Genomic DNA, 288,358 nt, shown 5'->3' with positions numbered 1-288,358 from the left:
CACTCTACGCCAGTCTTCTCTCCCTTTTCTTTGAATAATCTCCTCAGACATGGCCACGGCAGGCTTTATCTGCCTCATATTTCATCCACTGTTCTTAGGCAAGAGCTGACACCTCGTGGTCAGGTTCCAGGGTCTCTTAATCTGAAGCATTCTGTCACTTTGGGCTTCTCCGGAAGCCTTCTGCCGACTTCTCTGCACCTCAGTCTCCGTGTTGGACAGCGTTGACTCCTGCAGCATTAAACATTTTCTCATACACCCAGCCACAGACTTGACATGAGCCCAAAAGCTTTTTTTTAAGATTTATTTTTATTTTTATTTATTTGCATGAGTATCTCTGTGTGTGACTGGCACAGGTGTACTTACTCGTGCCTGCAGAGGCCAGAAGAGGACATCAGATCCTCTGGAGGTCGAGTTACATGCAGTTCGGTCATCTGACTCGGGTGCTGGAGACCAAACTCGAGGCATCTACAAGAGCAGCAAACATGTTTCTCCCTTCCTTCCTTCCTTTCTTTCTTCCTTTCTTTCTTTCTTTCTTTCTTTCTTTCTTTCTTTCTTTCTTTCTTTCTTTCTTTTTCTTCCCTCCCCCTCCTTCCCACCTTCTTTTTTTGACCAGGTTTTTTTTTTTTTTTTTTTTTTTTCAGAACTGAGGACTGAACCCAGGGCCTTGTGCCTGCTAGGCAAGTGCTCTACCTCTGCGTGACCTCCCCACCCCCCCCCTCCCCCTTTTTTTTTCAATAGCCCTGGCTGCCCTGGGACTCACGTTGTAGACCATGTTGGCCTCAAACTCAGAGGTCCACCTGCCCCTGCCTCCCGAGTGCTGATGTTAAAGGTGTTAGGGGCCTCACCAGGCCCTAACAAACACTCCTGATTGCTGAGCTATCTCACAGGCTCCAACAAAAAACCATGTTTTAAAACAACCGAGCTGTTTTTTCCAAACCCAGAGCCAAGTTTAATAGTTTGCATGCATATGAGTGTGTAACATATATGTGTACATATGTACACACAAATTAGCTCAGTGATTCAGCTGCTGCCTGCTTCTCCATTGCTAGGCTTTTGACAGTCGATCTTACCAGGCTGAACTCAAAACTTCTGGTCTTCATGCATCCCCCAGAGTGCTGGGGTCACAGGACCACTGTGCCCATCTGCTCTGTCAATGCAAATAGTCCCAAGTCCTAGGGGCTGACTTATCTCTGTCAAAACAGAACTTAGCCATCCTCTTTTTATTTATTTTATGTATATAAGCACACTGTCACTGTCTTCAGACACACCAGAAGAGGGCATCAGATCCCATTACAGATGGTTGGGAGCCACCATGTGGTTGCTGGGAATTGAACTCAGGACCTCTGGAAGAGGAGTCAGTACTCTTAACCGCTGAGCCACCTCTCCAGCCCCCTTAGCCTGTCCTCTTAGCATGGATTTCATTTAGCTGGCTAATGTCTGAACTCAAGAACTAACTGGAAAGAAATATTTTGGGTCTGGTGAAAGTAAAAGTAGTAAACTCAATTATTGGGCCTGGAGCGCATGCTGCTTTTACAGAGGACCCAAGGTTCCCAGCTCCTGTGTCAGATGACTAACAATGGCCTGTAAACTTAACCTGTAAGCCTGTAACCTTAGCTCTAGGGGAACCGATACCTGTGGTACCTGCTTATACCCTCTCTGAGCTACATACACATATACACATAATTGAAAATAAAATAAGTCTTAAAAAAAAAACAAACCTCAACTACTGGCCACTGATTTGAAACCAGATTTACTTACTTTTGGACATGTTTATTCTCCGTGTATATGTTTGTGCCTGAGTGCATGCATGTGCACGTGTGTGAAGCCTATGAGAGTCGGAGGTTACAGGCAGTTGTAAGTTGCCATGAAGGTGCTGGACGGGAGCTGAACCTCGGGCTTCTGCAGGAGTGGCGGTAAGCGTTCCTAAGCACCGAGCCGTCTCAGATCGACTTGCCTTTAGCCTACGAGTTAAGCAAGATAGTCAGGACAAAGGCACGTGAGATGTAACAAGTGCCCCGAGGCTCTCCCCACCCCCAACCCCCTCACAGTTCTGGTTCCAGTTTCTCACTGGCTGACGTCCAGGAGTTTTCAACAGTGAGTAGACCTCTTGCACAAAGAACTGTTACTTACATTTGGGAAACCTCACCAATGAGATCATTAAAAATGACTGAGGACATGAAGGGTGGGTGGGCTCAACAGCTCCCACCTCTAAGTGATGGATGGGTACAGGGAGGAGGGTGATTTAATGCTCTTTTAGTGTGTAGCCTTGGGCAGACTGAGCACTCTCTGGTGGATGGCCCCACGCTCATGAGTATATAGGTAGCACCAGTTGGACTCAATGGGCTATTTAAAAAGGCAGGACATGAAGACAGGAGGGCTGGGGGGGGGGGCGGGTTGGGACGTGAAGACCCAGGGTCAACCTCAGCAGCCGCACAGTCAGGTGTGATGGTGTATGCCTGTTATCCCGTGCTGTGGGGCGGTGGACAGGGGATCCCTGGAGCACGCTGGCCAGTCAGTCTCGCCAAGCTGATGAGCCCCGGGTTCCCTGAGGAAGACACAAGAGGCTCATTACTGGCTTGCATGCATGAACACTCGTGTGTGCGCATATCTATGTATACATGATCACACATGATCACACATGATCACACACACACACACACACACACACACACACACACACACACAGGCTAATGACTAGGCCTTAAGCACAGCTTCTTAGGACCTATGCATGTCACAGAGATCCATGCGAGCAATGCTTTCTCTCTGCTAGCACTCCCTTCTCCAGCTACAGGCCTGTACCTATCAAACGTCTCCTCTTCAAAGACAGGATCATCCTGTGGACAAGAAAACACACACACACAGATTTTGCCAAATATCCAAAACCAATTGCTGACCAAGTAGCTTCACCCCGCCACCACTTACTTAATAGCTACCACTGCGCACACAGTAACTATCAGCTTCTCCTAACGCCTCCACTTGACTCTCCTTAAGCGAGCCTTGTCTTTCTTTGTAATGAATTTGCCACCCTTGTTCACTTTGACTCACTCTGGAGTTCTTCTCTGCCTCAGTAGATCAGAAACTGAGCTAGTCCATCTTCCCAGAGGCCTGCGGTCTTTGAGGGTGGCCCCAGGCGGCCCAGGGCATCGGCAGGTTCTAGTTCCAGCCTGCTGAGGAGAACAGAGGTTGGTTTGTTTTTGTTGTGCGTATTGTTTGTTTTGCTTTTGTTGCTCGAGACAGGCTCTCAGCGTATAGAGTAGGCTGGCTTTGAGCCTACTAAACAGCTCAGTCTAGCCTTGAACACGAGGGGATTCTCCCGCCCCAGTGCCACCCACACCTGCTCCCTGGGGTGCATTCCTGCCCTACTAGGAGGAGTGCAGTGGGCATAAACCGGGGGCTGCATTCTATTGGTACTGCACCTGGCACAGTAAAAACAAGTGAGGAGTCGGTGAGAGCCAGGTGCTCTGAAGGCGGCAAAGGGGATTTGTGATCCCGCTTCCTGAGGCCATTGTCAGTTGCCTTGGATCCGGTCTTTTTTTTTTTTTTTTTTTTTTTTTTTTGTCATAAATACTCAGGAGATTACTGTTCAAAATGTCCCCTTCAGCTAGCAAACAAAGAAGCCCACAGACTCAGCTGCTGCCTGGGCAGCAGGCAGCCCAGAATAGTTTCAGATTGGCTGCTACCATGGTAACATTGATTTCAGTCTCAAGCAGCCATTTAGGTAAATAGTTAATGTTGTCAGAGAACACACGGATAGACCACCTGCCTCAGAGTCCCCTGGGACTTTGTTTAAATCGTCTGTTTCGTTTTGTTTTTAACAGGAACCTTAGAGTCTCATATAGCCCAGGGTATCTTTGAGCTCCAGATTTATTCTAGTCTGGCTTTGAACTTCTGATTGCCACTGTGGTCTAAACCTTGAATTCCTAGGACTCAAGCCAGGGGTTTAAAAAAAAAAAAAACCAAACACTTTTTAATTAGTTCTTTGTGAATTTCACATCATGCATCCCAATCCCACCCATCTCCCCCTCCCCTTGTACCTATCTTATCCTTCACCCTTGTAACCAACCCCACAACTGAAAAAAAAAAGTCTTTACAGTGGAAGCTGTAGTGTGTTACAGTGTGTCCCACAGCATACAGACTTTTTTGCTTACAAATGTTCATTGCAGTGACTTGGTCTGGTCCAAGGCCCCTGGCTTCTGCCATTGTGGTTTAATACTGGATCCTCGCTGGGACTTCTAACATTTTGTTGTTGCCCTGTGCCATGGAGATCCTGCAGTTTTGGGTCTGTAGGACCAGGCCCTTCATGCACCCTAGCAGTTCACTGCTAGGGTAGATGTTGGTATGAGCCAGTTCAAAACTCTGGCTCTGCACCTGAGGATATCCAGCTGGTTGGTCAGTCAGCCTGCTCTCATGCCCCAGGGTGGTCTCCCAGCAACCCCCAGCAACCCCCAGCAACCCCCAGCAACCAGGGCTGTTCATGTGAGGTGCAGGGCCCACTCTTCCAAGTGTTATAGCTGCTGAGGGACAGAGGCCAGAGATTTTTAACTGGTAGAACTGGCACAGACTCTACAATCCATGCTTTAGAAAACTTCCAAGGGGTTAAGAGCACTGACTGCTCTTCCAGAGGTCCTGAGTTCAATCCCCAGCAACCACATGGTGGCTCACAACCATCTGTAATGAGATCCGATGTCCTCTTCTGCTGCGTCTGAAGACAGCGAGTGACACTGTACTCACATGTATAAAATAAATCTTAAAAAAAAAAAATCAAGAAGAACAGAGACAAATGGATCTTTGTTAAAAAAAGCAAAAACAAAAACAAATCTTTTATGGCCTGGAGCTATGGCTCAGTAAGGTGCTTACTGTGTAAGCTGAGCACCTGAGTCAAATCTCCAGCTCTCCTATAAAAGGGAAGAGTGGTGTGCTCTCTTGTAATACAGTGATGGAGAGACAGACGGGTAGACTCTGACATCATTACTGGCCAATCAGTCTAGCTGAGTCAGTGGGCTCCAGGTCCCAGTGAAAAACCACACACAAACACACACACACACACACACACAGAGTCAGTCAGTCTCTCTCTCTCTCTCTCTCTCTCTCTCTCTCTCTCTCTCTCTCTCTCTCTCTCTCTCTCTCTCTCTCTTTCTCTCAACTGTCAATCTGTCTAATCTTCTGGTTCCTTCTTGTTCTCTGGCTTGTTCTGTCTTTTACCTGTATCTAGCTTGTTCTCTCTTCAGCTTGTCTCTGTAGAAGTCTCCAGGTAAAACTGCCTCCTTTCTCTCTCTGCCCTGCCCACTCTTATGTTGCCCTTTTTCCTCTCTGTTCTTGTGAGAGTTGGGTATGTCCTAACCTTGTCAGGTCTTTCTCTGATTCATCACTTTGTCTAATTAGACATCACCTTCAAACACAGGAGGTTCCTTCTACAAACTAACTTTACCTTCATTGTTTTGGATTAAAAGTGTGTACTAAGGAAGCATTCCAGACAGATTACATAGACCTAGAAGGTCTTTGGGTGTGATCAGAACAGCCGCCATGTTGCTGGATTAAATACCTCTACAAGGTATGGTGACCCATGCCTATAATTCCAGCATTCTAGAAAATCTTCAGCTAGTGAGTTTGAGGCCACTTGGATTTCATGAGACGGTGACACAAACCAGGAAAAAAAAAGTTACCCAGGCAGCCATACACACAGAAAGCAAGACCCATTAAAGAAGACAGGCGTCTCTGTTTATAGTGTGCCTCTGTTAACGAATCCCTCTCACTTCCTTGAACAAGAGCAACTTTCTTCCTTACAGAGGCCTGGCATTTTGTTGTTTGTCTTGGGATGGGGTCCCATGTGCCCAGCGTGTTTTTAGAGCGAGGGGTGAAACTTGGTCTATACTGGCAGTGTTGATACCTTTCTGCCCGAGGGCTGCCATTCCTCCATGTGTGGTGTAAGCCTGTCTTAACTGGGTTTCCTGTTATGTATGGCCAACTTTCCTAACAGCTATGGTCATGAGTTTCCCTTGTTCTCCCTGGGTTATGTAATTTACATGTAGAATGTACAAAGTTAAAAAGCAAAGAGAAGGCTATGGCTGGTGGGCTGAGAGAGTGGATGGTGGGTGTGGTAAAGCCTGTGTGAAGGAAAGCTGCTGTGAGCAGGCCCTCCCCACTCCCTCCTGTTACACCTTTCACTTCCTACAAACGTCTGTGTCCAGAAAAACAATTTGTTAAATCTTTTATTTGCATTTCTTGTTCCCGAAATAATTATATTTGTGTAGCTTTCTGGTAGTCAGCCAGAAGATTGTTTACTGTTGTTGAAGTGGAACGCCAAGTTGGGGATGAAATCATTGAGGAAATGCTTTCACTGACTAATAATAGAAAACCTAAAATTACCCATGTTTGTCATCAGATTGGCTTCCTAATACATGGTAAATGCTCCCTTCTAGCATGGCTCAGACTTTGCTTCTCATATGGGTACTGATTAACGGGTCAAGTACAGTGTCCAGGCAGGAGGCCTACTGGTTCTGCTCTCACAGTGAAAAGTCCAGCAACTTGTCACTTATTGTCTTGATTGGTTTGTTTTCTCCACCAATTAAAGAATTCAAAGTCAGGGCTGGAGGGAGGGCTCAACACTTAAGATCATTTGCTGCTCTCCCAAAGGATCCCAACACCTACATAGCAGCTCATAACAGTATGCAGCTCCAGTTCTGGGTCATCCGGTGCTGTCTTCTGGCCTCAAAGAGCACCAGGTACTGTTTTGGTGGCCCAGGATGGGTTCCTTTTCCTAGTTTTGGGTTGGTCAACTTAAACAAACAGAGATTTGAAAGGCCCACAGCTTCGGATAAGTGTGTTTATGATGGGATAAGGCAGAACTCCTTCCCTAATTTGACAAAGAAAGGAGAATTGGTATGTTTATAGCTTTGAGTAAACATGTTGGGGTTGGGGATTTAGCTCAGTGGTAGAGCGCTTGCCTAGAAAGCGCAAGGCCCTGGGTTCGTCCCCAGCTCCGGAAAAAAAAAAAAAAAAAAAAAAAAAAAGAGTAAACATGTTCAGGACTAGCCTTGTACAAACCCCACCAGCCTGGACTGCTCAGCAGGAAAGCGGGCCTGCTGGAGGGAGAAAATGCCTTCTACTCTAGGCCTTTGTCTCAGGTCACAATGGTGAGGAAGAATCTGGAAGTTTGCCCTCTTCAATCGGTTTGTGGCCTCTTTCCCTATCTTCCCGTTGTCAGGGATCTGTGTAGCTCCTTGTCCTCCGGAGTTTCTGTCACTGTGATGAAACACTCTGGTCAGAAGCATGCAGAAGAGGAATGAGTTTATCTCAGCTTACAGGCCGCCGTCCATCACCGAGAGAAGGCGTGGCACGAACTGTAAAAGTCATGGCTTTTCTACTCCCACCCTAGCTCTGAAATAATGACGTGGAGACCTAGCGTGTTTATGAAAAGGCTTCTTGAACTATAGGTGGGCAGGGTTCTCATCTATTCTAACTCGGCCATGCTTGCCTAGCCCAGTTCCCAGCGTTTTCCCAGCTCCCCGGTGTTGCCTGCCGGTGTTGCCTGCCGTCTGAGTCTTGCTCTGGCTCCTCCCGCTCCAACCATCCTCTCCTGGTGACTGTCTCTTGGCGATTTCTCCTAGCAATTCTCCCCTTCCTAAACACCCCCTCCCATCAGAGATCCCCTCCCCTGGGATCAGAAGTCCTGCCCCTCCTCTCCTGCCCTGCTGATCAACTTTTTATTAACCAATCAGAGGTGATGAAAATTTTTACACAGCACCGAGACAGGAGATGTTTGACAATATGAACTGCAACCAGATCTCTGGGCACTGCAACCAGATCTTTGGGCACGGCAATCAGCATCTGAATACACAGCGTACAAAACCATCCCCCAACTAGAAACTCAAGCAGGAACTTAAAGCAGAAGCCATAAAGACTGCTGGCCAGCTTCCTCAGAGGGTCATGCTTAGCTAGCTTCTTTATACTGAACCGACTGCCTTCCCAGGGGATGGTGGCGTCCACAACAGGCTGGGACCTCCCACATCAATTAACAATGACGATAGCTCCCCACAGATCATTCCGATCCAGGCAGTCCCTCAATTGAGGACCACTTCCCCCCCCCTCACCCTTTTTTTTTTTTTTTTTTGAGACAAGATCTCTCTGCATAACTCTGTCCTGGAATTCTCTCTGTAGACCAGGCTTGCCTCATCTCACAGAGGTCCACCTGCCTCTTCCTCCCAAGTGCTGAGATTGAAGATGTGTACCATCACGCCCTTTTTATGTGGCACGATGCTATACCAAGCTGACAAATAAAACCAACATTAAATGGACACTTAGGGAGGAAGGCTGGTGATACGTCAGTTCTTACTAAAAAACAAATTGTACCGTTCTCTCAGATTTCTGAGCAAGCTGATAGCATCACAGGATAGAAGCAGGAACATAAGAATGAAAGCCGGGCTGCAGAGAGTGCTTAGCAGTTAAGAGCACTCACTGCTCTTCCATAGGACCCAGTCCAGTTTCCAGCACCCACGGCAGCTCACAACTGTTTATAACCGCCTCAGAATCTAGCAACATGTTGAGCGTTGAACATTGACCTAGTAACGTGGTTCAGTGCCTTTGCCTAACATACACAAAACCCCAGGTTCAATACCTAGAAACATGCACACATGCGGCGTGCACGCACACACACACACACACACACACACACACACACACACACACACAGAGTTGAGATTAAAGGCTTGCATTGCCATGTTGTAGTAAAAATAAAAAAACGTGCGTTCTCACTCCCTGTGGATCTGCAGGAGCTGTATGCTCTGGCTGTTTCTCTGCCAGCCACTTTCACACATTGCCCCTTGACTGGTTGTTACTATGACACACACACACACACACACACACACACACACACACACACACACACACACACGTTCTGTGGGCTGTTCTAGCATGGCACCACACCAAGCTAGCCCCAGGCATTCTATAGCCAAGCACAGCTTCCAGAACTGAGACATGTTGTCTCTCTGCCTGCTGGGAACTTTGCTCACAGCCCCTGTAGCCCAGTAAAATCAAAGCTCTAGAAACCTGTAGTTTAACAATTAGATTTGTATGTTAAATTCTCAATCTACAACACATCCACAGAATAAATTCACTGCCAATGAATAAAGATAGAAACCGCCCATCTAGACAAGGTAAAATTGACCTAGACCACCTACCTGGATCGGAATCCTTCTCCTCCGACTCCATCTTCCTCCTTTGCTCCCCCTCCTCCCTCCTTCCTAGAGTTTTCCCCGCCTACCCTTCCCATTCTCATCCAATGATAGGCTTCACCTTATTCTGGACCTGCCTTGCTGCATAATGACATCATCCTACAATGCTATCCCCAGCTAAGACTTTATATGATAGTAGCTATGCCGTGTTGTTAATTAAAACCCAGGACAATTAAGGCTAACCCAGGACACTCACATAAAAGGGTATTTAGTGAAGGCTAGAAAGGGTGTGTGGGGGGCTGGAGAGATGGCTCAGTGGTTAAGAGAACTGACTGCTTTCTAGAAGTCCAGAGTTCAGTTCCCAGCAACCACATGGTGGTTCACAACCATCTGTAATGGGATCAGATGCCTTCTTCTGGTCTAAAAAATGATCTTGCTAGCAGTTGTAGATTGTCTCTTATGGTGTGAATCTCCAGTAGACGTTTCCAATGGGTTTTTACCTGGTTCCATTGAATTACTTTTCATAACTCTGAGATAATTGTCCGGTGGGTAACATTTAAACTGTGGGTCTGAGTCCTACCATTCTTGTTTCATTCTCTGTGTTCTTCTCCATGGTACTGAAAGCTGGGTGCCGTCATCAATGGGGCATCCGTTTAGCTTCTTCCGGACTTTTTTTTTTTTTTTTTTTTTTTTTTTTTGCCACTTTTGTTGTGTTGTATCAGAGATGATTGACTACTTTTACATTCAATTTGTAGTTGACCAGGGCTTTGAACTCCTGGCCTCCCTCCGGAGCCCTGGGATCACACTCAGCAGTTAATCATCTGCATGCACGTGGAGGTGTAATGACAACTTTGTGGAATTGGTTCTCTCCTTCCACCGTTTGAGTCCCAGGAATTGAACTCAGGTTGTCAGGCTTGGCAGCACGCTGGTTCTTCCCAGTCGTATACGATGCCAGGGTTCATGCGTGCTGGCCAAGTACTCTACCAACAGAGCTGCATCTTCCAGATTGTCAGCAAATTCCATGAAGGCAGACTCTCACATCAGTGTCAGTCAAGTGAGGCACAAGGTCAGTACACCACACATTTGTGAAGAAAGTTTCTTCCAAGAACCAGAAAGATTGCCAACTGAGCTGTGAATCTGCTCACAGTTTGGAAGAACCAAGGCTTATAGAACGTTGTATTAAAGAAGTATTGATTAGATGCAGTGATGGTTTGAATGAAAATGGTCCCATAGACTCCTAGGGAGTGGCATTACTTGGGAAGGTTTGGGAGGTGTGACCTTGTTAGAGTAGGTACAGCCTTATTGGTGGAAGTGTGTCACAGGGAGTAGTCTTTGGAGTTCCAAATGCTCAGGCCAGGCCCAATGCCACTTTTTCTTCCTGCTTGCTGCCTGTGGATCTACCTGTAGAATTCTTGGCTCTTTCTCCATCACCCTGTCTGCCTGCAAGCCACCATGCTTTCTGCCATGGTGATTATGGACTGAACCTCTGAACTGTAAGCCAGCTCCAATTAAATGTTGTCCTTTATAAGAGTTGCCATGGTCATTGGTGTCTGTTCACAGCAATAGAAACCCCAACTAAGAAGGAAGAAGAGATAGGACAGCCATGCGAGTATTTCAGAAGTAAGTTTGGTGCTAGGACATCTAAGACCACAGTGGAATGGCTTTTTAGACGAAACAGTGTCTAAATTCTTCAACTAATGTCAGATGAGAGATAGTAAATGAGCCCCTGGTGAGTCCTTGGTCTCACTACTCCTCTGATAGCATCAGCTTAGCTTGGCAGAAGTTCAAGGTTTACTACATCGGAATTTAAGGCCAGCCTGGGTTATGTGACATTCTCTCTCAAAAGACGTGTGTATGTGTGTGTTTATGTATGTGTGTGTGTCTGTGTATGTGTATGTGTGTCTGTGTGTGTCTGTGTCTGTGTGTGTGTATATATCTCTCTGTGTGTGTCTGTATGTGTGTGTCTGTGCTGACATATATGTGTGTGTAGTGTACATATATATTATTTATGTTAGTACATATAGATCAAGATCATTTTGTGTATGGATATTTTGCCTGTATTTAGATCTGTGCACTACATGTGTGCTTAGTGTCCTAGGAAAAGAGGACATTGGATTTCCTGGAACTAGAGATGATTGTGACCAGTCATGTTGGTGCTGGGATTCAAACCTGGGTCCTCTGGAAGAGCATCCCGTGCTCTTAACCAGTGAGCCATCTTTCCGGGAACTACATTTCATATACTTTTAATATAAAATATATTTTAGTTGGGTGGTGGCCTTTAAGCACTCGGGAGGCAGAGGCAGGTGAATCTCTAAAGACTAGCCTGGTCTACAGAGTGAGTTCTAGGATAGTCAGGGTTACACAGAGAGACCCTGTCTCAAAAAGAGTATATATATATATACTCTTACACAAAGTATTTAAGTGGTTATGTATAGAACTAAATATGTGTGTTTAAGTGTATGTAACCTTGTGTGCATATAAATGTATAGGTGTGCGGACCTGTGTAAATGTGAGTATGCACACCTGTCTGTGCCCATGTAAGTGTGTGGGTATTGCAAATCTCTGTGTGTGTGTGTGTGTGTGTGTGTGTTGGGTGCCCAGTGGGGCCAGAAGAATGTCAGAGTCCCTGGATCTAGACTTACAGACATCTGTTAGCTGCCATGTGGGTGCTGGGAACTGAATCTTTGTCCACTGGAAGACCAGCAAGTGCTCTTAACTGGTGAGCCATCTCTCCAGACCCTCCATCAACTAAAAAAAATTTTTTTTCTTAAATGTGTGTGTGTTTTGCCTGTATATATGACACTTGAAGTTTGTATCGTGGATTCAAGGACAGTAGAGGCCAGAAGGGAGGGTCACATCCCCTGAAACTGGACGTGAAGTCAGTAACTGGAAGATCAGTCAGTGCTTTTAACTGCTGAGCCATCATCTGTTTAACCCCTTCTACCAAATATTTTGCGTTAGGGTCTTTCCCTGAATGGGGCTAACTGATTGGTTAGCCTGGCTGGCAGGAGCCAGGGATCCTCATGCATTCACCTCTTGGTCTAGGCTCACAGAACCATGCTGACCTCATGTGGATGCTGGAGGGTGGAACTCAGATCTAGATGCTTTAGGGCAAGCCCATTCCTTCTTGGGCCAGCGCCCCAACCTCTTAAATTTCTCAATTATAAAAGTAGCACAATGTAGGAAAATCTGTGAAGAAGTATAAAGAAAAGCTAGGCACGGGGTTGGGGATTTAGCTCAGCGGTAGAGCGCTTGCCTAGCAAGCGCAAGGCCCTGGGTTCGGTCCCCAGCTCCGAAAAAAAGAAAAGAAAAAAAGAAAAAAAAGAAAAAAAAAGAAAAGCTAGGCACAGTGACTCATGCTTTTAATTGTATCTGAGGCAGGAGGATTCCCATGAGTTTGAAACTAGCATGTTCTACAGAGATTAAAACAAATGGAAAAAGGAACAATAAAAATAAAAATAAAAAATACCCACTGAAAGCAAACCATTGTTAACATACCTGGCGGTTACATACTTCTCTGTAGTCTCTCTGTACACTTGCCTTTTTTCCTGTTGTGATCACACGACATGTGTAGACAGCCCCGTGCCAGTCTGTAGTCACAGATCTTGGCATTTATTTACTTATTTTGAGACAGGGTCTTACTCTGTAGGCGTGGCTGGCCTAGAACTTGCTCTGTATACCAGGCTGGCCTTGAATTCAGAGATCCACCTGCCTCTGCCTCCAGAGAGGGGTTCAAGGTAAGCTTTAAGGTCTCTAGGCCTACACACCCAGGCATTATAAAAACATACTTGGCTTAAAGGTGATGTTGAGCTGACCACAAACTGCTTCATGTACTGTTTTCCCATTTTGAAAAGCCTAATAGGGGACCTAGCCTCTGCTGACCTCGCCAGGGTGAAAGGCTCTTGGGGTGGGGGGTGGGGGTAGGTAAAAAGCTGTTAGCAGAGCCCGCGTGTTTTTAAAAATACCCTGCGGTTCAGGTTGACTGCAAGTTTAATAAGTCAATAGTATGTCTGCCAAGAACTTTTTTTTTTCCTCTCATTTTTCTTCTCCTTCCTCTTTTGTTTTTTCCCTCTCCTTCCTTAACTTCCTCTTCCCCTTTTCTTTCATTATGTTGCTTAGGTTAACTTCAAGTTCTGAGCTCAAGTAATCCTCTTGCCTTAGTCCTAGCATCTCCAGAAGCTAGGACTTCCGGCAAGCCACCATACTCAGTGTGCACCAAAAACTTTACTGCACAAATGCAAGGCTCTGTTAAAAATGGAAGCCGTAGTCCTGTTTGATTATGGTGGTACTACAAAAACTTGGCTTAGTCTTGGATGATACTGCCTAAAGAAAATCATAATCAAATCAGCCATATGCCTGAGGAGAAAGACAAAGATCCTCAGAATTCGGACAGAGGGAAAAACAATGTGAGGGATCGAGTATCCCCAACTCAGGGAAGATCTTGGGCAATGCACAGGTCAAAGAACCAGTAGATCAGTTTGTTTTCCCAGACTAGAATTTGGTCTTTGGGATAGTACTCCAGAGCTATCCAGGTTAAGGAATGCAATGTTCTGGACACAGTGGGCGCGGTAAAAGATGTCTGTCTGTACAACTACTGCTATTTATTGTTTGCTATGATCCAGAACTAAACCTGGAGTCTATATTGTTTCATTCTATCAATATTATCTCCGATGAGTCAACTGTGTGTAGTCAGGTTCCTTGGTTGACTCACTCGATAAGCAGTGAAACTAGGATTTGAACTCATTCGATAAGCCCCAAAGCCAGTCCCTATGGCTTACCACAGAGTTGAGTTAAAAGGGTGACCCTCAGGTTGGTTTATCTCTACTAGACTCAGACTCCCGCAGAGTAGGCGGGGTCATCCAAAGTAGGGGCGGGGTAGCCAGCAGTGCGCTGAGGGGATCAGGCAAAACGCCAAAGAGGTGGTTATCCAAGCAAATGGATTGGTTGTTAACGTGCATCACCCTCGGAGTTTAGCAGCCCCGGGAGTTCTGTGGTAGGAAGTTCCCGGAGCCCTGTGAGGGCTGAGGCGGGTCCATTCTCCAGGGAGCATCGTCGCGGCCCGCTTTTGCGGCGGAGCCCGGGTAAGGAACAGAGCGCCGGTCCCTGGCCGGGCGCGAGCTGGGGGCGGTGCCGGGGCGGCGGGGGCGGGGAGGGCGCGCGCCGAGGCGGCTGCGGCAGTTGCGCCCTAGGATTGCTGCCGTGCGGTGGGGCCGGTGAGTGCGGCGGCACCCGCGGCAGGCGGGAGGGGTCTTGGAGCGGGCGGGCGGCGAGCGAGGAGGCTGAGGAGGATGCACGGCCGAGCGCGCGACCCTGAGGTCCCCGCCGCCCGCCCGGGCGTCTCTTTCCTCAGGGCCCTGTACTCCGGCTCCGATCTGCCCGCGCGCCGGCGGCCTCAGCGCCCCGGGGTGGCGCATGCCCCTGGCCCGGGCGCCCCCGAACCGCCGCAGCCCCTTCCCCTCGCGGCGGCGACGCCCCCGGCCCACGTCACGCTCGCGCCATTGTTTCCCAGCGTCCGCTCGCTGGGACCCCGCCTTTCTCGCAGAGTGGGCGGGCGGGCTGGCGGGCGGGCGACGCGCTCAGTTCCTTTGGTCTCTCTCGGCAGGCATCCTGGCCTCAGTTCTCGTGAGACGGGAGCCCTCATGGGCTGCGAGCCTGGCAGGGTTTGGATCTGCCCGGGGAATGGCCCACGAGCCAGTTTTGTGGTGCGCGGTACTTCCTGGAAAGCTCACATCAATTGCAAGTCTCCACTAAAGACGTTTGGAGGCGGTTTGTCCCTCGCCTTTTTTTTTTTCTCCCTCTGGGGCCCCAGAAGCCCAGCAGGGTGAGATGCAGAAGTGGGGCCTGTTACAGGAACAGCATTTTGAGCGGTTGGCTTCGCCCGGCCGCAGCCTTTAAAAGCAGTAGATGAAGGTTGGTGTCGGATTTGTTTCACAGTCTCGGTAGTAGAGGGCTGTGCTCTAATAGAGCACTCTGAAATGACTAGTCACTCAACACCGTTACGTGTTCTTCGACACATCTCTGCTCGTGCCCGCCCGCATATCGTTTCATAATGACCACACACTATTAATTTTTCTTAAGGGATGCAAATTTCTTTGGCAGTCATGTGAAGGGGGAGGATGTTAAACAGTGCCATTTATCGTAGATGTAGTGAGTACAGAAAGGCTTCAAGTCTTTCACGTAGCCAACTAAGTGCAGACATCAGGGCTTGGAGTGAACGTTCAACAAAGCAGCTAGTTAAAAATTGAAGGGGTTAGGGATTTAGCTCAGTGGTAGAGCGCTTGCCTAGCAAGCGCAAGGCCCTGGGTTTGGTCCCCAGCTCCGGAAAAAAAAAGAAAAAATTGAAATAAAGTCTTTGGGGGTGCCTGGCAGTGGCAGGGTGGTTATGCTGGCCTACTGATACACGGAATTGAAGCTTCCGTGCTTACTTGGAGAGCATTTCCATCACAAAATGAACCTTGAACAGGCTCTGTGCCCTGATGGCCTCGAACTTGTGATCTTTCTCTCCCAGCGTCCCTCATAGGTATTAATAGGTTCATTCTACCACGCCTGGTCTTGAAAAACTGCTTTAAGCTTCACTCTTACCAAAAAGATGAACAAAACAAAAACCAAATCAGTACTGCTGGCTGTTGCATTATTCTCAACCTGGAATTTAGAACCAGCTAATCTGTAAAATAGGATATCCTTCAAGGTTCCTTTGTATGAAAATGTACAGTCAGCCAGAAGCTTACAATGGTTAATATGAATACTCAGAGTGCCTGCTGGCCTTACTAGATGACATATATCTTCCTGAAGAAAGCCAAGTTATAGGGGAACTGTTTGAGAGGAGAGTGTCATTTCTGTGACAGGACTCAGCTGTGTGAGGATAGTGCCCCAAACACAGTATTTAGAAAAAGTTGATGTTTATGTTGCTATTGCTGCTCATTTGGGGTTTCACTTGAGACAGCATCTCGCTGTGCATCCCAGTTTACCCTAAAAGTTTTTCAGCCTTCAGAGTACTGTGACACACTTCTTGGCTTATGTGTAAACGGTGGGTCCTCAGTTTGCTGTGGTGGTTCACTGGAGAGGCGGGGCAGGTAAGTCTCTGTGTGTCTGAGCCAAGCCTGACCTAGAAAGTTCAGGACAAAACAAAACAACAAACAAAACAAAAACTGAAAATAGCCTTTTAAAAGTGTACAGGGTCTCTCCACTGGGGACTGAACTTAGGCTAGGCAAAGCAGTCTACCATTGAACTACTCTGGTCCTTTAATTTTATTTTGAGATAGAGCCTTTTTAAGCTGCTCATTTTGTGTTCCTCTTCCTGGGGCCCAGCACCCACCCATGCACTGTGTAGTTTAGGCTGGCCTCCAATTTGGGCTCCTTCTACCTCAGCTCTCCAAAGCCCTGGGATTATAGACATGCACCACGGTGCTTGCCTGGGCTTGAAACAAGGGGGCCGGAGGTGGGTGGGAGTTTACTGCTTTACTATTTCCAAAACCAACCTGCCTACCTCAGGAAGTTTAGAGGTCTGGTGGGGAGGGTGGGATGCGGACATCCTTGTGGAGACTGTGGGGAGGGGAGGAGGCATGGGATGTGGAACAGTCGGGGGTAGTGAGTGGACTGGGAGGGGAATAAAATCTGAGTGAAAAATTAAAACAACAACCCAACCCCCAACACTCCCCCACCCCACCCCCACTTAATCTTACCGAGATTTCTGTTGTAATTTTTTTATTTTCTAGCTTTTTGAGATAAGGTCTCATTTTGTAGCCCTGGCTGGTCTCAGACTAACCTGAATAAGCTCCTCATGGGCGTGGACTGCAAAGTGAGCCACCATAGGTGACCTGAAATGTAGGTTTTTACGTAGGATGATTGCTATGGACATACTGCTACTGGACTTCATCTGGTTTTCATTTTTGGATGCTTTGCAACAGGCCTTTATGCACTGTAGTAGGCAGTGCCTGGCACACATGCTCCCAGTAGATGTTTGTTGGTGTGATGTTTTTAGCTTTTGTGACAGCATCTACTAACATGAGATGCTAACTATCACAAGGCATATGTTAAGTCACAAGTGAGTAGTGAAAGCTGTGCTTCCAGCCAGGAGACAGCGTGATAAGCTCTTTACAAGATAATGTTACTTGGATTCTTTGGAACTAGAGCAGAATCAATAAAGAGACGAGCCTCCCCCCCTCCCCCCTTAAAAATAAAATTTGGGAGGGGAGGTAGATTGAAATTTTTGGGTTCAAACCCAAGGATGTTAATTTTGTTAAATGAAGTTGGTAACAAATTATTATGGAGTACTAAAATTTTGTCATTTGACCACCACATATTTTTTATGTTATATTTACTCATATTTCATGTGTTGAGTGTTTTGTCTGCATGTATGCACACAACTTGTGTGCCTGGTGTCTATCAAGATCAACAGAAGGCATTGTATTTCCTGGAACTGGAGCTACCTGGTTGTGAACCACCATGTGGGAGCTAGGAGTTGAACTCAGGTTCTCCTGAAAAGCAGCAAACATGCTTCATCACTGAGCTTTCTCTCCTGCCCCACCAAGGCTTAAGTGATTTATTTTTTTAAAGGAGGCAGGGGAAAGGGGCTTGAGATGGCGGCCTCACTAAACCTGAAACTGCTCTGGAACTCAGTAGTTCAGGCTGGCCTCCAACTTGCAGTTTTCTTGCCTCAGGCTCTTAGGGCTGGGATTGTAGGTGAGAGCCAACGTGCCCTGTTTTATATAACTTTATTGATTGAAATTTGATTTCATTCTATCGTGATTGATGGCAAAACTTTGTGGAAGATAACTAGCAATAAAACAAGAACCCAATAGCAGTAACAGAAACCCCCTAGCTAGTATCATGTAGCAAAAGTCCTTCCCCCTTTTATGCTGAACACAGAATTCGAAAGATTAAGTTGATTTGGAGACTACTGGACTGTTTATTCCACTATTTGTGTGTCTGTTGGCTGGGAACCATTAGGGATGCCAAGTGGAAGAGCTGTGTGACTGGGTCTCCTTGGAAAACCTGGCACCTGAAACTTAATAGTGTTTTTAAAAAGTGAGACCAGCCAGGGTGGAAGCAGGAAGGTCAGGGGCTTAAGGTTGCTGGTTACAAATGGAATTCAAGGCCGGCCTGAGACTCATGACACCAGTTTCAAAACACACAGACATTTCTAAATGTTAGCATGCTTTCATTTCAAATGGCCAGTGAGATAGTGAAATGTACTTCTTAAAAAAGTGTAACTTACTTAATCTGTTTTTGTTGTTGTTGTTGAGAATTTCATATTTGTATAACCTTCCTCTTCCTTTCCCCCCTCTACTCCTTCCATGCACACACCTCATTCTCAAATACAGTCTCTTATTACTGTCACATTACATGTACATACACATGTATAAATATAACCTGGTGAGTTACTTTACGGTTGCTCATGTCTGTATGTGTTTAGAGCACATGGCCATACTTGGAATTGAGCAACCTTACAGGGGGCTCATCTCCAGAGAAGACTGATTCTGACTTTCTTACACCCTTTAATTTCCTGTAGCACTTCATATAGGTGGGGCCTTGGGACATCTCCCCAGCTGATGTTGGCATGTCAGATGCTAGTGATATTTTCAGGTCTCGTTTAGGCAGCCCTTGTTGAGTGTTCATGGTGCAGCTTTCCTGTCACATAAAGGTCACTGTCTCACAGTGGACTCATGGTCCTTTGGCTCATGGAATTCTATCCTTTTTCAAAATGTTCTTGATCTGTCTGTGGAGATTGTGTTGTAGACCTATCAGGTGGGTCTGGGCACCCACAGTCTGTTGTTCTCTGCATTTTGAGCAGTCTCTGGCTTTCTGCAGTGGTGTCTGTTTGCTGGGGGAAAAAAGTGAGAGCTGCAGTTACCTGTGAGAATAAGGACAAGTGTTGAGAGTGTAGTTAGAACTTAGACCATTTAGGGAGGTGGCAGTAGTGGTAAGTTCTCCTCGAGGTTCCATGGCTTCACCAGCCCATAGCTAGTTAGCTAGGATTATGGTGCTAAGCCTGGATTCTCTGCTGTCGAGCGGGCTGCAGTCCAATTAGACAGCTGTTGGTTACCGAGGTGAGTGTCACTACTGCATCTTTAGTGATAGCTTGATGTTTGGTGGTGCTTATGCTCCACAGGCATACGTTACGGTGATTGCTCTTCTCTCTCGACAGCTTGCATTACCGGGTCCTTGGGGAGGAGACTTCCCGGTCATTTCCATCCCAATCCCTCCAAGTCCTCTGTGTGCAGTATATGCTGTCTTCAGCAGTAGGGTCTTACCTTTGATTTTTGGGAGGCTATCAAGGGCAGTGGCAATACCTTCATTATTTTTGGGGTCTCCTGGACTTGTGACCAACAACTTAAAAGGAAGTTGCTTATATCTGGTACTAGGGTTTTTGATAGTTGGCTTTTAGGGGTAAATAAATGTTTTTTAAAGTTCCTTATTTTAGTTTTCTTGAACATCTTGTATATAATGTTGTTTTGTGGTACTAGGGCCTTGTACATGCTAGGCAAGTGCTCTGTGATATGTCCCCAGCCTTTTTTCCTACTTCTAAATTTTTTATTTTGATAAGGGTTTTCATAAGTTGTCTAGCCTAACCTAGACATTGCCATGTAGCCCAGGCCAACCCTGAGCTTGGACTACCTACTTTCAGTCTCCAGAATAGCTTGGGTTACAGACTTTTGCCACCAGACCCAATTTAAAGTTTATCTGAGAGATGGCTCAGGTAAAGGCAGTAAGTATCTTTGTAAGCCTGACAACCTGAGTTTGATCCCTATGCCCCATGTGTGGAAGGAGAGCATTAACTTCCACAAGTTGTCCTCTGATGTCCATATGCATCCTGTGGCACAAGGGTGTCCCAACCCAAGATAGATAAATGTAATAAACATCTTTTTTCTTTGATCCCTTCCTTACCTTGTTCTGTTTTTCTTCAGACACTCAGGACCTCTGGAAGAGCAGTGCTTTTAATCGCTGAACCATCTTTCCAGTCCCTGTTTTGCTTCTTTAAAGTACATTTTATTTACTGTGTGTAAACACACCAAAATGCGTGCCCACACAGGAACATTTCTTTATGTACACACAGGACAGAGGACAACTCGTGGGTATTGGTTCTCCCCTTCACCATGTGGGACCTAGAAGTTGAAGTCCGGTCAGAAGGCTTGGTGATGGACATCTTTTTCTGCAAAGTAATCTGGATGGTCTGGGTTTTTTTGTTTGTTTGTTTGTTTGTTTTGAGACAGGGTTTTCGATGGTAGCCCTGGCTAGCCTGGAATTTACTATGTAACGTAACCTACCTCACACTCGAGGTGATCCTCTTGGCTGCTTGGAATTAACTAACTAGGCTGGCCTCCAATTCCGGATGATCTTCTGTCTCTAACTTCCATGTACTGGGGTTCCAGGAAGAGCCTTTATGCCACTCTCCCTTCTTTTCTTTTAAACAGTTCACCTCTTGATCCTCTACCTGGCAACTTAATTTTCTGTTACTGATTTTTGTTTTGTTTTATATTTGAGACAGGGTCTTACAGAACCCAGGTTAGCCCAGACAGTCCTGAACTCCTGTCCTCCTTCCTCTGTCTCCCAAATATAGGGATTCACACCCAGCTCTGTGACTGGTTTCTAAGGCCTCTTTAGGTTATGGTATTGTGAATAACTTGTTTCCAGTTGTTTTTCTTATGTATCAATTTTACATGTTTATTCCAACTTTTCATTTAAACATTTTAATTCTGTAGAAATTACTGCATGGTGTTGTAATGAGCTTTTTTATATTTTTCACCTGGATTTACCAGTAAACAGCATTGGCCATTTTACTTTATATTATGTTTTTTAAACTTTATTTATCTTGTGTGTATATGTGGGGGTGCATGTGTGCTACTGGGTGTGTGTGGCTATCTCTCCTTCCAACATGGAGGTTCTGGGGATAAATTCAGGTTGTCATGCTTGGCAGCAGATCCCTTGCCTTTACTGCCAAGCCATCTGCTTGGCTCTACATACATTGTTTTAAATTTAGAACCACTTAAAAATAAGATATAAAGGCATTTCTTATTCTTGAATATTTTGGTTTGACTATCACAAGGAGACTACCCTACACAACTACAATACTACTATGACTTTAAAAACTAGTGTGACATTGAACTACAGAGATGGTTCAGTAGTTAGTTGTACTAGTGGTTCTTCCAGAGGACCCAGGCGCAGTTCCCAGCACCTCTGTGGTAGCATACAACTATCCTTAACTGTAGTTGGAATGGATCTGATGCCCTCTTCTCATCTCTTCAGGTACTAGTTATGCCGATGGAACAGAACATCCACACACATAAAGATGTTAGAGAGGAGTGTAACATTATTACCTAATTTTCAGCTAATGCTAAAAGTGTCTTGGTGCTGGATGTATATGCAGCGCAGTAGTGGAGTGCTTGCCTGGAATGCATAAGATCCTGGATGTATATACAGCCCAGTGGTGGAGTGCTTGCCTGGAATGCATAAGATCCTGGCTTTGAGCCTCAGCAGAGAAAACTAAACAAACAACTCTCACAACTCACTTGTCCTAGTCATGGCCTTGATGGTTAATTCTCATTTCTAGTACTGGTTAGGAACTTTTTGGCGTGGGGATGGGGGTGGTCTGCTTTTCGTTTTCTGATTTGAATCAAGGCCCCACTGTATTATTTCCCAGGCTGACAGCTGTGTTCTGTCTTTGCTTCTTCAGGTTGCTTAGGACTGTGGGTGATGTCACTGTTATGGCTACCAGTCCAGGACTTAGTCATTAGTTGCTTTTAGTACACTTTGGGTTTGTGTGTGTGCGTGTGCATGAACGTATGCTGGGATTGAACCTAAGGCTTTAGACTCTACTGAGGGCCCCTCCCACCCCCATATTTCCTTTTTTTTTTTTTAAACTTTTATTCATTTATTATATATAAGTACATTGTAGCTGTCTTCAGATACACCAGAAGAGGGCATTGGATCTCTTTACAGATGGTTGTGAGCCACCATGTGGTTGCTGGGAATTGAACTCAGGACCTCTGGAAGAGTAGTGGGGTGCTCTTAGCCGCTGAGCCATCTCTCCAGCCCCCCATGTTTACTTTTTTTCTTCTTCTTCTTCTTCTTCTTCTTCTTCTTCTTCTTCTTCTTCTTCTTCTTCTTCTTCTTCTTCTTTCTTCTTCTTCTTCTTTCTTCTTCTTCTTCTTTCTTCTTCTTCTTCTTTCTTCTTCTTCTTCTTTTTTTTCGGAGCTGGGGACCGAACTCAGGGCCTTGTGCTTGCTAGGCAAGCGCTCTACCACTGAGCTAAATCCCCAACCCCTACTTTTAAGATATAACTCTGTAAACTTTTTGCTTGTTTTCTTGAAGTTGATATATTTTGAGTATAGCTTCATTTTGTTTAATTTTCAGTTTGGACTTGTTCAATAATTTCCTTATTTTAGATTAAATGTATGTATTTGGAATAAATGAAATGTTAATACAGTTATGGACTGTGGTTTTTTTTTTTTTTTTTTTTTTTTTGCTTTTTTTTTTTTTTTTTTAGTTAAGTTTTTTCTTGGTTGCCCTGGCTTTCCTTATAACTTGCACTTGTAGACCATACTGACCTCGAACTCACAGAGATCTGACTGCTGGGATTAAAGGTGTGCACTACCACCACCCAGCTATGGACTGTGTTTTCTCTACTTTTGTATTTTTGGAAAAGTTTTATAAATTATGCTTTCTGATTTGAATGTAAAGGCAATGCTCTCTTCTACTTTGTCTGTTTTAACATGATGCTGAAGAAGCATTTGTCTCATGTTCTCTTCCCACCATTGCATCTGATAGAAAACAGACTGTAAGCTAACAATGAGACAGGCAGGATGTGCAGTGTGGAATGGGAAAGTTTTGTTTTATTTTTTACTTAGCTTATTATATCAAGACAAGCTAAGCTATTCTCAGACTTTGTACATAGCTGAGGATGACCTGAAATTCTATGACAGAGTGGTGACATCACAGGCTCTACCAGCACACCTGGCATGGTGGACTGGACATGGGGTTTTTATGCATGCTAGGCAAGCACTCCATTATCTTTACACTCTCAGTCCCAGATTTACTATTATTAGTTTTTTTTTTTTTTTTTTAAATTTATTTATTTATTATGTATCCAGCATACAGCTTTCTGCCTACATGTATTCCTGCAGGCCAGAAGAGGGCACCAGACCTGATTATAGATGGTTGTGAGCCACCATGTGGTTACTGGGAATTGAACTCAGGACCTCTGGAAGAGCAGACAGTGCTCTTAACCTCTGAGCCATCTCTCCAGCCCCTATTATTAGTTTTATAGTGTTAGAGACTGAACTTCACATTTGTGTGGGAGGCCAGTGTGTGTTTTACCATTGAGTTGTGCACAACTTACTTACTTGTTATGAAAAAGTTTCATGCAACCCAGCTGGGAACTCCATTTGAAGATGACCTTGAATTACTAAACCTGTTCCCACCCTGAGTGTTGGGATTATGGTCGTGTATCACCACAGCCAGTTTATGTGGTGCTGGATTTGAGCCTAGGCCTATACTTGTTAGACAGGCACTCTAACTGACGTGTACCTCCCCCCTCCCAGTCTTATTTTTGTTTTGTGTTTGTTAATTTATAATTATTTTTGTGCATTATGAGCTTGTGGAGGTCAGAAGAGAGCTTGGGGTGTCATTTCAGAAATGCTTTCCACATCCTTTGAAACAGGTCCTTTCGTTGGCCTCTGGCCATTGGGCTCTAGGATTTAACCTCAGGGCCCATGCTCTGCTACAGAGGTACTCATGGTTTGGAGACAAGCACTGTACCGACTGAGCCTTCTTATCTTACTGCCTCTGGTTTACTTTTCAAGTAGATTTTATGAATGAATTCTTGAAATAGTTCTGTCTATGGGTAGAAGAATAAATTTGATAAAATTTAATATACTTAAATTGACATGGAAAACTTTATGATGTGATGAGAACCTTTGTCACGTGATGGGAATTGTAAAGTTTTGGCATGAAAGTAGAAATTGGTTATACATTTTTCTAAGCATAAAGTGCTTTGTGAAGAGGCTGTAAGTATTAAAACATTGTTGGGCTGGAGAGATGGCTCAGCGGTTAAGAGCACCCGACTGCTCTTCAAGAGGTCATGAGTTCAATTCCCAGCAACCACATGGTGGCTCACAACCATCTGTAAAGGGATCCGATGCCCTCTTCTGGTGTATCTGAAGACAGCTACAGTGTACTCAATATATAATAAATAAATAAATCTTTAAAAAAAAAAAAAAACATTGTAGGTTCGAGCATTATAAACCAAGCACTTGCATGCCAGCCATTGGCTTTAGCACCTTCTACTTCTCCTTGTTCGAAGATGAAGTCTCATGTATTGTAGGCTGGCCTCAAACTTGTTATGAAGCTACTGTTGGCCTTGACTTCCCTACCTCCCTACCTTTACCTCTAATGTGCTGGATTACAGGCCAATAGGCCCTGCTGAGTTTGTATTTCTAGTTAGAATTTCAGAGTAGAGACAGGACAAGGCTGTTGCTTCAAACAGAAAAACAGGTTGTCAAGGCAACAGGAACTGCATCTCTAACTTGACAGAATCTTCTCAGCTTTGTCATCTTCCACCAGAGAACAAGGGACTTTGTTCTAAAGCCTGATGTTGAGAGGTTAGCAAAATATTACGACATTTATCAAGCCAGGATTTGAACACATTTGTAAACCAACCAAGGGTTAGATTTTTACAGATTCACTTAGAGCATTAAAAGGAATTTGGGCAGTATTTTTGGGTCTTTAGGCTTATATAAAAAGCTTGAAATATGTAGGGTTAGCACCTTTTTCACACATTTACATGTGCGGGTGTGTGTGTGTGTTGATGGGTCTGTTAGAAACAGGGTCTTCCACATTAGCTTGGGGTATTCTAATTCACTGTGTAGACTAACATTAGCTTAGGGTATTCTAACTCACTATGTAGACTAAGGCTGGTCTTGAACTTTGACAGTCTTCCTGCCTCAGCCTCCCAAGTGCTGATATTACAGGTGTAAACTACCATGCCTGTACATGGGAGGAGTAGTACATGTATTTCTGTCTGTGTACTAAGTTTGTTGTGCATGATGACTGGGATAGGGCTGAAATTTGAATTTCATGAGGCCTATAGTTGAAAGAGAGAAAGAGAGACAGACAGACACTGAGATACTGATCAAAGGCGTTCTTGGCATTTAGAAATGTGATATGCGGGGTTGGGGATTTGGCTCAGTGGTAGAGAGCTTGCCTAGGAAGCGCAAGGCCCTGGGTTCGGTCCCCAGCTCCGAAAAAAAGAATTCAAAAAAAAAAAAAAAAAAAATGTGATATGCAAAAATATGTGTACTGTTCCCAGCCTTATCCTTTTTGAAATTTGTTGGCCATTTCTTTGGTATGTTTCTTTTCTTTTTTTTTCTTTTTTTTTTTTATCTTTTTTTTTTTTTTCGGGGCTGGGGACCGAACTCAGGGCCTTGTGGTTGCTAGGCAAGCGCTCTACCACTGAGCCAAATCCCCAACCCCCATTTCTTTGGTATGTAGATTCTTAAAACATTGTGTGTTTCTGTGTGTGTGTGTGTGTGTGTGTGTGTGTGTGTGTTGTATGTGCAGGTGAAGACAGCATCACATCCTCTAAAGTGGATGCAGGTGGTAGTGAGCTGCCTGGTGTGGGTGCTGGGACTGTACTCACTCTCCACCACTGAGCCATCTCACCAGCCTCTGTGATAACAAATATTTTGAGTGTTGGTTTTGACAATTTATTGTATAAGATGAGGCAAATGCTATAAACATCTGTGGATAAAGCAATGAGACAAATGGAAGGAAGTCAGAGGAGAGGGCTTCATATGGCATAGCAAGGTTAAATCTGGCACCAAAAAGAAAAGGGGTGGGGCAAAAAGCTGGTGCTCATGACTTAACTACAATGAAAAAATTGATTTTTCATGGTGTTGGGATTGAACCCAGGTCCATAAATGTTCCCAGCAGTTGCTTTTCTATGGAGCTGCCTCTGGTCCCCCCCCCCCCGTGAATTGTGCTGGATGAAGATTGTTAAGAGATGCACTAATCTGAATATAACAATAAGTCATCAGGAGTTGGCTTGGTGTGTCCATTTAGCAGAAATAATAGTATGTCGGTCCTCCCCTAGGGCCTGTGACCTCTGTGGTCTCATGAGGGGCTTTCAGGCAGCCATACCATTGTAAAGTTTTATGTACAGTGGGAACTACTCAACAAAACATCTGTGCCACTGAGGAATCTCAACCCTTTACATAATCTCGTATATGATCTTGAGGAATGGTGGATTTTGTGCAGCCCCCAAGTCTTCCCTCCGTGAAGGAGTGTCAGTAGGCCTGATCCCTTGATAGTCTTCAGTGGGAGAGACACTGAATCTGCAGTGATTCATGAAGGCAGTTTGTTACATCCAACCTGGAGGACACAGCTACAACTTTGCTTTCTTATGTGAATATTGCCATATTTTTAACAACTACACATTTGTTTTATTTAGAATTGGCTTACCGTCATGATATTAGCATGCTCAGAATAATAAAAGTGTAGCTCAGTTGTAGAATGCTTGCTTGGGTATGTGAGGCTCTGCCTTTGATCTCTAACAGTAGTTAAAAGCAAAACAGAACAAAATAATACAAGTGAAAACTTCAAGGAAAGTGAGATCTAAGAATAGCCTAGGAATCAAAGTACTTATGCACAGATACTTAGCTGTCCCCTCTGTCCCTGATGTTGTTCCTAATGCGGTGAGGGACACACATCTTAACAGCAGCAGTTTAAAAAAGATTTTTTAAATGGTGTATCAGTATATGGGTGCCAAAATCAAACCACTAAATTGTTGGTTTTCTTCTCTAGAATTCATCCTACAAATAAAATGATGACTTCTTGGAGTGACCGCTTACAGAACGCAGCAGATGTGCCTGCTAACATGGATAAGCATGCCCTGAAAAAGTACCGTCGAGAAGCCTATCACCGGTAAGATGAGTTCTCCTTAGAACACCTCTAGGGAGTGTACACTTCTACTCTTATTCTGAAGCTGATGGAATTAATATACAAAGGCGTTAAGTAATTTATCACAGAGCATATAGCTAGCTTCTAATTCAAATCAAATGACATTTAGGCTTCTAACTGTAGCACACCGGTACACATCCTATAGCTTCTAGTAAAAGTCCTGAAGAAAGTCTGAATTTGCTAGAAAATTGCACCTAGTTAATTGGATTAAAATGTGTTTTTACCTTTCTTCTTGCTAGTTTCACGTAGACCTTGCTGGTATTGAACTCCTGAAGGTCCTTCTGCTTCAGTTTTTCAAGTGCTATGATTATAGATGTGCACCATTACATCTAGGTTTCTTTCTTTAAAAATGAGGTCTGCTGTTCACTTAGGCTGGCCTTGAATGCACAGGCTTAGTGTTCCTTCAGTTTCAGCCTTCCAGGTAGCCAGGACAACAGGTACTACCATGGCTAGCTGACCCTGAAATTATTTTTTAAACCTTATTTATGATGATGATGTATTTGCATGTGTGTGCATGCATGCTTGTGGCCATGCCACAGTGTTCGTGTAGAAGTTAGAGGACAACTCCGTGACTTCTGTTCTCCTCTTCCATCTTTATGTGGGTTCTGCGATTCTGCGATTTAACTCAGGTTACCAGCCGTATGAGGATGAAGTACTTACCTGCTGCTTGCTATAAACTGATTAATAACTTTTAGATAGAATGTAAAACTCTGTTTATTCAACCCAAGTGTACATACTTGCAATGTCAGCACATGGGGAGTAGAGACAGGAGGGTATTGAGTTCAGGGCCAGCTTGACCTATATAAGTCATTATCTCAAAGAGATAAAAACGCAAAATACAGAATAACAGTTTCTTCACAGTATTAGTATTTATTAAAGAAGTGTTACATATTTCTGACCTTGGCGTTCTACACAGAAAAGAGTGAACGTGTAGCCTGGTTAGTAGTTGGTTTATTCTTTTTTTTTTTTTGAGCTGGGGACCGAACCTAGGGCCTTGTGCTTGCTAGGCAAGCGCCTACCACTGAGCTAAATCCCCAACCCCCTTATTCTTTTTTTTTTTTTTTTTTTTTTTTTTTTTTTTTCGGAGTTGGGGACCGAACCCCTGGCCTTGCGTTTTCTTGGCAAGCGCTCTACTACTGAGCTAAATCCCCAACCCCAGTTGGTTTATTCTTTGCTGATGATCCTTCACTAGTGGCAGGTTACTATGTAGCATTCTGGGTGTTACTCTATTTATTGTTCCTTAAGCCCTGCAAAAGCGGAACATTTTTGGTTCCTGTCAAATCCTCAAATTATAGAATGGGAATTGATGACTCTCCTTTCTTGTGGTGTGTTGATATAGAAGAAGTATAGAACAGAATTTTAAAACTTTTAAATGTTTATTTTATTATTTTGAGTGTATGTAATATGTGTGTTAAGTGGGTCACAAGACAGTGTTGAGGAGTTGATCTCCTACTGTGGTTTCCAGAGAGTGGACTCAGGCCGCTAAGCGTTTTACCTAGTCAGCCATCTCTTGGGCTTTAAAAGGGCATGCTTATCTGTATAAAGAAAACAAAGCTGAGGATAGGGCTCAGTTGGCAGAGTGCTTGCCTCGCCACACAAAGTCCTGGGTTTGATCCCTAGCATAATACAAATGAGCATAGTGGCACTTGCTTGTAACATCATTACCCTGAAGGCAAAGACGGAGGAATAAAAAGTTCAAGATCTTCCTGAACTACACCACAAGTTTAAGGTCATCTTATGCTACATGAGATCCCATCTTGAGTGAAAAAATATATAGCACAAATATTCTGTTGAATGAAGGTGTTCTGTATATTTATATCTTACTATTTGGTTAGTCTTTAGGCTCTAGAGCAATGATTTTCAACCTTTCTAATGCTGCAACCCTTTAATATAGTGACCCTCGACCATAAAATCATTCTAGGGGTTGGGGATTTAGCTCAGTGGTAGAGCGCAAGGCCCTGGGTTCGGTCCCCAGCTCCAAAAAAAAAGAAAAGAAAAAAAAATCATTCTAAAATGACTGCTGTGTAGTCAGTGTAACTGTTACGGACCTGAAACGTAAATACCGGATGGGCAGGGGATCTGATGTGCAGCCTGCAGCTCCAGAGGATAGACTTGGATGCAGCACTTTTTGGGAGGTGAAACGGTGCTTAGGTTACACAGTGAAGAGAGAGAAACACTAACATTTCTAGCAGGCAGCATCTGCTGAGCATCCTAATTGCGTGCCATAACTGAAACACATTTCTGACTCATTTAGGATGGTATTTCTTGTAATAATTTAGATGGGTTCCACACCCTACATTTTTCATAAGGTAGGAGTAACATGAAACAATGGAGGTAATAACAAAAACATCTCTCAAGGTTTACAGTTTTTTTACAGTTAAGACTCAGTATGTGTGTCACATTTGGTTATGCTCATAACCTCCCTACCTGAGACTTCTGATGGCTGGTATTGTAGGTGTGTCCAGAAGGCCTTGTTTAAGCCATTTTCACATTTCGTTTGTTGGGTTGTTGGTTTTTGTGTGATGCAGGAGTAGTGTGATGTGATCCTACATGCTAGGTAAATGCTCTGCTGGGACTTGGGCCCAGGACTCTCAATACTGAGCTTTTTCACTCCGTCCTAATAAAACACTTTTTAATTAAAAAAATGGTTTCTTGTACTCTTGCCAAGTATTTGCTTTTTAAAAAGTGTGTATCTATTTCCAAAATTGACAAAAATGATGCATATGATTTCAAACATTTTAAATAGGTATAGTGTGGAGGGCTTAAATAAGCCAGTTAGTATGCACGGAGTCTGGGGAGGCAGCCCCGTGGGTGAGGTGAAAGTTGAGCCTGGTGACACACATCTGTAACCCCAGCACTGGGCAGGTGAGTGAATACAGGAGTCTTGGCTAATCTGTGAGAGATCCTGTCTCAAAAACTATTGTGACACCACACCTGAGGAATACTATCTGAGGCTGATTCCCAGCCAGTCTATCCATGTGCACATGCCTGGGCTTGTATGTTTGTGCAGAGGAACATAGAGTTTTATGGATGTGCATGTGTGTTAACTGTTTTGTGGTGAGAATACTTAAACTCTCTCATTAAGCTAGCAGAGGCTAAAGAACAGAGCATCAGGAGTTGAGGATCAGTCTTGGCTAGGTAGTGAATTCAAGGCTAGCCTAGGCTGCATGAGATCCTGTCTGAAGTAACATCCCCCACTCTAAAAGAAAAAAAAGAGGAACAAAGATTTCTTAACCATTTTTAAGTATACAGTATTTTATCATTAACTGTTGTTACATTATAAAATACACATCTTGAGCTAATTTTCTAAACAATATTTTCTTAGTTGATGAAAAATTTGAGACATGAGACCTTGCTTCAAATATTCTCTCTTCCTTCTACTCCCAAAATTTAATTGGCCCAGCATGGTGGCACACACCTGTAATCAGGGCACTTATGGGGAAAGATTAGGAGTTCAAGGTAAGTTTTACCAAGGTCAGCCAGTATAGGCTACTTGAGACCTTCTCAAATATACAAAAATTTGAAAAACAAAAATGTATTTAAGTGACGATGTGTGACACTATTCCTGGGGAGATACCAACAAGTATCTACTGAGCCCACATAGGAAACTGACAACAGACCAAAGGAAGGCTACCACCAGAGTCCAACATAGTGAACCAGTGGGCTTTATTGGGGTTACTTACAGGAGCAGAAACGAGTCAAAGGCAGTTCTCTCCAAAAGTCCACCCAGCATGGGTGACAGGTTTTGAAAGCTGGGAATCTTGAGCTCACTGTACAGTGTATCGGCTGCTGCAGAGGTTGGAAAAGATCTGCTCAGCCTGTCTGTGGTCTAAGCCTCCCCTAGGCAGCTGGGCTGCTTTGAGATTGTTCTTGGCAGCTGAGGTTATCTGCTGCTTTCAGCTGTTCAGCCTGTCTGAACCTGTTTTTAAGCAGCTTTGCCGTTTGAGTGTGCTCTCTTGGTGGTCTGTAGTATAGGCGATTTAAGTTTATTTCCAATTAGCTTACAAATAAATGAGACTTAGACTATGGTTATTTTATTTGGCTTTGACATTTTAATTGTCAAACCCCTAATCTACTCTTCTAACTGCTGGACTGGCTAGCTTCCCAGAGGTGTACCCCAGATACTTGCTGTTTCTCCTGGCCATGTGTTCACATGGTCCATCTCCCCTCATTGCGGCTTCCTTTTCTCTCTTGTTCTTCCTCTTTCTACCCTGGTCTCTTCTCTCTCTCCAGGTCACTCCAAACCGGCCTCTCCAGAAATTGTTTGTGGCCAATTTTCTTTTTCTTTTTCTTTTTTTCAGAGCTGGGGACCGAACCCAGGGCCTTGCGCTTGCCAGGCAAGCGCTCTACCACTGAGCTAAATCCCCAACCCCTGGCCAATTTTATTTAATGAATAGTTTTAAGTCAAGGAACAAGGTTTACACAACAAAAGCTTATAAACGTAAAAAGTCACTCAAATACCTTTAAGTATAAAATTTAACATTACGATACATAGCAATAGACCAAATCTAAACAGTGGTCCTTACTGCTTATTTATTTATGTTTAGGAAAGGAAGGCCCTAGTGAGCCTGGTAAGTTTCAGGGACTTCCTGAAGTGTTGGAGTTATTTCCTCTCTGAGCCTAATTAAGCTTCCCTGCAGGATTGAATAGTTCATCTATCTTTAGAACACCCTGCACACTATCAAGCTTTCTTCCAAGATAGAAGATTGGAGGACATTTCCACAGAACAAATAAAAACCATTTAGTTTTTACTATTTTCCTTCCTTTCCTTTTCCTTCCTTCTTTTCTTCCTTTGTATGTTTGTTTATTTTGTTTTTTGAGACAGGTTTTCTCGTGTTAACAGCCCTGGCTGTCCTAAAACTCACTGTGTAGACCAGGCTGGCCTCGAACTCACAGAGATCTGCCTGCCTCTGTCTCCTAAGTGCAGGGACTAATGTTGCTCAAACCATCACCCAGCTTGTGTTTATTTTGAGCAGTGTCGTATGTATTCCAAGCTGGCTTCAAACATGGTATATAGCTGAAATAACAGCCAACTTCCTGACCCTCCTGCCTCTTATCTTGAGCACTGAAATTGCAGGTCTCTGTCTTCATGCTCAGTTTTATGCAGTGCTGGGGCTCAAACTTAGGACTTTGCCTGCTCAAAGAGTGAAACAGAATGATGGAGCAAGACACCCACCATCATCCTTTTTGAGTCTGGCCCTCTCATTGAAGCAAGCCCCAGTGATCCCTCCTGTCTCCGCCTCCCTCAGTGTGGAGGTTACAGGTGCACATTGCCGTGTTTGGCCTTTTATGTGAGTGCTAGGGATGTGAACTTAGGTCATGATGTTTGCTCAGTAAGTGTCCGTATCCAGTGAGCATCTAACCATCCCCAGGAAGTAAATGCTTTGGTTAGTTCATGCCTAGCTACTTCCTTGTCTCATCACCAAGGTTATCATTTGCTTCCTGCTGGTGTTCTGCATCTTAGCATAGAAATGAGGGTGATGCATTATTAGGAAACTGACCCGCAGGATGTGTAACTGTTGTTCTGCCTTCATTTCCTTGTTATGATTGCGGCGTTTTTGACGTGAGGATAATTGTCTGGCCAAACCCTTCATTGGAATGTTATGTTGTAATCAGAAGGTAGTCAGTACGTTTAGATGTCACAGTACCTGAAAGAAGCACATTAGACGATCATCTCTGTGTACACCTGGGAACTAGTAGTGTTCAGCTCTGATCAGAATTTATAGTCATCAGACCCACAATGGAACCGTCTGATTTTTCATCAGTTCTTCATGCTGACAGTACCTGTGATGCTGGAATCAGGTATTTGGCTTTATCATTTTGAAGCACTGATCATTAACTTTCTTTAATATAGGGAATTGGCTTTTTCTTTGTGGACATAGATAATGAATTTAGTAGGTTTTATTGTATTGAAATTTGATAATTGAGCTTCTGAATTTGTAGTTAAGCAGTCCTTTGCATTACTTTAAAAAACATGGCGGCGCAGTATAATGGCTTGCACCTATAATCTGAGCATTCAGGAGTCTGAGGCAGAAATAACTGCCAGTAGTTTGAGACTAGTCTTTGCTACATTGTGAATTCTAGGCCAGCATAGCTTCCAGAAATGAGAGTTTATCTCAAAAGAAAAATGTGCAATTTCTTTGTCTTTAAAATATATAGAAACATCTACATATTTATCTGAAATTATAATAATTAATATTATTTTGGAAATAAGATCTCACTCTATAACTCTGGTTGTCCTAGAGAGTGCTGTGTACACCTGGCCTCAAACTCAATGAGATTCACCCGCTCTGCTTCCCAGGTGCTGGGATTAAAGGCTGTACCATGTCTGGCCTTGAAATTTCCTTCCCTCTCTCCCTCCCTTTTTCCCTCCCTCTCTGCCTGCCTGCTTGATCGATATCTCTCTCTCTCTCTCTCTCTCTCTCTCTCTCTCTCCTAAACCCACCCTCTCTTTTGGAGTTTTGAGACAGGTTTTCTCTGTGTGGCCCTGGCTGTCCTAGAACTCAATCTGTAGACCAGGTTGGCCTCAAACTCAAAGAGATCCACCTGCTTCTGCCTCCTCAGTGTTAGGACTAAAGAAGTGAACTACAACTGCCCAGCTGAAGTTTTCGTTTAAGATTTATTTTATCCCCCACCCTGATTTGTGTGTGAGTGAGTGTGAGAGTGTGTGTGTGAGAGAGAGCGTGTGTGTGTGTGTGTGTGTGTGTGTGTGTGTGTGTGTGTGTGTGTGTGTGTGCGTGCGCGCGCGCGCGCCCCCTCAGAGGTCAGAGATATCAGATCCTCCTGGAGCCGGAAATACAGGTGTTTGTGAACTGCTTATCTACACAGGTTTTGGGAATCAAAACTTGGGTCCGCTGCAAGAGAGATTTGTACTCTTAACCACTGAGCTCATTTTCCCATGCCCTGAAATTATCACTTAAATTGAATTTAAATCTTCAAAATCTTGACAGTATTTAAACCCATTGAATAATGATTTCTTCTTAAGTTAATTAAATGAAGTAAAATAAAAATGATTTTGTTGGCATTCATAAAATAATTCTTTAGTACCTGTATTAGCATGTTAGTACTAGTAGACTTAGAAATGTTCATAATTTCTTTTGAAATCACTTTGCATATCAGGTTTGCAAAGAGCAACTATCAGGGGAGACTGGTAAATTTTAATTTCTCTCAACCACTGAAAGATATCATTGAATGTTTTTGTTTTTTTCAAACAAATTGAGACACGTGGTTGGTTGTATTTATTTGGTACTCTATGATAATTGGATACATGTATATATAAAGCATAATGACCAAATCTGAGTAATTAACATTTTATCTCTTTAAACATTTATCTTCGTGTTGGGGGGCATGGGACTGATTTCTACCATCCATTTATAATAAATACTAAATTATTTCAAACCATAGTCACCCTACAATGTTATGAAACACTAGATCTTAGTCCTGAGTAGATGTAGTTGGGTAACAGTTACCCAACCTCTCAATACCCTCTACCCACTGACCTTGAATGCTTCTGGCAGTCTGGATTTGTCTCTTCTGTGAAATCAACATCATAAATTTTGCATAGAAATGTAGAATGCAGAGTTCTTGTTTGTTTTTTTCAGCTGTAATAGTAACTTTTATTTCCCTGATATAATTGTCATCCTTGAAGCTTACTGCCTTGTCTGCTAACCAGACCTAGTCCTGGAAGCTTCTAGCCTCTGGACAATCTTTTTTTTTTTTTTTTTTTTTTTTTTTAGATTTATTTATTTATTATATATGAGTACACTGTAGCTGTCTTCAGACACACCAGAAGAGGGCATCGGATCTCTTTACAGATGGTTGTGAGCCACCATGTGGTTGCTGGTAATTGAACTCAGGATCTCTGGAAGAGCAGTCGGTGCTCTTAACCACTGAGCCATCTCTCCAGCCCGCCTCTGGACAATCTTATTAGACCTAGAATGTTTTCAGCCTCAGAGACTGCTGAATAAGATTGCCCTTTCTTTTTCTTTCTAAGCCCTGACTGACTAGTTCAATACAGCTGTTCTGTCTCAAGCTCCTTTCCAAGCTGACACATTCACTTTGGCTTCTCTCTCTCCCTCTCTCTCCTCTCTTGAATTGCTCTGCTTGGCCTCACACTAACTCTGGCCATCTGTTCCGATCTAGCTCCTGCTCATTCTTTGGCCCATTCTGTCTTTACCTGAGTCTAGCTGCTTCTCTCTGCTACCTGCCTCTCTATAACTGTCTCTGTAAAACTGCCCCTTCCTTTTTTCTCTCTCCTTTCTTTCTATATTGTTCTCTTTTTTTTTTTTTTTTTTTTTTTTTTTTTTTCTTTTTCTTTTTCTTTTTTTTTTCCCGGAGCTGGGGGCCGAACCCAGAGCCTTGCGCTTACTAGGCAAGTGCTCTACCACTAAGCTAAATCCCCAACCCCTATATTGTTCTCTTAAGTAGCTTCTTGTTCCTGTCTGTTCTCATGAGATTTGGGCATATTCTGACTCATTCTGTCAAAACTTTCCCTGGTTTGTCACTTTGTCTGCCCCTCAGTTAGACATCATTTTCAAACGTGGATGCTTCCTTCTACAAACTAACTTTATCTTCATCTTTTGGGGTTAAAGGTGTGTACTAAGGGTGTGCTTGTATTCCAGCCAGAGGGATTAAAGGTGTGTGCTAAGGACTGAGCCTCACCACAAGTGGGAGTAGTTTTTTTCAGTAGTAACACAATCTTGGGTTCACAGTGAGATCAAATATCCTGCAACATTCAGCCTTCTTTTTTTAATAGATAGGGTCTTATAACCCAGACTACCCATACACTGCTTATGCAGCGAAGATGAACTTGAACTCTGATTCTCCTGGATCCATCTCCTGAGGGCTGGGATTACAGGTCTCCAACACCACTCCTAGATTATTGGTGCTGGGATTTAACACCAACTGAGCTGTATCTTCAGTCCCATTACCATTATTTTCACACACCTTCATTGAATGTGTGTGTTTTGAGAGATGGTTCTCATAGTCTGTGGTTGAGGCTCGCCTTGGACTTGTGGTGGTCTTCCTGCTTCTGCCTTATAAATATTGGGATTGTAGCCATGTAGCACTGTGCCCAGCAAAAAGAGTGTTTTTAAGGTTTATCCATGTCAGAACTTATTTTATTGGCCTAATAATATTCCATTGTATAAATTTTCTGTATCTGTCACTTCACACAATCTGTTGTCATCTGAGAAGAGGCAGCCTTAGTTGATTTCTGTGGAATGGCAGTTCATTCTAGGATGTAGGATAAACCAAACTGAGCAGGCCAGTAAGCAGCTGCTCTGTGGCCTCTGCTTCGTCAGTTCCGTCCTCCAGGTTCCTGCCCCTGCTTCCTTCAGTGATGAAACCAACTGGGACAAGAAGTAAACACTTTTCTTCCCAGGCTGCTTTTGGTGATGTTTTGTCACAGCAGTAAAACCTAAAATTAAGATACACTCTCAAGAACATTTGTGTAAAGTTGTATATGAACATTTGTTTTGGTCATGTATGTAGGAGTAGAATTTGCTTGGCTATATGATGACTGTGCTCACGTTACTGATAAGTCGTATATGCCAGTGTATCATTTTTCGTCAGTCCACCCTTTAGTATGTGAGCATTAGTTTCTCTGCTTCCTTACACACAGTTGCTGTTGTCTGTTGACTAGAATAGCCATCTTAGTGACGTATCTACCTTTACCTTTTCTTTCTTTCTTTCTTTCCTTTTTTTTTTTTTTTTTTTTTTTTTTTTTTTTTTTTTAAGAGTTCTCAGTTGATGTGAAGGGTCATTCCTATAATCTTGGCACTTGGGAGTAGAGGCAGGGAGGATCAGGAGTTCAAGTCCATCCTCATCTACATAGTGAGTTCAAAGCCAACTGAAATTATATGAGACCTTGCTTGAAACAAGACCCAGACATGTTCTCACTTTGTAGCCCAGGTTGGCTTCAAACTAGCCTTAGCTTTCCAGTGTTCTGATTACAGTTGTGAGCCACTACGCCTTACATTTTTATGGTTTTTTTTTTTAAGATTGATTTTTTAAGTGTATGCATGTTTGTGTGTACACCTGTGTACACTCATGTGCATGTGGGAATGCAGGTGCACTAGGAGCTAGAAGAGGGCGTTAGGTCTCATGGAGCTAGAATTACAGGCAGTTGTGAGCTGCCCAGCACAGATGCTGGGATGGATCCAAATGCAGGTCCTCTGGAAGAGCAGACTTCACCTCTGGGCCACTCTACAACAGCTTCATATCCATGCTCTTAATGACCATATATATCCTTTTGAGAAGTGCCAGCCAGATCTTTTTAAAAGTAAGTTTGTGTGTGTGTGTGTACAAAATTGCGATGTGTCTATATAAGTGTGTGCTTGTCACACTCATGTGTGGGTGTACATATGGAGGTCAGAGGTCAACATCAAGTGCCTTTCTCAGTTGCTTCTTTTTCTACCTTAATTTTCGAGTCAGCACTTTGCATGGAACTTGGAGTTTACCAATTTGGCAAGACTAACTGGCCAGAATGTGCCAGGAGTCGCCTGTCCCTGGATCCCCACGCTGGGACTCAGGCCCGTCTTTCCAGGTGTAGCTTTTGAGCCTTTTACTCAGATGCTGGGGAACCAGACTCAGCTCTTAAGCTTACAGGCCAGTCATTGTATGGACAGAGTAATTTCCCCAAACCCTGAGTCTCACAGTTGTAGCGCTTACACTTAGATTTTAGGCACATTCTTTTGTTTATTATATAAGAAGGGAGGCAGAGTAATTCTTTTCATGGGACTATCTAGTTGTCCCATGACCACTGTTGGAAAGATTATTTTCATGCTGAACAGTTTTGACATCCTTAGGACTCATATATGCACTTTCAGTTATGTGTAGTTGATATTTATCTCTCCTTGTGTCAATACTACAGAATCTTGATTACCATAGTTTTGTAGTGAGATTTGAAATTGCAATTTTTTTTTCTTTTTTTCGGAGCTGGGGAACCGAACCCAGGGCCTTGCGCTTGCTCGACAAGCGCTCTACCACTGAGCTAAATCCCCAACCCCAATTGCAATGTTTTTAAACTGTGTTCTCTTTCAAATTTGGTTGTGGTAGTGCATATTTATATCTACATAGGATAAACGTGTCTATTCCTATAAAAGGGTTAGTATTTCATTGACTCTGTACTCATCATTTTGAGGAGTTGCTACTTTTTAACATCATTGAAGTTTTTTTTTGTGATTAATCTCTCAGTGGTGTTTTATAGCATGGAATGTTTTGGTCTTATGTTTTGTTACATTTATTTGCAAATATTTTGTTATTTCTGGTGCTATAGTACATGAAAGTGCCTCTTTTTTCATTTTGTATTTTAAAGATTTATTTATCTTATGTATAGGAGTACACTGTGGCTGTCCTCAGACACACCAGAAGAGGGCATCAGATCTCAATACAGATGGTTGTGAGCTACCATGTGGTTGCTGGGGATTAAAGTAAGGACCTCTGGAAGAGCAGTCAGTGCTTCTCTGACTGAGCTGTCTCTCCAGCCAGAAAGTGCCTTTTTAAATTTTGTTTTTGGGTTTTTCATTAATGCTCTCTGGGAAAGAATTTTTTTAAAATAATTATCATCATTATTAAATTATCATCATCATCATCATTATTGTTATCTTAAATGTATACATGTTTTGTATTTGTGTCTGTATGCTGCTTGTGTGCCTGGTGCAAAAGGAGGCCAGAAGAGGGCTTCAAATTCCCTGGAACTGGAGTTACAGACCATTGTGAGCCACCATGTGCATGCTGGGATTGAGACCTCTGAGAACAGCCAGTGGTTTAGTCTCTGATCCCTCTCTAACCCTAGAACTGGTTTGAGTTTGAAACATTGTTCAGTTCCCGAGCTTATTTGTTAGCTTTGATGATGTTGTGGTTAACCTTTTCCAGATATGAGGACCTGACATCCTCAGGAAGAGGTTGATTTCTTAGTGTTAAACTTTCTTTTCACCTGCTTTGACTAGAATGTATGGCATAGTCTGGAGTGAGGCGAGGATGGATAGCTTTAGTTAGCTCTTGAGTTTTTTATTTTTATTTTTATAAGATGTATTTTATATTTATGTGTTCTGCTTACAGTTATGCATCATATATGTGTCTGGTGTTCATGGAGGTAAAAGGAAGGTGTTGGACCCACTGGAACTGGAATTATGGACAATTGTGAACCATTATGTGGGCACTGAGAATTTAACCCAGGTCCTCTGGAGAACATCCAGTGCTGTAGCCACAGAGCCACCTCTGGCCTCAGCTCTTTTTTTTCATAGCTGCTCTTTATTTGTTTGAGGAAGCTGCCATCTATTTCTGTTGTTGAGTTCTTTTTATCATGAAGGGCTATTGTGTGTGTGTACAATTGTGCCACAGTGTGCATGTGAAGGGCAGTTTGCTCCTTCCACATATATGTGCATCCAGAAATTGAACTCAGGTCACGGCATACATGCAGGCATTTTTAGTCACTGAGCTCTCTCACTGGCTTTTGGCTTTTTTCAGACAGGGTCACATGTAGCCAGGGTTCATGAACTCTTATATCCTGTCTTCACTTCTTGGATGCCAGACTATAGCATACACCAACATGCCTGGTTATGTGGTGCCAGGGAGTGAGTGCAGGACTTTGTGCGCTAAGCAAGCATTTGTCTTCCCAGCCCAGAACACGTGTTTTTTTTTTTTTTTTTTTTTTTTTTTTTTTTTTTTTTTTTTTTTCTGGGGCTGGGATTGAACCCAGGACCTTGCGCTTCCTAGGCAAGGGCTCTGCCACTGAGCCAAATCCCCAACCCCGTGTTATTTGTTTTTAAGTTAAAGAATTACTGTCCATCTCAGTGTTCCTGTCGGTCTAGTGTCGTCCCTCCCCCCCTGTGGTAGCCCTTTGCTGGCCTAGAACTCACAGAGATCTGCCTGCTTTTTTTCTCTTGAGCACTGGCACTAAAGGTGTCTGCCACCTAACTCCCCTGCCCTTTTTTATTTTCTGATGAAGTTTCACTAAGTTGCCCAGACTGTATGGACCAATCAGGCCTTGAGCTTAGGAACCTTCACCTTAGCTGTCCCACTAACTGACATGACAGTCCTGTGTCACTAGATCTAGCTCTGATCTACATATTTCGTCCCCTGTTGCAGAAACCCTGTGCATTATATTTGCCAGGAGGTGGGAATGTTCCAGATATTTTTCTTTCAAACTTTACCTTGTTCTGAGATTCATCATTAACTTTTAGAATGTTCTGAATATGTCCTTTATATCAAAAATCTGTAAATATCCTTTCATGTGAGCTGAATATTTTGGGCAAATTGGTATACACAGGTGTTTTCTTAAAGATAGTAAATAAAATCATGGGGAAGAAAGTTTGGTGTAGAAATACTTTAGTTTCCTCTGGAAAAATGGTCTGGCACCGAAGTACTTCCTTCTTGTAGCTTACATTGTTTATTATCTAAAAGGGGAAAGTAATTGAACTGTTCATTAAAACTAATTATTTATCTGCTCTTTTCCTGCTCTGAGTAAATGGGAATGATTTTGACCGACTAAGGCTGCTCCGTTCTGTGACGCTCACATTGTTTGTGTACTGTTGGAGGGCCTCTTTAGGGGGTAAATTTGCTTTTTCTGTGTTTGCCAGTAGTGATTCCTGTCTCGTACAGAACCTTGCATTTGGATTGTCTTCATGCTTAACTGGCCAGTGTTAAACATCCCAGGCTATTAGTTTTTCCCACCTTATAGTAGGGTTTCAAGTTTTAAAGCTGAGGATATAATTCCCTGAGATACAGCCTGGTGTTTTTGTGCCTGAATTTGTTGGGCCTCTCAGGGCCTGTGTTCTCAGCACTAACAAATAAGCTACAGTTCTCAGGAGATCAGTGCAGCTTGTTTGTTGATCCTGCATTCTTATCCGGAGGAAGGAGTCTTTGAGGATGTCCAAGGAAGGGTAAGTGTACTTATTCCACTTCCTCTGGTTTCTCTCTGCATAAAGACATGTTGTCTGAGCAAACAGAAGATTAAACAGCAACCTGTCACTCTGAGTTTGGAGGTGGAGGCAGATTGAGCGAGCTTCAGCCGAAGCTCATAGTGTTAATGTACAATGTACTGTGAAGTCCTGCCCTAGTCTGAAAGACAGCATGAAGTGCCCTGCTTTTGCTCCTATAGAGCTCAGTTTTGGTTTTGTTTATAAGGATTAGAAGCAAACAGTGGTGGCCTACAAAGAATTGAGTGATGTTTACGATTTTAAAGTCATTTAAAAATAAGTTGTACCTTTAGAAAATAGGGTGAGAGGGCTGGGGATTTAGCTCAGTGGTAGAGCGCTTACCTAGGAAGCGCAAGGCCCTGGGTTCGGGTCCCCAGCTCAAAAAAGAACCAAAAAAAAAAAAAAAAAAAAAAAAAAAAAAAATAGGGTGAGAGATTGAAGCAGTCTATGACTCTGGTTCTGGACAGGGGGGGCAGAAATAGCTTCCAGTGTAATCTCTTATTCCTCTCCCACTTGTAATGGAAAACAGATGTGTTGATTTTTATTTATTTTTTATTATTTTCTCAGATGTTTCAGAGTCTTTGAGTTATTGAGTCTCCTTTTTGTGACCTTTGCGATGAGTTAATGAAGTAACCAGTTAGCTACCAGGCACGTTGGTTGGTGTTTCTAGCCTGAAGTGGTTCTGTATGAAATTCTGAATTGGCTCCAGGGCCTTGCACTCACGGTTTATTTAAATTGAATCATTACTTGTTATGGCCACAGTAAAAGGAATTGATCTACTCTATTCCTGCTCTCTCTGAAGTTGTATTTCTGTTCTTAAAACTTTACTACTGAATAAAGAGAACCAGGGTATAAATAATTCGGTATTTTGATGTTTTATGATATCATTTGAATTTGAGGGGTTTCTTTCAAATGTGAAAGTTGCAAAAGGACTATTTCTGTAGGCTTTCCTGTTTTGTTTTGTTTTTTACTTCCAGCACTGTTACAGATTGCACTTGATAAAGCATTTTTTTGATGGGTGTCACCGCAGATGCTGGCACATTTGTTAGACCTGTATGTGAGGCTATTTAGAAACCTCATTTGTCGATTTAGGATGAACTGTATTTCTAGATCAAGTTAAAAATTGGGACGGGTAATTATTGTTTATTTTCTCCTGTGGTAAAACATGTTAAAGAAAGAGTATAAATCAAAAGGACACCATAAAGAGTAAGATGGCCTTTAGGTTTGTCCCTCTCGGCTGATGGGACAAAATCAATTAGCTTTATTAGTCGTAGCCATTTTTAGAAATAAGTGAATAAATTTTGTGCTTTGGAACTATTTTTTTGAAAACAAGTTTCATGTAGGTAGTCCAGGCTGTACTGTAACTCATTTTGTACCTTAGGCTAGCCTTGAACTCTTAGTCTTCTTGTCTCTACTTTCCAAGTGTTAGAATTTTGTGTACCAATTTGGCTTTGTTTAGAGTCCTTATAGTCACTGTTTTTATCATTAATATTCATCAGTCTGTTACTTTTTGACATCTATGAAATAGTTTGTGTGCTATAAAAGGATGCTTCACAGAAGCAGGCTGTGCATGGTACTGACCCGTAAGATGTGATGGAGGTGAGAATTTCCTGTTGCCTAGTGATGTAAGGTGGATGTGCAGTGTTACTTGTGTTTTGTGGTGATTCTCGAGTTAACATGTCAATTGTGCTGTCAGCCATATCAAAGCCATATAATTATGTATAGTATGTAATGCTTGATTATCAATACTCATGTTAGTTCTTTATGGATTTACTATTTTGTACATACAAATTATTATTTTAGAGTACACTCTTTCTACTTACAAAAATGTTTAGAGCTGGAAGAATGGAGAACCTGGGTTTGATCTTTAGGACCCATGTGAAAAAACCTGGAGCCCTGGGCTCAGAGACAAGTACCTCTGTGGGGCTCCCTGGCCAGCTAGTCTACCTCACTCGGAGAGTTCCAGAGCAGTGAGAGAGAAGGAAGAACAGAATAATCAATATTATACGTACAGTTGTTCTTCTGGCTTCCATAGGTTCATGCACACACACACAGTTAAATGAACACACAAATGTACACATAAACACACACAGAGTAAGTTGTGTAAGAAGAAGTGAGGCTGTGCTATTCTTTTAGCAACCTCATGTAGCGCCTGTGTACTGCCCCTTGAGAACACTGAGTCCATGTGGAAGAGTTGTTTTATAGACCGTATTATTTCAAAGTGGTTTCAGACTTGCTAGATAGGAAGATAACCGTGAACTTCTGATCCTTCTGCTTCTACCTCCCAAACGTTGGGGTGACACTCATACAACCACTGTACCCCATTTATGCACTGCTGGGGAGCAAACCCAAGATTTCATCTTCAGTCTTGAGATGTTACTTTTTAAACAAACTACACACACACATTAAACAGTGCAAAATGAATTATAGCCCCAACTACATGTATGTCACCTGAAATAAGGAAAAGTATTTTCTTAGTTAAAGCATAAAAGACTAAATAGATAAATTTGACTTCCTCAAAACAAAAACTTACTTTTTGAAAGATATCACTAAGAAAACAAAATGGAAAGCCACAGAGTATGAGAAATATTCTTATATTTGTATCCGATAATGTAGTATGCTCACACAAACCTATATCCAAAATATATGAAAACTCTTACTATAAGACAGGCTAAAAATGGAGGAAAAACACTTGAGTAGGGGAAAAAAGCAAGAAATGCCAAATAAGCACATGCAAAGATGCTTATTCATCAGGGACTCTGGGCAGGAACTACAATGAAATGCCATTGCACGCACGTTAGAGCGGCCAAAGCTAAAAATACTGGTGGGAGTGTGTGTGTACCAGGGGGGACTAAGTGTGGCTAGCATGTGAGGCTCTGCTTCCCAGCCTTATCCCCACAGCAGGAAACTGACCATGCACAGCAGCTGGCGTCTCCTGCCCCTGCATTGCTAAGGAAAGAGCAAGTTCTATGTTTGGCAGTATCTTTTCAAGATAAATATACCCTAGTAATTCCACTTTTAGATATTTGCCCAGGAAAAAGGAAAACACGTGTCCTTGGAGATTCATGTATGCTGCTTCACCACAGCATTTAGAATAGTCTCAACCGGGAAACAACCCAAATCGTGGTATACCTTTACAGTAGATACTCGAGAATAAAAGAAATAATTATGATATATGCAGCAACATGGATAAATGTCAGAAGTACTCTGCTAAGTAAAAGAAGGCAGACACAGCCAATACGTGAATCCTGTAATGACAAACAGAGAGCAGAGGCTGGGGAGATGACTCCATCACTAAAGTGTTCATTGTGCATGCACACCTGACTTTGATTCCCAGCATCCCTTTAAAAGCCAAGGAAGGAAAGTTGTTTATCAGCAATCCCAGCAACTGGCGAAGTAGGGGTGGGGACAGGGGTTCTCTTGAGCTCACTGGCTAGCCAGCTTGTCAGGTTGACATGCTATAGGCTCAGTGCTAGACGGTGTCTCAGAAAGTTAGGTGGCCAGCAGTCGTAGACATTTAATGTCAAACTCAGCCTCTCGAGCTTGTGCGCAGGCCCCTTACCTGCTGAGTCATCTTACTGGCTCACACCCAACATTTTAAATGAATTTCCTTAAAGAGCACTTTCAAAGCCTTTGGTGGAAAGATAATAAACATTGCCCATTAGCTTCAGTTCTCATAGCGGCCCCCCCCCCCATGTTTAACATTTTTTTTTTTCATTTGAAATTGGACAAAATACCACATAGAGTTTAGGTTAAATTCTAGATTTGGTTTATTTTTGCTTCTAGTCACCTGGGAGCAATATTAACTGTCCTGGTAATATGATTTTAGACCACAGTCTATACATGAGACTTGTTCACTTTTGTTTTAAATTATATTTACTTTATTTCTATGAGTACATTGTTACTGTCTTCAGACACACCAGAAGAGGGCATCAGATTCCATTACAGATGGTTGTGAGCCACCATGTGGTTGCTGGGAATTGAACTCAGGACCTCTGGAAGAGCAGTCAATGCTCTTAACCACTGAGCCATCTCTCCAGCCCTTGAACTTGGACGTTTTAAGAATCCATTTAGGTGATAGGAGTCAAGCTCAGAGGTGGATTGTTTGTACAGCAAGTACAAAACCTTAGGTTTGTTCTCCAATACAGTCTCGTCTGTAATTTTTTTTTTTTTTTTTTTTTTGGTTCTTTTTTTTTTTGGAGCTGGGGACCGAACCCAGGGCCTTGCGCTTCCTAGGGCAACAGCGCTGTACCATTGAGCTAAATCCCCAACCCCTCGTCTGTAATTTTTAAGAGAATGTTGATAACTGGCATTGTTTTGGAATATAGTAAATACATCGTTTTAATATCTTTTTAGAGTATGAAATTCAGTAGTTTTAGTGTATGCAGAATTGTGCAACCGATACCACTGATTGAAGAACACTGTCCTCCCTTCCTCTTTCCTCCCTTCCCTCTTTTTTCCCTCCCCTGTCCTCCTCTCTCCTCCCTTTTGCTTCTCATCTTTCCTTCTTGCCACTCATTTTTCTAGGGATTGACCTCAAGGTCTTGTGCTTGCTAGATTCAACCAAATGGTATCCTTAGTTCTTTAATTTTAGAACATTATATTTTTCCCACAAGAAATCCCATACTCATTAGCAGGAGTATGTTCTTTCTATAAGCTCTAGATTTCTAGTTTCTAGTTTAAATTCCAGTTATTAACTATTGTGTCTGTCTGGTGTTGGGAAGGCTAGATATAGATCTTGGTCTCAAATTTATAATCAAGCAAATGGTAAGAGAATTACTTGGTATTTTATGTGTATGGTAGAATGTATAGTTACCAAGATAAAACATCTCTGGAATTATTTGTTGGTTAAATCTCTTCCATGCAATAGAAAAGCAGTCTGAACACAGAAGCGCTCTATACTGCATAGCTCTATGGCATAGCAGGATGTTCTCACTCACACTTCCTCCAGCGCTCCAAAGACTACCATCCAGGGTAACTCATCCCACAGTATTCCGTCTTTACAAAAAGATTTACTTTGTTTTGTATATATGTGCACGTGTGTCTATATGTCTACCACATGTATAGTTGCCCACAGAGGCCAGAGGAGTACATGACAGGTTCCCTGGAGCTGTAGTTAAAATGGTTATAAGGCGTCTGATAGGGAAGTGAACTCAGGCCCTCTGGTTCTGAAATGGTAGACATGCTCCTAACAGTTGAGCCAAGTGTCAGACTTCCAAATGGTTTTTTCAAAGAAAGTATTTGAGAAACTTGAATATAACAGAAGTGGACAGTGTATAGTTAACAGCATAAACAAAACCTTAGGGCATGCTTAGGAAAGACAATTTGTTTAATAAAGCAGTAATTAATAAATAATAAGTAATAACGGAAGACTGCGTGGTATGGATAATATATACTGATCAGACTGATTTTAGCAAAATAAAAGGCTTTCAACTCCTTGAAGATTCAAGAACTGGTAGTGTATTAGTTAAGTAGTTTTGAACATTGACTAAAGATAATTTAGCAAGAGAGTAACATGATTAGAGCTGGACTCTAGGACAACATTTCTCTGGCTACCCTGAGAGGTCTAGCTTTTATTATTTCCCATATATTTTTCAATTGGAAATATTCCTAAAATATAGTAAAAACAAGTTACATAGAGACAGGAAACATGCTGTTCCTTTTTTGAGAACTTGTAGCTCATGCTAGTCTCTGTTCAAAAGTGCTGCGATTATAAGTACTTTTTATTATTATATTTAGCAAAATATTTCTCTATCAAATTGCTTTAAAAGTTTCTGAGTAATAGAGTTCTGTGCTGTCCTGTCCTGGGTTGGTGAAACGTTGATGGGTGAGCATTGTCTGTACGTCACATGTCCAGCAGCCCTGCTTCAGAGCAGTCAGCGTCAGTGTGAGGACAGGCAGGTGGGAGATGTTCTCTGGAGAATTATGCCCTTGCTAAGTCATTAGCAGCAGGAACAGGGTGGAAGGCATGGATTCTAAAGACATTTGGAAATGTGAAGGGAGGCACACAACATAATTGGATGTGGCTTTAAACTCGAGTGGGAGAAAATGCAGAGACATTTTTTGGAATAGATTTGGAAAAAAGCAGCTAAGTTGTTATAAAAAAAAGTCTGCATTTCTGCCCTGGTGGTTTTGGCTCACACCTTTGAATCCAGCACTTGGGAGGCAGAGTCAGGAGGATCTCTTTAAGTTTGAGGCCAGCCTGGTCCACAAAGTGATTTCCTAGACAGCCAGGGCCAAACAGAAACCATGTCTTGGAAAACAAACAGTCTTCATTTATAGCATTTTTCTTTCTTCTGTTTCTGCCTCGTTCTATAGCTCAGGCAGGTCTCTTGCCTCAACCTAAGTGCTGACATTTGCAGACACGATACTAATTTATTATAGTTCGTAATTCGAATTTGCCTACTCAGATGCAGTTAGAATGTTCCTGCTAGCAGTTTGAATGCATAACGGCAGCTGCTTACAGTGAAAATAGATGTCCGAGAGCATTTTACAGTTGCATCTGGCCTCTCGCTTGTTGTAGTCACTGTTGTCGGGCACTTGGCCAGGAAACTGTGACTCCTAAGCAGAGGGAGGAGTTACAGATACAGTTCACCATTGCCAGAGAAATTCTATTCCAAATGGATTTGTGTGGAGCAACAGTGATATCCAATGACAAGTTAAATTAGACACAGAGGTGTTTTTTCCCACACTGTCTCAGAAGATACATGGTGTCGAGGGGCCTGGTTCAGGCTAAGTAGTCTTTTAGAAGTTAGGCTAACGTCACACACACTAAAAAATTGTTTTAGGGATTTTAAGAAGAATCTTGTTATATGACTTCAGAAACTACTTTACCCAGATAGTTTCAGTTTGCAAAACGGAAACCAGTGACAGATGAGGTAATTCTGCTTTAAATTATAGTCAGATCCAAACCAGTAGTTTGCTGTTTACAGAATTTCAAATATAGTAAGTTGCATGTTTATGTTGACTCTGAAACTGTTAGATCCCTATTCTTAAAGCACATTATAGTAATGATTTTAGTTCTTGAAGCTAATATCCGTATCTGAATGGAATTTCTTCAGACTTTTTTTTGCCTTACTGCTGTGGGATAGGATGGTAAATACTGTTAAGTGTTTTTACTGGAATCTGTGCTTAGTTTCTGTGTTCCTGTGTGTCTCCTCGAAGCTCTCTCTCCTGTTAGTCCTCAGATCGCCAGCTCACAGTGCTTATCTGTGGTAACTGTGGATGGTGCTTGGATTTATGGTTCTCTTTATAATTGCATGCCTAGTTTAGTCATGATGTTGTGGGTGATAATTGCATGTTTTAAAGCATGCTTTTAATTTTTACAGATATGTTCATGCTCTTGAACATAGTGGAATTATTTTACTAGTTAATAGTTTAGTAAAAGATCATAGGAAACTGGCATAGGCAGATCTGCAGAAAGGTCTTGGGATTCATGGAAAAATTTGATTTTCCCAAGTATGTAAATTTATTTGATTTGAAATATGTGGGTCAGTGAGCGTGTCTTTCCGTTAATACCTTGTAGTTGACACAACATCTTACACTTTGTTTTAGTTTGTAAACTCAGTGGGGAATGGCCATTAGTTTTAGGCTAAGAGATGAGTATCTGTTGAAGCCTGTCCTGAGACGTGCTAGGTCAGGTTTACATTTTCTCCTGTGCCAAAGGTTTCTCTTTCAGCACATATGTAGTGTATTTGTAAAGCCTAGCATAGACATGCACTCACTGTGTGTGGCTTAGTTCTCTACGGCACAGCCGTTCCTTTGGTTATTATAGCTTTACTTACACAGCAAATTAGATTTTATTTCTGTATTCCTCTTCCTACGTTTCATAGTTAGGGAAAGAAAAGGAAAGCTGAGAATATAGGTGAGGTTTTCACAGAAAGATCCTAACAGAAATGAGGAGGGCATAGGAGTGATGCTCTCTTTCTTAGAAATCTCAGGAGCTGATTCTATGAATTAGAGTACTTGCTTTGAATGAAAAGAAAAAGGATATTTGATGGAAGTTTTTCATAAAAGGTATTATTTCCTAATTAAAATGTTTCATTAATATATTGTGTGTCCACATTTGGGTGCAAATGTGTGTATGTGGGAACTCATGCCACCGCTGGCACTTGGAGAGGTCAAAGCACAACTGAGTGAGTGGGTTCTCCTCTCTGATGGTTCCTCAGACTGAGCTCAGGATGCCGTGCTTAGCACAAGAGCATTTACCCGCTTGGCAGGTCTTATTTTCTGATTTAAGAATGTACAAAGTTTTGTAGCTCTGACTGTTCCCAAAGGATATTCCATAATAATTGTCACAAAGTGAGATGTGTACTGTGGCACACATCCAGTAAACTGTGTTGTTGATTGAGTAGGTAATGTGATTAGTTAAAGTCAAAGATGAGAAATGCAACTTGGTAGATTTTTAGCCACGATTATTTTGACAAAAATAGATTTTCATATTTCTGAAGTATGTTATTCCCAGCATGAGCAAGGATGCCCTGCTCTTGCTGTCTTTTGAAAGTGGGTCTGCTTTGAAAGATTGCCATGACTGTGCAGGTGCAGTCTTTTTTTCTAAACAAGAAAAGAGCTTTGCTTTGAGATGTTCCTTCTACATTAGTGTCTCCTCTGATACTCCAGCTGCATCTAAAACCAGCTAACATCTTTCTTCGATCAAAATTGAAACCACTTTTTAAAAAATTATGCTGTTCTGTACCTCTTTCTTAAGATACATAACATGGAAGAAAAATCTTCCTCATCTCATGCCTGCCTGTATTCCCTGAGGATATTTTAGGCACATCAGCTGTTGAGGCTCTGAACAAGGGTTCATATAGTTGCCCCCTTGCCTGTTGAAAAGCCTCAGCAGTAGTAGTAGCTTTTGGTTTTTAGAGGTAGAAACATTATTTTATGTCTTTCTCCTCTGTTGTTTTCAAACGGATTTATGTAGGTTGAGTTGTCAATCATCAAGTAGGTTTTGCTGTCAGTGAAAAGCAGGCTAACACTCGACAGGCTCACCGTAGTATTTGGGAGCTAAGTGAGTGTGTGTGTGTGTGTGTGTGTGTGTGTGTTTTAATGGTTGTAGCTTTGTGATGGAGTGCTTGATGTGCAAGCTCTGTGTTTGCTTTTCTAGTACCTCAAACTAATAGAAACAAAAGAACTAAAACAGAAAGGTCTGGGTAGGTGCTGGTTTTCTTATAGGTCCTTTTTTCTTTCAACTGACAATATTTTTTCCCCTTACTGTACTTAAGTCAAGATGAAATAATGATTTTCCAAAAAATAAATTTTTAAACAATTATTTATTTACATTCTAGCCATTTACATTCAGGCCCCCATCCCACTGTTCCTTATCCCATTCTTCTTGTCCCCTATCTCCAAGAGGGTGTTCGAATCACCAGGCCTCCTGCTTCCCCAGGGCCTCAGGTCTTTGAAGAGTTAGGTGCATCTTCTCCCACTGAGGCCAGACCAGGCGCAGTCCTATGCTATCTGTGCTGGGGGCCTTGGACTAGCCTGTGTATGCTTCTGATTGGTGGCTCAGTATCTGGGAGCTCCCTAGGGTCTGGGTTAGTTGAGACTGATGTTTTTCCTATCGAGTTACCCTCCACTTCAGCTTCTTCAATCCTTCCCCTAATTCAACCACAGGGGTCCCGGACTTCAGTTCAATGGTTGGGTGTAAGTATCTACATCTGTCTCAGTCAACTGCTGGTAGAGCCTCTCAGAGGACAGCCATACTAGGCTCCTGTCTTCAGTCTCTTCTCCATTTTTGTTCCTGCAGTTCTTTTAGACAGGAACAGTTCTGGGTCAGAAATTTCGACTGTGGGTTAGTAACCCTGAGACAGATTTCTCTATGTAAACTTGGCTGACCCAGAATGACTATGTAGATCAGTGTGGCTTCAAATTCACAGAGAGCTCCTACCTCTGCTGAGTTAAAGGTGTTTGTCACTGCACCTGCTCCTTACATTTTTTTAAGGAAAGTATAAATATTTTATGTAACACTTCTTTCAGAAACTAATAAACTAACAGACTTATGGAGCTAACCTATGTGTGGAAGTAGTTACATCCATGAGATGCAAATGGTTTTCAGAGAAAATAAATGATAGTTTTGCATCTTCAATTGAATTATTTTAAGCGATTCTTTGGAAATGCGTTCTTTAAAACTGTCCATTTTGTTATAATTTGTAACACAAAGGAGTCTGTAAAGAAGTTTTTAAAGTGTGTGTGTGTGTGAGTGAGAGAGAGAGAGAGAGAGAGAGAGAGAGAGAGAGAGAGAGCGAGAGACAGAGACAGAGACACAGACACAGACACAGACACAGACACAGACAGGGTCACTCTGTAGTTGAGGATGACCCTGAACTGCTACCCACCTGCTTCCACCCTGGGGTTATAGGTGTTGGCCACCACGTTTGGTTTTATGCCTGGGATTGAACCAAGGGCATTGTGTATGCTAAGCTCCTCAGACCTTGGAGATTTTTTGTTTTGTTTAATTTTAGACAGGGCTGCACCATATATGGCCCAGCCTGGCTTGAACATGAGGTTGGCCTGCCTCAGCCTGCTCAATGCTCCTTTACACCTGACTTATTTCCCTTATTGTTTATTTGCTTGGGCTTTTGTTTTATTTTGAGACAGGGTCTATTTTTGTTGCTCACGCTAGCCTAGAACTCATGTAGCCAGTCCAGGCTGGCCTGCAGTTTGTGATCTTCCTCCCTTAGACTCCCCACTGCTGGGATTACAGGGACATATGTCATATCCAGTTTTATTTTTTGTTACGTTATCCAGTTTGGCTTTGAATTCCTGGCTTTGAATTTGCTCTTCCTGCCTTAGCTAGTCTCTTGCTTACTTCAGCATGGGCCTACCTTACCACCCGGCCAAGCTGTTAGAAGTCTCCTAAGTGGAAGCAGGCAAATAGCAGAAAAGAAAACTCAGTTGAAAAAAAAAATAGCCTTTCTTTCAGGAAGACATATAAATTGCTAACAGATACAATAAAATATTTAAAATCACAGATTGTCTAGTCTGAAAGGTTCAAATTAATATCACTATTGGATACACAAGTGTGGCATAAATCGTTATATCCACAGTGAAAAATGGCACCAAGTTTCCTAAAGAAATTAAAGTAATATAAGTACCCAAGGAAAATGAGGAAACCCACCGTGTTCATTGCTCTCATCCTTATTCAAAAAAGTCAAGACACAGAAACCACCACAGATGCACCCATAGATGCAGGTCAGCACAACTCTGCTATATATATATCTCAGAGGAGCATTGTTTAGCTGTCAAAGGGAGACTCTACTGTCTGCATCCACTTAGATGAACGTAGGTGACACGGTACTGAGTAAATACATCCAACACAGGAAGTACTGCATAGTATCACTTGCATGCTGCTAACCGCATCGCTATAGAGAGCACACTAGTTGTGGGAGTGAGAGGCATAAGTCCAGTTGTGCAGGAGCCATTTGTCAAGGACCTGTGAGCACAGGTAATGATCTGGTGTACTAGAGAGGCAGAGGAGGAGGGAGGGCGGCAGGGAGACCTAACTGCACGGCATGTTTACGTTGCTTGGTCCCCAGTAGTCACTGTGTGAGTGTAATATCAATTCACCATGTTAAGCACCGTAAATATATACAATAACAGAAAGTCAGTTGGGAAAATAAAGCAAATGACATAGAAAAATTGTAAAATAACTGGATTGCATTTCAGTGTCAGTCATGATACGATTTTTTCTTTCTTTCATAGGGTGTTTGTGAACCGAAGTTTAGCCATGGAAAAAATAAAGTGTTTTGGGTTTGACATGGATTATACCCTGGCTGGTAAGTGATGATTTTTGAATTCTTAAGAACTGCTGATCTTGATACAACATAGTGGGTTTGCAGGCAGTTCAGGAGTCACTTGTCTCTGTAATCATTTATTGGCTGTGAGAAGCTTTTGTCGGATTGTTTTCCCACTGAGATGAGTGAGCACTGAGTTACCTGGATTCTTGAGAATTGGTTCCTGAGCTTGTACAGATAATTAGAAAAAGTCCTTACTTTAAAACTCCTGTCAAAAACCTTTTTACTAAAATTATAGATTAATGAAAATACATTAATGTGTGTATTTTGGCATTTTTTACTCGAATTCTTTTTTGTTTTACAAAAATAGAAAAAAACTTTTTTTTTTTTTTTTTTTTTAAGAGGTGTCACACTGTGCTCCAAGCTGGCCTGGAACTTGCTCATACAGGCTGGCCTGGAACTCATGCAGGCTGGCCTGGAACTCACTCATGCAGGCTGGCCTGGAACTCACTCATGCAGGCTGGCCTGGAACTCACGCAGGCTGGCCTGGAACTCACTCATGCAGGCTGGCCTGGAACTCACTCATGCAGGCTGGCCTGGAACTCACTCATGCAGGCTGGCCTGGAACTCACTCATGCAGGCTGGCCTGGAACTCACTCATGCAGGCTGGCCTGGAGCTCACTCATGCAGGCTGGCCTGGAGCTCACTCATGCAGGCTGGCCTGGAGCTCACTCATGCAGGCTGGCCTGGAACTCACTCATGCAGGCTGGCCTGGAACTCACTCATGCAGGCTGGCCTGGAACTCACTCATGCAGGCTGGCCTGGAACTCACTCATGCAGGCTGGCCTGGAACTCACTCATGCAGGCTGGCCTGGAACTTGCATGGATCTTTTGTATCTGCTCCGCAAGTGCTAGGATTATAGGCATGTGTCACAATACCTAGCTTAAAGATGAGTTTTTGGATTTCTCACTCTGCCAGAAAGTTAATTATTACAAAGTTGTAAATATTTTATTATTTTGGGATTGAGGAAGGATGTAAATGCTTGGATTACAGGCATAAGCCACCACACCCAGCAACATTTTTCTTTTTAACCCCAAACATTTTCATGGTTGTTTTACAGTGGTGCTAGGAGTCAAACCTAGGGCCTTGGTCATGCTAGGCAAATGCTTTACTACTGAGCTATAACCCAGTTTCATAATGTTTTGCTCTTTTCTAAAAGAAGATTTATTTTTAATTATGTGTACATGTATGTGTGGGGGTATGATCTGTGTGTGTGTGTGTGTGTGTGTGTGTGTGTGTGTGTGTGTGTGTGTGTGTGTGAATGCAGGTGACCACCACAAGAGGGCATCAGATTCCCCCAGAGCTGGAGTTAATGGTGTTTGTAAACCTCCTAACTTGAGTGCTGGGAACTGAATTTAGGTCTTCTGAAAGAGCAGTACATACTCTTACTTGTTTAGTCATCCCCCTAGCCCATTAATACTTTACTCATGGACAGAAGGACATGTGTTCATTTTCTATCAAAACAATTGTGTGTATAAAAGGCTTTTTAAAACAAGCGGTATTAGCTTTGCTCGTTATCACAGTCTCCTTAAAAGACCAACATTGTGCTCTTTTTTCCCTTCTGTCTCTGAGATAGAGTTGAAATAGCCAATGTGTCAATCTGTAGTACATCTCTTCAGAACTTAAAACACTGGCAATATTGTCAGGATGTTATGTACCTTAAGAGTTGTAGCTTTGAGTGATTGATGAGCATCTGTACACTGCTGATTAACACACTCAGGTGCAGGTACAATACTTTGGAAAAAAATCTTCTACAAGTTCTTTTTAAAAATTGTCTCTAGCTGAATGTGGCAGTATGAACTTGTAGCCTCAGCAGTTAGGAAGCTGAGGCTGAAGGATTGCTTGTCCACAAGTTTGAGATCATCCTGGACAGGTATAGGGAGGTCCCTCTTTTAAAAAAAAAGTTAAATACACAAAACTTTAAAATGTAAAAGTTACTTTTCTGAGTGGATGTCATGAAAAGTAACTGAGTAACTTTTGACATCGTAAAAACATCGTAAAACACAAAAAGCAAAACAGAAACAAAAAGTCAGATGTTTGAAGTCAGGAGACTTCATTAGAGGAAGATACAGTGATAAAATAAAGAGGAGTGTGTGGGAGAAACATTCTTGGTGTGTCTGTAAGTTTGTACATATTTATTATTTGTTTATTTTTGAGACAGAATGAGTTTTGGTAGCTGGCTTGGCTGGTCTTGAGTTTATTATCTTTCCTCAGCCTTCTCAATGCTGGGATTACATGTGTGCTGGGATTACATGTGTGCTGGGATTACATGTGTGCTGGGATTACATGTGTGCTGGGATTACATGTGTGCTGGGATTACATGTGTGCTGGGATTACATGTGTGCTGGGATTACATGTGTGCTGGGATTACATGTGTGCTGGGATTACATGTGTGCTGGGATTACATGTGTGCTGGCATACTTGGTGTAGTCTGTATGCTTTATGAGTCATTCCCTGGACAGCTCTGACACTTGGCAAATCCCCTCAGCATTACAATTTTTGTTTATGTGTATGGGTCTTTTGCTTGCATGTATGTTTTTATACCACATGAGTGCCTGGTGCCCAGGGAGGCCAGAAGAAGGCATCAGATACCTGGAACTAGAGTTAACACACTGTTATGAGCTGCCATGTGGCCCCTAGGAATCAAACCTGGTGCCTCTGGAAGAGCAGCAAGTGTTCTTAACCCTATAGTCTCTGAACCGTTTGTTTGCTTTTAAGATAAGGTCTTACTGTATGTCCTACAACTTAGTACACTGAGAAGTCACTAGCTTGAATGCAGTTTGTATGCAGTTCAAGCTGGACCTGGACTTGTAATGCCCCTGCCTCTGTTTTTCGAGTGCTGGGATTACAGGTGTGCCACCAAACCTCTCTCAGTTGTAGCTTTGGATAATCTGTTTACTTTGGCTTGTCAGTGTTTCAAAGCAAGGGCTTTTCTTTTCTCATCCTATGTTTAGTATGTTTAGTAAAAGTATTATATGATAGCTGCTAAATAAATACTAACTTTGGATGCATGTATTCTAGTCTGTTAGAATCTTCTTGTCCGATGGTTCTCAACCTATAGGTCACAACCCCTTTGGGGGTTGCATGTCAGATAGCCTGCATATCAGATTTACATTTTGATTTGTAACAGCAGCAAAATTATAGTCATGAAATAGCAACAAAATAATTCTGTGGTTGGGGTTACTACAACCTGAAGAGCTGTGTTAACTGCATCGAGAAGGTTGAGAACCACTGTTCTTTCCAGTCTATTTGAATCCTCAACTTTTGTTCTTTTTTTACAACTGTTCTAATAAGACAGCTCCTTTATGTTACTATATGAATTAGTGAAAATCCAACCACAAACAACAAGAAAGCCCCACCAGTACAGACATTGCTGTGGAGATGGCTTAAGTCAGGACAGTGCAAGCCTGAGGACCTGAGCTTACATCTCCACAAACCCACATAAAAACATTGAACGTAACTGTTGGCTTGTAGTCCAGGCACTGGAGAATAGGAGAAAGGAGGGTCCGTGGGGCTCACTGGTCAGCCAGCCTTGCCGAGAGACTGGGTCGTACAAAGCAAGGTGGAAGGTGCTTCTGCACCATGCTGCTCTTCTCAGAGTCCAGCCTGCATGTGCAGCCTCCCCCCTTCCCAAGCTCCAGGTTGCTGGCAGGTAGATTTTGGAGCCTTGTTTCCATTGCAAATAAGTGTGGCACCCAGTGTAGACCCAAATGTAGGTGTCTAACATCTTTGATGAACCTCAAGGCTAAAGATTTACAGCAAAACACTTCTTCGAGGTGGGACCCAGGATAAAAGTGAAAAGAACAGACCATCTTTGAAATCTATAGCAGGCCAGAAGAATTCAAATGAAAGTCAGTTTGAAGAAAAAGAATTTTCCATGACTTGCCTCTGTCACCGTATCTGAAAAACCATGAAAAGACACAAAGGATCTTGAAGGGTGAATCTCTAAGCAAAGTTTTCTTATTTCAAATTAAAGAGAAGCAAAGAGTGCACAAACATTGGGTCATTTTTCTCCTGTACCAAGTGTAGACTCTGCATAGACTGCGGAAGACTCACCCAGCCATCATGGCAGCTCCTGTAAGTCGTCAGTGTTACCAGATGCCTTATCATAGGGAGACTTCACATTGATGACATTAGGTGCCACACTGAACAAAGTAAGAGTTGCCCACACCCAAGAACTTCTGTAAGAGATGGAGCGGGAGGAGCTGGTGTTGGAATACAAAAGGCAAGAGCAGGATGACTCAGAAATCCTTTTTTAGAAGTTGAAGATGTGAGCCAGTCTTACAGACTGTTTTACCTTCAACTGGCCAGTGTGCCTTTTATAAACTGTCTACCCAGAGACCAGTCCATTTGATAAGATAAACCATTGAGCGAGCATCCCAAGGCAAGCAGGCTAAACTTAAGAGTTCATGTGGGTGACACTAAATACGGCAGATCCCAGTTCAACTCCAGTTGAGGGAAAAGAGAAAGGAGATGTTGTCAGTGTTGCTTAAAGAAATATGAAGATCTTGAAACTAGGAAATGAAAATTCGTACTTGGGATTGGTATTTTTAAAAAACTTTTATGCTTAAATCTTACCTTACTGTTTTAATTGTAGTTTATAACATAATTATAAATACTATATTCTTTAATAGTGCTTCCCTATCCCTGAATAGAATCTCCAGGATCCACCTAAAAAGCCAAGTGTGGGTTCAGTAGCTCCTACTAGTAACTGCAGCTCTTTGGGATTTGGGGTGGAGATAGGGGAACAGGTCTTCTTTGAAGGTCATTGGTTAACCAGCCTAGCCAATAAGTGAGCTTCAGGCTGGAGACATTGCTTCTCCTATAAAGGCACTTGCCAGGTAAGCTAGGGGCCTGAGCTCACTTTCTGGAACCTACACAAAGATGGAAGGAGAGCTGGGCTCCACAAGATTGTGCTCATGCACATACACACATGATCATGCGTGCACACAGACACACACACACACATGTACGTGATAAGTGCCCCCAATAATAGTAAACAAGAAATAGAAATGAAGACACCTAATATCATTCCTCTGACCTCCACATGTGCATCATTCCCACACATGCACACACACACACACACACACACACACACACACACACACACACACACACCCCAAATAGAAGTAAAATTTAAAAATAAATAAGAACAAAGAAAGTGGATGGTTCCTGAGGAATAATACCCAAGGTTAACCTCTGGGCTCCATGCATATGTACACACCCATGACCCGTGCACTGCACACGGTGTACTATGACCTGTATACACATGAACAAACACATAGAGACAGGCAGACAGACCAACTATGGGATTTTTATTGGGATTACCTTATCATAGATGTATTAAGTCTGTTTAATCCATGTATATGTTAAGTCTTTCCATTTACCTAATCTTTATAGTATTTCTAAATGGTTTATGACTTTTAAAACAGACTTTTTTTATGTGTGCCTGGTGCCAGCAGAGCCACAGGAGGATGTCAGGTCCCCTGGAGTTACAGGGAGTTGTGAGCTCTCATGTGCTTCAGGGAACTCTGTAAGAGTGGCCAGCGCTCTTAACCTCTAAGTCGTCTCTCTAGCCCATAGTTGTGACTTTTGATATAATGAAATTTCTTAAGTATTGTAGATCATTTATATTAGTATTATTGATCATTTATATATTTTGTTCTTGATTTGTTTTGTTTTGAGACAGGATCTACTGTATCATCCCTTGCTCATCAATCTAGAACTCTCTATGTAAGCCCAGCTGGCCTTGAACTCAAGGAATCATTTGGCTTTGCCTTCTAAGTGCTGGGAATAAGGGCATGGCCTACCACCCCAGCACAGACCTTACTTCATCTTCTGGTTTTTGTTGGCATTTAGAATAGACTTTTTTATGCGACCTTACCCAATCAATAAACATTTGATTTTCTACTAGTAATTAAAGGAAAAAAAATCAGTTATTAATTTTATCTAAAAGATTAAGTTTGTTATTTTAGTCATGGGCAGCTATAAATAGATTTGTTTCTCATGCTGGAGGCTGAAAAGTCTCTTGAATCTGAACTACACTCACATGTACAAACTCTTCAGAACTCTTAAGGGAATAAGACAACATTTGGGGTTTGAGGTTATTATTATTTATTAAATTTCTTCATAAATATAAACTGACATATTTACTCTTTATATGTTTATAGTTTATAGCTATGTAAATTGAGCTGGGTGGAGTGGCTTGAGCCTTTAAGCCCAGCATGCAGAAGACAGAGGCTGATCCTCTGTGAGCACAACCTGGTCTACACATGAGTTCGAGGATAGTTAGAGCTACAGAGTAAAACCTTGTCTCCAAAAGGAAAAAACAAAGCCTTTGACAATTGTTATTTCTAATTTGGTTCATTTTGGAAACCCTCTTGATTTTTTTAAAGTACCCCGTCCCCAATTCTTAGGCTCTGTGATTTACAGGAAGTTACATTCTCCCCAGACCTGTGTCCCCAGCTTTAATATTTTAGGTTCTGAGCCATTTACATAAGTAGTAAACTTACTGCACCATTAGAACTGATGGATACTGTGGCTCTTGTCCAGTCCCCACCAACTCTGCTGAGAAGTTTGCAGGCAGTCAGGATTTAATACCTGTAAACAAACCATGTGCCTGTACTAGGAGACGCTTGTATGAGCCGTACACCTTTTAACCAGACTAGCTCACTGGGCTAGGTGTCTTCACTCACATTTACAAAGAAGCCAAGTCAAAAGGTAAGATGACTTTTACATGTAATAAAAGGAAGAGGAAATGTCTTTACTTCCCTTTAATTTATGGCCAAGGCTTATAACAAAAGGCAGGTTAACATGGAAAAACGTTATTTTGTTTTCTATGACGTAGGACCTTCTAAGGAAACGAAGAGCCAAAGAAGTGAGAGGCATGTCTGCTTTGATGCTCGGGTTTGTGACAGAGTAGACGTCACGGGGAAACATACTCGGCAAAGCTGTGTTCAGACCCTTCCTGTCCCTCAAAGAGAAGGACAGGCTTTCCTGCCTTCCCACCAGGGAGCTCACCTGTAAAGTCAGGCTTAGGAAACTCTTTAGACAGACGTGCTACAGAGCCTTTACTGGCCTGGTACTTACTGTATTGCCCAGACTAACCTTGAATTCATGGAGTCCTCCTGCTGTATCCTCCTAGTTGTACCACCATACCTGGCTAGCAACTGAGTTTTAAAACTCACAGGTGGAATTTAGGCCTAGATCAGTTTCTATTTTTTTTTTCTTAGATTTATTTGTTTATTTTATATATAAGTACACTGTTGTTGTCTTCAGACACACCAGAAGAGGGCATCGGATCTCATTACAGATGGTTGTGAGCCACCATGTGGTTGCTGGGAATTTGAACTCAGGACCTCTGGAAGAGCAGTCAGTGCTCTTAACCACTGAGCCATCTCTCCAGCCCCCTTTTAATTATTTAGTTATTTATTTTACATATATGAGTGTTTCTTCAGAGGGTATCGGACTCCATTATAGATGGTTGTGAGCCACCATGTGGTTGCTGGGATTTGAACTCAGGACCTCTGGAAGAGCAGTCAGTGCTCTTAACCACTGAGCCATCTCTCCAGCCCAGTTTCTATGTTTTGAAATATGGTCTGAGTTTTCAAGACTAAAATTGTCCAGTAATTTCTAGATATCAATAACAGACCCAAAACAAAACAAAACAAAAACTAACAACAAACAAACCATAAACCTTCCTGTTTTCTGTTTTATTTATTTTGGGGCCCCCAAATGAAAATCTTGCTTAAAACAAAAATTCCTTTTCTTCACCATTTGATTGTAGCTCTTTCTTTGGCATGTTGAGGTGTCATAGTTTGTCTTTTTCCTTTCACTTAGGGGTGTATGTGTATATGTGGTGCTGGGGACTGAACCCAGGATTTGTGCTTGTTACATAGATGTTCTATCCCTTAGCTGTGGCCCTAGCTCATTTTCCCATTTTAATTGAAGTAGAATTACATGACTGCCCTCTTCCATCTGCTCCCAGGTGCCTCCCTCATTTTCAAGTTGATCGCCTCTGTTTTCTTTATTATTGTTACAGGAAGTGTGTACTTACTTATATATGTATGAGTATGCACAAATACATAAGTGTAACCTGCTAACTGATTGCTCTGCATTGGACCACTAAGGCTTTTCTCCTCAGCAGTCACTACTTAGTTGTCTGTGGTTCTTTGTGTAGGATGAGACCCCAAAAACTTGCCCTTGCATGTTAAGATTCCCCACTGACATTGACATTGTCTATGCCACCGTTCTAGAAGAAGCTGACTGCAGACTTCCTGGTGTTCTGCCACTTAAGAGTTTTCTGCCCTCTCCTTAATGTTCCCTGCACTGTAGATGCAGGAGCTGTAATGTAGATGCATCCATCTCATAGGCTTCTCGGGATCCATTGAACTCTACGTTGTATCTGGTTATGGCTTTTCTGCAATGGTTTTTATTTGCTGTAAAGGGGCTTCTTTGATGATTGGTAGTAGGTACACTTACCTCTAGGTATGAGGGTGACATTTAGAATATAGTAAGGAATTGTGCTAGTCTGTCAAGTGGTGGTATTAGATCCTTTCTAATGTCCATGACCTCACTAGCCTTGGGAAGCTGACTAGGTTTTCCATACCAGATATGATTTTCCTCCTGTTGATGGGCTTTAAGCCCAGCTAGACAGGTATTCACTGATAGGTATGACTTATTGTACTTTATAGATACCTAGCCATGCTGGTGTTTGTTTTTCTGGTACCAAGGGGAAAAGAGGTTTTCAGGTCAGATCCAGTTGGAATCATTGAGTCTTGTGTCCTAGATGTTCAGTGTCTTCAGCAATAGGGGCCTACCCTCAACCCCTGAGAGGCGCCAAGGCAGCAGTAGGTGCTGTTGCTTTGAGAATCACTTGGGACTACCCAGACCAACCATTCAAAAGGAGGGTTTTTCCTACCTGGTATTGAGGGTTTTGTTAGTCTATGGATCTTGTGGGGAACACTGTCAGCCCAAATAGTTTAACTTTCTTTAAGACACACACACGCACACGCACACGCACACGCACATGCACATGCATACACACACACACGAACACACACATATTCTTTGAGAATTTTATATACTGAATTTTGGTTATACCCACCCTATAACTTCTCCTAACTCTTCTAGATTTGTTTCCAACATTTACCTCCCTACTTTTTTGGAAAGCTCAGTGAGTTTAATTGTGCTGCCCAATTAATTATTCACAAATATGAAACTATCCACAGTACTGTAGTTGACTTATCAAGGGCTCAATAGCTTCTCAGGTTTGGGACTAGTGAGTCCAACTCCTGTGTGCTAGAGAGTTGACTAGTTAGTTTAACCTAATTTTTAGAAATAATGTTAAAGGAATAAAGTCTTACAATATGGTTTATTTCAAGTATTTTTAAATACTAAGATTAAATTGTGTGTATTTTCTTAGTGAAATCTTGGGGGGCTGGCTGGAGAGATGGCTGCTCTTCCAGAGATCCCAGGTTCAATTTCCAGTACCTACATGGTAGCTCAAAACTGTCTGTAACTCCAGTTCCAAGTGGTTCAACACCCTTACAAAGATATACATTCAGGCAAAACGTCAATGCACATGAAATAAAAATAAATAAAATGATTAAAAAAAATCTTAGGGATTAGTTAGTGTGTTGCTGAGAAGAGACACCATGACCTAGGCAGTTCTTAGGAAAGCAAGTATTCTGTTGAGTGCTTGCTACAGTTTCAGTCCATACAGGCAGGCGCTGGAGCAGGAGCTTAGAGGTACACCTGTGAGTCTGGGCCTCTCTTGGGCTTTTGAAATTTAAGAGCCCACCCCCAGTGACACAATTCCTCCATCAAGGCCACACCTCCTAATCCTTTCCAATAGTGCCAGGCTGGAGGCCAATCATCCATACTGAGCCTGTGGAGCTTTTCTCATTCAACTACAGCTGGAAACTACAGCTGAGCTTCTGACCCTGTCTGTTTCTATGCTGTGTCATTAAGGTACTATAGGTGAGATCCAATTGTCTCAGACCTAAGTACGCTAAAATACTTCCCTTTTAACACAGAGAAGCATCAGAATGAAGCTATTAAAGAGTACCTGGGAAGAAATTAAGAAAAACTGTCTCGCAGCTAGCTGAAGCATCTCGAGACCTCTGGTCATTGGCCTCTGATAAGTACACAGTGGATGCATTCTGGTTTCATTTTATTGTCACTGGAATGGACTCAACTTTCTTGACATTTAAATGAACTTTTTTTTTTGTGGCTTGTTTACTTGGTTTAGAGTTTCTGTCAACAATTGTATAATCCTCACCAAACTCACTGCAGGAGAGGCATTTCAAGTGAGGAGAAAAACAATCTAAAGGAGAATTATACAGTATTGTCATGCTGCCCTACAGCTATCTCAGGTCACAGTACTTTTCTCCCCTTTGTGGTGCTAAGACATAAAACTTGGTACTTCTAACCTTTGTTGTTGTAGGAGACAACAACAGGGTCAGTACCAGACGCTAGCCTCACATTCCTTATATGGCTAAGGACAGATGACCTTTCAATCTCTGTGAACCCCCATGGGCCCAGGTTATTAGGCACTTTAGATCTTATGGTGTTCTTAACCCCTCCGGCTCCTTTAGTCTTCCCTCCACCAACTCTTTCATAAGACTCCCTGAGCTCTATCTACCTAATGGTTGTTTGTGGTTCTCTGCATCTGTTTCCATCGGCTGCCAAATGCAGCCTCTTAGAAGACAGTTAGGCTAGGCTCCTGTCTACAGGCATGACAGAGTAGCATTAGTAGTGTCAGGGGTTGGCTCTTCCATGGGGTAGGTCTCAGGTTGGGCCGGTCATTGGTTGGCCATTCCCTCAATCACTGTTCTATCTTTATCCCTGAACATCTTGTAGGCAGGACAAATTTTGAGTCAAAAGTTTTATGTAGGTTGGTGCCCCACTCCCTCCACTGGAAGTCCTGCCTAGCTCTAGGAGTTAGCCACTTCAGGCTTCATATCCTCTTCTCCCAGGAGTCTCAGCTAGGGTCACCCCAGATCCTCCCAGGAGCTCCCCTTTCCCAGGTCTCTTTCTTGTCCCAGAAATGCCCTCCAACAAATTTCCCTTCTCTTTCCCAGCCCTCTCACCCCCATCCCCTGCTCTCCCTATATCTGACCCCTACCTTCATTCCCTTCCCCACTCCCTCTCCTATCCTATTCTCTCTCTCCTTTTACTTCTGATGTCTATTTTATTTGCCCTTCTGAGTGGGATTCACACATCCTCCCTTGGGCACTCCTTATTACCCAGTTTCTTTGGGTCTGTGGATGGCTGTAGCACGGTTGTCCTGCACTTTATGGCTAACATCCGCTTCTAAGTGAGTACATACCATGTGTATCTTTCTGGGTCTGGGTCACCTCACTCAGAGATTTTCTAGTTCCATCCATTTGCCCACAGATTTCATGATGTCCTTGATTTAATAGCTGAGCAGCATTCCTTTGTGTAAATGGAACACTTTTTTTTTTTTAAAATCCGTTCTTTGCTTGAGAGACATCTGGGTTGTTTTAGTTTCTGGCTCTTACGAATAAAGCTTCCAGAGTTGCGCCACAGTGTCCTTGTGGTACGATGGGGAGTTGTATAGCTGGGTCTTTAGGTAGAACTATTCCCAGTTTTCTGAGAAACTACCAAACTGATTTCCAGAGTGGTTGTACAAGTTGGCACTCCCACCACATCCTCACTAGCATGAGTTTTTTATTTTAGCTATTCCGACAGGTAGGTATAAGGTGGAATCTCAGAGGTGTTTGGATTGCATTTCCCTGATTCCTTAGGATGTTGAACATTTCTTTAAGAGCTTCTTAGCCATTGAGATTCCTCTGTTGAGAATTCTGTTTAGCTCTGTACCCCCTTTTTAAATTGGATTACTTGGGTTGTTGGCAATTCGTTTCCTGTGTTCTTTATTAAACATTCTTTTAAACTCCCATTTATATTTGTTTGCTTGCCTGTGTATTTATTATAGTTTGACTGTGTATCCCTACCTGGCCTGTATGTACTACACTTGGCTGGCTTTGAACTCAAGACAGTTCTGCTTTAGCTTCTCAAGTGCTAGGAAACATGCATGTGGTATCATGTCTGCCTTAATACTTTTTAAAAACCATCTATACACATGGCTGAGTGAATGTAAGCTTCTTGTCTGTGGGTAACAGGAGAACGGTAAGAGGTGTTGGAGAGTTTCTGGTGATACAGGTGCTGGGACCTCAACTTAGATCTCTCTGGATGAGCAGGAGGTACTCTTAACTACCGGGTCACTTTCCCAGCTCTCTGGCTTGGTACTTTTAAACAAATTAGTTTCTTAGTTAACATTTAATTGTGTTTTTCAAGAATGGAAATATTGGCAGTGTTTTAAGGCTCACTTACTTCCTTTACTTACTCACATATTTAGTAACTTGGAGGATTTTAAAATATTACTAAATGTGTCCCATGGGATCTAGCATCCTTATTTTTATGCAAATTAAAATTGAAATAGCTTAAAGAAAATTCCAACCTTTTAGATCATTTGTAATCTCTTGGATTAGAGCTGAGTTGGTGCCTGTGCCTGTGCCTGTGCCTGTGCCTGTGCTGGGTCACAGTTTGGGGCTGTTCTGTATAGAAGAGAAAGTCCTGATAACTGTTGGTGTGGAACTAGGAAGATTTTATTAGTATTTACTCTTTCAAAAATGTTCATTAGTGTGTTTTTAGTTATAATTACAGAGGACTAATGCCACATAGACTAATAACTAAATACAGGGGACATTGATATTGGTTCCATGTACAGCCTAAAGGCTGGCGACTTCTGGGTGGGTTGACGGTGTGACTGCATTTCATACTGTCTGGTAGTGGTGGTTTCTCCTAGTTGCAATGTCTTTAGTATTTTTAGATACTACAGTTGATCATTTTTGCTATTCCTATAATTACCATCTTCCTTTTACATAAAAGAACAAAACAAAAAGCCACAACCTAGGATTTAAAGGAATCTCTCCTATAAAGTATCCCCATAATGTATTTCTTAAAAGTATCCATATGTTTAAAGAATAAACATGTATATTCAACTCAGTTATTTTGAGGTATTTGTTTTAACTATGAAATCTAGTATTATAATTCTGCTTACTCAGAAAAAATGTCCACTGACAAAATGAAAAGTTTATTAATTTCCTTTTATTACAGATGTAAACATTGCATTAGACTTTTAGCAGCATACAGTTGATATGGTGCATATAAGGCTGACAGGTATTGAAAGGTAGAAGGTTGGTATAGGGAGATTCAGCATCAGTAGATACTTGAAAGCAAAATGGGGTTGCTTTGCTTTTCGTTTTCTTGTAAAATCAGTCTTAAGAGCTGTAGTCCGATTTAAGCCCCGTTTAAGTCCGTTTCTATAGCAGCGCCCTGAAAGTACTAAAGCAGACAGATTCAGCTTCCTCTTACTCTGTTGGCCTAAAATTTTATTATCAGACTTGGCTTGTATTGCTAACCTAGGGTGCTAGAAAAAGAAATAAGACACAATACTTAGACTTATTTGCAATGCTCATATCTTGTTAAAGCCAATTAGAGCTAATTTTAGTGATGGTTGGAGGCTTCTAGACTGGAGTGCACTGTAACTCCTGTAAATACCGTTTCCAAATGTTGTCTCTCCCTTCCAGCTCATCACAACAGTTTTAAAACCAGCTTTTGTTTTTGTTTTGTTTTGTTTTGTTGCTTTGTTTTGTTTTTAACAGGAAAGCCAGTGTAACTCCTTCAAGACTGGAGTGGCACACACTACCTGCATCTGCCTCATGTGAGTTCTCGTTTTGGGCAGCAGTACTCTGCTGGGCTGGAACCTCTGTAGAGGTTTGCCCTTTATTTTTCTAAAGTCTGTAAGCTCCTCACACAGTGTCTTGGGGACAATGGTAAAAGATGCATAAGTACTCCAGACTCAGGCAGAAGCTCTCGTTAGTTCAAAGGAGCGTCCTCTGCTAACGTCAGCTCTGTCTTGGCTGAGCGAACAGCTTCCACAGAGCAGAGCCCTCAGCTTCATCCCCACAGCGTGCAGTTATTTTTGAAGAGCTGTTTTTCCTTGCAGATTATTGAGTAAAGAATATCTTTAAAAGCGCTCTGTAGCTTCAACTTTCAAAGCTTTGGCTGTTCTCTTTATAGTCTTGTTACGTAACCTGAGAACACTGTGTGCTGTCCTAGTGCCTAAAGCAGGGTGGTGTTTTGTTTTGTTTTGTTTTTTCCTATTTCTTTTAGACTTTAGCCCTTAAAACAATTTCTTCCTTTGTCTTTGGATTTTGGGTAAATTGGGCTAGGCACAGAATCTCCTCGAGAATAAGTAAGCAGTTCATGTGAGATTGCCGAACTCAGGGACTGTTGTCCAGTGTTAGAATCCTGGGAAATTGGTTGTGAGAGCGATGCTAGAAGCTTTGGATTATTCACTTTCCAGTTTTGTGAGAAAAACTCGGCTGTGGGAAAGCATGGAGTTCTGCAGCCTGAGGGGTTAGAGGCTGGTCCTGGCAGATGTCTGTGGCTAGTTTAAAGGACCCGGCTGATTGAGGGGGGAAAAGATGAAGTTTGGTTTTTTATTTTTTAACCTTTTTTTTTTTTTTTCCTGAGACAGGATCACATTAAGTAGCTCTGTGTGTCCCTCCTGAAGCTCATTGTGTAGGGCTGCCCCTTGAACTCGAGGAGGTGTGCCTGCCTCTGCCCTGAGTGCTTTTACCTTTATCTTTGGAGGAGGGTAACACTGCATAAGCTTCATGACATTTTGCAACCAGGTCAGGATTAACGTGTTTTTCTCACAGGGCTTTTAGAAGAACCATGTAAGCCCTGTTTGTGAACCACAGCTCCTTCAGCTGTGGCTGTACTGTGATGGAGTCTACAGATGACTTAGTGACCTGGGAGTGTGTGCTGCTGAAACCGTTATCCGGAGGCTTATGTGGACATGTCAGTAGCTTGTCCGTCTTGCTGATTAATATAGAGCTCCGTGAAACAGATAGGGCTGTTAAAGAAGAACTTGGACTCTGTTATAAATCCATTCCCACCCAAGACTAGGGCAGTCTATTCTGGCCCAGTTGGAAGAAATTCGAAGAATGTAATGTGCTTCAGCATTCAGGCCTCAGCTCTGATGGCCCGAATAATCTACAAGTTCATAGCAACCTTCCAGACCCCAGCACAAAGCCTTCTGGCTCAGACTCAGGTACACTTGAATCCAGCTCAGGCCAGAGATTGCAGAGGACTCCTTACATTTCTGGGAAGTACCATGAACTGACTTAGAGGAAGGAGACTTGGTGTTTCTACGGTGAATTTATAGAAAGTCACCATAATTAAATATTTGAGAGCTTTTGCCCTCTGAGCACAGTGTAAATGTGGTGTTTTGGTTTTACTGTTGTTTGTTTGGGATTTAGAATTATTTTTCTATATTTTTTCACTAGTGAGATTGTGTTTCCTAGATACACCAGGAAGCTACACCATAAACAATATGTCTGCCTAAGACCTGAGCACTAACAGTGTCCTTACATGCTGGCATAGCCGTGGGACACCTCACAGTCTACGTTAGTTAGAGCTGTAGGTGACTAGTGACTATTGATAGAGAACAATTACCCACACCCAGGCATAGCCCCTAGTTGATGACTTAATACAAAGGAGTCAGCCTTGAAATTGTAGTCAGACTGAGTGGACTCAGTAGGTTGCATTTATATATTTATGCATATATATGCATTTGTGTACATATATGCAGCAACAAGAAGAGGAGGCTATTAATTTTAGAGGGAATAAGGAAAATCATGGGAGGGTAGAGGGAGGACAGGAAATGAACTTATGTAATTATATTTTAATTTAAATTTTTGTTTTTTTTTTTTTAAAGATTTATTTTATTTATGTGAGTACACTGTAGCTGTCTTCAGACACACCAGAAGAGGGCATCAGATCTCATTACAGGTGGTTGTGAGCTACCATGTGGTTGCTGGGAATTGAACTCAGGACCTCTGGAAGAGCAATCGGTGCTCTTAACCTCTGAGCCATTTCTCCAGCTCTTAAAAAATTTCTTTCTTTCTTCCTTTCTTTCTTTTTCTTTTCTTTCTTTCTTTCTATCTTTTTTTTTTTTTTTTTTTTTTTTGGAGCTGAGGACCGAACCCAGGGCCCTGTGCTTTCTAGGCAAGCGCTCTACCACTGAGCTAAATCCCCAACCCCTAAAAATTTTAATAAGAAAAAGAATGCTAAATTAATTTGACCTTCAGTTCAGATTGTCTCATGGCCATAATATTCAATGACCAATTCATCATAACTCATTAACCACAGAAAAGTAGCCATTTAGGCATGAGTTTGAGAGTGGTAGGGGAATAAGGTCTAGTCTGTTTGTTTTTAAAGATCTGTTTATTGTAAACAGTATAAATGTGATGTTTTGGTTTTACTGTTGTTTGTTTGGGATTTACAATTACTTTTCTATATTTTTTCACTAGTGAGATTGTGTTTCCTAGATAGCCGTGGTGTATACAGTGTTCTGCCTGCATGTATGCCTGCACACCAGAAGAGGGCACCAGATCTCATAGACGGTTGTGAGCTGCCACGTGGGTGCTGGGAATTGAACTCAGGCTCCCTGGAAGAGCAGCTAGTGCTCTTAACCTCAGAACCATCTCTCCAGATCCAGGTCTAATTCTTTATCTTTATTTTGAGGACATTCAGCAAATTATTCTTCTTGAAATATTAATAATTGACAAATATTTCACATGAGCCAGATCCTAGAAGAAGAAAAAGGCAGCTGTACTGGATTTTTTTTTCTTGAGTACTTTTGAATTAAGTAGGATTTTGATCAGTATGGGGAAGTTTGGGTTTTTAGAAATTTTGTCAAAAGGGGCTTTACAATTGCCATGACATCATGGCTGGGGAAAGTAGGTGAAGAATGCTAGCTTTCGTTTTTGCTTTTCAGTGTAAATCAGTCTTAACTGGGGTACCATGCCGTAGTGGTCACCAGCTCTTCCTCTGGTGACACATGCGAGCATTCAACATTGCCTTCCCTTTGCCTCAGGCACAGCACACAGACTTGGAATTGTACACTGAAGCTTGACTACGCTTCAGGGCTTATTTTTTGTTTTGAGGGAGCACAGCATAGATAGAGGCTGAAGTAGAAGTTATGGGAGGAAAGAAGTCTAGCTGCTTTTGAAAATATCCAGAGTTGCTGGACATGGTGGCATACTTCTTTAATCCCAGTACTCAAGAGGGATTGGCAGGCGCTCTCCTTGAGTTCAAGGCCAGTCTTGTCTTCAGAGTGAGTTCCAGGACAGCTAGGGCTACATAGAGAGTTAACGTTAGGAAAGAAAAGCAGCTGGAGGAAGGGTTCCTGGGGAGTTTGGGGTTAGGGGCAGGGTGTGCCAGCCAAGGGGACTCCTAACAGGTAGGGACTCCAGGAGAGTGGCACCAGACTCTACTTTGACATGTTAATAGGCACAGTGTAGCTAGCAGTTTGTCCTGGATTTGAGACCTAACTGTACCAGTTTCCATAGGTAAACAAATGGCAAAGTCCAGTGTGATTCTGGGCTAAGGATGTTAAGAGGAGAGGGAAGAGTTACAGTGGTGTGACGAGAGTTGAGACCAGGTTCATAAGACTGAAAATTGGGTGGATATCTTTGTCTTAGTTGGTGTTTAGGAATAACAGGTTTTTGAAATTGTATTGGTTTTTGTAATGGTACGTAACCTGCTCCTGTAAACAAGGCAGGTTGCTAACCTAAATATACCAATTGGAAGAAGTATATTTGAAGGAGTGACATTTTATTGTTGAGCTCAGTGAAATACTCAAACTCTTTCATTGTGTAAAGTTTTAGACATAGTAAAGAGAAACCTCGCAGCCTTAAACCTGTGTCATTTAACTCTTAGTAAACAGTGCGTTTATGAAGCATATTAGGAGAAATAAGTAGTTTTACCCACACAATTTGCATGTATTTACCTGCTGTGACCGTAGTGATGACCTTGTCTGATGAGCCAAATTTTAATGTCTAATTCCTGGTTTGCAAAAGGGATTTTTGTCATTGTCTTAGATGTGTTTTCTTATGGTTCGTTTGAAGCGATACTTGTCAAGAATGGTGTTGCAGGTCGTAGAAGTGTTAGGCATAGCAGCTGTTTGGGCTGATAAGATGCATTTGACAGGCAAAACATTGACAGGGAGACCAGATAAACTGGTTAGACTACAGAGCAACTACCAGAAAAAGCTGAAAGTAAAAGACAAGGGAAAGCTTGTTCTGAATATCGCTGCGTCAGTTACAGTTAGGCCCCTACAAATGCACACCTCTCTGCCCTAGTTTGCTATTTATTGTCTCACAGTTAATACCATAGCTGTGCAGATTAGACTTTCCCCCAGCACTAAGGTGTGGGAGTCAAAGAGTAGATACAGGAAAAGTGTTAACAGGCTAAAACTGTTCAGACAGAACCTGTTTCTGCTAATGGCAGAATTTCTTTAGTTACCAGCTATAATACAAAATACAAAAGTTTGAGGGAAAAGAAGAAAGGAGGAATTGGGGAAAAGTAGAGTCTCATTCATTTGGCCTCTCTTCTCGTGGGCTGTTCTTCCTGCTAACTAATGAGCCTCCTCTTTGTGCAGTGTACAAGTCTCCGGAATATGAATCCCTTGGCTTTGAGCTTACTGTGGAGAGATTAGTGTCCATCGGCTATCCTCAGGAGCTGCTCAACTTTGCATATGATTCGACATTCCCTACCAGGTAAAATTTCAAGATATTTTTGGATTAAAACCACTTCCCCTGTCCTAAAATTATGAATTCCAAACTTATCCCTGTCCTGCAACAATAAATGCTAGTGTTGACTTTAAATTAGTAGAGCTCTCCATCCTTAGCCATTCGCCACATTTCTCTTCTGTTCCCTTCCCACTCTGCCCGCCTTCTCCTCCCTCCCCTCCCATCCTCCTCCTGCTTCTCTCAACAGTATATGTATCCCAGGCTGGACTTGAGCTTGTTCCTGCTTCAGACCCCCAAGTGCTTAGTGTGCAGCTCTCTGTGCTCTTGAGTAGAACAGGAAGACTCACTGGTGGCAGGAAAGGGGTTGTTAGGGCCGAAGTCATGGTGAGCACAGGTGTCCTGTTTGCCCCCTTACTTCTGGGCAGGTATATGTTCTGCTAATACAGTTAGCTTGGTGGGATAACCTTGGCACTTTGTGTTTCTGGGTTTAATAGAGAAGAGTTAAGATTATGAAGGACATTTGTTTGAAATATTGTCACATTTGCTACACTTGTAACATTGGATACTGGGTAATATAAGCAGTTCAGTGTCTGAAGAAATTTACAGGCTATTGTAGAAAGATGGCAGCTTCCTCACGAGGAAGGGAGTTTATGCTTGTTTGATGGAGCCACTACCCCAAAACAGCACACACGACATGAATGTTGTTAGTTGCATTCACAGTCCTCCCTTCCCACCTTCCAGCTCCTCTACAGTCCTCCCTTCCCACCTTCCAGCTCCTCCACAAGAGCTGGGATGGTCCCTGGGGATTAAAACACAGTACACAGGGCACGCCTCCAGTCCAACGATTTACCTTTTAAAGCGCATGTACTTAGTGTATCCAGTTATGTTGTGTGGGGAATATAACTGAGGTGCTACAGAGCTCGAGTTAGGTGAAGCTCTGGCTCATAACTGAGCGCACATGACTGCTGCATGACTGCACTGTCACTGTCTCCCTTTCCTGTAGAGGACTTGTCTTTGACACACTCTATGGAAATCTCTTGAAAGTTGATGCCTATGGAAACCTCTTGGTTTGTGCACATGGATTTAACTTCATAAGAGGGTGAGTATAAAGAACCCTTAGCCTCTTGAGAGAGGAGGTGGGGGTGGGGGAAATGCCCATGCCCTAGAAATGGTCCATTTGATTTTAATTCTGTTTATTATTATTATTATGTGTATGTTTGTGGAGGGTGCACGTGTGCCACAGTGTGTATGAGGAGGTCAGAGAACAGCTTTTGAAATTGTTTTTTCTTTTTTTTTCTTTTCATTGTGGCTTCCTTCCAGGGATTGAATTTAGTCATCAGGTTTGCAAAATGAGTTCCTACAGCAGCCCTTGCTGCCTTGTTTTTTTGAGACAGAGTCACAGGGGGTGCGGGCAAGTTGGCTAGGCTAGATGGTCAGTGAGCCTGAGAATTTAGCAGTCTCTGCCTCCCCAGAGCTGGGATTGCAGGTGCTTGCCTGTGTACCCTCTGTTTAATGCCTGGTTCTCAGACTTGCCTCAGGTCCTTATGCTTATGGGTAAAGCAAGCACCGTACCAGCTTCACCGTCTCCGTAGCCCCTCTGATATTTGGGTAAATGACATGAAATTGTCTGCACAGGCGAGATACGCTTACCTCTTCCTTTTAGCATTGAGTCATCCCTTTACGTAAGCAGAGTTAAGGTATTAGTCATTATATTTTGTTTGTCTTCTAATTATACAGTACCCAAAAAGATAATTTTGAAGCTTGCTAAAAAAATCACACTTTAGATGTAGTTTTAGACTTAAGTTCTAAGATGTTTGTTTACTTGTTTGTTTTCCCTGAGACAGTTTCTCTGTGCATCACTGGTGGTTCTGTAACTCACTTTGTAGACCAGGCTGGCTTTGAATTCACCGAGGAGGCTTCTGCCTCCTAAGTGGTGTGTGCCACCACTACCCAGTTTCCTTTTCCTTTTTTTTTTTTTTTTTAATTTTTATTTATTTTTTTTATTTAAAGATTTATTTATTATATATAATTACACTGTAGCTGTCTTCAGACACCAGAAGAGGGCATTGGATCTCTTTACAGATGGTTGTGAGGCACCATGTAGTTGCTGGGAATTGAACTCAGGACCTCTGGAAGAGCAGTCAGTGCTCTTAACCGCTGAGCCATCTCTCCAGCCCTTACTTTACCTTTTTAACACAGAAGAGATACACAGCAAAACTGAAAACTTTTGACCTATATAGCAATTTACATGGCTGAGATTTTATTAACTAGTACATTTTAATCTTTGAGTAACTATTTTCAGACATTTGTATAATGACAGCATCTTAAAATGCTGAGTTAAAAGTACAAGGTACTCTAAACACAAGGTAGTGCAGGGCACAGTAATGCCTGCCTGGAGGACCAAACCACTCTGAAACTAAGATAGGAGGGTTTTTGAATTCAGGAGTTCGATGCCAGTACCTGAGTGATACAATGAGAGCCACCTCAGAAATCAGAAATGATGGGGAGAGAGGCTCCCTGTGTGGTTATGCTTTTAACATCAGCACTGTGAGGCAGAGGCAGGCAGATCTCCTTATGTTCAAGGTCAGCCTACTCTTCATAGTAAATTCCAGGACAGCCAAGGCTCCATAGTGAGGCCCTTCCTCAAAAAAGGGAAAAAATAAATTAAAAAAAAAAAAAAAAAGGGCATGATGGGTGGTAGAGGGCATGGTGGGTGGTAGGACTCGGTTCAGTAGCAGACATTTACTCAGATGTAGGAGCCTGGGTTTGATCCACAGCCCTGTAAAAGGAAGGGAGGGAAGGAGGGAGGAGGAGGAGAAAGTAGTGATTTTTAAAATGGACAACTTAGATTTTTATATCTTCACTATCTTTGCTAATTTGGGAGTTTCAGCAGTAAATATGTTATAAATATGTATCTTTTTTTTTTTTGTGAAACAGCCTAAATATGTTTTGTTTTGCTTTGTTTTTAAAAATAAAACACTATTTGGGCGTTGGAGGAATGGTTCCGTGATTAAGAGCGTCTGTTGCACTCGCAGAGGCCCTGGGTTCCGTTTCTAGCCCCCACATGGTGGCTCACAACCACCGATGACTCCAGTTCCAGGGGCTCTGATGCCCTCCTCTGGCCTTCACAGACACCCAGCATGCACACGGTGCATCTACACACAACACACAGGCAGACAGAACAACATAGACATACTAATCTAAAAAAATAAAGAAAAATAAAAAATAGAACTTGACACTATATTTGGGTTATAATTATAACTTGAAATGAAAACATTTTATATTCTGCTTTCCTGTAATTTTTTTGAATTATTTTTTCCTGATGGAAAAGTGCTAAAGTCATCACAGTCACATTGGAATAATTAAAGACAGTGGTTTTGGCAACACGTTTTGTTGTAAGAGGTGTAATCTAACTGAAATTGTGTCAGAACGTCCTTTAGGTCCAAGGTCATAGCGTGTCCCACGCAGAACTGAGGCACATTGCACAGTGGGACTGAGCAAGCCTTACTGCATGGCACAGGCTCAGAGGTGTCTCAGGTGCACATGTACAGGTGAGTGACCTGAGTGTCATCTTGACCCCTCTGAGCAGGCCAGGAAGGCTGCACACACCTTCCTGTGCTCTAAAGATGCTTTTGTATCAGGAAGCAGGATTTAGATGAGAAACAGCCACATCAGGATCACAGACCTAACTAAGCTCATCATGTCAATGTCATCACGACACTGTTACAAGGAGCCCCGTGAAAATGAGCAGGTTCTGTTCTGAGAAGGGATTTCATTGCTCTGGCTGTTAGTCGAAAGGAAGGCAGGGGGGGAATGAGATCCACCAACCTGCTGTGTTCCCCTAATAAAGTTTCAAAGTAGCTTCTTTGGAAATACTTTTGGTAGTATTTAAAAAATAAGTCATTTGTGAGTAAATGTAGATTCATTGAAGCTTAGCACAAAACAAAAGGAAAAGATCTTAGGGGGAGAATGAACATGGTGGAAAATGGTTTTTAAGGTGCGGTGGAGATGAGCTGGAAAGGAGGTCAGCGTCCCTCTGGCTTTGTCACACCTTGTTAGCTTGGGTCTGTGGCTCACAAAAGCTACTGATGTTCCTTCCCACTCCAAATAGGCGGCTTCTTCTGCTGTGCACTGTCTCCCCTGACTGCGAGTGCAATGACTAGCCGAGTTGTCAGTCAGTTTGAATTGTAGTTGCTGAAGTAGCTGCACCTGTGATGGGAGAACGCCAGCCTTCACTCACTGGCTGGAGGGAGGGCGGGTCAGTGGAAGCCCAGAGTTCCACTCCACGTCTCCACCCTTCTTCCTCATTGCTAGGGTTCCGGGCACTCTGCAGTGCTTGGCTTTTACGTAGGTATTGGGGATTCTAAACCAAAGTTCCTCGTGTTTGCATGACAAACACTTTACTGATTTGAACTGGGCCTTGCAAATTAAGTAAGTCAAGTCAGAAGTTGGTCCGCTTTCCATAAAGGGGAACAGAGAGAAAGACAGCTCAGTCTGGTAAGGAAGGCTGCTCTTTGTTCTACACTCCATCCAGGAGCAGAAGTGTCCACTTAGGTGTAAGAGCAGAGGCCAGCACACCAGCACCTACAGGATCCCTTTGTAGATTGTCCTTGCCTCTCTCTTCACAGTCACTTCCTTTTACTTTTAGACTTATTTATCTTAAATTGTATTTACTTACTTGTTTTGAGACAGGGTTTCACTTCGTCACCCTGGCTGCCCTGGCTGTCAGTGCTGGGATTACAGGGGTGAGCACATGGTTATGGGCTATTTCTTTAAACCTTTCAAGCTAAATAGTTTCCTTTTAGTCTTAGAGTTCCCACAGCTTTCTTGTAGAGGTTGGGTTGTGTGCTCTTAAGTTACCTCCCTAGCAGGGAGAGCCCTGGGTGGTGGTGTTGTAGAGCTGTTTAAGGGCTCACCCTGACCTGTTCACAGCTGTTCAGATTTGATATGTGAAGTCTGTCTTTCACATAGCCATCAACATACTTTCATAAAACACTGAATAAGTGACTATTTCCTACAGTTGTTAACTTTTTGAGTATCAACTAATTTTTTTTTTTTTGCATTTTCTTGCAGACCAGAAACTAGAGAGCAGTATCCAAATAAGTTTATCCAACGAGATGATACTGAACGGTTTTACATTCTGAACACACTCTTCAACCTTCCAGGTAGACCGCCTCTGCTTGCTGTCCATGCTGTCCCTTCGTCCCAGACCACTTGTTGAAGGGAGCTGGTTAAATCAGCTTGACTGTTTTACTTAGAGCTCATTAATATCTTTTCTTCCTTTCAGAAACCTACCTGTTGGCCTGCCTAGTAGATTTTTTTACTAATTGTCCCAGATATACCAGGTATGTTTAGACCACAATTTTCTTTATCCAGTTGATTTTTAAATTAATGTACAGGGTTTTAGAGAACTGGCCATTGTAGGTCTTTTCTGCTTTTCTAAAGTGAATTTAGTGCTAGTGAGAGATGCCACATTGCCAGCCTGAGAGATGGACAGCAGCAGCAGCTCCATGCAGGCTCTCACCTCCCACACGGCCCCTCTCCTTGCCAGTGTGCTGCAGCCATGTTTGGAAGGGACCACTGACTGGGATTGAAGACGGCCAGCAGAGGTGCTAATTGTGACAACTGAGTGGGAGGTTTGTGTGATGCTTATCTGTCCGAGCAGAGTGACACTAAAACCCCCGACTCATTTCACAGCAGCTACCCAGCAACCATCCAGGGATGGTCATGTAGTTTCATTCCCAGGCCCAGCAAGATCTCACCAAGGAATAAATATTGTTTATTTTCCCAAAACAAAGTTTTGCCTAAGTCTTACACAGGTTAGTCTTTCCTTTTGGGGGAGCTGTGCAGCCATTGCTTGATGTGTAACAGCCTTCTGTAGTAGAGTCTGCTATGCTCGTGTCTGAGGCCTTACCCACTACAGGGCAGTTTGATAGAAAATGGAATCCTTTGTACCTAGGGACAATGCCAGAAAGGTCAGGGAGAGAGAACCTATGTTCTAAATGTTCGTGCAGTGAGAACCTGTTTCTAGAAGTGATGAACTTGGTATTGTGGGACCTTGGCCTTGTAATTCCACCCTGTAAGTTACCCTGTCTCATTGTGTTTGCACACAGTTTTTATATTCCATATATCAACATTTTGGCCATTTTAATGCTCAAATGCATTTTTGATTAGGGAGCGGTTCCTAGCTAACCACAGTCTGTACCACATGATGGGGAATCTTTGGGTCCCTTGGTCATTTCGTTCACCTTCTGTCATGTTCTTTTCATTTCTCTGTAGTTGTGACACAGGATTTAAAGATGGGGACCTTTTCATGTCCTACCGGAGTATGTTCCAGGATGTAAGAGACGCAGTGGACTGGGTCCATTACAAGGTGCGTGGAAGCTGCTGATTTGCTGCCTTTTCCCTGGCATGCACTTCTGCTCTAATACTAACTGTGCAAGTGGAAATGGTGCAAACAGAGCAGAATGTTCCTCTTTTTAAAGAGAAAGTGGACGGGGCTGGAGAGATGGTTCAGAGGTTGAGAGCACTGGCTGCTCTCGCAGAGGACCTTAATTCAGTTCCTAGCACCCACATGGCAGCTCATAGCCATCTGTAATTCCAGTGGCAGGGGCTCTGATGCCCTCTTCTGGCCTCTCTGGGCACCAGGCACTCATGTGGTACAGACATGTTTGCAGGGAAAACATTTACTCATACACATTAACAGAAAAATAAGCCTTTTAAAAACTTTTTTCAATTTTAATAAGGGATTAAGAGAAATGTGCCTTCTACGTTTACTCTTGTCTGACAGTGTTCCTCAGTCTTGAGGTTCAGCTTTTAGATTTTATTTTTTGCATTTCTGAAACAAATTTAGAAGAATTTTAGTATATGAAATTATATTTAACACTGTTTGTGAGTGGTGGTCCATTTAAATTTTGTTCAATTAACTCCCACTAGTTAGTATTAGATTTATATTTATTATAAACTAATAAAACTTGAAAAGTTTTAATTTTCTACTTATAATGCAAATAATTTTATATTTGAATTCTTTTTTGTCAGCATTTTTCATTTTGGTAAACAGAATATTTGTTTAGTAGTAAGCACACAAGTTTTCTAGTAGAAGTTAAAAATGGTTTTATAGGTCAGGTGTGGTATATTCCACAATCCCAGACACTGTACAGGTTTAAGGCTATTCTGGGTTACAGAGTAAAGCTTTGTCTCAGACAAATAATCTTGGTTTGTGGGATGGACATCATGTCCTAAATCTGTATTTTGGGGGGCTAAGGCAGGAAGATGAGTTCAAGGCCAGCTGGGGCTATAGAACAAGAACTTAAAAATAAAAAAGAAACAAATTCCCTGGTTTTATTCTTTTCCTAGTTTTTTTTTTTTTTCCTTTTTTTTCTTCTAGGGTTCCCTTAAGGAAAAGACAGTTGAAAATCTTGAGAAGTATGTAGTCAAAGATGTAAGTATGGGAGAGGGGGTGCATCTGCGTGGTGGCTCTTTTTGCCTTGTAAAGACACGAAGGATGAGTCTGTCAGTCATGACGTAGACAAGGAAAGACACTGTAGCATAACCACAAAAAATGTCTGCCAGTGTGTGCGTTGACTGGTTTTCCCTGGTTCCTAAGAGACAAGAAGACTCAGTATTTACTGTTTTAGCTCTAATCATGGCAGCCAGTGGCCTCTGTGTGCACGTCACCATGCAGGGATTGGTGCCTTGTACTATCTAGTCTTCATCAGCTATGCGTTGGATGCTACTGTTCCTTTTTATAGATGCAGATACTTGGAATAAAGAAATGCTTAAATGTCATGTGGAAGTCACGCAGTTGGGAGGTCAGTCATTGGCCAAGACTCACACCCAAATCTTAAGCACTGCAGATGATCCACTAAACATGTGCGCAGGTCTAATGACTGAAGTGCTCTCACCCGCTTAGCAAAGAGTAGTGAGCACAGTTCTACGGCACATAAAGACTAGGGATTATTTAAATAGCTGTAGTTCATAGTAATTTTTACTAACTTAGAAACTTTTTATAATTATGCAGTGCTAATGTTTCTATTGAAGGAATGTATGTGGAGCACATGGGGAGTGTATATGTGCATGTATATGTGTGTTTAACCACAACTTTCCTGTGAGGCTAAAGTCATTTAAAACATGAAGCCATGGGCTGGCTGTGTAGTATTGACAGAGCACTTAAAAGTGTATGCGAGGTCTTGGGTGTGAGCTCCAGGACTGTTTTGTTTTGTTAAAGTTTACATGGGGTAGAGAGATAGCTCAGTGGTTAGGAACATTTGTTGTTCTTTCAGAGCTAAGTCCTAGCACCCATATCAGGTGGCTCACAACTGCCTGTAATTCCAGCTCCAGGAAGACCTGATGCCTCCACCTGGCACCTCCACTCAGGTGCTCACACCCCACATAGATTGACAATAAAAATAAGTTAAGTAAAAAAGACATCCACACACAGGATCCTAAGCTATAGTAACTCACTTTTCTATAGAGTAAAGACAGAATACAGTAATAATGTCTCCGGGTTTATGTCACCACCCCTTCCTTCCTGTCAAGCCTCTACCTGCCTCCCCCCAACCCTTTTCCCTTATTGCTTCAAGAAAGACCACTGAACGATTGGATCCAGTTTGCGCACAGGCGCCTTCCTGTGAACAGGGCTGCTCTTGTTCTAGGCACGTCAGCTGTTAGAGTTGCCTTCCTTTCCTGCAGTTGAGTGTGGACATTCTAGGTAGCACCTGTACCTGTCATTCGAGTGTGCAAAGTTTTTGTGGAGCCATACTGTACACAGAAGCATATGTACTATAGGGCTTGGGACGGCATGAAAGCCACCTTCTGAACCTCAGTACACTCAAATCCCGCACTTTCGAAATCACAAAGTCATCTAGACTCTTTCCTGAGGCGGATATGAGGACTGAAAAGATCTCTTGTTGATGACCATACGCTTCTTATATAAAGTACTATATATTAATACTTTTTACAACTTAGTAATGTGTGTTTTTAAATGCAAATTCCTGGACTGGAGAGATGGCTTAGCAGTTAAGAGCACTGACCGCACTTCCAGAAGACATGAGTTCAATTCCCAGCAATCACATGGTGGCTCACACCATCTGTAATGGGATCCGATGCCCTCTTCTGGTGTGTCTGAGGACAGCTATAGTGTGCTCATATAGATAAACAAACCTTTAAATGCAAATTTCTGAAATCAAGCAACTAATCCTTAGAAAGACTGTTCCCCTGACCCTGTCTGGGCAGAATCCCAGTCTGTGACAACCAACACTGATAACGCTTTGTCACTGTCGCAGGGCAAGTTGCCGTTGCTTCTGAGCCGAATGAAGGAAGTGGGGAAAGTGTTTCTGGCCACTAACAGTGACTATAAGTACACAGATGTAAGTGTTAATGTCTGTTTGCTTACCCAGGGGAGGGTGCTGGCCGGAAGGACTGTGAAGGCGGGGAGGAGGAGGGTGGAGGGCACGAAGGACATGCGGCAGTCACTGCACATGTTTCTAAGCATCCTTTTTGGACTACTATAGTGGCTACTTAAAGGTTTTAATTTGGGAAGTTACTTAAAGGGCTTATGCTAACAGAATGGCTTCTCTACCTTTTAAGAGAATTATTTATCTATAGCAGAGAAGTCGCACCCTTTCTTTTACATTTCCTTGCCGTTAGAAATCCCATAATGAAAGGTGATATAATAATCTTTTAAATCTTAGAAATAAAAATTTACCACCTCTTATGTTTAAATTTTTAAAAATCATGATGAAAGGATACAGAAGGGGAACACATAAAGTCCAAATTTAAGCTCCTTACTTTTGCCGACGCTACCATAGGTTAACAGTCCTAGCAGGACGCTCTGCCCCTGCCCCAGTGCTGCTAGAGAATGGCAGCACGCCAGCCCCTGGGAGTCTCTGGTTTTCTCTGAGCCCTTACTCCAGGGTCTTATCTCCACACGGGACCAGGAGAGCTGCATCGGGCTAGGTGGGTGATTGCAGAAGCACCTCAAAGTCTGTATCCTTCCTGAGAAGCCAGCCATATTTTTTGCCTGATGAAGCATTAGTTTTTAACTTCTTCTGCCATGGTTTCATAAGCTATGGAGAGAATAAGGATTGGTCACTCTCCCACTTAGAAAGCTTTTGTTTGTCTTGAGCAGAAGTCACATGTACATCTTTCTTTTTCTGCAGAAAATCATGACTTACCTGTTTGATTTCCCACATGGCCCCAAGGTATTATAGTAATTTAATATATGTCGTTTTAAACTAAGTTACATGCTTGCGTTAACCATGAATGAGTACATTTGATCATTTTAGAACTAAAGGGAAACAAGGAGCAGGATCCCCTGGAAATGCTAGTTTTAGAAGGCCTATTGTTTAGTCAGCACTGAAAGAACTATCCCCGGGCTAGCAGAACTTAATCTCTGGTAATCAAAATATATACTAGATAGAAATAAATAAATATTTTTGTGGTCCGTTGTGAATAGGATCTAAATAAGTTTCTAAGCAGAATTGTTTGTGTTCTGAGGACTCATAGACTGAGGGTGATAGCATTTTAACAGAAACATAATGTCAGCGTGACTGTTCTTGACAGTTTCTAGGTTACTCTTGAGTGTTAGGCCCAGAATGCAGCTGACTTTGGTGTGTAATGGTCTTTCTGTAGTACGAACTACGCTTAGATTTAAAGAACAAAGATTACAGTGTAGTCACACACTTAAGGGTCCTAGACTTTGCCTGCTAAGCTTTAGCAAATACCAAAGTTACATTGTGTAGTGCCCTTCAGGTTGGCTTGAAAAGGCTTACACCGTAGTTCCTCTCAGAATGCATTGTTTGTTACTCAGCATGATGCCATCTTGTGATGAGCCGAGGCCACTGTTGACCTAGGACATCTACTAAGGACAGATAGAACCCTCCCCAGTTTGTCCCTTGAATTGTAGCTTGCGTCTGCTTAGCTTTTCTCTTACTTCATGTTTAAAAGTACTGTGAAGTAAGTTACTATACTTCAGAGAATAAATAATTTAGACTATTGAAATTACCAAAGCCATTTATTACGCACACCTCTCAGCTTCCAAAATACTTACTTTAAAATCCCTTGTCTTTGATGAGGTTGAGGTGAGGGATACAGTGGTGATGTGGCTTTTGTCGATTCTGTCCCACCAGCCTGGGAGCTCCCACCGGCCGTGGCAGTCGTACTTTGATCTGATTTTGGTGGATGCACGGAAGCCGCTCTTTTTTGGAGAAGGCACAGTGCTGCGTCAGGTGGACACTGTAAGTCGAGGAGGTGACCGTCCTTCATGCTCACCTTTCCCACGGCCCTCTTTTTAACTCAGTGCCCATAATGTCTCTTCTGAAGTTGGGAGTTTTGATCTTACCTGACCTAGACCAACAGAACACTCACTGAGAAGAGTGAGTGCTTGGGCCAAGTAGCTTCGTGGGTAGAGATCGTGATCAAATGACCCAGGATTTCAGTCTTGATTCTCTTTACCCAGAAAACCGGAAAACTGAAAATCGGCACCTACACGGGCCCCCTGCAGCATGGCATCGTCTACTCAGGAGGTGAGCGGTCTGTCTCAGTGAGTGCTGGCTTCCCTGGGGCGTCCTTAGGACTTCACTGTGAGAGTGGCAGGGTCTCTCAGCATAGTGCCACGTAACAGTTCTTCAGGACCAGAAATATCATCTCCTGAGTCATCTGCCAGTGAAAGCCACCGGGGTTAAGTTTTATTTTCACTGAAAAGATCCTTCTGTCCTCCATTGAGGGTTTGTCTCAATATTCTGAAATCATTTCGGGGTATTTTTTTCTTAAAGCCCATGTAGCTGCGTTTAATATCAAGAGTCAGAAACAGTCGAATGGAGCCAACTTAGTGTCAAGTCTGTGATAAAAACTGGTCGTGGCACCCTTGTGGCTCTGAAGACTTGGCCTCTTCCATGCTGTGTAAGCATTTCGCCACCGGCTGGTGTCTCCAGCCCAGCTGTGGGGCTCTGACACCGTCTTCCTGCAATTCCTACACAGTAGAGCTGAAAGCCTTGTCCAGAGCCTTACAAAGAGTAGTGAACATTTGTCTTTAAGAAAGGCTCCTCTTTCCCATAATTATAAATTTCTTTAGCATGTAGCTGTGGGGCTTTGAATGCTTTCTTTAATATAGAAACTTTTTTTCTATTTATTCCTTTCAGGTTCATCTGATACAATCTGTGACCTGTTGGGAGCTAAGGGCAAAGACATTTTGTATATTGGAGATCACATTTTTGGAGACATTTTGAAGTCAAAGAAACGGCAAGGGTGGAGAACTTTCTTGGTGATTCCTGAGCTTGCACAAGAGCTGCACGTCTGGACTGACAAAAGTTGTAAGGACTGTCACTCTTAGTTCAAACCTTTGCCACATGTCTGTACCTTACAAGATAGCTCGGACTCGATTCTCTCAGAGAACCATTACTCAGTCATTTCACACAACTCTAGAGGGTGTGGGTGTGGGTGTGGGTGTGTGCGCGTGCGTGTGCGCGTGCGCGTGCGCGTGCGTGTGTGCCTTGGTTAGATTCTCAGAGACCTTCAAGGTAGTGTGGAATGTTCCCCTCCTGAGGTGCATTACAGTACCAGTCTCTGAACTACGACGTCCACTTCAGTCTGAGCTCCAAGCTTCTCCAACCATAGCTCGAGTCTCCATCCTAACACTTCCCTGTTTGTGATTCTGGGGCAGCCCCGGCTCTGAATGCTAATAACCTGGTGTGTGAAGACAGAGGCCAACGTACCTTGTCAAGCCTCCCAGGTGTACTGTGTGGTGCCCGCCCTTCAGCTGGGCTCCCAGGTGTACTGTGTGGTGCCCGCCCTTCAGCTGGGCTCCCAGGTGTACTGTGTGGTGCCCGCCCTTCAGCTGGGCTGCAGGTGGTTACATGGAGCCGATGGGCAGGCTCACCATGTGGTCCGAGTGCACCTCTCTGTGGTCAGACTTACCAACTCTGCCAGCGTGGCCTATGTTGATGGGAACTCTGGCTCCTCTACTCAAAATCTACACGTGCCTTGGCCTTGCTTCCCCATACATGAGAATGAGAGCTACAGCAGTGTCTGCCTCCAGGTTGCCTCAGCTGAGGTAGTGCAAATAGAAAGGAGAGAGAGATGATGGCTTTTCTTCTCAGTGACAACATAATCTGAACAACCCTTCCTGAATGTAAAGACGTTAGAACTTGAGTAGAGAGGTGGGGTGGAGTTCTCCTGGGGAGCCTAGGAGCAGGTCATTGTTACTGACTGATGTTGCTCCCGTTGCCTGCCCGTTGTACACTTCCCACCCATGAAGTTTAGAAGTCCAGTTGAGCAGTGCCCTAGACAAGTCACCTAATTCTCCGTCCTTCGACTGTCAGGGCTCAGTGGGTAAAAGTGCTCGCTGCCAAGCTTGACCTGAACTCAGTCTCCAGAATCTACGTGGTGAGAACCAACGTCCACACATTGTCCTCTGACTTCACATACGTGGCATGTGTAAGCCCACACACATCCACACATAACTCTTCTTTTTAAGTCAGACTATCGATTTGGTGTCCGCATCCAAGGGATTAAGAATGGATAATTTGGAAGCCCAGAATGAACACACAGATGGGGAGGGGGTTGAGGTCTGTGGCTTTAGGTAGGAAGGAGGCAGCTTGAAGGGGCACTGTGGTGGTTGGCAGAGTCCTTGTGCGGCGAAGGGCGCAGGTGCACTGTGTGCTTGGCTCGGGCATGGCAGACCCAGGCTGTATTTCTTGGTTATGTCTGAAGTGTCAGGAGCTTGAACATTGTTTAAAAGCCATCACTTAAAAAGTACTTTTGCTTGATTTGTGTAAAACATTTTCTTTTCCTTTCCAAACTCTAACTAGCACTTTTTGAAGAACTTCAAAGCTTGGATATTTTCTTGGCTGAACTCTACAAGTAAGTTTCCCAACTCTACAACTTAATGCTCCAAAACCCACTCTGTTCCAAGAGTGGCGAGGTGGTAAGGTGTGTTCTCTCAGAGGTCGTCACCATGCTTTCTTCTTGTCCCAGGCACCTGGACAGCAGCAGCAATGAGCGCCCAGACATCAGCTCCATCCAGAGACGGATCAAGGTACCCAATGGGCTTGGGAGAAGTGGGGAGTTGGTGGTCAGTCATTCAGGTTTGAGTTTATGCGGGGACTTGTGTGTACCTGGTAACCAACAAGGAGTTGCGTAAGCTGAGAGCTTTGTTTCCTTAGAAAGTGACTCATGACATGGACATGTGCTATGGGATGATGGGAAGCCTGTTCCGCAGTGGCTCCCGGCAGACGCTCTTTGCCAGCCAAGTGATGCGGTACGCTGACCTCTATGCAGCATCCTTCATCAACCTGCTGTACTACCCATTCAGCTACCTCTTCAGAGCGGCCCACGTCCTGGTGAGTAATGTCAGTTAAGACACACCACAGAAAGGCTGGGCAGATGGCTCAGAGGTTAAGAGCACTGGCGTTCTTCCAGAGGTCTTGAGTTCAATTCCCAGCACCCACATGGTGGCTTACAACCATCTGTAATGGGATCTGATGTCTCTTCTGTCTGATGTCCTCTTCTGTCCTACATGCAAATGGAGTACTCATATGTATAAACAAATAAAATCTAAAAAAAAAAAAAAAAAAACAAACCTGTATCATAGAGTCCCATTTGCAACCAGCTTTGTGAAATGACATGGAGAGGAGACAGTTTTTGTGAAAACTGTGAGTGGCTTATGTGGTTAGTAAGGAAAGGTACACCAAGGTAGTTACTGAGTACGACACTGCTTTCTAACGTTACACGGACTAGTGAGGACTTCCTCTTCTGAATAGGGTGTGGTGGCTGTCACCCAGAGTTGGAGCTCTAGGGACGCATAGGCAGGAGGATTGGGAGTTCAAGGCCAGCTTCAACTACAACAGACCCTGTCTTTAAAAAAAAAAAAAGCGGGTGTATTGGGGTACGCCTTTAGTTCCTGCTCCTGGAGGTGGAGGCAGTGGACCTCTGAGTTAGGGCCACATTGAGAGGCCCTGTCTTTTTTTTTTTAAAGACTTTTGTTAGTGTTAATTGAAGTAGGGTTTTTTTTTTTCTTTTTTTTTTTTTTTTCGGGGCTGGGGGCCGAACCCAGGACCTTGCGCTTCCTAGGCAAGCGCTCTACCCCTGGGCCAAATCCCCAACCTCTGTTAGTGTTAATTGAAATAAATGTTTTTATATGTATGTCCTGATTCTGATGTTGCAGGCCTGGTTAGGGAAGTCTTAAAAGTAGAGTATAGGGTGTTCTGTTACTGACTTTCATGCTGTAGGAAGTGATCTGCACCTTAGGTGCGTCTGCTTGGGAAAGGAGAGCGGTTAGGACAGCACTCACCTTTACCACCTGCAGCCTGAGTGTTTGCCTTGTTCTAGATGCCGCACGAATCAACAGTGGAGCACACACATGTGGATATCAATGAGATGGAGTCCCCTCTCGCCACCCGCAACCGCACATCGGTGGATTTCAAAGACACTGACTATAAGCGACACCAGCTCACGAGGTCCATTAGTGAGATCAAGCCTCCCAACCTCTTCCCTCTGGCTCCCCAGGAGATCACACACTGCCATGATGAAGATGATGATGAGGAAGAGGAAGAGGAAGAATAAGGCAGACTGAAAACCCTGAGCACCCATCAAGTCTGACGGACTCGTGGGGGCAAGGGGCGGATTGTTTGATTGTTAGGGAGGGTGGGAGGACTCCATCAGAAGCACGTTTGGAAAGTACGTTTCTGAAGGCTTTAAATAATTCTAATCATAGCTACTTCAGTTTTGTGTATCTGTATTCTCTGCAGATGGTTTGAAACTGCATAGGAAGAGCAGGTAAAGTCAGGTGGAGTGCATGCAGACGGCACCACGTGGCTTGGGATGGTTTCTGTGCCTGTTGTCGTGTCATCTGGATGCACGAAGGTAGTAAAGGTTCAGAGCAGAGGGGCTGATGGGAAGAGGAGGCCCACAAATGCTGTGTACAAACTGCATTGCTCCAATCCCACCCGGCCTGTGCGTCACAGTTGCTCACCAGTGGAGAATGCACGCTTTCATTACCGAGTGTAGTCAGCCTCTGTTGAGGTCAAGTTTCCTTCCGTTAGCTTTTAGGTTTCCTCGGCCCTGGCGAGGCTGGTGCTGTGTCAGTCAGTGCCTTTGTGGGTTTCCTTGCTGTAGGACGATTCTAGACTGCAGGGATTTGAATTTGAGGCAAAAGTCCTCATCCTTGCTACATTTTTTAAAGTTGGTAGCACAAATGCTTTGTGTTACATAAAACCAATCCTTTTGGGGAATGTAGCTGAGGAGTACAAAGGAGCAGGTTCCCAGAACAGCAGCCACTGTCACAGCCAGAGCTGCCTTCAGCAGCGTGGCCTGCTCCCAGCCACAGAGACGGGAAGGCTCTACAGCAGAAGGGACAGAGGGGATGAGTTCACTTGACTGGGAAATGACCTCTGGCTCTGAATAAAGCAGGAGCCTGTAAACACGAAGGTTGTGACTTCCAACCATGACTTGTGTTGTAGAACTTGCTCTAACTTTTGTTTTCTTCCATTCTTGGCTCTGGTCACTAGGGTATTGACTGCTCTGGAGCTCAGTAAAGTGTGTGTCTAATGCTGACACTGGCCCTGTGCAGTACAGCTGTCATGGCTTAGGGTTGGTGTTAAAATTGCTAGGTATATCTGTATCACTTTTAGTTAAAAACATGCTTATATGTACAGTGTTTCACAGGTATAAAGATTTTTTCACTGAGGTTTTAGCATTTTTTAAAAAGATTAAGTTTCTCTAGCCCTGGTTGTCCTGGGACATGTTCAGTATGTAGATCAGACTGACCTTGAACTCAGAGAGCTGTGAGTGCCTGCCTCTGCCTCCCAAATGCTGGAATTAAAGGCGTGCAGCACGCCTGGCTTATTTTAAAGCACTCATTTGGAAGGTGTGGAACACAGCCAGCTCAGCACCCTTAGCCCAGGCCTGCAGCCGCATAGTTTCACTCACTTTAGAGTCAGTCACCCAAGTAACTGCATTCCGGCTGGAACTTATCCGTGGACAATTAATTGGTTGTTATCTCTGTTTTTAAAAACTTAGAGACTATTATAGCCCTCCTAGTTATCATTCGTTCTCATTTAAATTGACATTGAGGATGTTGCTTGGGTTGACGGTGTTAAGCCCTCTCAAGCCCAAATCACCTCTGCAGGGCACGTGACAACTGCAGAGTCACCTTGTGTTAGTGTGCTTCTTAGAGCAGAGGTGGACGTCACTCAGCTTGCTTCCTATGTTTTATTGTGTTGTGTGGATACAACAGTTTGTTATTGCCAGATGGCACCGTCAGCCAGGCGACTCACCAGAGGAGAGAGCGCACTTCGAGTGGCTGTGAAGAGCGCACAGTCGAGAGAACTCCTTGTTGAGTCAACTTTCTTCAGTCAGCAGGAGCTGCTAATGAGCTAGAGCTCTGTAAGGGCCAGACTAGCTGGTGACCTCCCGCACACCCCCGTCTGTGCTGGGTGGTCTGTCCAGCGCAGGTGACGAAGCATCTGTGACTGAACATTTCAGAATGTAAAACATGAACTGTCTGTCATCAGTGAACTGCCCACTGTTTGCTTAAGTCTGTGCGCTTTAGAGGACAAGAGTGGCAGCTCCATCTCCCCTGGGAGCTTCCCTAGGGGTTCTGGAAACACCTCAGTTTTCAGGCCGTGTAGAGCATCAGAATCCAAGAATCGTTTCTTCAGTGCCAGACTACTGAGCTCCCAAGACTGGAGTGTGTGGCACTAGGGACCCCAGTGTTCCCAGTCCTGCTGGGTCTCCCAGCCACAGCAACCACCTCATGCATCCTTCCACAGAGCTGCTCCAGTAGAAGGTTGAATGTCTCAGAAACATCTGAGGCAGAGAAAATTCAGTGTTTGTTTTATACCCAGGATTCTCGTTTACCATAGCACAGATCTGCAGAGGTCTATGGCGTAAGCTATGCCCCTTCACGTTGCTTTTAAATTTTAAAATAGAATAACAGCTACAAATCTTTAGGTCACATTGTGTATGTGCGATTACATTTCAGATTTAAAAGCAGCTTGTCCATGTTTAGATACTTATAAGTCAGACTTGTTTGTGTAACAACTGTGAAGTCCTGCAGTTTTTCTAAGGCTTCCTGGGCACTGTTAACTTACTCACCATAACTAGCCTGAGGTACACTGCATATTTAAGTCTATATTAGGACAGAGACTTCGCTCACACTCCACGTTATGGAAACTGTTTAACCTCCTCCTGACGGTGGGAAAATGGTAACGAAGGGCCGTCTGCTGCCATACTCTCAGGGTCTCCTTCCTTCCCCATGTGGTTTGAGAGTTAGGCCCTCAGTACTTAGTTTCTCATGGCATTCTTTCTTGGTGACTAGAATTAGCTTCTCTTACAGTTTTTCCTCAGAGGGAATGATTTCTAATCACATACCCTTGGGATGCCTGAGTCTGGAATCCTCACCAAAGACGAAACAAAAGCATGCGCAGTAGTGAGATGCGGAGATGATCTACCCTCGGGCATGCCAGTGGGCTACACAGATGATCTACATGCATGCGACAGCCAAAACAGAGCCCAATGATTGCAGACCCGCATTGCCCGCCAGACCCCTCTGCTAACAGGGAAACAGCACCTAACGGCCTAACTGCTGTCCAGAAAAAGCAGGAAGCAGGTCTAAACGAATATTCATTACAGAACTGCAGCCTTCTCCTCCCCGCTTTCCCCTGCTTCTCAGCTGTGGTAACAACAGTAAAGGAAGAGATGAGTATTTCATCCCAACACCCATCTCAGACTTGGACACCACATGTCTAAGTATTCGGGATTTTCCAAGGAAATAAAATTCCCAGTTTTGAGCCTGACCTTGAGGTCTCTTTACACGGGGTACAGTACCCAAACTCTGCCTTGTGCTAGAGGAAGAGCAGGGAGCTGTAGACACTTCAGCTCTTCCCAGGGGACCTGCAGATGAGACCCGGAGGACGGAGCAAGACTCGGAGCCTGCGTACTGCACACATTGTCTCCATGGAAACAGCAACGATCCTTCAAGCCTCAGGTTTAGAATAAGTGGCCATTCCTTACTGAGAGCTTTTTTTTTTTTTCCCTGGGGGAGGCAGGGTTTGAGACAGGGCTTCTCTATGTCGCAAGCCCTGGCTATCCTGGACTCACTTTGTAGATCAGGCTGGTCTTGAGCTCACAAATCCACCTGCCTCTGAGAGGTTCTTAGCAGAGTTAACCTTGGATTTGAGGGTATGCGATTTAAGCATGTGATTGCCAAAGTCTGATGGAGAATTGGGCTCAGTCTCATTTCTTGTCTTGCCTGCTTGTCGCCTGTGCTTTCAGGACCTCAGCCACTAACAGCAGCAGGAAGCGCTTCACCATATTTATTCCCCTTCAGGTCATCTACCAGGTCAAAAACGACATTTAAGACAAGGTCCGTATAACCAATTCCTTTATCCTAGGACTTACAGAACGTTCATACCTGGGAGTTATGAGCACAGATACAGCCCTCGGAAGGAAAATGAAATCACGTTGCAAGAGGGTAATTAGCAATCTAATTGAACCTTTTGGACTTTAACGAGGGATATGTCATTAGATTGTATGTAGTTCAGTGGTGGAACACTTGCCTGACCCTGTACAGTTGCCAGAAGTCACTGCCGGGCTAGGGGACGTTCCTGCTGCCCTGTAGACTCTCCAGGGTCCTCCTGCTTCGTATCTGTGTCCTTGAAGCACTGAGCTTAATAAAGCTCAGAGATGAACAGGCACAGGAGTGTGACAGGAGGCCCAGCGTTCCTCACAGCACAACTACCTCCATACTCCTAGGGCATTTTCTAATGCTCTGCCATCTCAAGAACCATCTAGACGAAGATCCAGCCACAGTGGTTAGCCCAGAGGGCACTGCCATGGCCATCTTCCTGCCCTGATGATCTGTGCCCTGTGTCTAGGGAAAGAGCTAGACACTTGACCAGGGTATGGGTGCATTCATTCTCCTTCCAGGAAATGATCAGACAGACAGGGTTTAAAGTCAGTCTTGTCAGTATGCCACTGAAATGTTCCCACACAGGACAAGGGTGAAGACAGACGTCACGGTCAAACGCAGTAGGGACTCTTGAGCCCCTCAGAGCCTGATTCTCAGCATGGGCTTGTTTGGCATGTGAAGTAAAAATAAAGGATTTCAGGAAGGGGCAGCCAATTCGTGGATTCACCAAGCACCTTGAAACTCAGCCAGAAGATGTGGGTCTTGTCACCCAAGTGACAACAGAAGATGAGGGTCATTCTTAGGTATGTGCCTCCCATACCTGTGGCCTTGAGTCACTTCAGGGTGACTCACCCGAGAGCCGATGTTCCTCACTGGTTTGGAGGACTTAAATAGCCATGCTCATCTGCGGGAGCCAACTGAGAAGAAGCCCGTGCAGAGGAGCTCACTGCTGCCAAGGGAAACCTTGTTTCCATCTGCCTCGCTGCTGCGTGCCTGGGCAGGTGCAGTGGCGACTTGTGTTGTTTCCTAGCTGATGAGGGCAAACCTCATTCCTTGGAAGAGCATCCCCAGAACCAGCTGTACCAGGCTGTGACACTCAACTTGCATTTCCATAAACAAGAGACTTTGCCACGTCTGTCCTAAGGAGAGGCCCCGATGCGATTCAGTCCCAAACTTTCCCACCAGTAAAGCCATGTAATTGGGCAGGGGACCAAGTGTGAAGAAAACAAGGTAGGTGGTATTACACAGAGGAAAGAGGGAACACACAGCTGCTAAAAGGGTGAACAGAAAATCATTTATCTAAATAGAATAATAGAAATGAACAAAACCTTTTAAAAACAATCACAAGATTTACAAATAAATTGGTACAAATAAATAGGTATTGTAAATCTACAACATTTGAATTATAAACGCGTCCGTTATGACAGCTTGTGAAGTTTGTGCACGTGACCTGTGTTTAGCTTTCCATTGATGCCACTGCTCAGATGCATGAAATGTACGCTGTGGTACAGTGGGTACAGCTGAGGAGGATGGAAATCAGACAATTACGTTAGGCCCAAGGCAGTGTTGGTAACTGTACCATAACACCGGGAAGGGCCATATTCGGAGCCTCGATGGGCAGCTTCCATTGCAGATAGAGTCTGCAGTAAAAGTTGAGGAGTAGAGGCCATCAGTCTGGGACCAAGAAGGTGATCTGGCTTGTGTGTGGATGAGGAAGGAAGCTCTGGTCTCAGCCATATGCTACCACTGCATAGGAAAGAGACCCAACCACCATAAAACCACTTCTGCGGTAACGCATGGAGACAGAAGCACTGCCTCCATCTACCTCCCAAATACGGGCCATCGGGAAGGAGTGGGTAAGGCAATGAAGGAAGCTGGTGTAAAAGCAGCAATATGGGTGGGTTTTTTCCTTTTAAACAAAAAGATACCACCACCCTCTCACCCGATAAGGAACAGCAGAACACTAGGCTCAATGGATGAGGGGCTTCAAAACAGTGTCGTAGTCACAAATGATATACTAACATAGAGACATATGTACATAATAAATAATATAAAATAAAGCATATACATTTGTGGACTCAAAGGACTGCAGAAATAAGAAAAGTCAGTAGGTTGATGAGACTTCACAGTAGACTTGACATGGGGGGTCGTGAGTCAGAAGCTAGGGGGCTCTCCAGGGAATGAGTCTTCGCTTCCCTTGGGTCTAGAGGTCTGGGACCCCAGCAGTTTCTATGTGAGAAACCCGAGTCTCCAAGAAGAGCAGGCACTCAGGTCTGTCAGGCCCCTTTGATAGTTCTCTTTTGGGCAACTCGAAGAATCCAGCCCCAGAAGTAGATCCGCATGGATCACATGTGAGCAACATCAGAACATACCCTTCTAAGTGAAACTAGACAGAACCCCAAAACATCGTCATCTGAAAATGCTGACCCATATCTCTCCCACCTTCCAGCTGTGTATATAAAACTCTAGAACCTGACTCTTGCCGTTTTTGCTTCAAGTACTGCCTGGCATCCCCTTAAAAAGCATTTCAGACTGCAGCTGAGTGTCTCAGTGGCTCTGGAATAAAAAGGTTGCATGAGCTGTGTCAGCCACAGGGAGCTAAGAAGCAAAGGTCCCCAGATGCTCACTTTAGCTGCAGTGTATGGACTGCTCCCTCTGCCTGACTGAGGTGGCCATGGGGCTGCAGCATGACTGGGGACACTCCAGAAAAAAAACCAGTAAATCATTGATTCCAGGAGGAGACCCAAGATTAGTACCAGCAGCGCAGCCTTGGAGCACTGTTCATCCTTCAACTAGAAGCAAATGAAGCTCAAGTTCATCTTCTCATCAGCCACTCAAGCACGGAAGGAAATGGCCCTGAGGTATACAAGTCCACTGTGTAGGTTCCGCATTTGATAAATTTGTATGGGAAAAACTTCCAAATCCTCCCACTGTCACTTCTATATTCACCTCAAAATTCCTCCAAATTCTGGGCTAGCCTACAACTTACCCAGTTATCCTTGTTGGACAGAAGCACCACAAGCCTATGGCCCAGAAAGGAAGCAAACATAGCCCAGGAAAGAGCCTGGTCCCTCAGAAAAAAGGGGGTGCATACTGGTACCTAAGTAACTAAAGAGCCATCAGTCCTTCAGAAGGAAAGCAGAGGAATCATGCCAAGCCACAGGGGTTTAAGACTACACGGTGTCTGTAGAAGCCACCCTCTCATCTTGCTCTTTAGTCCATGGGACAAGGTGTGTGTACTTTGTGCCAGTCCAGAGAGTTAATCTGCTTGGGTCCATCCCGGGAGACCTCATACCCTGGGTCCAGGCACAGTGACGGTGGCAGATCTCTGATAGCCTTAAGAGAAGGACAGGCTAAGTCACCCAGCACCTCCTTGGTTTTGCTCCTTGACCCAAATAATTTGCGGGCTGAAGTTCATGGTCCCTGTGTAACTCAAAATCCTGTTGCTCCACTTTCTAATGCGTTTGGACCTACCATGTTTTCCTAGACTTGGAAAAACTGGTCCTTTAGCTGCACAGAACTGGGGATGGCAAGGTGACTTTTCACAGTTAGTGTTCCGTATCAGTGTGAAGTTCTGCATTGAACGCCTGCGCACGTTTCTTGGAATAACATGAGAAACTTAGTTGTGGTTCAGCTCCCTTCACGTGAGGTCAACTATGCCCACAGAGAGTATGAAACAGGCGGCACCTTCAAATTAGGATCCAAAGTTCAAGCTAGTTGACTAGCACCCCAATACTCATGTATAAATGTCAGGATTCTGTTTTCCTAAGGCATTATTAGAGGTTGAACTTGTGTGACGGATGGACAAAGGGCAGTAAATGAAGGACCCTCATTAACAGTGACAGTGTCCCAGCAATGTCTGCCCACATGGCATCTAGTTATAGGTGCTGTTCTGTCCTCTGGCTGGCAGCAGAGGAACGGGCAGGCCCACAGCAACCAGAACTAAAAAGGCCTGAGTCTGCTTTGCCTGGACCCTCCCTTCCACATACAGCACACACAGCAGCTCAGGAGGGATTACAGGTAGGGGCTACAAAGGAAGAGCCCTGAACCTGGCCACTCTACTACTTGCCAGTCTCTCTTGGCTGGGAAGTCCATGGGGTGAGGCCAGAGATGGTATGTGCCATTCGTAGCCAAGATCCACTCTGAAGGGCAAAGAGCCAGTGTTTCCTTCCGTTGTCTCAGGAGTTGGCTTGGGAGGGGGAAGACTTGGAAAAATTGTTCACTCAGATGCAAACCCTGTTTGAAGATTGAGGTGTCTCCCCAGCAGCTCACTATGGCCAGGTCACCTTTGTGCACTCGGGGACGAGGGAGGAACTATTCTGAGTCCCTGGTTATAGAAGTAAGTAGTCAATGGTAATTAGTTCATTAATCAGAAATGAACACAGAGCTGGCAGGCCATAGCCTCTATCTTTGAGAACCCCACTCCTCGGCTTTGAAGAGAACTCTACAGTTAGCAGCCACAGCAGGTGGTGACTGATGCTCTCCCAGCTTCCTAGAGTCACCCACCTCTAGGATCCATGAGAGAGGACGACCAAGGTGCTTCTCTCCCCGAGGCTCCTTCCAGCAGCAAGGCTGACAGAGGCAGCTATGCACCACACCTGAGAGGCTGACAGAGTGGGGCCTTGGCTCTCCAGGCCTCAGGGAGGAGGCCAGCCAGACGCTTGGTGGTGGAAAGGCCCTGACCTGGCCACACCAGAGAGCTCACATCACATAGTATGCTCCTTAGAAAACTGATTTTTTTTTTTTTTTTTTTTGGCTTGGAAGTTTGAAAGGGGGGTACTCACAGCGTGGGGTTCCCCATGGTAGTAACTTCATTCCAAGGTGGCAGGCCAGGTGCCAGTAGCAGGTCACTCAGCTCCTTTAAAGGCCCTCCACTAAGTGTGCCTGCCTTTCCCAACCAGAACACTCCAGGACCACCACCCAACACTCAGTGGACATGGCACAGAGGCCCATGCCGAGGTCTGCAGGTGTGGCAGTGACAGAGCACCTGCCAAGTATGCACACGGCCCCATGTGGGTTCCAGTCCTAGTGTGCACACGCACAGAGTTTTCAGTCATCAGCAATTCATCAAAAGATCAACCCACCATGCCGCCCGCCCAGAGTCCACCCTGGGGTTAGCAGACCTCCTACCTGAAGGAGGAGGCTGATGCCAAGCCTGAGGGTTTCCTGTTGCAGGAAGCCCAGGCACACGAAGGCTCTCTTCTTTAGCAGTGACCTGGGTGATGAGAATCCCACTGAACACTATGGCCAGGAGTTCATTTGAGTGTACGAGCACTGCCAGCAAATGCAAGTAAGGGACCACTTAAGCCACTGGAGCAGAGCCTGCTGGCGTGAATTTCACAACACATGGTAAATTTTGTATTAAAGTAAGACGGAGACACACATGAAATGGTCACAGCACACATTTGGTCTCTGAATCCATTCAGGGTTAAACTGGCTCTGGCTGTATGGGCGGCTCTCTGGCACTAGCCACATCTGAAGCAGGAGGCACCTTTGAGCAGGGTCACTGCCACTTCTGAGACCCAGAGGCCAGGGACAACATGCTAGGGGCACTTGGCTCTATGGGAGGAAGGGTATTCCATTAAAAACATGGGATCAGAAATGTCTGGGCGCACCATCAGCCTCCTGCCCCAACCCCACCCACCCCATTCAGATAATACACGAATTCCAGAGGAGAGAGCACTCCTGTCGCCGCCACACCACGTGTTCATTAGGAAGCCCCATGGAAGTTTCCATTTGGCACCTGCAGCAGCTTGGGTTAGCAAGAGTGAGGGGTGAGGAGGTGGGGGTGTGGTTAGCTGATGGCCCAGCCCACCCCAGGTTACAGGAATGGGGGATGAAGCCATTGCCTCCTGCCAATCATAAACCATAGGTTTAAAATTCATTAACATTCATTTTGGTGATAAAAATTCCTTAAGGTGGGAGAAAATCACATTCCCAAGCAAACGTTAACCCTTCCTGAGGGAAAGGGACTTGGTTAGACATATGTTCAAAAGGACGCTACGTGCAGAGAGGGCACCTGCAGCTTCTGCCGACACCCACAGTGACGACAGACTTGGCACGTTCTGCAGTGACAGGATTTTCTTCATTCATCCTTCAAGTTCGACAGCGACACCCACCGGGCACGGAGGAAAGGTGGCCCTCCTAGGGATGGCCAAGGAAGGCCACTAAAGGGACAAGTCCATCCTGTCAGGGTCACATGGTGGGGCTACAGCAGAGTTAGCTCAGAAAGACCAACTTCAAACTCTGCAAAAGACACTTAAAAACAAAAACATGATCTCTTGGAAAAAAAATAAATGCAACGATTTTTAAATTCATGCAAATTGAGGGATGAAAGAAACGATAAAAGGTTCTGAAAAAATAAACATGATTCTATTTGGGCGGAAGAAGTTTGTCTCCGAATTCTTGAAAGCCATGCCCCAGCTGTGGATGTCACGTGTCCGGTTTCCATCCCTCCCCAAGCCGTCCTCCGCAGCTTCCAGGGAAGGGGACAAAGTCTTTGGTCTCAATGCTGTAGGACGCAGCATGGCAGACAAGCTCACACTAGTGGAAGTCACGGTCAGACCGAGTCCAGGAGGGCAGGACAAGGGGGCCCGAGGGGCCCTAGATGGCGCCTTCACTGTGCAGGCTGTGGTTGGCCTTATTGTGTGACACACAGTTCTGTTCATTGAGCAAGTTGGCCGTCTCGTCTGGCAAGCCGTCATGCATCTCCGTAAGAGTCAATTCAATTTTAGTGTTTTCACTGTCTGAAGACTGAGGCGTTTTGTCCATCCGGGACGCCATCAAGGCATTTTGGTATTGCTGTCTGGAGATCTGAGGCCAGAAGAGGACACAGAAAACAAACCGAGAGAACTTACTTTTAGGTTCTCTTGTCTCTTAACACTGCATCACACACCGAATACCCCAAAAGGCTTTTGCTCTAGAAGAAAATCATCCTTGAGTAGAAACCGAGCCACTCTGTGAAGTTCAAGTTGATTCCAGAGATCCCGCCAGCTCGCACCACTGGAACCATTTCTACATCTTGCCTCTTACATTCAGAGACAAGAAAAATGGAGATCAGTTTCCACCAGCTAAAGCCGCTTGGATCTCGGAAAGATGTCTAATTCGGGCTAAGAAAAGACCCTGTGTCCAGGGCAGAGGCAACCTCAGTGCTTTGCAGGGGAAGCAGAGAGTCACCAGCCACAGGCTCCAGAGAACTGGAAATGGCTTTCTCCCATCTGCTCCAGTTCCCTGCCATGGCCACGTTTGCTTTGGCTGCTCATGGGATGGAACCGAGATCAGTGTGTTCCTCAACCTGTGCTGGGCCCAGAAGAGGAAGGCGGGTGTTTTGAGAGCAAAGGGGAGGCTGTCAGGGAAGTGGCCATACCTGCCAGATCCAGCCACACAGCCCTCCCCACTCACCTTGACGAACTGTAGGTCGGAGAGGGCTCGCACTGAGTAATCAGGGATGTAGACTTGTAGGAATGAAGAGCTGAGCTGGTTGTTGCTGCTCCCCAAGGTGGGTGTCATGGCATCAATCCGGTCGCTCCGACTGAGAGAGTCCGAGTGATTCAGGCCGCAGGGGCGAGGAGGTGACTTATTTTCACCTAGGAAAGGGAAGAAAAGCAGTCTTTACTGCACTGTAGGAAGAGCCACTGGAGAAGGCTCGCTCCAATGAGAAGCAATCGCACGAGCACCCACGTGTCTCTCCCGCAGGTGCATGCAGCTCAGCTGGGACAGACCAGGGTATAAAGGCCAATGCTCTGTTGCTGGGAACCCGCCTTCCAGGGGACATCACTAGGTACAGATGAGGCTGAGGGTCAGGCCCAGGACATAGATGCTACCTGGTGCTAACAAGGGCCATTATCCTTCCAGGAGCCAAAAGAAATTATCAAAGTCCCTCTGTCTCCTTTGCCTCTTAGCCATCAGCCAGCTCAGGTATGCCATCACGCTATGTGACAGAAAACCCTTGAGAGGCCTGCCTCAGTGTCCTGGTGATCCGGGTTTCTGCAGTGAGCTCCTTGGAGCAAGCATTCAGAAAGATCGAAGGGAGAAGGGTAGGAGAACCCAAGTGTTGTCAAAGATTCCTTATAGCTTTTAAAAAAAAAAACGTGTATGGCTATTTTGCCTGCAGTGTATGTATTACATCTAGTGCCCAGAAGAGGGTGCTGGATCCCTGGAACTGGTATTTTTAGCTGCCATACGGTACCAGAATTGAACCTGAATCCCTCTGGAAAAGCAAGAAAGTGCTCTGAGCCACTAAGCCGACTCTCCAGCCCCCATTCCTTGTAGCTTTAATGATGAAGTGTGTTAAAAATAAAACACCAGTTGGGTGTGGCAGCACACCGCCTTTGCCCCCAGCACTGGAGAGGCAGGTGTATGGATCTCTAAGTTTGAGGTCAGCCTTGTCTACAGAGGGAGTTCCAGGCCAGCCAGGGCTACACAAAGAAACCCTGTCTCAAAAAACCAAACCAAACCAACCAACCAACCAACCAACCAACCAACCAAATGCTAACTAAAGCCATGCCCTCGCTGAGGCGGCCTCTTCTACCCCACCCTTCCAACCAGCTGCTCACATTGGATGGGCTCTGAATAACAGAGCCACAAGAGTAGAGGGGACCCATGTTCCCATCTTCCAAAGCCCCCAGAAAAGAGCCAGCCTGTGGCAGGTCCTGCCTTCCAACTATCAAAGTCTGTCACTGTGGCCATGTCTGCCTCCTACTTCAAGTGGCAGGCTTATCAGTGCCACTGAGCAACTTGAAACCAGCCTGAAGAGCCTGAAGTGCCATGTTCCCCTAGTGTCCCTCTCTTTACAGTAGGACTAAAACCCTCACCACCGAGTCCATTTGGGAACTCCCCTTAGGACTTCCAGGCCACAACTCCCTCTTCCAGCAGATCTGTCACAGCTCACAGTGCTGGCTTCCCACAAGTCAGCATCTGGCTCAATAGTGCCCCCTACTGTCCCTGCCACCTCCAGAGAAGGGCGTGGTAATAGCAGCGCTTTACACTTAGAGCAGAACTTTGAACAGGTGACCCAACTCTGCCCAACTTGAGAGTCGTTTCTGTGAACTGCACAGTGGTACCCAGCTCACGGAAGATACAGCGCTGAGCACAGCCTCACGCCCAGTGAGTGCTGGATAGAGGTTGATGGGCTCCCCTTTCTCCTGTTAGCCTCTCATCACCATGCTCCGGGATCAAGCCTTTCTACACAATGATGTCACCTAGTATGACAGATCTCTCTTTTGAACAAAGAATCCCAGGACTGTACCTCTAAATTTCAACCACAGATCATGTTTCTGCACATATTTTTGTTTAATATATTTAATATTTTTTCTGAACGGACTTTATGCTTCTGTGGGTCTACAAACAAAGCCTCCAATGTAAAGAACAAGATATCCTTATTAAAATATAGTGTAAAAGTCAAACCGACATCATTATTTTAAACAGATATTATGAAAGTAAAATTAAAAATTGAGGGGTTTGTTTAGTTGTATGAAGACATTTTGAAAAGGTTATTAAGAAAGAGTAGTCGATATGAAGCTGTCTTTTCTATGAGTGTGTATGTATGTTGTTGTTGAGATTAGGTCTCCCACTACGTAGACCAGGCTGGCCTGCAGCTCACTACGTGGACCAGGCTGGCGTGGAGCTCACTTCGTAGACCAGGCTGACCTGGAACTCAGAGACCCACCTACCTATTTCTCTCCTGAATGCTGTCCACATAGATTTTTAAAACAGTGTTTAATTCTACGGTTTCACGGTATTAACGGCAAGGCACCCAGTAGGCTCACTGCTTCTTGGCTAGACCCCCAGGTGGCGGTCAGAGCCTGGGTTCTTCTGGACTCCCAGTTAGTGAACACTGGATTCTGGTTGGCTTGTTGGACCCGTGTGTGCGCGCGCGCGCGCGTGTGTGTGTGTGTGTGTGTGTGTGTGTGTGTGTGTGTGTATGCACGCGCGCACGCGCACATGCATGCACACATGATGGACCTGTTGTTTTGCCCGTCATCACAGCCACAGTCTGGAGAAGCCGCCCATTTCCAATATTCATCCTACAGAGCCATGGGCCTGTCCTGATTGGCTGGGAGCACACCCTATGGCTTTAATACAGTGCTCAGCATCTAAGGACAATATTAAAATCTTAGCACCAAGTAAAGAAAGAGTGGCTTATGGCACTAAGAGTGGCTTACGGCACGTGGCCAGTGGCACTAAGCCTCCTTGACAGGAAAGCAGCAAACCTTGAGAAACAACTGCACCGCCTGTGTTTCCAACAGACTCACGCTCAACTTCTGCTCACAAAACATAGCCATAGAAGTTTAATTATATTTAAAGTTAATATAAAGTTCTTGTAAAAAGAGGGAAGTCATGGACCCTTGTGACAGTTTGGGACAATCTGCAATGGGTCAGAGAGATTTCACGGGTTTTCTGTGGTTGTTTGCTGCTCTTCAGCGAGAGCTGTGTTTTCTCTCAAGAAGCCCTGGAAGTTTCTCTGACGAACAGGGCTCTGGGCTCTGCTCACTATTCTAAGACCTGAGCAGAATGGCTGTCTGAAGGACACAGTGTTCAATCCCAAGTGTGACCAAAACCAGCAGGCAGGAGCTGCCCCACTCAGCCAGCGCGTGCCTGCTCCAGGGTGGAGCTCATTCTGGTCCTAGCCTCTTGCCGAAAGCCCTGGCCCGGCTGTGGAGACAGGGGCAGCACTGGGTTTGACTTAATCACAGCTTCTTTTCCTTCTAGGAATTTCACGGAGCCTTCTCTACAGTTAACCATGCTGGGCCCTAATGCAGTTCCCAAACAGAGCAGCGGGGCTGTCTGAGCTCTGACAGTCCTGCTTGTGTACTCTGGATGTCCCACTGAGTGGTTCAGATCCAAGTTTGGGTTCATATTTTGCTATCAGATTTGTATGTCACAGTTGTATGACAGCAATGAAGATGAGACATCAGTTTGCTGGGCTTGGTGGCACCAACCATAACCAACCATAACTTGGGAGGTAGAGACTGGAAGACAGTGAGTTCAAGGTCATCCTCAGATACATAGAAATTTCAAGTTTGAGGCCAGCCTGGGCTACAACAGACCTCATCTCAAAAACAAGGTAAAACAAAATCAAAACCTTTTGAGCTGGACATGGGGGATACCCCCTAATCCCAGCAGTCAGGAGGCAGAGGCAGGTGGGGCCCTGTGAGGTGAGATCTGCTGCTCTACACTGTCAGTCTCCAGGACAGCCAGGGCTAAGACCTTACCTCAAACCCAAACAAACAACCCCTCTCAGTATTGGTTTACTTTGGTTTTCTGACTTTTTGCTTCAGTTCATCTTATCTATCCTGCCCAGGAATCCTTTCTTTTGACGCAGACTAGCAGGCAGAATAATGAACTGGGCCTCCTCTGCAAGGAGGCAGAGAAGGGGCTGGACCTGCAATGCCGGGACCCTGGAGGCAGGCAGGCTGTCTACCCTGCCCAGATGAAGCAGGCAGAGTAAACACCTCCAATGCTACAGAGATGGCAAAACGCGGATGACGTAATGGGCTTTGACTCATCGACTTCAGTGCCCCTGAAACAGCAGGCAAACAGCAAGCATGAGGGAAGAACTGGACATAGATGGAAGTGCGCGTGCCCCGCTCATCGGCCTGAGTAAACAGCTCTATGAGTAGCTTATGCTCGGATATGCCAAACTCGAAGAGAGTGCGCGTGTGTGCCTGTGTGCACGTGTGTGCATGCGTGCATGCGTATGCATGTATCTTCATGTTTGGTGTGTGTATGTGTATGTGGAGGACAAAGGTCACCTTTGGGTGTCCCTCAGGAGCTGTCCACTTTGTTTAGACAGTGTCACTCACTGGGACCTGGGGCCCACTGATTGGCTCATCCGGCTGCCAGTCAGCTCAGGGTTCTACCTCCCCAGAATGGGGATCAAAACCACAGGTCACTAGGCTTGGCTTTGGGAGCTGGAGGTCGATCGGGTCTCCTTCCCCTTGCAGGCAGCATTTCAGCAACTGACCTGTGTTTTGAGCCTGTTGGGGTTTTGAAGTCAGGGTTTTACCCTGTAGCCATTCTGGCCTCAAACTCACTATGTAGCCAAGCTGTTCTTGAACACGTGTCAATCTTCGATTTTAGCCTTCTAAACACAGAGATTAGAGGTGTGGGCCACAGCAGACTTATGGAGACATTAATTAATTTCCGTCTAACATAAGCCTTGGCTCCTCCAAGTACCAGCGTTCCAGAGCTTGACTGAAGTTGGGCTGTACGTAAATTGCATCAGTCAGATTGAAAACACAAGCCATATGGGGAAAAGGCCATACAGGAAAGTGGTACCCAACATAGTATCTGGCAACCTTTCTTTCTTTGAGATAGGATCTTACTACATTAACCCTCAACTCTCCTGCCTCAGCTCCTGCGTGCTGGGATATGGGTAGGTGTGCACCACAACAAGCTCGATCAAGGCTAAGCAATTTTAATTAAAGAAAGATTAAGACTTTTCTTCGTGGTGGCTGGCGCGTTAGCCTGGCCATGCTCTCCTGCAGGGAGGTAATCGGCTGCGGGGTAGGAATGTGCACGGCTGATACCAAACAAGGGCAAGACCCCGGGCAGCAGGGCCATCTGCCTGAGGAGGGAGATTCCCAGTCAGCTCACAGGGGAGAGAGTAACCCCAAATCATGGTGAGGGAGGGCCTTTTCTCACTTGCCAAGAAAAGTTCATGTCTCCCAAGATTTTGTCCAAATGGATCCTGGGAAATGAAAGCAGTCTAGACTTGGGCTCCGAGTCCCTTGGGTCCTGCAAACTCCACATCTCAGAACATGCTGAAGATGAGTAAGACTGGGCAGACCTGTGAGGTCCAGGCGGTGAGATGGGATGAGGACTAGGCACAGGCTAGTCACCACAGAGGCTTTCTCTATTCCCGTCACCAAGGTCCTGGCCCAGAGGTCCTTTCCAGCCCTCGGTGGCTTATGATTTCCTGGACAGCTCCATCTTAGGCAGCAACCCTAGAGTGTTAGGGCTAGCAGGAAGCTGGGGACGGCGCTGTGCAGCCCTGGTGGGCAGGTTTCCCCCAGGGTTAAGGCAGGCACTCAATCAATGGATCAGATTATGAGGAAGGAAGCATGCAGAGTTACCTGGAGAGCCCGCAGCTAACACCTCTGTCCTGCTGACAACAAAGGTGCGAGACAGGGACAAAGGAACTGGAAAATGGAGAAAAACAGGGTGAGACCGCATCGAAAGGCAGAGACAGATCTTCACATCCAAGGGACTGCAGTGGACGCTGTCTCACTACCGTGAGCATTCGGCCCGGGAAGTACCAAAGCCCGGGTGCTGTTATATAAAAGGAAGGGACACAAATGACTTTCCCAGAACACTATGCCACTGGGAAGAATCTCGTCCTTGTGCTCTTCTCTGGAAAGTTCTTAAACCCCCAACACCCCATTGAGGTCCACACTCCAAAACAAGCTGTTCTCATGTCTGAGTCACAGCCAGTAAGGCTGGAGCTCAGCTGGGGGGGCTCTGAGAAGAGGCCATGCGGGCACTGCAGCGCTCGCTCACCGTGCAGCCCAGCCCCTGATTACCCAACTCTCTGGGATCATTGGTTTCATAATTTTGGCTTGATATTTTGAATTGCTTGGGATGGCTGCAGATTTCAAAACAGAGGCGAATGTGTAGAATGCCATGCGCAGACTGCCTGAGAATGGCAGACAAAGGTTGGGCTCGGCAGTGCTCACTCTGATGGGGGACTAGCCTGTGGCAGGGAAAACCCCAAGGGTAGGCCACGAAGGACCTTCCCACATGTCCCAACGATGGTGGTTTTTTTTTTTTTTTTTTTTTTTGGTTCTTTTTTTCGGAGCTGGGGACCGAACCCAGGGCCTTGCGCTTCCTAGGTTAGCGCTCTACCACTGAGCTAAATCCCCAGCCCCACGATGGTGGGTTTTAATTTACTCCTTTGTTTCAAGACAAGGTCTCAACCTACAGCCCAGGCTGGCCTGGAACTTGCTATGTAGGCCATGCTGGCCTTAACCTGACAGCAGTCCCCTGCCTGTTTCCCTAGTGAACAGCTGACTGTCCATTTTTTGGGTGCGTGCACACGCCATAGCACATATGTGGGAGTCCGTCTCCCTTTCCAACGTGTGCAGCTTAGGGATGACCTTCGACTCACCTTCACCTGCTGATGCCATCCTCTTGACTAGACACAGGCAGGTGCTATCGTACCGTTCTGAGGGCACATCTCAATGAACACACAGACCCCAGACTGGAAGAGCTTTTGAAATGAATGACAGGAGCTTTCTGGTGCAGGGCCAGCTTTGCTGTCCTTTGTTGTCATGTTTTGATTGGTTTGAGAGGTCTCTTGCCGTCTAGGGTTAACCTCAAAATCACTACATAGCTCAGGCTAGCCTTACACCCCTGGTCCTCCCACCTCCTTCCCAAGGGCTGGAACTAGTGGTGTGGCCTTTACTCCCAGTCTTTTACTGTCTGTTTCCTTACACTCTGGTTCAATATGGGCGAGGCTAGTGTTTAGGTCTAAATAGCCAGCGATCAGCAAAAATGTATTCTCTCATTTCTCTTCAGAGCTGCCTTAACAGGGGTCTGTTAACCTGGGCTAAGTTGAGGCATATAGTCCCACAATGGTCACAATAATACTACTTTTCTGTGACATGTTTCCTCTGTGGGCCTGTTCTCATCACCAGTTTTTACACTTTGGAGACAAAGGTCTGTATAGACCTGGCTGATTTAGAGTCCACAGAGTAGACCGCACCGACCCTGAACTTACAGAAATTAATTCACCGGCCTCTACTTTATATTTTAAGGGTTACAATACACCGTTCTCCTGGTTATTGTGGGACACCAAGGGCCTTTTCTCAATGTGACACAACCTGCATCCTGAGCTGTGACCCACGTCTTTTCATGCCCAGTTATGAAGCTCCCCCCACCCAGTGTCGCCAAGCGGTGGAGATGAAGCTCACTTTCAAGCACAACAAAGACCTTGGTCTGGGGGGACCAAGCAGGTGCACATTCAGGGACAAAGTTCCTTAGGACAGCAAAGCCTGCGCAAGAGAGCAAGGACTTTTGACAGCTCGCTGGCTTCCTAACACTTCCAGCCTTATGCCCATCACACGGTTGGGTGGGATAGTAGGGGAGACAAATTCACAAAGACAAACTTGCCTGAAGTCCTCCATCGCTGTCCAATTTTTTTCAGTTTGACAACCAACCTTCCTTTAAGATGGACTATGATTAGCTTTGGGCTTTGTCAAGGTTTCCTTGGACAGTGTCCTTTTGTACTTTGGCCACCAGGTGTCACCACAGCACCTCTGTTTACCTGCCTGACCTACTCCTGGTCAGGGAAGGCAAGAGATGATCCAGAGGGACTGGAAGCAAAATTGAGTGCTGACGTCGCTGCAGACACCTCAGGGTCTCAGGGAGCTCGTTCAATCCCCGGGGCAAAACCGCCCACCACAAGCAGCCAGCTTTTAGACAAACAGTAGTGGCAAACTCCCTCATCCTCAGGAAGAAAGATGCAATGGAAAATCCCCAGAAGGGCTACTCTGTATGCCTCAAACTTTCTGAGTGGAAACCAGGAGACTTCCCAAGATAGGCAGGAGCGAAACAGATACAAGGCTTCCAGAAGCATTAAACTTCTAGAAAGCTCTAAAGCTAACCGGCAACTCAGCAGTGCACACACCCACCAGAAGACGAGCAGCGTTCACAGAGCCGCTAGCAGGAGACAGCCTGGGGACGGACGGTTAACCTAAGGGTCAGCTTCCCTTGGTTCACAATCACCATGGGAACGCGCTTCTGGTACATCTCTGAGAGTACTTCCCGGAAGGTGAATGGAAGGCACGCTTGAGTGTGGGATACCCTCCACAGGCCGGGGTCCTGGACTGACTTAAAGAGTGCAGCCCTCATCTCCTCCTGTGAACCCAGTGTCACCAGCTGCCTCACTCTGTCACCATAGCCTAGGGTGGGCTTAGTGCACTGCTCAGTGATCAGATGGGGGAGCAGCAAGCACAGCACACAGCAGGGATGGGAAGAAAGGAAGCGCGGCCACACATAAGCACAACCCCGGGCTGAGGAGGACAAAGGCAACCCACTACATCCTGTGTCCATACAAGGGAGGGGGACCTCTGGGGACAGAGATTCAGAGGAGGATGCTTTCTCTCTCTCACTAGGGCCCTTAATGTTCTGTCTTTCCTGGTGTGCTCAGTTGTGTCCACTGTGTGGAGACCTATGAAGGGGTAACCCTGAGAGGGGTGCAACTTCCGTCTCTAGGGTACTTGTGAACCATGCTGGGTGCAGGGTAGGGACTGAGGGTGAGGGCTGTGCCTTCCTGAAACAGAGTCCTGTGCTAGCAGGCGGGGACCACTCACCTGGAGAGGCTGTGAGGGCCATCACACCGTAGTATGAAAACGCACTGGCTTCAAACTTCATGCCTTCTTTCCCAGCTTCTACCTCCACCTTCCCCTGTGGGAGAAAAGGGAGTGACTTCAGTTCTACTGCACAGAGAGGTAGTCCTCCCCGGGTTTGCCCACGCTCCTCTCCAACGATCCTAAGAAAGACGAGCTCTGGGAGAAAAAGGGGTGGGCATCTTCATCTCAACTAGAAACCTGCCTTTGGCTGGACCTCTGGAAGTAACAATACAAGGGTCAGTATCTGTGGGCTCACTTAACTTTTCCCCATGTCCCCAAGCTCTTCAAGGGCCCTTGGTAAGAAGAACTGGTGGGCCAGATACCGAGGAGGCTCTCAGTGAAGCCTGACTCAGGAGGGGCCTGGGCTGAGGGGCAGGCTCAAGAGTCAGATGGCTGACCCTTCTCCAAGCCTAGTGTCCTGACACCTTGCCCAGCTCCTGGGGCGAGTGCTAAGGGGAAGCAGCCCTAGAACGTCTCCTTCCATCAGAACAAACTCCTCTGCACTTCTGCTCTTCTGGCCTGAGACCACTCATCTTCCATCACCTCTGTCCCTGCAGCCGTGGGCATCCGTCAGCTTCAGAGGACGCGCTCAGCAGCCTGTTCCAGGCCACTGAAGTGACTAGGGACAGGTCAGTGTGGCGGGGTCCTCATCCCCCAGAACACCCTACGCAAGGGGCAAACCAGCAAGTTACAACTTGCTAGAAAGGAACCATTAAACCAGGCACGGCGGCACGTTCCTGTAATCTTAGGACGTGGGAGGCAGAGGCAGGAGGATCAGAAACATGACCAGTCCAACTCTATGAGGCTATCAAAGAGAGGACAGGGGAGAGAGGAGAAAGGGGAGAAGAGAAGATTGGTGGGCAGCTAACACTGCAACACCACACCACACTTTAAAATTCACTAATTCCACAGCGTTGGGAGGCAGACACAGCTGATCCCTCTTACAAGTCGGGAAAGAGGAACTAGAAAAAGCCAGTGACCTAAAAGCAGCTCTCAACACGTGCCACCCGGTGACCATGAACCACATGGATCACCTCCCTAGAGTGCATTAAATTCTAGACTATGGAGCCCCTCTTTTGCATGCCACATCTGCAGAAAAAACCACTTCCGCATCTCTTTAGGCAAGGGAAATACTAACCAGGCGGGTCCCAGTCTACTCTGGCTATGAGAAAGGCGCTTACAATACGTATTGTTTTTCCATGTGTGGTGCTTGCCGTTCCAACCCTGCCCCTCATGTCCACCAGGCAAGTACTCTACCACTCAGCTGCACCCCCAGCACCTAAACCCATAATTTAAAGCAGCCTGCCAAGGAGCAAGAGTGAAAGCCATGCAGCCAGGCCCTACCCGGGGATCCCGCAAGCCCTGAGGAGGTGCATTCCGGTGTGTGGGAGTTGACACAGGAAACTAGAGGGCTTCACAAGCCATGAAGAAGAGACAAGAACTTGGGAGGTATGGCCAGGCATGGCAGCACATGCCTATAGGCCTACAAGGCAGAGGTAGGAAAATCGCTACAAGCTCAAGGCCAGACTGGTCTACATAACAAAGTTTCAGGCCAACCTGGGCTACATAGAGAGACTCTATCTAAAAAACCATGTTCTCAAAACTGGAGGCCGAGGAAAGGCCCAGTTGATAAATGCTTGCCAACCAAGCGTGAGTACACAAGTTTGGATCTCCAGCACCATGTGAGAGATATGTGCCCGCCACATCTAAAACCTTCCTGCTTGGTGGCGATGGATACAGGTGGCTCTTTAGAGCCCACTGGCCAGTCATTTTAGCCAATCAATGACTCAAAAGATATGGTGGAAAGCAATAATAAACATTTCTCTGGTCACCACAGGCACTAGCATGTGTGTGCCCGGGCATGTGCACACACACAAGCACCCATTTACTTCCTGTTCTGGCACAAGGACACTCTTTCCGGAGAAGTCTATGGATGGGCAGGATCTGGCTGACCCACTGGGATGAAGGAAGGTCCAATCCAGGTTGACAGCAGACAGGCGTCTAGGCCTGCACTGACAGGCAAGTGCACAGAGCTGGGATAAGGGCAGTTTTGCAGAGGACGTGGGTTCAGGAAGTTAGCACAGACCAGACTAGTATGGCTGTGCTGAGGAAACCCTCAGGGAAGGAAGGTACCATAACTTGGTGAAGCAATCAGGGAGGGGAATGGGAGGGAGCTGCAGGAAGCCGTTCTGACAGAAGTGTGTGCTTGAGTGACTGGATGATAGGAAACCAGAAGGCTGAGGGATGATAATTTCCAGTCAGGACCGGGTCTTCTGCAGAGAGTCCAGTGGCTGAGGAGAAGGAAGAAGGCTCACAGCGATCTGAGCTGGACTGGGAGATGCACAGGTGATGGGAAGGGTGGTCAGGGAAAGAGACGAGAAACAGAGAGACCAGCCTGCCGTCTATGACTGAAGGGACAAGGAAAGCTAAGAACCAGAAAGGGGGCTGACGGAAAAGTCTCTCCAAAGACACCAGGCAAGGGAGGGTTTCCTGGCACAGGTGCAGTTGGCAATGGCGGCCACCATAGGAATTTGATGGGAGCACAAGGATTCTAACAGGGACTGGGCCAGCAGGAGCAACTCTACTCAGAAGTCAGGCGGGAGGAGCAGCTGCAGGAAGGCCTCCCAGGACCAGAGGTGCCTTTCAAAGTTGGTGTGGAAGCAGTGTGGAGAATAGGGTGCTAGGCACAGGGGTTGCCAGGGAGGGCTTTTTGAGGAGTGGGCCCTCAAAGAGAGAAAGAGAGAGAAGCAAGTGGTGGCGGAACAGAGGTGGAATTTACAGAAGGGAAAGGTGGACGTGCTCAGTGCTGTGACATTCTCATCCTCAAGAGCCTTGGGGTGCACAGCACCCACATGTGCCACTTTTAAAGATGGCTGTCACACACCTCTCTACGGAACTGTGCAGAGCTGATTCACAACCGCACAGTGGCTTCTCCGTCCAGTGCATGTGCTGCTCTGTGTGTTCCAGGTCTCTGCGAGTGGCTGTGAGTTCCCACTCTGTGATGAACCTTTCCAACCAAAAGGGTAAGCAGTGCCCCAGCCAGAGCCAGACTGGAAACAAGCCCGGGGCCAGCCTCTCAGGAGGGAGGCCGACCGATGACCTGACAGGAGTCTGTGCTGCGCTGGGAGCCTCACCCAGTAACCTCAAAAACACAGGGTTCTACAGACTGGTCCACCTCCCATGCGCAGGCACTCTGGGTTATCAGTATGAGGTGGGAGGACAAGAAGCTCGTTAGGTAATTTCAGGAATATTGGAGGTTTGGAGTCTCATTTTCTGGCTTTTGTGAACAATGACCAAAGATATGGAAACTGAGTTTTGGTCTCAAAGACTCCCACAAAGGCACAGGGGCTGGGTCTGCTGACTAACAAAAGATGTCTAGAGAGATATTCCACACCCACACCCAGGACCACAGCCATCCCTTAAGTCCTTCAGGGGAGGCAACAGGCGGGGTAGGAAGGGCTACCTACTCCCCACTTGGATGCCAAGGAGTCTCAACTGTCAGTGCACTGAGGACATGCTGGGCTGTGGCGCCCACGTGCTTGGGTTCCCAGAAGTGGCAGCAGATAAGAACCACCAGGTTTTTATTTCATTATCTACTGTTGCCGTCACTGCAGAAAAGACCACATATTTTAACGGGCCCTACGATGTAGAAAATATAGTCTCAAAATAGGAAACATGCCTCGAACTGAACATGAAAAGTTACATGGAAATTTCCTGCCACCATCCCCCTCTCCTCCCTTCCATCCAACCACTGACCGGGCCACAACAGCAGTGCACAGGCACAGCCGCAGGCACAGGCGCCATTTCCAAACTTACAGCAGATTAAAAGGGAAGGTGGGAAGTGGGAGGGAGACAGGATTCTGGAGGAGTCTGGGGGTAGTGAGCATGGTTAAAACACAGTGCACACACTGAATTCCTCCACAGACAAGTACACACACACACACACACACACACACACACACACACACACACACACACAAAGATGGCTCGGCACAAGCAAGTTTGAGCCCCAGGATCCTTAGCTGGAGGGAGAGAATGGACTCCTGCAGGAGTGTGAGGGACCTACACATACACACGCACAGATGCACACATATATACACACACATGCACACACACATGCTATGAAGTAACACATGAGAATAAAATCCCAGCAGAGAGCTGGATTCAGCAGTGTGGAGCGTCTGTTGCTCTTGCAGAGGACCCAGGTTTAGTTCCCAGCACCTCCAGGGCAGCTCATAACCATCCATAACTCCAGTTCCAGGGCATCTGAGTCCCTGTTCTGACCTCCAAGGGCACCAGGCATACACACAGTGCACAGCAGATGCAGGCAAAACACTCATACACATAAAGGTTTAAAAAAATCTAAGATAAGCACTAAAATTTCAACAGATAAAAGGACTCCCACGGTCCCAGCACTGGCTAACTCCCCATTTGCTAGAGTTTAAGGCTCCTGGGCCCCCTCTGCAGAGGGAAGCTTTTCTGACAGGCAGGTTCTGGGGACACCAGGAACATCTGTTCATTTGAGTGTCAGTAGTTCCAAATAACCTCACTGGGGTGAGATTAGGGCCATCCGTATAGGGTAATGGCTTAGAGAATCAAGCCACTGCCTCCCCATACAACTTTTCCATATAGGAAAGAGTCTACATAATTGATTTTACTTTTGAACTACTCATAAGCTTACTCTATAAAATTATTTACAAACCAGAACAGGATGTGATGGGCTGCAGGCTTTCTCAGAGGAGCTGGGGTGGTAACCAGACAGGCTGGGAAGGAGGCCTACCTGGATATGCTGGTATGCCACTATAATCCCGACTCAGGAGGCAGAGACAGGAAGATCATGAGTTCAAGGCCAACCAGGCTACATAGCAAGGCCCTGTCTAAAAACGATTCTCAGTACCAGTTTTTAAGAGGCTCTGGAAGGAGGTGTCATGCCGGCGCAAGGCTGGCTTCCTAAGTAAGAACTCAGTCACAGAGTCTGCTTCTTAAGGCAATCGCTGCTTTCTTTCTTCTAAGTGCCTAGTGGGCTAGTGAGCTAGCGCCTCTGGGATCACAGTCAGATGGGATGCTATCTGAGTCAGTATGGCCCAATAACCCATATTAGTAGATAATCTTGTGGTTACTGTGGCTGGGTACTTCCTGTGTTGCAGTCACGAAACCACCACCGGGGCTTGCTATCAGATTGCAGATAGCAGGCTGGGGGTGCGGCTTGCCTGGCATACACAAAGCCTGGAGGTTGATCTGCATAAAGCCAGGCACATGCCTGTAAAGCCAGCACTTAGGAGGCATCGGTAGTTCCAATGATTCTCAACTGTATAGCGTGCCCAAGGCCAGCCTGGGCCGTATGAGATCTCATCAAAGATAAAGAGGGGAAGGAAGGAGAAAGTGGAAAGGAAGCCAGGCCAAGTGGGTGCCAAAAGCACAGACGTGTGTCTCCTGGCCATGCCACTCAGAGACGCCTGTCCATTCCTGTGTGACCATGTCACTTGCATGCTTTCTAGTCATGGCTTTCTATCGGGTGGCTGTACACGGGAGCCTGGGATTCTGCAAGTTTACTTCATAAATGGATACTTTGAAAGATGGTGGCTAATATTAATTTATACATGTGTTCAGTCATCTGGTTTCCTATAATCATATTGGTGTACAAGTGGTACAACTCAAATCCTAGTGGCTAAGCTCAATCCTGCACCAACTGGGAGCTTGTGACAAGACCCTGGGTGATTCGGGTGCATGTCAGGGTCTGAGAAGCCCTGAGCAGGAGAGAACAGAAGAGAGACAGTCCCAGAGACAGCTTAGGCACATCTACTGCAGGTCAAATAGCAGTGGCATGCACCGGAAGAACATTCGGAGTTGTTCAAATGCAGCCAAAGACCAGAGAGGTTAGAATGCTAGTCTGAGAAGGGAGTAAAATCTACTTTAGAGCAAACATGGCCTTCAAATCTTATCATAAGCTTTAAAAGATATGGTGGAGAGTTGAACAGGAAGAGGAAGAGGAAGAGGAAGAGGAAGGAAAGGGTGTTTGCACACGAAGTGGGCAACAGCAATGCCAGGGAATGTTCCTGTCCACTAACACCTGGCAAAAGTGTGGCCCAGGCTTTCTGTTTCCTGTGCTTGTTTAGGACTGCCCAAGTGTGCCCTGTGCTGGGGACAGCAGTGCCCATTTGCATATGTAGGTTATATTACTTCCCGGAGGACCAATAACACACATCCACGGCATACAGGACAGCGATCTAGTCTAGCCTGCCTTTCGGTAAGATAAACCATGTCTAGCAGTTACAGTTACTGTGCATGTAAGATCAGAAACTTGTTAGATTTATTGATGGATATGGATATATTGTCTGTATGTGCACCACGTGGTTGCCACAGAGGCCAGAAGAGGGCATTTGTCCCCTAGAACTGGAGTTAGGGGTATTTGTGAGCTGCCAGGTGGGTTTTGGGAACCAAACCTGGGTCCTCTGCAGAAGCAACAAGAGCTCTAACTGCTGAGCCTTGACGGACTGTTGTGCACGCTTTTCAGTTCTTTACTACATATTTCCCTCCCGCCATCAACTCAAACTTAATCAGACGTGTGAGCAATTTCTCCTAGTTTACAGTGGGTTTGTTATATGCTTTCATGGATAGTGCTGTAAACAGTGGTTTATGTGTAAGACTGAATTTAAGAAATATAGTCTATTTATACATGCCTCTTCTGTCTACTATTTGTCGTTTTTTATTTTATTTAAAAAATTACATTATATATTAGGTGGTGGTGGTGCATGTTTTTAATTCCAGCACTCAGGGGGCAGAGGCAGGCAGATCTCTGTGAGTTTGAGGCCAGCCTGGTCTACAGAGTTCGTTCCGGAACAGTCAGGGCTGCGCAGAGAAACCCTGTCTCAAAACACCAAACTAACAAACAAATCCCACTATTTACCTGTTTATTTGTAGGGAGTGCATGCCACAGGGCACACACAGAAAACAGGGTCCATTCTTTCTCTTACACCGTGCAGACCCCAGGGATTCCAACTCAGGCCATCATATTTAGTGACAGGCACTAAACCCTCTGAACCATCACGTTGGCCCTATGGTTTGTTTTACAGAGTACATTTTTTTTTGGCTAAAGTCAAAAGATCATAGTTTTCTTTTATATGCGGAAGCAAACAAAAACACAACCTGAAGTCCCACAGGCTGACAGGGAAGGAGAATAGAAGGAGTGAGGCTAGAGGGAGCCCCTTGAGGAGGGAAGTGATCAAATCATATTCACCCACGCAGACGTGTTGGAAAACCCAGACCTGGACAGATAACTTGAGCTAACAATTTGTAATAACAAAAATAAAGAGAGAAGCTGGGGAAATGGCTTAGTGGGGTAAAACACATGCCAGCAAACATGTGGACTGGGGTTTGAATTCCCAAACCCACATAAAAGCCAGTGCAGCACACATCTGTAACCTGGGCAAGGTGTGGGAGTGAGGGTCAGAGCAGTGAATCCCAGAGCTCTGTGGAGAAGTTTCTGTGAAAGAGCAGGGGGGTTCTTCTTCTACACAAACGACGATGTACCATATTCACTGACTGAGCTTTCCAATTATGAATTTATTCCAAGTGTATACATTAAAGTGTATAACGCTACTTCAAGCTGGAAACACAGCTTAACTCCATAGTTCTAAGACTTTCTCTTCTAACGAGGCAGGGCCACACATCATTCAGGCTGGCCTCAAATCCGATATGTAGTTCAGGGTGACCTGGAACTTCTGAGGCTGCCTTGATTTCCTCAGTGTAGGAGCCACCAGTGTGCATTACCCACACTCCCTTGAGCAGCGCTAAGATCAAACCTATGTCTATATTCCCAGTACTTGGGTGGTAAAGGCAGGAGGATCGGGAGTTCAAGGTCATCCTCATCTACATATCAGGTATGGGGTCAGCCTGACAATCCATGATACCCTGACTCAGGAAAGCAAAACGAACCCTCTGAAAAGTGTGTTCTCTGGCTTCTGTGTTTGACTATCTCTAACTTCTAATTTTATCTTACTGGTTATGTAATTTAAAATTGTCATCCAGTTGTTCTTGGTGTGCTGGTGGAAAAACACTACCATCACAAATTATGCCCAGGAGGTAAAGGCACGTGCCACAACACCCGAGGACTATGGTTGGATTCTGGAACCAACATGGTAGAGGAGAACAGACTCCCAAGGTTGACCTCTGACCTCTACATGCTCACCATGGCACATGAAGATGTACGTGTAGTTGTGCATGCAGCTGTGTGCTTGCCAGAGGACAACCTTAGGTGGTGGCATTCTTTAAGCTATGCCCTCCTTATTATTCAATGAGTTCTCTCATTGGCCTGCGGCTCACAGATTAGGCTCAGTTGTTTGGCCAAGGATCCTAGGACCCCACCAGTGTGCACCACCCCAGTGCTGGGATTACACATGACCACCATGTGCTCAGCACTTCCCATGGTTTCTGGGCAAGAATGCAGGCGAGGCAAGCACTTTACCAACTGAGCTATTGTGCCTACCACATTTCGACTTTTAGATACATGTTTCTCAAGAACACATAGAGCTAATACAGATTTCATTGTGATTTATCAGGCTTTTATTATTTCATTTATTAAAATACATTAACATGGGGTTGGGGATTTAGCTCACTGGTAGAGCGCTTGCCTAGGAAGCGCAAGGCCCTGGGTTCGGTCCCCAGCTCCGAAAAAAAGAATTAAAAAAAAAAATACATTAACATATTTTAAAAGTCTACTTTTAAAAAACTTGAAGATTTATTTTTATTCAATTAGTTTATATTTTGTGATATAAATGACAAAATAGTCTTTTAATTAGGCTCAGTTAGATCATGACTTTGAATAATTTGAACTTTATTTTTTTTTAAAGATTTACTTATTTTATATATGTGAGTACACTGTCGCTGACTTCAGACACACCAGAAGAGGGCATCAGATCCCATTACAGATGGTTGTGAGCCACCATGTGGTTGCTGGGATTGAACTCAGGACCTCTGGAAGAGCAGTCAGTGCTCTTAACCGCTGAGCCATCTCTCCAGCCCCTGAACTTCAATATAGGACTTAAACTAAAAACTTTAAATGATGGGCAAAGAGACAGCTCGGGTGGCAGAGTGCTTGCCAGGAGTGCACAGCCCAGGTTTTGTACAGACACCATGTAAAGTGCGTGTAGTGGGACCTACCCCAGGACTGGCAATGTGAAGGAAAAGGATCCGAAGCTCAGAATCAGGGCTGGGAGATGCTTCGGAGGCTGAGCACTTGCTGCCCAACCCTGAGGACAGCTTGGATACTGGATACCCACATCAGTGCCAGCTGGGTGTGGTGGCACCTAGCCTGGGGGTGGGAGATTCTAGCCTGGGGGTGGGGGAAACAAAGCCAGGTGGCCATACAAGTGAGCCCTGGGTTTGACCAAGAGACCCTCCTTCAATGAATGAGACAGAAGGGCCATAGAAGATGGCTCCTAATATGAACCTTGGACCTCCATGAGCACACGGACATATACCACATACATGTAAAAATGTGCATACCAAGTACAGGTAGAAAAGAAAAAAGGCGAAGTTCACCTTTAGTTACACAGGAAGCTTGAGGCTAGCCTAGGCTACACAAAAGCCTGTGGCAAATATATTAAAATCATGTGCTTCTACATGTAATTCTAATTTCCAAATCAATTACTTAAGGAGGTTTTCTGGAGATGCAGAATGCAGGGAAGTGCGGAAGGCAGGCATTGCTGCTTCCCCTGACTGCGTGTTCCTGAAATGCAGAGAGCGTGCTCTAGACCCTGGCATGGACTGTGCTGGGGTGGCAGGATTTTAGGGTGGATGTACTTGGCAAAAGATGACAGCTGTACCAGATTGGCCGAGGGTGGCATGCGTTTGTCCTGTTATTCTTTGGTACCTTGGATAACGCGCTAGTTTGCAAGAACATGGATTTTGCCAAACTCTGAGCTTAAATACCCCATGGGTCTGCTCATCAGTCACATATGCTACTTATAAACCCATGGCACATAAACACATCACAGCACGTAACATGCGGAGGTCAGACACAGGTAGATATGTATGAACGACCTGTGCAACACAGTAAAAGACCTCCTTAGCAATGAAAAGGGGTTATAACTTCCCTTTCCCATAATTCATCTGTTTATCTGTTTGTCCTTATGTATCCCAGGCTGGCCTTCAACTTCCTAAGTAGCTCAGGATAACCTTTGACCTCCTCGCCCTCCGTGCCCACCAGCCCACTGCTGAGACTCTGTACCACCACACTTGGTCTCTGTGCTGCTGGGAGGTGAGCTTAGGTTTGCTCCAGCTGAGCCACACCCCAGCTCCACCACAAAGCTTTTAAAGGCCTGTTGATTTGTCTGTGTCTGAGTGTTTTGTCTGCATGTACATGTGTGTACTACATGCATGCCCCATACATGCATGCCCGATACATGCATGCCCGATACATGCATGCCTGATAAAAGTATGACTGATACATGCATGACTGATACACTCATGCCAGATACACACATGACCAATACATGCGTGTCTGATACATGCATGCCTGATAACTGAAGGGATCAGAAGGCACTGGATGGCTTATACCTCAGGAACAGGAATTATGAATGCTCGTGAGCCACCATGTCAACTGAACCCAGGTTCTTTGCTAAATCAGCAAGTGCTCTTAACCATGGAACCACCTCTTCAGCCACTAAACCCCTAAAAGCTTATTTGAAATAGTTTGTGGTTTGGGGGCTTGTGAGATGACGCAGTGTGTAAAGGCACTTCCTGCGTAAGTTTGGTGACCTGAGTTCAACCCTTGAATTCATGTAAAAGTAGAAAGGAAGACTGACTCTGCAAAGTTGTCCTTGGTGCACATGTGCCCCCTCCCCCCATTAATAAAGCTAACTATAGACAATAATTTTTTAAGAATTGATATAAACACATAAAAATGTTTAAATCTTTAAAAAGTAATAATTGGATCTGGAGACGTGGCTCAGCAGTTAGGAGCACTGGCTGCTCTGGCAGAGGACCTGGGTTCAGTCCCCAACACTCACATGGTGGCTCGCAAAGCTCTAACTCCAGTCCAAGACATCTGAGGCCCTCTTTTGGCTTCTGTTGGCACCGGGCACACAGGTGGTGCACAGACACACAATGCAGACAAAGCACTCACACACACAACGAAAATAACTCTCCAAGACAGGTTTCTGAGAGCCTCTGAGCAAGTGGGCTGGACGCAGAAATCCCAGGGCTGCTTCTTCCCATTACTTCTCTCCAGACACTGAGGAGTCTCACACGGCCACACGTCTGCCCGAGCTTCCGACACCTACAGAGCAGGGAGCACTGCCTCCATCCACTGAGATAGCTGGGCCTTGATGAACTTACATGAATCTAGGGTCTGCTGAGTACTGATTATGCTCTCCTGGTGCCTCCAGCCTACATCCAGGAAGTAACCGTGAAATAGGAGGAGGCTCACAGTCAGTATCCTTGTTCTAAAAGGAGCCTAGACTTCCTGAGAAAGTGACTTGCTACAGAAAGGTACAAAAGTCCCCAAAACTAGGGTTTTACTCAGGTGTCAAGTGCAGTGCCTGCTATATGCAACTGTGACATCACAAGTGCTCCAAGAGGGCTGGGAACAGTGGCCTCCCTAGCACACTTGGGCTTGTGTCACATTAGTGACAGGGCATTGGTCACTATTAGTTACTAATACTTTAGGGGACATCATTATTACAGCAGTTCCTAGCCAAACAGTCTGATTAGTATCCAGCAATATAAGCACTAAGTGGATTCTGTTCACAGTCTTACTAGGACATATACAGATAACAGAAGAGAGTCCAAGATATGTCTCAGTCACCATAAAATACCAAGTCCTAATGAGGAATGTTCAAAAGAAAAGATGATATCAAGAGAACCCAAGCAACCCAGAATAACACATTTCAAATGCCCACCAAGATCTGGACAGGAACAGGCACATTACCAAGTGCTCAAAAGTCACTAAGGACATTGGTCACTTGGTCACTTGGCTTAGACGTGAAATGAGTGCACTACCTCTTATTAGAACCATCACCCAGCTATGCAAATGGAGAGCTAGCACCCCCTTATAAACACATGGACGCACACACACACACACACACACACACACTCACACACACCACACACACACAGACTCACACACACATACTCACACATACACTCACACACACTCTCACACACACACTCTCTCACACACATGCTCACACACTCTCACACACACACACTCACACTCACACACACACACTCTCACACACACAGACACACACACTCTCACACACTCACACACACACTCACACACATTCACACACACTCTCACACACAGACTCACACACACATTCACACACACTCTCTCACACACACACACATACACACTCTCTCACACACACACACTCACACACATCTCTCTCACACACACACTCATGCCCACACATACACACACTCTTATACACACACACATTCATACACACCCACACACACACTCACAAACACACACACATACACACTCACATTTACACATACACATAAACACACACACACACACTCACACACACACACACACACACACACTCTCACACACACACTCACACACTCTCACACACACACTCTCACACACACACTCTCACACACTCACACACACTCTCTCTCACACACACACACTCACACACACACTCACACACTCTCACACACACACACACTCTCTCTCTCTCACACACACACTCTCACACACACACTCACACACACACACTCACACTCTCACACACACACACAGTTAAGAAGGCAAGCCGGCTCGCCTATGCCAGGCCTCCTCAGAGCAGACTTGGATGTAGGGAGCACAGAGTGAGTCCTGACCTGCAGAATGAGGACGAAGTAGTCTACGGGCTTGTTCCGCTGGTAGAGGTAGCACTCGGGGGCTTTCTTGTTCTTCTCGTCGTACTTCAGTTCCTGGATGACATTGGGGTGCTTTAGCAGCCTTAGGAGGATCTTCTCTGACATCTGGGATGGGCTAAATGCTTCTACTTCTATAGACACAAACACAACTTGACATTACACTTCAGAGAAGGGCGCAGGCCACACTAGCAACTGAGGCGCTCAGACCAGAAGAATACTTGGCGACAGAAAGATACAACACAGGTGAACCAGACTTCCGTTTGGTGAGCCACTGGGTCAGATTACCTGGGAGAAATTACAATAGCGGAACAGTCACGGCTGGCCCTTGGTTTCTGCCCCACACAGTGCCCTGTATTTCTGACTGATGGAAATGACTAGCAGACCCCCTCCTTGAGGGCCAGGATACCCTTAACTCAAGCCACAACAGTCTGACTGCCACCACCAGCCATGGGAGGAAGACACTGGCGAGAAGCATGGAGGGTGGGTTAGGACAGGTGCATAGACCCAGGCTTCAACAACCTCCTGCTCTCCCACACCGCTCTCCTGAGGAATTCTAGGGACCACAGAGGGAGAGAGTCAGAACGGAAGCGAGGCCGTGCACACATCAACATGCACTCTGACTTGCCAGTGAAAAAGGAACGGTGGTCAGCACCGACTAAGACAATCACTTCGTTTAAAACAATGGAAAACTCAGAGATGTGGGCTCCAGGTTGCTGTCCTAAGTGTGGACTTCATGGTAACACTGAGTTTTAAGTGTGGTTCTTCCACAAGGAGCAACAACAGTACCAGAATAGGAAGATAATAATAGCAAACTATTTTAAACTTATTTTTAAATTAGATGCTATATACAAAAGCTACAAATTCTGGATTCACATATGTGACTTTTTTTTAATTGTAAGACAGTACATTGCAGGGAATTTGGAAAATACAGAAAAATAAAATAAAAATCGTCTGCAAGCTGACTTCTTAGACAGCCATTCAGAGCAATTTGGTGAGTATTTCTTTCCAGTGCTTTGCCTAGGCTTGTGTGCTTGTGTACCCTGTGTGCGTGTACACACAGAACCAACCACAAGTGTGGTCTTGGCATACGCATACTCTGATATCCAGGGGCCTGGGGGGCGGGGTCCTACTACACAGGAAGTCATGGACACAGTCCCATATCATAAATGTGGACAGAGCACGTCCATGTGTCTGATGGTAGGTGACACCCTGCCTCACACTGATGGCCTTTCAGAGCACACGTATACACATACTGCACTTGGGTAAAGCCTACTGGCCGGTGCTGGAAACAGATGTCTTCTATAAGCCTCTGGGGGTTTCCAGACTTTACTCACACTCTCCCTGGCCAACAGAGCCCCTTACAGGGCTGTTTGGGGAAGTGAGAAGGTTAACCAGTCTCTTAGGTCTTTCAGCCTTGACCACTTGGAAGCAGTCAGTGCTGGCTGGGCTGGTGGCTATAACCGTGTGAACGCTTGCCTCTGGGTAGGGCCCAAGTTAACAATCTGACTTGAAGAAGCCACCAAGAAGTCCAGGCCCAACTTGGTAAATCTTTCCTTTTATCGGAACCATAAGAGATAAGGATTTCATTCTGCGTGTCTGTTTTTCTTCCATGTAAGTCTTGGCACCTGCATTACCACTGGTGTGCGACTGTTCTTCCAAGGCAAGCTGTAGAGAGAATTACTCAAGTGTCCAATCAAACGAGGTGACGCCCGGCTTGCACTGTCAGCCTACTCCGCCAGCTGGCTCGCCGTGCGGCTTAGCTGGAGGAGATGACCTGGCCTACTGTACACATGCAGTGTGGCACTAACGTTCGTCCTTACCTTTCAGACCAATTTTAAGTTACTGGTCCACCCCTGGCAAATGTCTCAGAGGGTTCATGCCGACACTGAACACAGGAGAGGAGAGAATTTAAAGAGAACAAAACAAAACAGAACAAAAACAAAAAAGAAACAAAACACAAAGTGGCATTACTTGTCACCCCATTCCCCAGCCTCCACCCCCAGCCCCCCAGTCAGTGTGGTGAGGAAGGCTCCAGGGCCTGCAGATCGCATATAGTGATAAGCGCACTTGCCTGTTGCTAGGAAACGGTGCATGGCCAGGAGAAGCTGCGGTGATATTTTAACCTTCATCTCGCTGTCCGTCTGCTTAAAGGCAGAGAAATCTTGCTTTCTTTCACGGTGGGCCACTTTCTTCTTTGTTCTGTTGTCGGCTGAGGTGGGAATGGGGAAAGAGAAATCAAAATCAGGGCTCTTTATTGATGAAAAGACAAACACACTGTTTCCAAAGGTGCAGGGACCAGAGACCTCATGGAGGTCTCACAGAACGGACAGAGAGCATGGCCTCTCCTGGGTCTGCAGCTGCCTTAGAGAGCTCCTCTGAGATATGATTGGGCAGACAGACAAACCCCTTAGGAGCATACAGAGTCACTCCGAGGAAGACCTGCCACAGGGAGGGACAAGGTCTCTGCAGGTAGGGCCTCTCTGCCTCATGGGAAAGAAAACAAAGACACAAGCAAGACTCCCCGAGAAGGCCACTCCAGGATCACCCTGCTACACTCCTGCCCCAGACTGTGTGGTGTTCAAGGTCAGGCAGACATGGGGGTGATCAGGGAGGAATGAGCCAGCCTCCTCTGGAAAAGGCCAAAGAGGAAATACTCAGACTCCGGCTTTTGTTGCCGACTCCAAGCTGCTTCTCTGCAAAAGCAGGGTGCGTAAATGATCGAGCACAGCAACACTTGACGGAAATTTCACCTTTTGTTTAATTTCTACATATCACAGAGTTTTTCTGTTGATGATTTTTCTCAGTCCTTAAAAGTCCCGAGCAGCCACTCTTGCCTTGTAGGCCATATGAACTCGGGCAGCGGAAACCCGTACACTATGATTTGCCAACCCCTGACCTCAGGGAATTCCCTACAAAGCCATTTTTCAGGATAAAATGCTGAGAAAGAAAAACCTAGCATGACCAGCTCCCAGTTCCAGCACTTAGGAGGAAGGAGAACTACATGGTCAAATGCAGCTTAGGCTGCAGCATCAAACTGTCTCAGCACCCTGCCCCCACAGTAAAAGAAAACAGAAAAAACAAACAAGCCAAGGGCACGGTCCCAGTTGCCTGCTCTGCCGTGAGAGTCCGTATTACCAGCTCTTGTCCAGGGTGAAACATCAATGACTAGGGACTTCTATGCTTCTATCTCAAACTATTTTGAAGATCAGAAAGTGTAAGTCAATAGGACACTTAGAAAGGGCTCTTTAATGGCAAGTGCTGTTTCCTGGCTGACCTTTCACCTAGATTGATAGTAATCCTGAAGCCACAAATTCAGCGTTTCATACCAAGAGGTCATGTCACATAACTCTTCTCCATGAAATGAGTCCCTCCCTGAGAGCTTAGTAAACATTTAGTAACATTTCCATTGAAAAAAAAAAAAAAAAGAATCTAAGATTCCATAAACAGTTATATTGTCTTCCCAAAGGCAAGGACTACCTCAGGGAAAACAGATATATTCAGATAGATATATGTTCAATCTGAATGAAAGAGGGCCGGTGATACGGCCCAGTGGGTGAATTTGCCCCCAAAGTTTAGCAACCTGAGGTGATCCTAAGAACCCACATAAAGACTGCATTTGCATCGTACAGGGTCATGGAAGGATGAAAAGGACATAAACGAACAACAATATTCTCTACTAGGACAACTCTGACAGCCCAGCTGTCAGAGTGTAAATCACACGAGATCGGATACAGACGTACAGGGCACATTTTTAAGATAATTCTTAACAATGTAAACGTTTGTCCTCATTAGATGCTACAAAGTCTTACAGAAGTTACACCGTGTAATGTTCCTTGGTTAAAGGACTAGATAAAACCACTCTTTGAGCAAGGCATTCCTGGAACACTGCAGGGCCCGTGGACAGCTCAGCTCCTATAAATTCTGTTTCAAAGCTGAGAGGATAGAGTCCGCCGACCCCTCCCTGCCCCAGGAGCCAAGCTTGGGCCCTCCTTGGCAGGACTGACTTTTTAGAGAACCTCGTATGGGGCTGGAAAGACACCTCAGAGGTAAAGAGCACTGGCTGCTCTTCCAGAGGACCCAGGTTCAATTCCTAGCTCCTACATGGCAGCTGACAACCACCTTAGCTCCAGTCCCAGAGGACCTAATGCCCTCTTCTGGCCTTTTTGGATACTGCATGCATGTGGTACACAGACACACATGCAGGCAAAACAAACACCCTACACAAAATAAACAAATTAATGAAAGAGCGAGCCACGAATGACACTAGCACACTGAGGGTGAGGGCTGCGGTGCCCTGGTGCCATGAGCCAGCTGTTCGTGCAGAGACTTGCTGCAGGGCCAACATACCAGGGGTCAAGTTCACCCTTGGGACCTCCCCCTGCCTGATCTAAATACTCACCATCCCCCATCTGCCCTTCAAGAGCAGGCAGCTAAGCAGACAAGAAAACAATATTTTCTGTGTGTATGGGGGGAGGGTATATGTACCTGTGCACACCTTTGTGGAGCTCAGAGGTCAATATTTGAATGTGCTTGGATTCACAGCCAAGAGAAGCTGCCTATGGGAGAGAAGGCTGCCACTCAATGTCTCTGAATCTGCGCTTTCTCCTAGTTTGGTAGAGGCACTAGGCAATGCTGTGGAATTATACTAGAGCGGACAAACACTGAGGAGAAGTGTCCAGGCAGCAGGACAGCAGCAGCAAAGGCACACGGAGACACTGGTACTCACTGTACAAGTCTGTCTCATCCAAGATTTCAGATTTGATGATTTCTTCAATCACATCTTCCAAGGTGACAATTCCCAGAACTTCATAAAACGGGTCCCCTTCGCCCTCATTGTTCACTCGCTGCACAATGGCCAGGTGGGATTTACCTTTAAGACAGAAGACAAGGTTGAAAAGGTCATTTTCTGGTGTCCGTAGTCGCCTTAGAGACACAGCTGCACACTTTTCTTCTGTCTATGTGGGGAGCAAACGTCTGTTTGCTCTATCACTGGGCTACACCAGCAGCCCAGCACCAACACATGCACGCTCGTGTGTGCACGTGTGTAGGCCCAGGTCAAACCCTGGCTGTCCTCCATCACTCTCCATTTATTTTTGAGATGGGATCTCTGGGTGAAACCAGAGCCTGGTGACTCACCAGGTCGGTCGGTTGTGAGGCCCAGAACCTCCCTCCTGTTCTCGCCGTCCTACGTGCACACGGCTGTATCCAGCAGTCTCGCTTTCATTTGCATGTGTGCATATGTGTGTTATGCATATCTGCATGTGGAAGTTAACATATGGTAGCCTCACAACCACTCTTCCCTCTCTGAGGCAAGGTCTTCCACTTAACCTGCTTCCAGAACCTCGCTAGTCTGGATTGCCAGCCTCGCCTAGAGTTCCCATCTCTGCCTCCAGAGGCTACCATGCCTGCCCAACTCTTTTTTTTTTTTTTTTTTTTCCCGGGGCTGGGGCCCGAACCCAGGGCCTTGCGCTTCCTAGGCAAGCGCCTACCACTGAGCCAAATCCCCAACCCCACTTGCCCAACTCTTACACAGACTTTGGGAATCTGCATGCCAGTCTTGAGGAGTGTGAGGCCAGCACTTTATCTACTGAGACGTCTCCCTAGTCCTTGTGCCTTCATTTTTCACATGGATGTTAACGCCTGTGTAGACAGGGCTGCTTCTACAACTTACTGGGAGCATCTTTTTCTTTTGCAGCAAATTTGGTAGTGAGCTATCGAAGTCTATGTTCCAGCATGTTTAAAGGCACTGCCAACTCCACAACCAAATGGACAAGGCCGTCTAAGTCATTAAAGCAGGAATGCTGAGGACGCCACTGTCCATAGGCTGCCCTGTGCCTAGCTCTCTGCTCCCTAGTAGATGTGACACTGAGCACCGTCAGCTCTTCCTCTGTGACACATTAGCAGTTTCCTCAATGGAGAGAGAAGTCCAAGGATCTCCAGGGAGGTCCAAGACCCTTATATGGTCAGGAGCACCATTTCCCCCTAAGTATTAAAAGGTTACTGCCCTTCTTCACTGTGCTGATTCTGGACCACAGTGCAAGATCCCTCGCCTGTCCCAGATGTCACCATGGAAACAAGCAGTAGTCATCACTACACACACCACAGTGGGAGAAAGCCCAAGTCTCTAAGGGTGTCCTCATTGCAGCTGTACAAGTTAGATCCTTACTCTGTGTGGGCATCATTGGACATCCTACTTGACCACCTGAGACACACCATGACACAATCTACAGGAACAATAGTCGCCTTCAGAGACCTTGGCTTGGGTGTGGGTTGCTTTCAACACACCTTACTTTCTGTGGTGCTGCAGAAGGAGCCCAGGACTTCACACAGGTCAGGCAAAGGTGTTCCCGCTGAGCATGCACCCTCAGGCCAAGCTAATTTCATTAAACATCACTTTTAGTTGACAGATTGACTACATGACAAGCTGTAGTTGAGACATAGGTATCTGGTAGACATGTTTAAAGAAATGAACTGGGGTTGGGGATTTAGCTCAGTGGTAGAGCGCTTGCCTCGAAGCGCAAGGCCCTGGGTTCGATCCCCAGCTCAAAAAAGAACCAAAAAAAAAAAAAAAAAAAGAAATGAACTAAGTGGACCTACTATGTCAAGAAAAGCCATGGGCAGAATTCGATGTTAATGATTTTAAAACTGTGATTTCAGTAGAAAATTAGAATTCTAAGAAACTCACATCCATCATGACTTTGATATCTTCTTAGTAAGGCCCTTTGTGTACAAGTATGTGCATGTATGTGTGCACATGCCCATGAGTATACCTATGAAGACCAAGTGTACATGTATGTGTATGTATGTGTGCACATGCCCATGAGTGTGCCTATGAAGACCAATGTAACTTTTCCCCCAATAGTCCCCACTTTACTGTAAGGTGTCTCACTGAACCTGGAACTCAGGAACTGGCTAGACTATGGCCTGTCAGCTGTTAGAGCCTCCTGGCTCTGCCTCTCAGGGCTGGCATGGCAGGCCTGTACTGCTACGCCCAGCTTTTTTCTTGGGTGCTGGAGATCCAAACTCAAGGCTGTAGAATTTCACAGCAGGAATTTTTACTACCAAGCCACATCCTCAGCCCCTCAGAAAATACTTCTTTGATGAGCTTGGTAGTGATAGTAAGAAATGTAACCTTTAAAATATTGAGTAATTTGCAACTTTTAAAAGATCCACAAAATTGGGTGGGCCAATTTTTCTTAGATTTTTTTATATGACAGATATTTTGCCTGCATGCATGCCTGTGCTCCACATATGTGCCTGGTGTGGCCATGAAGGTCAGAAGAAGATGTTGGATCCCCTGGGATTAGAGTTGTAGGTCACCAATGTGGGTGCTGGGACTTGAATCAAGTGACTAATGATAATAATGTGGATGAACACAGGAGTAAATAGTTCCAAGTATTAGATAGAACAAGGGACCTTTTAAAAATACATTTTTTTATTTTAAATTATGTGTATGTGAGTGTGTTTGTATGTGTGTCTGTGCATAAGAGTGCAGTTGCCTGTGGAAGCCAAAAGAGGGCGCCAGAACCACCAGAGCTAGAGTTACAGGCTGTTTGTGCAGCCCGACAAGGGTGCTAGGAACTGAACTAGAGTCCCCTGGAAGAGCACTATGAGTTCTTATCCATCGAACCATCATCTTTTCAGCCTCATAACAGACTTTTCCAAAGAAACATTAGCAGATAAGTAAGGGTATAGGTAGGTAGAAAGAATGCCATGAATTCCGGGCCAGCCTGGGCTACAGAGACTGTTGTAAAAAAGCAATCCAAGGGCCAGCAAGACGGCTCAGCAGCTACAGATATTCGCAATACAAACAGGCAATCTAAGTCTGATCTCCAGATCCCATGGTAGAGAGTACTGACTCCAAAAAGTTGTTCTATGACCTCCACACATGTACCTTTGCATATACATACACCTATACCTTCTCCTTGTGTGTGTGCGTGTGCGTCTCACACACACATACACACACACGCAATGAAATATAAAATAAATAAATAAATAAATAAATAAAGGAAACAATTTTAGACTTACAAAATAATCACAAATCCCCTACAAAGAGTTCCTACCAACTCTTCTCCAGATCTCCGCTGAGATCCCTTGCATCTTGACACAGCTGACGAACTAAGACACAGCCATTGATATATCGTCTCAACTCCTGATACTTGGTTTGCATCGTACTGGTTTTTCCAAAAACATTTTTTTCTGCTTCCTTGTGCAGTCCAAGCACCCCCAGACCAGCTCTCACGTCTCCCCAGTCTGCTTAGTCTTTGTATTGCTCAGGTCCCCCTCCAGTCACCAATCCAGCCCCACCTCCTAAGGAAGGAGAGCCACGAGGAGGCCCTGCATGGATTGCCTGCAGAGGGGATATTCCTCATAGGTTATATTCCTCAAAATTCTTTTGCAAAGATTTTAGGCAAAAGAGTGTGGGTGCTTCAAAGTACCCAAAGCGTACAGCAGGACCTCAGGTTCCACAGTGGAGACCACCTGTAAGAAACTTCTACTGGGTAGGGTGTGGTGCTGCACACCTTCAATCCCAGCGTGAGGGAGGCTAAGGCAGACATCTCTGTGAATTTGAAGCTAACCTGGTCTACAGAGTAAGTTCTAGAACAACTAAGGTGATATAGAGAGATTCTGTCTTAAAAGAAACAGAACCTCTAGTGGGCTGGGGAGGTGGCTTGGTCAGTGAACCGCCTGCCACACAAGCATGAGGGACAGAATGTGGATCCCAGGACCCATGTTAGAAGTCAAGCACAGTGGCACGTGTCTGCAACGCCAGTTTTGGGGCATCAGAAACAGGAAGAGCCCTAAAGTTCATTAACCAACCTGTCTGGCTATACTAATGAGCTTTAGATTAAATGACACTCTCGCCCAAAATATAAAAATATAAAAAGATTGAAGAAAGAAACCCAAAGCCTACCTCTGGCCTCCAAACGACAAGTGTATGCACTTACATTAACAAGCACATACAACACGCACATACTCCACACACAGCAAAAGGAAGTTTTGGTGTAATATCAAACATTGTGACAGCATATACCTCCCTTTCCCAAATCCCTATCTGTGTGAGGCCAGCCTTTCTCGTCTGCTCCAACAGATGCAGCCTGGCAGAGTGGAGCAGGGGAGGGAGGGTCCAGCTGCCGCACACTCGGCTGACACCGAGACACATAAACACTGACATTACTCCTAGTTCTCTGTTTTAGGAAACAGCCAAATTTAATAAAAATGCTATTAATGCTAACACACAACGGATTCATCACTGGCCTTTAAATTGCTTCATAGGTAAATATGTTTTAAGTTTCATGGCTTTAAATTCATATGCAGTATATCAAACACTATAGACACATAAGCAGAAGCTGGAAGCTCTCCTAAAATGGTCCGAGGTGTGCACGCGTGAGAGAAAAGATGGCCTCTGTGGAATCTGGAGTCGGGGCTCCTCTGCCTTCAGGTGGGCTCCGGGAACTGACCGCAGGTCAGCGACTTTCCTGCGAGTGTCTTTATCTGCTGAGTCATCTCTCTGGCCCCATCAATAATTTATATGAGTCTAAAGGATCTGTTAAATCCAACAAATGAAAAGGACCATGTGGCGTTGCTTTGTGTTGCTCCTTAAGGGAGTGGGTGAGGCAGGGGAAGACTTGGACTCCCAAGTTCAACAGTCTTCCATGTGAACTCCAGCAACTGCCTGCCCCTCGCTCCCAGCACCAGGAGCTGATAACCAAGGAGCCACAGCCACACTCTGCGCTCCAGTCCTTATCTCCACAGCCAGGCTGCGGTAACTGTTCCCTCACAGGCTTGTAGCAAGGCTGACGCCCAACAGAGGCGGTGCCCACCTCCACTGGGTGATCAGTAACTGGTAACTCATTGTAATGGTTAACCGGAAGGCAAAGAGAATCTACGTTAAACACACACTGATTAAGAGATGTGTTTCAATTTCAGAATAGTCTCTCAAACTTAATGTTGATTTTCTCAAAGCATCTAAAATAAAGTTTGTGTTCATAAAGGAAATGAACACAAACTTCAAAATCAGTTAATATTTAGATAACTTCAAAAACATGACAGGCCATAGAGTGGGAGCGCTGTAAATAGAAGGCTAGGTAACCGTCTGAACTGGGTACATTCACCTAACCCCAACCAGCCCGCCAGACTACACATACTCTGGAAACCAGCTGGCTCACGCTCTGGCTCTGCAGGCAGCTGGCCCTACTGTGCCCACAAATCTATGCTGCTACCCTCCTGGTTGCCACTGAAATAACAGTTTGCAAGTCTAGAAATTTGGATTGTTTGATGATTAGGCTTTCTAACAGCCCCCCCAGCCCCCTCCCAGCCCCCACCCCTCACCCCCCAAGCTCACATTCAAAGAAGGGAAACATTTAGAGCAAAGGAGACTGGGGATGCTTATGAGCCACAGATAGGAAGCCTGCAGTAGGGCAAGCGGCTCTGGTCTAGTCAAGCGGCCAGTAGGTTTCTCACATCTGCCTTCCCAGGGACCTAACATAAGCAGTTAAAAATTCTTGGTGAATGCTGTCTGTCGAAAGTTAAATTCTTTTGCTATTCCCAGCTTGTGATCATTTAAAAGGAATTTTCCAAAGCAAGGTCTAATATTAGACTCAAAATGAAGTTTCCATTCCACTGAGGCTACTCTCACCGAAGTAGCGACTGCATAATCAGATTGTCTTGGAGCGACTCGTTTACATGCACATGGGCATACTTGAAATACCAGCTCCAAAGCACAGATCTGTGAAGGGCCTTACCCAGGAGAGGCCATTCTCCTGAATTAGCTCCTTAGACGGAAAAGGCAGTTTTTCTCCAAGCCCCTTGCAGCTACCCTCAGCCTCACCCTGAAGCTCTGCACTGACCCAGGGCCACATTCTCTCAGCTCTGGAGTTCCTGGTGAGAAGTCCTATTTCCTGAACCCACTTCCTGGTGTGCAGCTCAGAGTGCGAGGGGTCCTTGGGAGATCATTTCAGGCCCCTGCCCACTAACGGCCACTGCAGGAACCTGAGGCCTTAGGCCTCACCTGGAGAGAAAAGAAAACTGCAAACGGCTTTCTAAGAAAGAAAAGTGCAAAAGTGAAAAGAAAAGTGCAAAAGTGAACTTTCCTTCTTTTTTCTTTTTATTTGAGGGAGGGTCTCCTGTAGTTCAGACTGGCTTCAAACTCACAGCAATCCTCCTGCCTTGGCCACAACAGGACCTTTGTCAGCTGTGGTGCTGGAAGAACCAAGGTGGGGGGGGAAAGTGCAAGGGCAACCATGATACACATAAAAGGCCAATAAGCTGGGTGTGCAGTGCGAGCCCGTGACCCCAGCATCTGTGAGGCGGGAAAGGAGGATCAGGAATTTAGGTCATCCTTAGCTATACATCCAGTTCTTGACCAGTCTGAACCACATGAGACCATGTCTCAAAACAAACAAACAAACAAACAAACAAACAACCCAAGGATGAGAAAAAGATTTTAAATGGATGGATTTGGTTTTTTGTTCTGAAGGACAAAATCCAGAGCTGGTAAGTAGGCTCAGTGGGGAAAGGCACTTGCCACCAAGCCTGACAGCACATTCCACCTGCCCCCTTCACAGTAAGCAAAATAATAATAATAATAATAATAAACAGAAATCAACAAAATGTGTAATCTTAGGTATAAATAATGCTGGGACTTTTAATTATACATCATAGGTCAAATAATCTAAATGAATGCTTTATAAAACAAAGCCCAGCCCAGGGACTGCTCAGCGGGTAGAATGCTTGACGCAGGAGGCCCTGGCTTCAGCTTCCAGCACAGCACAGAACAGATGTATGGTAGTCACCTGTAGCCCCAACACTAAGGAGGGGAAGGCAGGAGTAATACAAGTTCAATATCATCCTCTGCTACATATAGAGCTTCTGGCTAGCCTGGGCTACATGAAATCCTGTCTCAAAAAAAAAAAAAAAAAAAAAAAGGCACAAATTGCTGGCATGAGGGCTTGAGAGGCCTTCTTAGGCCCAGATATAAGGTATTACAGTATTTCAGCTACTTTTAACTGTTCTGTAGAACCTCTGGGTTCCTAGCTGGGTCCTTAAATGGGACAACAAAGCAGTGTGAAAGGGAAAACCTAACGAGCCTTTATCAACACACAGGGCTTCACAGTCATCAGCGTATGGCTCCCAACTGCACGGACCCACGGCAGAGCCCCACACAGGTGGGACTGAAGAAGAAGCTAGTCTTCACCATGAGCTAGACCCGGTAATGCCAAGAATGTAGAATGAGGGCCAAATTTCTGTTCCCTTGCCCTGTGTATCAGTTCCCTATTTGTGTCTTCTCCGTGGACGGGTAAGCCAGCCCAGAGTGATAAGGTCACCACATCTGTGTGCTGCTAGACCCGAACATTCAGCGTCAGATAACATCTGTATTTTGATCATCCACCGATGTCAACACTCAACAGGATTAGGCTGACAAGTGTATGTGTCACCCACTGCCTGGTGAACAGACAGCCGCCTCTGCTCTTCTGCGTTGCTGGCAGTGACGTGAAATTCAGCAGTAGACAAACTGAAACAGCTGGGGAAAAGAGCCAAGGGGGTGGCTGAAGTAGAACCAAACTGGGAACAAGCGCACACAGCTGTACTAATAAAAAAAATGACATCCAGTAGTCAGAAAGACCTAACGATCTGAGCACAAGGCGAGGGGAGCCTGTGGAGTCTGCAGACATGACTCAGGGCAGGAAGTAAATAAATAGGCAATTCTGTAAAGAGAAACAAGCTGGCCATTCCAGATTCGCCATTACTGCCAGCATGGGACGTCACTGCTCCCTTGCTCACCAAGGACAGAGCGAATGAGCTGCTTGGCAGGCCTCCTAACAAAGCCACAGTAGGAACTCAATAAACAGAAATCAATAAAGTTCCCAAGAGTCTGCTCTATGGGACTAATGATAAAACAAATGAGTGTTCTCTAAAGCCCGAGCTTGCTCCCACAGTACTAATAAACAACCTGAGATGGGAAATAGAATTTAATGGCTGCAGTTAAGATCTCCCAAGGAAAGGCTGGAGAGATGGCTCAGCGGTCAAGATGGCTGCTCTTCCGGAGGACCTGGGTTCAATTCCCAGCACCCACATGGCAGCTCAAAACTGTCTGTAACTCCAGTTCTAGGGGATTTGGTACCCTTGAACACTTCGGGCAAAAACACCAGTGTGCATAAAAGTAAATAAATCTTCAAAAAAAAAAAAAAGATTTCCCAAGGAAACTAGATGACATTAGTCAAGGAAGTCAACACACTTTAAATATCGTGAGCATTGGGTTTAATCTGATCTACAACAAGGGAGCAGACTGGTCAGGAGAGATCTGCCTAGAACACACACACACAGGTCATTAAATACTCTAAGTGTCAAGAACTCAACAGTCACATGCGTTAGTTCACTCACTCATTCAGCAGACCGTACTAAACGTCTGGGCCACTCCACAGGAAACAGAACAAAGCTTTGGCTCTCAAGGAACATTCTAGTAGGAATGCAGACGCTAAGAGAAATAAACAAAAGGCACAAGGGACTGGGCTTTGTGTGTGGTGAGGAGAGGAAAAGTGGTGGAGTTGCATGTAACACAGCATGGATGGAGGAAGGCCTTCCTGCCAGGCAAAAAGTGAGGGCCCCAGGAGACTACAACAGGGACCCTGACAGGGGATGGCTGTTCATGGGCTGAAGGAAGAAGACAAGGCCAGTGTGGTTGGAGCAGGGGGAAGGAGAACCAGCAGGGAGAAGGAGTTAAGAGGCAGGGCAGGGGCATTACAGTAAAACAAGTCAGATGGCTACCGTCATTATCAACTTGACTGATTTAGAATCACGTGGGAGATACACCTTTGGGCTTGTCTATGAGGTTACAGGGAGGGAGGGAAGGAGGGAGGGAAGACCATCCCACAAGCCAGGGTTCCCTACTGTATAAAGTGTGTGTGTGCGAGTGTGTGTGTGCATGTGTGTATATGTGTTTGTGTGTGTCTCATGCCTTGCGCATACTGAGCACCAGTGCTCATCAACCTCTGCTTCTCGAATGTAAACACAATGTGATGGTCACCTCACCATCTGTTGCCATGCCTTCCCTAACAGGAAGTTCCCTCAAACCCATGAGCCCAAACAATCCCCCTTCCTTTTAGTTGTGCTCTGTCAGGTATCTGGTCACAGCAGTGAGGAAAGTTAACACCACAGTACAGACTTCAGCCTTCACTCTGGGATGGTGAGGCCCTGCAGGCCCTGAGCAGAAAGGGTGTGATCTCCATGGTATCTCAGTCATCATGGCTGCTGTGGTGATGGTCCTGAGCAGCCGATGGAGAAGGGCACAGGGGCAGGGTGGAGGCAGCGAGGCCAGACAGGAAGCTACTTCACATTCCAAGTGAGCAAGGGCAGTGGGCAGGGGCAGGACAGGATGATGGTGACAGCGAATGAAGGTTTGGGTGGACACTCTACTCACCATGCACAGTGCAACCAGAGACTTGACTGTCACACCAGTACCTCCTCCCTCTGCCTGCTCTCTTGTCACCATCCTCAGCCTTCAAGACGGCCCAGAAGGTAACAGCACTCATGGCCAAGCCTAAAGACCTGGGTTGGATCTGAGACCCACATGGTGGAAGCAAAGGACCAATGCCCACAAGTTGTCCTCTGACCTCCACATGTGTACTATGGCACTTACATGCCCATATGTGTATACATACATACATACATACATACATACATACATACATACATACATTCATGCATGCATGCATGCATACATACGTACATATATACACAGACATATATACCGAGATATAAATTTTAAATGTATTGTGCATTTGTCTTTTTGGTTTCTACTGTGCGTATTACTAATAAAAAACATTTATTCTCAGTTTCCCAATGTCTCCCACACCTCTTGACCCACTACTTCAGGGTCAGCTCAAACCAACTTGTCACTGCTGTTTTCACAGAAACTCCTGAGTTCCAGGAATGTAAGGTGGAGGATAAAAGAGAAGAAGGTCCTGTCCAGGCCACACCCAAAGACGTCAGGTGGAGACTCAGAGAATTCAAACGCCAGGACTAGCAGACAATGACAGAGCTAACTAGAATGGGTCAGGTGGATCTGGGCAGAGACCCGCCCAAGGCTTTGTAAGATAATGCTGGCTCGTGTGTGTCAGGCCCAGAAAAACCAATACCAGAAAAGAGAGAGAACCAGAGAGGTTGTGTGGAAGCTCTGCTGTTCTCCAATGTCAGGAGGTAGGTGACATCTGTTACAAGAGTGACAGATCCTCGGAAGACCAAGGAGATGGACACAAAGTGCGGGGTGATCATACTACTAACAAACTCTGCCATCCAAAATGCAGGGACAGGCTGTTAAGGAAGGGAGCCACACTGTACCAGCCATACTCACTTGACCTCAAAGCCAGACAACCTGGTACATTTCTAGCTCCAGGGAATCAAGGGCGATACTGGGGACAGGTAGACAGCTGCACGAAAGACAACGCCATAGGTTCCTTGTTTAGAATCATTGACCCTGCAGTCAGTCAAAGAGAGCAAGATATGGGGTCACTAAGGTCTCGGAGTGCGGACCATTAGTTACACACTAGTTACAGCTCCTAACTCTGAATTCTGAATGCAAGAGGGACAGGTGGGGATGGATGAAGCCCTGACGAAGAGTGGTGGGAAGTCTTCACAGAGACCACAACAGGACCACAGAGAACGCACAACTGAGGTGTCGGCAGGCTCCATCCAGCCCTGGTGGGTGGGCAGGCGTCTTAGAGGAGGTCCACCAAGGTTTTCGTACAGACAGAGGCCTCTCTACAAATGTGGGTAGAGGGTAAGAGTCCTCCATCACCCAGGACACCTTAGGTGGGCAGACTGTAGTTTGTGAGCCGTCCTGGGCTTTTAATTCTTTAATATCACCCTCACTTTATAACTCTACCTACGTGTATTAGGGCGCTTTTCCGTTTCCCCCACGTGGAAACACTCTTGCCTTCCACTGAGGTTCACTTCTCGCCTGTGAGGGCCTCACTTCCCACCCCTCTCCACAGCACGGGGCCCAATGCTCATTCTCTACACAGAACAGGAGCGAAGCTGAAGTGGCCAACAACCACAGGACCCCAACTCCTCACTCACTGCCTCAGTGCCCTCTTGCCCTGCCACAGCCACTCCTGGCTCTCAAGCGGCGTCACTCTGGATAGGGTAGAACGGGCTCCTTCCTTACCCATTTCCCCCTCAACGCGACCGATGCAGAGACTCAGAGAAAAACCCTCAAATGCAAGACGTACAACTCACACAAAGCAACTTCCTCAGGTTTTTCTACCAAACACACAGAGGCAGGCTTCCAGGTGCCTTGCAGAGCCACAGCCTGCTATGGTGGTTGTTCTGATATCACAAGAGGAGCTGCAGTGGCTTAACCTGACGGAAGAGAAGGAATGTGGGGTAAATATCATTTATGGAGCTAACTACTTCTGTACTCTTAAGGCTGAAGTAAAAATAAAACGGCAAACTTCATGGGTTTTTTTAAGTGCTTATTTTACCTTACCGTCCCCGCTAGAGCTAAGTACATTTTTTCCAATTGAATTTTCCCACCATAAAGTAACCAGAAAACTGTGACACGGATCTTAAAATAGTGTTCCATAAACAATGTGTGTGTGTATATATAGAAGTGCTTGCTGTATATAGAAATCGCTGGGTCTAAATGATGAGAGCTGCTACTATTCTGGGACACAAAAGCCCCCCTTTACCAAAAGCATTACTATTTCCAAAAGTCCCAAAGGCTGATGAGTAAGTGGCTGTCCAAACCTCCTCGCAGGGCAATGCCTCCACACATAGCCAGGGACATATTCCCAGTGAGGCCTGGGCTGTCAGTGCAGCTTCAATGAGGATGCAGGTTTACGTGGCACAGATATTACCTCTGATAAGACCGTGCAGTTGTTAGAGATCCGAGCTTTCTGCTAGTGCAGGGTAGGTGGTACCTACTGTTTTCAGTGGCTGGGTCTACCCCTATCCTTTAACTGTGGGAGCCGCACTTGAGATCAGGGCCATGGCTACTGACCGAGCGATCACGTTTAAGAGAAGCAGGCCTTGGGCCTCAATGGCAATGCATGCTCTGAGTTGGATCCCTAGCACCCCGGAAAAAAGCCCCCTCAAAAGAGACAAAAAACTGAGGAGAAACAGCAGAGACATCCTTTCCACAACTGTCTGGGCAGTTGTAGGCACAGCACACCATGGACAGCTTCGAGTTGAAGCTTCTTATCATTCTTGCCAGGGCTCGACCCACCACACTGCCGCGTCTCAGACGGACTCAAAGGCCCACCAGTTCTCATAAATACCTGTGTCCTAACCCTGCAGCAGAGCATGAACCCCTCCTCCCTGTTCAACACAGAATCTTATGACCCGAAAATTACTGGAGAAATAGAAAATGGCCTTCAAGTTGAAGCTTCTTTTTGTGAATGTGTGGTGCTGGGTATGGAACAGGGCTTCACTCACGCCAAGCAAACACTCTGCCATGAAACGACACCCCAGGTCTCAAGAGATCTTTCAAGACAAGGTTTAAAAGGATTGGTTGTAGATTTTTAAAAACTGTTTTCAAAATGAGTGGTTCAATTTTACTTCCCCGTGAAAAGTTCTATATAATAAGAACAGAAGTTCTGTCACACATACATGCATGCAAACTCTTAGCATGTTAGTGACTCTATAAATCACAAATTTATTTAAATCTCTTGAACGTTGGGGACATTTTGAGTCAGAATCGTAAGTAGCCCTACCTTCCCTGTATCTTAGCGTGTTGCCAAGGGTGCCCTTGAATTCCTGATTCTGTCTGTGCTCGCCAAGCACTTGGATTACTGGTGTGTGCCGCCATGCTACTGGTACTCGGGATCTGGACCATGTGTTTCTAGGTTCTTGTGTCTTATTCAGAGAACTGGAGCAAGCACATGCAGATGTGCAAAGTTGCAAGAAAACATTCGAAATTGAAGTGACAGTGTAATTCAAAGACTGCAGGCCACATGACTGCAGGTACTCAGGGCTCTGATCATTATAGCTTCATTTTATAATTATAATGTATCATAAAGTTATATATAAGGTATATATTCCCTATGTTCCTTCATTTTGAGTTATATTTTTTCAGTTGGATTACAGGACTAGCTGTAGGCAGATGTCTTAAGAGAACAAAGGTTTTTTGAGACAAGATCCCACTGTCTAGGCTAGACCTGAATTTACTATATAAACAAGAATGACCTAAAAACTTTTAAAAAATATTTATTTACCTATTTTATGTGTATGAGTACACTGTTGCTGTCTTCAGACACACCAGACGAGGGCATCAGATGCCATTACAGATGGTTATGAGCCACTATGTGGTTGCTGGGGATTGAACTCATGACCTTTGGAAGAGCTGTCAGTGCTCTTAACCACTGAGCCATCTCTCCAGCCCAGACCTTAAACCCTTGGTCTTCCTGCCTCAGTCTCTTCAGTGCTAGGATATCTTGCTATCGTACCCAGCAAAGAAGCATGAATGCTTTTAAAAGACATACTAGAAAATGAATGTGCATCTTGTTCTTGCTCCTTGTTCTGTTTCTTTTTTATGCAAAGACTTACTTAACCCCAGGCTAGCCTTGACTTCTCCACATAGCTAAGGATGACCCTGAGCTCCCGATTCCCAATTTCCCGATTCTCAAGTCCAGGGATTGCAGGCATGTGCCAACCTGGCTTTATTCATGCTGGCAATCAATCAGACCCAGAGCTTCCTGTGTGCTAGGCAAGCACTCTACCAACTCACTATACAACAGGGCTGTGTCTCCAGACTCTGCATTGCTTAATTACATTTTTAATTTTGACACAACTATATATTCACAAAGCTACAAGAAATAACCCCTACACATTATTCCTGGCCCCACATGTGTTAACCCCTTTCCCCAACTGTAACATCTTGCAACACTGGGCAGATATAACAAGCAGATGCTAGCATCCCTGCAGAACACCCTCACCGCAGGGAATCTTCCCAGTGCACTTTTGCTTTGGGTTTTTCTGCTTTGAAACACGCTCATATCGTGCTCCAGGCTGATCTCAGACTCAGGGCAATCCTCCTGTTCTGGCTTCCCCAGTGCCATGACTATGGATGTACACTGCCATGTCTGCTCTGAGAGAACTACACTTTTTCTTTGATGAAATAAATGCTTGGCTTCCACTGGCCATGGTTTTTAACTTTTAGCTTCTAAACCTTAAAGAAGAAAAGGAAAGGAAAGGAAAGAAGAGAAAAGAAAGAGAAAAAAGAAGTTACCAGGCATAGAAATGCACACCATTAATCCCAGCACTCGGGTGGCAAAGGCAGGTGGATCTCTGTGAGTTTGAGGCCAGCCTGGTCTACATAATGAGTTCCAGGCTAGCCAGAGCTATATAGTGAGACCATGTCTCAAGAAAAATAAGTAAATAAAAAGCTGGGAAAAGTTTATCTTCCAATCACAAGAATTTGTGTCATATAAACCTTATTTTGAGCTAGGGTCTCAATATGTTGGCCAAGCTGGCCCCTCCTGAGCATCTAGAACTACAGATGTACCTGACTGCATGCAATCTGTGAACACCCAAGAATAAAAGGGTCTAATCCTGACAAAATTAGCCAATCTTGCTTCCCTGGTTGAAAGGACACAGGAGTCCTTTTAGAGAGTAGCAGAGTCCTGAGCCTTGATTCCCCCACCCTCCAGTGTTTACAGAGGTACCCCTGTGGAAGTACTAATTTTGCTGACAGCTTCTCCATGGCTTCTCTCAGGGTGCCAAATTGAAGAACCCTAAAGAAGTTAAGTGCTAACCTACGAGCTGGGGGTGCCCATTGGTAGAGCACCTGCCTGGAACCCCCCAGTGATGTGAGTGGGAGAAGGGATTTGTACTCAAGTTCTTATGTGTGCTTGGCAAGTGCTTCACTGACTGAGCCTCAGTCCTAGGTGAAGAGATTTTATGGATGTGAAGACGCTCTATACTAATTTTTAGAGATTATTTTGTGTAAGCCTGGTTGAAACAGTTGGAAGCCCTTAAAAGCCAGAAGAAGGGGGGTTGGGGATTTAGCTCAGTGGTAGAGCACTTGCCTAGGAAGCTCAAGGCCCTGGGTTCGGTCCCCAGCTCCGAAAAAAAGAACAAAAAAAGAAAAAAAAAAAGCCAGAAGAAGGCCTTACGAAGGACAGAAGACATTCTACCTGTTGAAGACAGCTTCCAATGGTGCCTGTGGGTTCCAGCCTGCAAGATGACCTTCTCTTCCTCTGTTCATTTTGGACTTTTAGACAGCCATGAAACCAGCTAAGTGCGTGGGCACCTGTATCTCTTGCTGGTTCTGTTTCTCTGGCTGACCCATGACTGACAGACTCGGGGCCTGTATCACAGAGAGATATGTCAAGCAGATGCCAAAGTCAAACTCAACCTAAGCGCTCATGTCCCAATGCCAAGGATGGGCAACAGATCCATCACCTGTGCAGACAGTGACTGTGTGAAGCCACATGGCCAGATGCACTCAGTGAATGACCCAGTGGAAAGAGCTGACAAAGCGAGAGTAAAGGACCCGCTCCAAACATACGGGTAACCTGGACCACAAGAAGCCAAGTCACTCACTGCTATCCCAGTATTTTCAACCTTAAGCCTGCCCTCCAGGTAGAGACCCAGCCATTAGCCACAGAGGGGCTCACATTCCTACACCACCAGCAGCTTGGTCTCTCTTTTGCTTGTTCTTCAGTCTTGTGGCCAGAGACTTTAGCCGGGAACCCAAAGTGAAGTAATTAATAGAAAATTCCAGTCACTACGAGACTTGCTTAAGAGCCTATCCAAATGATTTGTGAGAAGTCCCAGGAACCACCAGGGCAGAGGCTGCAGAGTTTTTCCATTATTTCCCTCTTTCTCTGAGTATTTAAAGACTTGGACTTTCCCATCTTTTGGGGAAATATGTTCTTATAAATAGTGAGGCATGTCGAGCATCTCCACTTCATCTTTTTTGGTGGTCCGTAGCACGCACTGGAATGTTTTCCTAGTAAATGATCAGTAATGGAAAATATGGCTAAGACAAAAGATGGCTCTTGAGCTGGGATGATGGGAACCTTCTCATCTTTCCCAAGAGACAGGTGGTCCTTCCGTAGAACTGGGGGGTTCATTTTAAAGCCAAGGAATCTATCTTTGTCTTTCCTTCAGACTTATATCTCTGGTCAAGAAGATGAAGGGGGCCGGGTACACTGGGAAGGTAAGCATCCAACAGACTAGTGATAGTCCAACACGGCTGATAACGGATTGTCAGGAAGAGTGGACTTCCACTGGCGTCAGTCTTATGACCCTTATTACTTCCTTGAGCTTTCGTTTTCAGGCTGATAATCATTTAGGACTTTATGAGCTGCACATTTTTATATCAACTAACCTCTTGTTCTACAGTAAAAGTAAGACATGTAATTATAGCTTCATGCATAAAGATGGGTTCTGCTGTGATATTTCACAGCAGATCAAAATTACCTAGGCACAGACAGTATGCTCATTAATATTGTACCCCAGGGCTGGGTTTATGGCTCAGTGGTAGTGTGCTTGCCTAGTATACATGAGGTCCTAGGTTCAATCCCCAGGACCATAAACAAAAACCAAAAGAATATTGAATACCAAACCATACCATACGTGTGCCTAACAGTGGACATTTTAGAAAAGGAAGCCATTAATTCTTTTTAAATTGGCTTAAAAGGAACAGTCACCAAGCGTGGTTGTGTTTGCCTGTAACCCTGGCATTTTCCTTACTGGGGTCTTCCCTTTTGAAAAGTCCTTCCAGGTGAATGGGGTTTGCAACAAGGTTGAAAGTGCTACTGTGTCCCTAAGTAGTTAATCTGCTGTCCCTACCACTTTATAACACAAAGGGAAGGAGACATCAACCTTCTTTTAAAATGTCGCTGAATACTGGCTTTGGAAAGAAAAACTCTTCAAATCCAAAAATCTTTTTTCTTTTTTTTTCTTCTCAACAGCCTTTATTGCAGGACCACCTCATTGCTGATACGGGGACCCAAATCCAAAAATCTTATCTAATGTGGTCATCACTTCTGCAAATCTTGTGCATATGATAAACTTGAAAACCAGGGTGGGTGAAGCACTTCAAGGTTTTCCTCATTGTCGTGATTAAAATAAACCCTGGCATGACACTCTTTGGCTTCCTGTCCCCAGAAACCTCAAACACTTCATTGTTACAGAAGAAAAAAAAAGTGTAATTCAGTGAGTTTTAAAACCCAACATTTTCTACTATAAACCCCTTTACCATTTGTCCCCACCATTCTACTGCCTTGCCTATCCCTCCAGTGTATCTTAAAATTCACCCAAAAGCATGCTTGGGATCTTAAATGTTCCCCAAAATGCTGTGTTGAAGGCATGGTCCCTGGTGCAGCACTGTGCAGAGATGGGCTTTGGGAAGTGACTGGATCGTGATATGTTGATCTCACTGATGGACCAACCCACTAGTGAAGTCATAATCTGATGAGTTATGGGAATCAGTGGAAGCAGGACATGGAATTTACTTAAAGAGTACACACACACACACACACACACACACACACACACACACACACACACACACACACACACTCACTCTCAAAAGATGGGTTCTCAAACGTAGCCCTAGCTGCCCCTGAGCTTACAGAGATCTTCCTGCCCTCTGGCTACCAAGTGCTGAGACAAAAAAAAAAAAAATCCATATACCAGGCTTTAAATTTTGTATTCACTCCTCTGTGAATGTGTGTGTGTCCCACATGGGTGAACATGTATGCAAGTGCCCTCCAAGCCAGAAGAGAGGGTTAGATCCCTTGGAGCTGGAGTTACAGGTGGTCTTGAGTCACTCAATGTGAATGTTGGAAATCAACCTTAGCTTCTCAGGATAAACAGAAAGCACTCGTAACCACTGGCATGTGTCCCCGGCCCCAGCAGTATGTACTCTAAAGCAACATCTGTCCTTGGCCCCTTCCTCCTGCTCTCTGTGCTTCTTGTTGACAATGAGGTGAGCCCCAGCTATGTTGTGTCACCAGAAGCCCAGAGGCAATGGGGATAAGTATCCCCAGGCTGAGCCCCCCAAAACCTTGAGCCATAGCAATTCATTCCTTCTCCAAATGGTTTTGCCAGTTCTGCCATAGCAGGAGTCAGTCCTATCTGCCCTGGGGAATCAGACTCAGGCGTCAGAACTGAACACAAACCCTTTTACCAGCTGAGCCATCTCCTCCAACTCAATTTAAACACACTTTAATTTGCCCATTATAGTATGTGCATGTGTGCATGTGTGCATGTGTGCATGTGTGCATGGTCACGTGCATGAACGCAGGTGAGCACATGCTGCAGCATGTGTGGAGGTCAGAAGACAACCTAGAGTGTCGTCCTCACCCTTTGTCAAGGAAACTTCTCCTTGCAACAGACAGAGAGCATTACAGAAACCATAACTGATCAAAAGACAGAGTTGTGGCGCCCAGTCCCAACTGATTCATCTATAGCACAGCCCCTGCACCGAAGGGGTCACTGTGGAAAAAGGAATGGAAAGATGGTCAGTGTCAAAGGAACAGGAGGCTTGCTGTGACCTTGTGTCTCCTAGAAATGTCAGAGAAGCTACATCCATGATGTCTCACCAACACGGTTGGCTAAACATGATCTGAACTTGAATGACACCAACAGACATGCTAATGTGGAAGGGGCCAAGGGCACAAGGCCTCAAACCTAGACAAAGAACTACAGACAACTAAGGAATGCTGAAGTGGGAGAAACAGCCTTCCCGGGGGGAAGAGCTTACCATTGGTCAGCCAATCCAAATGGCCAGCCCTGAAAACATATATGCAAGCAAGACTACACAGACTGAATAGGGTTGTATTGCACACATGCATGTGAGTGCACATGTGCGCGCGCACACACACACACACATGCGTACACACATATGTAACATCAAAGAAAAAGGCTATGAATTTGAAAGAGTTGGGAGAGGTGCATGAGAAGGTTTAGAGGGAAGAAAGGTAAGGGGGATTATATATTATGCTCTAAACATGTGGGCGTGCATACACACACACATACATACATACATATTCCCCTGTGTTCGCCAATGGAAGCCTGGTCTAAAAAGTACTAGTACATCTATGTAAGTATTTTAACTCTTAAAAAAACAAAACATTAAACAATAAGTAGTTATGGAAATTACCCTACATATAATAAAAAAAACCTACATTATTCAGAGAATGTTCCCTTTTGTGTTATCTATACATCCTTAGAAAAACCAGGTGGAGTGGTCTCTGGATGGCCTTTCCTTCAATCTCTGCTCCACTTTTTGTCCCTGCATTTCCTTTAGACTGGAGCAATTCTGGATTAATATTTTTGAGTGGCCCCATCCCTCAACCAGGGGCTGTGCTAACTTCTGGATATGGCCTCTTTACAGGTTCTCTCTCCCCCTTTGCTGGGTATTTTGACTAATGTCATCCCCACTGGGTCCGGGAACCTCTTGCTTCCCTGGCATCTGGGACTTTCTAGTGGCTACCCCCAGTTCCCCATCCCCCACTGCTACATTCCTCTGTTCAATTTCCTGACCCCTCTGTACTTCTCCTTGTCTCCTCCCATACCTGATCCTGCCCTCCTTTTTCCTTCCTCTCCTCTCTCCCTCCCAGATCCTTCCCCTCCCTCTATATACTTATTTTGTTCCCCCTTCTAAGAAGGACTGATGCATCCCCATTTTGGTCTTCTTTCTTGAGCTTCATATGGTCTATGAGTGTCTGTGAGTTGTATCACAGTTATGCCAAGCTTTGGGGACAATATCCAGCAGCCAATGCAGCAGAGGATGCCTTTATCTGGCATCAGTGGGAGGGACGCCCCTGGTCCTCTGGAGGCTCGATGCTCCAGCATAGGGAAATGTTAGGGCAGTGAGGGAGAAGTGGGCAAGTGGGTGGGGGAGCACCCTCATAGAAGCAGGGGAGAGAGGGGATACGGTAGGGGGCTTGCAGAGGGGAAACCGGGAAAGGGACATTTGAAATGTAAATAAATAAAATAACCAATAAAAAAAAAGAGAAAAACTATAGGGAAAAACCAATGGTATTTTGCTTTAAACAGACAAGTTGTGTCCTTCAGAGTGAGTCCCACAAGAAGAACATGGAGACTGTGGGTGCAATCATAATTTGCTTATTTGGATTAGGACTCAGTGTGCACCGAACCTCACCAGTTACGGAAAGCCTTGTCTTTAGAGACTGGTGGTCCTCTGAGTGTGAGAGTCCTGAGAGTGGCCTCTGGCCTGCTGTGGAGCCTTGAACCCCTGATCCACATGCCTCTGTTCCCCGAGTCCTGGGATTACACACATGGGCCACCGTGCCTGGCTAGTCGTGTAACGCCCCTAAGGAGTCTCTTCAGAGCTCTCAGCCTCTCTCCTTCACCAAGGTGTTCAGCTGCACACTGAACTCAGTGTGGACTCGTTCTGCACTCATCAAACCCCACAAGTAGACAACTCAGTTGTGACAGACAGCTCAATGTGCCTCCCACTTCCTGCCTTGGAATGTCTCTTGAAACTCTGCAGTTATGCATCTGAGCCCAGAAATAGGGCAGAACTAATGTCTGTGGGAGGAACACTTCCCGATTCATACTTAAGCAGGGAGTTCTGACAGCATTCGCCAGCCTCCCGACAGGCTGCACACCTGTTGCCTGTAGCCAAGGCACCGGTGTCTTTGGATTCTGCTTCTGCCTGTTACTTCGCTTCCCAGCTCTCTGGGATTGAGTTTCCCAGGAAGAGTTCTGCATCTGTCAGGCTGATGTTTGAACCAATCTCAAGCTGAGTCGAAGTTTTTCTACTGCCCAGGTTTTGGCTTAGCACATGATACACTCTTCTGCTTGAATGATCCCAACTCCAGAGGCCTTGGACACAACCCACATTCCAGTAAGAGATGGGTCCTGCTCCTTTATGATGTAAACCTCATAGGGTGGCCCAGTAGCAGGCCACTTCTGGATGTCACTCCTCTGGCATGACCAGGCTAGCAATACCTAAACATCTGAGTGGTGGCCGACACATGGGCAGACCCCACTCTGCTCACACCAAGTGCATCCTGGTTTAATTTTCCTCACAGCCAGACCATCGGAATGCCTGGGTTCCCTGCATCAGCACCGCATAGAAGGACAAAGAAAAAAACTTGGGGTGGGACAAATAACTGTGACTGACCGTTAAAGATCAGGCTTCCATGTTTTGTAAAGACATACAATCACATGAACATATCTTCCAGAGCCCTTCCCAGGGCACTAGAGCAGCTCAAGCGCTGTGTGTCTTTCATGTGAGTGCTATCTATTTCCTAGTAAATGTACTTCTGACATGTGCTAATTAGATAGCTACAATAGAGGTAGGCAGAGCACAGGCTGGGAACTCTGAAGACCTATACGTCATCATCTGCAGCCCAACCTTACAGACTTTACACATGAAAGTGTTCCATCTACAAACCCAGGGTAGTGACACGTTTATATCCCAGCACGCAGGAGATGAGGGCAGGAAAATCAGAAGCTCGAGGTTAAACTCAGCTATATATTAAGCTCAAGGCTAGCCTGGGATACATGAACCCCACCCCCAATCCATCTAGCCAGGCATGGTGGTTTATGCATATAATCCCAGCATTTGGGATGGGCTACCTAGTAAAACCTGCGAAAAGAGTAAACAAATTAAGGGAAATCTTTATGCTCAGTCATCTTTAATTGTCCCACGGGGATCCTGAATCCAACATGTTCAAAGCTACCAATCCATCCCTCCACTTACAATCCTTCCCTCTGAACCACGTGTGAGTTGGCATGCTCAACTGCCCTCCCTCTGTGTCCTTCCGGTTTTATCCTGCTGTGACCTACTACTGCCCCTCACACAACTATGTTCTGAAGGTAACCACCTCCCTTCAAGTAACACCTGACTTCACGATCCCTCTGTGAGAACCGGTGCTCTGGCTCTAAGCCTCCAACGTCTTCTCCCAAGCTGCCATAGCCCTTTTGAGTCAACTTTCAAACTTCAGGCTATCTCCTCAAAGCATCTTTCTGCTACCATAGTCTCTCTGAAAGCAAGAATGAATGGACGTGCCTTCTCTGCTGTTCTACCATGGTTTCCCCTTCCACTTAGGATTCCAATGCACTCCGTGCCCTGCAACACCGGGCATGAGAGGCTTCTCTACCCTGTCTTAGAACCTTCTTGTTCCACCCAAGGTGCACTTCTTGTAGCTCCTGAACCTAGATACCCTATTCTTTGTGGCAAATATGGGCCTCCCCTTGGTTCCTTTATACCTAGTCTTCTTCAAAGACACAGTTCACATGGCTTGTCTCCCTGGTGGCTTACAACCTCACCATACCACCAGGTGGGCGCAGTGGCCCTGCAGAGCAGCATTCCTTACCCCACAGTCACTCCTCTCCTCTAGGGAAATCTCTTTCAAGCCTCTGAAATCCTTACTGACAGGGTTCACTTTAATGGTTCCAGCGCTGGAGACTAGCAGAGTGCCTGGTATCTACAGTTCTCAGCACGTGGTGAATCAATATCAAGGAATGGAAAGGTGGTGTTCACCTTGTGAGACCTTGTCTTAAGAAGAGACCTTTTCTTCCTGGAATACAATACTAAAAATAAGGCCAGTGAGGGACTGTCAATTCACTGTAAATTTAGCAACTGTTTCCCAGAAGACTGACCAATTGTTACCTAATCTCAGGTCTTGTACATAAACAGGCATTCATTCCCTAATTTAATTGTGCAGGTTTTATGATTTTAACTTCTGGCACCAAATTCTACACAAGTTAAAATAGCATTTGTCCCCAGATGGAGGCAGTCTGGAAACAAGTAGAAAGTCAAACCCTAGGCTCCTTCCTGTTGAGGTTGAGAATATCTTCAAAGAATTTTCATTGTCTTCTTAAATACACAACATGAATTTGGCCTGGACTTCAAGACTCTAATATTTAAATAGGACAGGCTGTCAAGCAGAAAAAGATGTGTATTTACTTTACCAAACAAATGAGCAAAAATAAGCATGTGAATGGTCAGAAGGACTCAGTGTCCGTTTGCTTATATAGAGATCCTCGCAAAAAGATCTGCCTCCCTCAAAGCAACCACCTGTCACAAGCCGTGGAGGAGCAGGCAGCAGGACACCACCCTGGTTCCTGGCCTAGCAACCAGAAGATAGCATGTCTTTGGTCACAGATCCCACACCAAAAATGTCACATTTTTTAGAGTTCAAATATGTGTGACAGGCCCCCAGAGAACACCATTCATGATGACAAGTTGAAACTCTAAAATTAGACAGGGCTGGGTGTGGATCCACACTGAGCAACTGAGAGCAAGTCATTTACCCTCCCACGCCTCTCACTCCAGTCACCGGGAGAGCTGAGACAAACTCCACGTTTACTCTGGAAACAGAGAGGGTCTGACATGGAGACTGGCACACAGAAGAGTTTCCCAGATGATAATGACTGGGTTCCTGATGAACCTTTTCCAGGGTCTGAAAGCTAAAAGTCACATCAAATGGAAATGATACTCTCCCAGTGTCTACAGAAACAAGACATGGGGTCGGGTTATTCAGTCACAGTTAGCTTCTTTAGAAGTCTAATGACAAGCTTTGATCGAGGGCCACCCTTAGACCACCTGAGCATTCTCTCAGTCTGAGGAAAGTGTTTTGAGGCTGTCTTGGCTAACAACTCTATAAATGGTTCAGTTTCTCAGAACCACAGCTCTGCAGCTAGGTGGGTCCCATGGGCTGTGGAGGATGTCCTTCCTCCCATCTCCCCTCTAGAGGTAGTTGTTCCTGCTTGGTGGATGAGGCGGTAGGGAGGGCAGCCATGAAGGAAGCATGTATGGTCACTGCCATTCTCGTGTTTCCTTTGAAGAAAAAGAAGCCTTCAGTTCCCATTGGCAAGCTCTTGAGCAAAGAGGGAGGGAAGCTCTTTGCATCCCCCAGGACTCCGACCTGTATGGGGAGCACCATGTCAACAAACCTGCAGCACGTTTGCTCTTGTGTCTGTCAGAAAACTTGGTAATGGCTGCACTTGAAATTCACAGGACAGTCAGGGAAGTCAGGACACAGTGGAGAAAAACTCAAAAGACCAAGGATCGTGAAGAAGGAAACTCTATGACAGGGTCAATTACACGTGCTGACTCTCCCAACCCTGACACTTGCACAGATGCTCACTTGAGGATGCTCGGTCTACGGCACCTGCCACAGAGTCCCTCTACAGCTATCTCTGATGAGCATTCAGTGTCGCCCAAGCACTGCACTGAGCACTAAGGAGTAAGACACAAACGTAAGTAAGACTCATCCCCAATGTTAAGGAACTGCGAAAGTCTGGTGGAGAGACAGACAGGAAGGATAACTGGGTCCCACAGACTCCTAACCGGCTTCTGTGGAACAATGGGCTGATTAACCACACAGTCCACCTTCCCTAACAACAGCCCAGCTGGGGATCACACAGAGCCCCCACAGCTTCTGCTGACAGACTGCTGCATAGCACTGCTCTAGAGGAAGCCAAATGTTGCCTCAGAAATGGTGATTCTTGCTATTCCTCCCTCCTTGTGTCATCTGTACCTGAGGCTGCTCCCATGTAACGCTCCTGTGCGATGTTAGAGTAAAGGGTCGTTTCTATTTAGAGGTGCATCTTCTACAAGGATCTGTTAAACGCTGCCAACGAACACAAATATGAAACATACTGAATGAACTATGAAAGCTGAAATAGGCTGTACTACTTGTACCATTTGAAAAGAAACTTTTAACAAACCTCAGGTGGTACGCACCTGCAATCCCAGCACGTGGGAGACAGAGGCAGGAGAGCCAGTTCAAAGCCATCCTAGGATATATGAAACCTTGTCTCCCAATAGACCCCCCAAAACAGGGCTAGAGAGATGGGCTGGTGATTAAGAGCACGCTGCTCTTCTGGAGGCCCTGCGTTAAATTCCCAGCACTTACGTGAGGTTAACCATCCATGACTGCAGTCCCATGGGATCTGATGCCATTTTCTGGTGTGTAGGCAAAATGCTCATATACATAAAATAAGTCAATAAGTCTTTTACAAATTAAACAACAACAACAACACACACTAAATGTGACTGACTTTAGGAAACAGATAAGAGTTTACTTTCTAATATTGCATTTTTAATATTTTCATAATCAAAGGCTTTTAAGTTTGCTAAATAAGTGGAAATCTGCTTTGTTCCACTGTACCATTCGACATATATATATATATATATATATATATATATATATATATATATATATATATGTCTTGTTTCCATCCTGGCAGATGTGGCTATCTACTGAGAGTCAGAGGGAGAAGCCCTCACAGTGGCGTGCTGGGCAATGCTCGACCACCAGGCTCTCAGGGAAAAAGCCTTGGTTTGTGACATGTGACAACTGCCATGGTGGAAACGTTCTAGCTATGAAAGCTCTAGCTATGATGTCACCTAGCAGTCAGGAAGGACGGGCCAGCAGGAGCCAGTTCATGAGAGACGGTCACTTCTGGCAGCACAGGAAGATGACCTTAAGGCCTTCCAATTTGGCCTCAGCCAAGTCTTCACTTGACAGTGGCAACAAATTTCAGGTTGAAATCCCCCACAATCACACATGCGTATAAAACAGTTTCTTAAAGGAAACTATTTTCTCACATATTTGCTAGAGAATGTTTTGTTAAGTGGACCCCATTTTGAACCCATGAATTGGAGCGGCATTCTCCTGGGGTAAGAAGAATCTCGTTAGAGGAGGGATATCCCCACGACAGTGCTGAGATGATTAGCAGCGATGATGAGTCAACTCCCTGCAGGACTCTGCCCCAGCAGTGGGAGCCCAGTGAAGCAGCAGAGATCAGGATGATGGGTGGAGTAGACTCCCCTGCAGGCCTCATCCATCATCCAGTCCAGTGGAGCCCAGACTTGGCAAGACCACTCCTGTTCTTCCCACGTCACATTCAGTTTCAGCCACTGTCTGCCTCGGAACCAGCACTAAGCCCATTTCTTCACCATTAAGAAGCCCAGCACTGTGAGTTCCTGGCTTTCCCACCAGCCTGTGGCTTCTACATACATGTCTGATGAAGACAGAAGCCCGAAGGTCTCTGGAACTCACTCTCTGCCATGATCTAGGAACACCAGCAATGCTGACCTCCCTTGATTCTCAACTCTGCCCCTTCATGACATCTCAGCTGCCTCTCCACGCACAGAACCTGAGCTGTGAGCTGGCAATACACAGAGAACACCCAAGATGGCCCTCTCTCCCACACTGCCTGCTGTCTCCTGTCTGTAAATCCTGGCTTTAATATTTTCTACTTTTCTAGTCATTTTAGAAAAAAAAAATCTGGGCCACAAACCACAACTCTACCTAAGAAAGAGTACACGTTTTCTATTTTCGTCTTGCTGTTTCACGTCTCTCTAGAATAAATGCTCCTTGGGGACAAGGGTTCTTATCGGCTGTGCTGGCTCTATTTCTCTATATCTAGAACAGTTCCCAATACATGGAAGACACTCCTTAGATCTGTGTAGGATACGTTAATAAGCACTATTGCTCAAAGAAAGAATTCAAGTGAAAATATTCACACGGAAAGGGATGAGGGTGTCTAGAACTGACCCCTCTTGTGCAGAGATTGTTTTGAGAGAAAATAAACTCTTTGCCTTTATTCATTTAGCTACCTACTTACTTACTTTCTTACTTATTGAAACAGAGCCTCATGCAGCCCAGGCTAGCCAGAACTATAGCAAGTTCTGGGACAAAAATGGACTCCTGACTCTTGTGCCCCTATCCCTCAGGTGCTGGGATGACAGGCATGCATTTCTTCTGCCTGACTTACAAAAATGCTTTTTCATGGAAGTCTTGAAAATGTTTCCGTTCTAGTCAACATGGACTCTTATATGGATTTTTGTTTTGTTTTGTTTTAAGATACGGGTCTTATTATGTTGTCCAGACTGGCCTCAACTTCCTGGATCCAAAGTGATCTTCCTGCTTCAGCCTTCCTAATAACTGAGACTGTTCACATGGCCATGGCCGCTCCCTTGTAATGATTTTTCCTGGTTGAATAGCAATCCTGTAAGAGCATCCCAAAGGACAACAGGGCAGCTGCCCCACCTCTAGGCTGTTTTTCTCTTAAGAGATCCCAGGGCTCACACTAAGATGCTGAGCTACTGGCATGTTTGCAAACAGGAAGCTTCCCCAGAACCCGGTCTAGTTCCGCTAGCATTTCACTACTCTTTGGAGACAAAAGCTCCGAAGAGCTCTCTTCCGACACTCCCTTCTCCAGCACCCTGTCCAGTGAAAGCACTCGTGAAGACCCCAGCATGCTCTCACTGTGCCACAGCCACTGATCCATTCCTGCCTTCACCTTGCCTGACTATGTCCTACGAAGGGAACTGACTCCATTAGATGTTCACTGTCTCTCTCCTTGATGGCCACTCTACCTGGGTCACCTTTGCTGGGTCTTCTCGTGCTCCTGATTTCTAGAATTCGGAGTTCTCCTCATCCCTTTCCACCCAATTCTCTCCTCTGCTACACTCCACTCTCCTTGGTGTCCTCCATCTGCTCAAGCCCCATCTCTGCTATGTCTCCTTCTAGAAAATTCTTCCAAGTTCATATTTACATAACCATCTGCCCACCTAACAGCTCTACCGAGCTTCTTACTATGCATAGAAAACCTTACTTTTTTTGTGCAATCCGCCTCTCCTCCTGGAGATGGGGGCAGATGCGCCCACATTCACCCACCTACATCTCAAACTTTCTTCTTTTTCAATTCAAAAAACCCATCTTTTTCTCCCCACACCAACATGGTCTCCTTGACCCAAGTCAACACTCTTTCCTGAGTTGCAATAGCTGAGCTTACACACTGACCCCTGCTTTATGCCTGCTCTCCACAACAAATTCTCTAGAGGACAGTGGAGGCAACCCTTTCTAAAGCTCTAGGTTTGCTGCTTTGTTTCTCAGAGCCCCTTGATGGTTATGAGGCCTCCTCAAAATACCTGACTATAAGCAACACCTGGGGATGGGGTAGAAATGGTTTGGTGTCAGAGACTGTCTATGTAGCACACTGGAGGTCACTGGATAGATCCCAAATACTGCAAAACCAAAACAACACATGTGTGCATGCCAACACCACAACCCCACTACCTGCAAGGGTTCACAGGCACCTGCTTGCGCTTACACCATCTCCTATAGTTCCGGGCCTCACTTCCTGCTTAAATACGCCAAGCATCCTGCTCTCCTGCCCCACTTCTGTGGACTGCCCATCTCTACTCCCACACTTCCTCAGGTTTCTGCTCAAGCATCTGACCATTCTATTTGGAAGAGCTCCTTTGATCCCCAGTTATTTATGCCTTTTTGCTGGGCCACATACACTGCATGAGAGTACCTGACTTTAAAAAAACAGAGAGAGAAGGTCTCACAGTGTATGTAACTCTCTGACTGACCTAGAACTTACTATGTAGACCAGGCTGGCTTTGAACTCAGAGATCTTCCTGCCTCTGCCTCTGAGTGCTGGGAATAAAGATGTATACTACCAGACCCAGTGTGACAATGTTTCCTACATTTAGTCTGTTCTATGCTTAGATACAGAATCCAGGAAGAGACAAGACCTTACTCACTGAGCACTGACTAGCACGTAGCAGGAGCTTCATCCTTATGAATGCAGACACACACACACACACACACACACACACACACACACACACACACACACACACACTTTATAATGCTTATTTTGGTCCATGGCTGTGACGGTCTCTTGCTATGGCTGCTGCCCTGTTGACTCGGGTCTGTGCTGAGTCAGAGCATTAGGTGTAGTGAGCACAGCTGCTCACTTCCTGGTGGCCGGGAAACAGACAAACAGAAGGGGCCAGGGACAAGAAAGTACCACCAGTGAAGGACCAAGAATTTTGGAGGACAGTATATATTTATAGCACAATCCCACCTATAACATGAAGTAATAGTATCTGTACCCCCAAGTCCTGATGAGGATTTAGTTGGCATATAGAAATCACCTTGATAGTTACAAAGTATAAATGCTCGGTGAAGGGTACCTATGATTAGCTTTGGCCCCAATATTGATCAATACCATCAAACACTTTGAGGACAAGTAGAGTGTCTTCTCTGTATTCCCAATGTCTAGCATACTGTCTGGGATCCAAAAGGTATTGCCTGAATTTAACGGCCAACTCTCAACTTCAACAGGTTTCAAGTCACAATACAGAAAGGAATGAACAAGAAAATCAGTAGGGGTAGAGATAAAAGGACCAATGAGATAAAAGAGATGAAAAAGAAAAAAGAGAAGCAAAAAGACCCCATAATTTTACGACCTCGAGACCTGCTCCTTGGAATGGCTTTATAAGGAGACTCTCAATATACAAGCTGCATTAGGGGAATTCATTGGCTTTCTGTGGTATCAGTGGATTTAATCGCGACCCTTGATCTAGAATTACACGGATTTAATATGAAATTTGAGATGTTCCCCCAATAAATTTCATCCAGCAGTTTACACCAGAATTAATTAGCTTAACTTTTTCCAAGCACTAAAACAAGTGCGAGAGCGTCTTAACTCGTTCACTGCAGGCACCTTCTCTATTTTCCATTGCTTCTGCAATTTCCCAGCAGTGTGTCCCATCTGAGGTAATTACTCCTCCGGATGGAAACTTTCCCTGGTAGGTTGTTCCATTCGCGGCCATTTAGAAAGCCCTGCTTGCGTCAGGCTCTGCCTTCTGGTTGGATAAAGGGGCTGTTACTTCAAACCCCATTTTCTTGGCACCCCACTGTCACACCTCACCGAGTGCACAGAGTACATGCCTTCCAATGACCTTTCAAAGCAAAGTGTTCTCTGTAGCCCACCAACCAGGTCAGCAGCTTTGCCTTCCCTCTGAGTCTAAATGAAGTCCCTGCAGGCTCCACTTCCTTCAGACCTCCAATGACTGCGTAACAATAGCAAAGGCACAAGTACTGGGCATGTCCTGTACTCATATAGTATTGCTAGACCCTCATGATGAAAAGACTGTCATTAATCCTAGTTTATTAGTCACAATACTGAGATTTTTAAAGGTGCCTAACATTCCTAGGTTTCTCTTTCTCTTCCTTCCAAGAACACTAACAAATTAGTCAAAATAGTTTCTTCATGTAAAATAAAGTACTGTAACTACTATCTTTATTTTATAAAATCAGGGGAAGAGGGTATAACTGAGCCCATCCTGCTTTGTGACCTAAGTCTATCTTCAACACCCACGTCCACCCCCATCTCTCTCCATCCATGTCTCTGTCTCTCTCTCTGTCTCTTACACACACACACACACACACACACACACGCACACGCACACGCACACACACACACACATTCGAGGAGTATATGACTAAGAAGCATACCGAATTGGAATTCTGGCCTGATGTCTGATCTATACCGTCGTTTGGCTGTTCTGGTTAAACATTTAATGAGGCTGTTCATCTAACTCGCCCTTCCACCCTCAGCTAAAGAAAAGTCTGCTTGAGAGGTTCCACTCCATATTGTACTTCTGGGTTTGTGTTTGAAGATCCCCGAGGAAAAGTAAGAGACGGCAGAAAAGCCACAGCAAATCGTCTCTCGAGAAGGCCTTTCGTCTCTCTTCTCAACAGACTGTACCCAACAGAGTCACAATGAATTATGGGTAAGTACTGAGTCTTCTCTAGAAGATTCTCCAGTGTTTCCAGATCTTTGAAATTTTATTGAGCTTGCTAGTAATTCCAGACTTTTTTTCTTTTACAACTAAAGGTTATTTTTAAAGCACATGTGTCAAGTCACTTTTCTTAGAGCCAGTTCCCACAGGTTACTCTGCTACATGCTCTACGTCATGCTCTGCCCCGCTCGGACTGTGGTTTTTCGAGGTGCAGTCTGTTGCTGAGGCTGGCCCTGAACTCCTAGGCTCAAGCAACCCTCCTGCCTCAGCTTCCTGGGAGGCTGGGACTATAGCATGCTTTACCAGGCCGGGCACTAAGCTTCGCTTCAACAGAATTTCACTCGTCTTTACAGACGCCCATTCTGTAAACCTCACGAGTAAGAATTATTTTCAGGGGTTGGGGATTTAGCTCAGTGGTAGAGCGCTTGCCTAGGAAGCGCAAGGCCCTGGGTTCGGGTCCCAGCTCCAAAAAAAACCAAAAAAAAAAAAAAAAAAAAAAAAAAAAAATTATTTTCAAGTTCAAACCTAGTGTCCAAAGCTCAGTTTCACCCACTTCAAAGAGATTCACTTATACCAGATCACTGTAATTTTCCCTTATTTTTATTCCCTGTATATGAGCACTTACCTGCATGTATATATGTCTGTGCTCCACATGTGTGCAGTGCCCTTGGGGGCCAAGAGAGGCTGGGATTAGAGTCAAGAGACTCACAAGCCAGCCACCATGTGGGTGTTGTGAGTCAAACCCTGGTCCTCTGGAAGGACAGCCAGTACTCTAACCACTGGACCATCTCCTTAGCCACCACTGGGCAGTCTCCCTAACCCCCACATTACCTCCTATGATGGCATCTCTATCTGCTTCTTAATTTTTGTTAAAAGCCTTGATTCAATACATACTTCATAGATGATTCATACATTCAGAAGTCAAAATCTCAAGCTCACTAAAGCACATCAACTAAAAATTGTATTAAATAGTCTTGGGACTTGAACAGTACATTTTAACCTTCCATTAAAGAGCATATAACTATCTAATTCACAGCTTTAAAATGATATGAAATTAAGCCTCACTTATGCCCTAATGGTAGAAACCTCATACTCCCTGAATCAGGAAATAACTGAATTTAGTTTGGTAAAGCATTTCTTGAGAATTGCACAAATCTGTTGAAGAACACTGAAAACAGTTGTCACCCTGTAGTTGAACACGCCTTGTACCTCTTCACTCACAGCGTGAATGAGCAGAGACCCAGGCCTACTTTTCGATATGAGTCTGCCCACCCTCCCATGTCAGGGGTGCATAAAACACAGACTGCTGTTTTCCTGGCATGCATCCGGGTAGTAGGGAGACTTAACAGCCTCACCTTACTCGGCTACTGGTATTTCCTCTTTTGCTTATGTCTTATACCTTCATCGATATGCTTTTAGAGATATTTAATTTACAGGCTCTTTGTAAATCAAAGGCTCCGTGCTATCATTTATTTTGCAAATATTTATCCTGATCTGTGCCTGCCGCTTAACGTAGCTTCTGGATTACGGCCAAACCTGTCATTCTTTCCCTTCATGAATTATGGATTTTTGTATTCTTCTCAATTGAGAGTACAGCAATATCTCTTCCTATAGATGATTCATCTGGATTTCATTTCAGTGTAAGCAGCCACCTGTTCTTTAAATGTCCCATGACATAGTCCTATGTTCTAGAACTCTTTAGATGATCTGTCCATCTGGAGCTTGTGGGTGGCACTCATGACTTTATAAACTTAAATGTTTCACCCTCAGAAGTTTTCATTTGTCTTTTCAAAAAGAAGCCTACATTTAGTCCAAGTCATCCTTCAACCTTTTTAAATCATCCTTTTCCAATTAATCATTTTTTCAATATATTACATATGCACAGCAAATACCAGTTTTTCAGATATAACGGTTGTCTTGGTCAGTGTTCTATCGCTGTGAAGGGACACCATGACCAAGGTAACTTACGAAAGACAGCATTAATTAATTAATGGTTCAGTCTATTATCCTCCTGGTGGCACACAGGCAGATATGGCAGCTGAGGCCTGCATCCAGATCCATAGGCATCAGGAAGAGAGAGAGACACAGCTCCTAATCCTTCCAAACAGCCACTCCCTAAGGATTCAAATGTTGAACTTATGAGGGCTGTTCTTGTCCCAACCACGACAGTACTGTGAAGAAGCTAAAGCACTCTGTCGAGCTTCACCTTCTTTCCTCAGAATGCCCAGGACCTCAGTCACCAACTACAATACACACGTGGATTCGTTCTCCTTCTCCACAGTGGTGCCCTTTGGTTATGTAGACACCGTGGTTAGGTGTTTACCAATCATATCTCGGAAAGTATAGCTTCTATGTATTGCTAGTAAGAATGCTAATTACCATTATCGAAGGCCAACTTGACCCAATTTACCAAATTGCTGATACAAGTTTAGATCTGGAATGTTCTACAAAGGCCCATGTGTTAGAGGATTGGTCCTGAACCTGGCATTATCAGGAGGTGGTAGAACATTAAATGAGGCCAGGGAATGTCACTCAATGGTAGAATGCTTGTCGTGCATGCACAGAGCCCTGGGTTCAACCTCCAGCACCATATTATTTTTAAAAGCCAGACAGATTTTGTGACTGCTCCTTTTTAGTGTGGATGTGTGTGTATGACTGTGCATGTGGGCACATATCTATCATGACATCCACTTGGAGGTCAGAACACAATCCCGGGTGTCAGTTTTGCCTTCTGCCTTGGTTGAGGCAGGACCTTGGTTGTTCACCACTCTGTACACCCACGAGCTTCCAGGGAACACTATCACCACTTGCACACTCACACAGACGTCCTGGGCTTATAGGTGAGCAATTCTGCATCCAGCCTCTGGGGTTCTCGGGACCCAAACTCAAACCCTAACCTATGCTCAGCAAGTACTTGATCCACTATGCCATCTCCCAGTCCTACTGGGAGGTTTCAGAGAAGCTGAGGGCATGCATGCCTTTGAAGGGACGGTGGGAGCCCAGTCTTTCCCTTACGTTGTAGCCATGAGGTGAGTGCCCCAACTGTGAGGTGAGTGCACATGCTCCTACTGTGCTGCTGCTCCCCGGAGGGAGGCCTAAAGCTACAGGGCCAAGTTAATGAACAAAAGCTCCCAACAGAACCAAAGCCAACTCTTTCTCTCTGTCAGGTGATTGTCTCACGAATTTCTCTGCAGCTATCCAAAGCTAACGAAACTGCATACATAAGTATGCCTTGATTGAAAAACTCTATTCTATTCTAGGATTGATTTTACAAGTATAAAAAGAATTTTGAACAAGGAAATTATTTGCTACATTATGAACAGTATGAATAGTTTAGAAACTGTACGTATTCCAAGACTAGTTAAGTTGATGTTGATTCGTCCACACTATAAACACTAAGCGGCCATGATAAAGAAGGGAACAAAGTAGGTCTTTTATATCCCAATAAGGAATTATCTCCATGGCTGCTCTTCCAGAGGACTCTGTCTCAGTTCCCAGCACTCAGATGGTAAATCACAGGGGATCCAACAGTCTCACATAGACACACATGCAGGCAGAACAAGAATGCACATAAAATAAAAATAAATAAAATCATAAAATAGAAACTATCTCTAAAACATACTGTATATAGGTGGTAAGGTGCAGAGGGGTGTGTGTGTGTGTGTGTGTGTGTGTGTGTCTGTGCACCTGTGCGAGCATGAAAACCAATAGGGAGATACACATATAAGAACAACGGATAACGACTTAGTCTAAAAACAATGCTCATTGTTTGATGGCTCAGCCAGCAAAAGTGCATGCTGTACCAGTTGGGTGACCTGAGTTTTACCCCTAGAATCACAAAAAAGCCAGATGCAAAGGTGCACATCTGTAAGCCTAGCGCTTACAGCATGTGGTGGGGCTGGAGAGCTTTCAGGGTGCTCCCGGGATAGCTAGCCTAGAATACTCGAAGCAGCAGAAACAAGAGACAAGATGGCAGGCAAGAGCAACTTTGGAAAGTTGTCCGCTGACTTCCACATGGCAGCAAAGCACATGCACACTCACTGTCACATGCCACACACTCACCAACGCAAGTAAGGAATCTTAAAATGGCACATATAATAACAGGAAATATGTAAATAGTAGTTACATATACAATGTTTTATTGCTCTCCCAAGGATGTACAAGATTTAGCAATATGTTTGCCTCCAGGGAGAGAGAGAGAGAACCTTCACTATAAATTGTTCTGCACTTTCAAAAAAAATCATGCAAAGTCAGATGTAGTGGTACTAACTATTATTCCAGCACTGGAGAAGCAGAGGTAGGAAGATTTCAAGTTCAAGACTAGTCTGGTCAACATAGGCAGCCCAAGCTACATAGTAAAACCCTGGGTCAAAACGAAACAACCTCACACTGTGAAAATACTGCATCTACAAAAGAAAAACACTTTTAAAGTGTTTATCTGTGGTTTCTGATTTTCCTGACTAATCTCTACATAGCCTGACTACAATCAAGACAAAGGGTCAGCACGAGCCTTACGAAGCGGCAGCGAGCTGGCACTGTCATACTGTTCATAGCAGAATTCCTGAAAGTAGAAACACGTTGTAATGATAAAAAGTAATACATGGACCAATGAATCCTGTCTTCATTGGGGTTTCCACTGCTGTGAAGGGACACCATGACCAAGGCAGCTCTTATAAAGGAAAACATTTCATTGGAGCTGGCTTACAGTTCAGAAGCTTGGTCCACTATCATCATGGGAGGAAGCATGGCGTCGGGCAGGCAGATACAGTGCTGGAGAAGGAGCTGAGAGTTCTGCATCTTGATCCGCAGGCAGCAGGAAGTGAACTTGAGCTTCTGAGACCTCAAAGCTCACCCACTAGTGACACTTGTCCTCCAACAAAACCACACCTGCTCCAACAAGGCCACACCCCCCAACAGTGCTACTCTCTACTGGCCAAGCATTCAACACTGAAGTCTAGGGGGCCACCTATCCAAACCACTGCAGTCCCTTATCATCGGGTGATTATAATCAGCTGCATGAGCTATATCTTAAATGGGTGCAATGAGGTTGCTCGTGACAGCATTACTGCCTATAAATGACAGGCGGATGCAATGGCAGACATCAGGAATTGTTCGTCTGCATTATGATCTGTGAGGTTACTGTTGGGCATGCAGTCTCTTCTTAACCAAAATGTCACACCATTTATGACTACCTTCTCTCATCATGAACAACACAGGCTCATCGGTCAACTAAAACATAAAATGAAATAAAATCTAACTAAAATAAAACAGTATTTTCTTATCTATTTGTTGTATGTGTGTGGTTTTCTTTAATGGCTGACAGTAGGCTGCCTTGGTGGGTGGCCCCCACCCCCATGATACGCTGGTAGCACTAACCAGATTCAGAGCATTTTTTTAAAAAAGGATTTCAGGCTGGAGAGATGGCTCAGTGGTTAAGAGCACTAACTTCTCTTCTAGAGGTCCTGAGTTCAAATCTCAGCAACCACATGGTGGCTCACAACCACCTGTAATGAGATCTGATGCCCTCTTCCGGTGTGTCTGAGGACAGCTACAGTGTACTTATACATAATAAATGAATAATTAAAAAAAATGATTTCAAGGTATGAGAGGGACTTGGTGTGAGAATTGGGCGGAGCAAGAACAGGAGATTTAAGGACAATAAAGACACACAGTAAACATGTAGGGAACTGTCAAAGAATAGATAAGTCCTCTGAAAATGAGGTCTTTGTTCCAGGGTCGATGGTTCACTGCAAACATGTAGAAATACAGGTGACTTCTGCATGTTCCTCATGTAGCCGGTTCCCGATGACCCTTTGCTCCTGTTAATACTCTGCACTCTGGTCTTTGGCAGTTTCCACGTATGAGGTTGTGTTATCTCTAAGGAGAGAGTTTCCACCGCTTCCTTTCCAGGACAGTGCCGTCTCCCTTCAGAGCTATGCATTATTCATGCCACTGTAATTTCACAGACGACTTCAAACCCACCCTGCTCAGAGGCCAGCCAATGCGACTCAAGTTTCTTAGATTTGTTTACTTAGATGGTATACATACATGAAGGATCTATAGCTAAACAGAGGCCAGAAATAATGCTTTTCATTTAAGTACAACCTCACACTGCAGCACATGCGCAGGACAGCTGAGAACGTGGAAAGTACTTATCTTTCAAGTATTGAGTAGCCTGTCAATTATACATATTGATGCCGTTAGCCAGGCTATTCTAATTTCCTTTGCCATCTATCCAACAGAGATCGAAGGGGCTTCCTGGCCCTAGGTGCAGGAGCCTGGTGGGCGAATGTAAGGCATAAGCCCTCCCTGAGCACCGCCATGCTGCTTCAAGTCCTAATTCATGAGAATAATCATAAACAAGGCCTGGGGGGAAGCTGCAGGGCTAATCCTCTTTTACCACAGAGACCCAGTGCTGGTGAACACTCTCTAAGTGCTGTCTGCCAGGGTTGGGGAAACGGAATAGAGTTTACAGACTCTGACTTAGAAACAAACGGATCTGAGTGTGGACATAGGCGTGACTGTGGTCTAAGTCCAGGTCAATGAAAGCCGTGTCACACATGTCACAGACAGTAATTTCTGGTGTGGGAGTTGGTCTCTTTTTCTGCCATGAGGACTTCAAGGATCCAACATGGATTCCAGGCTTGGCAGCAGACATCTTTAACCTTCTAAGCTGCTCACATGTCCCAAACCTTCTTTCCATAAAAATATATAAACACTTCAGATCTAAATAGCTTATAGTTTATGGCATGTGACTTCTACATTTAGACAGATGCTCTAAATATCAAAGCTAAGAAGGCAGGCAGCACTTGTGTTCATGCGTATTTACACACCAGGACTGATGCACACAAGAGCTCACACAGAGGGAGGCAAGCACAGGCCTGCACAGCTAAGCCAGCAGGGGTCCCAGTGCTGAGAGGGGAGAGGATACAATCCCCATCCCTAACCCAGAAGCTCTATCCAACAGATAATCACCCTCAAAGGAAAAATTCATTCTCTCTAACGAGTCTCACTGGGTATACAGCCCATGCTTAAAGGTAGGTCCCACGGGGCAGTCGGGCAGTCGCTGGCCAACATAGCACGTACTCAGAACTCAATGGTAGTCTTTTGCCTCGCAGTAATTGTCTACACTGTTTTACGCTGTTCTGCTTATTGTGGTGGTTGGAATAAGAATGAGTGGTTCCTGTAGGCTCAAGTATTTGAATGCTTAGGATTCAAAGGATTAGGAGGTGTGACCTTGGTGGAGGAAGTGTGTCACTGGGAATGCGCTTTGAGGTTTCAAAAACCCAAGCCAGGCCTAGTGTTGCTCTCCTCTCTCAGCCTGTGGATCAGATAAGGCTCTCAGCTACTGCACTGTGAGCTGTCCAATGTGGGTGGAGTTTCTGGAAGAGCAGGAAACACTGCTAGTGCCTGAATCTTCTCTCCAGCCCTAGACACCACAGATACAGGCAGGCAGGCAAGCAGACATGCGTGTACACACACACACACACACACACACACACACACACACACACACACACACACACAGAAGGAGAAGAGCCATTTTTAATATTTTAACAAGAGAATAAAGTGAAAAAAATGGGCATTTTTGTGATACAACTTTTCTTCTTGGCCCCTTTAGTTGTGAATATGACTGTGTAACACAAATTTAACAAAACAAAAGAATACTAAGTGAACCCATTATGGCAAAGTCCATGCTAGACACGAGCAACTCAGATGCATTATAATTTTCAGAGTTCCCACGTTATATGTTTTATATTCAAACATAAAGAATATTATCTACCCAGGAAAGTATCTAGTACTAGCACATGATTACCACCATAAACAGCCTTCGGTACTGTAAAGACATGTGCACTCCCCCTAGTTGGAAGGGATGACATTTACCTAATAACCTACATTTTCAAATGCCTAGTGTTAGCTGCCTAAGTAAAATGTTTCACTTAAATTATAATTTTTCTACTTCTGAAATAAAACATTAGGCTCCTGTGCTGGCAAGATGGCCCAGCAGTTAAAGTGCTTGCTGTGCGTGCCAGGCAAACGGATTTTAATAACAGAAACCCATGGTATAAAGAAAGAACTGACTCCCACAAGGTATCCTCAGACCTATGCACACGTGCACATATGCACTTAAGTCTGAAACAAAAGTAAGAACAGCAGGTTTGTTAGAAAGGTAAACGTGCATCTTAACATAATCCAGAATTCAGCCAACCACTATTTTCCTTGACTCTGGCATCAAACAACTTGGATTCACTTTGTGATAGGCTACTGACTATTGACAGGCTACTAAGGAGTTACGGGATGACCGATATATTTCCTAACCAAGCAGATGGCCTGTCAACACATTCTTTCTCCCTCTCACTTACTCCCTCCAACTCACTCCTTTCTCCCTGTCATCATCTTGGTCAAATCCCTGCAGCCCTTCTCACAAAGCATTTAGCCTCTAGGTTATCACACTCTGCCCTTGTCCTAGTCCTCAAATCTAGTCACAGCTAGTCCAGAATGGGTCATCTTGGGGCTAGAGAGAGAGTTCAGTGGTTCAGAGCACTGGTTGCTCTTGTAGAGAACCCGGGTTCAGTTCCCAGCACCCTCATGGCAGTTCACAACCATCTCTAACATTCCACTTCCAGGGCATTCAATCCCCCAATTCTGGCCTACACAGTATGTATATGGTATACAGACATGCAAACACTCACACACACACATCTGACCACACTATGTTTGCACCCCTTTCCCTTCTTCCATGAGTGGCTCCAGTATAGGAAACCCTGCTCAGGAACTGGGACTTGCTGCATAGTTTCACAAACTCTTAAGTATTCCAATGCTGAGAAAATAAATGAGGTTTATTGGGGGAGAAGGGTATTTGAGATAGGCCCTCATATAGCTAAGGCTGGCTCAAACTCTATGCAGGAGAGGATGGGCTCAGACTCATGACCTTCCATCCCTCGTCTCCCATGTACTGAGATCACAAGTGTGACACAGACAAAGGTATCACCATATGGGGTCCAAACCAGTGCTGTGCCTTCTTCCCTGCCACGGAGAAGAGCTCCCTTCTCTGTGGTCAGAGTTCACTCTGCTAGCTTTGCTAGTAGCCAACACAATGGCAGAGAGGCAATGTGATTTCTGAAAGCCATGGTTCCCAGTTCACTGGCCTCTGTGTGTGCTCAAGCTTCCAAAGCTTTGTCAAGTATCTACCTTCAGAAAGCAGCCAAACTGGTCTGTACTGGTCAGTAACCAAACTACTGGCTGGAGATGCTAGATTTATATTTAGGACCTGAGTGGAGGTCCTCTGATGAGTCACTGGTTGAGTCCAGCCTTCAAGACCCCCGGGGCTGGGGATTTAACTCAGCGGTAGAGCGCTTACCTAGGAAGCGCAAGGCCCTGGGTTCGGTCCCCAGCTCCGAAAAAAAAAAAAGAACCAAAAAAAAAAAAAAAAGACCCCAACCCAGTCCCATGTAACAAGATGTCTCCAGGATGACTCTATCCCCAGTTGCTTGGGTCCCACAGCCCTTCAAGTTTTTTCAGCCTCCAGCATATGGAACAATCTATAGAGTATCCTGTTTCAAGTACACAGAATCTCCCAGCAAGAAGGATGTTTAAAAATCACTAACTGGAGGTAGACTATTAAACTGGAATCAATAACTATGACAGAATTCCAACAGCCAATTGTGAGTTCCAGAATAATTCCACAGACACAAACTCAAGTCAGACAGTTGTTTGGGAAGTCTTTCACTTTTTTAATTTTGGTGGGTTTGTTGAGATGGGTCTTGCTCTGTAGCCCAGGCTGGCCCCAAACCTTCAGTGATTCTCAGCCTTCTCCACCTATACTGGGATTGCAGGCATGAACCACCATGTCCAGGTGGTTGGTGTTTAAGTTTTAAAGAAGTGGCATATCAAAATGCACCTGAGATAGATGACATTTATAACATGGAATACAGTGAGTACCTGAGACACAGTTTCTCATGTAGCCCTGGCTGTCCTGGAGCTCGCTCTGTAGACCAGGCTGGCTTCAAACTCAGAGATCTGCCTGCCTCTGCTTCCTAACTGCTGGGATTGAAGGCATGCACATCACTGCCCAGTGAAACGAGAACATTCATTAATAATAATTTAACTGTAGTTAAAAGCCATTCCAGGAGAGGGGGAATTCCAGATGGTTACACTAGTAAATTATACCAAGTCTTTTTGTTTGTTTGGTTTTTTTGCAATGAGACAGAGTCTCTCTATGTAACCCAGGTTGTCATGAAACTCAAAGATCCACCTGCTTCCTCCCTGACTGCTGGGACTAAAGGCCTGTATCAACACTCCCACTTACCAAATGTTTTTAAAGAACTGACATCAATTAAATAATCTCTCTAGAAAATAGAAGGTATGCTTCCCAACTTGTGGGATCAGCATTAACCTGATACCTGGCTAGACAAAACCCAAGTGAACTACAGAACAAATGAGAAAACAAAAAACCACAGTCTAGTCTTGCCTATAAACACGTGTACAAAATACCTCAACACTGGTATTAGCAAATTAAATCCATTGATACAAGCAGACAACATACCACGGCCCAGTGGAATTGACCTGAAGAACACAGGGACTGTTCAAGATTCTCATGATGTCAATAATCTAAAGAAACCCCACAATATTGTATCAACAGAAATGGTTGATGGTTAAAAAGAAAAAGAAAGCTGTCAGCAAACTGAGAACTTGCTCACGCTCACCAGAGTATTGACAAGCATCTCCTCTTCGTGGGATTGATGCGTCGAGACTGAGAAGGCTTGGTGGTTTTAATTCAATGAGAAAAAGAAAACAGCATGCAGATAGAAGGGACAAAACAAAGTGTCCCTCTGCATAAGAGCGCCACTATCTAGAGAGAATCCATTAAAAGCAGCAGAACACACTGGGGTGGGTAGACTGCCTACCAGAAGCTGTGCTAAACACCTGCACCCTGTCCTTGAGAGCCAGTAGTCACATCTCTCCCGCTGTTAAAATTCATAACACAGGGGCCCCAACATGGTGGTGCAGAGCTCTCTGTAAGTTTGGGCCATCCAAGGCTACTTAGTAAAGCACTGTCTCACAGCAAACAACAAAAAAGCCAGGCGGGTGGCTCACACCTTTGATCCCAACACTTGGGAGGCAGAGGCAGGTGGATCTCTGAATTTGAGGCCAGCCTGGTCTACATAGTGAGTTCCAGGACAGCCAGGGTTACATAGCGAGACCTCTAAAAAACAAAACAAAACAAACAAAAGTGCATTGTGTAGCAAATAAAGTCAGTTTTACTGTATGTTAAACAAATTACCTTCCTGAAATATTCCATCATTCAAGCACGTTGTTCAATAGAGGTCAGTACAAAGAACTACACTCTGAAAACCTGAAGCCATCACATTGACTGTCATCCTTCCACAATCCCTATCGCTACCAGGTAACGCATTTCTAACAAACTAATGAAACGCTACAGTTAATAAGGAAACTGCAAACTAGGGACACCTAAATCTGACAGGGTGTGGTCTACATGCCCTGGACACATAAATTCCATATGAAAGCCAGCCAGAGATGGCAGTGCATTCTGTCCCCCCAGCTCCTGGGAAGGAGAGACAGGAGGCACAGAAACTGAAGCTCAACCTTGACTACATAAAGTGGGTGATGACCAGGATGAACTACAAGAGACCTTGTCTCAAAAAAATGCAAATGCAAGTAAAATGGTTTCAGTGTTATTCTAATGGCTGTTATATCAGCAAAAGAGAAACTCTCAGGTGCCAGAGAAGCCGAGAGAAGACCAGTTGCAGGCATGTTGATCCCTTCCCGAGCTGGAGAGGGACCCTTGCCCATTTCAGGGAGTTGATGACAAAGAATGAGGAGGAAAGTAAGGTACAGAGGAGCAGGCAACTGCCACCCAGTGTCATCCACTGTACTTGCTCCTGAAGTGTCGGTCCTTCAGAGGCTGGGAAGCCAAAATCTGTATTTGGGCTGGAGAGATAACTTAGTCTGTAAAGTGCTTGCCATAGATACATGAAGCCAGCCCCAGGACCTATGCAGTCGAGGCAAGGTCAAGTGGATGTGATGACACATCTGTAACGCTAGCACTACAGAGGCAGAGACAGTCACATCCCTGGACCTTGCTGTCGGCCAGCATAGCCTTTGTGGTGAATTCTAGGCCAGTGAAAGATACTATCTCAAAATTTCATAAAATGAAAAAAAGGTAGGTGGTCCTAAGACACATCCAGAATCGTCCTCTGCCCTCCACATGGACATGCGCATATGTGCACTTGCTCACACACATTCACACCCACAGACATACACAAAAGCTCATTTCCCAGACACTACTGCAGCTACGAGCTAAAGTTCTTGGTACAGTTAGGTCCACCAAGCCCATGTACCTCTGTGGTAAGAAGGAAATGAAAGGCTGGCTTCTTCTATGTGGGCAGACAGGTCTGAAAGCCAAGGCATCTGTGTGTCTGCAGGATCGAGGGTGCCCTGAATGGTAGCTAGGAACCAATTCCACATCAAGGTATGTGTAGTGGGACCTCAGCCAGGGCCAAAACGGATGGGCATGATCTGAAGCTGAGTGTCAGGGAGGGCATATGGATTCCAGACATGAAGCTCCTCTAGGGACAGAGTGTCTGAGGACAAAGCTATTTAGGAACCCAGAGCACATGCAGTAGGAGGGAGAATTCACTATAAGCAAATGCAATAGACAAAACAGAAAGAAACCAAACTCCTAAGTCATCAGATAGCAGGGTTCTTTTGGAAGAAAGTTGAAGAAAAGCTACAGCAGTCCAAAAACATTTGAACAATTGAAGGCTGAAATGGGATCAACTAGCCCAGCTAATGTATAACTAAAAACAAAGGTCTTACACTTTTTCCCAGAAAAAGTCACATTCAGAAAATCAGATAGCAATCTGAAGGAAGTCTGGAAGCACTCACCAGCCAAACTAGATCAATAATCTACTGTCAGTGTTGGAGATGTACCAGACACCAGGCCCTGAGGAAACTTAAAGCCACCATCTCAAAGCAGAGAGGCACCAGCTACTCATTCAGTGAACGTTCCTTGAGTATCAAGATCTGGAAGCCAATTAAAATAAATACAACAGGGACAAGGGACAGGGACAGAGTGAGGAAAGAGCTGTGTAGGACATTCTCTTGGTCAAAGGGCTCTGCTCAGAAATACCTATGAGAGGAAAACAAATTCACGCTGTAAGGCAAGAACCCATTTACCTCCAGGCTCATGCTCACCCTGATGAGGCTGTAATTTTGGCCCCCATTTTCTAGAGGAACGTAAAGCCAAGAGATTAACAGTTTACTCATAGCTGCAGAATGACAAAACCAAGGTTCAATTTCCAAGGCTTTTATGGGCTGAGGTACACACCCGGCATGCTGCAGAAGTGCTGATGGGCAGAGAACTAGCTCCCAGGAAAAGGTTGACACCCACCACCACCAAGAAGGGCACCTGAGCAGTCTTTAGCAAATGCACTTACTTTGGGAGCAAAAAAAGAATGATTAAGGACACTTCTGCCCTCTGAAAGCTTCGTCTACTTTAGACACAGGATTATTTGCTCAAGTCGCCCACAGTCGTCTGCTCAGAAATAGATGCACATACAGATATGTGTGTACAGCAGATATAACAGTGGTGTGTATCTATGTACACATGGGGAGAGGGGAAAGCAAAGTTAAATTTACCTTTAATCTAAGGAGAAAATGGCTTGCTAATAACAGAGTTCAACCAGCACTTTAAAATTAAGAGTTACAGACGCCATCTGTGGTGGTGGATGCCTACGTCTCATCATCACACCAAGGACAGAGGGCCCAGTTTGAGGCAGCTGACACAGAGACTCCTCTCTAGAAAGGGGGGGAGCCTATCACCAGTTAAACGGTTAAGAGGAGCTTTTCTAAGAAGCCCCAAGTACTTGAAAGCATTGCTTTACAGATCAAAATGGGCAGTATATTATTCTCTCCCATCGCTTACATGCTTACGCTGACCAAGTATCGTGTCTACTTGAAAGCATAGTGGAAATAGAGGGTGCCGTCAGGGTGGTCAGTGAAAAGGGACACTGGTCCTATGGTCATTCATCACCATAAAGCACCAGAAACGTTGTAGTGAAATGGATGAAGGGGACATTAAATAAAAGCCAATGTGACTGAGGAGATGGTTCAGAGATTATAAGCATTTACTGTGGTTGCAGAGGGCCCATGTTTAATGTCCATCAACCACATGGCAGCTGACAATGGCGTGTAACTCCCAGTTCCAAGGGATCTGATGCCCTTCTTTAATCCATGCAGGCTTCTGCATGTACACAGGACACAGACATACACCCATTATACTCAGGAACATAGGACACAGACATACACCCATTATACTCATGTACACAGGACACAGACATACACCCATTATACTCATGTACACAGGACACAGACACACACCCATTATACTCAGGAACATAGGACACAGACATACACCCATTATACTCATGTACACAGGACACAGACATACACCCATTATACTCATGTACACAGGACACAGACATACACCCATTATACTCAGGAACATAGGACACAGACATACGCCCATTATACTCAGGAACATAGGACACAGATATACACCCATTATACTCAGGTACACCCAGATCCATAATTTTTTAGTCCCAATACTTAAGTAAATTCTTCTTTTAAATATAATGAGTCACATTCACCCCAAGAACCCATATAAATCATGTATCTTCTCTAACATAAAAAGACAAAATAAACTTTTATTTGCTGAAGCAATCCTCATCTTCCACCCCACCGATCCCACTCCCAAAAGGATAAAAAGACAACCACATCTAAGTGTTTAGAAAAGACCATAGCTACTCACCAAAGAAAAATGTAGCCATTACTGGTTAGAGCTAAAAGACAGTGTTATCTGAACTGTTTAAAACTACCAGGACGGCCTAGAAGGTTCCTGTACTCCTCCTGACCTACTTGCCAGGCATGGAGCAGCTGCCTGCTTACTGGATGGACAGAACTGCTTGTGAAGGCAGGCTTGCTCCTAGCCACCTAGTGGAACATGGTATTCAGAATCTAAATTGGACCAGTCTTGTACACTCAGAAAGCCAAGAAAGAACCAACTGTGTCTTCCTACAGACCCCAGTGTCACCTGGCATTCAGAGGTGCGACTGAGTGCTTACCCTGCCTTTTATGCCGAGTGCCCCTGGTCCACATAGTTTATCTGAGAGCTCGAAACCTTCCCTTTTGAAAGTAACCATTCATAGGTGACTTCTGCAGAAGTCGAGGGAAATGTTATTAAGTCCTGTTTCCTAGAAAAGAAGCTGACCAATGCACCATGATGGCTTCCAAACTGGATTTAATACTCTTACCCTTGATTGTGGATGGAACAGTTTAATGTTAGTTGTAAGTATAGTTAACTGCAAAGAGAAAACACATTTTATGAAGAAAAGCATTTGGTTAAAATGCACTTGAGTTTTGTAAAATTAGCAGACCATGTGCTAAGTCTCCTGGACGCTCTGCCTGTGCTGCAGAACCTAGATGCTCCCTAGAATTTTAGACAAAGTATCAGTGTATCCACACAAGACTGCTCCCCAAGGAACAGTACATGTCTTACATGTCTATAGGTTGATGGAGGATTTCCCTTATGGCCAAATGAAGCCACTTTGGTGACATGTATGTTAATTCCCATTAAATCAGGCTTATGTCCAAATGTACCAGTGATGGATGATGCCATTTCCACATCAAATAAGGTAATATATACAGTAGCTTCCAGAATAGCTCATGGCCATGCTTCTGGCCTGCATCCCAAGGCCTCAAAGAAGTCCAATGACAATGACTCCTGTTTTGCTCTTTAGACCTTCAATTTCTCCTGTGTTTGAGAACAGTATTTGTCTCACACTTCATGCAAGTATCGGCAGTGACGATGTTAAATCAAAGAAGCTAACGTGTGCAAGGTACTAGATCATCTTAGTCCATTCTCAGCACAGTGACAAATAACATCAATGCCCCACCCCCAAACGAATAAGCAAGAGAGAAGGCTCAATGGGCAAAAGCACTTGCTACTCAAGCACAATGACCTAAGTTTAGATCCCAGCACTCTGTAAAAGGGATAGGCATGGCTACATACTGTACCTCTACACTATGGCAGGTGGAAACAGAAAGACTCCACCACCCTATCTCAACTGAATAAGGTAGAGACTGATACCAGGACACCCACTGTCACCCTCTGGCCTCCACATATCCTTGTACACACAGAGAGAGAAGGAGAGAAGAAGAAGGAGAGGAAAAGAGAGAGGAGAGAGAGAGAGAGAGAGAGGAGAGAGAGAGAGAGAGAACAAACAAGAACAAAGAAGCTGGGCCTTTAATCCCAGGATCTCTGTGATTTCAAGGTCAGCCTGGTCTACATAGTGAGTTCTAGGACAGCCAGAGCGATGTAGAGAGACACTGTTTCAGAAAAACAGAAACAAACAAACAAAATAAAACCAGCCCCTTACAGAAGGAGTCTTATGGAAGTCGCAGGAAAACATACAACACAGACACAGCACAGGGCACTAGTATTTTGAAATCCTTGTACATTAGCACCCCACAAAACCTACACTTCTCAGTGATAACACATCCCTTTCTTCACACAGTCGGACCCCAGGAAATCTGCCTCATCTCTCTTTCCCTTCTCTAAGTCTTTCTCCTCCAGCATGCTCACTAACTACGTCACCCACCCTCTTCCTCAGGCTCAGTTAACACAAACTAGGGCAGATAACAATTCCCTAGTGAAAAGAGGGAGTAGAGTTATTATTATACACTGCAATTCTGTATCATTTTTTTGTATAAAGCACTGTTCTTTTAAACTTACAAATCACCACTGAGGCATTACATTTTAAAAATTTAACTTGGAGTTCTAACACTGAATGGCCGACCTTCTACCAAGACTCTCATTACTGTAGAATTATTTTACACCAAGCAACCAGAAACTCACTCAAATGCAGTTTTTGTCACATGTTGGAGCCATGACTAAACTCCATAGTTGGCTATTTTCAAGACTCACCAGCCTTATGGGATACACCCCCATTACTCTTTGCCTAGTTGTCTCTTGAGGGCAGACTTGCCCTAGCTCACAGGTCCCTCACTCAGCCTGGAGATGTGAGTGCTGAGGCCTCTCTCCTTTTCCTGTCTTCAGGTACTTGGTACTTCCTGAGTGGTCTCCTTTCTGAGGCAAAGGTATTTCTGGTACAAGGCTGGCACTGAAGGTCTGTCAGTGAACAGATGCTGTCTACACCGTCCACTCCCCTCTGAGACAGTGATTTAAAAGTTCTGGTGTCAGGTTCTTGCTATTTCTAAACCTTCTCTGGCTAACCGCGGCTGTACCAATCCCTCTGCTACTATGGCATCTCCACATTCCTTCTATTCATACCTGAGTCCCTGTCACAGGCAACACCCTGCTCTCCACTCTGGAAATACAGCAATGGCTGCAGAAGTAAAACCCCTGCCCTCAGAGGGCTTACATACTAATAGGTGGGACACTCATTCAGTTCAGTCTTCACTCTGAATCTATACTGATTCTTGTTTTCATTCTACATTGATTCAAATGACTGTCTGGGTGCCTGTAACAGATCATCTGAGAAGATAACCACCAACCATTCCTCCCCCACACCCTGAGGGCATGCAATGGTTCATGGAAAAACAGTTTATTTGTTCTCCTCCACCCTGAGCTGACCCGGCAGCTTGCTTTTATCTCCAGAATCAGCAAGTCTGGGCATGGTGGCACATGCCTTTCATCCCAGCAATCGGGAGGCAAAGGCAGGCTGATCTCTGAGTTCAAGACCTGGTTTACACAGGGAGTTCCAGACCAGCCAGGCCTACACAGTAAGATCCTATCTTAAGGGGGAAAAAGAATCAGCAGAAGTGACTGTTGTGCCAACTGCAGGCTAGACATTCCAAGGCATCAGAGATCCCACTCTCGGAAAAGCAGATCCCATGTAAAGACGCCTCTCCTGTAAGAGAGGAGGACATAAGGAGAAAGACCTGGAAGAGCCGGCCCATGTGGCAAGGGAGGATCATGTGGAGGTGAACCTTGTCAGGCCAGGAGCCCACTTAGCAAACACCTAAGGGACAAGTAAGTCACCTTGATAATGCCCTGACCGACTGGATGAGGACCAGGGAGACAGCTGCTCTGCTACACTGCCCTGGGAAGTTGTTGGGCAGGGATAATCAGACTCCTCTTAACCATAGCCAGGAACCCTGCCATCTATACTTTAAAGCATCTTTCACTGATCCATTATTGTTAGGCAGAAGTAAATATTAAATCAATACTTGAATATTTCTAAAAGTAGATTTGAAATATCGAAATGCAGAAGGCAGTCTTTCGAGCCATTTTTGACTATGTACACAGTGAAGGTACTGGACACACACCAACTTTTTTATGAAGTTCATACAGAACCTGAACACAGGCATCATAATGGAATATCACAAAGCCCAATTTTTGCATAGCATAGCTATGCGGGTATTTGTAAGCCTGCTCCTTCCTTGGAGCCTGCTGGCCATTCTCTATGCGCTCTGACCCCCTTCCTGGCCTCTAGGTCTCTAAACTCCTTCAGTTTTCTCCTCCAGCACTTCTACTTCCTTCTTTTAAACATGACTTCCATATTTGACAACCCCCTCTTAGGAGTCCCTAACACCGGAGCTGTGAGCCACCTGACACGGCGCTCAGAATCAAACCCAGGTCTTCTGCAAAGAGCATACGTGCTCTTAACTGCTAAGCATCTCTCCAGCTCTCCACAACAAGTTCTTAGTAATTAAAATCAATACCCGAACTGAATATGTGAGCCACAAAATATGGATCGCTTTCAACTATTTTGTATTGTTTAAATTTTATTTTATACCTATGAGTGTTTCACATGTATGCATGTCTTTGCACCACTTGTGTGCCTGGTGCCTGTTGCCAGAAGGTGGCATCAGAGCCCCTGAACTGAGTCACATACAGATGGCTGTGACCCATCATATCAGCTGGTCTCTTAACCTCCGAGCCATCTCTCCAGTTACTCTTTTTAAATCTTGACTTGGAACGATTAACTAGAACTAAACACCACTGACTGTGTGAAGTCATTTAAGTCTGAGTAGTACTGAGACAGCTCGGTGGGTTCAGACGCTTGCCGCCAAACCTGATGACCTGAGTCTGCTCCCTGGAACCCATAGGACGGAAGAAGAGAGCCGGCTTCTGCCGTCTGTTCTTGGACCGCTGCAGGTACGCCTTGACACATGCATACACAGATAAAAATAAATGTAAAAATAAAATAAAGCTAAGTGGTACCTGGGTGTCGTGGCACACCTTTAATCCCAGCACTCAGAGAGAGAAGCAGGATTATCTCTGTGAGTTCGAGGCCAGCCTGCTGTTCCAGGACAGTCAGAACTTCAAAGTGAAGTCTCAAAACAGAAAGAAAGAAACTTAACTAGAGCTAAGGGTGTAAAGCCTTGGCCTAGGGTAACTGAGGCTCCAGAATTCAATCTCCAGAATGGGAGTGGGGAGTTCAGGTAACCTCATGTTTGAGATATTTTTAACATTTAGCTCCTCCCTTCACTTGCAGACTTTCTGCACTTTAGGTTAACTTTATTTTGTTGCTGTGTTTTGTTTTGTTTTGTTTTGGAGACCGGGTCTCTATGTAGTTCTGACTGTCCTGGGACTCCCTTTGTAGACCAGACTGGCCTCCAACACACCTGCCTCTGCCTCCTGAGTGCTGGAATTAAAGGCATGTGCCACCACACCTCACTTAGATTAACTTTATTAATGTTAATTTTCCATATGGTCCAAGGTTTACTCTGTAATATAAATTTACTGAGTGTATATTCAAATCATAAAATTACACGATGCTGCAGGAGTTAAGTGAGCTTAAACTATATTCCCTAAACATTACTCTAAACACTGAAGGTGCTGCATCCAGTTCCCAGCACAAACGCTCATAGACTCAAGAACTGCTTGTTGGCAGCTGCTCAGACATCTTGGATTCAAAATCCATACACTGATGAAAACAGCTGGCTACAACCTCTAAAGCCGGACAGCTTGCTCCTAACAAAGCCTTAGCACTCGAGACCCATGCAGCAAAACACGGCTGTCACCACCACAATGCCCCCACGCCCACTCTGACCCCACCAACCCCAGCTCCAGGGCAGCTGCTTCCCCATCCCAAAGTCGGCAGTGGTCTGTAATTCTCCTCCCTCCACCACATCTCTATGGGAATTTGCTGGCCATTCAAAGCCCAGTAAGAAGGAGCCCCGAACAGACTTCATCTTCCCAAGAAAGAGTCATTACAGCTATCCTGTCCTGTGAGGAGCATTTTTTGTGTCGTGACTACAGCAGGCTCCAGGCTAACCTGTAGGACAGACACAGTCCTTGTCTTCCGTGGAACTCACAGTCTAGTGCGAATGACCAGTAACAAACAACAGCGATCAGTGTGTTAGGAAAGAACAGCCCCAGGCTGCTAACAGATGAGCCCCGGGGAGGGCCAACCACAGCCAAGGCCCAGGGACAGTGGCATCTAAGGGAAATCTGAAGGGCATGCAACTCCCAAGGTTTTTTTCTTTTTCCTGTGCATTTGCACGAATAATTATTTTTTAGTCAAATAGATTGACAATAGTTCCAAAATGGAATATTTCTTAGTATGTGGCTGCCCTGTTAAAAATATAAGAAAAACATACATATTCCCACTTGCCCTCTACCCTCACAACGAGGTTGCCCCTGACACAAAGCAAAGCTGGGTCACCCCAGTCATCCCCTCCTAGATCAACTAACAAGCAGCCACCCTCCAGCCAGGATCAGCAGAACAACATCCCAGACATGTAACCAATAAATACATGTCATTTGCTTTTCCAAAGCCTAAGGGCGGGGTTTGACAGGTGACCAATTGCACACAAGCCCTTTAAGAACAACTTCTGGGGTTGGGGATTTAGCTCAGTGGTAGAGCGCTTGCCTAGCAAGCGCAAGGCCCTGGGTTCGGTCCCCAGCTCCGAAAAAAAGAAAAGAAAAAAAAAAAAAAAGAAGAAGAACAACTTCTGCTCCATTTCTCTGGGCGTACAGGAGGTTACGTCCTCCAAGAACAACAGAGAACCAACAAATGACACAGGGTTCCAGACAGATGGATTGTACAGAAAACAATACCATGAGAATTCTTTAGCCACCTTCTGGAGTAAGATTCCCCCAAATAACAGGCCAGAGGCCAGAGTAGGGCAGTCATTCTAGAAACCATGCCTCTCAAAAGGAGAATGCACACAACCTGATGCTGTTGATCATGGGATTCTGGCAAAGAGTGGAGAGCCAATGCAATAATGGGAACACAACATGAACTCCAGGGCCAGCAAGATGGCTCTGGAGGGTAAACACCTGTCGCTCTGTGATATGCAACCATGTACAGTAGAGTTGTATTAATGTCAAGAGTACTGCAATGAAGACAATTTAATTTTTCTTCACAAGGAAACTCAAAGATCCTTAGAGTAAGTCACCAAAGCACAGCAGAGCTACAGCCTGAGGACAAACTAGGCCCAGGTAAAATGTTAATATCCACTCGAGAGTAACTAACAGAGCTGGGCGCACTTCAGCCATCGGTGCCACGGCTCGAGTCAGGCGGGAACAGTTCCTCAGGGAACTGCCATGGAGTTCACAGTCCTTGATCCTTTAATCTTCTTTGTGTGGAGAATAGTACAAGAGACTCCTCCTACTCCAAATCCAAAGACAACCAACTGTAAGCTTGCAGGGCTGAGATCTTAGCCCAGGCAGTAGAGGGCTTTCCTAACATGCATGAAGCCGGGATTCGATTCCCAGCCTGGCTTAAACCAGGTGCGATGGTGTGCACTAATCATTCCAGCTCTCTGGAGCTAGAGGCAGGAGGATCAGTAGTTCACAATCCCCTCAGCTACATGTTAAGTTTAAGGCCAATCTGGAACACAAGAGGTTGTCTTTATTTAAAAAAAAAAAAAAAGTGAATGATGAGGTTACCAACATCTCAAAATGCCAAAACACAGAAGTAGCACAACTAAAGAGAAGGTTGGGGACTCCTGTGTAAAGTCTTCCTTTTGACAAACCGTTAGTATATGTCAAACGCTGAGAGTCAAAGAGACAAACATGGTCCCTGCCTCCTTAGAGCTTAGAGTAGAGGGGGTTTTAAAACCACCACAGCTAAGCTCTGAAACACACTGAAGAAGGTGCCAGGGCAGGAACTGCACACTTGGGAGTTTGTGGGAATCTGCTTATCTTCTCCCCGCCCCCTTGTATCCACTGCCCTTCTGAAGATTTTGCCTGGAGAACTAACTGACACGGCAGCATGCTTTTGTCTGTTTGAGGACCAGGCTGCTTCACCATCCTTCTTAGCACCAATACCTTCTGTCCACTGGTGACTTCGTGTACTGATCTCTCTCTCCTGATTTCCCTCCTCTCAAGAGTGTCAATAATTCAGAGTGGCTCCTTCAAAGTGGAATTTAAGGCTGAAAATGGCCCACGGAGCCACTGGAGAGGTGCCAGGAGAGCCGCTTTTCCACAGTGACAACACATTGCAAACTGGTGACCATAATTATGCTCCTCAGAGTGGTGACTAAATTCCAAAGGGACCAATTATAATTAGCCTAGATGTGCTCATCGTTTTAGCTGGCCACACTCTGCTTCTCTTACTCCATAACCCTAAACTACTACCTGCCTTTTTTTTTTTTTTTCAAGAAGATAAACCAAAGACTTTTACCACTAGAAAAGTGGTAAAGATTATGTCACTCAGTGCCATGGTTTGCAGACCATGATCCAGGCAAGCGCCAACACAAGACATTCAGATGCTGTGTGCTAAAGAACTGATCTCATGGAGACTTTAGCAGGGGGCTCCTCCTACATCCTTGGTACTGTGTATTTGCATGTTTGAATCACTGTGCTGCTGTCACTCTGTCAAGGGCTTTGTCTTTTTAACTCCTGGCTCACAGAGGCCACTGGGGCAAACCTGCTCCAGTCGGTACCTGCAAGTTCATAGGCACCGCTCTGCCTAGTTCACTGCCAAGTTCAGCTGAAGCACATCTACCCGTTCATGCTCAAATAGGGTTACACTCAGCTGCACAATGACAAACATAACAGCATGTCCCTGACAGACAATATAGCATGTTAAAGCTTTTGGGAGGGAGGGGGTGGAGACAGTGATTCTCTGTATAGCTCTGACTAACCTGTAACTCACTTTGGAGACCAGGCTAGCCTTGAACTCAGAGATCTGCCTGCCTCTGTCTCCTGAGTGCTGGGAATAAAGTTGTGCGCCGTCACCTGGCCAGTTTCTTGCTTTTCTATTTAAGGGTAGTCCCCTACCCATGACCACCAACTGTGTGCTCAACTAAGGTCTGCACGCCTCCAGTGACAGGAAATTTAGCATCTCCCATTCTATCATAAGTCCTCCATGGTCAACTGTGTCTTAACTGAGCCATCCCAACACACACACACACACACACACACACACACACACACACACACACGGTACAAATCTTTCTTTCTTTACAACTCTTTGATGACTTGATTATATCCTCACTCAAGCAGCCCTGGGATTGCCACAGTAAACGATCCTTCAGCTGTTGCTCCCTCAGAGGCCTTTTGTCATATGCCTACCTCTAACACAAGTCAAAATCCCTGTCCTAGAACCGGCCTCAATTCTATAGCTGTCTCCACTTCAGTGCAAAATAGCTCAGGACTGCCGGCCCCTCCAGTTCTAGATGCAGCAAAATGTAGCATTTTTTTTGTTGACACATCACTACTGACTCACATTTGGATGGGGACCAGTACCCACAAATGCCACCTCTAAGCCACATGCACAACAGCAGTGTCTAGTGCTTACTTATGTAATAGGTTCTTTGACCAAAACAGAACTTATGTTCATACCATTAAAACTCACTTCATCGTAACTAGTCCATAATTTTGGTTTGACCAAAATATAACTGAGCTCCAGTTCAGACAGGAGCTGCCCTCTAGGTCCCGGATTCATTTTCCTCACTGGATCCAGGGTAAAAGCATGGTCAGGTTATCTTGCAGGGCCAAACACTACCACACATTCCAACTCCTCCATCCAAGTCACAGAAGACTGTCTAACACACATTTCCGGAATCTAGTTCTTCTCCAAAGCAACACTAATGGTTGCCCTTGTCACCCCAGTCCCAGGAGACCTGATGCCCCCTTCTGACCTCCATGGGCTGCAAGTATGTACACGATCACAAACATATATGCAGACAAAACACACCAAGAAAAAAAAAAACCTTTCCAAATTATTTTAAAAGTTATATCATTGTGACTTAGTGAAAAACACCATTTGGAAGATTAATCTGGCATTGGCATAGAAAGAGACAAAAGCCAAGTGCACCCGGGACCATAAAGGCCCTTTTCCCCCTTTGTGCTAAGGTGCTCTGGATACAGAGACGATGAGCTTGCTGCCCATATTGTTTTTAATCCAAGCTGAGAAGCTGAACCACTACAACTAAGGCACTTAGAAGGTTGTCCAATAAACCGGCAGGCTAGCGCCCCAGTTCCATAGATATGGGAAGTAGGACTGACAGTCAACAAGATACTGCAGCAGCCTCGAGGTCAACGCCATGACGACTCCAAACCAGACACTTGGTTGTTTTCAGGGCACAAGACCCAGGAGTTTCCTGAACAACTGCACCACATCTCTCCGACCCTCTCCACCTGCACAGGCACAGAGCAGACTCAGTGGCCCAGCACCCCGCCCTCCACGGTCTCAAAGGAAAAAGTCGTTGTTCCAACGGGAAAGCAGCAAGGGAATCTGCTTTGCTTGTATATTGTCACTTTTTAGCCAGAGGTGTTTGCTTTGTCTAGTTTGAGACCGGGTCTCACTATATAAGAACTCACAGATACCTGCTTGCCTCTGCCTCCAGAGTGCTGGGGTTTAGCCAGAGTTTTAATCTGAATCACAGAAAGTTGCTATTTCTCCCTTCAAAACAAACTGATCCACCAAAAGAGCATGACTAGCTTGGAAACTGACATCTGAACTGAAAGCAGTTCTTTTTTTTCTTTTCTTTTTTTTTTTTTTTCTTTGGTTCTTTTTTTCAGAGCTGGGGACCGAACCCAGGGCCTTGCGCTTGCTAGGCAAGCGCTCTACCACTGAGCTAAATCCCCAACCCCCTGAAAGCAGTTCTTAAATGAGAGAGTGCAATCCCAGGACTGAGGGCGCTGGGACAGAGTATGGCAAGTTTGAGGCTAGCCTGGACTACATATGGTGTTGAAACGAAAGTGTAACATTGGGTTGTCCTGGTGGCCTCACAATAAAGGGTCACTGAATTAGGAGACGTGCACTCAAAGCATAGAGACACTTTCTAAGCAGTTCCAAGGGCAAGAGCTAGAGATGTTGTGTCTGACTACAAATGTAATGTCAACCCTTCTGTAAGGAGGAATACCATAAACAGCAAACTGTATAAATGGTGAGAAAACACGTGCACACGAGGCACCAGTGTCTGCAGGCGCATGTGCATCAGAGAGAAGATGGTGACAACTCAGGAAATTAAGCAACCACACAAAAAGCCTCCCAGTACAAGGGTCAATACATGTTCACTCTCACAGAGGAAGCACCAGTTATGACAGTGATTTCCTTCGTCCAATGGGCAAAAATGGTGAAGATGAAGACCGATGAAGCATGGGAGCGTCACTGAAGAGTCTAACAGACTTCAACAGTGTGAGCATGGATGAGGTGAGTCTGTATATGTGCGCATACTCCATAGACTGGGGCAAGCTTTAAAATTTACAATACGCACACTTCCATTTTTGAAAAACCAAGCACACACTGAATTTAGGTAAGTGCGTATTTGTGCAGAAAAAAGGTCTAAAAATCAGACTAAATTCCAAACGGTGACAACTATAGCCAGAATCTACAGACAGAGTGGTGACAGACTCAACTGTACTGGAATGTCTGTTTCCGTCTTTATGGGAGCACTTTATTCCCAATAACGGTTTTGCTTGTTTTGTTTTGCTTGTTTTGTTTTGTTTTGTTTTGCTTGTTTTGTTTTGTTTGAGACGGGGCTCCTCTGTGTAGTCCTGGCAGTCCTGGAGCTCTCTCTGTAGACCAGAGCCCTCTAACACTGCTGGGTTGTAAGATAGCACATCCACTTTGGAGAACGGTTCATTTCCTAAAATGTTAAATACACACATACACACTGTAAAACCTACAATTTCACTCCTAGACACCTTCCCAAGAAAGACGAAAATGTATGTACCCCAGTGTTTATGCAAATGTCCACAGACACATTCTTCAGAACAGCTCCCAGCCTGGAAACAATACAAACCCATCAACTAGGAAGCGGATAGGTGGGAGGTGCCTGCGTTACTCAGGAAAAGCAGTAACTCCTGACACATGCTAAACACGTGGAGCCCCCAAACCATGCACCTGGTGCAAAGAGCCATCTAGAAAAGGACTGCACGGGTTGGGGATTTAGCTCAGGGGTACAGTGCTTGCCTAGGAAACGCAAGGCCCTGGGTTCGGTCCCCAGCTCCGAAAAAAAAAAAAGAACCAAAAAAAAAAAAAAAGAAAGAAAAAAGAAAAGAAAAGGACTGCACCACTTAAAGGAAGCTTCTAGAGAAAGTATATCTACAGAGAGAGCTGCCCAGCCATTGCTCGAGCCTGGAGATGCAGATTGGCTGTAAACCAAGAAGATGGGTCTTCCAGGAATAGAGCAAAGCTCCCAAGCAGGGCTGGTGGGATGGTTTCACGATTCTATAGTTTACTGTAAATTGTATAGTAAGAAAGGGTAGATTTATGGTATGTAAATATCACTTCAATTTGATGAGAGGAGGGGACTCTGAGAGCTGGGTGGACCCACTAGTCTGGTGTTCACAGTTCTCTGTATTCTGCAGGCACTTCCTTGATTCTGGGACCTTGTTCCATCACTCTGAGAAGACAGCTTCCTTGGCCAATCACCTCCTAGAATTTCTCCAGACACACAGTTCGTGCCACTGGTAACTGTGCCTACCTTTGAAACTTCCGGGACTCCTGCATGTCTTTCTTGGTCTCCTTTACTCCTAACCTGATTAATCTCTGATGAATTCCTTAGAGAGGAAGAACTAGGATATTGTCAGTCTTACCTTTCACTTCTTCCCACATGCAAAACCTTTGTAATGCTGTCCTAGTTAGGATTTCTGATGCCACGATGAAACACCATGACCAAAGCAAGTTGGGGGTGGGGGAGGGTTTATTTGGCTTACACTTCCACATCACTGTTCATCACTGAAGGGAGCCAGGACAGGAATTCAAACAGGTCAGGAACCTGGAGAGAGGAGGCCATGGAGGGATATTGCTTACTGGCTTGTTCCTTGTAGCTTGCTCAGCCCAGGGATGGCAGCACCCACAATGGGCCAGGCCATCCCACATCAATCACTAATTAAGAAAGTGCTCTACGGGCTTGCCTGCAGCCCAATCTTATGGAGGCATTTTCTCAATGGAGGTTCTCTCTCTCTCTCAGATGACTATAGCTTGGGTCAAGCTGACATAAAACGAGTCAACATGAATACTGAGTTACAAAAACTATACAGAAAGACCCCATTTAAACAAGACTCAATTACATGTTATCAGGAACAATGGCAAAATGTTATACTTTTACAATTCTTAGGGCCAATAGGATGGCAAGGTACAGCTTAAAGACCTGAGTTCAATTCCCAGGTCCCACAGGAAAGAACTTACTCCCACAAGTTTCCCTTTGACCTCCACACACATACATGCATATACAAAATAAAATGTAATTTTTAATTACACTTTTTAATTTAAAAATTTAAAAAGTCCTATCACCCTCTTATCCAAATAATTATCTAATTCACTTACAATCTTTCAGGAAACATTTTAGTATTAATTTCAGGGATTTTCTCCCAATTTAAGCAGACACGTACATGCCATATTTCAAATGTTTAAACACAAACCACCGTTTGACAAGTGGACAAGAAATTTACCAGCTGCCTGCAACTTAATGAGATACAAGAGTATATGACTCCATATATCACAACCAAGTTCTAATTTTAATCAACACAAAGGCCCCAACTAAAACTATGTCCAACGTGCCTGCTGGTGGGACTTAGCCTGAAACGAAGGATTCTGCTGTGACTGTGGAACCTATCCCTGACATTGCCACCACCTGCTGATCTTTTGGGACAGAGACAACAGACAACATGGCTTGGAAAACCCTCAAGAAACTTCAGCAACCTCAAAGTGTGGGCATTAGCTTTCTGCTGCCTCCTGCTCCTGCTCCTGCTCCTGCTCCTGCTCCTGCTCCTGCTCCTGCTCCTGCTCCTGCTCCTGCTCCTGCTCCTGCTCCTGCTCCTGCTCCTGCTCCTCCTCCTCCTCCACCTCCTCCTTCTTCTTTTTTAAAGATTTACACTGTAGCTGTCTTCAGACACACCAGAAGAGAGCATCAGATCTTATATCAGACGGTTGTGAGCCACCATGTGGTTGCTGGGATTTGAACTCAGGACCTCTGGAAGAGCAGTCAGTGCTCTTAACCTCTGAGCCATCTCTCCAGCCCCAAATTTTCTGCTTCTTAAATAACATCTGGAAACTACTGCTCTTATTTTCAAAGAAGACTACAATTTATCTTCAACCCAAATGCCTCTCAGGGACAGAATGTTTCAAGACCAAGCACAGCTCACCATAAAACAGACGACCTGTCACCTTAGAAGAACAAGCTCAGGACAGCAGGACCATGCTGCAGGGAAGCTGTTGCCACCTAGAGCCATCTCTAAGGAGACAGTCACTGAGATTAATACACCCAGTTGAGGAACAACAGGTATTAACAGAACAACGCAGGAGGCAGACAACTATGCGGGGAGGGACATTCTTCTTCTGATTTAGCCATCCAAAAAAATAAATATGAAATGTCTATAATTGTGTTAAATAGAAACCATCCAACTTGACAGTAAGTCAGGAGAAGGAAGGTGCTGAAGTTGGGTGGGGGGTTGAAAGCACATGTTTCCTTTGTAATGGCTGTTCTGGGGTGGGCAGGAGGAGGAGGGCTGGAGAACAGCAAGACTACACATCCTTAGCTGAGAACTAACAGCACATGTTCTGCACATGCCCTGTCCTGAGCTACTGTAACAGAAGAGCTGGCAATTTGGGAAGAACAAAACCTTACTCCCATGGTTCTAGAAGCCATGGATGGGACCGAAGCCTAAGGCAGCAGCAAATTCTGGATCCAGCGAAGGCCACAGTCTCCATTTTGAGGTAGCACCTTGTCAATGCATCCCACAGTGAGGGCGGCTGGGCCTCACATGGCAGAAGGGAAGACAGGACACAGCTGGTGAAGACCCCCTTATAGGCACCTGCAGCCCACTCACAAGCAAACCTTGCGGACTAATGACCCCTTAAAGGCACTATTAACCTCTTAATAGTCTCAGACCAATCTTTAAAGTTCCATATCTGAATTTGGAGGTGATATATTTAAACTTCAGCAAAACAAATGCATTTTATTCTAGCAAGATTCCTACTAGGCACTTAAAAGATGAGACTAAGGGACAGAAAAGAGAGTGAGTGTAACTTGGATCAAAACTAGTAAGTAACAAACTTGGTTTCTTCTGCCATTTCCCATCTCCTGGTTGGGTTTGTCAAATTAACTAGCCCCAGCAATTGGCCAATTACAAGACACCTGGCAAAAGACTACAGTCAGTGCTCAATTAATATCTAATTAGCCCTAATTAACTGAGTATGTCAAGTACTTTTAATGTTACATTACGTTGTTTACAAAATTACCCTTCATTAAAGTTAGCAAACTATAAAGCCCTTGAGGGCAAACTCAACAAACGCTTGCAGAATATTGTTTAAAAGATGGGGGGACTTTGACTCCCACTACTTGCAGGAACGATTAATAAATATTTGCCTTTTTTTTATCATGGAAAGCAAAGCAAAGCAAGGGTCTATTGATCTAATTTTTAAGAAACAACTCCAAGGCCTGAAATAGTGGTCCTCTGAGTTCCCACGCTTGTACCTGTCTCTTTGGGCATCTGTCACCTTATATTTGTATTCAAACCATTTCGTGTGTGCTATATCTCCTTTCCCTGACACAAAGGAACTTTAACGCACTTCTTAGCACACAGTACAAACTCCACAGAATGTTTAATTGATAAAAATGTCCTCTTTTGCCCCTATGTTTCTGCTTTGCTCAAACTCAATTTGGCTAATTCAAAAGTAAAAGAAATAAACACAAACGTCTGCAATAAGAATGAGACTCTCGGGCAACGATCAGCCCCGAATCAAAGTTGACTTCTGTCATCAGGTTCTAGTTAAAACCGGCAGACAAAGCAGATGGACCGCTTTAATCCTCACGCTAAGTTGATACTGCTCCGGTGGAAACACAGAAAAATTGTTTGGACAAGCCAACTGAACAAACATGATATTGGATGTCTAGAGGAAAGCCGTTCTTAAAGAGTCTACTTTTCAGTAGATGGCTCTCTGGACCTGGACTGATAGCTGGTTGAAGGGGAAGGGATCACAATGTTGCTAACATTCCACCAAGGCTGGGGTGGGGGTTGGGTGTCAGGGTTGGGGAGGAGTGTGCTCTCCCCCCCACCTTTAAAAAATATTTTCTTATTTTATGTGTCTGAGTGTTTTGGCTGCACTTGTGTATGTGCACCACATGCATGCCTGGTGCCCACGGAGGCCACAAGAGACCGTTGAATTCCCTGGGGCTGGACTTACAGACAGGTGTGAGCTGTCCTGTGAGGGTTAGGAATCGAACTCAGGCCCTCTGCAAGTGCAGCCAGTGCTCTTAATTACGGCTCCGTTCTGAAGGGCTTCCTGTTTTGGAGCTGCTTAGTCTTCCTTCCATTTTACTTACCCTTGCCATTTACCCCGCCACATAAAGGTATTTTCCCAGAATTGGTGAAACCGTGCCAGAGAAGTTTAGCGTTCACCAAGCCCATTCAACTTTAGATGCAAGTTTTCAGGACATTATTTTGCTCATCTAAATGTGGACTTTACCTATACGAAACCTTCTAGACGTGAACAGCTACTGAGTGAAGGGAAGCATTCTTAAATGCTATAGCCCACTTTTCTGTCAAGTATAGTGAGTGTCTCGTAATCCACACAGCACACTCTGGCCAGCTGAAGGGATAGCATAGGAATATTTGCTTGTAGTTTGGTCACCTCTGAGTAGTTCATTATAGAATAATTAAAAACATATTTTGTTTCTCTACTTTTTAAAAAAATACATTTCAAAAATAATAATTTTAAATTAAAATTAAATGTTAAATTAAAATTTTAAACACTAAAATATTATTGCAAACTTAACATATACACATACATTGTGTATCCTATAAAGAAATTCCCATAGCCTTGTTGGGGTGCCAGTGGAAGGGGAAGCCCTTGGTCCTGCCAAGGTTAGACCCCCAGTGCAGGGGAATATGGGGGGGCAGTAATGGAGATGTATGGGGGGAATACCCATATGGGGAAGGGGGAAGGGAGGGGATGGGGGTTGATGGACAGAAAACTGGGAAGGGGAATAACATTTGAAAGGTAAGTAAAGAAATATATCTAATAAAAAATTTAAAAAAAAAAGAAATTCCCATTATTAGTGATGTTTTAAGTCTCACTCTAGGGGCTGGAGAGATGGCTTAGCAGTTAAGAGCACTGACTATTCTTCCAGAGGACCTAAGTTCAATTCCCAGCAACCACATCATGGCTCACAACCATCTGTAATGGGATCTGATTACCTCTTCTGGGTGTATGTGAAGACAGATCAGTCATATACATAAAAATAAAAGTATTTTAAAAGTCCTACTCTAGCTGGGTGGTGGAGGTGCATGCCTTTAGCCCCAGCATTCAGGAGGCAGAGGCCTTTGTGAGTTTGAGGCAAGCATGGTCTACAAGTAGTTTCAGGGCAACCAGGGCTACACAGAAAAAACCCTGTCGCAAAAAACCAAAAAACAAAAACAAAAAAAACCAACAACAACAAACAAAACAAAAAAAACCAATAACAACAACTCTAACTCTAATAACTATATAATCAGTCCCATTTTCAGCTCCTAACATTCACACAGTGGCTCACAACCATCTATAACTCTAGTTCTAGAGTTATCTGACTTCCATAGGCACCAGACACACTAGTGGCATATACCCATACATACATGTAGGATGCAAACCATCCTACTCATGAATGAATCTAAAATAAATAAACAGGAGTTCATCTAACTTCACCCGATTTTTACAGACTGAATGGCAGGCTAGCCGTGCTGTGTCAAATTCAATACACAAAGTCATATAAATTCCCTGCGATTCTTACGTTAGTGACTAAGCTGAGACTGTAAAGTAATCAAATGTTTCACATGCAGATTCCAGGTACAGACTACAGCTTCCAGTAACTTTTCCCTTTGTAAAAAAGGTAAATATTTTTCATAAGACACGCCTGAAGGGAGTTACTAAAGAAATGGCCTCACCTCTGCCAAAAACTACAGTAAGTCACTGACCACAAGGAAGTCGTTCACTCTTCAGTTCCCATCTGTTTCTTATAAGTAGGACTTAGACCTTGCGTCATCGTGAAGGCCTAACTAAGTGTCAGCTACAAGACTTAGATTACTCAGTGCTACACCTCCAGCATGGTGGTGTCGGCGTTGGCTTGCATTATTTGCTGGAGAAAAGGCATTAAGGAAGTAAGGAGGGTCTGATACCTCTGACAGGATGTTTGTGTGAGCTACTTAGAAATGGTCTTGATTTCGACATAATATTACATGGGAAACAGAGCAACACTTAGTCTTGCTATGTTCAAAATGGAGATAAAGGGAGGGCTGGAGCTCAGTAGTAGAACATTTGCCTCGCCCATGCAAAGCCATGGATTTGATCCTCAGCAGGATAAGTAATTAACAAGTGAGCAGGAGGAAAACAGATGTGTCAAGGTTCAGTTTCCCTCTATGATTACGACGTGGCTGAAGAGCATGGCATTGCTTCAGTTGTTAAATATCGGTTGCTTTACAGAACTGCATTCATGTAACCACAAAAGATTTCACAACACTTTAGTTAGTACTCCTGCACTAACCTTTCAGTCACAATCTGCTAAGCATGTACCAGTGACAGGCACAGTAAAGTAGAAAGTGGCCATGAAATTCAACATTTAAAGTATCCACCAAGTTAAACAGGGAATGGTGGCATATGCCCGAGATCTGAGCTTGGGAAATGGAGGCATGTGAGTGACCAGTCTGAGGCTAGCCTGGACTACATAGTGAGTTCCAGGTTAGCCTGAGCTATACAGAATAAGATCCTGTGTTAAATACACATATGCACACACACACACACACACACACACACACACACACACACACACACACGGGTGCGCACACGCACATGAGTATGCATAAAAGTTTCAAATGAATTATAAACAGAAGATCACAGTGTTTTTCAAAGACTTTCAGTGAACACTTTATCACTAAGCTACTCTGGGCTCTTCATGTGGAACAGTCAGTTTACCCACTCACAATTCTAGAAGGTATTACTACCCTCTCATTTTAGAGATGAGGAAGCTGAGGCTTACAGATAAACCAGAGGAACTCCTCCACCATGCAGCCATGAAGCAGAAGGGCTGAGACTTAGAGCCTGAGGTCTGTGGCCTGTGGCCAGGGCCACACTTTTCCTGAGCACGAGACAGTTTCCTTTATGACTCTTTATCACTAGCCAGATCCCACAGACTGCAGCTTCCTGAACTACAAACACACCATTCACACTTCTGCCTCAGGTCTGTGACTCTGTCTTGAGCAGACTTAGCACGCTGGTTCACACGGCCCTGGTGGTCTATGGTCAAATGGAACATAGGACGGTAAAATGACCCCATTCAACACTGTTAAAAACCAGGCTAACCCTTTCTGCCTCAAAATCTGAAGCCACACACTAAATTCTGGATATTATCTAAAAAGGAGTTTGCTGTTTGCTGTTCTTTGTTTCTGACACGTGGTCTAAACATGTACCTGGCTAACATGAAACTCGCTGGCACAGAACTCACAGAGATCTACCTACCTTTGCCTCCCCAGTGCTGGGATTAAAAATAAGCACCACACACCAACCCTGCTAAAAAGGGGGGAGGTGGGTTTCAGACATTCATCTGAGACCACTAACAACAAAGGCGAAGGCCCAGCTGACTAGAATGATCACAAGTTGCTTATATTCTTTGCTTTCCATACAACAATTTTTGAAATTAAATATACAGCGAAGCCCAAGTTACTCAACATAGAAAATCAAAAAGCAGACTTCCTGAGACATCACACAACTCAGAAATCCTAGCTTCTGCTTCCAGGGCGACTCCAGAGCCAGCATGGTCCTGGGCAGCTGGAGCCAGTGAGACTCCGTAGGGCAAAGCGCTTCCAGACAAGCTCAAAGATCTAAGTTGATCCCTGAGTCCCCTATGATCAGAGGAGAGCTGACTTCTATAAGTTGTCCTTTGACCTCCACACATACTGTAGTCTGTGCACCATACGCACTAAATAAACAAACAAACAAACAAATAAATAAGTAAAAACAGTAATAAAAATATTTGAAGTTTCAGTGTTTAGCTTTTTAGAGTTTAGTAGTGCTCAACCAGTAAAGTCTATACAAATATTTCAAAATTGGAGAAACTCCAAAACCTGAATGCATTCTGGTCCCAAGCATTTTGGATAAGGGATACTCAACCTCTAGTGCTAAAGTTAGCAGTCTTTCAGTCTAATATAGCTCACACTGACAGATGGTCTCCATGTAGCACCTTAAACTCTACCAAGATTCAACTCAGAAAATAGTGTCTTAAAAAGATGGTTTTCTTTGGCTAGTGCTTAATTTCTTAGATATGTGAGAAGTCCCAAAGCAAAGGAAGGTTATCAAGAGCTGATCCTGGTGAGAAGAGAAACCATACAACTCTCAAACAGTAGTTTGTTGACAAGTTATAAAAACAGAACTGAACGCAATGCATGCTTGGCAAGTGTTAATGGAAAATATTACCTGGTGCGTAAAGATCAAAGTTCAAACTCCAGGCCCTAGCACTCAAGAACTTTCCCTTTAAAGATCTGTCTGGCTTTCTGGTCTCCGAATTCTCTCTCCATTTTGGCTTTGCTCACTCATTGTAGAAGACATGGCCTTTCCTAGCCCTTTATTTCCCGCAGAGGCTCTGGCCATCCTTCCAGGCCTCCTCGGAAGCTTACTCCTCTGGAGTCCGACCCCAGCGCGTTCTCTGTCTCAACACACCAACTTGGCTGTGAATACTCACACCACGTTCTCTGTCTCAACACACCAACTTGGCTGTAAATTCTCACACCACGTTCTCTGTCTCAACACACCAACTTGGCTGTGAATACTCACACCACGTTCTCTGTCTCAACACACCAACTTGGCTGTGAATACTCACAGGCTCTGCTCCTCCTGACCCCTGGACCACACTGGATCCAGGCTTCTCATCCCACATCACCTGCATACGTCTCGCAGATCAAAACCCTGCACACACAGAAGTTGAGCAGGTGCCTCAGAACTGTGCGGCAGCAAGAACTGAAGATGAAGTGACCATCTTACAGATCCTTGCTAACGGATTCATAAACTCACAAAAGCATGCGTTAAAGATGACTACAAATACAGTTTTAAACTGGGGTAGTGACTGGCTGCAACCCCAGGACTTAGAAAGCAGAGGCAAGCAGATCTGTGAGTTCAAGGTCACCTTGGTCTTCATAGCAAATTCCAGGGCTACATAATGAGACTCTCTCAATATCATCAAACAACAACAAAAATACAATTTTACCTACAGAACTGCACAAGGGCTGTGTCTTTAAGCACTTGAATGACACTTCTAACTCTGCCACTCGCTGAGTAACTACCACCTGAGTGAGTAACTTGGTCTTTATAAACTTGTGTCCTGATGGTAAACCAGAACTAGCAGTGACTACGTCATAGGACTTCTGTCAAGCAAAGGAAAACAGGCACCAGCGTGCAGAAACAACCCAACAAAGTTCTTGGTACCTTTCACCAGGTTTAAAGTTATGAGTAATAATCTAAGTCGTCCCCAAACCAGGATTGTCTTTGGACTTTTATTTCCTATAACTCTTCACTGAGAAATCTCATGCTTCAGCCCATGACTGGTAGGTAGAATAGTGACATTTTAAAGTTCAGCAAATTTCCTCAAGATAGCCAGGTAACTCAGCACACACTAGTGTTGCATTTTCTCCTTTCCGTGGTATCAGGATGCAATGACTCCAACTGTCATTTCCAGTTGTTTCCATGTAATACAGCCACCGACTTGGCCAAGGCGTCACCAGCATATTACCAGTCCCTACTGACAACTTTATAGACTTCCAGCAGAGCTCTTGTTCAAACTCAGAATGATATTAGTCACAGTTGTACTGACTAGAGACCTAGATAACACACCCCCGGGGTTTCTGCATGCATACTATGTCACCTTAGACAGGAATTCCTTGAGCAACCAGCACTCATGGTCCCCAGTGACACCAGTGGATTCCAGCAGGCTTATTGAAAAGGATATCCATTCGACATTTAAAAATATTAAAATCTATTTATTAGAAGTTTGGATAGGGGCTGGAGAGATGGCCCAGTGGTTAAGAGCACAGGCTGCTTTTCCAGAGGACCTGGGTTCAGTTCCCAGCATCCTCATGGCAGCTCACAACTGTCTGTCAGTTCAGTTTCAGGAGATGTGACACCCTTACATGAATGGATATAAATTAAAAATTAAATATATTTCTAAAAACTTCAAAATGTATGTTGCTTTTTTAAAAAGTAGTTCAGATAAATAACCACAAAACATAAGAAAGTAGCTTAGTTGAGTTTAGCAAGCATGGGAAAAGGTCACAGAGTGAGCTGAGCTAAGAAGAAAGAGACTCACTGCCCCAGGAGAAACCAACATGGATTCTGCAGAAGAGGAAAAGCATACGGCACCTCACTGAAAGAGAGAGCTCTGTTCAGAGTTCTGTGAAAACGAGGACTGACAAGCGGCCTGCCTGATGGACACTTGCTTCACAGTTAGTGGGCTGGGAAAACCAACGTATCTCCTTTGCATTAGAGACGAGTTTCCCACATCACTTCCAAAAGACCACACTAGCTTCCTGACAGATATCGATAGCATACCGAAAGTCCGTGCTGTTAACCTTACAGAGAGGTGTCCAGCTGAGAATCCTAAAGCTGGTTTGCATGCCTTCCAGGAGGTAGTACATGAGGCAACTTAGCTAATTTCTTTATCTACTGGAAGCATAGACCCTTACATTTTTACCTTAGTAATTTCCTTCTATCAAATTAATGAACAGCTGAGTACATCCCAGACACCTTTGCCTAGTGACGTCTCTGGTCCCCTTATTTATAAAATATCACCAATTATGACTGAAATGGCCGCTGTCTACTTAGAATTAACAGCCTAAAGCTCTTCCTCAGCATCCTGCAGTTACCTCCCCACCAACGTCACCACCATAAGTGTCTTAAGACTGTATGATCTAGGAGACAGAGAGTTCCACATGGTCACATTTCAGGCACTGAAGTGGTTACAGCTAAGACACTAACTGGAGAGTATACCAACATCACCGTTATGAACTGACTGATGACTATATGATTTTACTCACAGGCCTACCCTCAGCCAAATGGGATGGAGACATCAGTGACTAAAATGACATCTAGAGAGTCTGGCAAGGCTGTGTTCATTGTCAGATATGATGTATCTACATTCAGCTTGAATGTAGCTGGTGGGTAGCAAGCCATCTAAGCTAACTGAGTTCTCCAGTCTGATGCCCTGGCTCCTAGAAGGATGTTGTGCCATACATGTGTACACTAGCGCCATACTTCTGCACACTTGTGGCATACATCTGTTTACTAGTACCAAACATATGCACAGTAATGCCATATGTCTGCTCACTGGAGCCATGTCTGCACACTGGAGCCATGTCTGCTCATTAGGTCCATATGTCTGTGCACTGGAGCCATGTCTGCACACTGAAGCCATGTCTACACACTGGAGCCATGTCTGCTCACTGGAGCCATGTCTGCTCACTGGAGCCATGTCTGCTCATTCGGCCCATATGTCTGCCCACTGGAGCCATGTCTGCACACTGGAGCCATGTCTGCTCACTGGAGCCATGTCTGCACACTGGAGCCATGTCTGCTCACTGGAGCCATGTCTGCACACTGGAGCCATGTCTGCACACTGGAGCCATGTCTACACACTGGAGCCATGTCTGCACACTGGAGCCATGTCTGCTCACTGGAGCCATGTCTGCACACTGGAGCCATGTCTGCACACTGGAGCCATGTCTGCACACTGGAGCCATGTCTGCTCACTGGAGCCATGTCTGCTCATTAGGTCCATATGTCTGCACACTGGAGCCATGTCTGCACACTGGAGCCATGTCTGCACACTGGAGCCATGTCTGCACACTGGAGCCATGTCTGCACACTGGAGCCATGTCTGCACACTGGAGCCATGTCTGCACACTGGAGCCATGTCTACACACTGGAGCCATGTCTGCACACTGGAGCCATGTCTGCTCAGAGCCATGTCTGCACACTGGAGCCATGTCTGCACACTGGAGCCATGTCTGCTCACTGGAGCCATGTCCGCTCACTGGTGCTATGCCTGCACACTGGCACCCTGAGCACTGACCAACCATTGCAGCAGAGTTTTAAGGAAACTGTCAGTGCTTTTCCTTTCAGCATCAGTGCAGAGGGGTCTTTGTCATTATCTTCAGATCACCCCACCCCACTCTATCCATCCTGAAGAACTCTCAACTGACTTTGAAAAGCCTTGTCTCTTTCATCCTTTCTCCTCTCCAGCAGATTTTCTACACAGAGGAAAATAAACCTTTCCAAAGGCAATTTAGTCATGCCACATTCACATACCCCCCAAAATATCAAAAGTCTTCTTTGTTGTTGCTTTTAGGAGAAATGCTATCTACTTCACCCTGCTCACTTCTCCAGACACACTGTGCAGCATCCACACCCTACCTCTAACACTGTACGCACAGACACACATGCGCGCACACACACACACACACACACACACACACACACACACACACACACACGAGCACATACACACTCCCTAATTCCATGTTCTAGCCATCGCACTCATGTTCCTTGCATATACAATACACTTCTCACTTTACCATGTCTCCCTGTAATTGTTTCTTACAACTGAATTCCCCTACTTAACTGTCAAATCCTAACTCACCCAAATACCCCTTCCTTCCTTCCTTCCTTCCTTCCTTCCTTCCTTCCTTCCTTCCTTCATTCCATCTGTCCATCCGTCCTTCCCCTCCCATCTCACCGAGCAAGGCTTGCAAGGCACACCCCATGCAGGTGCTGGTGGCCTGTGTGTTATTTGCTTAGTGTATATCTTGCCATCCCATCCCACCCCAAAACCATATGTGGCCTGAGGACAATTGTGCTGGACAAAAAGAAACACCTGGTTTTTAAAAAGAAATTATCATAAAGCTTAGTAATCGAAAATGATGAAAGACCAATAATCTTACCTAGGTACATATGTGTCTGTATGTATGTTTCATTACATATGTGTCTGTATGTATGTTTCACTACTCTTTAAGTTTTTACATTCATTGTTTTAATCCTGCTCGGAATGTAAAAGCATCGTGGTGGAAGAACTAGGAGACCAATACATTTCCTAAAGCAAGGAGACAAAGGCATTAGAATCAACAGCTTTGCCTGGACCTACTCACAACCTTAGAGCAACGTGAACCATGGCTCTTAAATAAAGAGCTGAGCCTTTATAGAGTTATTCTAAAACCCAGAGAACTATAAAAAGATTATAGCACCTATGAAGCAGTAAGGAAAAGATTAAGATGTAAGCCAGAGAAGGGATTATAAAACATAGGACTGAGGAATCTGTGGCAGTCAAGTTAGTAGCTGGGGCAGAGCAAGCCAACCGTCGGGGGAAATCAGTTCCTGAACGGCTTGAAGACACTTCCCATCCCACAGACACTTACTGTGAGCAAGAAGTTCTGGCATTTAGTGACTTACAGCAACACACACACACACACACACACACACACACACACACACACACACACACACTATTATTTTAAAGAAAAGAGATTTTACATGTTATATATGACACCTTTTTAGTCCTTTCTCAGAAGACAACATTGTTTTCTCCAAGTTGGTGCCTGTGTTGACATGCCATAGGGTTTCTCCTTGTGTGAAAAGCACACAGATGAACATGAGAACCCTGTCAGAATCCCCAGCCCTTTCCCAACAGAGCTGAGAGTCCTCGCCTAGCTCTAAGTCAGAGTAGCCAAGGAGTTCCTACAGGCTACAGAAACCCTGCAGTTCAGAGCCGAAGTCGTAAAGCCTCATGAGCACTCAGTTATTAATGTACTTCCCTCAGGCTTAGCCCATCCAGTGCACCTGGCAAGAATTTGGGCTCAGTGGAGCTGCACAAGCTGGAAAGAACAGACATTTAAAAAAATAGTTAGGGCAACAAAGAATGCAGACCTTTTAAAGGTCCTCTGTAGGAAGTAGCCTGACCCTACTGCAGAGTTCTCTGTCAATGCAGAAAGCCAATTAGTATCACTACACGCTCCTAGGTATCCAGAAAAGCTCAAAGACTCTGGACAATAATCAATGCATACAAAAAATGGTCCACATGTCCATTACCTAGAAAACATGGATTCTAGGAGCTCAAAGTGCTCCTAACACAACATTCCTGACACTTCCTTCCCAGTACTGCTCCTCCCACTGAGATGCCCTGACCCTCACCATAGCCTTTGCCCTCCTTTAGGACTGTCCTGAGAATACCTCCTTTCTCTATTGCTAGAGGCCTGCAGAATATTCCCTCCAGCACCAATGAACTCATCCTGTTTTTCATAACCACTACTAGGACTTCCCCCTCCGTTCCTGGAGGTCTTGTGCAACAGGTAGAAGAGGCTTCCATTTTCTACACCGCTGTACGTACTTTGGGCCAGATATTTACGGAAGCTGTCAGACCTGGAAAGACTCAGAGGCCTGCGACTCAGCCCTGTCAGTCTGGTAAAATGATCAGTGACCACAGAGCTGGCATGGTTCAGCTGATACAGCAAGCACTTATCAAGAACCTCCAAGTGGCAAGCCCAAAGGTGAACTAAACAAGATTCCTGCCCTTGAGTTCACGATCCAGCAGAAGAGGATGCCATTGAAAACAATGATTACCCACGGGAAAAATCACAGAGCTGCACCACGACACCTAAGGCATGAGCAGAGGGTCCTGTTGCTGCCACACTAAGAGGGGACACTCAGCCTGAAGGTGGGAAGGCCTCTCTCTGCAGGACCCCGATCACATTACTCCAGGAAAAAAGGAGCAAGTGTGTGGCCGGGTGACGGCACATAAGAAGGAAAGAGAGATAAGGACCTGGAACCCCACCCACGCAGCCAGGACACTTTGACTCTCCTGAATAGAAGAAAAGTTACTATCTAGTTGAGGTAATAAATACTTGCTTTACATTGTTGGTCAATAAGAGGCAGCTGGAGTGGAGATGCGCTCAGTGGCAGAGTCACACAGAAGGCCCAAGACTCTATCCCCATCAGAGTCCCGCCCCCAAAATCAGGAAGAAGCTCCTAGTCCTAGTCACCCTGTCACACATTTCCTCTCAGGCACAAGATATTGAATCGCATTCCCTCTCACACCAGCATGGAGAAACCTCAAGCTAGTTTAGACCTGGGTAGAAAAGGGAAACTTTATAGAGTAGCACTTTCTCCAGAGTAAAAGATGCCCAAGTCACTGGATAAAAGCTTGTGAGGTTTACAGAACATGTGTTCAATCTCTAACTATCATCCCCCAAATTACTAGCTCATTAACAGGGGGCCCGTGTGATGGCTCGGCAGGTAAAGGCACTTGCAGCCAACCCTGCTGACGATCTCAATCCCATAGCATGGGAGAGAACCTGACCTCCCAATATGTGGGCACGTACACAGGCCCATGACCATACACTCTAAATGTAATATTTTTTAAGAGAGAAGGTACTTTATAGTGTGGTATTCCTGAACAAACAAACAAATGAAAACTTAATTCCAATTGTAAGAAAACAGAACCCCAGAGTGCAGAACTTTATACAAATTAACTAGCCTGGATCAACATGTCAGTGTCTTCCTACCATCATAAAGAAAAAAACAAATGAGAAAGGGAGAGAGGAGGAAGGAGGTAACATGGGGAGTGTGGTGAAAGACAAAAGCAAGAAACTTCTAGATAAAGAGCCATTAAAGAGACAAAGAAATATGGACTGTACATTAGGAGAGATTCGTGTACTAATTTACATTGTTGATTGTATTACATGCAGGCTCATTTTGGAGAACCTCCGAGACTAAGTTTTTGTTTTACATTTATTTATTCATCATGTGAGTGTGAGTGTGTGTGTGAGTGTGTGTGTGAGTATATGTGTGAATGAGTGTGAGTGAGTGTGTGAGTATATGTGTAATTGTGTGAGTGTGAGTGTGTGAGTATGAGTATGTGAGTGTGTGTGAGTATATGTGTAAGTATGTGTGAGTGTGTGTATGTGTGAGTGTGTGAGTGTGTGTGAGTGTTTGTGTGTGTCTGTGAGTGTGTATGTGTAAGTATGTGTGAGTGTGTGTATCTGTGTGTGAGTGTGAGTGTGTGTGTGAGTGTGAGAGTGTGTGTGAGTGTGAGTGAACGTGAGTGTGTGTGTGTGAGTGTGTGTGTGTGTGTGTGTGTGTGTGTGTGTGTGTGTACACAACTTGCAGGACTCAGTTCTCTCCTTCTACTGTGTTGACAGCAAACGCTCCTGAGCTGAGTCATGTCTCCAGCCCTGTTTCTACTTATTAACAAACACATGCTGAAATATTTAAGAGTGTCATGATGCCTACAATCTACTTTTAAATGGCCATGGTTCCGTAAGGAATGATACAAGTATATGCACAAACACATTTATATGAAGTGACACATGTGACAAAGTCTTAGCAAGTGCTGAATCTAAGCAAATGGTTTATAGGAATTCACTGTATTATTAAACTTTGGTTGCAGAGAATAGAGAATAATGTAGAAAATGCAAAGGAATCTTTCAGGTAAATATAATAGTTATGAAAATGGGAAGAGTTTAAAGACTGAAGAAGAGAATTAAATTTAGGACATAGGGAAGGGGTGTGAGTTTTGGGATCATTTCAGGGGGAAATGACATTTTAACTAGGAACTAAAGCTTAGCAGAGTTTCAGATGGACAGAATATGATCAGGTACTGGCCAGATGCATAGGCAGAGGAAGGGCCTCAGTGAGAGAACGGGGAGTTCTTTGGGTTCTTGGCAGTATCTAGACTCTATGCAGAGATGCCAGGAATGTTGGAAAACATTTACTAATTTTCTTCCAAATAATCAAAGAAATGCCTGTTTAATTTAGGGAATATAGACAAGCATACCATGAATTTAGTGATATCTTAGTTAAAGGTTTCTTTTTTGTTGTTGTTGTTCTTTTTTTCGGAGCTGGGGACCGAACCCAGGGCCTTGTGCTTCCTAGGCAAGCGCTCTACCACTGAGCTAAATCCCCAACCCCTTTAGTTAAAGGTTTCTATTGCTGTAATAAAACACCATGACCAAGAGTAACTTGGGAAGAAAAGGGAGTGTTTCATTTTACAGCCTGTCGTCCATGAACTCAAGGCAGGAAGCAGGAACTGATGCAGAGTGATGGACAGTGACCCTTCCCAACTGCTCAGCCTGCTTCTTATAGAACCCAGGACCACCAGCCTAGGGGTGGCAGCACTCACAATGACTGGGCCCTCCCCATCATCACTAACTAAGAAATGCCCTAGAGCCTAACCTCATGGAGGCGTCTTCTCAACTGAGGCTCCTCCTCTCAGATGGCTCTCGCTTGTGTCAAGGTGACACAAACCAGCCAGGGCAACAGTCATCTCATTTTTAACATTCCAGAATATTTCCAACAAGTTTTTAGGCTTCCACCATGTGAGTCCTGAGGTGGAACTCAGGCTTCAGGCTTGGAAGCAAGGACCTTTACCCACTAAGCCATTTCTCTTCCTCCTCCTCCTCTTCTTTTTAAAAATAAAACACAGGGTCTCACTCTGGTATCCAAAGTGGGCTCAAGAATCGTCCCCCAAGTAGCTGGGACCACAGATGCATGCTACCTTAGGAAACTGTAAGTCAAGTTGAAATTATATTTTTCTTTTCATCCAAAGTGGTTATTCTTCCATATTATTAAAAGTCTTATAAATATAATTAAAATCATTTTGTCATATATATATATATATATATGTATATATACACACACACACACACACACAGAGCTGCTTAACCAGTCTTTAATGCTGACCTTTTAGACTAATGCTCTTAACTATTGGGCCATCTCTCCAGCTCCTATTATACATACATACATACATACATACATACATACATGCTGTTAAAAATATTTAGGGAGATTGGAAAATTGGTTCAGCCATTAAAAGTGCTCAACGCATTTACAGAAAACCTAAGTTTGGTTCCCAGAAGCCATATGGCAGTTCTCAACCACCCATAACTCTAGTTCCTGACAGCAAGCACCTCACCCCCTCTTCTCCCCTCCAAAGGCACATGCACACACATGGTGCACATAAACTCACAAAGGCAAACACACAAAATAAATAAATCTTGGGCTGGAGAGATGGCTCAATGGTTAAGAGCACTGACTGCTCTTCCAGAGGTCCTGAGTTCAAATCCCAGCAACCACATGGTGGCTCAGAACCCTCTGTAATGAGATCTGATGCCCTCTTCTGGTGTCTGAAAAACAGCTACAGTATACTCGTATAAAAAGATATTAAAAAAAATAATAAATCTTTAAAAAGAATAGAACCAGTAAGATGGCTCACTGGGTAAAAGTGCTTGCTGTCAAACCTGGTGCCATGGTTTGTATTTGCTTGGCCCAAGCAGTGGCACTATTTGGAGGTGTGGCCCCGCTGGAGTAGGTGTGTCACTGTGGGTGTGAGCTTTAATAACCTTGTCCTAGATGCCTGTAAGCCAGTATTCTGCTAGCAGCCTTCAGCTCCTCCTGCACCATGCCTGCCTGTATGTTCTCAGATGATAATGGACTGAACCTCTGAACCTGTAAGCCAGCCCCAATTAAATGTTGTCCTTGGTCATGGTGTCTGTTCCCAGCAGTAAAATCCTAACTAAGACACCTGCATCCTGCATTTGATCCCCGAGACCTTCATAGTAGAAGGAGATAACAGATTCACTCAGTTATCCACTGGCCTCCACATGTGCCTCATGCACACTAAAAATAAATATTTAAATATTTAAAATATATATTTAGTCTGGGTGAGGTAGTGCAGGCCTTTCATCTCAGCACTAGGAGGCAAAGGTGGAAGGATCTCTGTGAGTTTGAGCCAGCCTGGTCTATATAGCCAGTTCCAGGACATCCAAAGCTGCATGTGGGGGGAGGGGCTGCACGAGCACACGCGAGAGCGAGTACACACATGTGCCTGTGTGTATGTATAACAATTATTATAAAATAATAATTATCATATAATCCAACAATTTCATATCTGAGTGTATCACAAAGAACTGAAAGCAGAGACTCACATATTTGAAGAGGTAACACAGTGTCCACCAAAAGACAGATACACCAGGTGTTACATGCATTCAACAAAATATTTCCAGTCAATTTTGCACATGGCATAGCACGGATGAACTTCAAGAATATGGTGGAAAGTGGGATGAGTCACACACAAAACGGCAAATACTATTGAGTACCATTTCTAAGATCCCTAGAATGGGAAGGGAACTGGGAGGGATGGGGTAGGGAGGGATGGGATCCTGAATGGGAGATTCAGGATCAGGTGTGGGGAAAGACAGGAGAGATGGCTAAATGGCCATAGAAATCTGCAACTGACAGAGATGAAGACGTGGGGGGTGGAGGGTATCTCCAGGATGAAACCGAGGCCTGAGATAAGGGGGGCATCCAAGAATCAGTGGGGGTGACCTTAGCTGTGGTTCACTATGTTGAAGATTTGGAGGAGGAAGCCAACTCCTGTAGCCAGACAGGAACCCCAGGGGAGCTATAGACACACAAACCCACCCAACTCAAATTTTATCCTGTCTACAAGTAATGCGGGCACAGGGGAGGGAGCCAAGACTCGGGGAATGCACAACCAGTAACCAGTCCAACTTGAGACCCACCCCATAGGCAAGCAGCAATCCCTAACACTATTAATGGTACTGTTATGTTTGCAGACAGGAGTATGTTGTCCTCTGAGTGGCTCCACGCAGCTACTGACTCAGATAGACACAGACACCCACAGCCAAACAGTGGATGGAGCTTGGGGATCTTATGAAGGAATATGAGGAAGGATTGCAGTCCTAAAGAGGATAGGAAGTCCAAAGGAAGACCAACAGAGTCAACTAACCTGGACCCTTGGGGCTCTCAGAGTCTGAACCACCAACCAAAGAACATACATCACAGGCTGGACCTAGGCCTCCCCATACATATCTAGCAGATAAACAGCTTCATCTTCATGTGAGTCCCAAACAACTGGAGCAGGAGCTCTCCCAAAAGCTGCTGCCTGTATGTGAGAAGTGTTCTACTAGCTGGGCTGCCTTGTATGGCCTCAGTAGGAGAGGAAGCGCCTAGCCTTGGAGATATGTGAAGTGCCATGGAGGGTAGGTACCCAGGGGGCCCCCACACACTCAGAGGAGAAAGGAAGGGGGAGGGGGGAATATTGTGGGAGAGGGTGACCAGGAGAGGGCAGTGAGCATGTTATAAAGTGAATAAGTAAAAAAATAATAATAATTTTAAATAAATAAATTAATTAATTTTAAAAATCCCTAGAATGGTTATAGTCAGAGGCAGAAAGTAGGACCAATAGTTGTGGCACATGCCTTTAATCCCAATACACAGGAGGCAGAGACAGGTCTAGGCTAGCCTGGGCTACATAGCAAGTTCCAGGTCAGCCAAATTTGTATAGTAAAACTCTGTCTCAAAAAAAAAAAATCCAAAAACATGGAAAGCACAAGAGTGGGTTTCAAGGGCTGTGGGGGCTATCACAGGTTATCATGTGGACCAGCATGGAATCATTCAATGGACATGCAGTTAGGACTTTGCAAAACTCGTAAAGTTTTACAAGGGTTGCATAACCTTGTGAAAGCCTTTAACATTCCTGTTGTGCATACACTAAATGGAAAACTTCACATTACGGATATTTTAAGACAATTTTTTAAATACTTAAGATATTTAGAAAATGTTTAGATGAGCATTTTCAGTTGCTAACTAGTTTCAGAGATCTCAGCTGTCTGGAGTGGAGCTACTAGGGGAAGGCTAGAGAAGAAAGTATCTGGTTCCTAAACATACGGCCATTACCTTCTGGGACAATTACACCACTGGCCTTGCTGTTGCAGAGAGCTCTTAAGTCACACCACATGTCACCGATATTCCCTCAACGACTCCCTCCCTGTGTGCCAGGACCTCACGTGGGAAGAGGCAAAACACATGGACAGTGGCACACAGTGTTGGGGGAGGGACCAGCCTCTGAGTGAAAACCTGACCAAGGAAAGGGAGAAGCCACAACAATGCTCTCTCAGGCAAGGACATTGCAGGGAAAGGCCAAAGGCACATGCTGGGGTGTCTGCACTGCTGTGGGAGCAGCAGGAAGGCCAGTGGGCAGATGCAAAGAAGTACGGACTGAGCCAGAGGGATCCACACCTCATGGCCTCAACAACTCTATGTTACAGTTCTCTATCGTGGTTATTTTGACACTTTAAAAAAGGGTACTGTCACATTACTGAAAAGACAGACTTTTCACCATCTGGTACTACGCTGTATTCAAGGATGATCATCCTGCCTGAGGCACACTTCATGAGCAAAATGAAGGAGATCATCTTAGAAGGTGTGCAATGATCAAGGGAGAAAGCCCCTCACTAACTCATCCTAACAGACTAATGACTGAGCAGTAGACACACCTAGAATCTCAGCCTTTGGGAGGCAGAGGCAGGAACATCACTACTTCAAGGTCAGCTTGAGTTATGTTCGCTACAAGCCTTTGTGGCAAAATACAGAAGAAGGAAAAACACATTAATTTAATTTGAAAATAACATGCACTTACAGAGCATAAAAAGCATGGCTGGCACAAACAAAGGAATTCCAAGGACTAGATAGTGGCAGCAGGAATTAAAAACAAACAAACAAACAATAATCCTTTAAGAAGCATTTCAAAAGCAAATCACTAACAAGATTCAAGGAGAAGACAGTATAAATCCATGTATGTAACACAGAAGATAGGTCTAATTTAACTATATATCACCCACGGTTCTTTATTAGCACACTCAATAAAGCTCACAGATTAAAAATAAATCAAAGAAAGCTCTCTGAAGATGGAGAAAGTCCATGGAAGGGAGCAGCAAGGTTAACAATCTCAGGAAAGGCTGCCTTAGGAATAGAAGGGAACTTCAGGAGGCCAGAGAGAGGCAAGAGAGCAGAGGCACGGAGGGAGCCAAGCTGGAGAGGAGAGTGGTCCACAGCCACTGCCAACCTCAGCGGAGGCGCCAAAGCAGCTAGGAAGGATGACAACCAAGACGCCAGTGACATCACTGGCTAGGACTGTCTGAAGCCAGATTGTTGAGAACGCAAGCTGAAGCCGCATGCAAGAAAATGAAGTCAGTAGCTATTTTTCTTCAGAAATCTTCCAGTAAAAAAGAAAGAACTCCAGAACTCTGGGAGAAGCACCTCCATTTCCCTTTGAATGGGGGGGTGAGGCCAAGCAAGCCTTGTGGAAATGTTTATAACATTCAGCAGATGGCTAGGACCTCAAGCTACCAGACTGGGCTGGGTGAACGAATGCAGGAAGGGGACATCACCACCATTTGTGGAGAGGGCAGCAAAGCCTCACATCTTCTCTAAGAGCTGACTTGGAAAGAGGCCGTCAGAGGTCACAGAGGAAGCAGGAACCACTGACTTGTTGGATATTTAGCTAATGGGAGCTAAGCCAGCTTAAACCAATTAAGGTTCTCTTGCCAACATGTTTGCTTCAGCCTCTGTGGCCCTTTAACCCTTTGTGGATGTGTTGGTCCATCCTCCACATCACAGGCAGCTCCTGCTCCAGAGGGAGACACAAAGATGCTTCCTGGAAGCATGTGCTGACTGGTGGGCTTCACCAGCCAGTAATCTTTTTATCCAAGACCATACAAGATTTTATAAAACTAAACTATTACGTGGTCCTGACCAAAGTAAGACAGTCTAGAACCTTCTAAGTGTACTTCAGGCACGGGGTACCCTTTTGTCTCTTTTTAGCAATTGTGACTGGTCTCGGTGGCCATGTCTACAGACGAGTGGACGCACCAGTTCCCAGAATCTCCACGGCCCATTCAGGGTGGCAGCTTTATGCTAAAAGTGCACACCCAGTTATCGCTGAATTCCCTCACCAATCTTTCATTTCATCGGACATATCTGATCAAAGAGATATTCCAGGCAGCTGCAAACAACTCTAAATAAACTGGATTTTGCTCATCTGATAACATGTTTTAAAATCAAATGCAGCCCTAGATTCTAATTCTTTAGTTCACACACACACAAAGAGCAGAGGGCTTCACCGTGTCTCCCTGGTTCTTCAAAGACATCCTGATGGTGACAGCCTACAGTGCAGAGGGTGAGGCTCTGCTCAGTGATCTCCTCTGCAGAGATTACTCCTGCCAAGCTTTAAACCGAGTGACGAAATAGAAAACTCGCTCGCCTGTGCTGAAGATGGCAGAGCACTCTGTATTGTTCTAGTTGGTTTTCCTCTTAATTTTCTGCCATAAAATCTGCTCAAACAGTTCCTAGTCTACCCTGAGTCTCAGGACCACCTAAACCCTGAATGCCACTCTGCAGTCTCTGAGTCCAGTCAGCACATTGCTTCTATGATCACAGACTGGCAAAACTGGCTATTCGCACTTCGGTAAAGATCAGAAGATGCCCTCAGTCTGTCAGTCTGTTGGTCTGATGGTCTGTCGTCGCTGCGTAAGAGAACACGAACCCTCTCAGACTACCACTCCCCATACACGGCATGAAAGAAAGGAGAAAGAAAAGAAGGGAGGAGGGAGGGAGAAGGAAGGAAGGAAGGAAGGAAGGAGGAAGGAAGGAAGGAAGGAAGGAAGGAGGGAGGAAGGAAGGAAGGAAGGAGGAAGGAAGGAAGGAAGGAAGGAAGGAAGGAAGGAAGGAAGGAAGAAAGGAAAGAAAGAAGGAGGAAGGAAGGAAGGAAGGAAGGAGGAAGGAAGGAAGGAAGGAGGGAGGAAGGAAGGAAGGAAGGGGAGGGAGGAAGGAAGAAGGAGGGAGGAGGAAGGAAGGAGGGAGGAAGGAAGGAAGGAAGGGAGGGAGGAAGGAAGGAAGGAAGGAGGAAGGAAGGAAGGAAGGAAGGAAGGAGGGAGGGAGGGAGGGGAGGAAGAAGAGAGGAAGCAAGGGAGGGGGGAAGGTAGGGAGGAAGCGAGGGAGGGAGGGAGCGAGGAAGGGAGGAAGGAAGGGAGGAAGGAAGGGAGGGAGGAAGGAAGGGAAGAAGGGAGGGAGGAGAAGGGAGGAAGGAGGAGGAGGGGAGGAAGAAGGAAGGAAGGGAGGGAGAAGGGAGGAAGGAAGGAAGGAGGAAGGAAGGAAGGAAGGAGGAGGAAGGAAGGGGAAGGAGGAGGAAGGAAGGAAGGAGGGAGGAAGGAAGGAAGGAGGGAGGAAGGAAGAGAGGAAGCACAGGAAGGAAGGAAGGAAGGAAAGAAGGAGGGAGGAAGGAGGGGGAAGGAAGGAGGGGGGAGGAAGGAAGGGAGGGGGGGGAGGAAGGAAGGAAGGAAGGAGGGGAGGAAGGAAGGAGAGGAAGGAAGGAAGGAAGGGAGGAAGGAAGGAAGGAAGGAAGGAAGGGAGGAAGGAAGGAAGGAAGGAGGGAAGGAAGGAAAGGGAGGGAGGAGGGAGGAAGGAAGGAGGGAGGAAGGAGGGAAGGAAGGAGGGAGGAAGGGGAGGAAGGAAGGAAGGAGGGAGGGAAGGGAGGAAGGGAGGAAGGAAGGGAGGAGGAAGGAAGGAGGGAGGGAGGAAGGAGGGAGGGAGGGAGGAGGAAGGGGGGGAGGGAGAGGGAAGGGGGGGAGGGAAGAAGGAGGGAAGGGGGAAGGAGGGGAGGGAAGGAAGGAGGAAGGAAGGAGAAAGGAGAAGGAGGAAGGAGGAAGGAAGGAAGGAAGGAAGGAGGAAGGAGGGAGGAAGGAAGGAAGGAAGGGAGGAAGGGAGGAAGGGAGGAGAAAAGAGGGCCGGAATGTAGGGCTGACAGCGCTTGCTTGGTGTACGTGAGGCCCTGGAGTTCGCTTCAGTACTGCAGAGATTCATTTTCTATTCTAGTGACCCGGAAAGCCAAATACTCCAGTCACACTGCTGGTGGCAGTATAAAGGGAATTAACTAAAAGTCGGGGCTTCCTCGAACATCTGAAAAGAATAAAAAAAAATTGAAAAAAATATAAAAGTCGTTGGGAAATGATCTTCTGAAGGCACTGTCAAACAACTTAGATGTTAGCTGGATGCTTTCTAAACTCATCACAATCCCTGGACTGCTACAAAAACCTCTATAAACATTCAGTCCAGCCAGTCACATAGCCCAGGCTGGCCTCAAACTTGCTAAGTAGCTAAGGATGATCTTGAACTTCTGATCCTCCTGCTTCTGCCTCTGAGTATAAGAATTACAAGAACTGCCACCATACCTATTTTCCGTGGTGCTGGAGATCAAACCCAACATTTCATGTATGTTAAGCAGACATTCTACCAACTGTGCAACATCCGCCTCCCACATGCCGAAAGTTTTAAAGAAAAATATAAAATTTACTGAAATCAAATGAAATAGTAAATGTAAGATAACCCCAAGGGATGCAATGCTGCTCAAAAATATTATAAATGATTTATATATCCATATATATGATTTTTATGTGTGTGAGTATTTGCCTGTATCTATGTGTACACATAGAGCCTAGTGCCCAAGCAGGTCAGAAGACAACAGGAGATCCCTTAAGAACCAGAGTTATAATTGACTGTGAACTCCAAGTGGGAGCTGGGAACTGAACCCAGGTCCTCTGCAAGAGCAGCAAGTACTCTTAACCCCTGAGACATCTCTCCAGGTCAAGAAGTTCATATATTTTTTTTAAAAAGCATTTTTCTATTTTAAGAACTACTTGCTAATGAGAAGAAAATTAGACCCTGGTCACAGTATTTTACACAAAAGGAAAAGGAAATAATTTTTCCATAAATAGCACTTATATCAATATTGGAAATATAAAATTAAATAACTTCAATTATAATTTTTAAAAAGGAAATATTTGTTATCTACTAAGTTCCACAGATTGCAGAATATAAGATCAATCTACCAAAAAGTGCTTATATTTCTATACGCTAGGTACAAACAAATAGAAAATAAAGTTAATAAGGAATTCCATTTACTGTGGTGTTAAAAAATCCAAATACTCAGGAATAATTTAACAAAAGGGAACTAGCAGCAGTGCAGGGAAGGAGAAGACCTACAGGAGGAAGAGGCTTTCCCAGCACTGGATGAAGAGGACTCAGGGTCACCAACATTACAACACTCTCCAAACCGAGATACAGATGCAGTGCAGCCCCTACCCAAAGTCTAACTTTTTAAAATTAGAAATGGACAAGTTGACCCAAGAAAACTGAAAGGTGTACACGACCAAACTTAAAAACTAACAAAAGTAACATGAGCTGAGAAAGTATGGTGTGAGCGACAGAATATCAGCCCAGGCTTCATTTCGCCTTCATTTTCATGGCAAGTATGTCAAGACAACTCGGTGGAGAAAACACAGTCTTTTTCAGCAAATGTACTGTGACAACTGGATACCACACTCAGGAGGATGAAAATGGACCCTCCTAGCACTGTGTACATTAACTCAGGGTGGATTAAAGACCCGGAGTAGGAACTAAAGCGGTCAAAGTCAAAGAGGGAAGTGTAGGCACACATCGTTCACATGTGTAGGCTGCGTTCACATGACCGTGGGTCTGGCAACTGAGCTGCACACATGGCACTAAAGTGTGCCAGAGAAGGTGACAAACTGGCTTCACTAGCATTACACACTTTCCTGTTTCAAAGTAAAAAGGTAGCTCACAGGACAGGACTCTACTTACACAACATACATCTGATAACTGACTAGCACTCCCCATAAAAAAGAGCTCTTAAAAATTCAAAAGGCAGTGGCTCACCGTTAAGAGCGCACACTGCCCTTGCAGAGGGTCCCAGCACCCACGTCAGGCAGCTCCCAATACCAGTAACTCCAGCCCCAGGGGAGCTGATGCTGACCCCTGCGAGTGCCTGAATTCACACACACACACACACACACACACACACACACACACACACACACACACACACACACACACAGATTATCGTGCAATTTAAAACTATAAATAACGAAATGGGCAAAGGAACTCTACAGACATTCTCCCACAACATGGTGATGACTGTAAGCACAAGAAGAGATGTTGAACATCTTTACGACTACAAAGATGCAAATCAAAGCCACTGGAGGAGCTATCGCTTCACATTGTCTTGGATTCTATAAAGGGTGTGTGTGTGTGTGTGTGTGTGTGTGTGTGTGGAGGAGGGAGAGAGAGAGAGAGAGAGAGAGAGAGAGAGAGAGAGAGAGAGAGAGAGAGAATGTGAAGATATGTAGAGACTGGAACCCTCATGTGTATAAAATGGAACAGTCACTTTGGAAAAGTGCTTAATTAATAACTAAGCTAACGTTGTTAACCACAGAACTCAACAACTGAGTGACCACTTGACTCCGACATTGTTACTCCAAAGAACTGAAAACCTATGTCCACCAACAACCCGTGCACCAAGGTTCACAGCAGCATTATTCATAAGGCAAAGGGCTAATAACACAAATGTCCATCCACAGATAGATGCAAAAACAAGATGTGTTAAATCCTTGAGATGAGGTATTTGCCCATGGAAAAGAGTGAGGTGCTTACCCACACTGCAGCACGAACGAACCAGGAACACAAAGGCTGAGCCAGAGAAACCAGGCCTCAGGCTGCATTTCATCTAGCCGTAAAGTCCAGAATAGGGTCACCCAGAGATAGCAATCAGATAGAAGGGACTTTGGGAGCAGGGAGTGGGCAGTGACTGCTTCCTGGTGTGGGAATTCTGGCGGAGGGAGGATGAAAATGTTTCGAAAGGGTGACAGTAATGGTTGTACAACCTTGAAAATACTAAAATTCACGACTCATGCGCTTTAAAGGGGTAAACTAGGTTCCAGTTTTTAAAATTTGTAAAAGAACTATTTTTTTATCGAACCCAGGGCCTTGCACTTCCTAGGCAAGCACTCTACCACTGAGCTAAATCCCCAACCCCAGTAAAAGAACTATTTGTTTCGGCAATCAAATGCCCCAGGGGGAGGTAATACTGAGTTCTCAGCATGACAAAGGTGAGCTTTTCCAAGACCAGGACACACAATGTTCTTAGCAGATCTGAATTTTTCCCAAGTGTATCATTGTACGAAGCTAACGAGCAGACTTCTGCAAAGATCAGCTGTGATCAGCCCACCCGACCCATCAACTACCTTTCCTTCCTCACATTCCCTTCGAGTCGAGGCATGTGCGGATTTTTACAAGTCTATAATCCTTACAAGTAATCACCCTACACTTCCCACACAGCCTTCAAAATTATCATTAAATGATTGTAATTAGCCGACATCTCTAATTTCCTTAATGTTCCCCTCTATGCCAGGTCTTCAGGTCATTTCTCCATTCATACATAACATTACAACATCCTTGAATATGAAGGCCAGCATATTCTCTTCTAGAATCACTAAGTAAAGGTTTTAGAAAAGAGACTGCTAATCCAAAGGACACTTTCGGACTCCTGAATGCCTCCCCAAAGTGTCAAAATCACACTGCTCTAAGTGACACAAATTCGCTATATTAACAACACTGTTTTATACTTTTCATGTAATCAATGCTGAAACAAGTTACTCTGAGAACTTCCTTTTGTATTAAAACCTGGGACATTGGGGGGATCTCAAAATCCTTGAGAACTTGCTTTAGATATTTTCATCTTTATTATCATGCCACCTCTAGTTAAAAAGTAATTATTGTAGTCTTGGTATTTGTACGTTAGGGAACTTGGAGCATGGAATAATTGTAGCCAGCTTGTCAAGCTAACAAACAGTCTAAAGAGCCAGCATAGAACTCAATCAAAAGAGGGCTGGCAAGATGGCCGTGAGGACAGGGGCTTGCCACCAGGAAGGCTGAGTTGAATCCCCAGGACCCACATGGGGGAGGAGAAGACCAGCTTCTCTGACTTCCACATTACACAGGGCACACACACACACACACACACACACACACACACACACACACACACACACACACACACACACAGTTAATAATGATAATAATAAAAAAACTGGTTTTTTATAAAAGAGAAAGGTGGAGGGACCTACACTAATTAGTCTCTTTCAAGATTCTAATATTTATAACTGCTATAAACCCTGTGCTATGGTCTCCCTGACTGTCAGATCCCCAGTCGGGACTAAGAACTGCTACTGTGAACTTGCCCATGCAAAATTCATGTTGAAACTTAATCCCCATCATGGGGGTACTAAGAGCTGGGGCCCTCAGAGCCGCCAGGTCATGAGGGTGGCCTCAAGAATAGCTCAGGCCCTTATCACCAGGCTGGAGGGAACTAACCTGAGGCTCTCTTTTTCCCTGTCACTTTTCTGTCATGTCAGGACAAGGGAAGAAAGCCTTTACTAGACACCACATGCTTGGCTCTTAAACTTCTCAGCCTAGAGAACTGGGGAGATTGTTTCCAACTACCCAGTTTCTGAAATTTTGTTACAGTAGCATGAACTTAATCTATTCCTGCAATTATATACAATTACCAAGGAAGTACTGTTCTAGTAACTAACTGGGCATTACTTCCCAAGCCCTGGTAGAAACAGTTTTACATTGATTTTCACTTTTTTTTCTTCTGAGACAAGTCAGACTAGACTGACCTTGAAATCACCATCTTCCTGCCTCAGCATCCCAAGCATCAGGATTACAGGTGTGCATTAGTTCAGTCATATTATGAGTTAGAGGAAAGATCTCCATTTTCTACTAGGGTCAAAGAGGTAAGTAACTATCCAAAGCACCTCCAAGAGAAGCCTACTTTTCCTAACTTCATTAGCAAGCGGCATTCTTTCCAAAGCATACACTGTCAAAACAAAATGCACTGGTCCAGGTCTGACAGGATATCAGTATGAAGACAGAGAGCATGGTGATTTCAAGGTCAGCCTAGAGCATCAGTGCAATATTTACGATCAGTGGCAGCACTGAAACAAAACAGGGGGGAAGGCTACAAGCAGTTAAGCCTTTCCTCACCAGATCTAGTGTGCAATGGCCGCAAGAGCAGCCCTCCTTGGTAATATCCACAGCCTGCTGCTTGCACGGCTTCCCCTAAGCAACTTTGAAGAGTTTTCTGCTGTGTGTGCATGTATCTGATCTCAATGCGAGACACGAGGCAGCTATGTGGGTACCACGGGAAATCCCCAGGGCATGTGATTTGACCAGGTCATCAGGTCCATCTGCACCTTACTGCAGAATAAGGAACATGTGATTGAACACCCCGTGTAGTGCTGGGTTCAAGTCCCTTGTCACCAGAAGATCTACAACTCAAAGAAGTGGCACTTTCCTGTTTAATGAATTTGAAGACACAGTAGCTGAGAAGCAGCTTATCCCTGAGGGCTGGGAGTCAAATATTTCCTGAGTCATGGCTCACGGATGAGGGGTAGACCCAAGACTTGCACTGTCCTGTGTCCCAACCCCACCAGTCACATCTGCAAATAAGTCTGCAAACAAATAGATAAGTAAATAAGGAAAGTAAAACCAGGGGAAGTGCTTGGCACTGCCACGTCCATCACTACCTAATCTGGCTAACAATGCATGGTCCACAAAGATCGCTTGCCATCCGTTCCCCATCTCCCATTCTGAAGCCAGCTCCGCCCCTGTGCAACCCGGCCCTGATGGATATCTCAACAGAATGTGAGCAGAAATGAAAAGAGCCAAGGAACCTCTACCCTGTAGCCCTAAATCCAACCTACACTTCTCTAAAAGAAAAAAAAATCTAACAAGAAAATACGTCACTAAATCAAAGGGAGTACTTGTATTTAACAACCAGGGGCTTTGAGCAACCTATAGACCAAAACCCATGTCCCCAAATACCCTCCCACTCTGACCATAATAAAGTCAAACCTCAATTATCAGCTAAGCTAAAGTAAAACACAATATAAAAATCTGATGACACAATCAGACCTATTATCTGTGTAACAAAATGCCAGCCGACAATTGTTTCAGTGCAAGATATCTGAAATATTGACATCAAAGTCACAAGATAAAAACCAGTGTCGAGCCTGAGAACCTGACTTCTCAGTGATGTGGCTAATCTTTAACTCTGAATAAGGGGAGGGAGGGTTGGTTTGTTAGTGTGGAAAGAACCCCAGCCTAGAAGTCGGGGATGTTTGTGACTTCTGGTCCAGTGGATGTGCCTAGGTGGTAAGGAATGGCCCCAAACACTCTCCTGTCCGGGATTGACTTTCCTTATTCCAGGGGCTAAGGAACCATGTTGTCCTCTCAGGCTTTCTGTGAAGGTTATTGGGGTAGCTTAGCAGTGATGAATCCCACAACCCCTTCCCCATAGCCTACAGGTCACAAAGACTCTGAGCGAGGCCTAGAATCTTCCCTTAATAAGTGATCCAGATAAATCTTGTCACCTAGCAAAAATATCAGCAAACATTGGACTAGAAAATCTTCAAGCTGTGCACCTTCTCAATGAACTGTGACAAAGTTAATGCAAGGCGCTGCACACACACACAAAGGAAGATCACAGAGACGTACAGATCGCTCTCTTTGACACCTGACACACCTTTTAATATCAATGTTAAAGCATCCTTCTACATTCTAAACAAGTAAAACACTAAATTTGGTAAGGGAAAAATATTTCCATATTAAGCTCTTAACATTTAATAGGCAAAGAGTTACTGGACTATTGCAGAAACAGAATCACGTACTTAATGGATTTATTTTGAGATAGAATGTACAGAGTCCAGGCTGGGCTTACTATGTAGCCAAGGATAACCTTGAACTCTTGACCCTTTCTGCCTCCACCTCCCAAGTTCTAAGATTACAGATGTGTGCCACCGGGCCCAATTTATACAGTGCTGGTGATTAAAGCCAGGGTTTTGGTACCTGCCAGATAAACACCTTACCAACTGAGCTGCCTCCCCAGTCTGTACCTGATGTTTTCAATGAAAATTATACATACACCCTTGCATGTGTAAGGTTAGATAGTCACCTGTTTCTAACTAGGAAATAAGAAGAAAAGAATCCCATCAAGTCCTAAACAGCTGTAAACCATGAGTCCTGCAATCCTGGAATGCAATTGTTACAAAGAAAAAAAGGAATGAAAGAAACAATAACTGGTTACTACTTCTTCAAAGTTACCATGGCGTAGATAGCTGGGTGGCTAGAGTCCACAATCTGCTGATAAGAAGGTAATGACAGGTAAAGGAGGAGCTTCACAGGTTTTCTGCACTGGAAACAGGGAGCTTTTTGTTGAATTTTTCTTCCCATTGCACTCTTTTTGCTTTAGACAGTTTCCTAGAGTTCCCATCATCTGCTAATAGGAATTTCTGAGCTTACTTTTGTACTTGATTTATAAGTGACTACAAAAAGGAATGACTGGAGGAGCCATGAGGAGTGGGCTTGGAGAGGACGCCCGTTAGCAACCAAATGTTAATATGGCAGCTACAAAAAAAAAAAAAAAAAAAAAAAAAAGATAAAATCAAGATTGGAACAGAAAACGGAGTCTGACGACTTAGGGTGGAGAGGTGGCTCAAGGGTTAGGAGCACTGGATGTTTCAAAGGACCAGGGTTGGATTCCTAGCATGCACAAGGAGGCTCCTCACCTCCTCTGGCACAAGATTCGTGTGGTGCACAAACAGTCATATACATAACATATGCGTGTAGTGATGGTGGTGATGATGACAAAATAATAAGGCAGGGGTAAGGCAGCCATTAAAGCAGCATAATGGGCAGTATAATGTTACTGTAAAATCCACAAAAGGAATCTCAGTGCTGATGTGTAACGCTGGCAAAAAGAATCCCTTGGCATTGTGGTTACACAAGCAAAAGCACCAGTATGTTACAATATTTAAAAAGAGGGCACCGACCCTACCCACTATCACCAAGCATTGGCTCTAAACACAGCAAATAGCATTTCTTATGAACACACCGAGTGGCCTCTTACCCAATAGGCTCTGAGGCAATGTCTTGACAAAAGCCCAAATCTCACACTCATTCAAACAGAAACACTGGGGCTGAAGAGATTGCTCAGTGGTTCCAGGCTCTAGTAGAGAACCCAGGCTCAGTTCTCAATACCCACATGGTGGCTCCAAACCATCCATTACTCTAGGTCCAGGGGAGCGGATGCCCTCTTCTGACTTCCATAGGTACCAGGCCTGAGCGGAGTGACCACACGTGCTCACACATAAAGCAAATGAATTTAAAATAATGCCAGGGGTTGGAGATTTAGCTCAGTGGTAGAGCGCTTGCCTAGGAAGCGCAAGGCCATGGGTTCGGTCCCCAGCTCCGAAAAAAAAAAAAAATAATGCCAGTATCAGCATTTCAAGCTAGTATAAGAGAATGATTAAGAGAGTAGTAGTTTGGGGGCTAGAAGTAGAGCTTAGCACATGGAATAAACAAACAAAGGAACAAATAAAAAAAAAACAACAGCTAATTCTGATGCCACACAGACATGAGTTAAAACCCCAAATCGGCGAATTGCTATGTGACCTTGAAGAAACCATTCAATCTGAACCTCAGGTGTCCCCGTTGGTAAAATAGGGATAACACTCCATTCATACATCATGAGCTTTCAACAAGGTTCCCCTCGGAAGAGCCTCCAGCCCTGCGCCTGGCAGACAGGAGTAAGGACACAAAGCCATCTTTATCACTACCGTGATGATCGAACTACAAAATAAGCATCATTACCTCCCCCTCACACAAGGCTACACATCACCAGTAGACAGAGTTTAAAAGTTCTAACCACTGGAAAGAAGACACTAAAGATGCTTACACAAAAGTAGCATCTCTTTCCAACTCCTGAACCTTCTATCTGCACCTCCTCTGGGAGAACTAATCAGTCTGGTTATCAGCAGCAATGAGAAAAGCTTCAACAGAGACCAGCTTAATTCTGCAGAGAACATCCAATGAGATTGGGTTAATGGTCTAACCACTTTGGGGTTAGAGTGGGATTGGGGGAGTCTTGGTTTGGTTCTCCTTCTGTTTTTTAGACATGAAGATAAGAGTGGGAACAGTTTCCAGAGCACCCTACACGCCATGCGTTATTTATCACAAACACATAAAACAGATGATGGCAGAAGCTAGTGAGGAGCCTCAACCCACAGGGGCACACGCTGCCAAGCCTGAGCCCTGAGTTCAACCCCCAGGACGAAAGGAGAGAACCAACTCCCACAAACTGTCCTCTGATCTCTCTCTACACACACACACACACACACACACACACACACACACACACAGAAGAATAAATAAACTTTTAATCTTTCAGCTATTTCAGGGAGCTGAGAGCATAACTGGTAAAGCGCTTGCCCACCATGGAGGCCATGAATTTAATCCCCAATACATTAGAGAAAGTTATATCTAAATTAGAAAATCATGAAAAAAAAAAAGCAGGTGAACAATTGTAACTCGCACATTAAAAAGAACTAATACCTGGTCAATATATAATGGTAAATATATAAATACCTGCTTTAAAAAGTGCCTGTAGGGGTTGGGGATTTAGCTCAGTGGTAGAGCGCTTGCCTAGAAGCATAAGGCCCTGGGTTCGATCCCCAGCTCGAAAAAAAAGAACCAAAAAAAAAAAAAAAAGTGCCTGTAAATTTAATTATAACTTCCTGTCAAGGTACCAAATATAGTATCACTTATAGTATGTAAATGAATGTATGTATTACTCCAGAGTGTGAAGAATATTGTGGAGATCATTGGTATAATGATTATGAAATATCGTTTTTGTCAAAATATATTGCTATCAAAAATACAAATGTCATTGATTCATTTCTGCTCTCTCTCCTTTTTTTTTTTTTTTTTTTTTTGAGTGTTGAATGTGGTTTCATAAACTTTTTTCTGAAAGAAAAGGCCAGGTAGCTAAAGAGATGGCTCAGCAGTCAAGTGATTGTTCATGCAGAGGACCTGAGTTCGGCTCCCAGCACCCACATGGCTGCCACCTCCCAACTGCCTGGTAACCCAGTTCCAGGGGATCTGACAGCTTTAACCTCTGAGGGCTCCTTCGAGTACTAGGTACGCATGCATATGCTCAGGTGCACACACAATCACGTAAAATTGAATAATTTTTAATTAAAAAAAACAGAATTAGGGGTTGGGAATTTAGCTCAGTGGTAGAGTGCTTGCCTAGCAAGCGCAAAGGCCCTAGTTTCGGTCCCCAGCTCCAAAAAAAAAAAAAAAAAAAAAAAACAGAATTAATGTAACCGATTGTAAAGTCAAATTGACCAAACTCACTTCTCAAAAATCAAAGGGAATATTAAAAAAATCAATTATTCCTATTCTTTAAGTGGCAAGCAGCTATGGTGCTCCCTTAAAGACATGGCTTAAATCTCTGGTTTGCCACCAATGTCTTTGCTTCTCAGAATATGTTAGTAGACTGAATGTAGCTTCCCTTTGCTCTACTTCTTAACCAAAGGCCACACATCTCCTTGGATCAGAACCAAAGTGAAGTATTCCGTGTTATTTTTCTAGATCTAGCCTCCCAAGTAGCTGGGGCTACAGGTGCACATGGGGGTGCCTGGCAGCCTGGTATTAGCAATCTATAAGGTGATATGCAAAAATCTGAACAGCAACAACAAAGGACACAATAAACCATGCCAGCGCTGGGGACTCGGAGGCATCCTCAAGCATTTCAAGACATCCCCCTGTGTCGCAGAGTGGAGGAAGGAAGACACCAGTTCAATGTTCTTAATGAGCAGCTTGGCACGGAACCCATACCCCAAAAGCTCTGTGGCTAGAGATACTGGACATTTTCTTTTTCTCCCCCTGCTTTTAAATGCAAATTACTCAGCCCTGAAGCACATTCTGCTCTATTTTTTTTATATGAAAATTACTGCATTGTGGTCCTGTTCCAGAGAGGACACCATTCATCCAAGAAAAGGGAGCGAGGACAAGCAGGCACACTGTATCTTCACACGATCCCATCCAGTGAGCTGTCACCAGGTACACATGGCCTTTGTCGGGGTAGTGACCCCATTAGTGATGGAAATTCCATGTGAAGAATGAGAATTTAGTTTTCAGGTCATGCAAGGTTACACACACATTGCAATGCTGGTGCATGCCAAGCACCAGTGACAAGACTCAGCATCCCTTGGTTTTCAACAACACCAGCTATTTACTGGCAACTTTCAAAGTCTCAGTAATAATAGCGCTGGTTGCTATTCCCCTATTTATGACAAAATAAGACAGGCAATACCACAGTGCAAAAAAATGATGTGCTGTGAGTGCCCACATGGCGGACACTGGGCCTTTGCCTCTTCCTGACTAATACCCTAGAGCCTGGAGACATACTTCATGTTAACATATCAAGAGATCAAGGTTAAAAGAAGAACACTTTAAAAAAAATCAAGAAATAAATCATAATTAAGAATGGTATGCATCCCACTATTACAGGTTCAAGCTTGCTGCCAAACCACACTTGCATTAGGGAATTGTACTTGCTGTCAGATAAGCAGAAACAATGAAGAAGACAGTTTATAGCCTCATAAAAAGTTAACTTACCGCTAACCTTTCCAAGTTATATATTAATAACTAAGTTTGCTCTATACGAAACAAACCCCATTTCCCAGCCTGAGAAGTCACATCCAAATAATGCGAGGGTTTAGAATGGTACGTTCTTTACCCCTGATCCACCCTCAAAGACCTCAGTCTACCCTGTAGGATGCCAGATAGCCAAGGACAAAAATATACTTCCAATCTTTGAGATGTCAGCATGGCGTTTAAGGAAGGAAAAAAGGATTGCAATGGGCTTTTTAAGGCTACTTAAATATTTTCCAAACGTCTATGATCAGATGTAACCCAAGGGCATCTAGGGAGCCCATCTGTACATTCACCTACCTATTCAGGACCCAGACAATGAATGAAGCAGATCCCTCAGGAGGCCCCTAGAGGGTCAAGTTTCAAGCACTGAAATTACAAAGCCTGTTTTTGGATGATGTGAAAAAGCAATGACAGTCTTTTAAACCTAGAAGTGCTCACTAGTTCAATCCGTGCCCAAGTCCATGCCATCCTTTCAACTTTGCAATTAAGGAAGGGAGAAATTCCGGTCAACTCTCCTTGGGGGGTTGGTCTGGGGGTAGAGGACTCAAGGAGGGAGGAGGATGGAGACAGAAAGAGCAAAGCCAATTAAAAAAATAGCAAAATTGCCCACCTTTCTTAAATTCTTCCAGCATAGCGTCCAACTTGGTGTCATTGAAAACAAAGTGCAAAGGGTGGTTGTAAAATTTGGTGATGGTTTTCAAGGGAGTACAGTCATCTGGATCCACGAAGGCCAAGTCTTTGACAAAGAGCAGGTCCACGATGTTGGACCGTTCTCCCTCGAACACTGGGATTCGAGTGTAGCCACTCTCCATGATCTCAGACATGGTGTTGAAGTCCAGGATAGCCTCGCCGGTGATCATGAAGCAGTCCCTGAGGGGAGTCATCACGTCCTCCACCGTCTTGGTGCGGAGCTCCAGCGCCCCTTGGATGATGTTCAGCTCCTCCTTAACGAGGTCGTTGTAGGGGTCAGTAACCCGGAGCATCTCTAGCAGTTTTTCCCGGTTATAGACAGTGCCTATCTCCTGGCCCAGGACGCAGTCCAGCAGTTTGCTAACCGGGTAAGAAGCGGGGAAGGTCATCATCATGAAAAACTTGGTGAGGAAGATGGTGTTGGCCCCTACCGCCAGGCCGTGTCGGGAGCAAATGGCTTGGGGCACGATTTCTCCGAAGATGACGATGCCAATGGTGGAGACCACCACCGCCACAAGGCCTGAGCCCGCAATGTCGTCGAGCAGGATGGTGAGCGTGGTGTTGACTAGTACGTTTCCCAGCAGCAGCGAGCACAGCAGGTAGTTGCCCTGCCTGCGCACCGGCTCGATGCGCTTGGCATAATTCTTCTCTTTCTCCGTGCCGCAGTTTTGCACGATGCGCAGCTCCATCGGGTCCAGAGCCATGAGCCCCAGGTTGAGGCCGCTGAACATGCCGGACAAGCACAGCAGCAGCGAGATGAAGATCACTTGCAGCCAGAAGGGCAGCAAGAACTTCTTCTCCTCGCCCACTATCATCTTGGTGTCCTCACCGTCGTGGTAAATCCAGGTGGTCTCGGCCCAGGGAGGAGGCGGGAGTCCAGCCACCCCCGCGCCACCCTTGCCCCCGACGGCGCCACTCGCAGACCCGGAGCCGCCGGCGCCCAGTGCGGGCGTGGAGAGAGACGTGCACAGGTAATAAGACTTGCTCTTCTCCATCTTGCGCAGCGGTTTGATCTCGATCTCAATGATGCCCGATGTGCGGCGATTGAGAATGATGTGGGGCAAGATGATGATGTCTGAGGTGCGGATGCCGCAGCGCTGGGGGCCACTGTCCGGCTCCGGAGGCGCGGGGCCCCCCAGCCCACGCTCGCCGGGTGTGTGCCGGCGCCGCTCGTGCTCAGTGAAGGCAATGCGGGACCATGTCTCGTTGTTGATGTTCTGCCCGTACACCCGCAGCTTGACCCGGGTCCGCTCGCTCACCCGCAGAGCACCCCCTTCCATGAACGACACGTCGTTCGTATCCTCTAGCCGCAGCCCGATGATCACAGTCTCCTCGTTCTCGCCGGCCGCTGTGCAGCCGCCCGCGCTGCAGCAGCAGCTCAGCAGTAGCAGCGGCAGCAGCCGGCCCGCAGCTGCCTGCAGGACCCCCCGGCCGCGGGCACTGAGGCTGCGGCGCGCCGCCATCTTCCAAGTGGGCAGTGCGGCGGCTGCCTGCCCGCCCGCCATCTTTACTTCGGGTTCACAAGCTCCACAGCCAATCATAGGGTGGCTGCTCCAGCTGAGGCTTCATCCTTCCCACCCGGCGGCGCGAGCGCAGGCACCCGCGCCCGAGCAGGACTGCAACCGCGCGTTCGCGCCCAGCCCTCAGCTGTCCTTCTCTCTGAATGACACTGATTCGGACTGAGCCAGCTGAGGAACCCCCGGGCTCGAGGGAGGAGGGAGAGGAGGGAGGGGCGTGCTAGCCTCTCCCGCGAGAGGCAGGTCTGCCAACCAATCAAGAGCGGGTGCCCGCCTTCCCAGCCAGGGGGCTGGAATGGGGGCGTGGTCGCAGTCGGCGTGCCGCACCAATGGCACGGGAGGTGGGCGGGGAGATGAGGGCCACTGTCCTCCTCAGCATGCCAAGTTTCCAACTGAAAGGCGCGTGACTCTTGTGTATGCGAGGGGAGGGGGCGTGGCCATCCCAGACGCAAGAGCCAGTCAAAGATGAGCGCTGTAGGGATGGAGGCGTGGTCTTCCTCCAGGCAACCAATGAAACGGAGCGGTCCGCGGGTGCGGCGCTCCCTGTGGGGTCTCTGTAGTAGATCCTCGCGCGCGGGCTTGGCAGCCCTGCAATACTGCCCTGAGGCGCGAGGCCTGAAGTCCTTGCTGCAGGGCCTTGCGGGCTCCACAGGGCTCCGTGTCAGCGCAGAAAGGGCTGAGCCCTCCTTCCCTGGTAGCACCAGAGCCGACTGGAGACAACTTACGGTGCACACAGCCTAAAACCAAATAGGGATACTAGTCAAGCCCCCAGTCCACTACTCCTGCATGCAGCTCCTCTGGAGATTCGCGGTGACAGGGTGGCCCTAGCAACGCTGAGGACTTTCTGCGATCTCCGCGCCTCTGAGCGCCCTCAACTGCTCACGATCATGTGGCGCCACCTGCCGGCCCTCACGGGCGACCTTTGATGTTTGCTAGCTCTCAGCAAACCCCTCAAAGTGTGTGTGGTCAGCTTCCCAAACTTTGTAATCACAAGAATTCTCCTGTAGTCGTGCTATAATCACAGAATGAGATGGGTCCTGTTTTTGGTTTGGTTTGGTTTGGTTTAACGTGCACCCAGGCAATTTTGGGAAACAGGAAGGGGAGAGCTTCCTAAGAAGGCCCTGAAAGCTTCCTCTGAAATGCACTGGCCAAATGCTGTTAGCTCCAGAGAAGATAGATTCTGGAGCACAGATTGCCAAGACTCTCAAATCCATTGCTTCAGAGTAGATGCACAGCAGCTCCCAAATTGAACTTTCTGCCTCACAACTGAAGCGCGTTTTAAAAAAATGTTTTCCTGGTCTTACTTTGTATTCCATAATCACAATAGCCTTCCTCTTTGTCAATACCCAAAGTATTTTTTATAATTTCCAGGATGAGTAATTCCTGGGCTCAGTTCAGTACTGTCCTTGCCATTCTCTCCTCTTTTATGCCTGTCCTCGTTCCTTCCCCCTGACCTTCTGGCTAGTGACTTACCAAACCAGGGCCCATAGCTCTCTTATTTGAGCCCTCCCCATAATCCTCATCTCCCTCTGACAAAAGCCCGAGTGCTCACATCGCCTACAAGGTTCTGTTAGCTCTGCCCCAACCGGAGTCTGTCATGTTCTCAGTCACTGCCAGGGGATCTTCCTGGGGTCTTTGCTGTTCCTGTGTGACTCAGCTTCTCCCAGATGCCAACATAGCCCTGTTTAAAGGCTTTGCTCAAAGCCCATCAGACTCCATCTCTCTCTCGCTCTTATTTTTCTTCCAAGCAAAGATCATTTACTAATGTCATGTGTCAATTACTCATTTGGTTCATATCCACCCTCTCTCAAGAGTTGTTGTGTACTGTTAGTTATATCACCTCAGGCTAGAACAACTACAGATACTCAAAATCATCATATAAAAAGTGCCAAAGAGGGGTTGGGGATTTAGCTCAGTGGTAGAGCGCTTGCCTAGCAAGCTCAAGGCCCTGGGTTCGGTCCCAGCTCCGAAAAAAAGAAAAAAGAAGGAAAAAAAAAGTGCCAAAGAAAGAAAGGAGCTTTTGCTTTGACTATTTTAAGTAAATGGTCAATTCTAGTCCTAGCCCTCTGGTTTCTGGTGGGTTTTGTTTGTTTGTTTGTGGTTTTTTTTTTTTCATTTTGGGAAAAATACTTTAAATGAAGAAAATGGGATTCTTAGGCCTCTTATGCCTAAGAATTTACAAGAATGGTAATTACAGTTTATAAGTTGAGGTCTTTAGATGTCTGACAAAGATTCAGGACAGACCCAGTGCTTCTAAGCCAGCTGACTGAAAATGTGAGGACGAGGATGTTCCAGGCTCAGAGGGAGACAGTTGGTGGTTCTCGAATCTCAAAGGCACCGTTTGGAATGGGAGTGCAGAGACAGGAAAAAGAACTTGCCAGGCCTACAGACATTTCCTGTGCAGAGAAAGCAGCGGTCAGGAAAGTGCGGTCTGGGCCATCTAGAAGCAGGCTAGAAGTTCAAGACTTAAGCAAAACAGAGCAGTACCTCCCGGCAGACACCACAAAATAAGCCAGGCTTAGATTTGCACAGGGTTGCTGAGCAATCTTTAACCCCTGTGGTGGATATGGGATGCTACTCTGCACGAATATTCAAGACACACAAAGCTGTCCAGACACCTGAGGCAAGCAGTTCTTCCTTCCATAGAGTCATCCTTCAGTCTCAGAGGCTTTGAAGGTCAAAGGCTTACTCTTTCCTTAGAGAGAAGCTGCTGGTGCCGGTTTGCAGTGAGGAGCAGCTTCTGGGGCTTCGCAACCTACCTTCCAGGGAGAGAAGGTGGTGATGTTTGTAGGAAGCCTCTTCTGGAATTTTGGGCAGGGGAGGGGGAATAACACCACAAAACCCTAATTTCTGACCATATTTCAATCCATAAAAGACTGCAGAGGGGGCCAAGGTTCTAAAGGGGTAGCCACCGGTGTCTCACCCTCACTATGTTTTCTCCTCGCCTGAACTTGAATGAGTCACTCAAGCTAAGCTAAAACCTCCTGCAAATATCCTCCACTAAACTTCCCCTCCCAGAATCCCTCCTTCCCTAGAAAATAAGGGAGAAGAATGACAGCTCGGTTTTCTTGCATCCAGAAGGAAAACCTCCAAATCTGCTGGTTTGGGAATTAATTCTGTAGCCAGACCCAACTGTGTCTCCAAGGACGATGCTCTGGGTTTTCTAAAAGACTGCAAGAAAAATGCAAGTGTTTCTCTATATACATTCTGTTAACACGAGGTCTGATTAGTAGAGAAGGTTTTAGTTCTGAGATTCCGTCTGAATGGGATTTGGGGGTGTGGGATGGAACCCAAGGCCGTGAGCATAAGCTCTGCCACTGAGTCCGTTGCAGGCAAGAGTGACATCTGAATGTCAACAGAACACAGTCTTCAGAGGAAAACCAGGAACTAAAAAAACAAGGAGTCGGGGTTGGGGATTTAGCTCAGTGGTAGCGCTTGCCTAGGAGCGCAAGGCCCTGTTCGGTCCCAGCTCCGAAAAAAGAAAAAAAAAAAAAAAAAAAAACAAGGAGTCACACGAACTCACCCTGAATCCACTCTGATGGCCCAGAGGGATTTCTCGGAAGCAATACTGTGCACTTGCTTTAAGTAATAGAACCCTTTTAGACTAAATGAAAAATTTTCACCGCAGTTCATAAAAGCAGTTAAGAGAAAGCCTGAGGCTTGCTTATTTTCCCCAGGAGGCCTTGCAGGCTTTCGTTAGGACTTCCCAATTCCCCTCCCTTTTCTAGATATTTTCTGGACATGGCTATTGAAAAGAAAAGGGAAAAACATGGCCTTTTGACAGTTGGGAGAAAAGATTTCTTGCGGGGGGTTACTCTGGTGCTGCTATGCATTCAGTGATAACTACTAGCCCCCAAGACCTAGTTGCCACCAATGAGCAGACCCTCATACATGCCAAGTAATGCTATGTAAACCTTGCCCCCACCCCCAGCTTAAAGTTATTGGTTAAATAAAAGTGGCTACAGCCAATTACTGGGGAGAATAGAGGTAGGTGGGGTTTCAGTTACTGGGCTGGGGTCAAAGGGGACCACAGTGAGAATGAGGAGGGAAGAAAGACAGAGAGCAGGGGTTGGGAATTTAGGCTCAGTGGTTAGAGCGGCTTGCCTAGGGAAGGCGCAAAGGCCCTGGGTTCGGTCCCCAGCTATGAAAAAAAAAAAAAGAACCAAAAAAAAAAAAAAAAACAGAGAGAGCAGGAGGCCTCCATTAGATGTTATGAACCAGGAACACGTGGCTGGGTGAAATGTCCTCTGTGGATGGACTGATGGAGCAGAAATAACCCAGGCGAGACTCAAACGGCTGGCTTGGAGAACACAGCTGGGAATTGACAGTCTAGAAAAACAGAGTAGGGTAATCCCTAGTAATTGTGCTAATGCTGATTCTTAAAATCCATAGGGCCCTGCCTTGATTATTGGGATGGGAGGCTGTTCAGGTCATGTTAATAAGAGTTATTATTTAATAAGAGTTACTAAGTAACATTTTAAATTTTAAAATACCATTTACAGTTTCTCTTTGAAAAAAGACTGAATTCTTCACAACTAGCTTTTGCTGAAATCTAGTCTTCAGCTACCCAACAGGAAGTGAGTGTATGAGAAGCCACCCTAATGACGCCTAAAAATACCCCATTGCCTCGTCTTGCTGCCTTCTTCCTCCTGGCCACTACTCGCTCTGGTCTCTGAGCCCCAGAGTAAGGCCAGGCAGATGATCATTCCCCACATCTTTTAAAATTACATTCCTGGGGGGGCTGGGAGTGTAGCTCAATCGGCAGTGTTCTTCTATTCTCTATGAATCTCTAGGTTTGGTTCTCAGCACCCCATAGAACCAGGCTTGGCCACACACAGGTCTAATCCTAACACTCGAAAGAGAGGCAGAAGCATCAGGAGTCCACAGTCATCTTTGGTTTTATAGCGAGTTCAGGGCCAGCCTGGACTACACCAAAACTCCCTGGACTCCCCAACCTCCATTTGGTGGGGTGAGGACAGAGCAGGTAAGATTGGGGTGGACAGAAGAAAAATTAGACCGGGGCCTAAATGTTTGAGTCTGAAGCCTCCCATGAGAGTCATGCCTGTGTGCCTCAGATACCTGAGCTGGGACCTGTGTTTCTCTCACGCTAGCTTAGCCTACTCCCACAGCCTTCGGTTCACCTCTTCTGAGGGTGAAGGTAAAATACACCTTCAGTCCACCTCTCTCCCCAGGCACTCAAAATGCAAGCATAGACTTCCTCTCTTTCCAGTTTCTCTAAGGCACTGTTTATTTTAACTATTATTAAACTTAAGGGTTATTTCTTCTTCTTCTTCTTCTTCTTCTTCTTCTTTTCTTCTTCTTCTTCTCTTCTTCTTCTTCTTCTCCTCCTTTTCTCCTTCTTCTTCTCCTTCTTCTTCTTCTCTTTCTTCTTTCTTCTTCTTCTCCTTCTTCTTCTCCTGCTTCTTCTTTTCATTCTCCTTTTCCTTTTCCTTCTCCTTCTCCATCTCCTTCTCCTACTCCTTCTTCTTCTCCTCCGTCTTCCTATTCCTCTTCCTCTTCCTCTTCCACTTCTACTTCTTCTTCTTCTTCTTCTTCTTCTTCTTCTTCTTCTTCTTCTTCTTCTTCTTCTTCTTCTTCTTCTTCTTCTTCTTCTTCTTCTCCTTCTTCTTCTTCTTCTTCTTCTTCTTCTTCTTCTTCTTCTTCTTCTTTTTCTTAATCTTCTTCTTCTTCTTCTTCTTCTTCTTCTTCTCCTCTTCCTCCTCCTCCTTCTTCTCCTCCTCCTTCTCCTGCTCCTCCTTCTTCTCCTTCTTCTTTCCTTCTTCTTCATCTTCTTTCTCCCCCTCCTCTTCCTCTTCCTTCTCCTCCTCTTCTTCCTTCTCTTCTTCCTCCTTCATCCTCTCTCCCTCATTAATTGCTTCCTTACATTGCTTTTAACATAATTTTTCTGTGTGTATCTGTGTGTGAGCCTTGGAATGCACTTTCTGATGAGTTTGGGGTCAGATGACAACCTCTGGTGTCAGCTCTTACCTTTCTTTGAGGATCTCTTAGGTTCCATTTTTTTTCCACTGTAGACGTCAGGCTAGTGTTTGTTTCTTGGGATTCTTCTGGCTTCCCCTTCCTTCTCATCATAGAAACACTGGGATGGCAGACATGTGTGTTACTGTGTCACACCTGCCTAGCAAGCATTTTACCCACTAAGCATCTCCCTAGCCTTACATTTTATTGTCTCACTTATGTATTTATTTATTTATAGGAGATCTGGGACCCAGTATTTCAGACCCTGGCTGCCTTTGAACCTGCTATGAGACTGAGGATGCCTTGACTTGCCGATCTTGTCATCCTCATCTTCTGAGTGCTGCAATTCCAGGCAAGCACAATCAAGGCTGTGCTGCTAGAGATCAGATCCAGGGCTTCCTGTAAACTAAGCAAGCATTCTACCAGCTGAGCTACATTCCCCAGCCCTTGCTTCTTTAAATTTTTAAATAAAAAAAGGTTATGTTGGGGCTGGGATTTAGCTCAACAGTAAAACGCTACCTAGGGAAGCCGCAAGGCCCTGGGTTCTCGTCCCCAGCTCGAAAAAAAAAAAAACCAAAAAAAAAAAAAAAAAAAAAGGTTATGTTTCTTACCCCATTTCTTCTTCATTTGTTTACAGACCTATTGGTCTGTGTATATTGTTTCTCTAGTGCATTCTAAACACAGCTCTAGGCACTGGGGAGCTACAATATGGAATCCTCAGTTGCCCCAAGATACACATCTATAATCCTAGCACTCAGGAGGCTGAGGAGGAAGATCCCAAGTTTAAGGTTGGGGCCATACTGGGCTATACAGTGAAACTCAACCAAATCCAACCCCACCTCCTCCTGAAAAACAAACAAACAAACAAACAAACAAACGAACAAAAAACTTGCTGGTAAGGAAGCTAGCCACAAACACTACACAGCAAAGGATAGAACGTCTTAAAGGATACCCAGCTCCCCAGGAGTCTGAGGCTGGAGAATCCAGAGCTCAGTGGCAGTTTAGACAATACTTCGAGACCTTGTTTAAAAAACCAAAGAAGGGGCTGGAGAGATGGCTCAGCGGTTAAGAGCACTGACTGCTCTTCCAGAGGTCCTGAGTTCAATTCCCAGCAACCACATGGTGGCTCACAACCATCTGTAATGAGATCTGATGCCCTCTTCTGGTATGTCTGAAGAGAGTTACAGTGTACTTGTATATAATAAATAAATCTTTAAAAAAAAAAAAAAAAACAAAGAAGATACAGATAAACAGGGGCAAGCTGGAGAAACAGCTCAGTGGTTAAGAGCACAGGATGCTCTCCCAAATCATCCCAAATCCAGTTGCCAGAGTCCACACAGGGAGCTCACGACTACCTATAACTCCAGCTCCTTTTCCTGCCACCATAGGCACACATTCACGCAGACACAGAGACACAAATAAAAATTCTAATTGTTTTAAAAACTGAGGAAAACATGGTAGTCTTCAGGTTGCTCCTGGAACAATGAGGGTTTTAGGTTGGGTATAGTGGAGTTCTCTATTCATCTCAGCACTTGTTGGGTGAGGCAGAAGGTTCACAAATTCAAGATCATTCTGAGCTACATAAGGAGACTCTATCACGAAAGGAAGGAAGGAAGGAAGGAAGGAAGGAAGGAAGGAAGGAAGGAAGGAAGGAAGGAAGGAAGAAAGAGAGGGAACAAAGCTAAGTAGTTGGACAAGATCGTTCCCTCAGTAAAATGCTTGGCCTGCAAGCAGTGGGACACATGCCAAATCTCTTAAGTACTCTCTTCCACACATACAGCACTCTCGCACATATATACAGTACTCTCACACATACAGTACTCTTATACACGTGCACATATAGTACTCTCACATAAACATATAGTACTCTCTCACACACATACATACAGTACTCTCTCAGACACATATAGTACTCACTCTCACACACATACATACAATACTCTATCACACACACAGTACTCTCTCTCACATGCACACACATACATTACTCTCACAATACATACAATACTTTCTCACACACATACAGTACTCCACATACTGTACTCTTACACACATGCACATACAGTACTCTCACATAAACATATAGTACTCTCTTACACACACACATATAAAATACTCTCTCACACACATACATTACTCTTATACACACACAGTACTCTCCCACACATACACATATATACTCTATATAAATATACAGTACTTTCTCACACATAGGCAGACACACACATTCACACACACTTGCATGCACATATACAAAGAGGTTTTGGATATGTAACAGAAGAGCTCTTCCATGAAAGCCACACTCGCTTATGCTACCTTAACTAAATGTGGTGAACTGACTGGCTTCACCAACAAGACTTACCTTTGTACTGTCCTGGAGGTTTGAAATCCTAGAGCAAGGTCTAGCGGGGCAGGTTTCTGATGAGGCTTACTTCTTGCCTTGCAAACAGACAGTCCTCACACATCTGTCCTGTGAAGCTCGCTTCGAGGAAGCCAGCTCTCCGGCACCCTCTCTTACAAGGACATTAATCACTGAATCAGGATCTAACCTTTCCCCATAACTTCTTCTAACCTTAATCTACTTCATTAGAAATTCTCTCCTCCCTTTTTCCTTTCTCCCTCCCTTCCCCCTCCTCCTCTTCCTCCTTGGCCAGCCCTCCTCTTCCTCTTCTTTTTTAGTTTGGTGGGTTTTGAGACAGAGTCATACTATTTAACCCAAGCTAGCTTCAAGGTCTCAATCCTCCTGCCTCAGCCACCCAAGCGCTGGGACTACAGGCATGTGCCACCACATCTGGTTAGTGTCCACTTTCAAATATAGCCGTACTAAAAGATATGACTAGAGAGGAGTGGCATGAATATTAATACCTAACAAAGAGAGAAAAGGATGAAATCCACAATAACCAGTGGGAAACCAGGGACAAGGCTAGAGAGACAACACTGAACAGCGTGTGCTCAGAAAGCCGTTGCCGTAGTCCTTGACGAGGACCAGCAGGGATCTTGGGAATTGTTGAGACTGGTCTATAATGGGTTGAATACTAAGTTTCAGAGCTTACGTTTTACTGTATAAGGAGTCTGAGAAGTTCTAAGTCAAAGAACTGACTTATTGGAAGATTGGTCCAGCAGTTACCAAGATGGTGGCATTAAGACCCCACTGATTTATTTAGGGAACTCCATCTTGTTTGTTTCCTGTGCTTGTGTGCATCTGATTACATATTGTATGGGAGTATGCCACATGAATAGCAGATATGTATGCCCTTAAAGGCCAGAGGACAGCACTGGGTGTCTTCCTCGATCATACCCCACTGAACCTAAAGTTTACTAACTCAGCAAGGCGGCTGACCAATGAACTCCAGGGATCCACCACGAAGATTGCAGATGAGCTCCCCAAGTGGATCTTACATAGTTCTGGGGATTCGAACTTAGGTCGTCATGCTTGTGGGCAAGAACTTTACTGAATGACCATACATCTACCTGGTCCAAATTTGAGGAACTCGGGCCACTGAGCAGAAAACACCTTCGCGGTTTACAAAGCACTTTCTCATATACCATCCTGTGTCACTTAAGGCTGTGGACACATTCTGTATATAGTAATGTGTCGCAGGTAATTTTGTCACTTTGCAAATATCAAGTGCACTCACAGACCTAGGTGGTGAAGTTTGGTGCCCCCATGTGGCCTCTTGTAGTCCACTGAAGAGGTGGCAGTCCACCAGACTCACCCAGCATACTGTCTTCCAGTGGACTTCTTTTTAATGAGTAAAAGAAGGAGATTTTATAATAACAACAAAAAGTATAGTAAAAAGCTAGGCATGGTGACACTCAAGAAGCTGAGGCAGGAGGATGGTAAGTGGTAGGCCAGCCTAGGTATCTTAGTGAGGGTTTCACTGCTGTGAACAGACACCATGACCAAGACAACTCTTTATAAAAGACAACATTTAATTGGGGCTGGCTTACAGGTTCAGAGGTTCAGTCCATTATCATCAAGGCAGGAGCATGGCAGCATCCAGACAGGCATGGTGCAGGAGGAGCTGAGAGTTCTACATCTTCATCCAAAGGCTGCTAGTGGAAGACTGACTTCCAGGTGGCTAGGGTGAGGGTCTTAAGCCCTCCAATGACACGCCTACTCCAACGAGGCCACACCTCCAAATAGTGCCACTCCCTGGGCCAAGCATATTCAGACCATGACACTAGGTAACAAAGCAAGAGCCTTCTTCAAACATATACAGATGTAAAACCGACCGGAGCCAGAATGAGAGCTATTATACACCTTATCAGACGTCAGACACTGTATGAGATTGTGTGCGCTCTGCTCGGACGTGAGTGGCAGAGGGTAGGTTTGTTTATTCCAGTGGCATCACAAAGATGTAGATGGTATGTTGTCCTATGACATTTGACTGTCACAATCACCTGTCACTGTCACCTGTCACCCAAGTGTCATCTGCCACCAAGCAGTAGAATTTTCAGCTCCATTTTCTTTTTAGTCTCTCTCTCTCTCTCTCTCTCTCTCTCTCTCTCTCTCTCTCTCTCTGTGTGTGTGTGTGTGTGTGTGTGTGTGTGTTGCCTTGTGCTCAGCAACATGTGTGCATGTGTGCCTCAGAGGTTAGGAGGCATTTTGATTCCCAGGAAATGGAGTTACAAACATTTGTGAGCCACCTGATGTGGGTGCTAGGAACTGAACCCTGATCCTCTGGAGGAGAAGCACCTGTTCTTCAGCGCTGAGCCATCTCTCCAGCCTGTCTCTATTATGATCTTTGGGACACTGTCATATGTCTAATACATCCTTGGTTCCACTGTCACTTTGGTGTTCAAAACTTTATCACTTTAACTGTCCCTCACAGTTGTGATATGCCACACCTCCAGTCACTGATGGGGCAGGAACAAAGATCACATGCCACAGAGTCCCCAAAAGACTCGAGGGGACACCACATCTTCCATTCAGGAAGTCCATACTAGGATCACAAGCTACTATCCCCAAGTCTCGATGGGAATTAGAAATTTTAGACCAAGCATTCAGTTTCCCGGGTTGGCCTAGACTCCTGATCATAGGTCAGACTTCCTGATATATTTCATTTAAGCTTCTAGAACTGTCTAAGCAGAGGCATCATACCCTAATCCCTATACTAGAGGCTGAGGCAGGAAGAACTTCTCATAGAACAAGAACCTATCTTGAGAGATAAAATAGGGGCTGGAGACATGGCTCAGGGGTTTAGAGCACTTGCTGCTCTTGCAGAGGTTACAGGTCCAGTTCCCGGCACCCGCATGGTGGTTCATGACCATCCGTAATTCTAGTCCCTCTTGTGGCCTCCACAGACACCAGGCACATACACGCTGACAAGAACATTCATACACGTAAAAAATTTCAGATGTTTAAAAAATCTCCCAAAACAGGACTTTTTGGAAAGAAAACATATTATTAATCATTACTCCAGTTTAAAGCTTAAAGCAGAACAGTTCCACACAAAGGCAAAGAGTATGTTCACATAATAATAATGGTGGGCAGGGATCGTGGTGTGTGTGTGTGTGTGTGTGTGTGTGTGTGTGTGTGTGTGTGTGTGTGCATCGTGCATCTGCATGCCTTGGGAGGACAAGGTCAACATTCTCAATCACTGAACCTGGATCTCCTTGATTGGCTGGGCTGGCTGGCTGCAAGCCCCACCCACCCTTCTTTTTTTTTTTTTTTTTTTCAGAGCTGGGGACCGGGCCCAGGGCCTTGCCTTCCTAGGTAAGCGCTCTGCCACTGAGCTAAATCCCCAGCCCCTCCACCCACCCTTCTGTATCCCCACAGAGTGGAGAAGTGTGTCCCTGTTTATGTGGGGGATGGGGGGAGTGTTACAGGGCATACTGACATGCCTACCTTCATGGGGACTGGGCATGCAAACGCAGGTCCTCGTGTTTGTATTACAAATGCTATACCGACTGGGCCACCTCCCTAGCCCTATCTTCTAGTCATGGAAAGAGTTAGCACCACTGTTCCTGCCAACCAAAAAACCCTACACACACTTTCTACATCACACTCCCTCCCCCCACCTCCACTCTAGCTGTAATCCTCGCTCTTACCTTGTCCTCTCCTACCCCACCCCTCCCACTCAAGCCCCCAGTCCCACCCCCAACCCTCAATGCAGATGATCAGGGCCCCTTGCGTGTCATTGGAACCAATAGCCCCAGCTCCTTTTACTTCTCAGACAAGGTCTCACAGTCCAGTTGCCCGGACTGGCTTTGAACTCGTGTTTTAGGTGGTCCTTGGACTTTCAACTCTCTTGCTCGGCCTCTCAAGTAACCAAGAATAGTAGCCCAAGCCACAAGGTCCAGCAGTTACTACACTGTTTAACTTAGGAAGGCCCTGGAGGAAGGCAAAGACAAAGCCTTCCATGCAATGGGTGAGGCACCAGGAGCCTTGGTTCTGGTCTTGGTGCCAAATCGGTGCTGAGCCTAGTCTGCAGTCCCAACATGCGGGTCAGACACACCTTTTCGGCATCTTCTTCCATTAAATTTGAAAAGGCAGCACCGAGAAGGGGTGTAAGGGAGCTGTCCTCAGTAAAGACACACGCTTATTATGTGGCATGGTGGATCCATGCAGAATGAAGAACCTCCCTCTCTGCCACAAGAAAGTGGCATTTTTAAAGGGCCGCGCTGGCTTCGTGAGTTTCTGCTACATTATTTAAAAGGAAAAATAAAGACATCTCCTTCGTGGTGCTTCTGTAGGCACATCTGCTTGAAAGGAATATAATAAGGTTAATTGATAAATAAGAAAGCAAGGGCCGTTAATAAAAGATGAACGGGTAGGTCCAGAAGCCACACCAGGCGCCCTGTGCTGGCTGTGCAATCCTTCCATCCGCAGCACCTGACATTTGAGGTGTTGCGTTCCCAAGGAAGCTCATTTAATATTCGCAAAGGAAGCTACATGGGAGAAGCTGGTTAATTCTAGGAACAGAGGCTGAACTGTGCAAGCCACTTCACCCGACACAGTTAAGCTCTGAGCTATATGTCAAATTACCATAAGCAGCCCCAGCCCTGTGGGTCCCTCCTGTGAGGCTCCCTGCCACGCTCCACAAGCCCGCTTGGCTGCTGCTTGTAATGAATTAAAGATATGTCACAGGTTATCCTAAGGATTGTATAATGCCAGCTTTGCATTGCAAATGAGTTCAGTCTGGGAGCTAGGGAGATATCTCAATGAGAAGAATGCTTGCCCATAAGCGTGAAGCCTGAGTTGGATCCCCAGCACCTATATAAAGTAAGTTAATTATATGATGTACATATATATGCATGCATACATATATACATAATATTCATGTGCACAATATATATATTTTATAATATTCAAAATATATATATAAGCCAGGCATGGTGGCATGGACTTGCAATCCCAGCACTGTGGTGGAGAAAGGCAGACAGATCCAGGAGCTCACTGGTTGGCCAGCCTAGCTTACTCAGCAAGCTCTAAACCAATAAGAGACCCTGTTTCAAAAAAACTAAGGTGGACAGTGCCTGAGGAACGACACCCAAAGTAGACACCTGACCAAAGTCAGAGTAGACCAAAGTAGACATACACAGAATTCATAAAAGAACCCTCTGTCCAACCCAAACTGTGGTAGGTAGTTGAAGATATCGATTCCTCATGGGAGGCAAGACATATGGCCACCGTGTTTAGAACTACACTGGGCTGTTTTGATCCTCTTGGCCTACTGGTTCATAATATTCCACTTTTGCAGCCAGTGACTAGGGCAACGCCTAGTACAAGAGGTTTATCGGTTCCGTTTTTATTCAAGGGTATGTGTGTGGGCTGTTCGCAAACAATATGCATGCTGTGCCCGAGGAGACCAGAAGAGGGTGTCTGATCCCCCGGAACTGGAATTACAGGATTGGGAGCTGCCTAGGAAACCAATCTCTGGTTCTCCCCAAGGGCAGCAAGGGCCCAACCAGTGAGTCATCTCTGCAGCCCCCACAGTGGCCTTAATTACCGTGACAGAACAGTCAAGGAGCACAACCCCCATCTGAATGTGGCACTAGTGACAACCATGGTGGCTTTCTTGGAGCCACCCAAGGCAAAGCAAGAGTCATGGGCAGAAGGAAGCTTTGCTGCTGCTCAGGACTGGGGTGGGGCCTCCTCTAGCTGGGTATCTCATCCATTCTGCTAGGCTGGATGGCCAGTGAGCTTCCCGGCTCTGCCTTTCTCTGCATCTCTGTCAGTGGGGTTAGCAACACATCCCTCTGTGCTCAGCTCAACCTACCCTCCTGTGCTCAGCTTTTATGTGAGTCCTGGGGAGACAGACCTAGGTCCTCGTGCTTGCATGGCCCACACTTCACTGACCAGCTGAACTCTCTCCCCATCAAGTATAATTATTTTTTTTTTAAAGACACACCAGAGGAGGGCATCAGATCTCTTTACAGAAGGTTGTGAGCCACCATGTGGTTGCTGGGATTTGAACTCAGGACCTCTGGAAGAGCAGTCAATGCTCTTAACCACTGAGCCATCTCTCCAGTCCCCAAGCCTAATTCTTAAAATGTGTATTTTGTAGGAAAAAGAAACATATCAAATATGTTATTCTCAGAAAAAAGAATGTGGCTGGGTTGTGGTGGTGCACAACTCTGACCCCAGTACTTGAGAGGCAGAGGCAGGTGGGATCTCTGTGAGGCCCAGGCCAGCCTGGTCTACAGAGTGAGTTCCAGGACAGCCAAAGCTACACAGAGATACCCTGTCTTGAAAACAAAGCAAAACAAAAACCAAAGAACAGAAAAAGGATGTGAACTTCCAGCGTGATTTCTCCCTGAAGCACTAAGCATTCCGAATTACTGGGAGGAAGATGGCTCAGCGTGTAAGGCACTTGCTGCCTGAACATGAGGTTCTGGGTTCGAATCTCCAGTACTCGCATGAAACCTGGGCACAGCTCTCAAGTTTCTACAGCTCCAACACTAGTGGGTGGAAACCTGTAGCTGCTGGCCAGTCATCCTTGTCAAAACAGCAAGCTTTAGGCTCAGTGAGACACTGTCTTAAGGGGATAGAGCAGCAGAAAAGGACATCCTCCTTTGACTTCGACAAGTACCCATGTGTATTGCATATGCACATGAGTAAACATACATACATACATGCATGCATGCATGCAAACATACATAATACATGCACATGCACACATACATACACATACACATGCAAACATACAAACATACATGCATGCATACATACAAACATGCATTCATATAAACACAAACATACATGCATACATACAAACATGCATGCATGAATACACATATGCATACATATAAACATACATACACATACACATACACACATGCAAATATACATGCATACATACATACAAACATACATACATGCATATAAACACAAACATACATGCGTACAAACATGCATGCATGAATACATATATGCATACATACAAACATACATACACATACACACATGCAAATATACATGCATACATACATACAAACATACATACATGCATATAAACACAAACATACATGCGTACAAACATGCATGCATGAATACATATATGCATACATACAAACATACATACAAACACACATACATACATACATACATACATACATACATACATACATACATACAAACACATACCCTTTTTTAATTAAGATGGTGGGCTGCAGAGACGCCTCAGCAGTTCAGAGTGCTTGCTGCTCTTGCAAAGGATCTGAGTTTGGTTCCCCGCACTCACGTCAGGTGGCTCACAACCTCAGGAGCAGCTGCCCTTTTGGATGTCCCTAGCCTGCAACAAATATATTAATTTATATAAAAATAAAGAAATGGCAGATGAGTCTAATCAACAGAGTGGTTGGCTCACCTTTCCTCTATCATGTCCCTCAGAAAGGGCTATCCTGTGCTCGGGGAGCCTGCAGCGTGCTCAACCAGGCCAGTCTCACACTGTGGTGAGTTATAACTGGGCACATAAGCAACTCTACAGCCGGCGGCCTGAGAAGAATCAAGGTTCCTGGGACAAACAAGGAGGAACAAAACTGTCTGTCAAAGTCAGGGATGAGGACACTCAGAATTCTGGAATGTTCCGTTGGGGACCTATCTCTTTTTAAAAAGATGGATCTGCCCTTTGAATTCATCCCAGTGTTCTATAGGCCTAAACATTCTCAAATTCCCAGTTGAAAACTTCTTGGACCATTGCTAACCCCACCTCTTCCCCTACTGCCCAAGCTCTTTTTAACCAGGATCTCAGAACAATCAAGATTTTCTTATCAAGTCCTCCATTGTTCAAGGCTGTTCTTACTTGTCTTTGAGGCAGGGTCTCAGGTACTCAGGCTGCCCTCAAACTCTCTGTGTAGCTACCTCCTGAGTGCTGGGACCTGAGGTGTGTGCTGCCTCTCCTGGTTTCACCCGGTATTGGAGCGCGAACCCAGAGCTTCCTACAGAGAACACCAGGCAAGTTTTCTACCAGCTGAGCTGTGCCCCGGCCCTGGGCTTTAAGTCTGATTTATCAGCTCCTAATAAGGATCTGTGTCACTTCAACTTCTTATCATTGGTCCTGCCTTTAATCCTCAGAACTTCTTTAATATGGGACCTAGAAGGGAACCCAGCATTTCCCTATGAGTTTAATGAGAGCACCTTACAAGGGGAGAGAAATCTCTGTGTATGTCTTAGCTCTCCTTTTTCCAAAAACATCACTTAAGACAGATGACAGGGGCCCGGAGACGTGGCTCAGCGGTTAAGAGCACCGACTGCTCTTCCAGAGGTCCTGAGTTCAATTTCCGGCTGCCACATGGTGGTTCACAGCCATCTGTAATGGGATCTGGGTCCCTCCTCTGGTGTGTCTGAAGACAGAGCACTCATAAAGACAGATTACAGACGTCCATTGTGGCATCAACTATCAGGATGAAGTCAAATTTATTTTTCATTTGTTTTCATTTTCATTCATTTACAGGAAAAAAAAGTTAGAAGACAGCGACCTAAAGAGTACTCCTACCAAATTTGAATTGGCAACCTTTTGTCATAGTCAGCACAAATTCAGTAAGTACTGTGCTTCCTGAATAACCACAGAGAAAAACCCAGAGGTGTCCTGTGGTAGGCTAGAAGGAAGATATTCTCACAAGGTTGATGCCTTTGGATCTTTGTAAACCTTAGGCGCACAAGTTCTACTTCTGACCACCAGGTGGCGCCAGAACTCTGAAATAGTGAAATAGAAAAAGTTTGCTGTGAACCTTAAATTAACACCCTCTAAAAATCACTCTTTTTCTTAGCAGTGGCTTTGCCATCTTCCCATAATCTGTGCTCTGGTGAAGAGCAGGCTCAGAAGACTTTGTGACTGCCCTTCAGCCACCCCCTCATGCTCGGTGGGCTCTACGCTGGCCCTAGGTCTAGCAGCTTTTCCTTTTGCCACAGCAGCCTCCAGCGCCTTCCGGTGCACATCTCGGCTTCCTCTTGTCAGATTCCTCTGCAAGCTTGAATGGATCTCTGATCATAACCTGTCAAAAGACAAACCGGAGTGAAAGTACAGACGGGTTTGCATGTTTGATTTGGGCTGATTTACCAAGGAGGGAGATACAATGTTACAGTGCTATCCAGCCCTCGGAGGAGCACTGATGCTCTAGGGTACAAATCACCTTTTAAGATAAATCTGCACACACACACACACACACACACACACACACACACACACCAGTGATGTAAAGGAGGCATAAGGATCTGGACTTTTGGTCATCTTTGACTGCAATGTGAGTTGGAGGCCAGCCTGGGCTACAAGCTAAGAAACAAAAGATGACCCTATGTTTTGGAAGCTCAAATTAGATTATCACTCTCCCAGGGTAACCTCTACTTTGTCCAAGAAATGGGGGGCACTAATTTCTGTTTGTTTTTGAGACAGGGTTCCATGTAGCCCAGGCTGGCCGCCAACTCACTATGATACTAAGAGACTAAGAGACGGTTGAGGGTGTGTGTGTGTGTGTGTGTGTGTGTGTGTGTGTGTGTGTGTGTGTGTGATCAGCACCCCACACACCCCAATTTATGTTGTACTGGGGACTAAACCTGAGCACTACGCATGCAGGTAAGAGCTTTACTGGCTGAACAAGACCTCTAGCCCCAAAGTGGCTTTTATTGTTGTTTTGAGAGAGTCTTACACTGGGTTGGCCTGGAACTCTTGGTGATCCTCCTGCCTCAGCTTCTTAAGTGCTGAAGCTACCATAGCCTGCTTTAAAGTCGTTTCTGCTGGGCCAGGGGAGTCGATTTCACCCAACTGATTCTGTTGTGAGCTTCTCATGAGCACGTGCCTTTTACCTTTGGAACCAAAATCCTGAAACGCTAAAACGCCCTGTCCTGTGCCTAATCCTCCAGACATATGTGCATGAGGCAAGAGTGTGAAGCCCAGCTGTTGATGTCCAGATTAGAGATGGCCATCACCAGTACCCGACCTTAGAGCACAGAGTGCAATTGGCTCAGGAGAAACAGCTGCCTTCCGTTTTCCTCCTTTTACGGCTAAACGAGCTGCTTCTTACGGTGACACCAGCGGACCAGGGGCCAACTGGGGCCAAAGACAGGAAACCCGGGGCATGAACAAGTCACCTGACATCCTGCTGTCACCGATGGACATTCCAACAGGAGCCTGTCAGGTCACTGCATTCGAGAGACTGCAGGCTCGTTTGATGGGGGCTATGCTCTCGCTTGCCCTCGGTCCCTGCCTTCCTTCTTTGTTGGAGATTTATTTATTTTTATTTCACATGTATGGGTGTTTTTCTTAAATGAATGTCTGGGTGCCACGGGTGTGCAGTGCCTCTGGAGGCCGGAAGAGGAGGCTGAGTCCCCCAGAACCGGAGTTACGGATGGTTGTAAGCAGCCATGTGGGTGCTGGGAACCAAACCTGGGTCCTCTGCAAGAGAGACAAGTGCTCTTAACCACTGAGCCAACTGTCCAGCCCATTTCCACCTTCCCAATGTCAAAAGGTCACCCTGGGCCTGGACTCCGGGTCAAGCAGGCTAGAACCTGTGTTCGATGCTGCCGTCACTCTAGGAGACGGCTCAGTGGGTGCTCACCGCACAAGCATGAGGGCCTGAGTTCAGCTATCAGCATCTACATCAAAAGCCAGACATGGCTGCACACTGCTGTGACTCCATCACTGGGGACGGTAGAGACCGGAGACTTCCTGGAGCTCGCTGGTCATCCAGTCGAGCTGAGACAGTGACCTGTAAGTTCAGTGCCTGACCCTAGATAGATAGATAGATAGATAGATAATAGATAGATGGATGGATAGATAGATAGATAGATAGATAGATAGATAGATAGATAGATAGATAGATAGAGTTGGCTCCTCTTCCAGAGGACCGGGGTTCAATTCCCAGCACCCACATGAAAGCTCACAACTGTCTGCTACTTCAAGCAAGACCTGACAGACACCCTCACACACACATACATGCAGGCAAAACACCAATGCACATAAAATAAAAAATTTAAAAATATATGGGATGGAGAGTGATAGAAGTAGACACTAGGCATTTACCTGTAGCCTCTGCATGTGCGCCTGCGTGTGCGCGCACATACACACATGCACACGCATACACACTCACATGCCAAATGTGCATTTCTAGTCCTGAAGGGCTAGGATGGGATGGAAGGGGAGGAGCCTAAACAAGCATTCTTCGCAGGGGTGCAGCGTGCTGCTTAGCCTGCCCACTCCAGAAGCAGGTGTGAGTTCTAATCCACTGTCCTGCCATCTCCCTACACCTCAGCTTCTTCATCTATAGGTTGAGGGTCACAAAGGTCACTGTGAGGACCACACAGCATCTTAAACAGATGACTGCTCCATAAAACTCAGCGCTTCTAAACTATTCCACCTGTCGCTCAGGTCATGGCCCCCATAACTGCCACCACTGGCTGCAAGGAGACATCTCTAGACATCCCTGCACCGTCCCACTTGCATCACTACGGATGCTGCCATGTTTTAACAATGTAACTCGTTGACTGACTTGATTTGATACAGGGTGTTCTGTACTCCTGGCTGGCCTCCACATGTAACTGAGAACGGCCTTGGACTCCTATCCTCCGGCCTCCATCTCTCTCTCCTGCATGCCCTCACACCTGGCAATAATGTAACTCCTGTTGTAGCAAAACTTAGCAAAACTTAGCTTGGTCGGATTATAAAGAGGACAAAGAAGGCTAGAGGCCTAGCTCAATGGGAGTGTGCTTACCTTGTATGCACAACATGATGAGTTCGGTCTCCAGACCGAATGGACTGGGGGGGAGATGGGGAAGGGGAGGAGGAAGAGGAGAAGGTGGAGAAAAGAGGAGGGGGAGGTGATGGTCTCAAGGCTTTCATCAGCCAATTTGGAGCAAATTGGCAACATCCACCATCCATGGAGGCAGCTGACGGAGGACAAACGCACACAATCACCCACGCTCTCTGAACCCCGGGGTTTATCACCTTCCGTATCTTCCATAAAACTGATACGCGTCTGTGCCTGCAGAACTCGAGGCTGCATTTCTAGGTCACACAGCTGTTTCCTCCTGATGCCGAGCTGGCTGCCAACAGAACTGGAAGAACTACGACTTAAGAGATCGTGTGTCTCTACCCCTCTCTCAGCCTCTAACCTTACTTCCAAAGCGGGGAAACAAGATGCCAAGTGCGTCCTGCTTGCCGCTGGGTGGGTTAGGGGCGAAGAGTGGGATAAGAAAGGATCCCAAGGTGTTATCTCACAGTTGAGTGGGATGCAGGTTAGAACACTGGCAAAAGAGGCCTGAGAGGGAAACTAAGGCTGCTGGTGGAGGTCGGGGGCTCTTTGCCTATGAGCCTTGCTTTTTCCTTGACCTTATAGGAGTCAAGCATCCAGGGAGAGGCACAACATGTATCAGTGTGGGAGGGCTGCCCACTCCCTTGATACTGTAGAATCCATGGATCCTGCAGGCACTGCCATGGTGACTCTGATAAGTGAGAGCCTAGAACATGGCCGGTATGGCATCTCTCTGGTGGGAAATAACACTGAGAAAATGAGGAATTGTGCCAACTCATCAGGCTGTTAGGCAGCACCTATACAGCGCCCACCACAACCAAAGAAATCATTGTACTACAGAATGGATCACCGTGGGCATGAGAGAAGCGTGGCTGAATCAGGGGGAGCCTGACAGGACAAAAGCACCCTGAAATGCACAGAGGAAGCCCAGGATGCTGCAGGAGCCAAGCAGCCACAAACCACCTACGCCCAGTGTCTCAGGGACCCAGTGAAGATGGGTTTGCAGACAGAACAGAAAACAGGCTGTCGAAAACCCCAGTCCTGGAGAACAGCCTGGTTCTTGTTCTTCTCATCTGACAGGACATTTCTGGGATGGCTGTTATTGTCAACTGGGGACAGCCTGAAGACAGGGGGTGGTTTGTCACCAAGTCCGATAGGGAAGCAGGGCAAATCAAAGGGACAGAGATAAGAAATGGAGGTTGAGTTACGATAACAAGGCAGCTCCTAAGGAAGAGACAGACACTGGAGGAGCCTTGCCAGACTTTGAGAGGACTTTGAACCTGAAGAAGAGGAAGGGCGTTTCCGCAGAGGGCTGCAAGTTCTACGATCAAGCGTTACTGCCAAAGCAAGAAGGATCCTCAAGTACCTGGGACTAGGGGGCGGGGCTGGAGATGCCTCAAAGCGAGGAACATAGTAGGCGAGCTGAGCCTCACGTGGAGCCGACTGTTTAATTAGTTCTCAAAGACAAACAAAACAAAAACCATTGCTCTGATGCATGGGTACCGAAAGTACAAATCTCTAAGGCAACCCAGCCTGTCCTCTAGGGTTTGGGACGCACTGAAGTTTATAGGGCACTGTCACCAGAGTAGTCAGTGATGTACTGACTTCTGAGAGGCTCCCCCATCCTGCAGGGTACTAAGGGGTGGTGGCTATTTTATTAGGAAAGGCATGCAGACTCCTGGCGGGCGGGGGTTGGGTGGGGGATGGTATCAAGATTCAGGTAGCTAAGGAGGTACTGAGAGGGGAAGCAAGTGGGACCCTGTCCATCCTTCTGCCCCTAGATGGAGAGCAGTAGACAACAGAGATGGCCTGCTGAGAGCAGAGACCTCTTGTCCCACACTGCCTCCAACAAGGCCCACACAACTTGGAGAATGTCGGTGCATTATAGGGCGTTAAATACGGTAAGAACTAGTATCTATGCTGAGGCGCCTACATTGCCAGGGATCAGGGAAAGAGGCACCCCCCCCCTTGGCTCTGTGCTCTCTCTGTTCTCACAGCAATCCTGTGACACTAGACTCATGAGACCGTCCACCTTGCCTTCATTTGATTCTACCTGTCACAGAGCGGTGACTTAGGCCCCCATTCCAAGCCGATATTATCTGCTCCCATTCTCGTAATAATAACCTGGGAAAAGAGGAAGCTTATAGTCTCAGAACACAGGACAACGAAGGTGTTATCTCTTTCTAGATAGGAGAGGATAGGTCATCAACTCCAGCAAGATCCAAGGCCCCAGGCCACCCACGAGGTTCCTAGGAGTGGCCAGATCAGATAGGACCCATTTGTTTCCAGGCAGAGTAGGAGATGAACCACAAGCCTCTTACATAGGAATCAACACACAGACATGCGTAGGGATAATCAAGGTGCAGACTCTAGGCACCCCCCTACCAGGTTTGCTAAAGCAACTAGACGTCACTCCGACAGACAGCATGAGCTGGACTCTCTCTGGCAAGAACAAGAGGCACCTGTCCTAAACTGTGGAGGGAGCTGAAACTGGACAGACTTCTTTAGACATCAGCACCACACCATGTACAATGCACATAAGTGGAGGGGAGACGGAGTCCTCGCTGGTCACCGTGCAAAGCGCCCTACTAGAAAGCCCTCGGAGGGCCGACCCCCGCTGTTTCTAGGCAGCGGGAAGTATGGAGCCCAGTGACTTCCAGAGCTGCCTCCCCTCAGCTGGGTACAGTGTGGGATGGGGTTTAACTTACACCGGAAATGTGGGGTACGCAGTTGGGTCACGGTGAAACCGAAGCGTCTGCGCTGCGGCACAACCTGCCACAGACGTCACCTGACTTCTCCGACAGGAGAAAACCAGGGCAGCTGAGGGACAAAATTCTGGGTGCTATGTCTGCTAGCATGGGACGCCCATCAAGTGTACCGATGACTGGACACAGAGAACACACATGGTGGATGGCACGGCATAGCGGTAAGCGAGGCAAGCACCCACTGGCTTCACCAAGTCCATCCTCTGAGGGAGACCGGCAAGGCCTTCAGAACCCGTGCCAGAATGATAGGACCCAGAGCATTAGCTTCCCAGGACATGGTGCAGAGAGAGCAGCTCATTAGAATAATGAGGCCCACCTGGCTAGGCCAAAGTCCCTGGAGAACGTGAGTAATTTAGACTACCTCTCCCTGCCACATCTGATCCTTGTGAGTGCTTGGGGCCTCGGAGTCCTGTCTCAGAGACCATCCACACCCAAGCTGTGCGCATAGATTCCACAGAGTTGGTACAGAGACAGGCCGCCCTGTTATTCGTTCACGGTATGCGTTAAATCCAAGAACTCAGGCCTGTAATCTCACGCTTGGCCCAGTGGAGGCCCGAGGATGGCAAGTTCCAGACAGGATTGGGCTACATGGCAAGCCCCTGCTTCAAAAAGGAAAATGAAAAATAATTCAAAATAAATAATAAATAAACGCAGAGACAGGGGACAATGCGGCAGCTTCCAGTGGCCTGTGCCACCTGGGGAACTGGCTACTTCTTGCTACAGTGTAAGGTGTCTCCAGCTTTTCCAACTTGTCCATAGTAATCCCGCTAGACCATGAACTGTAGCCACTATTAGGAATCTCCGTTAAGGTTTTTTCTAAAGCTGACCTTTACCCAGCATTCCTTGTGTTACTTTCTATCTCTTACGCCTTCCTCTGCCACACTTGGTCGTTGGTCACTTGATGTGTTATGGTTGTTATCATCTAGGGTGGTTGGCCGTTTTGTTTAATTATATTCCATATTGATAGAAATATAAGGGTTTTTTGTTTAATTATTCTATACTAATAACAATTTAAGGGTTTTGTTTAATTATTATATATGAATTGAGATTTAAATTCTTGTTTAGTTATTCTATATTAATAGAGATTTAAGTCTTTTTGTTATTTATTGATAATTGTTTTCTTTAACTATTGTATATTGATAGATTTAAGTTATTTTGTTACTTGACTAATATTTGACTATATTGTACATAAGTCACTTATTAAAACTATGATGGTTCTTATAATTCTTTCTATTATATATAGATTGTTAATGTTAGAGAAAAAGACAATTCTTAAACAGAAAGAGATATAAAATGAAGACTTAAGGGTTCATTAGAAAATAGATGATGTTTTGCTGCGGCAAACATGTAAAGAAGTGTTTTCCTAAAGTAGATTCAGGAAAAAGACTTAGGCAAACTCATAAAAACCATTTCACTAGAACAGACGCAAGGGAAAAAATGTTGCTAAAGCAAACACATAAAAAGACACATGGTGGGGTTGGGGATTTAGCTCAGTGGTAGAGCGCTTGCCTAGGAAGTGCAAGGCCCTGGGTTCGGTCCCCAGCTCTGAAAAAAAGAACCAAAAAAAAAAAAAAAAAAAAAAAGACACATGGTAAAAGATTCTTTGCTAACAACACACATATATTGGTCCACCTTACATTGCATAGTTGACCTACACTTGTTGGGACTCCATAGAGAAAAACACCAAAAAAAAAAAAAAAATTCTGATGATGTGCTACAGTTTTCCAATAAAAGATAGCAGGTAAGGATCCTTAGAGTAGTACTGAGCACAGCACTGCAAGTCAGGACCCTTAGAGCAGTACTGAGCACAGCACTGTAGGTCAGGACCATTAGAGCAGTACTGAGCATAGCACTGCAGGTAAGGACCCTTAGAGCAGTACTGAGCACAGCACTGCAGGTCAGGACCATTAGAGCAGTACTGAACACAACACTGCAGGTCAGGGCCATTAGAGCAGTACTGAGCACAGCATTGCAGGAAAGGACTATTAGAGCAGTACTGAGCACAGCATTGCAGGAAAGGACCATTAAAACAGTACTGAGCACAGCACTGCAGGTAAGGACCATTAAAACAGTACTAAGCACAGCACTGCAGGTAAGGACCATTAAAACAGTACTAAGCACAGCACTGCAGGTAAGGACCATTGAAGCAGTGCTGAGCAGGGCGCTGCAGAGCCAGCCCCAGGAATGCAGCAGCAACCTGCCGAATCTCTGAGAGAAACAGATACATTCTAGCTAGAATACAGTCACTTAGGTCTTGCCCCTCTTTCTGGTCCATGGTTTGAGGCTCCAACCAGTATGGCTGCTGCCTAGAACTAGGCATCTGTCAGTAAGTCCGTCTGTACTGTGTGCAGACCTGGATCTGTCTGTGTCTCCCTCAGCACCTCAGACAGTCCTCAGACATGAGGACTGGGTGGTCTCACAGCCGGTCACTGATAAACTCAACTCTTTTAAAGTCTGTGAGGGGAAATTCTCCAAAGTTTACCTGCACATCCATGTATGCTCAGTGTGTAAACTACAGTTACGTAGGAACAACAGAAAAGTGAAAATGTTTAGAGAAAGATCGTTTCTGAGACCAGAGTAAAAAAGGGCACCTAGAAGAAAAATTATAAAATCCTGAAAAGAAAGCTGGGTGGCGGGCTGGAGAGATGGCTCAGCAGTTAAGAGCACTGACTGCTCTTCCAGAGGTCATGAGTTCAATTCCCAGCAACTACATGGTGGCTCACAACCATCTGTAATGAGATCTGGTGCCCTCTTCTGGCCTGCAGTCACATATGCAGGCAGAATTCTGTACATAAAATAAATAAATAAATCTTAAAAAAAAAAAAGAAAAGGAAAGCTGGGTGGCAGTGGCGCACGCCTCTAATCCCAGCACTGGGGAGGCAGAGGCAGGTGGATGTGAATTCAAGGCCAGCCTGGTCTCCAAAACAAGTTTCAGGTTAGCCAAGCTTATACATAGAAACCCTGTCCTGAAAAAAGAAAAACAAACAAAAAGAAGAACCCTGAAGAGGGTGAGCGAACCAAGACCTAGAGATTGTTCTCTGACCTCAACGTGTACACATACAATAAATAAAAATGTAATAAAATACCACTGCTTTAAAAATTCAGAATGCGGGGGGCTGGAGAGATGGCTCAGCGGTTAGAGCACTGACTGTTCTCCCAGAGGTCCTGAGTTCAATTCCCAGCAACCACATGGTGGCTCACAACCATCTGTAATGGGATGCTCTCTTCTGAAGTGTCTGAAGAGAACTACAGTGTACTAATATATAAATAAAATAAATAAATCTTTAAAAAAATCGTTCTTGGGCTGGAGAGATGGCTCAGCGGTTAAGAGCACCGACTGCTCTTCCCGAGGTCCTGAGTTCAAATCCCAGCAACCACATGGTGGCTCACAACCATCTGCAATGAGATCTGATGCTCTCTTCTGGAGTGTCTGAAGGCAGCTACAGTATAATATATATATATAATACATACATATTATATATATATACATATATATAATAAATAAATAAAATATTTTTAAAAAAAAAATCGTTCTTGGGGTTGGGGATTTAGCTCAGTGGTAGAGCGCTTGCCTAGCAAGTGCAAGGCCCTGGGTTCAGTCCCCAGCTCTGAAAAAAAGAATTTAAAAAAAAAATCGTTCTTAGCACAACTGCCCGCTGGTGCACAGGCTTTCGTAGTCTGCATTCCGAGGGTACATTTGTACCTCGTATAATAAAAAGGAGTCTGCATGGACATGTTCTTGCTAGCTTAACAGCTACACCATGTTACTGGCTTGTTTGTTCATCCTCCACATGGCCCTGAGCAGACCAGGATGATAAAGGGAGACACTGACTTAGACTTGGCCCAGATGTTCAGAGAACAAGGGGAGAGGGTAAGAGATGATAAGGACAGAGGCCCTGACGTCATAGATCCCAGGGACAAGGCTGGCCACCTGACAAGAGGGGCAAGAACACACTGGGAACTGATGGCCTTTGTCCCCCTGGGTCTGCTAAAGCCTGCAGGCTGTAGGTAAGGGAAGGCAGTTTTTAGAGTATTGGTCCACGGCCATCTTGGATCACCTGCTTTCTGTATAGGCACAGCTTAGAGATTACATTCTGTCCCTCTTGGCATGTGTGGTGACCGACAACAGGACTATTGTGCTGTGGTGACAGTACTAGGGATACAAAGTGGTGCAGCTTCTGTGGAAGACAGGGTGGTTCTTCACAAGCTGGGGATATGGCCAAAAATGGTACCCTATCTCAGGACGGGACAAGTGGAGCTCCGTGAGTTCAAGGCCAACCTGGTCTACATATTGACTTCCAGGCTGGCCAAGACTACACAGTGAGACCCTGTCTCAAAAGTAAATAATATCAAAGCCACCAAAAGTTAGAAATGCGAGAGAGAGAGAGAGAGAGAGAGAGAGAGAGAGAGAGAGAGATTCTTCAGTACAGATGCAAAATCTTTGAAAGCAGAAAGTCAAATGAGTATTTGCATATTTGTGTTCCTAATAGTACAGTTTATAATCTACAAGAAGCAGGACAACAGCCATCAAGTGATGGACAGATGAACCAATGCAGCCGTGCTCCAATAGGAGTGAGACAGCGGAGCATGCTCAGTGACGCAGCTTTGGAAACACAGGGGAAAGGTCAGATACAAATGGCCATGTACATATAGATTTCATGTGAAATCTCCAAAAGAGGGGGAACTGTGGAGTCCAGACCACCAGCCGCTGGTAAGAGCCAGTCAGTGGGGAAACTGGGAAACAGCTGCTCAATGGGGAGGAGTCTTGATGGCTGGACAACCGAAGGAGTCAATTATCAACCCTCTATTCTCACCCACCCTCCCCTGGCCTTACCCAATCTGCCTCCGAGAGAGCTGGCTAGTCTCGGGGTAAAGCTTGGGTGATAAGAGACCCACGGTCTGTTGGAACTGCCCATTGCAGAGACTCAGACACAAACTGAAGCAGAATGGTGATGATGAATCAGCCCCAGCCCTGACCCTTTAAGCTAAAATTAGTTGTTTCTTTGTTTGTAAGCTTTATTTCTTTTTATTTTATGTGTGTGGGTGTTTTGCCTCAGACACAGGCCAGAATAGATTATCAAGCTTTAGATGATTGGTAGCTGCCATGAGGGTGCTGGGAATCAAACCCTGGAAGAGGGGCCAGTGCTCTTACCCACCAAGCCATCTCTCAATTGTTGTCCCCTAATTCCTAACACGTCAGTAATAACCTTTTGAGTTTTTGGAATATCTGTGAATTAACTGAAGGGATCTATAAGCCTTCTACAAATATATATATATATATATATACACACATATATATATATATATATATATATATATATATATATATATATGTGTGTGTGTGTATATGTATATATATGTATATATAAATATATTTACACACACACACACACATATGTGTATGTAAGTTTTCAGGGGTTTGGGGATTTAGCTCAGTGGTAAAGTGTTTGCCTAGCAAGCACAAGGCCCTGTGTTCAGTCTTCAACTCTGGGGGTGGGGAACAAAAAAAACAAGAATTATCAAAAGAAAGCTTTCAAAAGGGTCCCAAATATAAAACAGGTTAAGAGTTGCCACAAAAATGCCTTACATGCTGGACTCGGTACCACACACTCATAATTCTAGTGATTGAGAATGAGTGGGGAGCAATACTTGAATCCAGGAGTTCAAGACCCGTGTGGGCAATAAAACAAAACCTTGTCTCAAAACAAATCCTAACCCCAGGTGAACATTTTAAACTGACTACGTTTCCTTATGTTTCCATATGTTACCATAAGCTAAGATAAAAATACCAAAGCTAAGATAAAATTAATATCATTCTTATTACTTTAACATTTTTAAATGTAAAAAGGCTTTTTATTTATTATTTTATTTTATTTCTATGAGTGCTTTGTCTACACATATGTCTGCACCACATTTGTGCTTGGTCCCTTCAGAGGCTAGAAGAGGGCATCCAATTCCCCTGGGATTGGACTTAAGAGCTGCCATGTGGGTGCTGGGACTTGAACCTGTGTCCTCTGAAGCGCAGCCGTCGCTGAGCCATCTGTCTAGCACTAAGAATGGGTTTTAACATTTCATTTACTTATCATTCATTTATGTGTGTGCGCGTGTGTGTGCGTGTGTGTGTGCGCGTGTGTGTGCGCACACGCGCGCGTAGGTTGGGATGCATGTCACAGTGCACGTGCAGAGGTTAGAGAGCAGCTGTGGAAGTTGGTTCTCTCTCTCCATCATATGGTGTTCGGGGATTAAACTCGGGTCTTCAACTTTGACAGCAAGCACCTTTACCTGCTGAGCCATTGTCCCCTCTGCATTTTAAGTTATACATTTAGAAATGTATAACTCAATGACATTTGGTTTCATTAACATTTTTAAAATCTTGGCTAACTTCACTATAAGATAGCTTAAACACTCAAGAAATGTTGGGGCTGGAGAGATGGCTCAGGGGTTAAGAGCACTGACTGCTCTTCCAGAGGTCCTGAGTTCAATTCCCAGCAACCACATGGTGGCTCACAACCATCTGTGATGGGATCCAATGCCCTCTTCTGGTGTGTCTGGAGACAGCCACGGTGTGCTCATATACATAAGATAAATACACAATAAAAAAAAAAGAAATGTTGGCTCTTGGTGTTAAGAGTCAGTTTTGGGGCTGGAGAGATGGCTCAGTGGTTAAGAGCACCTGACTACTCTTCCAGAGGTCCTGAGTTCAATTCCCAGCAACCACATGGTGGCTCACAACCATCTGTCATGGGATCTGATGCCCTCTTCTGGTGTGTCTGGAGACAGCGACAGTGTACTCATATATAATAAATGAATAAATCTTAAAAAAAAAAAAAAGTCAGTTTTGCTCTTGCAGAGGATTTATGGGCTCAGTTCTCAGACCCCACAGAGCAACTCTGTAAAACCAGTTCCCGGGCAGCTGGCTTCTGTGGGCACTGCAGAGAGTACACAGACATATATTTGGGGAAAACACCCATACACATAAAACAAAACTAAATCTTTAAATAAAAAGAATTTACGAAAGAAAACCAAATCATTTATCCACACAAATATTCTAGAAATGAGTTGCGGTAAATAGCCCACTGCGAAGAAAACTGTTGTCTTAGGCGGGCCTGTAGTTTGGTCTTTCAAGGGGCCTGACTGAAGTAGGGAACTGAAAGTCCAACAAACCTTTGTTTGGGGAGCCGACAGGGACGCCTCAACAGGTGTGAAGAGAAAATCGTGAGCAAACCGAGAGTTCCTCAGGACGGCTGCCGTCTCCTCATCCACTTCAACAGCTTCACCTTCCTAAGGGGAAGCAAAAGACGAGTATGAAAAGACGCCATCTTGGCCCTCTCTGTTGTTTTGGGGCTGGGGGTGGGAAGGGTTGTATAATCTTGAGGTGTGAGTTCTCTCTTCCATGAATTCTGGGAATCAAACTCAGTTTGCCAGGCTTTCATAGGCAAGCACCCTCACCTGCTGAGCCATCTTGCCAGACCAGAAAGAAAATATCGGGGTTGGGGATTTAGCTCAGTGGTAGAGAGCTTGCCTAGCAAGCGCAAAGCCCTGGGTTCGGTCCCCAGCTCTGAAAAAAAAAAAAAAAAGAAAAGACGTGAGCTGGGCAGTGGTGGAGCATGCCCTTAGTCCCGGCGCTAAAAAGGACATGCTGGACCATCTCTGGTGGACGCGAGGAGTCCTGCTAGGCCAGGCTCTCCCTTGTTGGAAGGTCATCCATCTGTTTGTTCTGAGCCCGGGAGGCATTTGGTTTCTGGCTAGGGTTTGGGCTAATAATTTGTTGGGTGTCTTTTTGCCCTGACGCTCCTCCCGTATCTAATCTAATACAAACTGTTTAGAAGTACACATTACTTGGTAATCCAGCTAGTTAACTCCGGTATATTAATTAAGTTGCAGGAGCCAGCAGAACTGGAGTTAAGGGTGGTTGTAAGACACAGTGTGGTGGGGGTCGGGGATTTGGCTCAGTGGTAGAGCGCTTGCCTAGGAAACACAGGTCCTGGGTTCGATTCCCAGCCCCGAAGGAAAAAATAAAAGAAGACACAGTGTAGTGTTGGGAACCAAACTTAGGCCCTCTGCTATAAACCTCTAAATTTGATTTACTTTTCACACTAACTTGAAGTTGTAGGTAATGTATTTTTTATTCTGTTTCTTTTCTGAGAGCTTTTCTGTGATATCCTCCAACTCATAAAGATCCTCCTGCCTCTGCCTCCCAAGTACTGGGATTGAGGCATAGTCCACACAAAAGGAGCCTGCTTAAACTGGCATTTTAAATCATCTTTAGGGGTTGGGGATTTAGCTCAGTGGTAGAGCGCTTGCCTAGGAAGCGCGAGGCCCTGGGTTCGGTCCCCCGCTCCGAAAAAAAGAAAAAAGGAAAAAAAAAATCATCTTTAAAAAAAAAAGAAAGAGGGGTTGGGGATTTAGCTCAGTGGTAGCTCAGTGGTAGAGCGCTTGCCTAGGAAGTGCAAGGCCTGGGTTCGATCCCAGCTCCAAAAAAAAAACCAAAAAAAAAAAAAAAAAAAAAAAAAGAAAGAATATAACTGGTAACCTACAAAATTTAGCTCAGCGGTAGAGCGCTTGCCTAGCGAGCGCAAGGCCCTGGGTTCAGCCCCCAGACCCAAAAAAAAAAAAAGAAAAAAAAAAAAAGAAAAGATCTTATAATGAATAAAACATGTAATAAAAACTTGCAAAGCCTCTACAACTACATTTAAGTTAAAAGAAAATGTTGAAAACAAATGGTGAATTTGTTTAAAATTTTTTCAGAGGTTGTTGCAAGACTAAAGATGGGGACTGAAGCGATGGCTCAGTTGTCAGAAGAACGTGATGCTCTTCCAGGTGATCCTGGCGGTTCCCAGCCCCACAAGGTGGCTCAGAACTGTGTAAAACTCCAGTTCCAGAGGATCTGATGCCTTCTGCACCAGGAACATATTTGGGGCACACATATGAAGGCAAAATACTCATAAACATAAAATAAAATACCATCACATAGATATATTCTAAGGAATCAATCGTCAACCTTCTAGTCTCACCCACTGTCCCCTGGCTTTACCTATTCCTCCTCTGAGAAAACAAAAGACTACATACCAAAAAAATAAATAAATAAAAAAATAAAATAAATAAAAAAATAAAATAAAATAAAATAAATAAATAAATAAATAAATGTCTGGCTAGCCTCAGGGTAAAGCCTGGGTGATAAGAGACCCACGGTCTGTTGGAACTGCCTATTATAGAGACTCAGACACCAACTGAAGCAGAATAATGGTGATGAATCAGCCCCAGCCCTGACCCTCTACGCTAAAATTAGTTGTTTCTTTGTCTTGCTGTGTTTGTAAGCTTTATTTCTTTTTTATCTCATTTATGAGACCCAGAGGCCAGAATAGATCGTCCGCTCCCCTGAAACTGGGTTTGTGGAGTTGTCACTTCCCATGTGGGTTCTGAGAACTGAGCCCATGAGTCCTCTGGAGGAGCAGAAATGATCTTAACCACTGAGCTATCTCTCCAATCCCAAGAGCCAACACGTCTTGAGTATTTAAGCTGTACTATGGTAAAGCTAGCCAGGATTTTTAAAATATCGATTAATAGTATTCATATTCTATTACAAAAAAGGAAATGATCATTGTGAGTCCTATTAGGCCCTATCTCTCTTTCTCTTTTACAAAGTAAGATCTGGCTCTGCCGACAGAGCCTTAAACTACTGATTTCTAGCAGGTTTGACCTCTCGTGTTTATCACTGTCGTTAGTATTTGCAACACAGAAAAGACAGTTTCTAAAAATTTAAAATACTATATTATTATCCAATTTTTTCTCTGTAATGTAATTGTTCATTTACTTCTCCAAACTAAAATGTGGCATAATACCAAGATAATAAATCAAGTCAACACAGAAACATTAAGAGTCGTAATAACCGGGGTTGGGGATTTAGCTCAGTGGTAGAGCGCTTGCCTAGCAAGCGCAAGGCCCTGAGTTCGGTCCCCAGCTCCGGGGGGGAAAAAAAAAAAAGAGTCGTAATAACCTAGATATTAAAGACCAACCTTTCCTAAGATTAGAGCTAGCCATTCCACAGGAGGTTATAGATATTAGCTGAGCATTGTGGAGCATGCTAATCCCATCACGGAGGCAGAGACAGGGGGATCTCTGTGAGTTTGAGGCCAGTCTGGTCTGCAGAGTGATTTCCAGAACAGCCAGGGTTACAGAGAAACCCTGTCTCAAGAACTGTGATGCTTGGCCAACAGGGGGCACTGTGAAGACCCAGGAGGTTTTGCAGGAGGGGTGGGCGGAGCAAAGCCGCATCTGTGAGCCTGTGTTCCAGAGTCTGCAGGGCCGAATGCCTGCACCGCAACACTGCAGAGAGCTAAAACGCTGCAGCCCATCTTGGCCTGTTTTTAGTCCCCTTGATTGACACCTGTTGACATCTTGGGACTGTGGAACTTTACAAAGTATTCTTGGCAGACCATCAGCTTCACCAATCCAAAAGACAAGGATGTCGTCACATAGCCTCAGAAACCTACAGCAGAGCATTCGCCCATTTTGCTATGACCCGCCCACCTGCAGCTCCCATGGATGTATTTGGCAAATACTTTGATTTATAGATGCCTTCCCTTTGTTACCTGCCCATGCCACAGTGTGATGTGATTTGAGGGAATCTGAACCATGTCCCCCGGGGCTAGTGCCGTGCTAGTGCCGTCTTACTCCCTTCCAGAATAAACCAGCTCTTACCTCTTTGAAGTGAGGACTACATTTTCGCATCAATAACATTCTAGTTCACCCAGAGCCAGAAAATGGGACTGGGTATTTGATTCCAAAGACTGACCTTTTCTACTTCGAGGAAATGAAGCCCTACTCTGTCTACTAAGAGTAGCATTAAATGCGAAGCCCCCTTAGTCACGTGACACTAACAATTGCAACACTGCTCCAATCCCAATCATCTCTCAGTATCATGTCTGAGCGACGCTTTGCCTACGTTCCTAGGTGTGATAACAGTATTGTGATTAGAAAAACATTAAACGCAATGAGATGCAGGCTGAAATATTTAAGGGGAAATATTGTGCTATCTATAAAATTGCATATATATGCCTATATGTGTTATATACATATTTACAGTTTACACACACATATACACAAACATATATGTATACAGATATACATATATAGTGTATCTTAGGCTATTTTGTCAGTATGTGAACACCATAAATTGTACACAAGTTAGATGTAAGAGCTTTGTATACACCTAGACTATGCAGTGTGTGTATATAGTATAACCCATTCCTCAATGGCTACAATAAACAAAACGACATAGATTAAGTCCGGCGAAAGATAAAGAAATAACACAACATACAGTTTTACAATAACACACACACACACACACACACACACACACACACACACACACACACACACACACACACATACACATGAACACACACACACACACACACACATGAACACACACACACACACACACACACACATGACACACACATACACACATACACACACACATGAGCACATACAAACACACACACACACACATACACACACACACACACACCACACACACACACATAACACACACACATGCACACACACATACACACCACACACACACACATATACACATGAGCACATACACCACACACACACACACACATACACATGAACACACACACCACACACACACATGAACACACACATACCACACACACACATATGCACATGAGCACATACACCACACACACATATACACATGAACACACACACACAAGTAATAATATAAAAGAAGCTGGGCACTGGTGGCACATGCCTTTAATCCAGCATGACCTAGGAGACAGGGCATTTTCAACTCTATTATAACCCCTGACCCTGCCACTGTATATAGTCTTCTCTTGACTGAAGTGTTATATACTACATGACCATATATGTATACACACATGTACATGTTTATACACAGATAAAGCAAACACAGCAAAATGTTCTCAGTTGCTTATTAGAATAGGTAATAGGTATTGAGAGCTATGTGAGTATTTATTGTACTTTTTTTAACCTTTCTGTAATCAGAAATATTTTTATAATACTGAGAAACATCTTTTCACTTAACAAATACACACAAGCAGGAAGTCATGCTGCGCCCACACATGGACCCTAGCTAGATCAGTTGTAGCTTTCTCAGCCCCCCACCCCACCTCCTCACCATGGATCTCTACAGAGTGAGAGCTTCGAGCATTTGAGAAGTGTGTGAGTGTCCCACACACCAAGGAAAGTGGGAAAGATAGTGGTGGTGTGTGTCTGTGTGTGTGTCTGTGTGTGTGAGTCTGTGCGTGTGTGTGTGTGTTCATGTGTGTGTGTTGTGTGTGTGTTGTGTGTGTTGTGTGTGTGTTGTGTGTGTGAGTCTGTGTGTGTGTCTGTGTCTGTGAGTCTGTGTGTGTGTGTGTGTGTGTGTGTGTGTGTGTGTGTGGAGTCTGTGTGTGTGTCTGTGTGTGTGTCTGTGTGTGTCTGTGTGTGTGTGTGTGTGTGTGTCTGTGTGTCTGTGTGAGTCTGTGTGTGTTGTGTGTCTGTGAGTCTGTGTGTGTGTGTGTGTGTGTGTGTGTGTATGTATGTATGTGTGTGTGTGTGTGTGTGTGTCTGTTTGTGTGTGTGTGTGTGTGTTTGTGTGTTTGTGTGTGTGTGTGTGTGTGTGTGTGTGTGTGTGTGTGTGTGTGTGTGTGTGTGTGTGTGTGTGTGTGTGTGTGTGTGTGTGTGTGTGTGTGTGTGTGTGTGTGTGTGTGTGTGTGTGTGTGTGTGTGTGTGTGTGTGTCTGTGTGTGAGTGTGTGTGTGTGTAGTGTGTGTCTGTGTGTGTGTATGTGTGTGTGAGTCTGTGTGTGTGTCTGTGTGTGTGTGTGCGTGTGTGTGTTCATTCAAGTGCAATGATGTTAACTAATAATCTCAGCACTCGGGAGGCAAAGGCAGACAGATTTTTCTGAGTTCAAGGGCAGCCTGATCTACATAGTAAGTTCTAGGCCAGCAAGAGCTATAGGGTAAGTGATGTGTTTATAAAAAGATAAAGAGAGATGGATATGCTATATGGAGGTGTCCAAATGATAACAGTAAGACCCTGACTCAAGAGAGGTGGGGATGGGGGGTTGGGATGGAATTATCCAAGGAGTTGATGGACCACAGGGTGAATGAAAAGAAAGAGGCCACCACAAAAGCCCTAAAGGACAGTCATTCAGTGTCCCAAGAGAGCCAATATCTTTTGTCAACCTACAAAAGCCAAATGCCTCCACTGAAGACAGTGACAAGAGCCAGTGGCATCAAACCCAAGTGTGCAGACTCTCACACCACTGGGAAGGAGAGCTGCACCCTGCCCTTGCCTGTGAACTGAAGATGAAGACCAGAGGAAATTCAGCTGATGGCCCAAAACACCTCAGAACACTGGATATGCAAGGTAAGAGTGGAAAGAAAGGAGAGGAAGGGTCAAGAAGGCTGGAGAACAGCCAGACACAGCCTGGGGGAGGGGGGAGCCAAAAGACAGTCAGACGCAGGAAGGCTCTCCCCAGGAGGCTTTTCAGGGAGTCTAGCATGCTTTCTGAAGGAATACACAGCTAATGGCTGGAACCACAAAAAGCCTGGACGCAGCAGGATTTTAAGTGACCCTGAGGGTCAGACAGCGATGCAGAATCTTGAAGGGTGGCCTTCCAGGATGTGGCCCAGAAGGAGTAAACATGTCAAAGTATCAGAGTAAACAAAAGCTGTGCATCTCAGGTAACGGACATTCTGCAAAGCCCTCGTGGAAGGAAAGACAACCCAGACAGCTAACGGAAGCCACAGGAATACAGAAGTGTGCCTCCGACTTTCTCCCCATTGCTAAGGGACTCTGAAGGTATTCCCGCCCCTCCGGCCCAGCTGAAGCGTCTTACAGGGCTCGCCACTGGGTGTCCGTTTAGATGGTTTGTTCCTACTAGGAATCCCAAACTCGAAGCACTTATTACACCTAAAGTATTTTCAACTAATTTAATTAAAAGGGTGAGCTCGTTTCTATACCTTCGAATCACTGGGCAAGAGAAGACGGTATAAAAAGTTTACTACTCTATTGTAAGTAAAACGAAAAAATACACAAACCACAAACAACATCAGAATAGTGAGAATCAAGTCAAGATCAAATTCAAGATCCAGGGAAGGCACTGGGGCTGAGGGGGGGACACAAAAGCAAGAGAAGAAAGAATGCTGCTGAGTCCTGGATACGGGCCCTGCTCAGTCCCAAAGCTGAAGATGGAACTGGGGGTCTTGCACATACTGGCAAGTGCTCTACCACTGGGCCATACTGCCAGCCCAGAGGGCAGATTTTTTTTTTTACCTTGAATGTAAAATTTGCATCGAAAATTAGTTCCTTTTCGTGTCCCATGATTCCTCCATTGTAAACAACTTGGCATCTTCCGGCTGGCTCTGTCTTAGGGAGTTTGAAGAGGCGAAATGTGGCAGACACGAAGCGACAGTCACCTGGAAGCAGACCACACAGGGCTCCCTTGCAGCACCCAGCAGCACTCGACAGAGGAAGACAGAGCAGACTGCGAGCCATTCATTATCTCTCTGGGCACTGCAGTCCATTTCCTGATTGGCTTCCAGATACTTTATTCAATGCCACCCTGGGGAAGGGGCTGGAATTATTCAGGAGACAAGGTGGACACCGGGAGATGAACAGTTTCCCTGGGTGAGACTCTCGGAGAAGCTAATCCCCCAGTTGAAACCATGCACACTGCGGTCACAGCACCTCTGCTGTGGTTTCTTACCAAGAACCCTTTCTAGTTCCTGGTTTCCAACCGTAATGATGTTGGCAGTGACCAAACGTGGAGGGCAGAACCCAATCTTTTCGGCAATGACGGCGAGGTCCTTCCAGTACAGAGCGCCGCCCAGGCATTCCCCTTAGGAGAGAAAAGGCCAGAGCAGTCACCATGTAAAGCAGTCTGAAGGACACTTCCAGCCTGAACAGGTAACTAGGATACAGTGTTAAGATGTAGGACCTCACTGGCCATGGCGGAGCACTTCACACAACTCACACCTGTCTGTACCGCCAGTGCTAGGTGGTCGACACCCTTGTATGGCCGACACAGGCTCCATGGCACACGGATCTACATGCAGGCAAAACATTCATATGCATAAAATAAAAATTGTTTGGACTTAGGAAATACACTTTTTGTATTTTTAAACATGTTTTAATTATTTTGCTTATTCATTATCTTGCCTTTTCTTAAAAAGACGGACTCTCACTATGTAGCCCTGGCTAGCCTGGAACTTTTTTTTTTTTCTTTCTTTTGGAGCTGGGGACCGAACCCAGGGCCTTGCGCTTGCTAGGCAAGTGCTCTACCACTGAGCTAAATCCCCAACCCCTTAGCCTGGAACTTTCTATGTCACACACATGCCACACTCTTTGCAACCTTCCTAATTCGCAACCTTCCTAATGCTTCAATCCTTTGATACAGTTCCTCAGGTCTGTGGTGACCCCCAAGGGTAAAATTATTTTTGTTGTTACTTCGTAACTGTGATTTTGCTACAGATATGAATCGTAATGTAAATGTCTGTGTTTTCTGATGACCTCAGGTGACCCCTGTGAAGGGGTCTTTCAACCCCCAATGGGATCACAACCCACTGGTTGAGAACTACTGTTTTATGTAGACCGAGCCTTGGACTCAGAGATCTGCCTGACTCTGCTTCCCAACTGCTAGAAGTAAAGGTGTGCCACAATACCTGGCTTGGTTGCTTGGGTTTTTACATGCTTGTTTGTTTTCTGTGCGTATGAGACTGTGCATGCTACAGTGCATGTGGAAGTTAGATGACAACTTTCAGGAGTTTTCTCATTCTACCGTGGGGACTCTGGGGATCAAACTCAGGTTGTCAGGCTTGGAAGCAAGTATCTTTTTTTTTAATATTTATTTATTATGTTATTATGTAGAAGTACACTGTCACTGTCTTCAGACACACCAGAAGAGGGCATCAGATCTCATGACAGATGGTTGTGAGCCTCCATGTGGTTGCTGGGATTTGAACTCAGGACCTCTGGAAGAGCAATCAGTGCTCTTAACCGCTGAGCCATCTCTCCAGCCCCGGAAGCAAGTATCTTTACCCTTCTCTACATATATATATATATATATATATATATATATATATATATATATATATATATATATATAGTGTGTGTGTATATTACCCTTTTCTGCATATATAATATATAATATATATTATACTTCTCTGCATATATATGTATATATATGTGTATGTGTGTCTGTGTCTATATATATATATATATATATATCTCACATATACATGTTCTTGGCTGAAGCACACATGGGATAACGCACATATGGAATCAGAGGTCAGTCTTGTAGAGTCTGTTCCCTCCAGTCACTTTTTATATGGGTTCTTGTAGAGGAAATTTATTCCAGCAGCATGGCCGCTTTGGTAAAGGATCACTTGCAAAGATCTAGGTCTGTGTGATCCAGCAAGAATGCACACATGCCACACACTTTTAATCTCTCTGGCTGGAATACAGAAATGCCCTTAGTACACACCTTTAAGGTAAAATTAGTTTGCAGAAGGAAGCAGCCAGGTCTGATATCTAATATCTAATTGATGGGCAAAATGATGAATCGGGAAAAGAACAGAATGAGTCAGGGATAGGATATGCCGGACTCTCACGATAACAGAGAGGATAGGGAGCAGGGCAGAGGAAGAGAGGGAGAAGAGGCAGTTTGTGCAGCAGAGGCAGCCGAAGCCAGAGAATAAGAAGGAGCCAGAAGAATAGAACGAATTGCCAGAGTTAGCTTGAGGCCAAGCAGAGCAATTCAGTGAGAAGCCAGGAGAAGCCAGATTGAATCAGTCAGCTTGCAGAAGAGTTTTGAGCCAGAATAGCTGAGCTGAATCAATCAGCCAGAGTTGAGTAAAAATTAGAGCCTGTTCAGCAGTAAACCTCCAAGATGGCAATTACATTTGATGAATAAAAGTTACTGATTCAGGTACTGGGGGTTGAACTCAGCTCGTCCGGCATGTAAGGCAAATGAATTACCTGTTGACGCCATCCCATAGGCCCTATTCTCCTGCTGTTTTGATTTGTTTTGTTTTGTTGTTGTTTTGAGACAAGGTTTCTCTCTGTAGCCCAGGCAGTCCTTAAACTTGCTTTGTAGACCAGGCTGGCCTTGATCTCACAAAGTTCCACTTGCCTCTGCCTCCCAAATGCTGGGATTAAAGGCGTGTGCCACCACACTTGTTCTATTTTCCTGCTTTTAACATTGCCCATTTAAATTGTTGTATAATGAAAAGGTTAACACTATTTGCTTTGAAAGTAAGATTTACGTTTTTGAGACTATGTCTCATTGTGTAGCCCACACAAGCATTGATCAATTGATCAATGAGCATTGATCCTGTGGCTCCCATCTCCCAAGAGCTGAGATCACAGGCCGGCACCATTACTCACAGCTTAAATGTAAAAAGTTTTATTTACAGTCAGACAAATCATGAGCATGCATTCATCTCCTCCACTTCTAGAAACTCTTAATTGACAATAAAGGGATATTCTATCTCATTTATTCTTCGAAAAAAGTCTTAAAAGTAGTCTGTGCTATTATTTTCATTGTACAGTTTAAAAAAAATAAATTAAATTGCCTAAGATCATATCACCATTTAAAAAGTTTATATATATATATATATATATATATATATATATATAGTGTGTGTGTGTGTACGTGTAGACACGTGTGCCACAGTGCACATGTACACATCAGAGAATAGGTCTATGGAATCTGTCCTCTCCTCCCACCTTTACATGAGTTCCAGGGATCAAACTCAGGTTGCCAGCCTGGGACCATGTAATGGCTTAAATATGCTTGGCCCAGGGAGCGGCACTATTAGTAGGTGTGGCCTTGTTGGGGTGGGTGTGTCACTGTGGGCGTGGGCTTTAAGACCCTCATCCTGGGGGCTGGAGAGATGGCTCAGCAGTTAAGAGCAGTGACTGCTCTTCCAGAGGCCCTGAGTTCAATTCCCAGTAACCACCCGGTGGCTCACAACCATCTGTAATAGGATCTGATGCCTTCTTCTGGTGTGTCTGAAGACAGTGACAGTGTACTCATATATAATAAATAAATCTTAAAAAAAAATAAATCCTCATCCTAGCTGCCTGGAAGCCAGTCTTCCACAAGCAGCCTTCAGATGAAGATGTAGAACTCTCAGCTCCTCCTGCACCATGCCTGCCTGGATGCTGCCATGCTCCTGCCTTGATGATGATGGATGACCCTCTGATCCTGTGAACCAGCCCCAACTAGGTTTTGTCCTTTATAAGACTTGCCTTGGTCATGGTGTCTGTTCACAGCAGTAAAACCCTAAATGACCACAAATGCCTTTACCCACTGAGCCACCCCATCAGCCCTCATATTTTGCTTTTGAGTGGCAGGAAAAGAACAGAGCCTTCTGGCCTGGCATCGCTTGCTCTCCTATCCAAGTGGTCCCATCCCATCTTCCTTGCAGGGTGGAGAGCTGCGCTGGCCGACACTAACTGATAGGGATGAAACAGAACACATACCCCATAAAACCCTGTGTGACTTGATATCTTCTGACACTTCAAGGCTAGCATAGACGTCACTGAAATAGAGCTCCCCGCCGTACTGAAAGAGAGCAGTGCACATCTGAGCAAGGTTAAAGGTTACATTGGTCCTAGATAACAAAAACCAAACCAAACCAAACCAAAACAAAACAAAACAAAACCTCCCCCCAAAAAAATACAAAAACAAATAACGAACATAGGAGATCGGTTTCAAAATCCCAGTGTTTGAGCTGACACTGACCGAGCTGACCTTTGAGCAAACAACAGCTGCCTCCCTTGTTAAAACAAAGGTGTTTGTTTCTCCAGGGTCCTATCCAACATAAAAGTGCGCCCTACGATCCAGAAGGAAGGGGGTCAAAAGAACGTGGAGAGGGTGAAGAGAGGGTGAATGTCCTCTAAATGCATGGTCTGCGCTGAGGGGAATGCAGGGGTGAGGCTGGGGGATGGATAGTTGGGTCAAGTGAGTACCTGCTGAGTTCCCGTTTCCAATATCCACAAAAGCCAGCATGGTTTGCATTCATAGCTCCGGCTCGGATGGGGCAGAGAGGTGAGTCCCCGGAGCTGATCAGCCGGCAATCCTACCTAATATGGTGAGTTCTAGGTTCAGTAAGGAACCATAACTCAAAATATAAAGTTGAGGGCTACAAAGCATGACACCTGACATCACCTTCTGATCTCCGTGGCGATTGCACACCCGAGTGCACACAGACACACACACAGACACACACACACAGACACACACACCACACCACCATCACCACCACCACCACCACCACCACCACCACCACCACCACCACCACCACCACCACACACAGGCCATGATGAAATTCATAAGCAAACCCTGGGCTGGAGAGATGGCTCAGAGATTATGAGCCCTTGCCGTTCTTGTAGACTCTAAGAATGTAGAGGATCCTTCCTAATGCTACAACCCTTTAAACACTCAACCATAAAATCGTTTCATTGCTATTCCATAACTGTAATTTTGCTACTGATATGAATTGTAATATAAACAGTATATCTGATATGTGGCTCAAAGCGAGAACCACTGGTGTATGGGAACCAAGCTGGTCTTCCACATCCACACTGTGTGGGTCCAGTTCTGATCTCTGTGGGCACCAGACACACATGTGGTGCACATGCATGCATAGAGACAAAACATTTATGTAAAACATTGATGTAAAATAAAACAAAAAAATCTTTTTAAAAGGTTTTAAACAAGCAAGAACATAGGAGGGGGAAAAAATGAGTATCTCTCCTAAATACATTCAGGTTGCCTAAATTTTTAGCCAGTCCAAGTGGAACACACCCCTAGGTGCCCAGACAACTAACAGCAGATACCCATAGAATTAACAGTTTCATCCCTTGAAAATTATAGTAATAAAGCTAGGCACTAGTGGGGCCTCTTCTAATCCCAGGAGGCAGAGGCAAGTGGATCTCTGTGATTTGAGGCCAGCCTGGTCTACAAAGTGAGTTCCAGGACAGCCAGGGCTACACAAAGAAACCCTGTTTCAGGGGATGGGGAGAAGAAAGAAAGAGAGAGAGAAAGACAGACAGACAGAAAGAAAGAGAGAGAAAATAAAATTACAGTGATGTACAGTGATATTATTACACATTAAAATTTTTCTTTGTCCTTAACATCTAGGTCAAAGGAGTCAACAGGAATTGAAGGTGTTATTTATCTAATTTCCAAAGCGAGGAAGTCTGTGTTCTGCAGTGATGTTTAGCACCTGTCAGTTGATCTCAGTGAAGGTCATAAGCTGATCTATAAACTGGTATTCTAGCAAAGCTGTGATTACTCTTACACAGACAGATACCGTTACATTTTATTTTATTATTTTATGTGATCAAGTGTTTGCCTATATGTATGTCTTTGCCCTGGTGCCCTTGGGAGGCAGAAGAGGGCATTAGAGCCCAGAACTGGACTAACAGATGGTTGTAAGCTACCAAGAAGGTGCTGGAATTTGAACCTGGGTGCTATGGGAGATCGGCCTGTGCTCTTAGCCACCGAACTCCACCCCCAACCCTTTATAGATACTTCTATTTGAGCTATATGGTAGCTCCATGAGCCAAAAATCTCAGAAATCTTTTACAGTGCTAGAGTTTGAGCTTTATGTACGGGAAACCCATATCCACTACTGATCTATACCTACAGCCCTACAAATCCCAGAATGTTTTTTTTTTCCTAGCACAAAGAGACAAATCCCTTTATCCACAGGAGGCTGTGAAGCTTCTGGAAATTCCCCCTTTAAAAAAGCATTCATATAAAAATTCCATGTTAGGTTTTCCAGAGATAAGATATCTTGGTATCGAGAAACAGTATCCATGAGATATAGGGTCTGTCCTAAGCAAGGTAATTTCATAGAAACCTTTCAGGGTGAATCAACAGGTTCTGGTGGTTTTGTAGGTATATTCTGAGAGTCCCAGTCAACAATCAGGAGCAACAGGAAAGAAGGAAACTATTTTAACAGTCAATGACCTGTATATCCTGATCGAAAAATAAGCCTGTCTTGGGTCTTACTCTCACCCAACCTCATCCCAACCCCTGCCTTTTATGCAGTTTTTTTGTTTGTTTGTTTTTTGAAACAGCATCTTTCAAATCAGTCGATTTGAGATCAACTTTGAACTATCACGAGGCAAAGGTGATCCTCCACCGTGACCAACTTAACTCTTTCTTAACTTGGTAGATAGATCAAGAATTTGAATTCTTAGCTCCAGAAGAGAGCACGAGCCTGTCAGCCCTCTCTGGGGTTTGATAGCCGTTTGTCTCCTCCCTTCCTCACCTTCAGGACTTGGTAGACCTCCCGAAGGACTTGTTGTTTATCGGGAACAAGGTTGATCACACAATTGGATCTAAAAGAAACGTAAGAAGACAAAAAGAACACGTTAAATGATTCATATCCTTTTAGTCCCCAAAGGTGCTTCCATTTTACTATCAGGGCTGCCTGATCTATCCTGGCTCTCCTCTCCCTTATACCCATCTCCACCAAGCTAAGGGAGGTGGACAGGCAAATCGTTACACAGCGGTAACAGTGAGTACAAGCAAAATGGATGAAAATGAAGCACGATCCTTTTTTTTTTTCTCTTTTCTTTTTTTCGGAGCTGGGGCCCAAACCCAGGGCCTTGCGCTTGCTAGGCAAGCACTCTACCACTGAGCTAAATCCCCAACCCCACGATCCTTATTTTTGGCCTGGTGCTCGCCGGCCAACAAAACAAGGCAAAACCTAGACTCCGATTCCTACCGTGTAAAGCGTTCAAACCACACCGTGAACACACAAAGTTCCTCAAAGGAGATTCCCCAGAATTTGCATTTGACACTACGGGTGTGGCTGGCTCAAGGGTAAAAATGCTTCTTTAGGGTTCAATTCTCTGCATCAAAAGAAAAAAAGCCTAATACTGTCACCTGGGCACCATTTAACATTGACTCAGGATGACAAGAAACACGAGATACCATGATTTGCTATAAAAAAAAAAAAAAAAAAAAACCAGAAAAATGCAGACATTGCACTGTGGTGGCTCATGCCTTCAATCAGAAAGCAATGGCAAGGAGATCTCTGGGTTCCAGGTCAGCCTGATGTACCTGGCAAGTTCCAGGCCAGCCAGAACTATACAATGAGACCCTGTCTGGAAATAAAGGGGAAAGAACACACCACATAAATGATGGTGGTCCCAAAAAATAAAGCCCTAGGGACAATTTTGGAATTTTGGTTTCTTTAAAAAAAAAATACAAAAGTACTCCCGCTGGTCTCAGTTTGTTAAGTAGTCATGCACAAAGAAGAAACAACAACAGGAAATTAGATTTCTGGACAGCAAAGATCAAACTGGACCCAAGGAGCTCAACACTCCTAACCAGCAGAAGGTAGTCTAGCAATAACATGGCCCCTTTCCCCTCTTTCTCTTTTTTCTCTCCTATCCAGAGTTAGGGGATTGGAAAGGTGGAAACCGGTTGAGAAGGGTGGAAGAAAGAAGAACCCACAACATAGCCCAAGCCCAGCTACATAACGCCTGCTATTGTCTCGTGGCACAGCAGCCAAAGTAACTTGGTAGTAACCGAGTGTTTGTGTTGCTCCTGCAGTCAACGCCACACTGGCTGCCAGCTGTAGAAAAGGAGCATTCGGCGATGCACAGCGCATCATACGTACTGATAATGAACAGTGATGTCTGTAAAACTGTCCGCTAGAGCTGGGTGGTGGCAGCGCACACCTTTAAACCCAGCACTTGGGAGGCAGAGGGAGGCAAATCTCTATGATTTCCTGTGGTCTTGTCTACATCCTGAGTTCGAGGGCAGCCAGGGCTACCCGAAGAAACTGTGTCTCCAAACCCAGAAAAAAAAAACCAAAAAAACAAAAAAACCAATCTGCTAGGTTCTTTCAACAACAACTTCACACATCTTGAATAACTACCACAAGTGCGGATATCATTACCTCCTGTGTCTGGATTCATCGGCTGTTCCGTCAGGCCCTGGCAGCCAGAGGTTGGCTATCTTGTGTGTATCACATGGCCTCAGTGTGTGGTAAGCTCTATCAACAAAGTCTAGGTAAACTCCTGTTGATGTTCACACAAGTAGGAAATCCTCCAGTACACATGTCTTACCACGGGTCTCTGTAGTTTCAAAACTCACGATTACAGACAAGAGGTGAGTGTGTGACAGGAGCACATGCTGTGGTCTGGCTGGTTTGGGGAGCTCACTGGCTTTAGTTTGGCAGGCAAGCATGTTGACCCTGGAATGTGACATTGTCTTCTACTAAACTCACACCAAGAAATGCTCAACTGAGTAACCAAAAAAAAAAAAAAAAAAAAGACTCACAATATTTTAAGTTTACGCTTTTGTATAGGGGTGTATCCATAACTATCCTTGGCCACGTGGTTATGCCAGAGGCCAGACAAGCCTGACAATGTTGCTAGTAGACTACATTGACCTCATTACAGTTCCTTCCTTTATGAAGACAAGCTAAATTTAGTTTAATCCCCTAAAGTCAATTCATCAAAAAGTAATAGCGTATAGGTGCTCGAAAGGAAACGGGTTTTACTCATCACCCTACATAACGATATCATAGCTCTCCTTCTGGATCCCGGCCTCTGCCAACATCTCAATTTGGCCGTGAAGAAAAGTCACATTGGGTGTCTGGAAACCGAACTTTTCCGTGTGGTACTCAAGATAGGCCTTAGCCACTTCCACCTAGAGAAAGAAAAATACGGGTGTGGTAATTGGTGTTTTAATTCTGAAAACTGTGCTGTCGCTAGTGCCACGTGCTTTCCGGGCCCTGGGTTATTTTGGATAGGTATGCAAGATTCCCGAGGCACGTAAGATAGGCAGGAGCCTAGGACAGAAGAAGCTCCCAACCATGTGATCTTGTTTGAGTCTTATCCAGTGACAAATCTTTCTGGACAGAGGATGGAGGAAGAAGAGAAAGTGCCACTCAGTTGTCACAAGCTCATCGACCAGGTTAGACCTCTGACCAGGTTCTCTAGGACAGTCACTGATTGTCAATGTCCTCAACTTGTAGGTCACGGCAAGCAACAGAAACCCAGCTTCTCAAACTACCGTGAAGAAAAGCGGGAAGCGGTTTCAGGCCTCAAAGAATGACCCACGGAAACCCCTCCTTTTCCTCCAAATCTTTGCCTTACCTGGACCTTAGTCATGTCTATCCCGGTGATGTGTCCCTTCTCGCCGACCAGCTGGCTAAGCACATAGCAATCTCTGCCACTCCCACTGCCCAGATCCAAAATCCGGCAGTTTTCCAGACGCTCAGGCACCACCAGACCGCAGCCATAATACCTGAGAGACAGAAACAACATCTTTTAAAAACAGAGGCTAGAAAACTCTCAAATACTAAATCTACACTTCCCTCCCTCCCCTTCTGCCTCAGCCTTCTATACTTCTCTTTCTCTCAATAAACGGGGGCCATGCCTGCCCTAGCACCATTGCAGGTACCATGCAAGGTAGCAAGACTTAAACCATCTAAACTATTGGTTGAATCGATACATCTAAGGCACTGACTGCTGAACAATTCAAACTCAGGAACTGAGGGAAAGTGTTCTGTAGCTTGAGAGGTAAAAACTAAAGTTTGGAAAACCCTTTCCATGACTGACATCGACTGCCACCAGGAGTAAGGGCCCTAGTGGATGGGGGAAGGTGGCTGCATGACACCAGTAGGACTTCAGTGAGGTGTTGGAGAGGCAAGGGGTAAGGTACCCTCTTTGATAACTGCTCTCTGGGTGGGCAGTACTGTGTCAGAGAATGGTAAGGTCAGAAGGAGCGGTGGCTGGTTAGAATGTGTGGGCCCATCTATTAGCAAATTTGAATGTCTATCAGGGCCCAGGGAACTTGAATGTCCCCTGCTAATGGGCGGGGATGCAGAGCATCGTTGAGGGGTCCCTGGCGGAGGATCGAGAAGTTCGGTGCCAAGCTTTGTGGGTGTCACAGTAGTTAGGGCAAGCAGGATGACCAGCAGATTAGGGTTAAATACCCTAGTGACCACTATGGGAAAACTGGTAGCCTGAAGGCTTTGAGGGGACAGCACACACACTCTACCTGGAAGTAACTTCTTCATGTACATTCTGCAGACTTTTCCGGATGTACTCAGGGACCCCCTTGGCTGGGGTGACACAAGCATTAGTCTGGAGGTCTGCAGATGTCTTCAGTACATTCCCATAGTAGTTCTGACTCAGCAGCGGCCGCGGAAGTGAAGCCAGGAAGAAGAGGACTGACGTTACCGCTCGAGGGCTCCACTACACTCCTGATTACAGCTTAATTACAGCCCACTGGCCTTTGCTCAAGGCAAAACTCTAATCCCAGGTCCTGGCCTGCCCGGGGCCTAGTCTGGCCTGGCCTCTCCCAGTGCTCAGCGCCAGCAGAAGCTGCTTGCTGGCAGGACTTCTACAGGGCCAGCGAACCCACATAGCTATTCCCTAGGACCCTCACCTGAACGTCCTTGTGGATCTCTGCGTCTCGGGGATCAGCCACTGACAAAAGGGAAAACGGAGGTTAAATGGGGTGACCCCACCGAGAACGACAGGGCTGAAGCCAAGATGGAGGGAGAGCAACACACAGGGCTACCCAGAGTTGGGGGTAGGGTGGGAAGCCCTGTGAGCCTGCGGGAAAGCAGAGGTCAGAGGGGACTGGCCAGAAGACAAAAGGGACAGGCACTCACTGACTCAGGATCTCCACTTCCAGAACCAGGGATTCCCTCTAGCAGGCTCCGGAGAAGGTCGCCGAAGCCACGCCCCCTGGCCGACCTTCAACCCCACAACCCTGCAAGACCCTCCGGAAGCCGCCCAGCCCTATACCCCGCTAGGGCGTGTCACCTCGGTGGCCTTAAGTGTTTGCGTCCGGGAGAATGGTTTTATTAGTTAACATCTTCCTTTACTGACCCACTGAGTTTCATTTGTAACTTTTGTGTGTGCCTTAAGTGAATACCCACATCTGTTTTTCTCCTGTGGAATGGGATCTTCTTTCCTCAATCTGCCTCATAAAGTTGTTCTTTGAGGTGTCATTTGCCAGTGCCGTTCACCCTCAGCGCACAGCTCTGTGAATTCAGACAAACACACACACTGCAGCCACCAGGTGTTAATTCCACAGTCCAGGACGCGGACAGTTTACAGACAGAAGCTGGCAGAACATCCAGTTCAAGGCTGACCTGAGGGAGTTCAAAGTCAGCCAAGGTTTCACAGGGAAAGCCTATCTTGAAACAAACAAAACACCACCACCACCAAAAATCCCCCAAACCCCCAAAGAAACAAAAAAAATTATTGTTCCCACAATTATGTCTGTCTGTCTTTTTAAATTGTTTTGTGGGTGTATATGTGTGGAGACAGGTGACTTTCACAAGTTAATTCTGTCTTCCACCGTGGGTTCTGCGAATCCAGCATCAGGCTTGTGTGGTAAATGCTTTTGGCTTTTACAACTATAACGTCTCTACCACCCTGCATTTCTTTGTGTGTCTTACTTGCTTTGTGGTTGAAATAAACATTGTCTCTCATCAAGATAAAGCTACCTTATCTTCGTCTAAATACAAGGATGTTAAATAGAAAAGTGAACTTTTATGAAATTATTGTTTTCAAGCCCATTGATCATCACAAAAAAAAGTGCAAAAAAAAAAAAAAGTGTGGAAATCCATTGGCGATTAAGAACACTGACTGCTCTCGCAGAGGTACTGAGTTCAATTCCCAGCTACCACACGGTGGCTCACAGCTATCTGAAATGGGATCCCGATGGCCTCTTCTGGTGTGTCTGAAGACAGCTACAGCATATATAAAAATACATAAGATAAGTATTTTTAAAAAAGGTTTCCAAATTTCCTGTTAATTATTATTGAAAGTTAATGAGGTGACAAAGAGCGCTCAGTGTGCAAAGGTGATTATCACCAAAGCTGAAGACTTGATTTCCATCCCTAAAATCCACGGGAAAGCGAACTCCTGCAGGCTGTCCTCTGATCTCCACGCGCAGACCACTGCATGAGCACATACATGCATAAATAAATGTAAAGTTTGCTTTTAAATGTTTAAAAACAAACCAGGGGCTTGAGTGATAGCTCAGTGGCTATCTGGCTGCTCTTCCAGAGCACTGGGTGTTAGCATTTTGTCTAGGCTCCGCCCCACAGTTACCTGGCAACAGCCAGGTGTGCCCGACTCACTATAATAAGGGCTGCTTGGCCCCTCCTACTGTCTCTTACCTTCTTGCGCTCACACTGCCCTCTCTATTCCCCTCCCCCCTCTCTCCACAGGCTCTCCTCCTCTCCCTTCCTTCCTCCCTCTCTCTGCCTTTCGCTAAATAAACTCTGGTCCCTCAGGGGGAAGGGGTGCCTCAGCCTGGGCCCACAGAAGCACCCACTCCCGACTGCACCTCCACCAAACATATTCCTTCTCTCTCTTTATTTTTATAAAACACAACACCGGGGATCTGGCACCTTCACACAGGCACCCATGCAGGCAAAAGACCAACGCAGATAAAATAAATCATTTTTAAAATCACTGGCAATCCTTGTTGGAATATTTTAAAGATGGGGCATTTGGTTTTTTTGGTTTACTTTTTAAATGATCATTTTTATCAGCAACACATACTTTTTAGACTCATAGAACAGCTCTCCAGAGCACTTTTCAAAGCATTCTCCCCATAAAATGAGTCCTTTCAACCAAGCAGTTACTTTCTCCTTGTCCCGGGCAGAGGGCAGGCAGGGAGAGGATGCGTCACTTCATCTTCACGGGTGCTGCTATCTTTGGCTGCGGTTTGTTCAGAAGAATCACTTGATAACCACATCCACACAAACGACAGTGAGCAAACCGCTATCAACTCTAGTGACAGCCACTCTGCCTCCATGGCGACTGCTACACTGAGCTGATTCTGAATGGGATGGTGACCAGCAATCATTCTGACTAGCTAGCACCAGCTTGTTTTATTTGGCTTTGGGATGCTTTCTAGTGTTCAAGATTGATCCTTGGGGCGCTCTCCCTCTCCCTCTCCCTCTCCCTCCTCCCTCCTCTCCTCTCCCTTCCCCTCCCCTTCCTCTCCCTCCCCCCCACCTCCACAACTCCCCTCCTCATGCCCTAAATAAACTCTATACTACAAAAAAAAAGATTGATCCTCGGGTCTCCTGTATGCTAGGGAGCCAGCACTAAGCCGCACACACAGATCCTGTGTTCTGGGTCTCATCTCTGCTGAAGGACAGGTTTTCTATTTGCCCTCTTCTATCAAACCGTATCTTAAACACTAGCAAAAAAATTTTTTTCGTCGTTCTTTTTGGTTTTTGAGACGGGGGTTTCTCTTCAAAGCCCTGGCTGTCCTAGAACTCACTCTTTAGACCAGGCTAGCCTTGAACAGCACAGAGATCTGCCTTCCTCTACCTCCGGAGTGCTGGGATTAAAAGTATACACCACCACCACCCAACACAAAGTTATTTTTTAAGGAGGTGGGAAAAGTTGAGAAAGGATCTTTATACTAAGCTGGTCTCAAACTCAAGATGTAGCCAAGGCGGACTTTAAAGTACAGGTCTTTCTGCCTCTACCTCCCAGGTGCTCGGATTACGGGTGCGCATGCGCACTGCCACTTCCTCTTTTTTCTTCTCTAACATTTAAAAAAAAAAAAAAGATTATATACAGAAAATTTCCTGTTTTCTTCCCTTTTCTCCAAGGACGGTCTTAAAAACACTGACGTACTCTCGTCTAGAAAAGCACTGGGCTAGCAAGTGAGGGAAGAGACCAGGAAGGCAGAGTTTGGTTAAGCACACAACCATGTTTCAAGAAAGAGACCTTTTGTCTGCTAAGTGGGCTCAGCAGGTGAGGGCCCTTTCAACCAAGGCTAAAGAGCTGAGTTTGAACACCAGGACTGCATGATGGCAGGAGAGAACTGATTTCCAGAAGTCATTCCTTCTCCAACCTCCACACGTGTGCCCCACCACCACATCACATACACAACAAAGAAATATAAGGGGGAAAAACTGAGATGTTTCACTACGTGGGCCTGGCTACTCTGATTTTTTTTTTTTTTTTTTTTTTTTGTAATCAAAAAACAAAAATAGTAGAACTTTTAAAAGTAGTCAGGATCTCTAAGAGTCTTGGGGGGCTGAAGAGATGGCTCAGCAGTTAAGGGCATTTGCTGACCCTCCAGAGAATCCAAGTTCGATTCCCAGAACCACATCATGGCTCAGGTGGTCTGTAGCTGCAGGAAACCTATTTCTAGCCTCCTCAGGTGCTGCACACATGTTGTACATAGACATACATTCAGAATGATGAATGTTAGCATACAAGCCGTCCAGCTGGTCTGCCCCCAGGGACATGGCAACTGCTTATGTCATCACCTGCCAAGGCCAGGTGTGCCGGGTGAGTGGTCTGTCTTGTCTGTCTGTCTGTCCTGGTGCTCTCGCTCCCCGTTTCTCTCTCTGCCCTCATGGCTTACTCACATGCCTCTACCTGTTCCCCAGGTCCTCCTCCTCTCCCCTTCCCCAATAAACCCCTCTATGCCAAAACAAAAACAAATTTAAACTCAATATCCATAAATGACTGGATTTTGTTGTATCATCTTGTTTTTTATTTTAAATGAAAACTACATTTTTCTTAGCAGATGGAGTTTTAATAATTTAGCAATATATATGTTTTTTGTCATATATATCAGCACGTGTCTGTGTTCAGGCATATGCATGTGAATGCAGGTGTCCAAGGAGTCCAAGGAGTCAGATCCCTCGGAGCTACAGTCAGACAGCAGTGAGCTTCTGAAGCGACTGCTGGGAACTGGACCTGGGTCCTCTCCAAAAGCAGCAAGTGATTTTAACTGCTGAGCCATTTCACTGGCTTTTTGAAAATTAATTTATTTTATGTATATGAGTACACTGTAGCTGTCTTCAGACACAGCGGATCCCATTGCAGATGGTTGTGAGCCACCATGTGGTTGCTGGGAATTGAACTCAGGACCTCTGGAAGAGCAGTCAGTGCTCTTAACCACTGAGCCATCTCTCCAGCCACTCACCAGTTTTTAATGGTCATGTTTTATATGCTGGGAGTATAAGGAAAGGGTCTGTTCTTTGACAGTCTGTGGAAGTCACAGGAATGGGACCACCAGCAAATGCCATTTTAAGGGCTGTCTCTTTGGTCCTTTCAAATACTAATTTTGTGATTTCATATCTTTATAAGAAGACAGACATTTTCATATTGATCAAATTTTTAGCATCCAGCTGAGAGAGAACTCTTTTCAAATCTAATTCATTTTATACATGTCATGGTCAGTGATACATCTCTTAATTTACAGTTTAATGGTTGAGGTGACATTTTAACAAACAAATATGTAATAACTACTTACTGGTTTTCTATCTTTTTAGCCTTTTGGTCTTGTTTGAGATTGGGTCTATGCAGCTCATTCTGTAACGTTACTTAATCATCAGCAGATCCACTTGTGGGGCTTTACTGCCAGATGCAAAGGGAATGGAATGGCTACGAATGATTACAGAATGAGCCGAGGTCACTTAATCAAAGGTCACGGAGAGAGAGAAGCCAGAAACAAAGGTCAAGGAAGAGCTGCAGCTGCCAGAGAGGACCCACTCTCTGACTTTTATAAGAGAATTTGCAGAGAGAAAGGGAACGGCCATTACCCATGCTCTGCATCCATTAAATGAAGACTCTCGAGTGAATGATAAACATCTTTTAAAGAGAAAGCACTCTCACGTGATCACAGTAGAAGCCCCTTCCCCTGCCCCTTCTTCTTCTTGGAGATAGGTTCTTTCTGTGTTGCCCTGGATGGACTCAACGTTTGGGACTCACCTCCTGCCTCAGCCTCCCAAGTATCTGCGACTATGTGTTACTCAGTGGCCAGGTGTGGTGATTTTTAATCCCACTACTTGAGAGGCTACGGCACGGGGATTATGAGTTCAAAAGCAGCAGGCTACACAGGGGAGATAGAGAGAGAGACAGACAGACAGAGAGAGTGAGAGAAAGAGACAGAGAGAGAGAACAGAGACAGAGAGAGAGACAGAGAGAGACAGAGAGAGAGACAGAGAGAGGGATCTGATGCTAATGATTCAACCTATTAATTTTAATATAAAACCACTTGAAGATGAGTTACTCCAACTTAAGAAGTGCTTTCATATTTGGTCACTTGGCTTCTTCTTTTCACAAGTCTTTTCTAGATGAATTTTTGGAGATGAAAATGGAAACCAAGGCCGCGTCCTTCTCAGCATCAGGCAAAGAAGTCAACTGCTGTTCTGGCGAGAGCTACTTCAGTAAATGACTCAACTGGTCCTGCAGGTCAGGCGACTGTTCAACGCTGGAAATCAAAACAGAACGGGACTGTCTGAGAAGATCAGGAGAAGACATCTATCTGTTTGACCTATCCTTTGATGCATCAATCTTGTCATGCCTGAGTCAGAATTTACCTCAGCCAAGTGTTTAAACTCAGAATCTGGCACTGTGGCCCAACTGTTCATCTGTTACTCGGGAGCTAAGGCAGAGGGAGGATGGTTTGAACCCAAGGGTTGGAGGTCACTGTGGAAACACGGTGAGATTCCATCTCAAGGTTGGGGGAAAGTAAACCGTGAAGGGTCTGTGCTGGTGGGCACAGGGCACACACCTATACCCCACCACTCAGGAAGTGGAGACAGGATTGTGACCCTCAGGTTAGACGGGCCTACACAGTGAGAGACCTTAAATTAAAAAGAAAAGGGCTTAGAAAAACTTCATGCGGTTAAGAAAATGAGACCATTTAGTGACGTCCTTATGTCTGCTCTACTTGTGAATGTTACCATTGTAAGCAAACATGTCTGTTCCTAAGGGCAGCCTCTGTGCCCTGTAACTTCTAGAACTAAAGGGCAGCAAACCCAGTTCCCACACACCCTTGACAGCAGAGTCACTCCCAGCATGCTTCAGTAGGCCCCACCCGCCATCTCTGAGGACACTTACTTCTTCTGAATAGCTTCTTGCCTAAATCAGGAGGGGAAGAAGGAGAGAAACAGGGAGAAATTACCATCAACAGATCGCACAGGTAGAAGGAATACACAGGGCTTAAACTTAGTGTAATTATGCAGGTCCGGGGCGTCAGGTATTTAATATGTACACATTTAAAACACAGTTTCGACATTAGTTATGGGGACTTGAATTCTCAGCCATACAATTCCAATAGGGAGGCAAGCATCTTATCAACTACGTAAAACAGAAGACAGAAAAAGATATAATAAAAGGCAAATTCAACTACGGTTTCCTTCAAAGTCACGGTGAAGGCAATGTCTGTTTCTATGCTGCTGGTGCTGTGTCACAGGGAGGGTGCCAGCTACCACCCCACTCTGTCCTCCAGGGCAGGAACAACACTGGTGCAGAGTGGACAGACACTGATCCAGCCACAGGTTTCCCAGGTGCCACACACAGTGGCAACACCGTCCTGGCAGGCTCTGTCCCTGTGCCTTCTTCCCGTGTAGAGCCCCGAGTTAACACAGGGAGGTTTAAAAACAGTGGCCCCGGCACCCACTCTCCCACATCCCAAACTTCCCCTGAAGCCTCAGGGGTCTTTCCTGGAGGACTGCATCTTTCATCAACCCCTCAGGGGTCTTTCCTGGAGGACTGTATCCTTCATCAACCCTACCCACCTCCACCCCCTCCCACCGCCTGAGGAAGATGTGCTGAGGCACAAAAGGGGTGACCAGGATAAGGGTGAGGATGCTGCAGCCGGTGACTGCTGGCAGGGCAGACTCACTGGTACTGAAGGTGCGTTGTTATTATCGCCATCTTCCTTAAACTCTGCACAACAGAGAGAGAGAATAGTCCACTTCACAATGGCCATACAAAACACACACACAGACAGACACACACACAGACACACACAGACACTCACACACAGACACAGATATACACACAGACACTCATACACAGACACAGATACACACACAGACACACACACACATACACAGACACACACACACAGACACACACACACACAGACACACACACACACACAGACACACAGACAGACACACATACACAGACACACACACACACACACACACATACACACACATACACACACACACACACACAGAAACAAACACAGACACACACACACAGATATACACACACACACACACACAGACACAGACACACACACAGACACAGACACACAGACACACACACAGACACAGACAGACACACACACAGACACACACAGACACAGACACACAGACACAGAAATGGCACACACACACAGACACACACACACACACACACACACACACACACACAGATATACACACAGACACTCACACACAGACACAGATACACACACAGACACACACACACACAGACACAAACACAGACACACAGACACAGACAGACACACACACAGACCCACACACAGACACAGACACACAGACACTCACACACAGACACAGATACACACACAGACACACACACACACACACAGACACACACACAGACACACACACAGACACACACACACAGACACACACAGACACACACACAGACACACACACAGACACACACACACAGATACACACACAGACACACACACATACACAGACACACAGACACACACACAGACACAGACAGACACACACACAGACACACATACACAGACACACACACAGACACACACACACACACACACAGACTCACACACAGACACACACACACATACAGACACACACACAGACTCACACACACATACACAGACACACACACACACACACACACACACACACACCCCATGAAACAAATGTTTTCTTACATCTTCCGAGTGCAAGATGGCATCTTCCTGTAGCACCATGTTTCGAGCTGCCTGCCCCAGCAGCTAGAAAACAAAAATAAAACAGTAATGATCAAAATTCCCACCTCTGAGACGGGTCAGGTAGTGCAGGCCTCCAATACCAGATGTCAGGGAAGCTGAAGCTAGAGGGTCACAAGTTCAAGGCCTGTCTGAACTACACAGTAAGGCTGGCTAATTTAGTGAGACCCTGTCTCACTAAAGAAAAATACAAAAAGGGATGGCGGTTTAGCCTGGCAGGTCTGGTTCACTCCCTAGGTCCTAGAGAGAAAACCCATGTCACTGGCACAATGGCAGTTCTGATACAACCGTGCTCCACACCTACACCTTCCTGAAGAACCAGGGCCAGAGCTGAGCTCTGTGGGACACAGCTCTGATGAACACAGCCTGCTCAGCAGGTACTGAGAAGTCTGCAAACTGCGCTGGCCAGACCACTAACTTCTGATTCTTTAAAAACAAACTTGGGGGCACGGGAGCAATGGCTCAGTACCTAAGAACACTGCTGCTCTTGCAGAGGACAAGAGCTTCAGGTCCCAGCACCTACATGGTGCTTCACAACCATCCATCGCTCTATTTACAAGGGATCCCATGCCTCTTGATCTCACCTCTGCAGATGCCAGGCACACACATGGTGTGCATACATGCACAGAGATAAAACATTCATACACAAAGTCACATAAAGTTATATACATATGAAAACAAAGATAGACGTGGGCTGAGGGAGTTGTTACACTGCTTGCCTAGGGTGCGGGAGAAGCTGGGTTTTAATACTCAACACTGCATAAACCACACTTGGTGGCACACACCTGTAATCCCAGCACTCTAGAGTAGAAGCAGAGGGACCACAAACACAAATGAATGTCGTCTCCAGCTACACAATGAGCTCTGTGCTACCCTAGGCTCTATGAGAGCCTGTCCTAAAAGGAAAGGGGGGGAAAGGGCAGAATGAAGTCTGGGAGTGAAGTCAGGACTCACTGATACATGACTTTAATCTCAGCACTGGAGAGGAAGAGGCAGGCGGATCTCTGAGTCTGAGGCCAGCCTGGTCTACAGAGTGAGTTCCAGGACAGCCAGGGCTACACAGAGCAACTTTATGAAGGGGTGGGGGGTGAGAATGAGAATCAAAAGGTTCAGTGAGAGAAAAGGAGGAAGAAAAGAGGCATGAGAAGAAGCTCAAGGACTGGGGGTGTATTGGAGTGGTGGGCGACTGTCTGGTGTGACATAGCAAGATCCTGAGTTTGATCCCCAACACAAAAGAGAGGAGGAAAGAGAGAGGAGGAAAGAGGAGGAAGAGGAGACGAGGAAGAGGAGGAGGAGGAAAAGGAAGAGGAGGAAGAAGAGAAGGAGGAGGAGAAGGGAGGGGAGGAAGAAGAGAGAGGAGGGAGCGGAGAAGAATGAAGAGGGAGAGGAGAAAGAGTAGGAAGAGGAAGAAGAGGGGAAGGAGGAGGGAGAGGAGGAGGCAGAGGGAAAGAAGGAGGGAGGGGAGGAGGAGAGAGAGAAGGAGGAGGGAAGGGGAGGGAGGGGAGGAGGAGGAAGAGGGAAAGAAGGAGGGAGGGGAGGAGGAGGGAGAGAAGGAGGAGGGAGGGGAGGAGGGGGGAGGAGGAGGAAGAGGGAAAAGAAGGAGGGGAGGGGAGGAGGAGAGAGGGAAGGAGGAGGGAAGGGAGGAGCGGGAGGAGGAGGGGAGGAAGAGAAGGGAGAGGAGAGGAGGGGAGAGGAGGAGGAGAGAGAGAAGGAGGAGGAGGGGAGGAGGGGGGGAAGAGGAGGGGGAGGAAGAGAAGGGAGAGGAGAGGAGGGAGAGGAGGAGGCAGAGGGAAAGAAGGAGGGGAGGGGAGGGAGAGAGAGAAGGAGGGAGGGAGGGGGGAGGGGAGGGGGAGGAAGAAGGAGAGAGAGGAGGGAGAGGAGGAGGCAGAGGAAAGAAGGAGGGAGGAGGAGGAGGAGAGAAGGAGGAGGCAGCAATTACCATTGTTGCCACCATTCAAGGCTTAGAGCAGGAAATCCTGTCATGAAAGATATCCAGATGGAGCTGAGAGAGAGAGAACAGGAACAGGAAGTGTGAAGGCCAACTTTTAGATTTGGTGTAAGCTGGGCCCTGAGGCCAAAAGAGCAAAGGTGAGCTCAGATTCAGCACAGGGACCTGACCTGGAAGCAAAGCTCAGCTGTGTGAAGGCAAATGAAGAGCCAATGAGATGCAGGCTCCCGTGGCTCTGTGGCCCTGGCGCACGAGGTAACCCCACAGCGGCAGGTGTGTGCATCCCACAACACATGGAACTCTCCCTGTTCAACTCTAGCAGCTGCAAACCAGTCAGGAAATCAGCGTTCTCGTGGTTCACTTTGCTTTTTAAAATTTAAAACTGGGGGGTTGGGGATTTAACCCTAACAAGCGCAAGGCTCTGGGTTCAGTCCCCAGCTCCGAAAAAAAAAAAAAGAAAAGAAAAGAAAAAAGAAAAAAAATTTAAAACTGGTAAAGCTCGCATGCCTCTGAAGTTTGAACACTGAGAGGACTCCCCCACCTCCTCTCCTCCTGCCCTGTTCTCTCCCCATGGGTAACAGTTTTATTTTTGTTTTCTTTCCAGTCTTGGTATCCATAGGTACTCACGTCCCTTATTTAAGATGGTACAGCGTTTGCTTGTGATTTAGACTATCTCTCGATTACCCTTTAAAATTCTGGGGTGGGCTTTTTTGTTTGTTTGTTTTGGTACCGGGTCTCGCTAGGAAGCTCTGGTTATCTTGGAATTCACTGTGCAGACCAGACTGCCCCCAAACTCAAAGAGACCTGCTTGCCTCTGCCTTCCAGGCCTCACTATTGCTTTTGGTGTGTGTCTGTGTGTGTGTGTGTGTCTGTCTGTCTGTCTGTCTGTTTCTGTGTTGTATGTACATGACTGTGCAGATTCACACACCCACGTATGCGTATAGGGAAGCCAGGGGACGTTGAAGTGGAAAGTCGTGCTTTCTATGGACATTCAGTTATGTCTTAGGATGTTTTGCTGTGGCAGACAGGTGAAAGGATGCTTTGAGGAAGCAGACACTTGAGAGGAACTGTGATGTTTAGAGCGGATATAAATATGAGCCCAGAGGCCGTGGAAGGAGGCTCTGGCATCTGTTTGCCTTGCACGCATGATCTTCACTTGCTCTGACTTCATAGAGAGTAACCTGCTGAAGAACTTCCCGTGATAGTCTGGTGGCTTCTGTGGCCTCTGCAGACTCAGGAGGATTGGCGCGGTCCAGCGGCTCTGTCATTGCTGACTCATGAGCCATGATTGCTGAACGGACTGGGCAGTGGCTGCTGATTCGTGGTGGTGTTTGAAATGCCCCCAAAGAACTGTTTCTAAACAGATCCATGGCCCCCATTTCCTATTAAGCTTTTCCCCACCACCTCTGGTGGGTGGTGGGCTAGAAGGGAGGTTGAAGCATTTAAATAAACCCTTACTAAAGTAGGTTTTGAAAAATGTAAGCCAACAGATGGTCTGCAAACGCCCCCTCTATCACTCTCTGCCTCATGGCCTTGAGACGGGGTCGTTCAGGACTGGAAGCTAACTGCTTGGCTAGGCTGGTTGCCTAGCACAGTCAGGACCTACCCGTCTACATTTCCTAATGCTGGGAGTGCAAGCACGCACTGCCACGCCAGGCTTTAGATATTGGTGCTGGGAACTAAGACTCGGGTCCCCATACTTGCAGAACGAGCACTGTTGGCCAGCAAGCCGTCCCCCAGGTCTATGTCTTGTTTAATAAACAGGGTCTTGCATGCCTGAGGCTTGTGCGTCACTGAGTCATTTGCCTGAGTCACTGTGCGACTCAGGGTGATCTAGAACTCGTCTCCTGCCTCCATCTCGCAGGTGCTGGGATCACAAGTGTGAGGTGTAGGATACCGTGCCAAGCCTCTAGATTACATGCACTACCTAATACATACAACTGCTATACCATATCCAGGGGGAAATGAAAAGCACTATACGTGTTCTGTAATGAGGGAGATACCGACTACATCTTCAGGGTCTGCAACTGGCTGAACAGGTGACTGTGAAGCTCAAGGATACCACAAGCCAGTGCACGCCCACTATGGTGGTTTGGATAGGTGCAACCCCCACAGTCTCCTACGTTTGAATGCTTGGCCCAGAGAGTGGCACTACTAGGAGGTGTGGCCTTGTTGGAGGAAGCGTGTCACTGTGGGAAGGGCCTTGGAGGTTGAACATGCTCAAGCTATGTCCAGTGTGACACACAGTCTCCTTCTGCTGCCTGAGGATCGAGTTGTGGCACCCTGAGCTCTTTCTGCGGTGCCACGACAGCCCATATGTTGTCATGCTACCCCCATGGTGGTAATGGACTAAACCTCTAAAACTGTAAGCCAGACTCAAGTAAATGTTGCCCTTCACAAGAGTTACCGTGGTCATGATATCTCTTCACGGCAATAAAACCCTGAGACAGCTCACCCATCTTCTTACTTAGAACATATATAGATACGCTCCACATCCTGTAATTTTCCACTTTAAAATATAACCCTGAGGTAAATGGAATAGTAATATAATATATACATATATGTGTGTATATACACACATATACATATATATGTACATATATCACACACACACACACACACACACACACACACACACACACACACAAAGAAAGAGAGAAGGGGGGAGGGAGGGAGAGAGGGAGGGAGAAAGAAAGACTGCACAACTTTTCTGTTGCTGGGAAGAGACTCCATGACCAAGGCAGTTGATGAAGCATTTAATTGGGGGTCTGTCTGCTACAGAGTCGGAAGATAAGGCCATGCCATCATGGCAGAGTGTGGCAGCAGGCAGGTGAACAGGCATGGAGCTGAGAGCTCACATCTGATCCACAGGTTGGAGGCAGAGAGACTGGGCCTGTGTGGGCTTTGAAACTTGAAAGTCCATCCCAGAGACACAACTCCTCCAACAATCCTTCCTAAACAGTCCATCAACTAAACACTCAAATATATGAGCCTATGGGGCTATTCTCATTCAAACCACCACAAAAGAGAATCCCCTCAACCATCCTTTTACAACTCCACATATCACAAATACTACACCACAGATAGATGCGCTACCCAACTCAGGCTTCACGAATCTACCACAGGGCTACATCCCCAGTACCTGTAGTCAGCTGTGTGTGGGAGTATGTGTGTGTTCCTGTGTGAATGAGCTGTATGAGTGTGTGCGCATTTGTGCTTGCAATAAGCTGTGTGAGGGTGTATGTGCTGTGAGTGGGGTGTGTGTGTGTGAGCTGTGTGAATGTGTATGGTATGTGTTGTGCGAAGGGAGAACTGACATCAAGTTAGCCTTCCTCGCATGCTCTCTGATCTCTGTTTTGTTTTTAAAGACATATTTATCTTATGTAATTGAGTACACTGTCGCTGTCTCCAGACACACCAGAAGAGGGCATCAGATCCCATTACAGATGGTTGTGAGCCACCATGTGGTTGCTGGGAATTGAACTCAGGACCTCTGGGAGAGCAGTCAGTGCTCTTAACCTTTGAGTCATCTCTCTAGCCCCTGCATTTGTTTTTGAAGATGAGGTCTCTTGCTAAATCTGAGCTCACCAGTCAGTCAGGCTGGCTGCCCGGGAGCTTTGGGAATCTACTTGTCTCTGCTCCCACCTCAGCTCCCAAGCTAGGGTCACAGGCATGCAGGCAAATACTGCCATACCCAGCTTTCTTTCCCATGGGTTCTGGGGATCTGAACACAAATCCTTGTACTTGAGTGGTAGATATTTCACCAACTGAGTCGTTTCCCTAGCCCCTTCACCTACTTCTAAGTAGCAAATTCAAATTCATATGCATGAGAGATGGTGACCAACGAACCAACAGCAGAAAAGGACTCCATCTTGTCCACCCATTTACTCATCCAGCAAATGCTTACTAAGTGCTTATTTACAGCAAAAGTAAAAATGGGGCTGGGAGTGGTGGTGCACACCTTGATCCCAGCACTCAGGAAGTGAAGGCAGGTGGATCTCTGTAGGTTTGAGGCCAGCCTGGGCCACATAGTAGGTTCCAGGACAGCCACTGCTACAGAGAGACCCTGTCTCAAAATAACAACGAGAAACAAACAAACAAAGCAGAGAGAGGAAGGGATGGGGGGGGGGGGAATAATGCGGCTCACAATCTGGAGGGTTACACAGATATAGGCACTGAAATCCCTTAAGGCAAGTGCGGGAGGATGGAGAAGCCCCACTGTGGGGTCCTGGGGATAGAGGGAGTGAGAGTGGTTAATCTGCTCCAGGGGTAAGTGTTGGGGGTGGGCTTCCTGCAGAAGTGAATTCTGAGGACCTGGGGTTTAGAATTCATCTTACACACACAAGTGGAGTGATCAGATTTGCTGCTTCAGAGCTGTGGTCATTAGAATGGGCCGCACAGGGGGCAGCTCAGAGACCAGTTAGGACACAGGTGATGAAACAGCTGGCAGTGGGGCATTTGAGAAACAGAAACAAAAGATTCGATGGGACTTAGGCCTGCCTGGGACACACGGGTGTCACAATGCCAGATAACGGAGACCTTTCTCAGAATGACAGATGTACTCTCGGACACTTGGCACTGTTTTTCAGATAAGCCACGTTCCCACTTCCAGTTTTACCCTTTTAACATGGAAGATCACAGAAACTGTCTTAGTACAGCATCTTTCTAGATCCCACAAACTTTCCTAAGTTTTCACCATTGACTTGCTCATAATTAACTTGGTGATTTCTCTTGACCACTTGCCTTTCTTATTTTCATAGCCACAGTGTGCTCCCCCACCCCCATTTCATCACTTCCCACGTTATTTCGTTATACAGCTGAGGGGGGTGGGGATGTAGCTCAGTGAAGTGCTTGCAAGAACAAGGACCTGAGTTTGACCCTCACAACCCGTGGGCTGGGGGCAAAGCCAAGTGTGTTGCTCACACCATCAGGACAGACAGATCCCAGGGACTCAATGGTGAGCTCCCTTCACTTACTTAGTGAGTCCCAGGAGACTCCATTGTTTGTTTGTTTTTTTCAGACAGGGTTTCTCTGTGTAACAGCCGTGGCTGTCCTGAAACACACTCTGTACATCAAGCTGGCCTTGAACTCACAAAGATCTGCCTGTCTCTGCCTCCTAAGTGCTCAGGCTAAAGGTGTGCGCCACCACACCTGGCTATTTCAAAACCTTTTAAAGTGGATGACACCCGAGAAACTGCACTTGAGATTGTCTTCTAGCTACATGCCTACATATGTACACACACACACATTTGCACACACAATAAATAATTATACAACTTCGGCAACAAGGACAAGGTCACACAGAGATTAAAAACAAAACAAAACAAAACCAAGTCCAACAACAGGGCTGCGAGGATAGCTCAGGGGTAGAATGATTGCCTACAATACTCTCTAGGTTCCACTCCAGTGTTGCAAAAATATAAACAATTCCACGACCACAATGACTCTCACTAGGTATGAGACTCAAACGGAGTAGCCGAGCATGGGTGTGCAAGGGACTAGGTAGGTAGAGCGTTAAGGTGGAGGGCTGGCTGTGGATGCAAGCACGCTCCTCCTCACTTCTGCACCAGCCAGACTGATACCCAATCCTCATACACATCCTCATCTCAAGGCCTTTCCAGCCCACAGCTCTCCCTGCGACTCTGCTTGGCTCCAGAAACCCACACACACGGCTCACTATGCATTTCACTCCGCTCTCCGTGCAAGTGTCATTTTCCTGGAGACCCGCACCTGTTTAAAGTAAACCTCCCCACTCTCCGCCCTGAGATTCCTGTTCCTCAAAGGACTAATTCACCACTGAGGTGTGGTGTCCGTTGGCTTATTTTCTGTCTCCTCCCTTCACTGTAAGCTTCCACTCTGCACTCTTTTCAGACTGCATGAATTCACTCCTTTTCCATGTAAGCATCAAGGCTATAGAGTTCAGTGAAGAGCGCCTGCCTCTCATGGAGTAGGCTCTGTGTTCAATCATCAAGACCAACACCGGGGTTGGGGATTTAGCTCAGTGGTAGAGCGCGTGCCTAGCAAGCGCAAGGCCCTGGGTTCGGTCCCCAGCTCTGAAAAAAAGAACCAAAAAAAAAAAAAAAAAAAAAAAAGACCAACACCATTACCATCAAAAATACTAAGCAGCCTGAGTACCTGGATTTGCCCCTGGAATCTAGAGCAGTTCCTGGAACGTAGCAGACATTTGAAAATTATTTGTTAAATGAAAGCTGTAAACAGAAAGTCACTATGACACCCAGCCACCTCACAACCTAGTACAGGAAACAGCTGAGGTGATCTGCTATATTTGCTATGGAAGAAATCCAGTAAGGCCCGGTCTGGAGGACGGTGAAATTGTGCGTCGAGCCTGTCTCAGAAATCGGGTTAACTTCAGCTTGATTGAATCCAGACTATTTAATGGGATCACACTCAAACTCCTACAGGAGAAGATGCTCCTGTGAGAGACACATTTAAGGATGAGGAAGGGGAAAGAATGGCTACTTCAGGAGCAACCAATGGTGGCGGTAATTTTTGGTAGCTTGATCCATTAGTACCATGTAAAGGTAAATTCTTTATGATGTTCAATACATACTAAAGTTAAATATAAAACCATCTCTTATAATTGGGAGGGGAGGAGGGTGTAAGGTCTCATTGGACAGCCCTGCCTAAGCTAGAACACGCCTGTAGACCAAACCCACAGACACCTGCCTGCTTCTTCCTCCCAAACGCTGGGATTAAAGGCATGTGCTACTACGCTTGGCTTAAAAAAAAAAAAGTTTAATTACATTTATCTATTTATTCTGTGGGGGGGAGAAAAGGGTGTATGTACCATGGCTTCCACACCTGTGATGGAACTTGTGATGGATGATAACTTTTGAAAGTTTGTTTCTTCTTTCCACCATGTGGGTCCCAGCTTCAGATGGAACTTGGGTGGTCCAGCTTGGCTGCACACGCTTTTAGTTGCAGAGCCATCTCGCTGGCCCCAAACCCACCTTTTAAAAGTTTAGGTGTATTTATAGCGTTTCTTCCCCCAATTTGTTTATCTAGAAAAATGTGTGTGCGCATTTGTATGATGGATGTGGCATTTTTCATAGACGTACATTTCCTACATAAGAAATAGAATCTAGGGGCTGGAGAGATGGCTCAGCGGTTAAGAGCACTGACTGCTCTTCTAGAGGTCCTGAGTTCAAATCCCAGCAACCACATGGTGGCTCACAACCATCTGTAATGGGATCTATCTGATGCCCTCTTCTGGCGCATCTGAAGACAGCTATAGTGTACTTATTTATAATAAATAAATAAAAGCTTTAAAAAAAAGAAGAAAGAAATAGAATTCTATAAATCACAAAAAATCAACGTCAACATGATTACCGACAAAAATGACCTAGGAACACTTGTGGGACCATGATAAAGTGTCAAAAGGTGAAACCCTGGTTCACAGAGTCAATATTTGGAAAAAGCCACATAACAATTCTTTAATTTCTTCAAACTTTCCCCTGACATGGACTCCTAAAAGCAACCTGTCAGATGGGACCACACGCAAAACCTGTCACCAGAGACCACCAGCTCAGCGACTTCAACAGCTGTGTCATATAATAAAGGCAAGCACTTCCTGTATGGTGCGATTTTTTATTTTGTTTTGTAGCCACTGTCAGTGAAAGCTAGCTCTAGCTACACAGTAAGTTTAAACTAATGTAAGTCAGGTGCTGTGAACATCCACGCACAAATCCAAAGGTCTTTGTATAGGCAGGAAAACACAGTGTCATTATTGCGACTACACAGGAAAACAGGTTTGGAAACTAACCACTTGTTGTAGACGTGTGGCTGAGACAAAGTGTTACTAAACTAAGGAAGAAGTCTGAAGGGGAAATTCACGGACATCTAAAAAGATTCTTGCTTCTTGGTTGTTTTACAGGTGTATTCAAGGCTTCCATTCTAAGGGAGGCGAAACTGGAAGTTTATTAAGCACTTCCCTATGTATTCTAGGCCTCTTGCTTTAGCCTCCGGAGAGCTCAGACTACGGTTTGCCCATTATGCACCACCATACGTTTAATTTTGCATTAGTAAACGCATACCAGTGACGAGGTCACTGCATTTCACTTGTCCGGTTACCTGTCCATGAGCGTGTGAGCTGTTGTTTCATGAAGAAAAGCATGTGAACATGTATGTGTCTTTGTGTTTCTCTAGGGTAGAGACACCTACTTCAACTGGCAGAGTGTATATATCATCAAATCATTCCACTCATAGAACCGGATGGAGGATGGAGAAAGGCGGAGGATGGAGATGGTAGGGCAAAGGAAAACGTTATTCCAGGAAACAGTGAAGAAATCTAAAGAATAAACCCACAAAGAAAGAGATGAAAGGAATCTTGGACCAACGCCAAGCCAAGTTTGAAAGGCGACTGGTGTTCACTACAGACGCCCATGAACACAAACAGGCACCATGTAGGAGCGGCAGCTCATCTGCTTGTGTTTCTCCACTTCACACCATCTCTTCTAGCTACATGCATTCAACCTAAACTGAAGAAACGCACCCAGAATGCAACACGCGCCTGGGCCAAAAGCCTACACTTCCCAGGATGCAGTGCGCCGCCTCTCCCGGAGCGAGCGCTGGGAGGAGGACTGGGCCCGGGGATCCCACGCCCGGCTCACCTCAGAGCTTCGCGAGCCTTTTAGCACCTGCTTGGTGAGCGCGATTACGTCGGTGCCGCAGGTGTTCACCTTCTCTGTGAGAAGCCCCTTCACCGACTGACCAAATCGGGCTTGCGAATCCGGCGTCCCACTCGCCATCATCTCAACTAGCGAACGCCTCAGCCGGACGACGGCGAGTCCCTGGGGCCAAAAAGACGCACAGCGTCCAATCGTGCGAAGAGGAAGGATCGCATGCGCTTAGTTCAAACTGCTTACTAAAATTATTTAAAATGTTCAGTTGATAGGCATGGAAGAAAGACAAGGTCTAGGTAGGACTAACCCTGGAGGGAATAGAATATAACTTAGGTGAATCCCTGGTTTAGAGTCAGAAGATCTGGATGGCATCTTAAGCAGTGGTGTGGCTACAAATTGCTCAACCCCCGTGTCTTA

The 288,358-nt window shown here is 45.2% G+C and overlaps 4 protein-coding genes across 8 annotated transcripts in view; 1 reads left to right on the top strand and 3 right to left on the bottom strand.

Annotated features, from left to right (window-relative positions):
• The window catches only part of Nt5c2 (5'-nucleotidase, cytosolic II), a 179,613-nt gene extending 91,452 nt beyond the window's left edge, over nucleotides 1-88,161 (top strand). The window contains exons 1-18 of one of the 4 annotated variants that reach the window (XM_032892142.1): nucleotides 14,308-14,383; nucleotides 26,970-27,089; nucleotides 52,754-52,827; nucleotides 71,388-71,505; nucleotides 72,482-72,577; nucleotides 76,552-76,643; nucleotides 76,766-76,823; nucleotides 77,758-77,851; nucleotides 78,866-78,919; nucleotides 80,763-80,846; nucleotides 81,639-81,680; nucleotides 82,608-82,715; nucleotides 82,937-83,003; nucleotides 83,619-83,789; nucleotides 85,287-85,338; nucleotides 85,453-85,513; nucleotides 85,641-85,817; nucleotides 86,806-87,198. In XM_032892142.1, the coding sequence (XP_032748033.1) occupies nucleotides 26,989-27,089; nucleotides 52,754-52,827; nucleotides 71,388-71,505; nucleotides 72,482-72,577; nucleotides 76,552-76,643; nucleotides 76,766-76,823; nucleotides 77,758-77,851; nucleotides 78,866-78,919; nucleotides 80,763-80,846; nucleotides 81,639-81,680; nucleotides 82,608-82,715; nucleotides 82,937-83,003; nucleotides 83,619-83,789; nucleotides 85,287-85,338; nucleotides 85,453-85,513; nucleotides 85,641-85,817; nucleotides 86,806-87,039 (1,683 nt within the window). In that variant the 5' untranslated portion in view covers nucleotides 14,308-14,383; nucleotides 26,970-26,988 and the 3' untranslated portion in view covers nucleotides 87,040-87,198. Of the gene's footprint in view, nucleotides 1-14,307; nucleotides 14,384-14,964; nucleotides 15,081-26,969; nucleotides 27,090-52,753; nucleotides 52,828-71,387; nucleotides 71,506-72,481; nucleotides 72,578-76,551; nucleotides 76,644-76,765; nucleotides 76,824-76,969; nucleotides 77,115-77,757; nucleotides 77,852-78,865; nucleotides 78,920-80,762; nucleotides 80,847-81,638; nucleotides 81,681-82,607; nucleotides 82,716-82,936; nucleotides 83,004-83,618; nucleotides 83,790-85,286; nucleotides 85,339-85,452; nucleotides 85,514-85,640; nucleotides 85,818-86,805 lie in introns of those variants that run through there. The other 3 variants (XM_032892143.1, XM_032892141.1, XM_032892144.1) reach the window with 3 other exon arrangements.
• Nucleotides 88,162-92,158: 3,997 nt separating this feature from the next.
• Cnnm2 (cyclin and CBS domain divalent metal cation transport mediator 2) lies at nucleotides 92,159-220,807 on the bottom strand. Of its 2 annotated transcripts, XM_032892139.1 has the most exons (8): nucleotides 219,002-220,807; nucleotides 124,838-124,981; nucleotides 122,183-122,320; nucleotides 120,073-120,242; nucleotides 107,200-107,293; nucleotides 103,963-104,028; nucleotides 98,288-98,472; nucleotides 92,159-97,699 (listed from the first exon to the last, which is right to left on the bottom strand). In XM_032892139.1, the coding sequence occupies exons 1-8, from the start codon at nucleotides 220,620-220,622 to the stop codon at nucleotides 97,490-97,492; spliced, it is 2,628 nt and encodes an 875-aa protein (XP_032748030.1). In that variant the 5' UTR covers nucleotides 220,623-220,807; the 3' UTR covers nucleotides 92,159-97,489. The 2 variants fall into 2 exon arrangements, with proteins under 2 accessions (XP_032748030.1, XP_032748031.1); XM_032892140.1 differs by lacking the exon at nucleotides 103,963-104,028.
• A 16,856-nt stretch (nucleotides 220,808-237,663) lies between these two features.
• On the bottom strand, nucleotides 237,664-269,065 carry As3mt (arsenite methyltransferase; the record flags this gene model as incomplete). Its single annotated transcript, XM_032892138.1, has 10 exons — nucleotides 237,664-238,016; nucleotides 250,697-250,813; nucleotides 257,848-257,990; nucleotides 258,281-258,412; nucleotides 262,060-262,141; nucleotides 264,861-264,930; nucleotides 267,120-267,256; nucleotides 267,706-267,856; nucleotides 268,613-268,740; nucleotides 269,003-269,065. Coding segments are annotated over 10 exons (1,131 nt in total), but the record flags the coding sequence as incomplete, so codon positions are not given.
• A 5,505-nt stretch (nucleotides 269,066-274,570) lies between these two features.
• On the bottom strand, nucleotides 274,571-288,115 carry Borcs7 (BLOC-1 related complex subunit 7). The gene is made up of 5 exons (XM_032892137.1): nucleotides 287,930-288,115; nucleotides 277,295-277,357; nucleotides 276,248-276,291; nucleotides 275,461-275,481; nucleotides 274,571-274,828 (listed from the first exon to the last, which is right to left on the bottom strand). The coding sequence occupies exons 1-5, from the start codon at nucleotides 288,068-288,070 to the stop codon at nucleotides 274,777-274,779; spliced, it is 321 nt and encodes a 106-aa protein (XP_032748028.1). The 5' UTR covers nucleotides 288,071-288,115; the 3' UTR covers nucleotides 274,571-274,776.
• Nucleotides 288,116-288,358: the final 243 nt, after the last annotated feature.

This window comes from Rattus rattus, chromosome 2 (genome assembly GCF_011064425.1).
Source record: "Rattus rattus isolate New Zealand chromosome 2, Rrattus_CSIRO_v1, whole genome shotgun sequence".
NCBI lineage: Eukaryota > Metazoa > Chordata > Mammalia > Rodentia > Muridae > Rattus > Rattus rattus.
This window is presented reverse-complemented; position numbering and strand designations above follow the sequence as displayed.

Bases quoted from the DNA above. Each gene is read 5' to 3' on its own strand.
- Cnnm2 (XM_032892139.1), bottom strand. From the start codon at position 220,622: ATGATTGGCTGTGGAGCTTGTGAACCCGAAGTAAAGATGGCGGGCGGG. The intron at 124,982-219,001 runs GTGGGCAATTTT...TCTGTCTTAAAG, and splicing joins GCTGGAAGAATTTAAGAAAG to GTAAATCCCACCTGGCCATT. The intron at 104,029-107,199 runs GTGAGTGGTCCC...TCCATTTTCCAG, and splicing joins GGCCCTCACAGCCTCTCCAG to TTCCTTTGTCCCTGTCTCGC.
- Borcs7 (XM_032892137.1), bottom strand. From the start codon at position 288,070: ATGATGGCGAGTGGGACGCCGGATTCGCAAGCCCGATTTGGTCAGTCG. The intron at 275,482-276,247 runs GTGAGTCTGCCC...CTCCTGATTTAG, and splicing joins ACAACGCACCTTCAGTACCA to GCAAGAAGCTATTCAGAAGA. The intron at 274,829-275,460 runs GTAAGTGTCCTC...TTTGATTTCCAG, and splicing joins CAAGAAGCTATTCAGAAGAA to CGTTGAACAGTCGCCTGACC.